We start from the raw sequence: 247,871 nt of genomic DNA on the forward strand, positions 1-247,871 counted from the left end.
ATTGATTACGAACTCAAGACCAATCCTGCTTTCCCTGTCCCCGTCCCCGTACCCGCCTCCCCGCCTCTCCAACAAACTCTCCCCCTCAACCCCAAACCCCGAATGTTTCTCCTGCGGAGATGAACCGGCGGTCCATCATCCTCATGCATCCCTGCCCTTTTCGCGTGCTCACCTACCTGCCTGGAGACTGGAGTCCTGGACGACGCTCACACGCACCTGTCTGCGCCGTCGCATCGCTCCGCTCCTACCGCCACCCATCCGTCGCGCATCTTGATCCTTACCGCAACAAGGCAATCATTGTGATTCTTGTCATTCGACTGGTCTTGAATGGCGGTGAGCCGCAGGCTGCGACGTTTGTCCGCTTGCCGTTCGAGGCAGTTTGCTGGTTCCATAGCTGGCATTGCCGGATCGTAGTATACTACGACGCCGGCCTATCGGCCAATTATCCTCAACCACCCACTAGACCAAGGCATCACCCCTCGAGCCTCCTGCCACCCCCTGGCTACTACCTCAATTCCAGGCCAATTCGAGGCTAGCCTGGAAAAGGCTGCTTCTAGAAGTCTGGAGCTTGCGACAGCGGATACAAATTCCTTTTTTGGGAAATCGTGTTTCACTACTTGACCAGCTTCTTCATCTGTGGAAGTGCCATCACAACACCGTTTCTCGACATTACCTGGTTGTTCCTCAATACGTTCAAGTAACATTCATGTTAGAGAACGCCTGGCCTGTGACACGTCGTCCGTGCTGTTTGCAACGCTGGGAATAGTATGCGACAGAAACGTTTCCACTCTTGCCTTGCATGTTTCCGACGATTCCAGGGTCCGTCGCAAGGATGGGCAGAGTGTGCAATACCTGCGGTATAATGACAGCAACACTAATCATAACGACGCTCGTCTTTGTCGCCAGCCAGCGGACTTTGGTTCGGTGGCGGGATCCCCTCCCAAGGCAATTCAAGCAACCAAAGCCATAAATACAACAAACGCCAAGGCCCCATAGCCCGTTTTTGGCTTGCTTGGCTCGATCAGCCGTCGCTCAATGTTGCCAGCGTGGCGACCACCACCTGCAGCTGCTTGGCATCAGGTATGTTGAGATGGCCACGATAATAGCTCAAGCATTCCTGGGCGCCGGGCCATGAATCACATAGCCGCCGAAACAAAGGCTAGGAATGGATAGTCTTGGCTTACGCACCGTCAACACGACTCTGGAGCTTGTTCATCTGGTTTCGGTTGACTGGCCTCCGACTACATCCACCCGGGCCACTCTATTTGAGCCGCCAGCCTACCAAGCCCTCGTCGGCTGGGCGGTCTTGTTTCCGGAGCTTGTCAATCGTCCCGGGATATCTTCGTGGTCCGCAGCCTAAGGAAAGCTGGCATTCCTTCGGCGGAAGCCTCGCATATGCCAAGGCCTCCATATTGACGACCATCGGCTCCCCGTGGGGGCCCGCACTCCGTCGGACATCGCGATGATCAATGGGCATATTTGCTAAGAAATATTCGGAATAATGCTAGCTTTCATGAATATCCGGAGATCTACGGAGATTGCTTTCCCCTCATCGACTGACTTCAACAGCTGGAAACCCCACCTTAGATTATTTTCTGCTCTGGCAAGCGCGAGTAAAACGAAGAAGAGGGAAATATGGATGAAATCTTGGCTTTGGAACTTATTGCCTTGGCATCTTACGATGTTGATAAGCAACCTTTGTGGCTGTGTAAGTTGGCAACGATCTCCATTTTAGAAGGCGCCTAGCCCAGCAGCTGTGCTTCTTGCATCACGTTGATTTTTGGCCAATTGAACTGCCTTCCAAAATGCTTCTCGGTCTTGAACACCAAAGACTTCCGCGTGTGCTTCACGTACCATGGTGAAAGGTTGTATTCATCAACCAGAACGAACGTCATAGCTATGATTAAAAGACTGCCTACGGCCGTCATCGCGTTATTAAAGTAGCTGAACCCGGATTTTTCTTGGCGTCCGCTTATTAACAGGATGTCTCTCCTATCTCCTCTGGCCGTTTATACATTGGATTTCACACATTGACAATCTGACGGGAGGGGGCGGTCCTCTGAATGGGCTGGTCCGCAAGAAGGTAGACAGCCTTGATCACTCACGACTGCGAAGTTCAGCGACGAAAACCAAACCACCATATCACCGTCTGCATGGTTGTTTTGCGGGCACGACATTTCAGTTTCCTGTCCCGAAAAGAGTTGTTGTTTCTTTACGATGCTGCCTGTTGCTGAGAGATTCTCAATCCAAACGCCATCGGCAAGCTTTGTGGAGGCGCTGTACCTTGCGACAGACAACTAACTATTCTCTGCTTCATCAGACAATGATTAGATGTAGACCTCAAATGGCTTTGAATATAATCCTCAAACGCTGGCAAACTTGCAAAAACTATTCGTCTCGAGATGTTTTCTTTGCGTAGTCTATAATGTCTCAGATGGGGGCATAAGTCACCTTATGAGATCTCAACACCTCTATCCGTACTAATGCTGTTCCATGACAGTCATGGGCAGGGTCCAACGATGGTGGTGACATCATCAAGGCCCTAGTCCCTTCGCCCCTAAGTTGTCTGTTCGATCTTGCCGACGATGCGAATACCGTAGTTTTGTCGTGGGCCATCTAGATGTCCGGTCAGTCTCGTTACCTCCCTTGACCGAAGCTCACGGCGCTGTCCGCCGAGGATGTGGGTCCTTCGGGACTGACACGGCGCCGGGGCCCTTCCGGGTGAGAGAGTCGAACCTTCCCCCTAAAGTTTCTACGACCCGTGGTTCTCTGTAGCATTTTCTCCAAAGTGACATTGTAAGACAGCTATGTTCATCTGCCGTTGCCATCTGCCTTCTCCAGCAGCACCAAGCGACGTCGCGTCGCAAAGATCGTCCCCACCATCGTTTCGGTCTCACCCAACCTTCTCCCCGCGCAACCATCGCCGCCGGTGGGCGATACCAGTGGGTCAGTACTTCTTTGAGATCTCAGTGGCATCCATCTAGTCGATTTACCTCTAGCCTTCGTTTTCCCACAGATCTAGCGCCGTTCACGATGAAGGACGACCAAGACCGCCGTCGAGAACGGCCGGATCGACGAATCCCTATGGAATTTAACATATTCGATTCCGGGATTGCAGAGATCGTGGACAAGCCGTTGTTTTGTCTGAGCAACGACGATGAGCCTTCCGAGAACCATGTGGGCATCAATCTTCACGCGGGCCCCTTCGATTTGCACCCAAAAATCGCCAATCTTACCCATCGCACCGTGGTGCGCCCGGGCTGGGAAACGGTCAAGACGATGGAGGTCGTTCTGTTCGAAACACAAGGGAGGAAGGGGACTGAAAAGGTCGTTTTGGAACAACAGAGGCCAACCGGCGGCATTTGGGACCTGTTCGGCCGGCTGCTGTGGTGGCGAGCCTCTGCCATCCGCTGGGTGTTCACCATGCAATTTCCTCTCCAGGACAGACTGTTGGACGTCGACTTTGAGTGGCGACACAGTCGGGGCATCAAGATACGGAGGCTGAGGGGCGCGGACGGGTGGATGCTATGGAGGAAGCGAACACCAGACGAGGTGAGAAAGATGGTCAACGACGGCGACGAGCTGCTGGCCCTGGTGTCGCGGGGCGCAAGATCGGACCTGGGCACCAGGTTCGAGTTCGCCAACTCGGCCGCGCGCGGGGACTGGGGCGACCGGTTTTCCGTCGTGGCGCTCATGTCCGGCATCGGCGTGATCTTGGCCGAGAAGAAGTCGCTGGGGGACTGCGTCGACGCTCTTGAGATGACGGCGCGGCGTCGGTCGATGTTGATGAGAGCCGCACTGGCGGAGAAGCAGGCGCGGGACGCCAGGGACTGGCTGGACACGATGGAGCTGATGGAGGAGCGGAAGACAGACGAGCTGAGTCGGCCCAGGTCCAGCCAGTTCGATCGCGTCCGGACGTGGAGGGAGCAGCAGGCGTCCAACAAGTCCGGGTCCTCCGGGACGCCGCGACTTGATCAGGGCATATCGGGGGTACGAGGAGAGATCCGGCTGCCATCCAACACGCGAAGGCCGGCCACGACGCCTCGGCCGCTGTCGACGACGACACGGAACACGGCGTTGACGTCAGGACGACGGACAGCCTCGAACCGCAGCCGCCGATACGAGCAGGAGAGCGATCGTTTTGTGAGGAGTCAGGGCGGCCCCCAGATTGACTGATGGACGGTCCTACAAGAGCTTGGTGTCGATGGGCTGATAGCATAGCCTAAAACGTATCATCACAATGTATTCTTTTCACACCGGTACGTCTCGGCCAGAGAACTAATCCGTTTTCAACTTCCTTGATTCGCCAGGACGCTCAAAACACTGATGACGAGCTCTTGTGCAATTTTCAGAAACGGGACCTGGCTTTCGAAATTCCTTCCAAAGTGCGTAATCGTTTTCTCTGTCACTGTAAAGACCATCATGCATAGCAGTGGCACCTATCTAGGCCATTTCGAACTCGACTTGTGCCAAAAGAATCTTCATGGCTATCTAGAACGTCCCCCTCCCCTCACCCACCGTCATTTGCACCGAGCACATCCCCGCTGGTTTCTCCCCCTTCTTCTGTCTCAAGCACACTGGTAGTAGTACGGAGGGGAGACGGCTTGGCACGTCGAGCCCGCCTTTCCAACTGTTCGTCAGCACCGATAGATCAAACACGGGGTAAACTCGCTTCGGACGTCACTTACGGCGCAGGTGGTGCAGCCCTTGTAGTCCACGCCGCCGCACTGGGCGAACTTGGCCACGGCGCAGCCGGGGAGGCCGCCGGTGACGGTGGCCTGCGGGACGCTCGAGGCCGTGCCGGTCGGCCCGGAGCCGGCGGTGCAGGTGGACTCGCAGCCGACGCAGCCGGCGCCGGCGCTCTTGGTTGAGCCGCCGGCGTAGACGGTCGGGCCGGGGACGACGTACGTCGCCAGGGACCTGATGCGCGTGAGCCATGGGCGCTTCTTCTTCTCTCTTTCTCTTCTTCTTCGCCTCTGAGCTAGGGCACTCACCTATGGATATCGACGAGCAGACCGGGGTCGGACGCCTTATATGCGCCCGGGAACGACACCGTGCTCGGGGACGCGCTGCCACCGCCCGTCACCGAGATTTGGAAGCACGTCATGTACAACTGGGCGCCGCCGCTCGAGCCTGCGGCGTGCAGCGCGACGGACTCGGCGCGGAGGAGGTAGTCACCCGCGGGGATGTCGGCGGGGATCTTGATGTTGACTTTCCCGCAGCACGCGTTCATGTCCTTGGAGCCCCAGTTGTCGCCGTCGCCGTTGATACTGCCGGCCTTGCGAGACCAGCCGTCCTGGTAGATCTTGAACCAGCCCGTGGAGCCGTCGGCCGTGGTAGCGTCGGCGACCTTGGTGAGGTAGGCGAAGACGGGGCCATAGTGGGCGCCGCCGATGGCTTCCTGTGCGCAGGAGCGATCGTTTGGTTGCTGTGAGGGGGAGAAAGATGGTTATACGCGTCAGTTTATGCATGGTGTGCGGCTACTCTCGAGAGGTTCCGGGCTTTGGATGACGGCCCAGGGGGGGGGGGGGGGCGACATACCTGGTGCATCTCAACAACGACCGTGGACCCGGCCTTGACGACGCACTTGCGGGCCACGGGGCCGCTGTTGGCGTTGCATCGGACGTCGTTGGAGGTGACGTCCTGGACGGGCGAGTTGGAAAGCGGCAGACGGGCGCATTGCCCGCCGAACTTTGCCACGCAGTCAGCACGACCAGCTCAGGAGAGGGTGGGAAACGGCACGACATACGTCGACTCCGTCGATCCAGATTTGTTGGAAAGTCGCGTGCGAGAAGACCTGGCTGGTGGCGATCGCCAGCAGGGACAGAACGGCGGACTTCATAGCGATCGAAGCTTGCTTAGAAGACTTGATGAGTAGTTGTCGTTCTCTGTTTTTAAAGCGTGTAAGGCCGCTACGTCAAGAAGAGCTACGAGGCGGTCGGGCATGGTTCATCGAATATATAGACGACATCATCTCAGATCTTGGCTCCGGAAGTGCCATGATCCCCCTACATAGTCTCGTCCATCAACTGATTCGAAGCAACAACCGGCTCAAGGCCATTAACCGCAGCCCGGCACATCGACAACACAACCAGTCTGACGCCCGGCTTCCCTGCTTTCTCGATATCAAAGAAATATAGCCATGTTCCTTGGCAAACTGGTCCCGCGGCCTTCCTTCGTTCAGGCCCTCGAGGGCACTCGAGGCGGGCTCGACGAGTGAGCGTGCTCGCCGTAAATTGAAGACGGTGGCCCCGTGGACGTTTGGACGACGAAGTGACCCTCCCCTACGAAAGGTGATGCGACATGGGCATCGCCCCCTCTTCCCATGGAGGGGGTGAGGGCGCTACCCAGACTTTTTAAATGAACGGTCGGTAAGCGGCAGCGCCGTTGGGTCCGGTAATTGGTGGATTTGCGGCGCGGTCATAGGATCGCGGAGGGTTGGGCCCGCGTGTGTGAATGCGGGAATCGTGGACGAGGGTCCTCGTTCTGATGTTGTGATGGAATTCGTTCAACACACAAGCCATCTGTCTGCTCGATTATGAGCGTGGAATCATCACGAATGCCGGCTTGGCAAAGCATCACGCACGTACTGTAATGATAGCCACGTCAGCAGCAATAGCTCCACGCTGAGGCCGTCCTCGTATTATGTCTTCCAAGTAAGCGAAGCAGTATGTAGTTGATGGTTTGCAAGGGGGGGTTGGCTGCCTCTTCTTTACCTCCATATCGCTGTTTAACGTCTCATTCAAAGTCCACGCCGGTTAGGCTTCGAGCGATGCGTCGCCCAGAGGAATATGAATCACTGGCCGAGGACTCAGCTCCGGCATGATCTAGTATGGTGATCTGTTACTCAGATACCGGCCCAGCACTACGGACTACTGAAAGCCAGAACGACGTCATGAGCCGCTCCTAAATGAGCTGTGGGATAGTTACAGTAGACGCCTTCGGCAAATTAATGGCGGCAGCTTGACCATTCTTCCTGGTCTTTGTCACAACTATGTTACATCGCATATTACCCGAAACACCTTCCTAGATTTTCAGAAACACGATGTCCAGGTCTTTGTTAGACACGTCAATGTCCACAGACAGAGACCCCCCATCCTCCACCACGTCTTGACGAACCAGCTCCCCCTGCGTATATACTCCCCAAGAACCGGCAGAGAGGTTTCGGGCAACCGGATGCACCTTCACTGATTCATTGTCCCACGCTCTCAGGGTCAGGACCAACAGCTTTTCCTCATCGTCCCAGCAAGCCCGCAAGCAATCCACACCCTGAGAGAGGGAGACTTCATCAATCCACGGCCGGCTGACAAGTGTCTCGTGAGTCCAAGGCTTCTCCCACATAATCTTCTGGCCGTCTTTGACGTTTAGTCGCGCGTAGCCGATCGCAGCGTTCCCGGTGAAGGGGTCCATGTGAACCCAGTCACCCTTCCCGTTCACTGTGGTATTGTTCCTCGGATAAAAGAGACCACCCTTCTCCCACGTTGGCAGAAGCCGTGAATCAGCATACTCCAGAAGATCCTTCAGCTCTTTCTCCTTTCCGAGTTCAGAGAGCCACTGCACAACGTAACCGAGATACGGCGCCGTAAGCGGGAAGGGATTGGGAGGCAGTTTTGCCGCCTCGACTCGAGCTTTCTTGAGCATTGCTGTCTCATCACACTCACCAGGCTTCTCGGTTTGCGCAAGCTTTCGGTACTCCAGAGCAACAGCGGGGTCTTGCAAACGAAACTCGCCATTGATTGACATGATGAAGCCCAAAGCTTGCTTGTCATACGAAGAGTAGACAAAGTCCGTGTTCCAGGAGTTCATGAAAGCATTCGCCCTAGTTGTTGGGTAAGCGTTTGATCAAAACCCGATAGTACGCACCGACAACTGACCATGCAACTGAAGTTACTCCCTTCGGAGGCTCAACCCGACCCTGCTTCAAGTACAGCCACTCTGCGTAGAGTCCATCGAGGCGTAGCAGCCCGTGGTCTGCGATTGCCTTCTTGTACTTCTCGAGGACATGGCCCACGGTATCAACGCCGTCGCGGACGTCGTTGTACCGCATCGCAATGATCTGTGACAGGTCAGCGGGACCGCAAAAGCTTGCGTCTCGGGCAAATGGCAAGTTACGTGCCGGAAACTGGTTGCAAACGACAAACACACTGTTCGGCTCGCAGCAGACACCGACCCAGTTGTTGCGTTCCATCTGCTCCACAATCACCGTTTGCAGACTCCGGTTGTCGTAGCGGTACGTCTCGGGGCCGAACCCCCAGAATATAGGAGCCCAGGTGAACGTGATGGACCCCGGCTTCTCGAACTCGTCGTCGTCAAAGAGCATTGCGTACAGGCTGGTCATCAGGAGCAAGTGGCCGCTGTACATGATGTTCTCCGTAGCGACCGGGTCGGCCCATGGTTTCCTCAACTCTGTGATGTCCGGGTCGACGAACTTGCCCGACTGGCTGGTGAGATACCAGTAGCCCCAGACTTCGGGCCGAAGCATCTTGTGGATGATGCGCCGTAATAGGGGTTTGAAGATGCTTCTGGCGGCCGGGAGGCGATGGTAGTGAGCCACGGCTGCCCCATAGGACATCTGGGCAAGCTGGTATCGGTAGGCGTCAAGGAACTCTTGGTGAGCGTCTTGCTGGGATCCCATTCCGTACCATTCTCCATCGATCTGGTCTACGAGGTTGTGAAAGTGTCGCAAGTGTCCTGCCTGTTTGCAACTGAGTTTCTCGTACTTCGAGAGATCGATACGAAGTCGTTGATCCTGAGAAACCGCCATATTGTTGTTGGTCCGTTGAGGGTATGAAATGAGCAACCCTTTTGCTGGTGATGTTACAAAATCGAAGCACCTTTCTGCGAAGGCGTTCCTCGCGTTGTCTCTTATGTTGTGGAAGAACTGTGTTCCAAGCATTGACCTTGCCCACCTTCCTCCATAGACAAGACGCAGGTGGGTGGACGGACAATACCCACCCTCTATAGGATCTTGAAAGTAAAATATTACGGACGGGCTGTGCAGTGCATCGGGTGTCCTTTTTGGGAAGGGGTCAGCGCCCCTGCATTGCGTACAGTTAGGGGGAGGCTTGGGTGGAACGGCAATGTTTGTTTGAGGGCCGGGAAAGGCGGTAGGTTGTTGTTCATAGCCAAGCTGCGCACAAGGCCTTGAGCTGGAACTAAATCTTTACAGGCTTATACTTTCACCCATCTTTCCGAGCCTGTCGCGGGATCCAACCCCAATTTTCCCTCTCTACACGACGACGTTGTCAATTAGCGCAGGTTGAGTCTACAAGTACAGACCTGTTGCACAGACAGCCAGCTGGGTCGTATGGAATCAGGCTTGTATAGTTAGAACCTTGCGCAGGCCACCCAGCATGGATAGCATCCAATGAGGGCACCATCGGATAACGACTCCTACCATGTGTCCAGGCCAAAGCCCGGAAGAAATAGCAAGTTGTGGAGAAGACTGACCTCGGCTTTTGGACTCCATAGTTCCAACACGTCACAGCTCCATCGCCGCAACACGGAGGTGGGTAATGCCCGATGAGGGGATCGTACGTAGATTTTGAGTTTATCCCAGAGAGTGCTTCTCTGTTGGACACGTTCACTAAACAACAATTCAGGTTCTCGACAGCAGGTACATCTTCTGTGAGGACCTCCGTCCACGCGACCAAGACAGAAACTTCAGATACCCTGCGCGTGGGGTCCCGGCACATAGGCGTCAAGTCGAGCTCGCGATAGAAAAGTCGCCAGTCTCTAACCCTTGGTGTTCTCTCACGTCCACTCGTCATAAATTAAAAGGTGCATCTCTGTCGTGGTACATCGCGATTCGCGTTTGGAACAGTCCGTTGGGCTCGGCTCTCGGCCTTTTGACAAGTGCGGCCGAGGATCTCGGAATTTCAGCTGGAACGTTGTATGACCCGCATAGGACTCGTAGCCAGTTTTTGATCTGCAGCAGGCTTGAATATTCATCCCTTAGGGACTGTAACGAAGCAAGGAGCTTTCTGCGGATTTTTGCCCTGGAAAAAGTACAGCACATGCTGTAAGCGGAACGGATACTGCTTCGCTAAGTATGCTGTTCGCGAGAGTGACGTTGTTTAAGGTGGTTGGACTTTGTCCGCTCGATACCTGCTAATACGTCAAAATAGCATTGTCAGGCTGACTGTGTTGATTTTAAATCGCAAACTGTGTTAGAAGAAAGGTTCTATTTTGACAGGCGTATGCTGAGAAAATAGACAGTAACCTACATTGAATCTTAGCAGTTAAAAGAGACATGTTTTTAAGGTAATGTGTTACGTATTTAGCTACTACTAACAGTATAGATATTATAGAAAGAGTTAGAGATTGTCCTCTAGAATAATAAAACAACTAACTTAGTTTATAAGCAAGTAGCTATTATAAGAAAAAGTGATCCCTTAACTCTCTGATACTAGGGATGGAAGTATGGGGTTGGATGGAGCTGGCGTTTAGGGCCCACTCATACAGGGTTGATGATGCAAAATAGTGATGTAGACGAACATCTAAGAACAAGCCTTGTTGGCTAAGTGGTATAGCGTCTCACTAGTATTCTAGTGTCATGAGAAGATCGGCGGTTCGATTCCGCCACGAGGCAACCAAGCAAGTCTGGTCATCCAGATGAGTTCCTTATTTTTTTCAAAATTCCTCACCAGGATCAATCATTATGCTTATGTGTGTTATTTGTCTTTTTGTGCTGTTGTCAGCAGCGATCTGTCATTGCCTGCGTATCAGATCTTCCGTTGCTTGTCTCCATCGCCCGTTGTCTCCCAACACCGCATAATGCCGCCATTCCAAACAATTGCAACCGAGCTGTTTAAGCCAGAGGCAACGAACGACGACAACTAGATGCAGAGACCACTCACCTAAGAGCCGAAGCTACCCCGCATCAAGACAAGTAACCCCGCATGGGACATCTCGACGATATCAGGCATGTCGGCAATGTATGTGCCCGATCCCAAGAGGAATTCCCGAACCGTCTTCAGTCATCTACATCGGTGCCAACCGCGCACATGACATGTTCAAAGCATGGGAACCGTAACGGGATGATGCCACTGCCTCTCCTACCCCGCACAAGAGCCACAGGTAACAGGGGGAGAGCAGACACTGTCCGTTGGTGGAGAAACGTCGTATGGCGAGTGGCTACTCTCCTCTTCCCCAGGAACCCGAAGCGAGGAGGAAGACTGACCGACTTGCCGGCGACTGGGGAGGTAACACAAGTGCGGTCAAGGCACAAACAGGTACCAGACAAAAGGATCGGATTTACGATTGACCACGGTTTGGGAGGGGGAGGTATGTCTTCGGGTGAACAGGACGCTCATCCCGTCGGCTAGACGACCACGACCCCCCATGGGGCCTGGATGTGCTTCTTGGCGTGAACTTGTTCTGTCGATCATTGCATCAAGCTTGTTGGTCCGGCGAGCCATCTGAGTTCCGGGCCGTGCCAATTGAGGGAGGTCGAGATGCAAGAGTTGAGGATGGACTAATAACACACTGGAAACTCATCCAAAATTCCATGTCGTCACTCCTATAATACCTCACATCGTCATCACGGTGGCTTCCCATCATTCTTTCGAAACATCCAGATAAGCATCAAAAACGGCGCATACGATGATTTAAAGTTGAAACAGCTTACACCAGGTACGATCGCACCCCCAGTGGCGGTCTGCCCATGTCCCCCTCACCATGTCATACCATTGGCCCTACCCCAGCTTTCGGGCGGCCACCCTCCGCGATCGAAACCGGAATGGCGCGCCGTCCCTCCCCCTTGGCATCTCCAACTCCGCCACCCCGGCCCGCGGCCATGGCACGCGGTCCAACGGCCTCCGTGATGGTTTGGGAAGTGGGACGGGAACAGGACGTCGATGGTGGTCACAAGTCTCGCGTTGGACCTCGGGTCGAGCAGGATCAATAAATATGGCACACGCAACCACGACGTTTTCCTTCAAATTGGGATGTCTCGCGTGGTCCTGCAGCTTGTTCCCCGTTCGACAATTCACCCACGATGCTACCCAAACTCGCCCGTCTCGTTTCCATTGGTCTCCTGGCCAGCGGAGCCGCCTCCGCGGCGTGCATCCGCAAGGGCTTCGTCACCGTCAAGGGCACCAAGTTCCAGCTGGACGGCGAGGACTTCAACTTTGCGGGCAGCAATGCTTACTACTTCCCCTTTGACAACGTGAGTAGAGGTTCCAATAACCCTATCAACCCGGGAAAGTATCATGACTAGAGAAAAAGAGATAGAGTTTGTATGTATGAGAAGTGAGACTGACAACGACGTAATGTAACAGAACCAAGCCGACGTCGAGGCCGGTCTGACCGCCGCAAAGGACGCCGGACTGAAGGTCTTCCGCACCTGGGGCTTCAACGACAAGAACGCCACGTACAACCCCGACGGCCTGCCCAAGTACGGCGGCGAGGGCGCCGGCGACACTGAGATCGTCTTCCAGCGATGGTACGACAACGGCACGTCCGTCATCAACATCGAGGCCTTTGACAAGGTCGTCGCCGCCGCCACCAAGGTCGGCATCAAGCTGATCGTCGCGCTGACCAACAACTGGGCTGACTACGGCGGCATGGACGTCTACACGGTCAACCTGGGTGGGAAATACCATGACGATGTGAGCAAAACCACAACACACACAAACACACGCGCACACGCGCACACGCACATATACAGACACAGATGCGGACACTCTCTTGTGTTGTTGTCGTGAGTAACAAAAATGGTAATACTAACCCTGGGGCGGCAGTTCTATCACGTCCCCGTCATCAAGGACGCCTTCAAGCGCTACGTCAAGGAGTTCGTCACCCGCTACAAGGACTCCCCCGCCATCATGGCCTGGGAGCTTGGCAACGAGCCGCGCTGCGGCGCCGACGGCGTCCGCAACCTCCCGCGCAGCGGCGACTGCACGCCGGAGCGCCTGGGCGCCTGGATCGCCGAGATGAGCGCCTTCGTCAAGGGCCTCGACCCGAAGCACCTCGTCACCTGGGGCGGCGAGGGCGGCTTCAACGTGCCCTCGGACGACTGGGCATACAATGGCGCCGACGGCAGCGACTTCGACCACGAGCTCGCCCTGCCGCACATCGACTTCGGCACCTTCCACTCGTACCCGGACTGGTGGAGCAAGACGGTCGAGTGGACGGAGCAGTGGATCCGCGACCACGCCGCCTCCGGCCGGAGGGTCGGCAAGCCCGTCGTCCACGAGGAGTACGGCTGGCTGACGCCCGACAAGCGCCTCGAGTACCTCGGCCGCGTCGACGACACCCCGCGCACCGAGGTCCTCGGCAAGTGGCAGGCCATCTCGCTCGAGGAGGAGATGCCCGACATGTACTGGCAGTACGGCTACTCGGGCTACTCGTACGGCCGCAACCACAACGACGGCTTCACCATCTACCTGGACGACGCCGAGGCCCAGCCGCTCATCTACGAGCACGCCGCCAAGGTCAACGCTCTGTAAAAGAGGCGTGTCCCGGGCAGATAATGTTGCGCAGTAATTCAGAGAGATATACATTCGCTCTCTACAAAGCAGATGCTAGAAAAGCACAGTCACAAACCGTGTCTCCAGTCCCTTCAGTCTTCTATGCCTTTGCGTGTATATATGTATGTACAAGAAATTCTATGCGTGTATGGCGTATCTGTGTATGTACGCTTGCATGGGTGTGCGCGTGTCTGTCTATCTGCTCGGCTCAACGCTCCTCGTCCGCCCACTGAGACGCCGCGCTCTGCCCGCCCTTCCGAGACCTCCGCTGCTTTCGCTCCTCCGCCTTCATCCGTAGCCCGAACCGGATGGCCTCGATGATCTCCGCCGGATTCCACATCTCGACCAGCGCCCACAGCACGGCGGGCCCGTCCGAGTACGTCCGGGGCTCATATGCCTCGAGGTCGTCGGCGAGCGGCGGGCGGGCGCCGCCGCCTCCAATGACGTACGGACGGTGCGAGTAGGCGTAATGGAAGAAGATGGCTAGCGGGAGCATCTCGAGGCAGACGAGCATGGACGGGATGCCGATACGGAGGTCCGCATCCGTCAGCGTCGGGGTCGGGCTCAGAGCGCCGACGTCGCGAATGATCCAGAAGATGATCTGAGGGGAAACGTGTGAGTGGTGATTTTCGTTTTGTTGCTGCTGGACTCCGAAGAGGAGGAGTGGGTTCTGACTTACATTTTCGATAAAAGTCAGAGACACGACCAACTTGAACGAGAGAAACTTGGCGACGGGCTGGTGGTGCGCCAACTGGGACCTCAGCTGCATGAAGAAGCGGATGACCGTCATGATGGCCAACGTGAGCGATACGTTGTTTATGATGGACAGCTTCGGGTCGTCAGCACAAGTCATGAGATCAGAACAACCGGCCAGTGGATATCATATACTCACCCAAAGTTTGGCATAGTGTGCTTTGCTTGCAAACTCGCAGTAGACCCCCGCCGCTTGCGTGATGGCGGTCAAGATGGCCACCAGCAGAGCAACGACGGGATACTGGAAGACGGCGAACCACATTTTCTACCCCGCCGTGTTAGAAACCGAACGGACGGACGGACATGTATGTCTACAAGTCGGAAAAGAGGCGTACCCTGAACCACTCCAGACCATTCTGCTCCCCGTCCGCCGCCTTCTTGTTCTTCACCGTGAGCGCGGCGAAGAAGACGTCCCTGTGCTGCGCGCTTGGCGAGACGAACTCGCACAGCAGCAGGAAAAAGGTGCCCAGGCAGATGGACTGGACAGACTCGAGCCACGGGTGGAGGTACACCTCGGCCGACGGGAAACAGATGGAAAGGAAGGAGATGATGGACCAGAACGGGATGATGAGCGAGATGCGCAGAATCCTGACGATTGTTAGAGCTCGTTTCACGCAACGGGGGGGATGGATAGGGGTGCGTACTTGATCTGCTCGTTCCTCTTGCTAAGGTGCGTCACGTGGAGAAACATCAGGGTGAAGATGATGAGACAGGATGCGGCGGTAAAGCTGCCCGATAATATCATGTTGAACTTGTAGAAGGACGTGTTGCCGAACAAGGGCTTTGCCGCATCTGGGGAGCGGTGTTAGTTATCGGTGCATACAAAAACCTATGAGTTGTGATTACTGACTCTCGACGAGGGAGATATCTGGGCAGCCATCTTTGCTCGACTTGCTTTCCGCTCTGGCCCTGAGAAATGTTTCCATGTCTGATTGTGTTACGTAGACTTGGGTAGTTGAAATTAGACTGAGATAGACTGAAGAGCCGGGAGACACCATGCATGTCCAGAGAGTCGGGGCCAGCGTATTTATCCCTCTTCTTCGTCTTCCATCGACGGTTCTGCTTCTTTCACGCTGGGCCAGTAGGCAGCCAGTCAAGAATGAATCCTCCACCGCATTCGCTTGCATTCGCATTTTCTCGATAACCCCTGTCCATTCCATCCCAAGTCACGACCGAGTTCAAAACGACCCACGACCGGCGCGTTGACGAGCTGCATGGTTGATATCAATACATGCAAGCCCGCGGAACCACGGCTTGAAAAAGATCTTTCGTTATGTGCCATGAGGGCGCCCGCCGCCCGTCTGGTGGCTGAGCAGGTGCTGAGCAGCCTAGCCTATCTATCTACTCGGAAATCGGCACAAGACACCCATTCAAGGGGCCGTCGAATCGATTTCCCAATTCGGTATGGCGGGCTTACGCCAGCATGAAAAATGCCGTGGCAGACGTGCTGATAACATGAGCCCGTCGGGCGGGCCGCAGCCTCTTTGCGGCTAGAGGCTCGAGGGATCAGCACTAACGTCCAAACAAGCTTCGTGGCCTTGGAGCTGTGGAGATGGATTCGATGATTTGCTTGCGGGCGCGAGGCTCGTTGGACTGGACCCTTGCGGCAATACTTGCCAGAGATTCTGCTCGAGCTGCGTGGGCTTAGGTCAACTCTGCTGTTTTTGGCCGTATGATGGCCAATCAGGAGGCGGAAGGGAGGTCCAGTCGTTGACTCGTGTTGGTGGCCGTCTTGAACAAGATAGAGCAAGAATAACCAAAGGGGCTATGCCGGTGTTGCTTGTCTCAGTTGTTTATCGCCCGTTTCACCATGTCTTCCATGGTCTCTCGATCCGTTCCGACAGACAGGTCAGCCCTAAAGCAGCAACGTGAAGTGCTACGGTGACAGCACCACGCACCAGGCCTATCACCAAGGGATCCATATAGGCCATCAAGAACTGAGGTGGTGAAAGCAGAGAGCGATTGATAACAACCATTGTTAGGTCTTGTCCAGCTCTCTGCCACATTTAGGGACAGCCTGCCTGCCTTCACTTCCGTCACACAGTTAACCATCTCAACCATCTCCGTCGCCCAAGTCATCCACCGGCATGCCTTTTAGAGCCTCGGACGGGAAAAGAGCACCGCCCGCTCGCGGCCTCAAGGCTGTCAATATTCCATTCTCCTTGCCAATTCGCAGCAATGCCGCCTTCGCGGCGATCCGCAGGTGCCGCGGCGCTGTCGGAATGACGTACACATGGCTCAGCGGCCATACCAGCCGGACGGCCTCAAGGTAGGTCGCCGGCGAACGCGGGTCAGAAGCGGACGACTTGCCGCCCAGCGATGGCGGGATGCCGTCGACGATATCCCGGCCTGAGACCGCAATGATCTCCGCGCTGAGTCGTCTTCGCGACTGCAACGCTCCACGATCGAAAGCACAATCTGGTGCGTGCTCGACGAGGTTAGCGAGGAGGATGATCATATGGTGCAATTTGATGCGCGCGCTGCGCCACGAGTCCCAGAAGTAGGTGTGGACAGGACCGGGGTCGACTAGGTATTCGGGGGATGTTCTCATCCATTCCAACATGACAAGCTCTGCAAGATCGCATTCGAATAGGAGTTGGTCATACTCGGCGGACGCCCGCTTCAAGTCGACGTTCCGCACGATGGGGATCAACCTGGACAGCAGAGAGCATGCCGAGGAAATGTACCGACCAGTATGCAGGAACAAAGCCTCGGCGGGCTGGAGGGTCTGCTCTATGACGTTGAGCCAGTGGTCGAACTCGGGTGGGCACGGCGTGTTCGTGATGGTGTGCTGAATTTGCTGGTTCCTGTTAGCGTAATGGACGTTGGCATGCCTGCCGGGCCTGCTCACGATCATGTTGTGCATGGTCCAGAAGATCTGTCGGCCGGCCTTTGTGTACAGCTGGCGGTCGCCCCTTGCGCGCATTAAGCTCAAGATGCCGCTGCCATGGATGTGCCAGGGAGTCTCGGGAGCGTAGCCTCGGTCATGGCTCGTAACGAAGGACCGCCGCTCCAGGCCGCCCATCATCAGCTGTCACAACAATATCAGCGCGGGTCCCCCCGATGGAATGCTGAGCATGGATGTGTCACAGTCGTTTCGCGAGACTTGCCTCGTAGTTCCCTAGCAGCCACACGGCGATGATTGTGGAGTCAGAGGTGCACGTGCTGGGGCTCGTTATGGCGTCCTGGACTGACGCCAGAGCGTTGCCGAGAAACATGGACAGCTCACGGTAATCCGTCTGTGGCCTGAAGCGGTTGATGACATAGGCTCTCGTGAAGACATGGGCGGCGAGACGGAGGCAGTGGTCCTGCCCAACGCCTCTGAACAGTCCCGGAAGGAAATCCAAACTCGAGTAGAGGCCGATAACAAGCGGTACGGACTCGGCTGTCCAGTGTTGACGAACCGTTCTCAAGAGAGGCAGGGGGGATGTACCAACAGACCGGAAAGCTGAGTTATCGGACTCCCAAGACGATGCGGACGACGGCGAAGAGACCGAGGTGAAAGTAATCACCTCCAGAGTGTCCGTTGCGGACAGCGGGAGGTTCTGCTGCTGCCTCTTCCGCCGGCGCCGTTCATAGGCGGCAGCATCGGTGTGTTGGAACAGCAGGTCCTGGTCGTCGCGATAGCCAGGGCACGAGACCCCGTACTTGATGCATCGCTGACACTGTGGCCGAGCCAGATCGCACTTGTCCAAACGCTGTTAGCTGAACGAAGATGAATCACGATTTTGGTTGCCGGAGAGGGAGGGGCTGGGCGCGTGTTTCCTAACCTTGACCCTCCTCTGGCGACAGAGATGGCAGTTGGGGCTTGGCTTGCCGGTATTTGGCATGACGTGGGGGGCCTGTCGAAACGACCGAGTCCGAAATGGGCCACAATGTGTCTAACAAAGCTCCGGGCAGTGTCCACAAGTCCGGTCTTCGCGGACCGAGTCCGGGTCTATGCACCGGTGTTGGAGGAGGACGCCAAGTAATGATTGTTCGGCACGAGAGGATGCGGAGACTCTAGGGGAGGGGCTTCGTCATATCGAATGAGCTTCCCGGAAGGGTTAGGGGCCGTGAGATTGGATTGCCGAATTGCTTACTCTCTCTCGGCTCGGTCCCACTCGCTCATTGCGGCCTCTCGCGCTGAGGGGTGAGTGCGAGTGTGACGAGATCATCACTTGTCGGGTAACACAGTAGGTGAGGCAATACTGGACTTGGTGAAAGCCGTGATTCTGAAGGACAAGTTGCATCATATCCCGAGGGTCGTTCAGGTCGTGGTTTCGAGTTCCCCCAACTGAGATGCATCGGGTCGAAAGGTTCGGTTTGATTGGCTTCGCGGCCCATGGAAGATCACTGACCATCAAGTGGAGCTACCAGGCCCGCGGGACTTCAGTGACGGGCCCCAAGCCGGACCCCGAGAGATGGAAACGGGGTTGCTCCGTTGGACGGGCCACTTGTCCACTCGTCGGTTGTCTCTTGAAATTCGGCTTCATTCTCCAACGAGCGAGCCGTCGGTGCGAGGCGGAGACGGAGAATCGCGAGAGCAAACGATCGGCTCGTCCATATGCGTGGCGATCCTCAGACGGCAGGAAAGGCTAACTAACGCATGGACGAAGCTGGGATATGCCATGCCGCCCTCGGTGCGAGGGTATCGGTATCGGTAATTGGTGGCAACCAACGAAGGATGGAAAATGGTTCGACTGGCATCTCGAAATCCCGAGGGCTCCGCCCCGCTCCAGTCTCTTCTCTCTCCGTCGTAACTCCGTTGATCGGATGGCGCAGGTACCTCCGATGCGCCCGAAGAAGAGGAGTGCGAGCAGCGAGCACGGCTGCAATGCGGGAAAAGGAAGAGGAAAAGAAGGCATTGGAACAAGACCGCTGTAGCTCAACGGGGAATGCCTGTGGAGTGGCAATTGGCCAATCATTGGGGCGTGTTGCTGTGATTAGTGGGTAAAAATGAAATTAGATCGAGGCAAGTGCGCCCCGACCGACACCTGCCAGCTTCTACTTGTATGCTGTAGTAGGGACTGTGAGCAAGAAGGTACTTATTTGGCCGTGCGTATTCGTACTCCTTCACCGCGCCATAGCACCACCTACATTGACGGTACGTATCTCCTTCTCGACGCTAGTGTCCTGTTAACCCCGCCGAAGCAGGGCGCCTATGGCTGTGACTGGCCGGACGATTCACAGGGACCCATCAAAATGATCAGATGAAGCTTAGCGCTCGCGATCACTCACCTTCCCCCCTGGCGTTGGTCCCTGTTTTTATTTTATTTTCCCTCGTTTTTTTTTCTACCTCCATCAGTATCATCCCACTTCCCCAACCCCTGTCGTCTCTCTCATGCCCCCCCCACCGGCCTGCTGGCCGTCCAAGGTAACAGTAGAGCAAATTCACACACACACACACACGCACATGGAGCAAACACCACGGCTTTTGACTAATTTGGATGGAGCCACTGACGCCAAGGAAAAATGTCCTCGTCCGTCCTTGCCCCTGACGACCCGACATTGCCATTGACACAGACATCGACCTTGGCCTTGACACTGATACTGTCAACTTTAACCCCGACCGTCGCGAGCGCAACTTTGTTGCAACATCCCACCCATTGGAACCTCACGAGATAAGCTTTACCAGCTCCCGAACTGCATTTCGCAACGCAACCGCTGCCGGCTTTCCTTCTTCCGACTTGCGCCGACTGCGACCGCCTCTACTGCTGGACACAAGAGAGAGAACCAGCAAAGGAGACGGACACAGAGAGAGAGAGAGAGAGAGCTTGTGTGTGTGTTCGTGTGTGACCAGAGAGAGAGAGACACACACACAACCCCCCGCCCGCTTGCCCATCATGGACGTCGCCCTCGAGATCCTCGATCCCCTCGTCCTGGACAAGGCTTACGCCTACTTCGTCCCCGCGCCCACGACGGCTTTCAACGCGACCGGTGCCGCCGCCGCCGACTTCGACTCGTCCACGACCGCCCTGTCGCCCCTCTCCTACGGCTCTGCCTGGCCGCGCGACAGCATCCTGCGCCAGTGCATCTCGCTCCTCGTCATCACCCAGATCGGCGCCTCGCTACTCTACTGGGTCTTCAGCGCCCTCTCCTACTACCTCATCTTCGATCGCCGCCTCGAGTACCACCCGCGCTTTCTCAAGAACCAGATCCGCCAGGAGATCATCTCTTCCATGAAGGCCGTGCCCGTCATCGACGTCCTGACCCTGCCTTTCTTCCTCGCCGAGGTCCGCGGCAAGAGCCTGCTCTATGCCCGCGTCGAAGATTACGGCCTCTGGTGGATGGGCGTCTCGGCCCTGCTGTTCATGGTCTGGAACGACATTACCATCTACTGGATTCACCGCCTCGAGCACCACCCCTCCGTCTACAAGTACATTCACAAGCCACACCACAAGTGGATTGGTAAGTCGCCCGCCCGCTAGCCGGACGTGTTTCACCCGTCTCTCCCTCACTCGAACGAGTTAGAAGTGAACTGACACGCCTTGGTTTTTTTTCAGTGCCGACGCCCTGGGCCGCCCTCGCCTTCCATCCTCTCGACGGCTTCGTGCAGTCCCTGCCATACCAGTGAGTCCCAGCTCCCCTCCCCCTCAAAACAATGCCAAGTGACCCTCAATAGTAGTCCTCCGTACTGACACGTCATCAGCGTCTTCGTCTTTATCTGTCCCGTGCAGAAGTACCTTTATCTGTGTCTCTTCGTGCTTGTCCAGATCTGGACCATCCTCATTCACGACGGCGACATGATCTCCGGCCACTGGCTTGAAAAGTACATCAACAGCCCGGCCCACCACACCCTGCACCACATGTACTTCACCGTCAACTACGGCCAGTACTTCACCTGGGCCGACACCTACTTCGACTCCCACCGCGCGCCCCAGCCTGAGCTCGACCCCCTCCACGATGCCCTCAAGGTGATGCGCGAAAAGGGCCTAGTGGATGAGAAGGGCAACCCCATCCCACAGGATAAGAAGAAGGACCAGTGAGAGCATGGGGTCGACAGGATTTCTGGATTCTTCGAGCGCGAGAGAGATTTTGGTTATTTTTTTGCGTTGGCGACCTACGACCGACGAACGAACCATTGGCAAGAAGATTAAGCATGGCGGCACGGCGAAATACTGATGTTGAGATGAAGTTTTCATTTCATCCGAGGAGGATACCACAATGAGTCCCTCCACGCTGTTCATCCACCATAGTTCCCTGGTGGACTTTTTTTTTCTTTTTGTCCTCTCTCTCTCTCTCACTTATGAGGAAATGAGACAATAGAATACAACTATAATCATAATCAAGCGAAAAGAAATAACATCAATTAGTTTTCATGAAAGCCCCCTCGATTTCATCTCACTCGTCTGGATGTTCTTCACTCACCTGAGTCACTCACTCGCCCTGGTGTCCTCACCGACCGGGCACTTGCGCTCGATTTCGCCTCACCTTACGCACGCGCTGGCGCCGCAGCAGAGTGGCGAAGCGTTTCCGTTTTGCCTTTTCTTCTCCGATACATTGGATGTCACCCTCACAAGGTTTTGGCATGTTCGGATCGTCGGAATTTACCGCGGCGACCTCGAGACGATGAGACAGCAGGAGGAGATGAGAGGGGTCCCGTTTGCCAACCAACAGTTGCCCCAAAGTTGTTGGCTCGCTCGCTCGCTCCCCAACCGGTTGGTGAAGACGGTCGGTCGGCCCGTCATCGGCGCGGGGTCGATTCGATTCGATTGATCCCGCCTTGCCTCTCCAGGAAAGTCTATGCGATCTCGTATGCTTTATGCTGGTGAAATATTACCCCGCAGGTCTTCACCACCGGAATGAGATGGTGCAGCCGGCCATGAAACAGAGTGACGGCCCCGGTGTGGCTCATGGATATAAAGTCTGGACGATGTCACGCAGTCGAGTTGGACCCTATCATCAACACCGCGATGCTGTCAAGCACGGACGAGACATCAAGGGAGAGGAGGTCGATATCCTCCCGGGTTTTTTCCATGGTTTTGCATATTTAGACGACGACCTGTCAAGTTCAAAGGAACGTGAGCATGTGAATCAAGACGGTTTTGGAAGACTCTCCCTCTACCACAAATGGGCGAGAGCGGCTCAGATTCTACACTTGGCAACCCATCGTTTCATCGACGAAAGGGAGCCGTAACCATCATCCTTTACCGCGCGCACAATCGGATGCTTGGGATCATTCTCCTCTCCAACACACGCCGGGCGACATATTTCCTTCTTTGCTGACCGTCAAGCCGGGAGGCGCCTCCATCAATGCCGATATGCTCCTCGTCGTGGATGGAGGTGGGAAACGAGATGAAAGCCTGTCGCCGAACCTGACATAGTGTTATCGTTGTCGTTGTTTAGCCATGCTGTCGGCTCTGCTACGGGTTCTCTGCTTCGGACCCCGTCGTCCTCTCAAGCGGCACTCATACTTCCCGCACAGCGTGTTGTCGGAAGCTCACTCCACCTTCTCGCTCTCAGGGGACCGCATGGTTGTTCCGCTGGTTGTTCTATTGCTTGAAGCTCCAGAAAGAGATAAGGCAATGATGAACAAGTCTCGCTCAGGACTGAGGGTTGCCGAACTTGATGTATCTTCCCTCGACTCCATTACGTTAACCTTGATCCATGGATCCATGTCGACCCCTTACCGACACAAATTCACCGTCTGCCGCTCACCAGATATGCTGAGTAGGAGGTGTGGCAAACGGAAAGATAGCCAGGCTGTCTACGCTCTTGGTAGTGTTACACAACAGGCTGGCTGAACAAACAAACAGGTGATGGGCACCAAAATAAGTCGAGGATTTGAAGCAGGGTTTCCAGCAAAGGGTCCCAGGACAGCCATCATTTCAGTGGCTGCACGCGGGCCACATGAGTTGCCCAGCAATAAGAAATGGGATGCATTGACCGGTGTTGATGGCTCGCGGTGGCTCAAGGCTGTTGACGAAATGTAGGCAGGCTGGTGCACAGCCCTGCCCCTGCGTCATCAGCTCCAGATCCCCCATTGTTTGCATTCTGCCTGCTACTTCTCGCCGCATCTGCAGCTGAGCAGCCTGGTTCCATCTCGGTTCGATTTAGCTGGCGATTGTGAGTGTTTTCTACTTGAATCCGTCTCGAATACCCATTTCGTGACGTGCAGGATGAGAAAGCAGCTCTTCCTCTAATGGCAAGGTTCTATTCGTCGACTCTTGAGGTTCTTGTTTTGGATGTCGTCGTGGCAGCATCGAGCAGGACCAGACGGCAAATCCGATGATTCACTGCATCATGGCCAATTGAGCCAGGTGAACAGCAACAGCTGAAAGCACGATCAAGACTGGGAAGTGCCAGCCAGGGATTCGGACTCCCGTCAGCCTGCCAAGGGGCTAATCATAGTCCCTCGCCTGTTGTGATACCACTCTCAGCCTCTCATGTCCACTACATGCGAGACATGGTCTTTTCGAGGGAGCAGGCGTCTGATCTAGAGGCTTGGACGTACAGGCAGCCAGCGCATACTTGAAAGCATGAGTTCTTTGGTACCCTGGGACATTCCCCGATGCCGTTTTCCCAAAGCCGTATTGGGTGGTTGGTTGGAGCGTCATCCCGTTGGCCATCCTCCTACTTACTTATCGTCCCGTCGTCACGGCCCGGTCCGCTGCGCTCTCTTTTTCTTTCGTTGTTCGTCACCAAACGCCATGTTTCTGCACTCTTTTCCCCAGGCGGCTTTGCTGTGCCTCGCGCTTCACCTGCCCAAAGTCGCGAACGCCGAAGCCAAACGCGACTGGGGTTTGGCTGCCGCTCCGCCGCCGGCGCTTTTCCTTCGCCGCGCGTTTGCAACCGGTAAGATTTCTCCTCGCCGAGTCCTTGAAGTGCTGTTCCATCTGACGTCCGCCCTCGCCCAGTTGCGGTCCTTGGCGACTATGCCTACATCGACGGCGGCGAGGTATCCCAGCTCGACGCGGATGGCAAGCCTATCAAATCGTACCCGTCCAACGGAAGTGAGTCGCATCCGCCCCCTGGCCCACTGTCGAGTTACCGAATTCTCAAAAAAAAAAACGTTTCCCACAGTAAACTCCACGTTGTCGATCGACCTGTCGGAATCATGGTCCGCGTCCGAAGTGAAGATCAGGGAACTCCCGAAACAACCGCAGGTGAGGAACAGACAGGGCCTCTGGAAGAGCGAAGCCACCAGCACGCTATGGATCTGGGGTGGCAGCTCTGTCAACGGCGCACCGAGAGAGAACACTGAGTCGTGGAAGTTCGAAGCAGACGGGCAGGGAGGCGGGAAGTGGTCCAGAGAGGATCCGATGAACCCGACATTCTTTTCCGAACTGCGGAGGAGTGCTGAGGGCGCCTTTGCGAGCACCGAAGACGCCGGGTTCTGGTTCGGAGGACGAGCAATTGGCCGGATGAACCGAGACAAAGACCCGTATGTCCAGCCTGTGCCTGGCATCTTGTCGTACAACATGACGACAAAGACCTGGGCGAACGAGACGACCAACGCCTTCTCCGAGAACGGCACCGTAAGCGGAGGCAACGCCCTGTACATCCCGACCTTTGGGCCCAACGGGTTGGTCACGCTCCTGGGCGGCTCGACCTGGGGCTTGGATGTTAACCCGGGGCCGCTCACAGGCTGGTTGGACTTCAACAATCTCACCTTCTTCGATCCGGTCACCAGGGATTGGTACTGGCAGAAGACAACGGGAAACGCCCCAACGGCACGGCAAGACTTTTGCAGCGTGGGCGCGAACGGCACGAACGGGACGTATGAGATGTAAGTCCCGAATCTAACACACCGCCTTATCCGGGGGGGGGGGGGTTGGTTTGTTCATTTTCTTTCTTCTTGTGAACAGCACCCAAAAAAGGATACTGACTCTGAAAACATGGAATAGCTTCGTATTTGGTGGGACCAACACCGTCAATACCTACGACGACGTCTTCGTCCTTAGCTTGCCGGGGTTCGTGTGGACCCAGGTCATCTACGACGCGACGAATCCCCGGAGGTTTCACACCTGTGCCGTCGTTGGACGCAGGCAGATGCTGTCGGTGGGAGGATCGGATGGCCAGACGGGATGGTCGGGGGTCGACCCCTGGCCTCAGGGGCTGGGCTTGTTCGACATGACAGATTGGGTCTGGAAGACCGACTACGATGCAAATGCGAAGGATTACGAGACTTCCAGCGTGATAAAAGACTGGTACAAGAAAAAGTAAGAGCGACTCGCCGCCAGGGACACATGGCCAGCGATTTCTAACCGTTGAACTCTACAGTGACGCCAGTTCTATTGAGTGGTCTTCTGACAGAGTGAAGGCTCTATTCAACCAGACCAACTCCAAGGCATCTGTAGACCGGAACGAAAGCGCGAAAAACGATGAAAAGAGTCCGAACTCTACGGTCCCGGCAACCGCAATTGTTGGGGCCGTTGTTGGAGCCGTTGTCGGCGTCATCATCGGCCTCGCCTTGCTCTGCTTCGTCCGGCGCCGCGCTCGGAAGAAGGGGACCGCGTTTGCCAAAGACGACGTGGGAGCCACGTCCCAGACGCATTACGAGGCTCTTCCTCCCGCCGAACTACACGCGCCCACAGAGCAAACTGAACTCGACAGCAGACCGATTCCGGGGCAAGAGCTCTGTGTCCCTGTGCTAAAACCTGAAATGGCGGGCAGCGATGGCCATCACTACACGGTGACGGAGCTGGATGCCCAGCAGGGTTTACTAGGGAGGGATGATGAAGATCAGTACAAATATAGGCAACATTTACGATAATACGCGCAATTGAAGAGACGATGCCTGTGAGAATGCGGTTACGATTCATGTCATTATAAGCCGTGGAAGGACGTGTGCTCTTGGAACACCTGATTTTGGTCATTGAATAGGAATCTTCGACGGCTTCGTGATCAACTGATGGCATATCTGCAGCAATCGGCCTGGCTTCTTACAAATGACATTCACTTACATCAATCAATTCTGTATTGCTGTGCCTCAAGCTAACTTGCTAGGCTGCGAACACTTTCATGGCCGTGACGTTAGATCGGAAGCTGGGTAGACAGCCGATGTACTACAAGGAGTGCTTGTTTCTTGTAGTAAAGTATTGGTGATGTCCCTTATGCTGCTTTATGTTCCTGCGTCATCTGAGGACCGCCTGTCTACGTACTCGTACTCATGGGTATAATCTTGATGACAACGCAGCTACACTGTGAACTGGCTGCGGCCTGCCTTTTGCCTCCACGTCATGTTGTTTGGTATTGAGCTAAGAACTTGCAATGCTACACGCCTAGTAGTGCACACCTAGAATACATTTATGTGCGCTCTCTCTTCCAATCAGGTCGAATCCAAGAGAGTACGAGATCACTACAAGAAAGGCACTTTTGACACCAACCACATCACTAGGTGGGCGCCACGAAGCATGGATCAAGGCTTCACACTGCATGCAAGAGAACATAATTGATGGCTTACTATCTTGCCCACATGACAGGTCACGCATATTCCTAGCAACGATCTTCGACACGGATTATCACCATCATTTCGTGAGACATCTTTACCATGTTGTAGTCCAGTGCCCTCTATAAAGCAGCATCTTGCCTTTATGATTCATTCAGGGTATCATTTATCGTTCCGACCATCTCATCCAGCTGAACCGATAGACAAGTAGACCAATCTGCGTGTGTGTGACGTGATCAAGGCAGTGGGTGCAAGACATGGAAGCGCAGGCTTAGTCTCGGTGCCTCGAGCAGGCTGCGTAGACTAAAAGCGCCACATCGTGGGTTTCCGTCTCTGGCATCGCGGGTACACATTCCGAACCACGATTGGGTTCGCCACCGAGCGTAACGGGCTCAAATAGTCGCGGTTGTGGCGGTTTGGGGGCCGCCCCTACATGCCGCGAGATGGCTCGACTATTGATGAGACCGCCAAAGGCGACGCATCTGTTAACAAACCAGCTTTGCCAACTTGAATGCATTGCGAGACTCTCCCTCGTTCCGATCCCAAGACCAGCTGTTGTGGAGGACGATTTTGACTTGCAAGGGATTCCCACCCTTGCTTTCAGCTCCAGCTGCAGTACCCTGGCTTGAGTTCTGCCGACCAAGTGAGCATACGGGGGTTCTGATAGGACAGCAACACAAATAGCACCGTCATTGGACAAGAATGAGACTATTTTGAACCCGGTGCGTCTTGGACGTGGCTGCAGGTCCTGCCAGGGGTTTATCGGAGACCCAGACTCTGTTGGCGCATCCTCCCCCTGTTCTTTCGTCAAACTCGATGCAACCTCGGAGGCTGCTTAATACCATCTTCCATCAAGCCACAAGCAGTCTTCCACCATTCATCGTTGATGACCGAGACAGTCCAGCAGCCCTTGACTGTGGTTAAACGAGAGGGAAATGCAAAGCTAATGCGGGCTGTGTCTTGGCAAATGAGAGATCGATATAGCCTTGATTGTGCAGTGTAGGCATCGTGGAGTACAATGGCTCCCCCCGCTCTGCCACATTACATACACCCTGGATTTATCTTGTCCTTCAAGAATCCTGTTTAGTCGTTGTAGGCTTCTGTATCGTTGCAGACTTACTTCAACTTGCTTCCCAGCGATACTGCCTTTGATGCACCCACCAATGTGTCCGAGAACGGACTCTCACTGCTCCCAATATGCTATCAAAACCTGATTCAGACGTCTCCTCCTTCGAGGAGATATCGTTCATGTTCGATTCTGACCGAAAAATATCCCTCGATCTCCGCTTTCCCTCCAATAAGCCGGGCCCTTCGAGTCCTGGTTTCGCATTCGAACCGGCTGCCGACGCCCTGCCCACGAAAAAAAGAAGCATACGTGATAACTGCCGACCGGTCGCGCTTTCGCTGACAGCGTGGGCCGTCAGTGTCGTATTCACCGTCGTGTACTCCCTCTTCATCTACCACGTCCTCTTCCAAGGCAACCCGGTGATCGGGTCCTGGACCTTTGACGCGTCGTTGACCAACCTGCTCCTTTCGATCTGCTCCCAGCTGTACGGCATGCTGCTGGCTTACGTTGTCATGAGCCTCTCCGACGCGCTGCGGTGGTCGCTCGCCTCGAGGACCGGCGGAAAAGGCGGCGCCTCAGCCTCGAGTTTCTTCCAACTGAGCCCCGCGACGGACTGGTTTTCCATTCTCAAGTTCATACTCAAGGGACGGTTCCGCAGCAACTGGGGTCTCATCAGGTGATGTATCCTGACTTTTGCGCATAAGTCAACTCACTACTGACTATGTAATCAGGCTTGCGCTTCCCTTCATGGGACTTGGCTTCGGCTCCATCCTGAAATGTAGGAGACAACCTCTCTGAAGCCTTCTCTGGGTGAAGCTGGGTAATGACTCACGGCGCGCTCTAGTCCAGAACAGCTTTGAAGACTACTTCATCAAACAGGGTGTATCTATCGATGTGTACGCTGGCAACATCCCTCCAGACGTGTCGGTCCTCGGCCTCATCTCGACAACCTACCTAGATGGCTTCTTCGATACCTGGGCGCAGCAGCTCCTCAACTATCCACGATACGCCACCGGGTGGAAGATGGACGGCTGCACCGGGGCCTGCTCAGTCTCCTTTCTTCCAGGAGGGATGGAAATAGCACGGAAGGTCGGTCCCTTGTTGAACAGCACCATTCTGCAGGGAGGACTGTTCAACCAGACGGAAACCATTATGATTGAAAGCGCGCCCGGGCTAGTGGCAAGGTTCGACCCGGTCCCGGATGGTTTCGAATTTGACTTGGAAAAAGATTGCAGTGTTTACCAGACGCCGCTGGGTGACGCGCTGCAGATGTGCAAGAGACAAATGGGAGATTCCGTCGCGGCAGGTCAGTAGGTCCAACTCTGACCAACGAGATCTAGACTGACCCCTGACTGGAGAAAAATACAGGCTGGCGAGCCTGTCCCAGCGCCACTCAGCTTACTCGAGGATGCGCGACACGGCTGGCATGGACGAAGGCCCCCATCGTCTCCAAGACCTTGTTTACCGCGTACCGACAAACCGCCACGACCATGTACAGCCAGAAAGACCTCTCGATACAGCACGTCGAGCCCGTCTCGGAGCCCGTCCGGTTCCCGATGCTCGAGCCGGACATGGAGCTGATCTGGGACCGGGTGTTCCGGCCCAGGCCGTCGCCGTCGCAAATCGATCTCGAGTCCATCAACGTGACGATATCGAGGATGGCGTGGAAGTACAGGACGTACACTGAGTTCTTCCCCGACAACCAGATGCACGTGGAGCTTCTGCAGAACTTTCTCGCGGTACCCCTGCAGTTCGCCGTCACGGCGATGCAGTACGCGAACTACACCCTCGCGCTGCCCGAGGAGAAGCGCACCTTCCCGCCCGAGCTCCTAACGAGAGCGACGGGGGGCAGGTCAATCAAGAGGTTCGTGAGCCAGCCCTGGACCGTGGTAGTCTTCATCGTCTCGGGCGCCCTGGTCGTGTCGCTGTCCGGGGTCGGGTTCTGGTGGATGTTGTCTCAGGTCCACCCGCTCCCGAAACCATCGGGCATCGTGGAGCTCGACTTTGTCGGTAGAGTTAGCGATTTGCAGGAGCGTCGCAGAACGGAGCGTGGCGATCAGGAGCAGTTCGCCGACCTGGTCCACGATATCGGTTCCCGGAAGCAGTACTCCGCTTGGCAGATCATCCAGACGCTCCAGGGGAGGCGACTAGGTTTGGCACCCGTGGAGGTGGACGAAGAGCTAGGAGGAGCGAAGAAAGTAGTGCCGGTCCTGTATCTAATATCAGACGAAGGGGCTTTGACTGCTACCAACTCTTCGCCATCGTTCAAGGGGGGAGGTTTTGGTGCCGGGACCATCGTATGAACAGAGGGCCTTTGTTTGAGATTTCTGTCAGATAACTTTCTTTATCAACCTTACCATTTCTTGGCAGTATGAGCTCGGAGAACTCCCGTAGTTTTGATGTTGCTGCCCGACTAGGTCGAATCTGAGACCAACGCCTGGCATCATGGTTCTAGTGACCGACCCTCTTATAATCAACAAAAGCTGCATCTCCGAAAACTCCCATCTGCAATCCAGAGGCGCACGTATGACTCCTGAATCCACTGGCTCCTGGGACGGACCTATCCGCTGGTTGAGGTTATCAGATGGCCGTTGTCCACGATGGAAGCTTTCCATGACGAAAGGGGATCCCAACCTCCCAAGGCTCTTGTAGTAAAGATTAAACCTTGAATTTTGATGGTTCTACTTAATACGTGTATGATTCTGCAAGAACTATAACTTCACAAAAGGGGTGACGCTGTTGGACGTCTCCGTACAGAGTTCGAGTAGCAAGGTCACAATGGGACCCCGCGGAGAATCTAGTCTCCATGTCAAACAGGGCAGCGTATCACTGCGAGTCATGCCGAGAGGTAAAACTGGCTGACTCGAAGGGATCAGACAACAAAGACGGTAAACTGTATTTGCTACAGGGATTTACATGTCTATAAGCTATCAAGCTTAAAAGGCCTTTGAGGTTATATGACTATAGGTACCCTCTCAGGAAAGAGTTAAATCGTAGATGTAATGTGACTTGCCTTTGTAGGCCCAAGAAATTCCAATAGTCCCAGACTCGACAACATACTAGTCCGGGCTAGTTTCTTCAGCACTCTCCTCTCATTACGTCCTCAGCATGCAACGCTTGACTTCTGTCGCGATGCGGCTAGTGGCCATACAGGCTTGCATCGTCAGCTTGACGCATTGTCTGAAGACGCTGGAGGTACCCTTCATCCGCATGCCCTCTCCAGAAGGCAACTTTGTGGCCTCAGTACAACTATCAGTCGGATCGCCACCCCAGCAAGTCACCGCCATCCTCGACACCGGGAGCAGTGATCTCTGGGTCCCCCAACTCAACAGCCGCTTGTGCAAGGACCGGTTAGCCAGATGCACTGTCAACAACAACGACAACAACGCCGCCGTCACGGGTGCTTTTGACACGGCCAAGTCGACGACATTTAACGCCAAAAACCAGCCCCCGTTCGAAGCCACCTATGTCAACGGTGTTGAGATCCAGGGAACGTTCATGTCCGAGTCGGTCACGCTGGGGGGTACCGCCGTGCTCAACAACACCATGGGACTCGGGCAGACCGGCAAGCTACCCTCCCCTCTGATATCGATTCTCGGCGTCGGGGCTTCGAGTTCTGAGGCTTCTGTACTTGCCAAAAATGCTGAGCCGTACCCCAATTTCCCGGAGAATCTCAAAGCACAGGGTCTCACTCAGTCTCTTGTGTACGGTATATATTTTAATGACTTCAGTAAGTTCTTCTTCCAACACTTGTTGCACGGCTTCAACTAACAAGACACAGGGGCGCCCACGGGGAGTGTCGTGTTTGGCGGTGTCGACACGGCCAAGTTCACCGGGGAGATGCAAATGGTCCCCCTGATCGGCAGGGAATTCGCAAACACGGACGACTTCATCGTCCCCTGGACCTCCTTGTCCTTCTCGGCCGACGACACGGCCCGGCCGACGGTCATTGGCAGCAAGAACCTGCCGCCGGCGCTCATCGACACGGGGAACCCCTCGCTCTCGTTCCCGCCGCAGATCCTCGACCAAATCGGCCCGGCCATCAAAGTCCAGACGCTGCGGGACGGCACCAAGGCGCTGCGGTGCGACAGCGGCGCCAGCGGCGCCAAGTTCGGCTTCGAGTTCCGGACGGCCAGGGTCGAGCTCCCGCTGTCGATGATCTTCATCCCGCTCGCGACAGACGGCGTGCCCACCACCGACAAGGACGGCAACGCGCTCTGCACGCTGCCGTTGGAGCCCCTCGAAGGCCAGGTCGCGTCTTTCGGCGCGCCTCTGCTGTCTGCCGTGTACACCGTCTTCAATCTCGAGCACAAGCGGCTAGGGATGGCGCAGGCGAAGGTCAACGAGTCGGCGACGAGCATCCAAGAGGTTGGCCCGGATGGCAAGATACCACCTGCTGCGGTAGCGCCAAAGCCCAGGCGCCGCAGCGTGCGGTTCCGGGACGTATAGATTTAATATCGCATTATGTGCAAGAAATCTCCGTACATGGCGAGCGATGTTTTCTTGACTCTTGTAGTTGTATTGGCACGTGTATTATTAGCATCATAATTACGAAGAAGACACCTTCGCAGTTCTCCACCTCGCCATGTCACTCCGAGTCATTACATCAACCGTACGATGGAACGATGGAAGTCGTCTGCCGGCAATTTTGGCATTTTATAAGGCGTAACTAGTCAATGAGAAGACCTGATATACTTAGAAGTATTGACAGTGAAGTAAATATGGGTGTAAAGTTTCCAACTAAGAAGCCCCCAGCTGTGCTACAAGACTTTATGTTCTTTGAAAAGAAGTATATACATTAGGAAGATAACTCTGGAAATTGATCGCGCGGTACTCGGGATAGCACGTATCAGTTTTTCGGCGGCCAAGGGGGCTTCGATTCACGTGAGTTTCACAGTCACGACGCCCTTGCTGGGGACAGAGACGGTGACAGCCGAGCCCGAGATGGTGGACTGGGTGGCGGCGAACGTGCGGCTGTTGTCAGTGACATACGCCGACGCGGTCTTGGGGGTGTACCCCTTGAAGGAGACCGACGCGGACTTGGCCGCGCCGCCGTTGTTGGTGAAGACGAGAACGACGGAGCCGTCGGTGTTGCGGACGGCGGCGGTGATCACGTCGGCGATGGTCCCGGACGTCGCCAGACGCTGGGCCCCGGGGCGGATGTGCCGCGACCACATGGCGAAGGCCCAGAAGTTGGAGGAGGGCGTGGCGGTCTTGCCGTCGAGCGTGTCGACGAGGTGGCTGTCGGAGCTGAGCTGGCTCAATTCGAAACCCTCCCAGTAGAGGTAGGCGGACAGGCGGGCGTTGACGATGCCGACGGCGATCTTGTTGGCCCACGTCATGCCCTCGGTCGGGCCGCCGTTCTTGTACCACGTCGTGTCGAAGGGCTTGGTGATGCCGGACTCGGTGACCCAGGTCGGGAGCTTGGTGTTCAGCACGCTGTTGGCGTCGCCCGAGTAGGTGTGGGAGGTGATGAGGCCCAGGTACTGCTCCATGCCGGCGGGGACGAGGGCGTTGGTGTACTTGACGGTGGAACCCCAGCCGACGGCGTCGCAGCAGGTGATCTTGGTCTTGAGGCCGGCGGCCTGGAGCGTCTTGTGCAGCGTCGGGATGAAGGAGATGGCCTCCTGGCCGTTGAAGCTGATCTGCATCTGGGAGTAGCTGACGCTGTGGTGAGGGCACGGTGGTTAGCTAGCTTTAATTACCGTAGATGCTTGGCCCACAGCCCGGAAAGAAGACGTTGACTTACGTGTAGTCAGGTTCGTTCAAAAAACCGACGTGGGTTACGTTGAGTCCGGATTGCTGGTAATACTTGATGTATTGCGCGAGGAAGTCGGCGTACGGCTGTCTCCAGTCGCCAGAGGAGCAACTGTGGCCAGTCGTGCCACAAAGATATCTGGTTGTTTTTGATGTTTGTTTAGCCCTTATTTCTTCTTCGAAGAGAACTAGACAAGCTTCTCTGCTTGTGGGCGTGGCACACAGTCTTACCCGGGGGTTGCCTCGTTCCCACTCGTCTTCATGAAGCCAGGGGCACTCCAGGCGTCGGCGTAGATCTGCTTGACACCATAGCTCACGGCCTGCTTGGTGAACCAAACCTGGCCACGATCGTCGTTGTCCCAGACGTACGTGGGCTTGCCCGAAGGGGAGCCGGGGCTTGTGGGAAGGATGCTGTCACCTTTGCCGCCGGAGCCGATGCGGTTCCGGATGATGCTGAAGCCGGCGCCCTTGGTAGTGCTGAAGAGCAGGTCGAGGGCCTCCTGTTGGAGGGCTTTGGGTGCGTTCTGGAACTCTTTGGCCCGTCCAAAGGCCTGCGAGAAGCCGAAGCCGTCGATGGTCTGCAGCTTCGTGCTGGTGTCGACCGTGACCTGGCCGCAGGCCAAGGCAGCCAAGCTAGAGATGGCAACGAATGCGTTTAAGACGCCCATCTCGGATTGGCTCGCGTGTACGGAGAATAAGGGAAACAATACTGGAGAAGGATGATGCGTGCCAAGAAGTTCCAAGAAACGGCAATCGGACGGGAAACTCTGGGGTAGACTTATACCCGGCTGGAGTGGGCATATCTTGGACTAGGCATACGAGATCTATCCTATTTTCCAACCTCATCCGAGTACGGCGTGCTCGGATGATTCGCTCACGGCACCTTACCCATTGGTGGATCTTGAAGTTCTACAGGGCCCATTGGGATAGAACTAGCAAAACGGTTCCAGGTTTTCCGATAGATTAATTAAGGACGCCCCTTTCCGAGCTGACTGTGTGATGACAATATCTCAATTGACTATGGACGGTTGCCATGTGGGGTGTAGACCAGTACTTACATTCTTGGGATTTGGGTCACTAAACGTATGGTATCATCCTGTGATGGTTATGTTATCGTCCTGAGTATGATTGGGTTCGTCTCTTTTCATCGGATGTGTTTGCCGTCGCCAGATGATGTTGGGACGACAAGACCCAATGTTGGCAAATGCTCACAGAGCATCCTGGCAGAGCATCCTGGCCCTGCATCTTTGGCAAATTGGGTCGGGCTTCCTTTGTGCCGTCAACCGCCGCGCTGGAATAGTCAACACTTCTCTCCTCCATCATATGTTACCTGTCGGCTTGGTTGATTCGAGGGGCTCCAAGATGGAAGGCAGAGTACGGCAATGGAACCCTATGACTTCTGAGAGCAGAGTGCAAAAAGACAATTGGTGCGCATGCCCTTCGTCGTACGCCACCTCGGTGCAATCTGTTGGACAGTGTGGCCGTCAACACTCCGAGATGGTCGAGCCGCACGAACCGCCATGAAGCATCTGCGGTCAAAATTGGATACCAGTGCGACGATAGTGTCCTCGTGGGCTATTTAGGCAAAACGGCCGCTAGTAAAAATCATCAAGGGGTTTCATCTATGTTAATCCACGAATGTGGTATTGACTCGGCTCATACTAGTTTGCGAGTGTCTCGTATTGTGTTCGGGCTCTGAAGAAGTAATCAATAATTGCAACACTGAACAACCCACTTCGACAATTGCTCTGATGGACATATTAACTCGGCTCTTCTGCTTCCAGGGCTACATTTTTTCTTGGAATCTTTTTTCGAGACCACACGGCCTTTGCATTCACTACAAGTTTATTAGCACGTGCCTTCGAGACAAGACAGCATCATGATGTTCATCAAGACGAACGCAGGCCTGCTCTCGGCCGGGCTTCTTCTTCTCTCGTCCGTAACCGACGTCGTGGCCCAGTGCAGTCTCCCGTCCACGTACCGCTGGACTTCGACCGGCTCCCTGGCGAACCCCAAGTCCCCATGGGTGTCTCTAAAGGACTTCACCACGGCCCCCTACAACGGCAAGCACCTCGTGTACGCGACGACCCATGACCAGGGGACCTCTTGGGGCTCGATGAACTTCGGCCTCGTGTCGGACTGGTCCCAGCTGGGCTCCGTGTCCCAGACCGGGATGAGCTGGAACGCCGTCGCCCCCACGCTCTTCTTCTTCCGGCCCAAGAACATCTGGGTCCTCGCCTACCAATGGGGCCCGACCGCCTTCTCCTATCGCACGTCGACCGATCCGACCAACGTGAACGGCTGGTCGGCCGCGCAGCCGCTCTTCTCCGGCACCATCTCCGGCTCGGGCACGGGGCCCATCGACCAGACCGTCATCGGCGACAGCACCAACATGTACCTCTTCTTCGCCGGGGACAACGGCAAGATCTACCGCGCCAGCATGCCCATCGGCAACTTCCCCGGCAACTTTGGCACGTCGTCGCAGGTCGTCCTCAGCGACACGACCAACAACCTCTTCGAGGCCGTCCAGGTCTACACCGTCAAGGGCCAGCAGCGGTACCTCATGATCGTCGAGGCCATCGGCGCCCGGGGCCGCTACTTCCGGTCCTTCACGGCGACCAGCCTCGGCGGCGCGTGGACGCCCCAGGCGGCGACCGAGAGCAACCCCTTCGCCGGCAAGGCCAACAGCGGCGCGTCCTGGACCGACGACATCAGCCACGGCGACCTCGTCCGCACCGACCCGGACCAGACCATGACCATCGACCCGTGCAACCTGAAGCTGCTCTACCAGGGACGCGCCCCCGGGTCCAGCGGCGACTACGGCAAGCTGCCCTACCGGCCGGGCGTGCTCACTCTGCAGCGATAGTTACAAACGCGAGCCGGGACCTATGTCTCATGTCTCGACAGAACGGCTTGTTTTTTTGATGAGCTGGGGGAACACACGAAGAGGAAGAGGTGGGGTGGACGGGAGACTGTCGAGATTCGGACGTTTGAACCGTGAATGTTTCTTTCTTGTACATATTGACAGATTGGATATACGAATCAACACTGGAGGACACATTAGCTGACCTCCTACAACAACAACTACACAACAACAACAAGATATGTTTCTGGCGCGTGACTCGATGTGATGCCGGGAGGTGCCCGATATGCAGTGCAACAGCGGTGTTTTCTCGGAGCGTGCCGTAGACACCACGACGGATTCGACCATGGTTTTGTAAACGACCGGAAGGTGACGTTGTGACGGGGAGAGAAGAAACATCGACGGGGTGCGGGCATCTCCGTCACTGCAGACGTTGTGGCGTCAGAGTTTGGCGCTCGGGATCCGACCCGACGACTCTCTAGTCAGGGCCGAAGACGTGCTTGAATAGAGCGAGTGATCGATAGCACGGCCTGTAGGTGATCTTATCCCCTAAAAGGGACCGGGACTACCTAGTCATTTGCGTCATATGTTGGTTCACCTACATCCCATCTCATCATGAGGACATTCCAACCTGTCAAGTTCTTGTCATGCTTTTAAAGCGTGACGGACCTAAAAAATACTGGCAGTCTCACTTACACGGCCTCCTACGGGGTACCGTTTGTCTGGTGCACGACGCAAGCGAGTGCATGTCTGGATATAGAGGCAAAAGACAAGACACACATACACACTGCCGGGCGCAATCGCGACTTGAGTCCCAGAGACCAGAGGGCGAAGAGCGAGATAACAGGCGCCGTGCCGCCCAAAGCCCAACCGCGAGAGACCGAGAGACCGACGGATCGGCTTGTCCGCTCACCTGGATCTCGGCCCGTTGTCGTGCAGATTCGCCCTACGGCGCTCATGGCGCCACAGAAACGCCACTCTTCCATGGGATGAACTGATGCCCCTACACCGTCTCAACTCTCTTCCGCCTGCAAAAGAGTGAGAGTGAGCGCGTCCCCGGGGAGGAGGTGCTGGTTTCGTGGCTGACGTTTGGCGGCGGTCTCTTCGGCATCTCCCCACCTGAGTCCGAAGGTATACGAAAATAGGGGTCCCGGACTGGTTCCGCAGAGGGGGGGGATGTGCGTAGATGTGCGGGGGAGGGCGCCGCTAACACAACGACCGGGCCTCCGTGCCTAGGCCCGGGCGTATGGCGGCAGTCCGGTTGTCCAGGGGGAACTCGCTCGCATGAGATTGTTCTGTTTCCCCCGTCGAATTATAAACCCTTCAAGAAACCCTTCTTGTTCGGTTATTTCATATTCTGCTTCTGTACCTGGTTATCCCAGTTCAAACCTCCTTTTTTTGTTTCCCCACCACACATCTGATACCTCTCCTCCCACCATCACTCAAAATGGCGAGCCCTGCTGGCAACATCTCCTTCGAGGGTTAGTAATATATGTCCACATGGAAAGGCCGGCGATCGCAATGCTGACTATACCTGGCAGACTTCCTCGGACTCTCCACTGCCGTCTTCGAGTGGGCCGACAGCTACGACTCCAAGGACTGGGACCGCCTCCGCAAGTGCATCGCCCCTGAGCTCCGCGTATGTTTCCCCCCCGGTCTGGCTTGAAAACCCCTTCATCGAAGAAGGAAAGCTTTTTTTTTTTTTTTCGGCATCAGAGCCCTCGAGGACTAACTCTCTCTCCCAACCCAGATCGACTACCGCTCGTTCCTCGACAAGATCTGGGAGGCCATGCCCGCCGAGGAGTTCATCTCCATGATCTCGGACAACTCGGTCCTCGGCAACCCGCTCCTCAAGACGCAGCACTTCATCGGCGGCACCCGCTACGAGAAGGTCTCGGACACGGAGGTCATCGGCCACCACCAGCTGCGCGTGCCGCACCAGAAGTACACCGACGCCTCGCGCACCGAGGTCGCCGTCAAGGGCCACGCCCACAGCTACAACAAGCACTGGTACCGCAAGGTCGACGGCGTCTGGAAGTTCGCCGGCCTCGCCCCCGAGATCCGCTGGTCCGAGTACGACTTCGAGGCCGTCTTCGCCGACGGCCGCGACTCGTTCGGCGCCGAGGAGACCAACGGCAAGTCGGACGTCAAGGTCGTCGAGAAGGAGCTCAAGGTTGCCGCCGCTGTTTAAAGTACAATATGATGAGGCTTACAGTATAGTATGCACACATTAAATGTAATGAGGAGGAAATCTCTGATCACGGGAATGACGAAACGGGGAATATTACCTGGTTGGGAGAGAAACACCTTGTATGTAACCTGTGAGATGGATGTGTACTATAAGTGGAATGACTACAGCCATATGCATGACCCCTTGCGATGGAAATTCGTTAGCCTACCTACCAACCTCGTCTCGTCGCTTCGAAACTCGATCTAGTTCTCTCCGTCAGCCTCATTAGCCTCATTAGACGGGTCGTCGTCACAGCGTCCCCCTGCGAGGCGTCGAATCTCAGCAACGGCGTCTTCGATGGTGCGCCGCACCAGACTGTCAGGCCCGGTACCGGGGAGGCGAGCAGCGGCCGGTGTCGACAACCTACCGTCATCAGCTTCAGTAACTTCAGCAGCAGCGTAGGCCTCGTGGGTACGAGGGACTCCCAGCGCGGCCTGGACATCTCTTTCAAGTTGCTCAGCGCCGCGGCGGCCGCGGGCCAGCTTGGTACAAAGGGTTATCTCGAGCTCCGCGACGGAGCCCCGCTGAAGCAGGCGGTATACAGAGCAGTTGCCACGTACGCAACGGTCGCAGGTCAAGCCGCGGCGCTCCGCGTTGTTGTGGCAGAAGCATGGGTGGATGGCTTGTTGGGAACAGCGCCGGGAGGTTTCTGGCTGGGGGACATCCTCGTTTGGGTCCTCGAGCCAGACGGGGTGGTGATTCGTGCGCTGAACAGCGTCACGGAAGCGGGCGGAGGCCGGGGCCCGGGGAGGAGAGAGCATCTCGGCGGCGGCTGGGAGGTAGGCACGGAGGGGTTCCCGGAAAGGGTTGTTTTGTGGGTTGGGAGCGACCGTGGCGACCAGGTGGTCCGGAGTGGGCGGGATCTGGTCACAGAGATCAGTAGGGTCAGAGGTTAGGGTGCTGTCCGGGCTGTTGGGGTTGACTAGACTGGCGTTCTGAACGAAGTTAGTGTGGCTGTTGCTGTTGCTGTTGCTGTTGCTGTTGCTGCTGCTGCTGCGAGAAGGGATAGACATCTTGGGCGACTTTTGTGATATTGAGGCTTGAAATAGTAAAGTAAGTAGTAGAAAGGGCGGAATACCTGGTACGAAGTTGATTGTGAATGGCTGATGTGTCTGTGCTGGGATTGTGTTGTGAAGATGAGAGGAGTGGAATTTAGTCGGAGATCTGCCTAGGTTATTATAGACGGTGTTTGTTACTTTCAGAGATGTTCATCCACTCTCTTGAAGAAAAGCCTGAACACAGCGTAGTGGTGAGTTTCTCTGGCGGAGCAGTCACCAGACATAGATACTGCGAAGAAACAGTGATTCGGTGCAAGTCGAGATATCCGCTTCCAGTTCCAAGTTCTACTTACATCCAGCAACCACAATAGGAAGCGAGCTTGGACTGGACGACTTGTTCTCAGGGTCAGTCACTGTCTTTGAGACGACACATAGACATTGTCTCGTACAATGAGTCGTTGACGGTGACATCCTTGCCAAAAGAATTTGAACACATCTGTCAAGACCATTGGCCCTTCACACTAAGACATTGTTTGGGTTTACTGAGAGAACAAAGATTGGGAAAGAAGAGGGATCAACACTCGCCAACACCCGACTACAAACACTCGTGAACCTCGTTTCAAGCTCCATATCTCCAACAACCAACCCATGGTGTAATCTTGTATAATGGCTGCTGCTGTCCCCTTTTTGTTTGGTTTCCACCCGCCAAACTTCAATGCATTTACTGAAGTCAAATCGTTGACAAACAAGCCCCCTTGGCTCAAAAATCCCCAATCAGTCCATGGTGTTGTATTATTGAGGAATCTGTACTATTGCAGGGGCTCATGGGTACGTACCTTCATCACTTGTCTGACGTCACGTGCCTGAAGAACACATGGACCGAAAGCCCAAAGAAGCTTTGGCCAGTCACTGATGCACAGCGACACTCGAGGTACGTATCTTAGTACCTGACCCCCCACTGAATCCCACTATCGACGGGAACTTGGAGAGCTCCGGCGGGCTTCCATAGTGATCCTAAACTTCCGCTTCCACGACTCGACACGAGCATACCGTTCCCCCTCGACGACGACCTCGCGAACCTGATTAGCCAGCGGCTCTCCGACCGAGACTTTCTTTGTTCGATACGAGACGACACCGACGACAGACAAGGAACACAAAGAACCAAAACAATTAGATTGGCCATTGCCTGAAGCATCACAATGGACTACGTCGACAAGCGCCTGCAGGAGGAAGCTGTGAAGCTACACGACGCACAAAGGCATGATTTTCCCTCCACACCTATCAAAATCACTCTGCTAACATTTCCTCCTCCCTCCAGCGGCGGCTTCTTCACGCCCCTCAACATCATCTTCCTCCTCGTCCTCGGCTACACGACCTACGTCCTCCTGCGCCCGACCCCACCCCCGAAGCTCCCGAAGGAGCCACCCGCCATCGTCTTCCGCGTCTTCACCCCGCGCACCTTGCTCCCTTTCGACGGCGAGGACGGCAAACCCGTCTACCTGGCTGTGCGCGGCCGCGTCTTCGACGTCACCCCGGGCCGCAACTTCTACGGTCCCGGCGGGCCCTACTCAAACTTCGCCGGCCGCGACGCCTCGCGCGGCCTGGCCCACGGCAGCTTCGATGAGGATATGTTGACGGAGGACCTTGACGGTCCGCTTGACCCACTCGAGGGGCTCGGCCCGGACGAAATTGAAGCCCTGGTGGGCTGGGAGGAGAGTTTCCTGTCCAAGTATCTCGTGGTCGGCAAGCTTGTTGCCGTCGGTGAGGAGGAGAAGAAGTGAGAGAGGCGTGCTCGGCTGGAGTTTCCGGGAAGCGTCCCGAGTTGGCTGGCATGGAAAGCGCATCTGAGATCAAACTACGGCATCACGGCTTAGCTAGCACAGAGTCGGGTGTTCAGGGCACCCGCCATACATTGATCCAATCCGCGGCTTCGCATCCGACAAGATGGTTGTGACGCCCGAAGCAGGCAAATATGGATCTGTGGCTTGACCTCTCATTTATGCAGCAGCAGCAGCAGCAGCAACCACCAGTACACCCTTGGATGGCACTTCCCACGCTTTTGCGGCATTCCACAACTGACGTTGTGTAGTGAGAGCTTGCATTACCAAGTAGCGAGAGACAAGGGTATGACAAGGCAACAATAATGAAAGGCCGCTTTCAGGCTAGCCAGATGATAGCGTCCGTCCAGTCCTAGGAGGTGAGATTGGGGAGCGCGATGAGCTGCTGATGGCGGTGGCTGGGTCCTCCTTTCCACTGCCATCCATACCACATACATTGTAGGCAACAAGAATTCGGCACGCCAGATCCGCGTGGCTTGGCGGTTGTATCGAGCCGCTGTTGCAGTCTCTCGCTAGCCGTCTCATTGGTGATCCTTCGCTGGTGCCGCGGGAAACAGTCTGTCGCTCTGAACGGTGTGCACTCGGATCGCTGACCTCTCATATTTCGCTCGCATGGTTCCTCCATGGTTCTGGAGGGTTCATGCCATGCTTTATTTCGCATCGTCTTTTCCACGTTCCTTGAAAGGCCGCCTTTCTCTCGTTCTTCTTCAGACAACGGCCGGGGTACACAACCCACTGGCCAGCAATGTGGCTGGATGCCCGTTTGGCCGTCAGTGAGATGATGACCATCCCCGACGAGTTGGGGGCTGGCGGGAGTCCCTAATTATAGCACCCGATCGGTCGGGTTCAGACATGGGCCGCAGATCCCACGGCGCCTTTGGCTGCCCTTGTCCCGATTGTGCCTCGACCTACGCTTGTGCCACCACTTGAGTGAGTGAGTGAGTGAGCGAGCGAGTGAGCATCGTTCTGCCATGGTTGTGTATCCCCTGCGGATCACGACACAGCCCCTGACGAGATTAATCTCGTGCTTCGTTGCCTCGGCCAGTCACCTTTCCCCAAAATGCGCCTTGTCTCAGCGGGTGTCTTGGGTGTTATTGCATCGCTCGGGGAAAAGCGCAAGGGGAAATAAGTACATGCCATGCTCTCACATCTATACCTGGCCAGCTGCATCTAGGCATGCGCATGAGAGGCTCAGCCTTCAGCCCTAGGAAAGTAAAGAAGCTGTTCAGGAGGGAAATGGACAGGGGATGAAGGGAAACAAGCTCATCGTCCACATGGCACCATGGCACATCGTCACCTTACCCCATCCCCCCCTTGGTCATCCTTTCTTCTCACTCACACCCTCTCCTAAGTCTCCTCCTCCAGCCTCAGCCTCGATCCGTCCATTCGACACCACTAGTGACACCAGCCATTTCTTCCCATTAGCTCGGCCCAGCTCAGCTCAGCTCAGCTCAGCTAGCCCGGTACTCAAAGTCGCATTTATTCAAAAGGGCGCTCCGTCGCGCCTTGCCCGTTCGCTTCTTGTTGTCTTGACTATTGAACCTCCAACTCACTGACAGCGTGATGCCCCTTAACGACGATCGATACCTTTTTTTCTCAAGCCCCGAATTCTTGGATACATAGCGATATAGAGACGGTTCCCTTGACGAAAACGACGACAATCACAGCGAGACATCGCAGCAATTCACCCTAAAAGCTCTACTACGCAGACGAACAATTGCAGGACGCTCGCCAACAACCTGCTCACAGAACCACGGAAAAGAGTGTGCTCTTCAAGGAGGCGGTCCCTTTGCCAACACTCTGCCTCTGTAACCACGATATCAGACCGACATCGATACTAAGCTCATCGGCACGAAGTCATTCACCCCGCATCAGAGCAATATCACAACCATGGCGCCGTCACGGAGGAAAGCCTTGGCCCTCCTGAGCATCCTGCTCTCTGCGACCCCGACCCTCGCCAAGTTTGAGAACAACTTCGACCTCTACCCGGCAGCGGCGCAGCCCTGCCTGTACGCCGCCTCCGACGCCAGCCAGTGCGACGGCGACAGCAACGCCACGATGAACCAGTGCCTCTGCAGCGACTCCAAGGGCAAGTTCGTCACCAACACGGCCACGTGCCTCGGGAGGGAGGCCAAGGACACCCTGCGCACCGTCTACCAGTCCATGAGCACCGCCTGCTCCGACTCCAAGACGCCCATCCCCATCACCGAGGACCAGTTCCTCGCCCTCGGCGCCAGTGGCGCCACCGCCTCCTCCCTCGCCGTCACGCCCTCGGGGACCTCGACGTCGTCGTCGTCCGCCGCGCCGACCGGTTTCCTCACGACCACCACCACGGGCGGCGCCACCGTCACCGTCACGACTTCGCCGACGGCGACCCCGACCGCAGAGCCTGAGGATTCTGGCCTCAGCACCACGGCCAAGATCGGTGTGGGCGTCGGCGCCGGCGTCGGCGCCATCGCCCTCGTCGGCCTCGTCGTCTACATCTGGCGCATCAAGCGGAGCCGCGACGCCCACGACGAGTCCCACCGCCCCATGCTCGGCGGTGGCCGGAACCCGCATCACGGCCCCTTTACCGAGTACACTCCACCCACGAGCGTTTCCGTCGTCGGCGACGGCGCGGTGTTCGGCGCCGCGTACGCCGGTGGCGCCACGGAGTACAAAAACGAGAACAAGCAGCAGGGGTGGAGGCCCGCGTCCGAGGTCTCGCAGAGCCCGGGCACCGGCACGCAGACGTGGGCGACGGGCTCGCCGCTGCCGGCGTACACGCAGTCCCAGCAGCAGCAGCAACACGGCTGGGGACACCATCCTCAGGCTTCTTACGTGCCGCCTCCGCAACAGCAGCAGCAGCAGCAGAAACAGGCCGTTCGGAATGACGGGGTGTTTGAGCTCGCGTCGATGCCCGTGTCCGTCGCGGAGATGCCGGCGACGGAGGTGCAGCTGACCCAGGCGAGATACCAGTATCCCCCTCAGAGATAAGCGAGGAAACAAGTGGGCGTATAATAGGGGATTTGGTAATGTTGTTATTGGGTGGGAGTTATGGGAGATGTTGGCTGTTACGATACCTCGGGTGGCGTTTACATGGACGGAGGGTTGGCGTTCCGGACGAGAGCCGAGAACGTATAGAACACTGGGACACTAGGAAAAGTAATACCCTATATCAAGTTTCTGATCAATTGACCTTGAATGCTGTTTCTATGTTGCTTGGAATATCGTCGAACATGTACACCCTTTCGCATTTGCTGACGCCATCCTAATTTCAACGTTGAGTCGTCGTCCAGCCCAACACCGTGCCATCACCGGTTCTCCTGTATGTCAAGAGGTTGTTTACATGGCCTGAAAGAGGTCCATCTATCGAGCTATAATGCCGTTCGTCCATCCCACGCTTCCACAAGAGCCAAATGTTTACTACTTCGAGTCGGAGCCGCCGCCACCGCCGCCGCCTCCACTGCCATCGACATCGTTCTGCTTCTTGGACTCTGAAGCGCCGCTGCCCGAGTTGCTACCAGACCCGGCCCAAGACCCGGAAATTTCGCTGTTGCTGTCATTCCTCATGGCGGCCTCCTTCGCTCGCTGGACAAAGTTTTTCTACAATTTTTCGGTTTCATCGTCAGCCCTGTTTTTTTCTTCTTTTTTTTTTCTGGTGAGGGTTTTTTTCTTCTCGGATTCCTATTCCGGAATGTAAAAAAGTGATGGGAGGGGTTGTTGTTGGTTGTGGTTTGGGTAAACGTACATCGCTGTTGGTTTTGGCGATGCGGGCCGCCGCCTCTCTATTCATCTTCTCTTTCTTGCCCATTTTGTAAACCTTTCGTTAGTATTCGGTTTTTGGTCTTTTTAATTGGTGTTAATTTTGGGTAGCTAGTCTGTTCTCTAGACTTAGTAGCTGTTTCGATAGTGTCGTGCTTCGCTGTTCTTCGAGGGAGAAGGGGGGGTTCGTATCTGCTGCGAAGCTCGTCGAGGTTTTATGCTCTGCTGGGAGTTTGAGAGCTTGGAGTGAATGAACCACGTTTCGTCCGTATGCCACAAGACGATTCAAGTGACTTCGATGCTACGAAATGATTCACTGGTCATAGTTGTACCTCACGTCAACGATTTGTATGAAGAGCATGCCATGTTACAGAATGAGCGGAAGCCCTGTTTTGGAGTTTTACCATGGGATATGAGGCTGACTCCTCAATTAGAGACGATATGCATTTTCAGTAGTGTCCCAACTTGGCTTTCGTTCCGCGATTTCTTATAGCTTGAGTGCTGCTGATAGAACCTTGAGAAGGGGGGGTAGCGTGTAATGAGACGGTTCCCATCACCATCTAGCTCAGATGTGTCACAACTACACCGTCCCAGATCCCAGATCCACAGTGCCTCAGATTTTGACAGCTGTTCTCCTCTTGACTATTAGGCCTCCGCCGCAGATTCAGGGCCATCCTTCTTCTCAATGCCCGGGGCGCGCCAGTCGCAGCCGCACCAGCAGCCATAGGTCGCCTGCTCGCAGTCCTCGTTGCGCCTGTCCGACTGCAGCTTGCCGTTGCGGTCGCACTTGTAGTTGTAGGGGGCGTACTTGCACCAGTAGAGGTTGATGGGGCATGAGATTTCGCACTCGCGACGGTGGAGGGGGATGGTGCCCTTGGCGGCCCGGGTCTGGGTGTAGTCGTCGTTGCGGCGCTCCTTCTCGGCGATGGCCTCGCGGACCTTGTAGACGGCGTCTTGAGGGTTGACGACAACGCTGCCGGTGGTAAGGGAGGCGATGCCGGCGAGTATGAGGACTGGGTGGTTTTGTCAGGTCACAACCGATGTTAGAGGACGCAAGGGACGGGTAGAGTTGTCCTTACGGAGGTTCTTCATCTTTCAAGTTGTGAAGTTTCTTTTCCAGGTGTGGTTTTCAGTTGGTTTGAAGTGAGTTAAGCAATGGAGGTTCTTCTTTCCTTGAGCCGCAAGCGAGGTTTTCCTAGTTGAAGATTGAGAAAGAAATGCAAGATAGAGGGAGAAAGACAGCAATTTATCATCAAGAAGTCCTCTTTCTCAACCACTTGACCTGGAAAACCCGCCACAAAAGAGAAAGACCAGGTTTCTTCTCTCGCCTACCGCCATCAGGTGACCTCGCTTCTATCAAGATTGAACTGAACGTAGGTAGGCCAGGGAGTTGAGCTTCAATGGAAGGAACAGATTCAGGGCGCTAGCCGTAATAGGAGGTTGTTGCCTTTGTTCAAAGAGAGTGATATCATACGGACATCTTCTTTTAGTCCGTCTGCAGCAATCAACAAGAGTTGTGACACTTTGGCTAGGCGTTTGTATCACCTGGTGGCCCCTCACACGAGTTAACAGCATGGCAAGCAGGCTGTTGAACGGGCTCATGACCTCTAATGACTTTGGCACTTGGGTCCTTGGTGCTAGGACAAGTATACATGTAATCCTGGTACGAGGACTTTTTACTATGTTTACATGTTTTGAATATACAGCCCCTGGAGCCTTGGAAACACTACTTGCGTTTGGTTTGCGAGTTGCCAAGTTTGAATCTGCCATGTCTAGCTGGGCACACCGTGTTACCAGCCGCAACAAACAGCAAACACTCCCATTTCACAAACGTTACACCATGATATTTAACTTGTGTTTTGTGGACTCTTGCCAGGATCTATTCTTTTTAGAAGCTTTCAAGCAAGAATACTTTGTAGTTGCATGGCAACAATATGAAGATCTGATGGTCACGAGTAAGACCGTCAGACAAAGGCAAGACCCGACTCCAACATCTGATCATGATGTGCAACTTGTGCCAAAAGGTCCAACGCCCCAGAACCGATGGATACTAATACAACCCTCCAGAAGAAACATGATCAAACAAACAAACATCAGCCCCGTCTAATGCTCCGTTTCCCAAACCCCGAAATCCAAAAACCCCCAAAACGAAGAAAGAAGAGGAAAGAAAAACGCCCTTTCATTTCCCGCTTTTCGCCCTCTCGGTCTGGGCGAGCCACGCCGTCTGCTCGTCCAGGCGGCTGTAGTGCGCGTCGACGACCTCCTGGTTCAGGTAGCTCAGGCGGTGTCCGCACCGCGTCCACCTGACGTCGTGGGCCGTGGCCGAGTCGTCGCAGCAGCCGCCCCAGCAGTCCCCGATGCGGTCGATGACGGACTGGAACCGGGCGCCCTCGCTGCGGCGGCTGCGGTCGATGACGTTGAGCATGGTGGGGATGGCGACCTCGTGGAACAGGTCGGCGCAGCCGTAGACGTACGACAGGAAGATGAAGTCGGCGAAGAAGCGGCGCGGCACGTAGAAGATGTCGGACCAGCCCACGCAGAACTCGTCCTCGTCGACCGTGTACCCGCGGCCCATGCGGAGGATCTCGCCGTTGGCGGTGACGGCCCGCTCGTTCCACTTGTGGCTCCACCGCCACCAGTCCGGGTAGGCCTGCGTGTCCGTCATGCACATGTAGCGCGGGCCGTCGCCGGCGAACTGGCGGGTGTTCTGCGAGGTCGGGTACCAGATGGACTGGCGGTTCTCGTCGACCCAGGCCAAGGGGTCGATCCACGAGTCGAAGTGGAAGTAGAGCAGGCCCTCGACGTCCGGGTGCTCGTCGAGGAGGAGGCGCATCGTGTGGGCCACCTGCATGTAGACCGTCTCGTGGTGCGGGTACTGCGAGTGCGTGAGGTTGTGGTAGTCTTCCGGCTGGTCCTCCATCATGTCGGGCATGGAGATGTGCACGGTGTGGAAGAAGGGCTTGTACTTCTGCAGCAGCGGCACGCGCTCCATGCGCTTGGCGTTCCACCGGATCATGGCGAGCGTGTTGCTGAAGGGCGACGCCGTGAGGTTGCCGGGCCCCGTCCTGATCTGGTAGGGCTCCTGCTTCTCCGTGAAGGGCGGGACGATGCTGGCCGGAGGCGTGAGACAGTGGCCGTCCGTATCGTCGCGCATGACGAGCCGGTACTCGGGGGTGTGCGGGGGGTCGGCGAGCGTGGCGAAGGGGACGATGCCGGCGCCGAGGAAGCCGGCGAGGGTGAGGAGACTGAGCTTAAGCTTCTATCGTCATGTAATGTTAGTGAATGCGTCTTGGAGGATCCTTGAAACCCCCGTCCGTCCGTCCGTCTTGGCCGGACTCTCTCTCTCTCTCTCTCTCTCTCTCTCTCTTTCTTACCTTCTTGGACTCGGGCGGGGAAGGAAATTCGTGTGTCCTGTAGTCCGTGGGGGATGCGCCGTGGTCCTTGATGGGTGCGTACTTCATGTACGCCAGGGAGGCGATGTATATGAGCGCCGATCCGGGGATGAGGAAGTGGCTGTACTGCGCCGAGAAGCATCGAGCTGACACGAGCAGAAGAATCATGCCCGTGGCATCGTTCGTGAACCATCTTACCCAGGTATCGGCTTCTACTCAGCTCCTCGTTAGCCAATGACACGCGGGCGGCACCAGCAGCAGCAGCAGGAGCAGCAGGTGCAGCATCGCGGAGCGGAGAACAGCTTACTCTTGTATGCGACGGTGCTCACAAAAGCCGTAATGGCCATCATGACCACCACCAGGACTCCCTTGCCGCCGTACCCGTCAAAGAAGGCGGGCTCGTATATGTTATAGTATCGAACAAGCGCGTGCACGAGGAGGTTCAGCACCGCGCCGAGCGCGCCCAACACCACGTTGACGCCGTTGACGCCGAGGTCGGTGCCCTTCAGGAGCCTCTCGCTGTATATGTCGGACAGGGCGCCGAAGCTCGCCTGGCCGACGAGGCCCGTGTAGAGGGACAGGCGGTAGGTCGAGGCCCGCGTGCGATGCTGCGGCATGAACTGGGAGATGACGAGGCCGGAAGTCTTGGAAAGATGGTCAGCTTAGTTGCCGAATAACCGTGGATCTGCGCGCGCGGCAGCGGGAGAGAGAGAGAGAGAGAGAGAGAGAGAGAGAAAGAGAGAGAGAGCTAACCTGTATCAAAAAGGCCATCCAGCGGGTCTTGGGGCCCTTGAGACCAAAGGCGGGCGTGGTGACGAGGGCGGCGGCGACGGCGATTCCGCTCTTGGTGAGATGGACGGTGCCCGGGTCGGTTACCAGATAGTTGAGGAACATCTGAAAAAGGTAAAGAGGAAAATGCCAAGTCAGTCGATCGTCCGTCCAGTCTTGCGCGAACAATCCATCCGATCGCTCTAGGAACAAGGGGAGGGGCTTGCCTACCAAGTTATTGCTGAGCATCTGCAGCAAAGCGATCCTCAATAGACCGAACCTGACGTCGACGTCTCCCCAGACATACCGCCAGAAGGCCCTCACGCTGCCGACCTGCACCGTCGAGGCCCGAATGTACTTCTCGACGGCGGTGAACTCGCTCGACGACCGGCCGTCATCCTCGGCGCCAAGATCCAGCTCCAGGTCGTCCGATCGATCGTCCAGCGACGCATACTCGGCGCTCGCGGCCCGTCGGCGGATGGCGCGCCTCAGCAGCAGCGTCGCGACTACGAACCGGAGTAGCTCGGACAGCGCCAGGCCCGACGACGGCGAGAAGTCGAACTGGCCTCGCTGCCGAGCGTTCCACACGCTGACGGCGGCGCCGGCTTGGAGAAGCACCAGTCCGAGCGCGGCGAGACATGGGACGAGACCGGCGGCGGGCCCGGCAGCGGCGGCAGCGGCGTGCGCTTGGCGGAAGAGGGACCGGATTAGGGCCATGGTTGGGCGGGGGAGATGGAGGCGGAGGAGGAGGAGGAGAAGGAGAAAAAAGAGATGGAGGCGACGCGGGCTTCTCTCGTCTTGTGCGCTCGCTTTCGTGGTCTGTCCGTCATGAGCAAAGAAAGGTTCATGATCCCGCAGAGACACGACACACAAAAGGAGAACAAAAAGGTTAAGTTCTGGACGGCCGGGGAAAGAAGGAGAACAGATGCTTGGCTCCTATGAGCTTTGCGGGATACGACTCGTGGGAGTCCTTGCGTGGGGTCGGGATGATCAGCATCAGCGCGCGCCGTTGAAGAGAGGGCTTCTGCTCCCAGACTGGGGGGGGGGGGGGGGGGGGGGGGAGACGTCTTCAGTATCAGCCCAGCCAACCACTACGATGTTCCACGGCAACGACAAGGTATGGATAGCCAGTCCGGTGGGGGTGGGAACTGACAGGGGGGTAATGATGGTTCAAGCTCTGTTGCTGCAGGCTTTGCAGACCTGGCGGCGGCGGGCGTGGCGCAGGTACGAGCGAGATGGGGATGAGGACCAGAATAGCTTCACCGGTTTGATGGGGCGTGCGTGCGGGTGAAGATGGCGTAACCTGTATGTACAGGTATTGGCTTTTGAACCCTTTTTGACTCTTCAACTAGTTCGGATGAAGAAGACCATAAATCGTGGACAGACAGAGGCTACCATCCATGGTTTTGGGGCTGGGAAACTCTTGGACAATTCACTCTTATGCCAAAAGTCTGTTTGCAAGGTAGTTCAAAAGTGAAGAAGTGAAGAAGTACATCGTACAGGTAGTGAAAGTCAAAAGTACTAAAGTCTCGCGAGCCCCCCCAATACCGTCATCATCTAGGCAATCTGTACATCGTAAGACCCAGGAAGGCCACCCAATCAGTAGACCAGACTATATCTGTAGCTTTGTAACGACGCAATGTGCATCGTATCGTACATGTATGATTGTTGGGGGGAACCCTTCCGAATTGGAGCCCCCCTCGGCGACACTGCTTGTTTGCAGCTGTGCCCCTTCGCCCGGTCAGTGAGTAAGGAGGTGATGGCACTCACCGATGAGCACATTTAAGCGCAGCATGGTGATTCGGTGGCGGCGGGGGGGAAGACGGAAGACGATGGCGCCCAGAAGAAAACATCCCGATGTTCGTCGTCCCCATCACCACTCGAGTCAAGGACTACTGTGATCGGTGGTCTCGCTATTCCACCTTGATGCTCACTGCGAGACCAAGCAAGGGAGAGGGAGAGACAGAGAGAGAGAGAGAGAGAGAGAGAGATGCGATGTAGAGGGAAAGGGAGAGAGAGACTGAAGGATCACACACACACACCCGTTCGGCCTAGGAAATCTAACTTTTCCACCCCCGAGTCGCAACGGTTGTCACGGATGGGCGCCGGTACAAGGGCACTGCCTGCACGGGAGAGAGAGTAGACGGCGTCAGATTGATTAGCGACATGGACCAGGGGGGGCCGCATACCAATCCCTCACTTATTGGATCGTCTTATCACTCGGCGCCAGGCCAGGACTCCAGTTCCCAATTTAGGTCTCGTACAGTAAGAGGGGGCGGGCTTCTCTTCTCTCGGCCCCTCCCCCCAAAACCTAGTCTGTACAGAGTTATCCCTGGTGTACGATGTACACTACCCGTACCCGTTCTTCCTTGTCAGCACCATGTCAAGCACGGTTCAACAGTGTCGTAGTCGTGACGGCACGCATCTGTAAGGAGCATCCGCACTCTGTCCTCTACGATGTAGTGGCGTTGCAGGGCTGGAGAAGGGGAGGGACTCAGCCGACGGCCCACGGGCACCGTTGGTCCGTCCGCCGCATCGACTTGGGGACTGTCATGATGCCGACTGCTGGGTGCCTGCTGAGTGACTGACTGACTGACTGCTGGAACATGGAAGGGTAGGGCGAAGCAGATTCCATCTCGAGTTGCGGGAGGATTCCCATGACTTCTGTCAACGGTAAACCGTTTCTAGCCTTTCTGAAAGAAAAATAAAACCGTTCATATGTGGCCAGAATCGGACAACCCCAATGAGAGAGAGAGCCTGGCACGCATGTCACCCCTGTCTGCAGGAGGATGTTGCTGCTGCTACTGCGAATCGGACAACGCTCAATCTCGCCTAAGAGACTACAGCAGCATTCTCACAACACCTTTCGGGTTGGTTTGCCCACAAGCAGTGGCTGCCAAGCTCCGCCCAGCTTCTGCCAGAGTTCGGACTGGCAGGCCTTGCAGCCGAGACTACGTGATCTTGACTGGGTCGCACACCACTAGCACACTACGATGTACAGTAGTCTGCACCAGGGACTTGATGGGGATGCCTTTCCCGGTGGCTTGATCCCAACGTCCATCCATCCATCCATCCAGCATTGGTGCGTGCGCCGTCTTTGCCCTTTTCTGATGCCGGAACCGGGCCCATAGGAGAAGAGGGCGCCATGCCCGCCCCCCGGAGCTTTCGGACTCGTTGCCCCCGGTCTCCGTCCCAGCCCCTCGCGGGAACCGGTGGCCGGTGGTCCAACATGCCGGCCGGGGTTGTTTCGTGCGACCAGACCACCGTTTCAACTCGCTCGTGAAGTTGCACACCTCCGGGCTTTCCTCATTGACAACCATGTTTACAGGAAACAAGAGGCTGCCCTTTCAAACGGCCCATACCGCATCGTCGTCGTCGTCAGGCATGTGTCTGGAGATGAATGCTAGCACATACATGTTGGACAGTCCCAAGATCACCGGTCTGGGCCAGTCTATTCGGGCGTAGCACAGACACACACACACACACACTAGGGGAGAAGATGTGCTGACGACGGCCTTCCAACCTCGGGGCCGCAGAAGGGAACGACATAGGCCGAACCTTGAGAAGCCTCGACATCGGCAATCAGCCCATGATGCCATGCGGGGTGTGTATGTGTGTGGTTTGAATAATAGCCGGCTTCTCTCCTCGCTTAACTGAGTTACCGACCTTCCAGGCAGACCACAGTCTCAGTGCGCTTAGCTCGTCTTGGCCATCCAGTCTTGTGGCCAGGGTTCCGAATTCTTATGCGGATCTTGGAATGTCCGCATGGCCTCGTAAGGTCTTACCTGTACATGGCGAGGCGCGTTTGGCCCGACATAAATCGTAGGGCTGCGTCGTCCTATTTGGACTTCCACGTCAGCAATCAGAAGGAGGGGATTTTTGAAACCGACCACACGAGGGGATTTGAATGCCAAGAAGAAGCCGTGATTGCCACTCGCCACGGCATCTGATGATGCTTTCGAGAGAAACGCTGGTGTGCTGTGTGAGTGTGACGCACGTCGGTGTCCGAGCACACGCGCAGGTTTCAACGAGGCAAGCAAGCAAGCAGACAAAGCAGGCGATGGCGTGCGTCTCGAATTACCGCCAGAAGCATTTCAGTTTCAGTGGTTGCGTTGCCTAGGCTCAGTCTCCCACTCCCGAAGGCTGTCAGAGTCGGGGTTCGGGTGTTCACCTCGAGGATGGGATCACCCAAGGGTTCGGTTCAAAGGGTGTTCAACCGCCAACGAAAGCGAAACATAGATCGTATTTTCTCAGATCAGGATGACTTTGGCAGAGAAACAAACTCGAGAATAAAGACCTCTCCGAACCCTTTGGGGGGGAAACCGGAGAGGAAGCGCCAACAGCAACCGACGCCCACCTCAAACAACTTCTTTGCCGCGATGTTTCACGCCGCAAGAGCTTTCATGTGATCTATCCTTCAAGAACTGGGACCGTCCATCCGGCATATCCTGGAGTCTTCACGCAGGACCCCCAGTCTATTCATAATTCGGTTTCGCTTATTTGCCAATATCCGTACCTCAATTCACCATATCCGCCTTACACATCGAAGAGAATAGACTTTGGTCACTACCTCCTTGGCGATCCTCTAACAACACCACCACACATTACCAATACCACCTTCTCCTCCTCCTCCTCCTCCTCCTCCTACTCCTCCTCCTCCTACTCCTCCTCCCCCTCGAGTCTTCCCAGCTTGCATTGCGGTCTAGAACGATGTTTGGGTCGGCCTAGTTCAGTACCCCCTCCGAATTCCATCTGATCTATCTTTCCCAACTTGTCATCGCCGACAGCGGTCTCCCCGTTCAACTCCCCCGCCCAACATGAGAAAGGCGAGCACACTTCTCCATTCCCGCCGCGGACGGGTTCAGCAAGAGGTCGTCACGCCACCGTGCGCCGCAAGCCAGGTTGCTTCAGGAAGGCGGCTCATCAAGACCACCAGTCGAGAAGGCCAGCTTGACCACCTCACAGCCATGCGGCGTATGAGGAAAAGGCCCGACGGGGGGGGAGGGGAGGCGAGCCATAAACGACTATTAGACCACATCGACCCCAGAAGTGGGCAACGTCTTGTCTGCTCGTCGATGCCTCTAAGGCGAGCCCGGCCACGACTTAAAGACCTACGCCCGCAAGGCTAGCAGCCACTCGACTCATACAGGAGTCGGGACACTCGCGTCCCGTCCGATGATCTCGCAATGGCTCGGTTGGAGAGCCATGGGCCGCTGATAGCCGGCATCACCTGGTTCCTCTGTTTCTTCTGCGGCGCCTTCTTAGCCCTGCGTGTGTACGCCAAGCTGAGCCGGGGCCAAAAGCTGTGGTGGGATGACTACATCATGATGTTCTCTTGGGTATGTCTTGTTGTGACTCAAAGCTGAGGAGTTGACCGGTCTCGGTGTGGTTGAGGGGGGTGAACTGACAGTGTTACTTAGACATGCCTTTTTGTCGAGTCTATCATCACTCAGATGGGCGTCAACCTGGGGTTCGGACGACACTACTATGACATCAACCCACAGACAAACCTGTTGACCATCGCAATGTACACCTCGGTCGGGGCGTCCGTATCCTGCTTCGCCTCGACCGGTAGCAAGGTCGGCTTCGGCGTGACGCTGCTCCGGCTCACGACCGGCTGGTACCGGGCCTTCGTCTGGTTCGCCGTCGTGACCCTGACCGTCGTCATGCTTCCCAGCGCGACCCTGACGTGGCTCAAGTGCACGCCGGTCCAGAAGAACTTCAACCGGCAGATGGAGGGGTCCTGCTGGGACGAGTCCGTGACGCTCAACTACGGCATCTTCAACGCCGCCTGGTGCGCCGCCATGGACTTCGCCCTCGCGCTGGTCCCGTGGAAGCTGATCTGGGGCATGCGCCTGAGGAAGCACGAGAAGCTCGGCGTCTGCTTCGCCATGAGTCTCGGATGGCTGTAAGTTGTGCAAACATTTGTTCCCATCAGCCTTTGCCCGATGATGCTAACCCCTCTCGCCCCGTCTCCAAGGGCAGGCGTATGCGCAATCATCAAGGGCGTCTATCTCGTTCAGCTGGAACAGGGCGACTTTTTTTGTGAGTGCACAAAAAGCCCCCAAGAACTTACTCAGACTTCGTAAACTCATGCCCGGAAAAGTCAACGGGAAAGACGTCACCATATGGACTGCTGTCGAAACGGCCACCGCCATAGTGGGCTCGTCCATCCCGGTGCTACGCGTCTTCATCAAGGAAAAGGCGTCCACGCTCGGGTACGACAACAAGAACAACAACAATAACAGTGCCCAGAACTCGGACGACATGGAGCTCAATACGTACCGCAGCGCCGTCAGGTCTACCGCCGTCAGCAGCCCTCTCGGCGCAAAAGATGTGAAAGACGCGAAAGGGGGTAGTGCCACGGACGACAAGAAACCCGAAAGCCGGTTCTCTTTACAAGAGATGGAGTTGAAACGGGATGATGTACTTCGAGCAAGGCCTGTCGATCTAGAAAGTCAAGATTTCGACCGGATCGAGACCATTGCCAAGAGCCACGATCAGTTAATGTGAGGCCCCAAATCATCCGCCTCGCCCGTGAGCGGAAGCTGACTTTGTACCAGGAACGAGCGTGATTTCTGCGGTCGCGCCGTATGACGATAAACTAGAGGAGCTGTTTTGGATTCATGGTCACGTCAAGCGGAGGCGTTCGGAAGTTGACCCTTGAGCAGGGCCCATAGTTGTATATCTAATACATGGTTATAGAGGGACAAGATAGATGGTTCCTTGAGTTCGTAGCATCAAGAAAAAAAAAAACTACATCTAATTGAAACCAGCTAGGGTTAGTCTCTTTTTCTTCAAGTGCTGTAGTTGGCTAGTAGCTATGTCTTCGATGTGAAGAACAATCTCCGGAGACTGCAACTCTCTGGAGTCGCTCATCTGCCGCATGCCCTTGCCAAAGGTAAACTTATAGCTTGGAGTCTATGCTGGCTGACGGAGTAATTGTAACCAAAGTATCTGCTACGTCTGATCCAGGGAGGCCAGGGGATGAAATTTACACAACGGGGCGTGCTTCGGCAGCGACCACGTCAGCGACAGCAGTAGCCACATCAGAGCCCCCGAACGACTCCGTCTCAATGTCTCCCTCAAATACCGTTACCTTCAAAAGCCAGACTGTATCTCTTGGTATTTCGTTATGAGATTTGATCGAAGACTTGACGCTTGTGTCTCCAGTTAATCGTGGGATCTGATAGCACCAGGCCACCTTTTTGATCTCCAGAATATAGCCTGGTCATTCCTGATTGTGTTGTTAAAAGGAAAGCGTTGAGCCAATGCTAGGGATTCACATGTACATGCGGTATTGGAGCACTGAGTAACTGGGCAACCAAGACCGGCATGTTTGTCAGCAAACTAAAGAGATATCTGCTACACTTCTATTCAAGACTATCCAAGAAACGCCGAATCATTCTGCATCGTATGTAAATCCGGATGTGTGATATTGAAGTTTTAAAGTGACATGGTTTCAACAGTCAGTCCACTAACCACTTCGAAGACCCATCTAGCCTGTTCTATGTAAATTCGACGGCTTGTATGTGTTGGTCGAGGTAATAGAATAGTTCACGTGCCAAAATAAGCAGGATAACACCCAGTCCCATTTTATAGGTGAAAGTAGTCTGGAGTTTGTGTTTTCCTTCGATGTCATGTAGATAGAATCACTGGATATTATATGTAAGAGAAACACAATGTCCCTAGGCCTAGTCATCAACTTGTCTTATGCTGTCACAACTTGCGTCCCAGAGACTAATACAAACCATTGTTTGAGAGTTCATTTGTGGGAGAGAACAACTTTACGTCAATGTTTGTGCTGAAAGGGAATTGTAAGTGTTGCAGCAGGAGCCTGTGCCGCTTCTTTGTCTCCATAGGTCAGAGTTGATCAACGCTTTGCCGTCTTATTGTTGTTCTTATTCATGAAGAGTCATACTTAAAAACCAGCAAAGCGTGACAGACAAGAACTTATACAGTCTGTCTCGCTTGGAAGGGTTTGCCCCTCAGTGTGTTCAACACAATAACAAGCGACAATGGCTTGACTTGCTTAACAACCCAGTTGGCACCAAGAGACTTGATCTCGCTTAGAGGCGCCAGTCAAAGATGACTAGCAGTGTTCTTGACAAAGTCAACTCGAAGATTTAATGGCCTGATACAGTCTAAGTTCAAACCTCTTTTTCGACATCACTCCCAACCAATCACCCATCAACATAAAACCACTTTGAACTATCGTCCCTGACTACATTGACTACACCTCTCGCGTCTCTTACCAACTACTAACCCCGTTATCTAACAACCACCACCAAACCTATTTGCCAGCCCCCCCCCCCCAACGCCCTCAACATGTGCAACTACATCCTCAGCGTCGTCAAGTGCCGCCAGTGCGGCCGCACCACCAGCCAGAACAAGGCCGACTACGTGTACTGCCCGTCCTACCGCAACGGCATCTCGTGCCAGGTCATCGAGCGCGGCCGCAACACGCGCCTCGTCTGCTGCTCCAACTGCCAGAACTCCTACCAGCCGGCTCCGGGCGTCGGAGGCCCTCTGCGCGAGGAAGACGACGGGTCCCTTTCCGACTCGGAGAACGAGACCCGGCTCTGAAGAGCGTCCCTGTGTCCTGTCGAGAACTCCACGCGCTTGTGAGTACATGTGTCTTTGGCCGGTGGGACAGCAAGTCGAAAGTTTGCTATTAAAGTGCTGGTTACGGGACGGGTTTTCGGGCAGACCAACAGAAGTGCAATCACTGGTACGAAGACGCTCGTTTGCAAGACTTTGGAAGATAGCCGAATGCCTAGTCTAAGCCTAATATCTGTATATCTAGTACCCGAACGAGCCCGCTTCCTGTCTCAAGAGATTACACGTCGTTGTCTTGAGGGACGATTCACCAACACTTTTTCTAAGCCATCCACCTCGTTTGGAGAAGCTGCATCTTGACTTGATCCCAGTGTCAGGATCTTTATTTACAGTGACTCTTAATTATTATTTCACACAAACCCCCCCCCCCCCCCCCCACCCAAAAAGCTTCACGCTTAGATGGGCAGCGTCGCATTCACCTGCAGGCAAGTACCCAGCCTGTCGCCCTCGAGCCTCGACGTTGCGTTCACGAAATACTGCTGCAGCGGCGACGTGCCGCACTTCAACCCGAGGACGAAGGCGCCGGCGAAGGAGTCGGCGAGCCTGGGCGACATGTGGACGGGGTCCATGGGGAACCCCTCGACGGCGGCGGCGGGGCCCTGCACCTCAAGGGCCTGGGCGCTGTAGTTGCCGTGAGGCACGTAGTAGATGCCGGCCGCGGGGCCGCCGAGGGACTCGACGACGTGCCACGAGTACCACGAGTAGATGGTCGGGGCCCAGGAGAAGGTCCCCGTGCTGTACGGGTTGATCGGGGTCGAGGTCGAGATGACAACCCTGGCGCCGAGGGATAGGAAGATGGAGGACGCGTTACGCAGGTAGGTAGTGTACGTCTGGACGATCTCGGGTTCGCCGCTTCAGAGAGAGAGAGAGAGGTCGGGTTAGAAGACGTTCAGGTCCGTCAGATACGTTTGAGGACGAGGGGGAAGGGCTCACTTAAATGTCACCGGGCAGGTGTTGTTTCCGATGCCGGGGCAGTCGACTCGGTTCTTGACGGTGTCGTTGATGGGGTTTCCAGCTGTGATAGTTGTTTTTGGGTCAGTCAGGGATCTCATTTCATCTCACATGTGGGCGAAACCACGGGCAAAAAGAGGAACGGCAACTCACGACCGTCGTTGTGGCCAAACTCAATGACCACCCAGTCGCCCGGCTTGACCTGGTCGATGATGCGCTGGAAGCGGCCCTCGCGCGTGAAAGTGCGCGCGCTCCGGCCGGCGTAGGCCGAGTTGTTGACGCGGATCCTGGAGGCGTCGAGCGAGTAGTGCAGGTACTCGCCCCAGCCCTGGGTGCCGTTGTGGCCGCCGTCCGGCGCCATGGTGCTGTCGCCGGCGAGCCAGAGGGTGTGTCTGCCGTCGGCTTCGGACCGCTGGGCGGGCGCGGAGAGCACCGCACTGGCTCCGAAGAGCAGGGAACACAATGACAACCTCATTTCTGCGAGAGTTCGGCAGCTTCGTCGGGGAGCGGGGAAGGGAGGGATTCGCGGGCGGTCCTAGAGACAGAGGAGAACAGCTGGGGGGGGGGGACCAAGGGAACTCTCCTTTCCTTAAGAGCCTAGTACGGCGTTCCATCCACTCTTTATCATTTCCCAGGCCGGCGGTGTCGTTGACAGCGGATCTCGGCAACTGGGGTTATCTGGGGTTGCCATCAACCGTTCTCCCCGCATCTCTCCCTGCCGTGAGTCCGTGACGACCTCGAACCTGACATTTCCCCGCATGATCCATGGGTTATGAGAGAGACGGGGGCCCCTCGACGGCGGGACCGCTAAGCTGGATGAATGCTGGTTGCCCGCTGTTCAATTTGCGCGTGAGTGCTCTGTAAGGGAAAAGCATGGAGTCGTGAAGGGCCAAGGGCTCCTCATTCGTGGACGGCGGTGTGGATGCTGGTGTCTCGGGCGAAAAGGAACCGAAATCCAAACTCTGTCAGTCTCTCGGCCGACGGCTCCACTGTCCACCGACGAGGGTTTCGACCCGGGTTGAAAGGGGGTGGTGGGATCCAGGGATCCAGGGAACCCCGCGGGGGGGAGAAGCCGATGACGGCTCCCTCCGTCTGGGCCGGGGGTTGGGAGACCAGGATGCTGCGATGAGGTCCGTTGGGAGTTACAGGTACATCTTGGACACCATTGAACCTCTAATTACCCAGGATGTTGCTGCGTTGAACCAGTCCTCTCTCGTCTTCGCATGTGTCTTTCCATGACTTCACATGAGTGGCGTCGGGCCAACCCGATAATCTCGCTGAGGTGTGGGCGGGTAGGCAGGTCTTGCAGGTCGAGATTCTTACGAAGATTAGCTTGATGCATAATAGAGGCAAAGACATCGCAAATGCGTGTAATGCAGCCATGTCCCACGCGTTTCGTTGCCACGGCCGTGCAGAGAACCCGTCGTAAGCTACTTGCCTCCCGAAAACGCCGAGCCGTTTGCAGAGTAATGATGGACGAGGCATTGGCATTTGACACGATCCGGCTATCATGTCGTCAGCTCAATTTCATGGTTCCACGACCCATCAACCAGATTCCTGCCGGCTCGGCTCGTGTTGTCGTGTGCTCCCTCACCCCCCACCCCCCCCCCCCCCCCCCCCCTCTCAACTGACCGAAGCGGCAGAGCTGAGACGTGCTGCAGTCTGTCAGCCCCAGTTTGTCAAATCATTCGGTTGACCAAGGCGGACTCGGGACTCGGAAAGGGCGCATTCGGGTTATGAGGAAGAGTGACGAGTCGACGACGTCCGTGCCAGCTGCCTGCATGACGGACCAGACGCTTATTCGTACCACAAAACCAGCCCGCGATGTAAAGATTTTGGAGATGGAAAGATTGACATGTGGCGTGCCACATGCATGGCTTCCTCGGACCTAGACCCGGGCATCCGGGCCCTCGGACTCGTTCCTGGGGAGGGAGAGGGGGGAGGGGGATGGTGGTGGGGGTGACACTGACTTGGGGGGGCCGTGCCGGGCTCGAAACTATGATGCTTTGCTTCCATGTTGGTCGGGGGTCTCGAGTGTCGCATTACCTGCCGAGAAAGAACAGCTAGCTGTTCGGGTTCCCGTTCGGCGGGGGAGATGGGGGATGGTCTCGCCTCTGCTTCCTGGATGAGTGCTAGGGAACCTGGAGTATGAAGCCAAGTCGTTCGTTCTAGATGCCACCTAGTCGGAAGATTATACTCGTACAGAAGCAATTTCTAGGATAATCGACAATCAAAGTTGCCTCTGGAGTTGTCGATATCATCCATCAATGGGGTGGTCCTAAGTTGTAAACAGCATATAGTGGCATTAAGTAGTTTGCTCAGCCACAGCACGAAGCCAAGGCAAGCAAGGAGCCAAAGTTTTAGGGACCGAGATGCGATGAAGTGCCCAATCAAGTTGAGGAAGAGACAGAGCTTGGGAGGAGAAGCATGAAGAGAGCAGAGAGACATACCTCGGGAACAAAGGGAAAAGTGCACATGCTGAGAGGCTCATCGGATGCAGACGGGTGTGCAACTGCGCATCTCGCATCACTGCACAGCTACAGATGCTGCAGATTGGTTAGATTGTTACAAGGGTTAGAAGCGCTGTTGCAGACAGACAGATGAAGGCCATCAAAGGGGTTTGCCTAGACAGAGCGCTGACAAGGACAAGCCGGGAACACTGACACGGGTGGGCGCGGAGACAGCCGTCCGTGGTTTCTCTGGGGGATTGGTTTTTTTTTTCTTCCCCTTTTCTTTTCTTCTCCAGGGGACTTGTTAAAGCCTGACCCTTCTCTCTATTTTTGGTTTGTCACTGTGTCACTCACTGTCGCTGTCAAGTGGGAGTACTATTAAGTGGCCAAGTTTTCCCTGTCAGAACCTCCTAAAAGCCAACATTTTTTTTTAGATCTTTTTACTTTTGACTTGATTTGAAGACGCTCACTTGACTCATTGATTTTCTTTATTTTGATTTCTATAGAAGGAACACAACTCATACATCAACAAGAGCCTCTGCCGTGACGTCACTCATCATCAATTAGCCCCCAGTTTTGCCGGACACCGCCGGCTAGTTTGAAGAGGTTCACAGCACAGCAGTCTTTTTCCCATACAGATTCCTTTCCTCAGCCTCACCTAAACTTCACATCTTCTCATACCTTGCTTGACGCCTTTCACAACAACATCCACCAACATTGTAACCAGCGTCACCTCACCAAGGAATGGGAACGTCAACTACTGAATCACACTCGACTTGACCAACGGGCAACTGATCCTCTTGGCTTCACTGCCAAGACTGCGAACACTCATCCCCCTTTTGGTGATTGATGGCCAGAGGCGACACACACGCTTAAACAGCCATCATGGCCAGCCCACAGACGCCAGCACTCGATGCTGAACAGACCAAGGCGCTCTTCAACATCCTCACCCACTTCGAGACATATCACGAAATAGAAGATTTCAAGAAGCCAGAGACCGTCTCCAACTATGGCTACCCCTTCGCCCAAACCCAGGCTCAGACCCAGACCCAGACCTCCTCCCGTGCCGCTGCCAGCAACGGAGTCACCTACGCCCCCGAGTCCTCGGCGCCCCTGCTGCAATCCCTCTTCACCAGGTTCGTCCTGAAGCTGCCGGGCGTCTCCACGCTGGCGCCCGAGTTCTGGAACGTCCAGGTCCAGGGCATCCTGAGAAACTTCGCCGAGGCCGACCTGTCCGAGAGCTACGACAAAGGCGCCCTGGGTATTAGAAAGACCCTGGCCACCGCCTCCTCCACCGTCATCGAGACCGTCGCCCGCGGCATGATCGGCGGCGCCCCCTACAGCGACCCGGCGACGCGCCCGGCGACGTACAGCCTTGAGAGCGCCAGGGACTTGGCCCAGGCCTGGGACGACGCCATGCACGACCTCGTCTACGGCGACCTCTGCGACGACCTGCTCGACCATCTGGCCCAGACGGACGACTTTGAGTCGCATTCGCCCATGACGCGCGCCGCCAACGAGTACATCATCCTCCAGTAAGTCGATACATCTGCCCAGCGATGGGCGCCTCATGTAGCAAGGAGAAACCGAGGCTAACACCGCACGCCGCCGCCGCTCAGCTTGGCGAGTCTTGCCCACCAAGTCCTGGTCATCTCCCCCGAAGGGCAATACCTCGTCAAGCTCATGGAGCAGGTCCACAAGATGGTGCCCTACAACATGGTCCGTCAGACCCTCAAGGTCGGCAACGCCGCGACCATGATTGCCGGCATGATGAAGATCTTCCTCGCCAAGCTCAGCGTCGGCTCCGTGTCGAACTGGTTCGGAATCACAAAGGATGCCGCCGACGGAATGAACCTTATGCAGAGGTAGGCAGTCTACCTCTCTTGCTTTATCTCTCTTTTTCGTTCTCTCTCTGCCTACTTGTGTGGCCCACAGATGGCCCAGCAGCTGACGATCACACCAGAATCATTTCCGTCATTCTCGGCTGGGACTGCGCCGAGTTCAAAAAGACCGTCGACAGGATATCCAAAGCCAAGAACCGGCCGAGCAAGGGAGCCCTCGACGCCATCCGCGCGCACACCGAGTCATCCCACGACGACCGCGAAGCAATCAGGGCCAAGAGCCAGAGCCAGGACAGGTCCATCATCGCCGTCATGCTCGAGACGGCCAACCCGGTCCTGCTGTCGGACATGAGCGAGGACGAACACGCAATGTGCCTGGAGTTTTACGCGGCCCTCCTCGGCATGCGGGACCGGGAAGAGATCATCAGCATCCTCTGCAAGCAGAGCCCCGACCTGCTCACACAGGCTGTGCGCGAGGCCGTCGCCGGGTTCGACCCCATCATCCGCGCCGTCCACAACAAGGTCGACCTGTCGGACCACCTCCGGGACGCTCAGACGTTCATCGACCAGCTCATCGCCACGAGCAAGCCGAAGAAGGGCGGCGGCAGGTCCAAGGACGACGCCGAGTCCATGCCGACCGTCGAGGACTTTGTGCAGCTGTGCAAGAACAACAAGCAGCTGCTCTACAAGTGGCTGCACGCCGTCGGCAAGAACTGCCCGGAGGTCATGGACCAGTTCCGGGCGTGGGCCAAGGACGCGCTCGTGGCGTTCAACAAGACCGCCAAGGGGGGCGAGAGCATCGAGGACCGGCTGGGCGGCCTCTTTGGCCAGGTCCCCGAAAAGACCAGGGTGTCGCTCGTGCCCATCATCGACGCCCACGCCGCCTACCTGCGGGAGCTGGACGAGCTCTCGCTCGCTCGCATGCAGACCATCCTCGAGGGCGGCTCGGCGAGCATGGCCGGCCCGGGAGTCTACCTCGTCCGGTGGCAGTCCCTGATGGACGAGACCCTCATCACGCCCGCGAGACCGGCAGGGCCCGTCCGTCAGGGGAAGGATGTCAAGTCGGCGGCACCGCTGCAGGGCAAGCGGGCGTCCGGTTCGAGCGACACGAGCCAGGTCGTGGCCGCGGTCCGCAAGATGAGCATCTCGTCCCTGCCGGAGGCACCAGACGTCAAGCCCGTCATCAGAGCGCTGGCGCCCATGTTCAAGCGGCAACTCGCCATCTCGTCGAGAGCCAACGGCCCGCGAGTCAACGGGTCTACCCACGAGGAGGGTGCCCCATTTTGATTCAAAACGGGCTCAGAGAGGGGGGGAGGGGGAATGCGTGGTTCATCTCTGTGAGAATCTTGCGCGGTTTTTTACTTTCGTCTTTCCTTTGTGTGTTTTATTTCTCCTTCTTTTTGGAGTCATGGATCAACAGGGGAGGTGTAGGGGGAGGGGGAGGGGGGGGGTGGTGTATATCGGCATGACTGCACACGAATGCATGAGGAAACGGTTCTTTGCTCAACGGGACTGGCCCGGCGTCTGCGGGATTTGGTTTGCGGAATTTGACACATGGACGGCAGGCTGGATACTTGCTCCAGCTCCAATCGAACAATTTACAGCATACCAAAAAAATGCCAAGATCAACCGACTCAAGTGAAATCATCACACGACTATGTGAGTTTTGAGGTGAGAGGGGGGAATTTGGCGCTCTTTGGGGTACGAACAAGGGTTGGTACCTATCCGGTCCAGAGCTCTTAGGGGAGCTAATCCCGGTCGAAAACAGGGGTCCTTGGGGGGGTATGACAGCAGACAAAATTGCCATGTTTGTCATCATTTCCTTCTTCGCTGCTCCACTGAAGCAATGCCGCCGGAGCTTGTTTCTGCCTCCTGCCCGTTAGGCTCGGGGGATGGGACACGTGGTGGGGTGGCGGTTAGGTACGTACTGACTGGTCAGTTAGCGGCCGGATCATCCTGCCATTCCGTCATTTGCTCGCTTGTTTTTCCCATTTTCCTGGACCCACCGCGCCTCCTCTTTTCGATAAAACGCAGCTTTAGCCGCGCCACCCGTCCCTGCCCCCCGACTGGAGTTTCCCTTTCCTTAGCCTTGCTCGTCTCAACTTTCCATCACCGTCAGTCAGATCGGTGAACAAGCGCACTTCTTGTACTTACTTGCACTTGATATTCTATTCTCATCCCGCCTGGTCTTCCATCCCCAGCTCGACATAACATACTATCATACCTCCCCCATGATTCACCTCTAATCCTAACGCAATGTCCACCACAACAACCACAAACCGCGCGTCGAGCACGGCGCCGGTGCCAGTGCCGGACTCGTCTCCCCTCCCCGGAGCGCCCGACCCGGAATCCCGCTCCTTCTACTCCGAGATCAACGATCCCTACAACCTGGGCACGCACATCAAGTCAGACGCCGACATCGGTCTGCTGACCTCGAGGCCCCAGTCCAACTCGGCCCGCAAGCGCATTCACCACAGCTTCACCCGCGGCGGTGCCAAGGAGGCCAGGCTGCAGGACTTCTACCGCTCGCAGAATGACAAGATCCGCTCCCTGCTCAAGAGCGTCGACGACCACGAGCGCGAGGCCAAGGAGACACAAGGCGACAACAACCTCAAGTACCAGATCGCCGTCAAGGGCAGCCTGGCCGCCAACGTCATTCTTGCCGCTCTGCAGCTCTACGCCGCCTCCGCTTCGGGCTCCCTGTCGCTCTTCACCACCATGGCCGACTCCGTCTTCGACCCTGTGTCCGGCATCATGCTCATGCTCTCCCACCGCGCCGTCAAGAAGGTCGACACCCGCCGCTACCCCTCGGGTAGGGCCCGCATCTCTACCGCCGGCAACATCGTCTTCTCCTTTGTCATGTTTTCTGTCTCGTTGGTGTTGATCGTCATGTCTGCCAGGGACCTCGCGGCCGGGTCCGACAGTGAGACGAATGAATTCCATTTCGCGTCCGTGATTGCTGTTGCCATCGCTTTCGGCACCAAATTCTGTCTTTGGCTGTACTGTGAGTTCCGCTCTTCGTGAATGTGATGCACCGCTGGTGGAGACCTGTGTACTGACACCAGCGCAGGCTGGTCGATCAAGCACATCTACTCGCAGGTTGAGATCCTGTGGCGCGACCACCGAAACGATCTCTTCATCAACGGCTTTGGTATCTTCACCTTCTCGGCTGGAAGCAAGATCAGGTGGTGGATCGACCCGATGGGCGCCATCATCCTGTCATTCCTTATCGCTGGTCTCTGGCTGAGGACTGCTTATGAGGAGTTCCAGCTGCTGATCGGCGTCTCCGCCGAGCCTGAGTTCTTGCAGCTCATCACTTACATTGGTGAGCCTTTTTTTTAATTTTTTAATCTGGTCCGAAAGTGCCTGGCCGGAACTGATTGTGGGTATAGCCATGACCCATTCTCCCGACGTCAAGCAAATCGACACCGTTCGGGCCTATCACAGCGGTCCTCGGTACATCGTCGAGATTGACATTGTCATGGACCGCCACGAACGACTGGAGATTGCCCACGATGTAGCCGAGGCGCTGCAGATCAAGATTGAGAAGCTGCCTGGCGTCGAGAGGGCATTTGTTCACGTCGATTACGAGACAAGCCACAAGCCTGTAAGTCTACTTTTGGTTTGCAATCCATAACCGATAACACGGTCTTTCTTTCATACTATGTATTTCAGGTTGACTGACACTGTGACCAAAATCCAGGAGCATGATTTGAAGAAAAATTTGTAGCTCAGGTAGCAAGTTCACGAACAAGTCACGAACACCCAACAACTCTCCATGTTTCTTTGGTGATGATGACACAACGAAGGATTGGAAGTAAATACCAGATATTTTAGGGTTCTTAAGTTCTATTTCATAATGCAACACTTACACAGCGTTAAACTTTCTGGTTTACTTACGTTGTCTTCAAATGACTAAAGGCCAAACAAATTCAAAGGCGAGTTCAATAAGACCTTAAGCCTCCAGGGCTATCTGATATGGGGAGAAACAACTTTCTCCTCTCCTCTTCTTAAAACAAGGGTAGACTTCATGCGTCCCTTAAGCAGGCCTAAGATGAGAGCAGACGATACACTCGTCGGTCGACTTGACGTCACCAAGTTTGAAGGTGTACAGCTAAGGAAATCGTCTCAACAAACCCGTATAAATTCCGAATATCAAACCCAAAGACACCACGGAACCAAGAGGGCTTCCCAGACAACTCGACGTGCAGCAGATCATGCGCAAACATCTGTTGAGCGGCGATTAAAGTCAAATCTAGCCATTCATTTTCGTCACGCGGGGCTGGAGGAAACTCAGAGAAGGATGCTTCACGTCTTTGCAAGTGACCTCTTCATTTGGTGGGTATTTCCTCCTTCTATATCTACTCGTACCAATGCTTTCCTCCCAGCAACCGGCGAGGAGAGGGAATTCATTGACACCTTCTATTTTCCTGCCTATACGGCAGACAAACACAGTCTTGCAGTGCTTTACACGTCTTCGCTCTCGGCCTGTTTGCCCTGCCCCCGGAACCGGCCCAGCAACCTGGCACACTGCTTCCAGACCGAGGAAATGCCAAACGTCCACCCCCTGATGCGGACGGTATAAATGAAAAAGTACACCAGGGCCCAGTTGGCGATGGCAAAGGCCACCAGGATGCCGAACGAGGGCCACTTGTCGGTGGCGTACACGTTGAGCGTGCGCATGTACTCGCCGCCGTCGTTGTACGGGCAGTAGCCGCAGTTGGACGTCGCGTTTGGGTCCTCGAGGTACCCCGTCGCGGCCACCTCGTCGACGAAGCGGCCGGCGTACTGGCCGCAGGTCGAACCGGGCGGCGGGTCGAAGCGCGCGAACTCGGCGGCGGCGCACTGCACTGCGGCGGGCGGGAGGACCGCCGAGAGGACGCCGCGCGCGAACCAGGTCGTCGGGTTGATGAAGTACATCCACTGGGACCAGAACACTGGCATCGAGTCGTACGGCACGAGGATGCCGTTGAAGATGGCGACCATGACGAAGAAGAAGGGGAGGATCTGTTTGGGGCCGGTGATGTTGTGTCAGTTGGAGGGGAGGCTTTACGCGGTTTTGTCAAAGCACGCCAAAGTGTGTTTACTTACGTTGGATATGGTCGAGTATGACGGGCCGAAAGCTGAGATCCACTGGCCCCAGCTCGACTGGAAAAAGGACCAGACGAGCACCATCAGGTAGGTGTAGCCCGAGACGGAGGCGGTCGTCGGGTAGCCCACGGGGAAGTACCACAGGAGCCAGTAGATGGTGGCCGATACGACGGCCATGGGGATCTCGCAGACGACGTTGGCGGTGCAGAAAGCGACCCATCCGTACGTGCGGCTCGGCAGCTCGCGGTCTTCCCAGAGCTCCCGGTTCTGAAAGAACTTGAGCACGACCGAGTTGACCACGGTGGGCGGGATGAAGCTGTTGACAGACGCGTGTCAGCCGAGTAAAAAGAGGAGTCTCGCGAACGGAACAGAAGTCTGATGGCTCCGGCCGGCCACACTTACAAGATGAGGATAATGGCGCTGAACATGCGGTTCTGCATGCTTGCAATGTCGTTGCCGAGCATCCAGAACGTCTACCGGGCCCGAGTAGTCAGCTTTCGGTTGCTCCCCTTTGCAGGGCTCAAGAGGCGGCGATACTCACGAATCCGTTAAAGATGCCCATGATAGTGTGGACAAAGACCCTGCTGTACAGGTACTGCGGCTCCCTCCAGTGCTGGACGAACATGCGCTTGGTGAGCAGCAGACACTGGTACGCCGTGGACGCCGCGAACTCGGTCTGCGCCGCGTCGGTGGCGGCGGGCGGCCGCCTCTCGGCCGTGATGCGGTCGATCTCGGCGACGATGGCCCCTTGCTCGTCGGACCTGCGCCACTCGTCGTTCCAGTCGACGCGCTCCCCGTCCCTCACGGACGGCGTCGAGGCCGTCTCGAGGATGAACTCGGCCACGTTGCGGCTCGGCGGGCAGGGGAACCCCCTCCGGGCGAAGTAGTCGACGACGACGGAGCCGTTGGGGCCGACGGGCCCGAAGTAGAAGGTCCTGCCGCCGCGGTTGAGGGCGAGGATCATGTCGAACTGCTCGATGAGGTCGGACGAGGGCTGGTGGATGGTGCAGATGATGGCCTGGCCGGCGTCGCACAGCTTGCGGAGGAACCGGACGATGGAGAAGGCGGACTGGCTGTCGAGGCCGCTCGTCGGCTCGTCCAGGAAGAGGAGAAGACTCGGCTTGGCGGCTGGGACGGTGTTGCGATGTTGTTAGTCGTCGGCGAACGCATGATGGCATCAGGGGTAGTAGAGAGCATCAAGGGGCAGTAGAAAGAGAGAGAGAGAGGGGTTGGGTTAGGTTAGAGACTTACCGAGTTCCACTCCGATGGTCACTCGTTTCCTCTGCTCAACGGTCAGAGAGGAGATGATGGCATGCTGCAGGTCGCCCAGCTCGAGCAGGTGGACGATGCGGTCGACGTAGGCGATCTTGTCGGCGCGCGGGACCGCCCTCTCCTGCCGCAGCAGCGCCGAGAACTCGAGGGCCTCCCGGATGGTCGCAGTGCCCTCGTGGATGTCCCGCTGCTCGCAGAAGCCGGTGCCGCGCTGGAACTCCGGACCCAGGGCGGCGCCGTTGACCAGCATCTCGCCGGACACGACGCCGACCTTTTGCCGCTGGGCGATGGTGTTGAGCAGCGTCGTCTTGCCGGCGCCGGAGCTGCCCATGAGCGCGATCATCTTGCCCGGCTTGGCGAAGCCGCAGACGCCGTCGAGCAGCCGCCGCTCGCCGTCGCCGTATGGGACCGTGTAGTGGATGTCCTTGAACGTGAAGACGCTCTGGCCGTCGCCGATGGGCTCGAAGGCCTCCTCGGCCGCGCGGGCGCCGTCCTTCTCGCGCTGTTCCTCGTCCGCCTTGGCCGCCCTGCCCTTGGCGAATATCAGGGACTGGGCCCCCGTGCCCTTGAACTTGACCGTCTCCACGGCCAGGACGGTGACGCCCAGGTAGAAGACGGTGAAGGCGATGATGATGCCAAAGTTGCGCCACAGGTTCGCCCTCGAGCTAAGGGGGGAGTGGGTTAGCATTGCCGGGTCAGATAAGGGGGAGGGAGAAGACAGCTCGAAGGACTTACTACTGGAAAGAGGCCTCGAGATAATCCGGCCCGCTGACCGTCGTGCTGCCGAGCATTGATCCAGGGAGGGAGCAGCCTTGGTAGTTGGGATCTGAGCCGGGCCCCCGCGGCACCAGCTGAGATTCACTGCACTGCATCTGCCGCCCAAAGAACTCGTTCGCCTGGAGCGCCTCGAAGCCGTAGGCTACCGGGTTGATAAAGTAGATCCAGCCGAACCATATGGAGTCGTTGAGAAGGGCGGGCTTCGGGATCACGTATCCCGTCAAGATGAACATAATGTTCAGAACTGAATCCCAAAAAGAAAAGAAAAACGAAACATCAGCAACCCGTTTTTCTTTTGCGCGGAGAGAAGATGCATGCGTTGCAGTTCAGACGCGGGATGGACATAAAACTTACCGACACCTACGAAGCGTACGGCGTCATCGACTGTCGAGGACAGCGACGCGAACATGCGGTACATGGTGGTGAGGCAGAAGGTCACCGTGTAAACAATGAGCGTGTAGATCCAGAACTTGGCGGCGTCGACGTCGAACTGCGCCAGGAAGTAGACGGGGACGCAGAAGAGCACCGTCATGACGAGGATCAGGGGGAAGTCCAGCAGCACCCTCGCGATGACGACGGCGGAGGGCCGGTAGAAGGCGAAGACGCGCTGGCGCTCGATGGTCGTGCGCCCGGCGATGGCGGGCAGCAGCTCGGCGAACTGGAGCCAGCCGATGAAGGCGATGGAGAAGAAGACGATGCCGCCGCGCGCGAAGGCGGAGGACGTGCCCTGGCCGGCCCCGTAGAAGAGCGACGAGACGATGAGGCTGTTGGCGACGATGATGACGAGCTTGGTGTAGAAGGAGCTCCGGTCGCCCCAGAGGAGCCAGGCCTGGCGCTTGGTGCAGGCGGCGACCTGCTTCGCGAACGAGACGGTGTAGACGGAGTCGCCAATGACCGTCTTGCTCTTGGCTACGGAAGGGGGATATATCAGCATCAGGATACGGTACAAAAGTACGGTTAGTTGGCTGGCCGGAAGGGAGGAAGAAGGGTAAAGGGGGGTGATGGGAGGAAAAACTTCTACTTACAATCCTTCACCGTCGCCTCGAACATGCGGTGCTTGTCGTTATTCGCCGACCTGCTTCCCCTTTCGTAGTCTTCGACGTCCTCGGCCACGCGCCGGTAGTGCTCGCTCTCGCGGAAAGCCCGCTCGAGCTCTTCGGGCGTCTTGGGTGCCGTCTCCTCTCGGCCGGGCTGGAAGTGCCGGGCGTTCTTGTCGGCGATGGACGTCAGGAAGTCGGCCGTTGTTCTATTCACGGGGGAAAAGAATTCTTGTTAGACCGGTCTGTTATCATAATAAAAAGACCTCCACCACCAAAAAAAGAAGAAGAAAAAAAAGGAGAGGGAAAAACAAAAACCACAATGGCGGATTTCACTCACTGTCTCGGAGGGCACAGGTAGCCCAGGTCCTCAAAGTACTTCTTGGCCTCGCCGGCCGGTCCTTGGAACAGCATCCGGCCGTCGTCTATCACGAGCACCTTGTCCATCAGCTCGTATATCGACTCTCCCGCCTGGTACAGCGTGACGAGGGTGGTGCGCCCGCTGACGTCGGTGTAGACACGGAGCGACTTGGCGAAGCTCAGGGCGGTGCTGGCATCGAGGCCCCGCGTCGAGTTGTCCCAGCAGACCACCGATGCTCGTGTGGCCAGCGTCTCTGCCAGGCTCACACGTTTCCGTTCGCCTCCGGAGACACCTTGGGCAAACAGGTCAGCTCTGCCATTTTTTCATGGACCAACACATTACACGACTCTCTGCCGGGGGGGGGCAAAAGGGGGGGAGGTGAAGCCGGCTCACCTCGGGTATGTTCGTCTCCAACCAGTGTGTTCTTGGTGTGTTCGATGCCAAACATCTGTAGGAGCGAATCGAGAATGGGCGGGATCGTCCATTGCTCTCTCTTGCGGGTCTTGGTCTTGAGCGCGAACCACAGCGTCTGCCAGACCGTGAGAGAGGGGAAGTGGCGGTCGTCCTCCTCGCAGTAAACGACCTCGCCGCGGAACCGCTGCAGCTGGTCCTCTGCCGGGATGACGCCGTAGTACACCTCGCCGTCGACCTGGGCGTACTCCTCCCGGTGGTTGGCGATAGCCTTGAGGAAGGTCGAGCACCCGGAGCCCGGCCGGCCCAGCACCAGCATGATCTCGCCATGCCGTACCGTCCCCGTCATGTTCCTGATGAGGTCGACCGTGGGCTCCTTGCGGAGCCTGAGTTTCGGGAAGATGCCCGCGATGAAATGGTACAGGTCCGGCCCGAACGTGTTCGCCAGGTCCCGGGGGAACGTGACGACCTGCTTTGTCGACGACTCGACGCCCTTGACCGTCAAGTTCTTGAACGACACCCCGAGCCGTTTTGTCGGGCCTCCGCTCGGCGTGCGCATGTCCATGATGCCCCTCCTGAGAAAGTCGGGGAGGTCGAACGAGTTCTCGCCGGACAGGCTGGGCGCGATGGTGGAATCGCTCTCGCCGCCGGCATCGCCGTGGCCATCGCCGTGGCCATCGCCCTGGGTTTGTTTCGTCTTTTGGTGGTATGCGGCGGAGTGACGGTGCTGAATCGTGCTGAGTTCCTTCTCCAGGTCGTGGAACTCCTCAAGCGCGGCGTTGACTGAGATGTCGCCAGCCGCATTCTCGCCCCAGCGCCCGTCCGATTCCGGCCTCGTTCCTTCGGCCATGGCGCTGTTGTTGTTTTTTTTCCTCCCGCCCCAAAAAAGTCTCAAAAGGGAATTGACAAGGATATCGTTGGGATGGCAGCTCCGTCGGGTCGGGTTTGGTGTCCCGTTTGGAAGTTAAAAAAGAGAAAAACACACCGGAGCAAGGCGGCACAGTGCGTTCAAAAGGAAGAAAGATAAAATGAGTGCCGCGTAGGTAACTCAACACTCCCGGCAGGACGCAGCGTCGTCGAGGAAATCGGGAATGGGCCTTGGCTTCTCACAAAGTCTAAAGGGACATGGTAAAGATGCAAAAAGACTCATGTTCGAGGGCACTGCATCTTTATGTCAAGTCACACTCATCCAGGACCCAAGACTAAGTTGAGTTGGCTCCACTCGGGCTTACACGCCGTTAACGTTGCTCACATTACCTACTCTGCTATGGTAGTGTACCCGGCCCCCCCTCCCCCGGTAGGCATTACACGCCGTGGAGCAAGCAGGCTTGGTAATCCGAGAAGAGCCACCCACACGCAAGAACCCAAAGACTCTTTTTTGAAGGGTGTTTGCACAAAAAATGGGGGGAAGCTCTGTTCGATTTCGACCGTGTGGGGTTGGATTAGTAAATGACGAAAGGTCATCCTCCCCTCCGTGGCAGACATGTCTGACCAACGCAAAAAGACCCGGACATGATCCCGTCGGAGGGAAAGCCCTTATCTTGAGAGCATAGTCTCACGCCGGCTGCCGATGATGACATGATGCCCAACATCATTGGGGAGCTAACTGGGACTCGCATGTGCATCCGCATCTCAGACAAGGTGGCATTATTAATCTCGACAGGGCCAAGCTTCTCGTGTTTAGCCTGGCTGGCTGGCTGGCTGGCTAGCTAGCTAGTTGTGTAAGTACTCCATAGCAGCGAGCGGAATCCAAATTCCTTTGGGGGGGGGATGGATGGGTGGGACCGGGGTTCTGGGCGAAATTCTCAACCGCTTCTTCCCCTTAGCCCTTAGCGTGCATGGCGATCCCGCTTCCAGCTTTGCGTTTGCGTCAAAAAGTCTGAAGCACGACACGGAGTTAAGGCCAATGGCGTTCTCACTGACTCACGGGTTGCACACCTGCCTGCAGGTCGATGTCGGTGTTTGCTCTAGCTTATGCCATTCCCGTAAGTCCACGCTACAAAAACTTCCTTGTCTCCGTGGCCGGTGATCGACACACCGTGATGTACTTGGATTCCACGCTTGACCTATGGCTAGAGAACATATGGAACACCACACCGCCGACTGGGCAATCGATCAAGGGCTCCCTCCTCCATCAATCACCGGCTAGAAAGCCTGGACTGTCGCGGCGGGAAACAAGAGACTGAAATTCCAGAATACTCTGCGGTCCAAATTAACAGTCCAACCCGATCCCGCCAAGAGCTGCACCTGGCTGACATGGCCCACAAACCAGATCGGCACTTGCTAAAACGGGAAGTGATACTGTAACTTGGGGAGGGGGGGCGGAGGGCTAACACGGGAACGCATCCGACGGATGTGCACAGCTCGTGCTGTGTGTGACAAGGCCAGCCGTGCCGGTCTAGAAGATGCACACGCGCGCAAGTGCCGCGCAGCTGGTGTGCAACAAAGATTGACCTATGCCTGTACAGTATATCGACATAATGACTGGCCCATCGCACCACCTCGGAGTTAATATTCTGTTTCAATAAACTGAGGCATTCCGGCCATTGCTCGACAATGGACCGCCGGACCGGACAAGGTTTGCCAGGCGCGCCCAAGTCCGAATGCTCTCTATGAGGGGTGTCGGCAACTCAATACGATGTACACCACCACCCCGCGCAGCAGTTCTCTCTGGTTTTGTATGTTTATCTACACAGTGCAGCCACGAGGTGTGCGAAGGTTTGCGCCGCAGCTTTTGCCCTCTGTCTCAGACATGCCGGAAGGGGGGCGGAGTTATCCGTTCCTAAACTCCGATTGCCCGGCCCCACTTTCCCCGGCGACAAGGCCGGAGAACTCCTGGGTCCCCCTGATCGTGATCGGACATACGTCGGGACTAGGAAAAGGGTCTCACTCGACTTGACCCCTTTATCGCCAGCCATGCAGAGCATCCATCGTTTTGTTTTTAGTGTCCTCCTGGCAATTGGGCTGACAGTGTCTCCTCTCAGGATGGATCATGCCAAGATTGGCCCGACTTCATGACGTGCCATGGTGAATCCTGTGGCAATATTCAAATGGTATGACATGCTGCCCCTCGACGGCGACGGTTTCTGGAACCGGGCCGAATACATCTCTCATCATTTTGTAAGTCCCTGTGAGAGATAGGTACCTCCTCGTCCGGGTGCTGAAAGTCACTGTCAAGGAATTCGTATGAACAAATTACAAAGAGAATAGTGCATTTGCTAGAATCATCAGCTTACAGACCTCCCTCGTCACCCGTGCCCCTAGATCCCCTCATCTCAAGAATATCTTCCACGTCCTCCGGCACAACATACTCCCTCTCGACTGGCAGCAGCCCCAGACTGATCAGTTCGCCGTCGCTCACGTCCGGCTGCTCATCCAAAACTCTCTTCAGCTCCCTGGCGCGGGCCGTGACATCTTCGATGCCGACGATTCCTCTCGCAACCCAGTTCCGACAGATTTCTGCAGGTATGCCGATCTGTATGCTGCGATGCTGGAGCTTGTCCAGGCGCACGTCTCGTTCGGGATCCCATTGAACCCTCACACGGCCGCGATCCATGTCCCCGGCTCCGTGGTGAGCCAGCGCCCCCTTCCGAAGCAGGGCAATGAAGTCCTCGTGCGTCATCTTGAGCGCCAGGATGCGCGCCTGTCCGGGGTCCTTGTACGAATATCCGGCGCGGTAGAGCATCCACGCCCAGCTCGGTTTGATCCACGTCATCCGGGTGAGCTTGAAGCTCGGCGACGCGTCGAGCCTCTGAACCTCCGCGGCTGCTGTCGCGATGGTCGTGTTGTATGCCTGATAGACCGTGATTGTTTGCTCGTCGAAATGTGCTCTTATCTGACGGAAAGGGCCGGACGGTACGTGGTTTCTGTTGGCGTCTGGGCCCGGTGCGCTGACAAACATGGCGAAGGATCCAAAAAAAGATCTTGCGAGAGATGCAATGAAGCTGATGGCGCTTAATCCGGGGATGATGGGGAGGGGGGTGAATTGCACAAAGGTCAAGAACTGAAAGTCCTCACCGACGCCGATTTATCCAAAGATATAACCTCAGCCATTACGCCACAAAGTCGTCGCGGTAACTAGTGTGAGTCACGCCGGGTCGGACACGTAACTGAAGTCGCAGCTGCACCGACTGAGAGAGACCAAAAGACAACTCCCATTTGGCCTTTCATCTGTAGGAGTCAATGCTCTGCTCAGCACGCTCGCCAAAGGTCTCCTCTGAAGGCATCGAACCCAGTTTGCGAGTGTGCTGGTACTTTCTGCTACCCGGCCGGCCGTCCGCGTCAACCTCCTCGACAAAGATCCGCGTGACCGTTTCCATCTGTATTCCCTTGAACCCGGACACGTCCCGGTCTTGCAGCGACGTCTGGCTCTCGCTGCGGTCGTGGCTGGCCTCGGCGACGTGTCTTGTGCGGCACGAGGGCTTCCGGAAGATCCCCTGCCGTCCGAGGTTCGGGGATGACTCTTTCGGCAGCCCCCCCTGAATCCATACCCTGTGGCCGTACTGGTGGCCCATCGGGGTGAAGCTGAAGGTGTCGAGCCCTAGGTTCTCCTCGTCGACGGGCGCGTCGAACAAGATGCCGCTTCGGGTGGTGGAGAAAATGAGCACGTCAAGCCACCCGTTGGAGGTGATCATGGCGCCGGCGAAGATGAGATACTCCGGCGACAGCTTGACGCCGCCGCTGCTCAGGAGACGGCCCAGGGCGAGGGGCGCGGTGCACAGAAGAAAGACGAGGGGGTACAGCAGGAAGAGGATGCGCTTGTGCACCTCGGTCTTGGAGTCCTTGTGCGTCATGACCACGGGCAAGCTCGTGGGGCTGAGGACGCCGTCGTAGGATGCTTCATCCGCTGCCGCCGCCGCGGCCTTCTTTGCGTCGCGAAACGCCTTGTCCACCCGGTGAACGTGGACGAAGACCAAAACGTAGGATACAGTCCCCGTGATAATGAGGAGCAGCATCCATACGTAATGCAGGTAGAGCCGCATGGCGTCGTACTCGGGGTTGATCCAACACTGGCACACAGGAAGTCAGCATACCTCGCGTCCAGGCTTGGTGTGTTTGTTGGCAGTCGACCCGGGAAGATATCAACACGTACCCAAGTCACGTCACGAACATAGAACCCTCCGACACCTGCGCCGTTGTTGGTGATGAACACGCCGAGGACGGACATGAGAATTACGAAGAACCACAGAAAGAAGATGAGGCCGTAAAACACCTTGCATGAGATCTTGACGCCCCTGACAAGAGTGAGGTAGGTGTGGACGGCGATGGCCGCGATGAAGGCGGTCGAGGCCAGGTCGCCCGTCGAGATCAGCCATCCCTGCGCCCAACACGCCGGCGAGCTGTCGGTGATCCTATCCTCCACCAGCCAAACGACGTCGAGGAAAAAGGCGCAGGCCTGTAGGGTATCCGCCAGGAGAACGTTGAGCAGGAGGACGAGGAACTGGTTCGGGACGCGCCGGCACTTCTGTCCAGGTTGTCCGTTTCCGTTTTCGTTGTACTGGACGCCGAGTTCGCGGGGGAGGCCGACGATGTCGCGAGTCCGCGCGGACGGCTGGGATCCTTTCGGGCTCGTCCTCGAGTACCAGACGGTCAGCCTCCCGATGAGGTAGACGAGAAGTGTGAAGGACGTGACAAGAGAGAGGAAAGAAAGGGTGACGACGGCTTTGAGACCGTGCCGTATGACGGTGGGGAGCGGTGAAAGAGTGTGGTTGCGGCTGTACATGGCTGCAGAAGTGGCCAAACCACAATATTAATTACGAGATTATTCGATGTGATGTCGTCGTACCTGCCGACTCCTCTGGCCGGGAACCTGATGTTCCACTCTCCACGAAAGGTAGTCAAAAGAGAGACTAGGAAGATTTTGGTTCACGGCCGGCCACGTTTTGGCGCCGGCTTGTTGCTTTTACTTGTATAGGCTTGAATGAGTGGCAAAACTCTTCTCCTGATGATGTCCGGCATAGCCTGTCCGACGTCCGTGGGGGGAGGGGGTGAAGATCACGTTAGCCTTGAAGCCTAACGGGCGCAGTGACGAGGCCCCGCGGGATGGCGTCCGGGAGGCCAGGAAGCCCATGCCATTTTCGACCTGCCAGTCTGTTGCGATCAAAGTGTGGCAGGTCTCCTCCGATGCTACGATGGTAGTTTCGCCAAGCCTCTATACATCGTAGACGAGCGACCACAAGAACTCAAAAACCGGCCGACGAGGGAGGGTCGTGAAGCAGCCAATACGGAGGACCCTGCCAAGGAGCGAAGAACCTCGCCCTTCTCGTCTGTGTACGATACCAGTATCGGTCGGCCTGCCTTTGGGGTCCAAAACTGCCAGGGACCCGGATCGTTCGGCGTTCGGCCGTCCAGCCCAATTCGTCGATTTTGCCCTCCGCGCCATCCACTACTTAGCTTCGGCAATGTGCCTGCATACCAGCTGCATCTCGCTGCGTCGTCTTGATGTGACACGGGGGCGAGAATGGCCTAACCAAAAGTTTCTCGGGGGAAACAGGGCCAAAAAGAGAAGCTGTGAAGACCCGGCATATACCTGTGGTCCTCACCAAGGGGCTCAGCAGTCCCATCTGCCAGGTTCAGCTGCAAGGGGCCCGGGGGGAGTCCATGAGTGTTCGCCATGGAGTAGAGGAGATCCATGCCGTATAGAGATTGACTTCCATGCGCCGCTCCGTTCGCCACTGCAGAGGGGAAAGCGAGGAAGAGAAGCGGCACGTGAGAAGATAGAGTTTAATGAGTGGACTTGACCGTTGTCAGAACTCTATTCCGAGTCTAAGTGGGGACGGAGACAACAAATTTCAGGATTCTCAGTAGCATTCAGCCGAGATTTGAAACGAGGAAACATAATAGAGTACAATTCCGTTTTGTTAATATGTGCAAGGTGCGGTGTAAGGGCGAACGGACTTCCGGACGCCGGGATTTTCCATGATTGCAAATCTGAGGTCGTCGAAAAAGATGACCGAATTTTGTGATTGATGGGGCTTCTTCTAGAATCAGGAAAAAAGGGGGGGAGGTTGATGACAGCAGGGATCTTCACGTCATCTCGATATTGAGTGCTTCTATCCCCCCGAGCCTCGGCGCCCCAACTTCACCTTGTGCCACGAGGTTCAGTAGAAAGCCCAGAAGACGACTTGTTGCTTGTAGTATCCACGCGGTTATTGCGAGTCATTGGGATTCCATCACCAACGTTCATAGTATGATCGAGATCTCGCTCGCGTCTTGACCCCCGAGGAGGAACGCATGGTCAACAGGGTTGATCGCTCCTCGTGGCCTGTGTGGCTCTTGCGTAAATTAATTAAGCCAAGGCAGGTATTTCTGCGTCAGGCAGAGCAGGAAACAAATCCATTACTTGATCATGGAGAAAATCTCTTTCTTCCCGGGCACATTTTCGCAGGACATTCCCTGTCGCGATATGTGGAGAGAGAGAAAGAGAGAAGGAGAGAAAGAGAGAGAGAGAGAGAGAGAGAGAGAGAAAGCAGCATGACGCAGTTTTCAAAGCTGTCCACCGAATCACCTCCAACTCGAGGTGTCCGATTCAGCGTGAGCCATTACGGAACTAATGTGCACGACAGCATGGCTACTGACCGGGCCCTCGGAAACTACGGTCTTCAACGCACCAGGAGTAGCGATTCGGTTTCGGAAGGTGGACTGACCATCGGGCAAGGAGTCGGACAATTTTACGAAATACGTGGTATGTCGAAGTGGTTGCTAAGCTTCATTGGCAGTGGTTGGCAGGGGGAGGGGGGATGCAAGCAATCGGCAGAGCGGCAGAGGACTTCAACCGGTGGCGAGATTGAGCGCAATGGCGCAAGTTGTACAGGTGTACGAAGGATCTCACTCTAATAGAGTTCGCGCCGCGCCGTCGATGTCCATATGCAATTCTGGATCCAATCTTGTACGCGCCATGTGGGACAGACCAGCCACCGTTAGTGGAGCACGGGGCTCTTCCTCCGTACGGATGTCGAAATGGCTTCGTAGTATAGGCTAGTCGCTACAGATTGTAACGGAGCAAATCACAGAACAATAAAGAGTGCTTCTACACGAGACTCAAATGAAAGTGGCAATATGCTGAAAGACTTGTAGAGTTTCCGGACGCACTGTTTTCGTGAGTTCAGGTTGTTCCAACAGCATTCGCGTTCGTTTCGAGGCCGCCATAGCTACCAGGTGCTTCTTGAGTACGTAACCGTGTCAAGTTATGAGAACAAAAGACTTCAACATGCATATTCCAAATTTGATCGTGTTTCAGTTATCAACACAAATGTACGATATTGTCGAAGAAACCCCCCCCCCCCACCGTGACTTGGTACAACTAGGTCATCCAGGGGGGCATCTGCCATGGCTGGCAAGTGATCTTCACTGCCGTTCGAGACCGTCATCTAGAGGTTTCAGGCTCCACATAGCACCGCGCCAAGCTATCAGCGGATGGCGGACTACTCCGGAGTTCACTGAGATTTGGCACGGCATTATGGCCGTTGATGCTTTGTCCGCACATATTTGAAGCCCGATTCCAGCCCAACGGCGGCATAGCTCGAGGCATCTTGACGCCCCCTTGCAAGTCTGCCTGCCCCTTTGTCCATCTTTATGGAGGTTCGGAGTCTCGGGGAACTATCAGAGGACAGATCGTTATGCAGTGCTGAATCTGCGCGTGTGCCTGGCGAGTCTGTTTTTCGAGATGCCCGGCAAAGTGGCTCTCGCGTCCAAGACACATCGAATCCAACTCCGTACCCAACTCCGTATTCTCCGTATTCAATTCCGTAACTAACTCCGGGTATCGTGGTGGCGGTGAGAGTTGTCTGTCTGATAGACATGAGGCGAGACAACTTGAGTATTGCCGTTGTAAGCTCCGCTCTTGTCTCGTATCCTAGACCAAAAAGAGTGCTTAGACAGACGGTGTGATGGCCAGGCGGAAATCGACGTGTCTTGAAGGTCCCATAGTCCCTAGTGAGACACCTCAAGGCTGGAAGATATTAAATTGGTCCCCACCTATCTACATAAGAGGCCTTTCTCGCCTGCAGCATAGAAGGAGGGTTAGAGATGGCTTCAATCACCAACTCATGCCTAATCTTCTTGCTGACGTCTTCGCTACGTGCCACATACCTCTGATACAAAAGCCAGAGGTCCTCCATCAAAGTCTTCCAGACCTTCAGGAAGGTTGCTTGGTAACACCTTCCTGGGGATGGATATTTATTGTCTTGTCAGTGACACACGTCAAACTTGTACAGCCACACCAGCCAACGTGGCCCCAAAAGTTGGTGGGCACTGGAGTAGAAGGCAGTACGTACTCCTTTCTGGGCTGTCGGGTTTGCAAGTCGCACCTCATGATGTAGTCAGGCTTTCTTGACCGTATCTAGAAAAAAGATTAGTTTGCCCTTCGCATCTTCCCCTCCCGTAGGTCTGTGCGATTTGTTACCAACCAAAAGGTCTGAAATATGTAAAAGAAGCATTTGCTTGCCCAGTAATACGAGGTCATTGTCGCATCAGCAATACCCGCGACTGGCTTTGATCGGAGGAGTTTAAATTTGATGGCAATAGTCGGAGCCCGAGATAATGAACAGTTTCGAGGGAAAGCCAAAGCGACGAGTGCCCATCGTTGACGCCGAGCCACGTTCAGCCACGTTCAGCCTTGGGCCCTGTTCTCGAGAGGGTTAAATGATCTGGGGCTAACCTTTTCTAAACGCAATGTCTTGCTCTTCTAGGGAGACGAAAGCAAGTGCTGGTTGTCTAAGTGGATTCGCCTATTCGACTGGATGTAATGCATTTGCTACTTTCTTTGTTTCAAGTTATAGAGCCTTTTTTAGATTATTTTCAAAGTGGTTCTTCCTTTTTATTTTATTTTATTTGTAGAGTCGATCCAGGAAACAGCAACATCACGAAGTGGATAAGCTGATTTGTGAAAGTCATTTGTCATGCGCGATACCCAAGAGAACCATGGATGGACTTGCCCCGTAGTAGCTCAACGGGCGGAGCCGTTGTGCTTTCCAATCAATGGATGTACTGAGACATGTGCTGACACTGGCTGGTGCCATCCGAAGACCCCTAATGCTTGTTCGCCGGGCCGTTGTGGGCAATCTGGGGTTGGAGAAAGTGACGACAAGGCCATGGGACATTTCCCCCCATATTGGACACAAGTCCTCTCTCTCGGACTTGCACATCAGCGGTATAGAAGCTCGAAAAACGATGCTTGTATCGATCCGCAGGGTAGGACGAGAAAGCCGGGCGTGTCGGGCGCACTGATCACTTGGGTCGGAAATCCGAGGGGCCGGCTGATGCGATGCGGAGTGATTTAGCGGGTCGATGATGACGATTATGGCGCGCTAGGCGCGTGGCTCTCACTGCGCCAACGGTTAAGGGCTGCCGTCACTGTAGGAAAATAAAGTACACCATAACGCATGTTACTGTTTGATCGAATTTGAATGCTTCGTTGCTCCAAAAACAAAAAAAAAGAGACTGTAAACAACAGACTCTGGCTATGGGATGATGCATGCATGAAGCAGTTGATGGTACAGATTACGGATACAGTCAACAGGATGAGGGCAACTTGCGGCAGGTTTAAACGGGCGGTTACAGCGGCGGGCCATCCCGGAGTGGATGCATTGATTGGTCGGTAAAGAGTGGGTCATCTTATCAGATGATCTAATCTGATGACCGGATCGGTGTGTGGTGAGTTGGCCGTCGCCCAAGGCACCTTCCCTTACCTTACCTGCCTACTTTAGGTACCTACTTTAGGTAGGAGAGGTAGGCACCCAGGCGGGTAGCGAACAGTGACACCCGCTGACAGGGCATGAACGAATCCCCTGATCCATCCGTCATCCATCATCCATCATCCAGAGAGGTGCCTAAGAATAGGCAGGTGGGCAGGGAGATTCCAGGCTGCCTTTTCGTGATGCGGTTCGCCTCGATGCCCACTGTCAGACTTCTTTCCTCCTACATCCTTTCTTTTCACAGTCACCGCAACCAAGGCCATACTGCGAGCTTCTTGGCCATGATCCCGTACGAACACGCCGCCCCCCCCCTCCTCTCTCTCCCCCCCAGCACAGCAATTCCCATCTCACTCTCACGCTGTTGTCCAAACCCCCCACTGCCGACTGACAAATCCCCCCTGTACAGACGCAATACGCATGCATAGCCGAGCGAAAAATTTCTCCCCTTTTTTTCACGAATGATCACGGAATCCCACGCTCGCAAGTCAGTCAGCGCTGGGCGGAGCCTGTTTGGGCAGGAATCGAGTGATTTGAATGGGCGCGTCGTTCGTCAACCAAGACATCGCGAGACAAGCTTCGACGAACCCTCCCGGGCCTCAGCAGGCCGATACGAAAACATAGGTGGTACCAAGCAAGGTCAGACAAGTGACAGAGAGCATAATGTCGGATCCACGGACAAAGCAGCACAGCGGCGGCGGCGCCCCGGCCCCGAGCAGCGAGAGTGAGACATCGCCGCTCCTCGTACCCGAGCCCACCACCTCCTACGGCCGAGCCCTGAGCCAGAGCGATTCCGACGTCCACGGCGTCGTCAAACAGCAATCCGAACCTATCGCAGCAGGCCGCATCACCACCGCCGAGCGCGTCTGGCTCTTTGTCGGCATCTTCCTCGTCGGCTACGCCTACGGCCTCGACAGCCAGGTCCGCGGCACCTACCAGCCTTACGCCACCTCGAGCCTGAACCTGCACTCGTCCCATTCCACCATCAACGTCCTGCGCAGCGTCGTCGCCGTCGCCTCACAGCCAACTGCCGCCAAGATCGCAGACATTTACGGCCGCTTCGAGACTGTTGTCGCTGCCATCCTACTCTACGTCCTAGGCACTGCTCTCGAGGCTACCGCCACCTCGGTCGAGCTGTTCTGCGCCGGCGCCATCCTGTACCAGATCGGCTGGACATGCATCGTCCTCCTCCTCGAGGTCCTCGTCGCCGACTTCTCCTCCATGCGCTCCCGCGTCTTCTTCAGTTATATCCCCGCCATCCCTTTCGTCTTCAACACCTGGATCAGCGGCACCGTCACCTCTGCCGTTCTGCGCGTCACCTCTTGGAGATGGGGCATCGGCATGTGGGCCATCATCCTGCCCGTCTGTTCCATTCCGCTGCTCACGAGCCTGTACTCTTTCGGTCAGCAGTCCCGGAAGTCCGAATCCCACCCCGAGCCCAAGAGGGCCGCCGTCGACTTGTTCCATCAACTTGACGTCGTCGGCCTCGCCATCCTCGTCGCCGCCTTTTCCTTCACCTTGGCGCCCCTCACTCTGGCTGGCGGGACGGCGAGTCACTGGAAATCCCCCGCCATCATCTTCCCCCTTGTTTTTGGCCTGCTCTGCATTCCGGCCTTCGTCTTTTGGGAACGTCGGCACGCCCAGGTCCCCCTCATACCCTTCCGCCTCCTCAAGGACCGCGGAGTCTGGTCGGCCCTGGCGGTACGGAGTCTGCTCAACTTCGCCTGGTCGACCCAGGGAAACTACCTGTATACCGTGCTCGTCGTAGCGTTTGATTTCTCCATCGAGACAGCGACCCGCATCTTGTCATTCTTCTCCTTTTTTGGCGTTTTCAGCGGCGTCATGGTCGGCATTGTCGTCTACCGGACCCGCAGGCTGAAGGGCATCATCATCACAGGCGCTTGCATTTTCACGGCCTCTTTCGGCCTTCTCGTTTTATATCCCGGGGGCGCCACATCGGCTTCGCAGTCCGGTCTCGTAGCCGCCCAAATCATCATGGGCTTGGCCGGCGGCTTGTTCGCCTACCCGACGCAGGCCTCCATTCAGGCGTCCGCAGACCACGAGCACGTTGCCGTTATCACCAGCCTCTACCTGTCCGTCTTCAACGTTGGAAGCGCCTTGGGGAACTGCCTGTCGGGTGCACTCTGGACGCAGCTGCTCTACCCTTCCCTGAAGCAGAATCTTGCTTTCCAGCCAAATGGGACGCTGGCGCAGGCCGTCTACAACTCCCCGTTCGCCACCATTGAACATTATCCCGTGGGGGGACAGATCAGAGACGCCATCATCGATAGCTACAAGGATGTCCAGAGGCTGCTCTGCATCGCCGGACTGTGTATCTGCGTGCCGATGGTCGGCTTTGCTTTTGCGTTGAGAAACCCGAGGCTATCGGAGGAACGGGTGCAGCCGGAGGCGTCCAGCGAGTCTGACGCATGAATCACGAACTTGTCGGTACTTGGTTTGCTTCCAGCGCAGGTTCTCTTATGATTTGGTCAATCGACCGAGGCGGATCTTTCCCACTATTTTTGTTTTCAGAGCAACATAGGACGGACGATAATATTTGCATCAAGACTCATCATAGAAGAGCGAATTAATAGACAAATCTCGAGCAACACGATGCTTACGAGCGATTTCAAGTAATGAGAAAAAAGGAAATTTGATACCGAGTATCTTAGCATTTCAAGACTCAGTCCCGGCTTCGTCGCTCGTTCTGTGCCTGATAAGAGGGCCACCGATCCAGACGACCTGCGTGACGGATGTTACAAACGTCACCAGGCCCAAAGTCCAACCAACAGTGCCCCAACCAGCAGCATCACGGATCATGCCGCCGATGATAGGCCCCAGCAGGGCGCCTCCCGAGAAGGCCATGTTGTACAGCCCGTACGCCTGCGCGTAGGAGCTCTGTGCCGAAGTGGGCATGACGTCCTCGACGACCCAAGTGATTTCAGCCATCAGGGGGCCGAGCACCAAGGCCATGGAGACGCCCACCCCGACGAGCAGGACGCACAGGATGGCCTTTTGCGATAGGCCATCGCTGCCCACGAAGCGGAGGCAGATCAGGAAGGGCGTCGCGACGAGAAACCCGACGCTCGACAGCGGTCTGGCACCCCAGCGGTCGCAAGCGGCGCCGACCAGGGGTCCGAGTAGCGAAGGGGTGACTAGCGGCAGGAAAATCAGGCCAGCACCGACAGAGTCCCAGTCGAACGTCTCGGAGACGAACAGGGGCAGGGTGCTGTCGAAGGATGTAGTGACGATGCCGTGGACGAGGGTGCCCCAGAGCGCGGCGAGGAGGCGCGGGCTCCGGAGCAATGTCAAGAAGGCAGGTTTTCTGCGGCTCGTCGCCTTACCTCCTCGCAGCGTCGGCTCGGCCGTCCGACTCTGGCCGTCATCGGCATGGCGCCGCTCGTCGTCCAGGGCGATGCCGCCATCGGCAGGCGTCGGAGCCTCTTCGAGCCAGGCCCGGGCCGTCTTGACGTCGATGGCCATCAGCCTCATGGCCGTATCGACCGCGATCAGGCCGAAGCACATGGCGAAGACGGCGTAGTAGCCGCCGGCGCTGTACACGAGACCCCCCAGCATCGGCGACGAGAGGATGCCCGCGCTCATGGCCATGCCCACCCACCCCATGGCTTTGCCCATGTTCTCGCTGCTGGTGGCGTCGACGATGAGGGCGAGGCCGACCGTCCAGACCAGGGCGGCGGACGCGCCCTGCAGTAGCCGGCCGACGACAAGGAGGGGGATGCTGGTCCCCGCGCACAGGAGTGCGGTCGCTCCGCCCAGGAGCAAGAGACCGGCGACCATGGGCATGCGGCGGGAGGAGATGCGGTCGGCGAGGTAGCCCCATATTGCTGCGAGAAAGCGGTTGGTGAGCACGCTATGAGACGCAGTGTTTATCCCGTGGAAGATGGAGAGCTCACTGCATCTGAAGCTGTGAACTCAAGGTGGAAGGGGGTTTATCAACACTTACGGGAGGAGACGAGGAGTGCGGCTCCATAAACTGCGAGGAGAATCGAGACCCAGAACTGCACTATGCGATGCGGTAAGTTGATCGATCTCAGTCGCGGCCAGCACAGCGCCAGACGTAGGGGGTTGGGGGGTTCATCATCGTAGCAACAGGTACTTGAGACTCACCTTGGCCTCCAGCGATGTCAACGCGGGATTCAAGGGCAAAAGGAACGACTGGGACGATGACGCCGTAGAGGAAAACATCCTGAACAAGTGGTCATTACCCGTTAGCTTCGGGCCGGCCAACGTCGAAGTCATGGCAAACCTACTGTGAAGACGGCAAACGCGACCGTGATGATGATAAAGGCTACGGAGCTGCGGTACGCGAACAAAACGGGAGCTCGTTTCGGAGCGGGAGCAGCGGCGGCGGGGGCCATAGCCATCTCGGAGAGACGCGCAAGTATCAATAACGAAGGTGGTCTTGTTCATGCACGAGAACAAATGATGAGTGTAGTTGTGTAGGGTATGGTTTTATAAGGGTCAAGACTTATAATCATTTTTGGGAGGGGGACCAAGAGAGAGAAAAGTAAATAAAGTACGGATAGGCGGTTGGAAAAGATTTGACCTTTTTTTTTTGTCCCGGGGACAGACCGCCCAATGAGATACGACCTCTGCACAAGACCGGTGTAGTAGCCCATGTAGGGAGTATCTGAAAGGGGAAATGTAAGCCGTTGGTCGTCTTGGCTGGTGTTCATCTTGGTTGGTACTGCAGCAGTTCATACCGCCTCCCTCTCTCTTTTGCTCTCTCTCTTGCTCTCTCTCTCACTCTCTCACACCTTTACCCACCCCCCCCTTCTCCCCCTTATCTACTCACGCAGGTTTCCAGGCCTGCAAAGTGTACGAGTGCGGCAACCTCTCTGGCTTCTCAGTCAAGATCCATTCCCCGTTCTCGTGCCTCTTCATGTGTGCTGACAAGTGCTTCCAGGGGAGGCTGTCGTGCTCCTTCAGGCCCGTGATCCGCATCCCGGCGTCCAGCAGAGCCTGGACGATCTCGCCCAGGCCGTGGTTAAACTCGCCCGTGATGACGTTCTCGAACCCGCCGTCAGCGTCCGTCTCCACGTAGCTGTCATAATGGTCGCGGAGGACGGGCTCGGCGCTCTCAAAGTACGGGTGCTTGAGGCTCAGGCCCCCGGCGTCGCCCTCGTCCAGGGTCCAGAGCACTGGGTGAGCTTCGCGGAGGAACAGCCGGCCGCCGGGCCTCAGGAGCCCGGACACCACCTCGGCCCATCTGGAGATGGACGGGAGCCAGCAGAGGGCCCCAATGCCAGTGAACACCATGTCGTAGCTTCCCGGGCCCAAGGCGCCGAGCGCCGAGTACACGTCCGCCTGCACGAAACGCAGCTCCCGCCCCCCGCTCTCCAGCGCCTTCTGCGCCAGCAGGCGCGCCTGGCGGATGCTCTCGTCGGAGACGTCGAGCCCTGTCACGGAACGGGCGCCGAGCCGGGCGAGGGATAGGGTGTCGGTTCCGATGTGGCACTGGAGGTGGACGCAGTCGAGTCCGGAGACGTCGCCGAGCAAGGGCCGGTCGAACTCGACGATGCTGCTGAGGTACGTGGGCTCCGACACGAAGCGGTCGAGGGCGTATTCGGGCGATGTGGCATGCTGTGGAACGGAGCACGGGGGTAAATCAGCTCACGATCGGAAGAGGTGAGTGAAGGGGGGGGGGGGAGGAAGTGTTAGGGGAGGATTACCGCTGGCGCCCGTTCGTTCCAGAAACTCTGGTTTAACGTGCTGTACTTTGACCCGAGGGCCTCCGCACCGTTGTCTCTGCGGTTGGAACTGGCAGCCGGAGCCATTCTGAAGTGAGTTTTTCGTGGATGGGACAGGAAAGCGGACAATGTCTTGGAAGACCTGTCCAACGTGATATTCAAGGAGCGGACACGGAGTATGACAGGTATTACTTATGCCAGGCCTGGTGTCGGTAAGCAAACCGGACACGCCGCATGCTGCTGGTTTTTGTTTTTCTGTTCTTTTGCAGCCATCAACTTCCCTCACTTGGACAAAAGACCCCTTGACGCCCCATTTCGTTTTGGTCTGTTGGAAGCGAGGAATCCGTGCAAGCTTGGCGGCTTGGTGTCCCAGGGATGGGAGCGGGTTGCCCGTCATGGCACCCTTCGAGTCACCGATGCCTATTCTTTTCTGCCGTTCCCTTCACGTCCCTCGCGCTGTGCGACCCCGAGAGGAACCGCCTTGGCTGACCTGTCTTACAGCAGCAGAACTTGCAAGATTGGCGTGAGGGGTATTCGTCACTTGGGGGGGGGGGCTGGCCAAGTCTTACACTATGCTGGTTTATTGATGCCTCCTCATCATGTGTTGCTGCTCGCCAAGGACGCGTGAAGCCCACCTTCTCTTTTCGAAATGTTTGTTCCTCCTTGGCAAATGGAATTTTCTCCCGACGACGGCTGACATGTCTCTTTCTGCCGTGCTTGGGGCTGCAGTGAGATTACAGTAAGATGCTGGCTGGGCATTGCAACACCATAATGGCTACCAGTCTTCTCCCGACGACGGCCGACACGCCTCATTTTGCAGTCCATGGACTGCAGTGAGATACAGTAAGATGCTGGCTGGGCATTGCAACACTATGATGGCTACCATCTTCCGGCCTTGTCTTGACATCAAGCCGGCGGCCGCCGGACGGACCGGGGGCGGAGGGAGACCCGTAGCGTGCCCGAAGCTGACGCTACCTCGTAACGTAACAGGGGAAGAGTCCCAGGAACGGAACCGCATTGTTCCCTCCCTACATTCCAAGCATCGAACAAACGTTGTCAACCATACTATATGTTCCATCATGGAACCCAGGCGTTTCGAATATAACTAACAGTCTCTTGTCGAGTTCTTGGTGTAACAACGCTAACTTATGCCACGATGATGACCCAAGCCTCGGTTCGTTTTTTGTTCAACTCCAGTCCTTTGTTCAACTTCAGTTCTTTGTGGGCGGCTGCTCTCGGCGTCGCGTTGTTTCTTCTTTTTGCCAACACACCGTTCCATTCCCTGCCTCCAGACATATTTGGGAAGCTGATGATGAACGCTCGGTCGCGTTCTAAACCCGCCGACGGTGTCTTGGAGGGAGCGGAGGAACACAACCCATCGTCCACCACAAACCCCGTTCCCGTCAGGTTTCTCATCGTCGGGCTCGGCCCCTTTGCAAAGAGAAGCTATGTCCCGCGTCTGCTGAGCCTCACGGCTGCCAGGCGAGCGGCCCTGGTCGCGGCGGTCGACGTGGAAGATAACCGCCGTGATCTCGAACAGTACCGAAGAGCGACTTGTCCCGACGCCGAGCTTGTGTTCGTTCCGCACTTCACAAACGAGATGCCGGGGGATGTCAGTTCGATGCTGACCCGGCTCGTCGAGCGGCTGCAGGTGTCGTGTGTCATCATCAGCACCGAACCGCTGGCCCACTGCGCCTATGGGCTCTGGGCGCTGGGGTTGGGGCTGAACATCGTCATGGACAAGCCGGTTTCCACCCGTCACTCGGCGGTATCGAGCCTCGACCAGGCAACCGGGATCGCTCAGGACTTTGACAAGCTTGTGCAGTCGTACCACAGCCTCCAGCTTCGGAAGAGCACGTGCTTCTTGATCAACAGCCATCGCCGATACCACGCCGGGTTCCAAAGGGCGACCCAACTAGTGCGACGCGTATCCGAGGACACCGGATGCCCCGTCACGAGTATTTACACTCTCCACTGCGACGGGCAGTGGCGATTCCCCTCGGAGATCGTCCAGCAAGACTACCACACCTACAACAGGGGCTATGGCAAGGTGTCCCACAGCGGCTACCATTCCATCGACTGCGTCTATCTCTTCATGAGGGCGGGCATGGGCGACAAGAAACGCCCCGACAGGGTCGAGGTCGTCAGCAGCTTCGTACAGCCCGCCGGGTTCTTCTTCCAGTTGAACGAAGACGACTACAAGAACCTGTTCGGGGAGCAGGCATACGACGCGGCGTCGGCATTCACGACCAAGGAGCTCCTCTGCAGGACCAAGGACTTTGGCGAGATTGACGCCTCGATCCAGCTGACCTTCTACAACGACAACGAGCCGGTTTCGCTCGTCCACCTCGACCTGCAGCACACCGGGTTCGGTCGCAGGACCTGGCTGGAGCCGGGGAAGGACCTGTACAAGGGAAACGGGAGGGTCCGGCACGAGATGCACGAGATCAAGTCGGGTCCCTTCCAGTCCGTCGTCATCGAGTCCCGCCAGTCCAGCGACAGGCACGACGTCGTCCGCCAGAACCACGCGGAGCTCGGCGGCAACGGGCACTTTGACCTCAAGCTCTTCCAGAACTCGGGCATGCTTGGCCACCGGGACCCCTTGCGCGTGTCGAGGCTGGACGAGCTCGTCAGGGACAAGACGGGCGACTCTGTCCACGGCAACGACTACTCACGCTCTGTGAAATACGCAGCCCTCGACGAAGCCTTGGAGTTCATGGAGGGAAAGAAGTCGGTCCGGGATCTGATATCGAACCTGCCGGATCATCACGTCCCCGCCTACCTCATGAGTGCAATGTACGCATCCCACATTCGGCGAAAACACGGCCTCAACCCCGTTGTCTCATTAGACCTGAGTTTTGACAAAGGCAAGTAGAAGAACTTCTGTGTAAGAGTCATCAACCCAAGCTAACATGTGTGAATATCTACAGCAGGTCGTGGCTTGGCTTCATTTACGCATTCCTCTCGGTGTTAGTAGTCGCATCAAAATGCCATTTACAACAGGCTGGGCCCATAGAACGTAGACACTTAGGAGACAAACTCGACTGTCACAGACAGCCCCAAGCCTACCAGGCTAAATACCAGGCTATATAACCTAAGTGAATGAATAGGATACAACATCTATTAGGGGTTAGATCAGGAAAGCCGCTCTAACCAAAACTTGGATCCAGAGCGTACCTCTTTTTAGCTCGTAAATCACTCCAAGCCTCTTTCCACTATTCAATATTGATGAGAAATACGTAGGTGAAATAAGGATCAGAAGCGTCTATTCCTCTAGAATGGAGATACAGGACGAAGACAGGGTATTTATACCCGTCTTGAGGGCATCTACGTCTCGGACCGAGTTTCAGGACTGACTTGCAGGACTGACTCGCAAACACCTCCCCCCTCCCCTCGCCAACCATAACAAACATAAATGAAAAAAATCCATTACATGTCGAGGCCTTCCCTAGACGTAAAGGGAGATGTCCGAAGTATTAGACTCAATCTTCACATTCAATGTAGAAAACTAGTGTTTCATGACCCCAACCTGAACACCAAATGGTTTGTTTGCTTTTCTAAACCAACGTCGCTTTTACTCAAGACAAATTCAGAGCTACTCATCTAGCGCGACAAGCAAACCACAGAGTTTTAGCCCCTTATTAAAACAGCCTCATACAAAAAACAGCGCTCTGCAAGATGGCCGTACAAGGCATCCGGCATTGGCGAGCCAGCATGGTGTACTCATTCACTTTGGGCCTGTTTAATCGCTGTATGACACAAGGCTTGTGTTACTTCATCTATTGTACGGATACTCATTGTGCGAAACTTCTAGTTGTGCATTATCTTCGGCATAAGAAACGCTATCAATTAATTTACAATCCCCTGATACCTTGGAATAGCAGACCTCCAGAGCTATCTGCACGACTAACACCTAGTCGTCAAACGACCAGAGGTGGTTCTACCAGTTCGTGAACTGTCTCAATTCCCAATATTTTGGCCTGTGACCTCAGCCTTAACCTCCGTCCTTGTATTGCAAGAGGGCTGCAGAATAGCTATAGCCTCTTTAGACACATGTATTCGCACGTGCCAGTAGTTAAAGACTATGAAACTCACAATAGCTTGTGACACGTAGGGTCTTGAAGATCGTTCTTCACCCTGACCAGGTAGGTTGACTTCGGTCCCGCTCCTCCCGCTACCCCACGAGCTCCGACTTCTCCCGCTACCCCACGAGCCCCGACTCCGCTTACCGTGGCATCCGGCGATGCCGCGTTAACTGTAAGGGTAGTATAATCATAAACGGCTTGTAAAATCTATATAAGAAGAGTAGGTATAAGACTGTTTTTAGCATTGAGGGGTCCTGTTCAGACCGGTCTCAATAGTACATGCAGCCTTGTCGCACAACACCAAAACCATCTTTTGAAACCAAGCTTTCTTCTCTCGTTGACATTTGACAACAGAATCAAAATGGCAGACATTGAGATTTTGCAAGTTGAGTTGGAGAAGACACGCCGGCTGGGGAAATTCGTCAAAGGTTTGTTATCCTGCTTTGAAGTTTGAAGCATGCATCAACAAAAGCTGACCTACTTATGCCTACAGCGTGGGATCCTTCCATACTTGGTGTCCGTGAAGCCAACCCACGCACGGTCGTCGAAGGAGATTTGATCTCCGATTTGGACATTGCCGTTCCAGTGAGAGACGGCACGATTCTGCGCGCAAATGTTCATCGGCCCCTTGGTCAGGAGGGTCAGAAGCTTCCCGTGTTGTTCAACTACACTGTTTACGGCAAGGATGGCGCAACAGACATTAGCATCTTCCCAGCTTCAACTGGGCTGGAGAAAGATCGAATCACTGAGCATTACATCTTTGAAGCAGCTGATCCGGGGTGGTGGTGTCCTCGTGGTTACGCTGTTGCTTATGTTGATGCTAGGGGGTCGTGTCAATCTGATGGAGACAAAAGTTATTACTCCAGGGATGTTGGTCTTGACGGTAAGAACGATCCTGTACATTGAGAGGTTCATGCTTCTTCTCTAGTATTGGTAACTAACCTGACTTGAACTTGCAACAGGCTATGACATTGTGGAATGGCTAGCCAAGCAGCAGTGGTCCAATGGAAAGGTTGGCATGTACGGTGCTAGCGGCTATGCTATGCTCCAGTATCTCGTGGCTGCCGAACAGCCCCCATCTCTTGCCGTAAGATCCACCTACTACTTTATTTCTAGCCTTGAATTGCTCACCCAAAGTGTCTGTCGTAGGCAATTATACCCATCGATGGAATGACCGACATTTACCGTGAAATGGCTAGGAAGGGCGGTATTCCTGAGACCCACTTCAGCGAGGTGTATGTATAGAAAATCTTTCCATTCTTTTATTGGGGGTAAAGGAATTAGTTTCTTCCATCCTTCGGTTTTCTTTTCACTTCTTTACACGGCTGGAAGCTTACTGAAAACCTCAGGTACCCAACACTTTACAATTGGGGCAAGAACCTCGTTGAAGATCCGACTGACGGGCCCAAGACACACCCGTACTTTGATGAATACTGGCAAAGCAAGATTGCAGCGCTTGACAAAATCCAATGCCCAGCATACGTCATCTGCTCCTGGAATGACCATGGAATCCATACTCGCGGGACGTTGAACGCTTGGGAGAAAATAACGTCGGGGGAAAAGTACCTTGAGCTTCATGGGCACCAGAAGTAAGTGTTCTACATTCCCCATTGGCTTTGAATCACACCACGCTAACACGCACCTTTTGTACCTAGATGGGAGTGGGCTGCCTTGGATGAATCTCTGAGCAGACACAAGGCCTTCCTGGACCACTACCTCCTGGGGTTATCGACAGAAATACAGTTCTGGCCCAGAGTTCGATATGTCGTGAGGGAGCGCCATTATGTTGGCGAATGGCGGTATTCTGACGCCTTTCCTATCCCGGAAACACAGTATACCAAGCTGTTTCCAACGCCCACGGGAGGGTTGAGTAAGATTTCCCAACCCGCGGAGCACCAGGTTTCATATGACGCAAAGGAGGGCGAGGTGGTCTTTGAACTCCCTCTGCGCAACTCCCTCGAATTTGTCGGACATGCGAAACTCAGACTGTGGGTGGAAGCTGCAGAGGGGGGCGACAATTTGGACCTTTTTATCACGCTACGCAAAAAGGACAAAGAGGGAAATGACGTATACTTTCCCTGGCTCACCATTATCGACGACGGACCGATTGGGTTCGGTTGGCTCCGAGCTTCACGCCGAGAACTCGACGAGGCTCAGTCCACACCCTGGCGCCCGGTACACCTACACCGCCGGGACCTGGAGCCCTTGAAGCCCGGAGATGTGGTTTGCGTTGATATCGAGATACAACCTACCAGCTGCCGTTTCAGGGCCGGTGATAGACTGGACCTCGTGATTTCTGGTCACGACTACGGCAACTTTCCAGGTCTTCCAGTTGTCCGTCACAACGACACGATAAACAAAGGACGTCATATCATTCATTTCGGCGGCAAATACGATTCGCACCTCCTGCTCCCTGTCCTCCCTGGCTTCAAAAACTCCTTCAGTCGGAAGAAATCGTGGATCAAAATGACCATCGCATGCAGACGAATTCCAGGTTGGTCCGAAGAGAAGTTTTTGGAAGAATACACTGGCGTTCATGCGGAAGCGACTAGACATGTTTCAAACATGGTACCGCACCTGCGCAATTACACTCAAGTCGTTGGACTGCCCCATGTCGATGTCAAAGGCATACCTACTGGCGGCTTGGCTGCCTGGGATGCCGTCACAACACTTGGCTGGACAACCTTGCATGCCCTCTGGGGGTCATTCCGAAACCCGGCGTACAAAGCCTCGGCCGGCAGCCACGTCTTTGCCGACAGCTCAGCACAGACCGGAATACTCAGCCAGTCATTTGCAGAGATCATGTTCGATCCCATCGCGTTCGAGAAGCTGGGTAAGAAACCAGCTGTGCTTCAAGTGTTATTGGCGAGATCCCGCGCCGGTGCACATTCCGATCCCAGCGAAGCGGACCTCGAAGCTCGCGCTGATCACGTTGGGAGAATTGGAGCCGGCACTGGTCTGCTGAGATACGTTCTTAACCGAGCCGTTGTTCCTTCAACTGTCGAATCTATTTTCGAGGGGACTCCCTTCAGCACAACTGACTGGACGACCATGTCGGCATTCGAGCAGTACTGGTTCCCTGATCGCGAGTCAGTCATTGCCTTCCTTTGCGAGAACGAGAGATCCAGCAAGATCTTTGGTACACTGCCCAAGTCTTTTGACTTGACCAAGTCTTTTGCTGTCATTGGCGACGAGAACATTGTGGTGGAAAAAGAACTTTTTTAAAGTAGGAATTTGCTTCAAGTACATGCATGTACAGAGAAACCCTCACCAACCTAATGTATGTCATCCTTCAGATTATAGACCAAGCAAAGTATAGTAACGGAAAACACTTCACGGAGGTAGTATTAGCCATGAATTCACTTGGACGACCATTTTGTATTGTCTTGGATCTATCATTGCCCCTCATTTGGCCGTTGAGTGGGGGTGTGCGGTAGGGATGTTGCGACGAGAAGCATGGTTAGTATGAGACAGGTTCTCTTCCTGTCCTTTGTGTTTTGTTGTCCAATGCGCCCGCAGGACCACGCTGATAGCCAAGCCAATGGACCAACCTGATTGAGAAGAAAGAACACGCACACCCTCTTCCAGTAGATGACTGCACACATCCTGGCTCGTAAGCGCACCAACTCCACTCAGGTATGGCCGATGGAGCGAAGCCCCTGAGATCCATGGCTCTACTTTGTCAATAGGGACTGGCTTGTCGAGTCTTATAGTTCTCCTACTTCGTAGATTCTCTGAGGAACAATCATTGAAATTACTGCTTTCGTTGGAGAGTAGGGGGGTTGCAGTATGACCAGACTCCAAACCGAGGTTTGAGCAAACATCGCCTGTTCTGACCGCTGTAGATGCCCATATTCCGAGAGTTGCAACCAAGAAACTGTTTGCTTCATGATGACCTTGGGTGGGATGATCCCGTATCGAGCCGAAGAGTTGAGCGCCGTGGTAGATGATCAGACGAGCCTTTCTCGGATTCTGCGCGAGCCATGAAGCCAGCCTCAGGCATGCTGCCTTATGTTCACGACCACTGGCCCGCCAGCCCGAGAATACCATGAGATCCCGTAAAGACAAGTGGGTTAGGAGGCTCAGAAGATGGTTGTGCTGCAAGGCGACCCAGCCAAGTGGGGTTTCCGGGGGATTTTGGCATTTATCGTTTCGTAAAAGATTCAGGTAAGAGACGGTGTCCCTTCCGCTCCCAGCGTCGCGATACACTGCGAGAGTGAGGAGGATTTTGTTGAGTTCGCTAGTTGCTTCCGGAAGCTTTTGTGTTCTATAAAAGCTATTGACCTCTTCTCGGAGGGATCTCGGCTTGCCAAGGTCTTATCTACGTTAGAAAATCCAAAGGGTATCCAAAAGTAGGTAGAATGCGCAACGACGCACTTGAAAGTTCTGAGAGCTCTCCATTCCACTCCTCAGATGATCGTGCCATCCAAAGTGAATCAACGGATGGCATGGGCAGTCGGAGAAGATCAGTCGGTATTGTAGGAGGTAAGTCGAAAAAAGCGCAAATTTGGCTGTCAAAGAGCTGGAGAATAAATTTGTCAAGAAAATTTCTGTCAAGATGTTCACGATGATCGTCCAATGTATGTCGGTCTAGCATTTGAGACATGGAATGCCATTGCTTGAGGCCACAAGAGTTGACACTTGGGGGAAAAAAGAAAGCCCGCGTTACGCACCCAGGATAAATGAACGAGGCGCCGTTTGCATTCTGTGTAGATCCATTTTGACCAATCATTTCGTCTCGTGGGAGGTGAATGGTCGACTGGTGGACACTCTGTAAAGTAGTTGGCTTTTCTGCAAAATGTCGCCAATAGAGACATGCTCTTCTGTGCGTGTTCAGAAAACGACATATTGCCTGAGAACATTAAGCCAATTTGACTAAGCAAAATAGCTTGAGCAATACTTAGCTCGGACTTGAGATCTGGCTCGGTTTCCAGCTCAAACTAAAATGCTAGTCAGTTAAGATCTTGCTGCCTGCCTGTTGTTGCTTCGAGCAGTACTGCTGACTGAGAGTGCCCACTTACGTAGAGATTGATTGAACGGCGCAGCAGCTCTTGAAGTATAAAACTTGTTCTTGTCGTGCCAAGCACAGAAAACCCACATCCTGTTGCCGCAACGGCAATGACTAAGACCCAATGTGAGTGTTTGGGGTCAAAGCTAGCTTGATGAAGCAGCGGGAAAACAGGATGATAATGTTCGAAATAGGATTGTACAAAGGCGTTGATGGCCTCAAAAGAGGGAAATGGTTCGTCTGTAAAGGGTAGACAGAAGGAGTTGTCGGCGTTCAACATGGCAAATTTCGTACTGATGAAGCTGTAGACATCTGGGTTCAAAGTTGGGACATGCTCATAGTCCTCGAGACGCCAAGCATCGGGATTGTTGCTAGGGTCTTTTCTTAGAAAAGAGGATCGTGGAATATAGGAGAGTCCCTCAAGATCATCTGTGACAAAACGGGTTTTCCGTCTGCTTTTAGCTACCTCACTGGCCGCATTGTTCCCACAGTCTCTTCCAAGTGCTGCGGGTTTTCTCAGCGCATCTTGGAAAGTAGCTGATAGTTCAGAATGGTTTGTGAAATTGGGCCTCGGGGCCTCATCTGACAGTAGTGGCGTTGCAACCTCCGTGGATGTCACTCCCTGATCCACGTCAGTCGCAGCGTCCTGGGGATTGGTGGCAATGTCTGGCGCTGCTGATCGTGCTTTCGTTTGTAACAAAGAGTCCGGAATCCGCTCCTGGAAACTATCGCTTTCTCTTCTGGACCACTGTACAGTGTCGAAAGTGTCATCAATCTGTGTTGCACCTTTCCAAACGTCATCACTGACCGCGCCATTCAACCAGTTGTGGTTTTCGGAGGTTAGAAAACACCATTGGGTTGGATCATAAAGCAGTGAGTCTGACGTTTCGAAAGCTTGAGGTCCGAGATGACTTGTAGACCCTAGTAAACTAGGATAGCTGTCAGGATTGTGAGGCTGGTCATCGCATCCTGGCGGCTCAGTACTTGTGAAGTGGCCTTGGTGTTCCAAGAGCTGGAACGATTATAGTACGTCAGCCCAAAATCTATCTTCATTACATATCGACAAAGTATATGGAGAGTCTGTGGCACGGGAGATCTTGGACGTCCTGAGAACTCTGCAAGAGACATCTTACTCACGTCACTGAAGCTTGACGAATGGACATGTGTACCAGTAGATTCTGGCGTAACGTGGGCATCTGTTGCTTGATCGACATTCCAAGCCACACCTTCACCAGAATTCTTGGCTCTTCGTTGGCTTGTGGAAACATACACGCAGTTCCGCTGCCGTGTCTTGCATCTAGCGCAGGGTGTCCTTCCATCACACTTCTGCTTTGAACGTGCGTAATCGCGGCATGCCCTCGATACGCAAGACCTGCGTGTCCTCTTTGAAGAATTAGAGTCGTTTGGTTCTGATGAAGCTTTTTCGTGGCTCTGCATATGACGTTGCAGTGAGTCCCTAGTAAGCGGTGAGCACGAGTTATGGCGCCATGCTCAGGAACATTAAGCATGTTGGGGAGCGTTATTGACTAGCCAAAGCTATTCCTTATTCTGTGTGCATGGTAAAGACCCCTTCCAGTTTCTGCGGAACCCACCTTCGGGAAAAGTCAGCGCCACACATCGCACATGAAAAAGGTCGTACGCCGATATGACGAAGGAGGTGACGGCTGAGGTGTTCGGAGCGACGAAACTCGGCGTTACAAACGTCACATTTGACAATCATGCCTGCAACCTTGCCCTTTCAAAACGTATGTGGGCAATACCTCAACTCTGCGGCGTCAGTCTCTTCCCTCCACAAAAAAAAAAAAAAAAGACACTAAAAGGGAAGAAGGCAATATGCAACGTTGTTGGATCGGAGTGTGTGGGGTAATCGAACGAAGAACAGATCGGAGCGAGCTAGGGTTATTTCGGGCAATGCGGGGTGCGGCGCTCAGCTTTATACTCACTCGCAAGAGACTCACTCGCAAGGGAGCTATCTGTACGTACCAAAGCGCTGCGGAACAGGATTTCACGGGGCCGATGTTCAGTGATGAACCGCATCGGAAGAGGAGGATATGAAGGCGGGCCGTTGATAATTCCCGATGCCGCCTACTCCAGGTTACAGCCCGAGTGGTGGGCCCTATTGAACATGTTGCTGAAGTTGGTATGAAACACTCCCCCGCCCAACTTGACAGTCCGTCATGGGGAGGTCTATTACTCGGTATTGAACTCGGCATTGAACTCGGCATTGAACTCGGCCAAGGTTTCGGAGCTTTTTTATTTCACACAGTGATTACAGGTTTTTGCTGTTTGCTGAGTCCTTCTGGCTCTATATAAGATTGGTTTCCAACAACTGTCTTTGCACTTTCTGGAATTATTGCCACACACACCACCGAACGTCAATATCATGAATGCAGATTTTACAAAACTGGGCAGGCTGACGTCTGAAACCCAACGCAAGAGCTGGGACATCATCGTCGTTGGCTCGGGACACAATGGCTTGACAGCAGCCGCATACCTCGCCGCCGCCGGTAAAAAAGTTCTTGTCTTGGAGCGCGCTTCCTACCCAGGCGGCGGCGTTGCCAGCCTACACATGGCCGAGTCTGGATTCATCAGCGAGCGTCACAGTGCCATTCATCAAATGATTCTCGCCAACCCGATGATAACGAACGACGAGTTAGGCCTACAATCCCGCTATGGTCTAAAATACATACAACTGGATCCATGCTACGCCATCGTCATGCGCGACAGGGTCCTTCCCATTTACCGGGAGCGTCATCGCACAATTGAGGCCATCAAGCAGTTCTCAACACAAGACGCCGAGTCCTACAACAAATTCGTTGGATTGAGCCGCCAGATCACGGAGCTTCTGATGCCGTCCATGTTTGAACCGCCTCGCGACATTTCTGCCGAGATCGCGAGCAGTCCGCTTGCCGAGGAGATCGCAATTGGCTCTGCCAGCTCTTCGTTGGAACTGATCCAGAGATTTTTCAAGAACGAGATTTTGCAAGTTGCACTTTTGCGATTTGTTACTGAGATCCAACTGGCTCATCCTCAGACCAAGGGCACTGGGTTGATGGTCTATCTCGCTTTTGGTCTCTTGGACATATATGGCTTGTGCGTGCCCGAGGGAGCCGGTTCTGCGTTTACCAACTCCGTCATTCGTTGTATCAAAGACCATGGAGGCGAGATCAAGCTTGAAACTGAGGTAGTCAAAGTAGTCACGGAGGGAGGGCGTGCGGTAGGAGTCCGTACTCGTTTCGGGGAGCTGAGAGCGAAGGAGGCCGTCATAGGACAGATCCATCCGCATAACCTTGCTCATCTGGTCGATGGATTGGACCAATCCATTTCAAACTCGGCTATCGATACACGCGTCTCCGAATTCAGTCTTTTCGCCATACATGCAGCCCTTGATCGCCCGCTGAAATTCAAGGCTGGGCCCATCGCCGATCAAGCAGTCATGAACACCTGCTGCCCCGGGAACCTCAAGGACCTACTTCAAAGTTACGATGAGATGGCTAAGGGTTTCCTCCCTGCCAACATTATGATCGGAGCTTCGTGTGTCAGCTCAGCCGATCCCACACGTTGTCCTCCGGGGAAATCATTGCTGCACTGTGTCGTCATGTGCAAAGCGGAACCAGCAGACGGAGGCTGGAATGCTTGGGACAAGCTTAAAGATGACTGGGCGCAGAGAGTATTCGCCTAATTTTCCAAGTACCTCGACAATTTTACCCCAGACATCATCCGCTCGTATCATGTTGTCACGCCACCTGACCACCAATCCGACAGTCCAAGCTTCCAACGCGGCGACATCTGCGGCCTATCCATGGCAGCTGACCAGATGGGAATCAACCGACCAACACCTGCCTTGGCTCAGTATCGGGTGCCCGGAGTCGAGGGTCTGTATCTTGCTGGGCCCTTTATGCATCCTGGCGGCGGGGTCTGGGGCGGCGGTCGGCCCGTAGCAAAGAGGGTTCTTGAGGATCTAGGTGTTGACTTTGACAAGAGGTTTGCACGCGAAGCTCAGCATCTATGAGGTTTCCACGCTGCACAAACTTAGTTTCACACAGTCGACTCTCAATTTATCAACTCGGGATGGACTGCCTATCGTGGACTTGGCCTGATACAAGTGTCTTCTTCATATGCTGGTAGTAGAACATCGGAAAAGGATTGCATTTGATTATTTGATTATTAAGAACATAAGACCAGTGCGGAAACAAGAGGTTTGAAAACGCTCATGACAATGACGCCGCGTATCTAGTCGAGCCCCCGCCCAGTGTCATTTTCGTAACTTGTATTCTTAATACCAAGAGGTTTCTATTGTTACATGACACTTTCGCTGGACCAGATACGTCTAGGCAAGCGTCGACCTCTTGCCTAGATAAAAAAAACGTTGACAGCAGCGCCTGCAAGCGTGCAAGCACTGGCAGAACTTTTGCTTGTGGCTCAATTGGTTACATTTAGATGCAGTCACTGTCAGCCCGGCTGCTACAGCTTTAGATGATAAATTTTGATTATAATGAAAGCGTTGGAAGAAGCGTAATCGTAGGCAACAGGAGTATGGGAAGGCAGAGACCGGTCAGCCACTCAGCTGCAACGAGGGGCATATCCTAGTTCACCTTGCTGCTGGCTACATAGTTAGACTTTCAACCTCCATATCTCAACAATACAACCAACAAGCAATATCACCACTTAATATTACCATTGCTACCACTCGTACAAGTATCACCACCTGTGAGACCAACAGTAAGTAAAAGGTTTATGAAGAGAGTTAAGTGCATAAGCTAATACACAAAAGCTAAAGTAAAGCTAGTAGTTATACTAACTTGAATAGCATATTAATAGTCTTTAAAAGAATAACTTAAAAACAATACAACATTTGTATAAAGCTATTAGTGTAGTTACTATGTATATAGGTGCGGCTTCTCGTGATTTCAAAATGGCAAACTTGCCGATGGCACAAGATCGCCTCTTCAACAAGGGGCAGCTGCCTCACGCCGGAAACCCATCCTGACCGCTTTTACGTGCTGTCACACGTGCCGCGGGAGTATATAGTCTCTCACAGGGGTCGTGTTCAAGCTGTTTCTAGTAGCATATCAAGCCACAACGCTGTCACCATATTGAGCTCATTCATGCCTAGCGCCGTGAGCCCCCAGAATACAGTGGTAAGAATAAGTCAATAAAAAAGCTAAACATTTGTGGGATATCTCAAGACTCTTAAATAAGAAGAAAAGCAGTGCCGCCGACAACGCCACCCGTGACAAGGATGGTCAAGATGGCCGCCCCGGCCCTGTCCCCCGTCGTGATCTCCGCAAAGGTCTTCTTCGCCGTGCCCGAGCCGTCGTCGCTCTTGCCTCCGTCGGGGTTGCCCTTGGAGTCGCCTCCGCTGTTGACCGTGACGGGTCCGTCGGCCGACCGGACGAGATTGTACATGATGGCCTGCAGGGACGTCATCTGCGGGCCCACGCCCACCAGGCCGTCGAACGTCTCGCTCAGCCAAGAGAAGCCGCACGCCGTGCCCGGGTGGCCCTTGAAGCCCGAGGCGGGCGACCCGGAGCACCCCTTGGCCGCTTTCTTCCCGCTCGACAGCAGCAGCTTGCTGATGGAGTCGGACGTGTGCGGCGCGACCTGCGACGTGGCGGCCATCCAGCGGGCGAGGTAGCCCTTGAAGCTCTGCGCGTCCTGGCTGCACTGCGCCGTCGGCTCGCAGTAGGCCTCGTAGATGGTCTCGTTCTGGACAAAGTGCTGGCTGATGTCCTCGAGCATGCCGTCGACGCGCGTCTTCCACGTGTCGCTCTCCGTGACGTTGTACATGACGGCGGCCCCGTAGAGGAAGATGCCGGCGTTGTAGGACCATTTCGTGCTGTCGGTGGAACTGGGGCACTTCCCCTCGAAGTGCACCCCGTCCAGGACCTCGTGCTCGGCGGTGAGCAGGCCGACGTCCGTCTGCCAGTCCCAGACCTTCTCGGCCCAGTCCGAGTAGGTGGTGTTGCCGGTGTACCGGGCCAGGCGCGCGGCCACGTTGAAGAAGCACCCGTTGGAGATGGAGTTCTTGTAGTCGAACCCGGCGTTCCAGGTGAAGATCTGCCATCGCACGCCCCCGCCGCAGTGCTCCGTGTCCCAGCGGCTGACGTACTCGTTGAAGACGGCCTGGACAAGGGCGAGCCACTGCGGCTTGTCCTCGGGCGGGTTGGGATACTTGTGTTCGGCCGCCGACATGGCAGCCATCGCCCAGAAGCCCTGGTCGTCGTTTCCTTCGGTCAAGGTCTGGTTCTGGGGCATGTAGTCATCATCGTCGCCCGCCTGGTGAAGCAAGGCCTGCGTGGTGATTGCGTTGTACGAGTCGTCCCCCGTGAGCCACCAATAATCAACCAGCGTGCCGAACATGGCACCGGCCTCCCACCCTGAATATGCATCAGTGTGAAGCTCTGGAAAGACTCTTGTCGGCAAATCCGTTCATAACCTACAGTAATAGGGATCTGGTAGGTTGCCCGGCGTGTCACCAGTGTTGTTTCCGGTGTAATACTTGACTAACCCGTAGGCGGCTGTGCCTGCAGCGGACTTGATGGATTCTGACGGAGGGTCAGTCAGACGAAAGACCGTTTGGCAGCCAGCAGCGCAGCCCTGCTGAACTTACCGTCGTCGTCCCATGTTACCTCAATGGCGCCGGCAGCCGCTGTCAAGCTCAGACCCACGGTCACAATCGGGAGTGTTGGCCTCATCTTGATATGTTTGGCGGGCTGAAGAAAGGCTTAAGTCGATGTGGACTTCTTGGAACTCTCGGCATCGACGACAACAACGCAAAAAAGAGCCACCAAGAACGTCTCTCAAAGATGGGCAGAACAACCCCCGAGTTAAAAGAGGTAGTAGTGGTGTTCCCTGGGGCGGCCGGGCGGCTGTGCACACGCAGGTCCATTTTCAATTTTCCGTCTCTCCACAGCTGACGTCTGCAACCCACTGCGCGGTCTCAGATCCATCCAACCTGGCAAATGGGCTGGTTGCATGTTGGCTGCTGTGTACCTGAAAAGGTCCGTCTTCCGTCCTGGAGTGTGAGATCTTATGTTCAGAGTCGTCTCGGTCCAAGTTTTACATCTCGACGTGGCTAACATAGGCTATCGCGCGAAGTGCATCTGTGTTTGCCTTGTGAGTTCCCTCTTTCATCCTTGTAATCGGCTGGTCTAACATACTAGTTATAGAGAACCAACTGGGTCACTGTCGGTAATGGATGTATCGTCTTATTCCGCCGAATTACCGATCAAACAAAACAAACGAAGAGTCACGACCTGTTGTCGTAGGAGGATATTGAATAGCGCGTCGTGGCCGACAATGGGAGCGCTGACCTACAAGGCAAGGCTCGTCCGGGCAGCGGTGGAACGATCTTCGTCGCGATGACGATCCGCCCCTATATCCATCGCCGCGGCGAGGGCCAATAGGAGCCGCGATCAAGCTTTCTGAATGCTTGAATTAGATCTCCCTGGACCCTTGGCTGGAAAACTTGTGGAAAACTTGTGGGATACTTGTGGAGATGCTGTGGACTGACGCGTCGCAGCACGCGATGGAGAGTCGGCAATCTTCCGGGGCGGTGTTCCTAGCCCCGCCACGCCCCTTTTCGCGGCCAACGTCTTGGTTATACCTTGCCTGTGCTTTCTCGTTTGTATTTGTTTAACACGTTTTCACTTGCGATGGACGGCGCATGGACTCACTCAGCTCACTTCAGGCCGCCCAGACTCGGAGGGCGTCGGATGATCCGGCCGTGCTGGAACCAAGCGGCAGCGCGCGCCGTGAACTACGAGCGGGAGCCAAGATCAGTATCCGGCTGGGCGGGCACGGACAGCAATTACTTCACCAGAAGGTTTGGGGCTGCGTTTAGGACTTCTGATGGCATTCTGGTTGCCGTTGACGGTAAGAGCATTTGACGCTGGCAATGACGACTATGGGTTGGTTAGTCGCCTTCGGTTTGATTCTCGGCCAGTTGTTTTGTGTTTCAACTGGACAAAACTCTTCACAGACATGCTGAAACTGGGTTCGTCAAAAACACCTAGGCATTGTCTACAAGGGTCGACCCTAATTTAGTGCAGAGCTTTGGCGGTGGGGTGTGATTGTCTCATTGCCCAACGTGCGCTGGAATCAAGTCATCGACACAGCCATGGTCCAAGTCAAGAGCCTCTGAGCCTGACGAAATGAAACCTTTTTTTCGCGGACAACATTGCTGACTCTTTCAACATTGTCCAAGGTGCCGAGGCAAGATCGTACTATGGAGTTCCCAAGATGGCAAGTCGTGTCTTTTAATCGTATGTTACAAACAACACTCGATCGGCCATATACAGGTTATCTACTCGACTCACTCCCCACAAGGTTTAGGCCTTCTCAATCTCACTGACCCCCATATCGACATCTTCCTTCGCTTTCAGGTTGGCTCCATCAGGAATGAGACCCAATTCACGCCTAATGGTAGCCATTCTAGCCATGTCCGCCGCACCTTGATTTCCGCCGAACAGCTTATCCATCTCCTCGATCCGGACCCCCTTGGTTTCTGGAACGAAGAAAAACACCCAGACGATGAGTATGACACAAAAGGCTGAGAAAGTCAGTGTACGGAAGCCAAGCAGAGGCAGCATGACTTACCGAGGAAGAAATAGAATGTGCCGAAGGTGATGGCCTCGAGCATCCTCGGCGTGATCAGAGCAACGATGAACTGTTCAGGTAACGTTAGTTGTTCATCAAGCAAGAAGGGTGCACAGAAACTTACATTGCTCAGCCAATTCGTCCCAATGGCCAGTCCGACAGCCTGTGATCTGACGCCGGGCGGGAAAATCTCGGACGGGATAATCCAGTTGACGCATCCGATGCTGAAGGCAAAGTTTGCAATGTATGCCCAGACAAAGAATGCAGCAGCCCAGCCCGCCGACTTGTTGCTCGCCCAGGAGTCTCTGTAGACGGCATAGAGCGTTCCGACGATGAGCTGGGAGACGCCCATGCCGACTCCGCCGATGAGCAGCACCTTCTTGCGTCCCCAGCGGTCCATGTACATGATGGCGGGTATGGTGGAGAAGAAGTTGATGACCCCGACCACGCCGGTCGCCAGCAGGTCGACAGAGTTGCCCGAGAGACCAATGTTCTGGAATATCTTCGGCGCATAGTATATTATGGCGTTGATGCCCGTGAATTGCTGGATGACCTGGAGCAGACAGGCGATAAGCAGGCGGCGGTTGAGGTGGCGGACGACGAACAGCGACTTGTATCGCTGGACGGTGAGCTGCAGCTTTGAGATGACTCCGGGATACATCTCGGCGGTCGTCTCCTTGTCGAACCGGGCGGCGACTTTGATCTCCAGCAGCTCGAGCTTCAGCCGGGGATCGGTCTGGGGAACGCGTCGGATGCGGATGAGTGTGAGCAAGGCCTCTTCCTCGCGGTCTTGGATTATTTTTCTGTTAGCGACTCCGAAAGATGCCTGAACAACCACCAAAGAGCGGACTGACCTTTCATCAGCAGCCACCGAGGCGTGTACGGGAGGAAGAATGTCCCGCCGGCCAGGATCATCGAGGGCACACACTGGAGAGCGAGAGGGAGCCTCCACGCCGCGGGTGACTGACCGTCACCGGTTCCGCCAATGTGCTGTGTGCCATAGTCTAACCAGAACGCAACCATTATCCCAACCGTGATACCGAGCTGCTGGAGGGCGACGAGACTACCACGAAGATTCGGAGGCGCCAGTTCGCTGAGGTACAGGGGGACGACCATGGACAGTTGACCAATCGACACTCCGGCGATGAACCGGCCGATGAAGATCATCGGGACGTTCACCGACGCCGCCTGTATGATGGAGCCGAAGAGGAAGATGGCGTTGGCAAGGAGGATCGTCCAGCGGCGGGAGATACCGTCAGCAATCGGACCGTTGACCAGGGCACCGACCATGGCGCCGAGTGTCAGCACAGCCACCATCCATCCTTGAAGTGTTGCGTCTTCGGCGAGTGTCGGGAATTGCTTGGCCTATGGACAGATCATATCGTCAGATGCGTATCACAGGAGGCAGGGTGTTGACTGACGAAGTTGTTCATCACCAGAACACCGCTGATCACACCCTGATCGTAGCTGAGAAGCAGGAGCAATGAGCTTTCTTATAATACGTTGGAAGCGGCCGTGGACACTCTTACCCAAACAACACGCCGCCAATACTTGCAAAACACGCAAGGAAGAAGATGTAAGGCTCACGAATGAGCCCTTTGTAGCCTGACGATGATGCCCAGTCAGCTCACATGGAGAGTTGAACCCTCAGTGTGTCAAGTGCCACCACTCACCGGCTTCTCCGTAAGAAACCTCCATGATTGCTGAGAATAGAAGCTAACACTGGCTGTAAGGTAACCTTGACTGCATCAAGATCATAAAAGGAGGATGTGATAGGCGTCAATATGGCTGAAGGGTGCTGATAGGAACTGAAGCTTTCAAGGTACAGGAAGTGAAGAAGAAACACGGCGATACATAAGGAACCGCAGACCATGGTGGGGTTTCCCTCGGGACGACTCATACAAATCATTCCGGGGTTCCAACATCGACCGGGGGAAACTGGGGAAAGTGGAGGTCCCGCGTGGCCGCGAACTTGGAATTTAAGGTGTCGGCGCGTAGTGCTCCGAAGACGCGGGGACAATGCCGGGGTGTTCATGAGATTACTTCGTCCCGAGAGTAGGTTCGTCGGCCGTGTCCCGTCCGATCTTACAAACGCCAGGCATACTCCATGACTCGTGAGACCGGGGAGCCATGAGATTTCGATAACATGATGATTCGACGACGAGGGGAGAGTTGTCTGGCCCTTGGTCAAAAGGAGAGAGGGGTTTGGCGGCCTAGGCTCGGTGCACTGTTGGCCGGCGGACGTCATGGTTCAAGACGCTAGTTCAAAATAGTTCAAGGGGTTGTAGAACAGACTCGTAAGAAGTTCGTCGGACCTTCAGTTCCTCTACTGGTTGTTGATGTAGAATTCTATCCTTTTTCTTTTGTCTGTTCACGAGCTTACTCTTCGGATTGTTAACTTGATACAGAGACCAACTCATGTTTCGTTACTGTCCTGCCATCTTATGTCATTGTGCCTTCGTCACACCAACTGAAGATTTGAGGTCGAGTATCTGTAAGTCCTGAAACTGCCGACATGTCTGATTTCGATCACATACTGAATTAACGCTGAGGTCTTTGTGGGGCTTCATGAACGAGCTTATAGCCTATCATTGTCATCTAGTGACCCAGTCCATGGATGCCTTAGACCGAGCAAGTTGGTCCGCGTGATTTCCCGCCATCCTGGAAAAGAGGGCCGGGAAGAACACAAGCTTGATTATAGTAGAGGGATCCAAAGAATATGCATCCGAAACCATTAGCCATTAGCTGTCTCTGGCTTCCACGACTCTTACGGATAAAGTGCTTTTTCCTCCCCAAAACTTTATGGGCCTTGGCAGTGGCCTCCATTGTTGGTTGGATAGGCTTCATTGACTTTGCGTTAGTTTGCCATTTTAGGAACAATCTCCTCTTGCTTGAAGTCTTCTCTACTGGTCCGCATCAAACAGGTTTCAGGTCTTGCAAGGTTTCTCTAGTCCGGGAGTTGGCCAATATTGTCTAGTATTCTCCAGCTGTATCCGTTTCAGGATAGATGTAAGGGATGTTGTTAGTAAAGGCCTTATGGATTATACTAGCACTGCTCGGGGTGACAAATGTTGAGATCAGGCCAATGAACTCATGATAATCAAAAGCTGCGCTCGGATTCTGCTGGGTGTATTTCGCTATCGCGTGCTTCAACGATTTCTTGCGCGCATTTCTTTTCTTGTCAAAGGTGTAAATGTAGTCACCGGAGATGCGCCTGTATTTGCGTTTGCCGGACGAACGATTGGTGCTATCTGCTCAAGTTGACTTGCGGAGCCCTTTTGGAGCATTCATATACTATAAACGTGTTGATTACCTCCAATTTGGCTGTCGAGACTCAGGCTAAACCAACTTGGGACCTTAACCGCTCGGTAAACAGTCTCCCAGAAAGTGAAGTCAACACCAAACAAGAGAACGGCAAGTGATTTAGTTAAATTGCAAAGGCAAGTCTCACTCTTTTCAGCTTACAGATGTGATCCTGCTTACTGGATATCATATTAGGGGGCTCTCCATATATGCCAAAGCATACTTGGGCGAAACACCTTTGAGGATGTAGCCACGGTGGGCATCTCCAACACTAACCCTGGGGGCCGAGTCACAAACGCCACCAATGACCACGTGAATAGCCATGCAATTCTCTCCTTTGACCCAGGGGGTGAGACCGATACAAGAGCAAAACAACACTACCACTGCACCAGTGATTCGCAGAAGGTGCTATCCAGAGTGGATCTATGCAGGATCAGCTGTATAGATCCAATTCATGTAAGGCTCCCTTGTCAGCGGCGATTTTCTCGACAATGGTTGATGTTGAATGAATCCTTGCTGCCGTTCATGCAGTGTCTCAGCCCCGTTACCACGGACTCGGGAGCACGTGGGTAAGCAACGTCGCAGCTAGGTTGCCGATGGACGAGATTGGGCTTGCCGACATAGGGAGCCTGCTGGTCGGGGCATCATGATGCCACTTCAAAAATACACGAAGCCGTGGATGGGTTGTCTTGACGACAACTGCGGCATTGCGATGCAAGGGTCCTGGTCAGGAAGGATTACGGTGAGCAGGCCAAAAGACGTCAGTCAAAATTTTATCTTGTCGGCTTCAGGGAGATGTCATAGCATTATCATTTTACGCATCAGTGCTCGTTGAAGGCGAGAGATTCGAACCCATGCTAACGACGTCAATTTGCGGTTCGGTTCAAGGGGGGGCTTTATGGCACGATCACAGTTTGCCCAACGACGAAGAACGTTCCACGGGATTAGGATTTCGCCCACAATGTCTCATCTCGGTTGGACGAAAGGCTCAAAACATCGAGGCGGCTGTCAAGGCCAATGAAACAGCATTAGGACAAGCTACTACTTTACAAGCTGCTCATCACCATCGATGGCTCCGTCAAGGCGAGGAGGCTCGAAGGTGGCAGGGATCCATCCTGGGGCGCTACTCGGAAGGAAGGCAAAAGAGAGAACCCACACACCCCCCAGAATCCCCGGCCAAGAACCTGCCGAGGTTGCGTTGTTTTCGCCTTGTCTTTCTTCCTCCGAGCGGTTACCGCCGCAAGCCGTCCACACCGCTGAATCCGTTGGAAAGATTGGCCAGAGTTCCAGCGACTGGAGTCTGATGTGGAGTTGCGTTACCCGAGCCGAATCCTGGTTCTGACATTGCAAGGGGGCGGCGGGGTCGATGGGCTCCAAGTCGAACCAGCAGTGAGTCTGTTCTGTTCCTGGCTTTGGCCACGCTCTACTGTTCTCCTGGTCATGTCGTCAAAAGGCCCTTCCTATCAAACTGGGGCTCTGGCAATCCTTGCTAGCTTTTTCAATCGTTGTTCTCGTGACCACCGTGATACTGTCTGTCTGTCTATCTGTCTGGCTGTCTGTCTTTTTGCCGAGGCTCGGGGGGAGCATGGAGAAAACAATAGCCATGAATCTGTCTCTCCGACGAAGGATATCTTTTCTCCAAAAGCCTTTGCCTTTTCTTCATCTTTAAATAAGAAGGACAATAAAAAAAAACGTTTTTTAGCTTCCCGTAGATGGCCCGAGAAGCATTCTGATTGAACCGCTTCTCTACCCTCCGGCGACCTCCACCATGTGATCGACATAGTTTATATGCGGCACCCACATCAACCAAACGGCGGAGAAGTTGGAGAGATATGGAGAGAGAAAACATCCATCCATTCTCCTCCTCGGACCTATCTCGGCGCCTTCTCCAGGAGGGGATTCTGGGGAGCAGCATGGCCAGAGTCTCGCGAAAGGCGGGAAACAGGCGGTTCCTGTTAGCGTTGGCCGTATCTGACCTAACTTGCTTATGGAGACGTCACATGCAACCGGTTTTCGATGGGCCATGACGAACATGGCAGAGCCCTCACTGGTTACCAGGCCCCATACCGTGTGGATGCACGCTGAGTGAGGAGGCCTGTCTCCGGGCTCAAGGAGATGAGCAGATACGAATTTGGGTTGATCTCCATTGTCATCCATTCCCCCGCCTCCGCATAACCCGGGGGAGACCAGACCGGACTGGCCCCAAGTTTCTCTCTCTCTCTCTCTCGAGCGTCGAAGTGTCAGCGGGAAAGTTGGCCCCATCCCCCCTCCCCCCCGGGCAATGAGGAGTATTGCACCTTTGATAGGACTTGGAACACCCCCGGACGCGAAAAGGAACCGGTCGTTTACTCCATCTAACTGTTCCACGCTTTACACGCGCACCAATTGAGTTGCAAAGCTGGCGGCACGTCGGGTCGTGCGAGCATTCGGTGACGATCAATGTTGTCCGCGGGCAGATGCGTCGATGTTATACACGCGTAGTATAAGACCAACTGGCCCCCAGAGCCTCAAATCCTTGGCCGCGCTGTTCCCCCTTGGCATTCTCTTAATCCATCTTGGCATTCTGCACCGTTCACTTGCCCACCCCTCCCCCCCCTTGATTTCTTGGCTTTTCCTTTTTTGGCTGATCAAGGTCTCTTGACCCCAACCCAAACCCCATCAAACGCAACGGCGACAGTAGCTGAGACGGTATTTTTGTTCCCCCGACAATGTCAACAGGAGTCGTCGAGGGGCATGATGCCGGACGGGTGGACGAGAAGCAAGCGGGCGCACACCACGTCGACGCTCCCAACTCCAAGGTGCTGGGCGACACGGACTTCATGAACGATGCCTTTGACGGAGAGAATGAGGAGCACGAGCTGGGCATGTGGGAGGCCGTCAAGACGCACCCAAAGGCTTGCTTCTGGGCCTTTATCATGTGTTTCACGATTGTAAGTCCCGCTACTCTCACCAAGACAAGACCAAGACCGCCTGCAGTGCATCGAGTCTCCAGACGTATTGGTAAGAAGATCGGGAAAGAAGAGGAGTTGCTGACGGCCGAGTAGGTCATGGAGTCATTCGACATGTTCCTGAACGGCAACTTTGTGGCTCAAAGGGCTTTTCAAATGCAGTACGGCGTCCAGGTGGGAGAAGAATATGTCATTGAGACCAAGTGGCAGAGCGCACTCTTCCAGGCCGGTCAGTGTGGTGCTTTCGTCGGAGTCTTCCTGGCCGGTCCTGTTGTCAACCGCTTCGGTTACCGAGTGACGACTCTGTTGGCCCTCATCCTCATGAACGCCACCATCTTTGTGTCCTTTTTCGTAAGTTTGCCCAGCCCTGACCGTTCTCATCCCCCCCCGGCTCCCTTATTGCAGATCTCATATTCTAACGAAAAACTGCTGCACCCAGGCCAACTCCCTCGAGCTTCTCACCGTCGGACAAGCGTTGGAGGGCATCCCCTGGGGTTTCTTCATTGCCATCGGCCCGGCCTACGCCAGTGAGATCGTCCCTCTCGCCCTCCGTGGCGCCTGCACGGCTACTCTGCAGATGAGTTGGTCCATTGGTTCCATCATCGTCGCTGGCGCCACCCTCGGCTACAACAAGCGGATGGACGAGTGGGCGTGGCGCGGACCTCTGGCCTTGCAATGGGTCTTTCCCGTAAGACTGTCTCTCACACCTTATCTCCTTCATCGTACATATGCCGTCTGAGATGCTAACCGGACATCTGATCCCAGACCCCCCTCATGGTGATCATCTTCTTCGCCCCCGAGTCTCCCTTTTGGCTCATCCGTCGCGGACGCAAGGAAGAGGCCCTTCGCTCCGTCAAGCGCCTCGGCGCTAGCAACGCCACCATCCAGCAGAACCAGCAAAAGTATGCCATGATTGAGCGAACGGTCGAGATCGAGTCTCAGTTGGGTGGCAACCCGACCCTGCTGGACCTGTTCAGGGGCGTCGACCTGAGGCGAACCACCATCACCTGCTTGATGTACGCGTCGCAGAACTTTGCCGGTAACCTGATTGCCAACCAGGCGACCTTCTTCTTCGAGCGTAAGTGGCGAGCCCCCCCCCCCCCCCCCCATCCCACATATTGTATAGTTGTCTCGGGGCAGCATTAGATGACTGACTGTTCCCATGTGTAGAAGCCGGAATGGGCCACGACCGCGCTTTCGACCTCAACCTGATCAACTCATGCCTCCAGCTCTTCGCAAACGCCCTCTCATGGCCTCTCACCGCCTGGTTCGGCCGCCGAACCATCTACCTCTGGGGCACAATCACCAACGTCACCCTCCTCATGATCCTCGGCATCTGCGCCTCAATCAAGCAGACCGTCGCGACCAACTACGCCCAGGCGGTCCTCGGCATTCTCATCTCCTTCGTCTTCGCCGGCACCCTCGGACCCATCTCGTACACCATCATCGCCGAGACGTCCGCCGTCCGCCTCCGCGCCCTGAGCACCGCCGTCGGCCGCGCCGCCTACTACGTCGCCGAGATCCCCATGATCTACCTGGCCTCGCAGATGCTGAACCCGACGGGATGGAACCTCGCCGGCAAGTGCGGTTACGTCTGGGGAGGCACTGCCTGCGTCTGCTGGATCATGGCCTTCTTCTTCCTGCCCGAGCTCAAACACCGCTCGTACCGCGAGACGGACATCCTGTTCAACCGCAGGGTTCCTGCCAGGAAGTTCAAGTCGACTGTTATCAAGGTGACGGACAACGAATAAACCATGTCCCGACCATCCGGAAGGAATTGCGAGGCATGCGCTGCCCCTCAATCCTCTGCTGTCTAAGGAAGCAGAGAGCCCATCGTTTTAGCTCGATGGAGGCGGGGGTTCTTTAGCAGATTATTCTAGCTCCTGAAGACTCGACCGTTCGTTCTATTTTGTTTTCCACTATGGTATCCCATGTGTTTTGAAAGTGAGATGAACGCGATGCTGTGAATCTGTGCGGTTTGAAGACTTGCAAAGGCGGTTTCTAGCCAACTTTGAGTACCTGTTTTGAAACGTGTAAGACAACAATTGAACTTATCATCAAAGAAGACCTGAAACTGGCAACAGCAGTATGCCGTTCGTGTCGTCAAATCCGTACCTCTCACGAAAAAAAAAACTAGTCTTTTTTTTTAGTTTCTTTTTCCAGAAGAGAGGTTTGGAACTTTCACAAAATCCTTCATCCTTGACTTGTCCCCCCCACATCCATCCATCTCTCTCTCTCTCTCTCTCACACACACACACTCCACAACTTTCAACCCCGCGCCGAGCATGTGGCTGCGCCTAAAGTGGCACCCCCTGGATCGGGCGACAGTGCTCCGATAACGATTGCTTGAGGGGTAATTAATCGTCAGCGGACTGTGGATGGCACAAACAAACTGCGGCGAGACTTGGATGGCAGCAGTTTTTGGTGAGCACCTGGACTGGCAGACAGCCTTTCGATTCTGGTTCTACATTGTGTGACGGGGTGCTACCTTATTCATCCGCCCCATGTGGGATCCGAGAGACTCATCGTCTGTTCCAAGGCCCCGTTCCAAAGCCCTCTCCCTCCCCTCCCTGTACGGGCCGGTCAGTGACGTCGTGTGCCGCAAGATGCCGCCGGACTCCCTCCGTAGATGCTCCAACCCAGCCACGGTTCGAGCTTGCGTCAATTGCCAGAGGCGGAAGAGCCGCTGCATGAGAGGCAGCGCGCCCAACGACCCATGTTCCTACTGCGCCAAATCAGGCAAGACGTGCAGCTTCGAGAGCCCACCCGATCGGACGCCTCTGACCCGGAAGAACCTCGACGCGGCCGAGCTCCGGTGCGCCCAGCTGCGAGACCTCCTGCGCTCGCTGGACCCGGAACTCGACATCGAGTCGGCGCTCAAGGAGGCGGACAGGCAGCGGGCGGAGAAAGAGGACATCGGCAGCGCCTCGCACACGCCGGACGAGTCGGACGAGGTGACCCCTCATAGCTACGAGTGGCACGAGGGCTCCCTGTCCCCCGAGTGCAAGTCCTCGGCGCACGAGAACGACGGCATGGCCATGCTGTCGACCCACGACTCCGGATACTTGGGTGAGTAAAGCCCGCCTCTCCCTCTTTACAGATCGATCGGAGTGTGCGAGCCATCCGCGGAGGACTGTTGACCGACGAGCGCGTGCCTTTGGTGCCTCTCAGGGAGTAGTTCCGGTTCCCAGCTGCTCGGCGAGATCGACTCCGTGATCCACGTCTCCGATGCAGCCAAGCAACAGCAGCAGCAACAACAACAACAACAACAACAACAACAACAACAACAACAACAACAACAACAACAACAACAACAACAGCATCAGCACCCAACGTCGCATCGCAAACGCCTGCGCAGATCTTCAAGCTCGGCCGGGCAGGGGCTCGCGCCGATAGAGTGTCTCCATCTCCAGTCCACGTACGTCGCCAGCCGGCTGATAGACGCGTATTTTCTCCTCTACAACACGTCGTACCCCGTCCTGCACGAGAAGACGTTCCGCGAAAGGGTCGACGCGGGGCGCCGGCAGCGTCCCGGCCACTCGCCGTGGCGGGTCGTCTACCAGATGGTGCTGGCCATCGGCCATTGGCTTTCCAGCTCCGAGTCGGAGCACCTGCAGTCGGGCTACTACAGCGCCGCGAGGTCGAGCTTGTCTCTCCAGATGCTCGAGTCCGGCACCATCGAGACCGTCCAGGCCTTCCTGCTCATGAGCAACTACCTGCAGAAGAGGGACCGGACCAACACGGGCTACAACTTTGGCGGCCTGGCGTACAGGATGGCGCTGGGCCTCGGCCTGCACCGCGAGCCGCCGGGGTCCGAGGATACCCTGGGACATGAGCGGCGTCGGCAGCTCTTCTGGACCATCTATTGCTTTGAAAGCGGCTTCAACATCACGACCGGAAGGCCGCCGGCAATGTCCCAAGATTTCATCGACACCCGAGTGCCCCGGAACATCGATGACAAGGTAACCACAGCCAAAAGCAAGAGAGACGTGCTGTCTTAGATACTATCTGAGTTCACTGACGGTAAATACAGGAGTTGCCGTTGAAGGCGCCCGTGCCCCCGTCGGTCGATTACCCAACGACGTACTCGACCATCATTGCCCACGCAGAACTGGCCAAGATCGCGGACGCCGTATATCACGAGTTCCTCCTGGCCAAGACCGCGGGCACCAAGATCGAGTACCGCGTCGCCGAGACCCTGGAACGAGACCTCGACCGCTGGCAGCAAGCTCTCCCCGCTTACTTCGTCGCCCCCGCCGCCGACTGTCCCTCGTGGTTCCGCGCGCCGAGGGCCGTGGTGCTCTGGAAAGAGCAGAACCTCCGCATCCTCCTCTGGCGCGGGAGCCAGCTGCAGCACAGCTACCTCCCGACCAAGGTCGACGCCGAGGAGAAGTGCCTCGACGTCGCGATGCAGACTGTCCACGACATCGCCGCCTTCTGCCTGGCCTTGGAGGGCGCCCTGCACCAGGGCATCATCTGGTACGCCACGTACTTCCTGTTCCAGGCGACCCTGGTCCTCGAGGCGAACTACCTCACGCGGGCCGCCCAGTCGGAGCGGGACAGGGCCGCCTGGCAGCACTCCGTCTCTAAATCCCGGGCGTGCCTGAAGGCGCTGGCACCGAGGAGCAGGCCGGCCAAGCGGTGTCTGGAGATGCTCGACCGCATCCATAGCCAGTTCCAGTACCTGCCGCAGCTCGATCCCGATCTGGACCGACAAACCTACTTTCAGAGTGGCAGCACGGCGCACCGGCCCGCAGAGTCTGCTGCGTGTACGACGTTGCCGGCCAATGACTTCATAGCGCCGACGCAAAACTTTGTCAATCTACCGAGCGAGAACGACTTTGCCTTCTACGGCGAAAGTCAACCGGTCTTCAGTGACGACGGCGCTGACCCGAGCCTGCGAATGCTATTGAACGAGGCCTCTTTAGATTTCATGGAGAACATGCCGCTCGACCTATTACTGGGCGACTGGGCTACGTAGTCTGTCTGTTGGGTATTGAGGACGACTACACAGGCTCGTTTCAATAAAACACACAGATGAGTGTTTAAGCTTTGGTACGACTCGCGCGACGCGAGGAAAAGAGTAGTCTAGTCATTCAATGTAGCGTTTGTTTCCTGTGGCCCGCTTCTCCAGCGAAAAGTACATGGAGAAAGGAATTGGTCGAGTAATTTTATGTCACGTCAATCAAGCGAGAAGTTTGCGACATGCTTCAGCCAATGTAGCATAGCATTTTAAGGCATATATGTAACGCTGATCTACGTGCTCCAAAACCCCTTCAAGAGGAGATGGGAGAAGATGAAGAAATAAACAGAAAAAGGGGCCTCCCATATCTCTAAGAGGAAAACCTTTGAAGGAAAAGGAAGAGTTAGATCGACATTATATAAAACCCTCTCTATCAGCCCATGACAAAGTCCACGCAGCTCTCGTACGTCTGCTTCGCGCTCGTGCCGACCCAGAACCACTGCAGCACACACTGGCCGCCCTGAGCGCAAGTGCCGGCCGGCAGGTTCGGCATGGTGACGGAGAAGTCGGTGTTGTTCGCCGGCAGCTGCGGCAGCTTCTCGTCCGCGTAGGTGTCGAAGACGATGAGCGGCTCGCCGATGACCTTGTTCGTGGCCGTGTCGACGACGGACACGTTCATAGGTCCCTCGTGCGGGATCGGAATCGCTGCCTTCATCTGGACAACCTCGCCCGGCTTGAACGTCTGCACGTTGGCCGTGTTGTCCTCGAACTTTGCGCCTCGGCAGAGGTCCACCTGGCCTGGAGCGGATTGCTGTTAGGAAGGAATGATAACGCGTAGGACCGCAGACAGGATGCCCGTCCAAAAAAAAACTAAAAAAAAAAAAAAAAAAAAAACTTACAAGTAGCAGGCGGGTTGGTGAGGTCCTCCAGCGGAATGGTAGGGTCCGTCGTCACGGCCTGGACATTTGCCTCTCCGCAGGCTGCGGCCATGGCCGCACCGGCCGCGCGGGCGGGAGGTGAGACGATGTTGCCGTGGGCAGAGACCATGGTGGCGAGGAGCGCCGTTGCAGAAGTGACGGAAGCGCGCATCTTGACTTGAAGAAGGGGTGGGATTACGGGAGAGATGTGGACCGGTCTGTGGAGTGGAAGCGGGAGGGGGAGATGAAGAAATAGTCTAGATTATCTGTTGTGTGTGTGATAGAGAGAGAGAGAGAGAGAGAAGGGAAAAGAGACTGTGACGAAGTTGGGCAATTGGTTAAGAAACGAGTGACCAGCACGATGTGACTGAAATTGTGAGACAGAACGAATGAAGACCGGATGAAAAGCAAAAGGGACCAAGCGGGCGGTTCTGGGGACTACTAATAGTCAGATTTAGCCCTCAGCCCAACGGCCACATCATCCCCAGTCAACCGACATGACAGAGAACGGTGTCAGTGAGGTGACGCTGATGGAGGAGGGGCCGGCGATCATAGCTTCAGCCCCTCTCTTCCACCGGGCGTAACCGTTGATCGGGAGCTCGGGAACTAACGACGCTCCCCAGGGCCTCCCCGCCCCCCCTCTCCTTCACAAACAGAGTTTCCTTCAAGCTACCCGGGGATGATCCCTCGGCGAAACGCAACCACCCTTGAGGCTCTGTCAGGTACGATGCAGGAAAAGCGTGAGGGGGAGGGGAGATCCACGAGGATGAAACGTCGCAAGTGCTTATGCCGCTCGGCTTCCGGCGCGGACAGATGTGGTCATGGTTGCAGTTGCTGAAACCTGTGACAAACCCTGTATAGGGGAAGATGGAGAGGCACAGACAGAGAAAGATAGAGAGAAGGGGGGATGTGTGTGTTTGTGTGTGTGTGTGTGTTCGTGGAACCGAGCAGCGAAAGGAACGCGGATGCTCGAACAGAACGAAAGAACAGCCGAGAGAAACGGCATTTGGTATTAGGTTCGGATTGATGAGCAGATTCGGACCTTGGACGAGGAATCGGAACCGATCAGTAATGCGCCTCAGCGGCGGCGTCGGTTGCCCTGCCAAGCCGTCAGTTTGGATGTTGAACTGGAGGAGTATTGAGATGGCCAAAGAAATTGGCTGATAGAGAGATCCAGCGTTCCGGGACGTCAACGGCCCTCTCTCTCTCTCTCTCTCTCTCTCTCTCTCTCTCTCTCTCTCTCTCTCTCTCTCTCTCTCTCTCACACACACACACACACGCACACACACAACCTGCCCGGCCTTGTGGTCCTGATCTCGTCCGGTTCGACAACCGGGGACTATTCCTCTTGATGCACCCTCTCCTGCATTGCCAAGTCGACAGTCACTTCCCATGTAGGTGATCACTGATTCACGAGTCATAAAGCCATCCATCTTAAGCCCATCCGCGTTCCGGAATGTCGCATTGAGAAAAGACTATCACTCATCTGCCAAAATTACAGTCTGCGGCTGCCGGCTTGCGCCAACGGCCCCGTCGGCGTTGGCGGACGGTATTTCCGAAAGTTGCAGATCAAAAAGGCTGGCAAGTCCAGCCTTCCATGAGCGTCCTTTGAGATTTCAAACAGGTACCGAGATGAACCGGATGCTGCATTCATGCTTTTTCGTTCTCGCATGCCTCTTTGCGTTTAGCGGTACTATTTGACTCTACCTCACACTTTCTACAAGATCAGATCAAGCCGAGGCGGAACCTTGAATGGTCGGGGTTTGTCTGTAATCTTTCTTCTTTTTTTCTTTTTTTTTCTTCTTCTTCTGCTTGTTTGGGTTTCTTCAGCTAGCACGGCTCGCAAACTGCTATTGCGCTTCATAGCGATGAATCAAAACGGTACGGCGCTAACGAAGAGAAGCTTGGGGAAGCGGGCGTCGTCTTCCACCTTATTGGATCTTCTCTGGCCGTGACTGCTCTGGCTGCCCCCTCTTCTCAAGAACGCAGCACTTGGCATTGTGGACCGACCGGTGTGGGGGGATGTCCCGTGTGTGAAGGGTGAGGCAAGTAAGTAGCTTGTTTTCTCGGCGTGGACGGCACACTCTCTCAAGTTCCGGTCTGAAATACATCTCGTTTTTTGCGACGTGCGATCCTTGAGAGAGCAAACCATAAAACCATGTGAAAGATTCCCCTTCACCTGGGTGAGCTACTTGGATAATACTTGGGAGGATTCGGGGTCCTGCGTCTGCAGCCTCGATTTGGCGGGACTTGCGACATCCTGGGATCATTGGACTTCTTAGTTTCCTATTCCGGATACCAGTCCAAGGTTTCAAGGAGGTTGGTGATATCCAACTCCAGAGAAAAGCATATGGCAAGTTGGTGAAAAAACCTGTTCTCGGAAAAACAAACTACAGAGCTCTTGGTCAATATGAGTTTTCTTGGGCAAGTCCGTGTCCTTCACGAATGGCCCCGGGCTTTATCCTCTACGTCGCTGGTCGATGGTCATAGACAATGTCTGGATGCGGGATCTATCTCTGTGCCGAGATCAATTGAAGTCGTCATCAGAACTATCTCGTCCATCGCTCTCTCATACAAAGGGGTTCAAGCCTTGACGGTATGCGGTGTTACTGCGCAATAAGAGATTCAATAATTGCCGTCTGGGTTTGGAATTACCAGTCTATGTCGTCAATTACTCACGCGCACGTGTCTTGAGTTCGCTACTTCTTCTTTGTAGTGGGAAGGAGGAGTGGTCTTCCTAAAGATGTAATTAGGAAACCAGATGGGAACACAAGATCTTGAAACCTTTAAAGTGGTCTCGTAGGCAATACCCTTCTCTTGTTATCATACATCACCGCCACATCCTTTCAATTACTTCAAACTCTGTATCATTAATCAGACGTTCTTGGAAACGCTGTGTTTTCGGTAACCCTGGACGTGTACGTAATTTAAAAAACAAAAGTTATAAGATAGATCTTTGTCTAACTCTTGATATAGCAAGATTCCACTTTCTCTTTCCCAGAGCGCATCCAACGACCACGTTGTATTCTGACTGCAGTGTCTGCAAATTCACCTTCCATCTTAATGCTGAACTGGATGAAACATGCTTATCAATCAGTTAGTTTTCTCATCTCAGTTTCCTTGTCCTGGGGTACAGTCCTTATCTATCCGCCTGGGCTTGAATCTCTGCATCAAAATTACAGTTACCATCTCTAAATTCGCCTTGAATGTTTAGCCATCAAACTTACACTAATTACACCTTACACCGCAGCTTGACTTCGTACTAGCACTACACAAAAAGGTTATCTGATGTATACTTTCCCTCAGAGCTTCGCCACCACAAGCACGGTGTTCATGATAACTCGGCCGGTGGCTCAGTCAGTCTTTGCATCATCCCGTTAGATGAGTCTGCTTTTTTCGGCAGCACTCGCATGTACACTCCCTGGGCTGAGCCACCTTTTTTCAATGAAATTACTGCTACATACTTCAGCAATGAGGCGCTGTGATATCTGCACTTTCCAATCTACTATGTCGCTAGATTCGCCATATTTACAGAGAATTTGGCCATGCGCAACATCAGTCGCTGGTAAAACCAATCTCATTGCTTTCCAAGATGTTCCGAGGACGTTTCAGCTTCGTACCCGCTCTCTTGCTCTCGACGTATCATAGTCAACTTTAGCAACCTTTCAAAGCCTTGATCCATCGTGTTAGTTAACAGGTTTCAGAGAAAATACTTTGGGATTTATCATGCACTCACATCCCTCCTGTTATCTCCGTTCTTTTTCTTGCCCTCCTTGAACTCAGTCTCGAGCTTGGTGATATCGTCAATAGCCTTGGTGTTCTTCAGATTCAGATCCTGCACCTGTTTCAGCTCTTTTTTCTGAGCATCGGCAACCTGTCTCGCTGTCAGTATGTTTTGGTTGCTCCGCGCAAAGACAAGGGAAATTCTATGTACCGTTTTCAGGCCTTTAATGACAGTATTGTCCTTTTTTTTGGTTGCCATGCTCTCGTTGTTCTCGCGGACAGACATGCCCTCCTTGACCGTCCTCACAAGCGCGTTCTTGGCATCTGTGAACTCTTTCTGCTTTTTGGAGGCGTCCTTAGAGGTGACAATCTTCCTCACGGCTTCAAGCTCTCTCAGCTCCTTGTCCTGGATATCCATGTTTCTTTTGATGCCATCAGCCAGATTCTTGGCTGCGGTACAGTCAGCAGCCCTTGAGACGGGCCTCTTAGTATTATTGTTGGCTGTCTTTGTGGTAGTTTTCTTGTTTCCGGTCTTGGTCTTGGTCTTATCGGCGGCTACTTGAGTGGCAACGGCCTCTACCGGGGCTGGGGTGGGTAGAGCGATGACGAAGGTGATCAGCAGGAAGAGAGAAAGAATGAGCTGGTTGTAGCGCATTTTGAAGAATGTATATTGGCACAAGTGATAGACTGATAGGTGAATAGACGGCACGAGAGAGAGAGACCAGTGATAGGACACAGTGGTAATGAACTAGTGATTTGGAACGATGTCTTGCTGATGAAGGGTCCAAACTTGAGAGGGTGTCCTCGGCAGAGTTATATACTTGTGGCAGAGCCGAGTCAAATCGAGCGACAAGACCTCTGGATGCCCTCATCGCGTCGTCATCTCAAACATGGTCCAACACATTACAGGTACACTTCGTCCGAGGCCGCCGAAGACCCTGCCCCAGAGCACGATCGAGAAGCGGTTACTGGCTGCTGCAGTGTTTTCAGGGATCATCGCACTCCGGGATGGCGAGGCTCCTCGACGTGATGTCCGCAACGGCCACCCCGCGCGCATATCTTCAAGTCCGTCTGATGTCGGGATCTGAACAAGATCAGCTTTCATGTGGAGCTGGGGAGAAGAAGTTTTACCCGCCTGTGTTTTTGGCCGATCTTCACAGCCAGTGGATGGGCAGCATCGGAGCACACAATGTTTCAACACCGCAAGCCCTGGGACAGTGAATCCACGAATCTCTCTCGCTCAATGCGTACCAACCAGAAGGGTTCCTATCTCGCGAGCTCTGAGGAGTCGACCGTGGTACCAGACCCCAAAGTCCGGCACCGATGGCCAGGTTGATGATCGACGTTGCCGAATTTCTCCACCGCGATCCGCCAGTCATGTTGCTTGGCAAGAACCGATGCTCGTTGGTAGGATCACACGGTCCGGTTCTCAACGGCCAGAACCTAACTTTTCCCCTCTTAACTTTCGTTCCTCCTCCAGCCCGGTGATCAAGTCGGCTTTTCTCCTGGTCGGCCTCCGGTTGCCTCTCAGCTACCCTCCATAACCCAGTGACTCCTGAATCCATGTATGTTGATTATATTCTTCCCTCGGTCTGACTCGGTGGGGTGGCGCGCCGCGTAAGTAGTGGGCGTCCCGCCCGCCTCGCGAGCATGTTTCAACCCTGCCTGTCGAGATTCGACCAATCGCTTCATCAGCCGTAATTGACGTTAGCCTATCGCGCTTGATGGCTTGGAGAATCGTTCAAAGACCCCAAGCCTTCGGGGACTCGTCACCTTCGAACGGGTGCGTGATGACTGGACTTGCTTTGAAACGGTTCCGACTGTACAGGCCGCAGTGGTGTTGAACAAGACCATAATCATCACTCACTAGCTGCAGGAAATAGTGATGATCTGTAAATCTCCAAAGTAAGCCGAAAACCACACACTTCGTCCGGCCTTCTTTAAGTGGCATCTGATTTCCACAACGGCACCTCTCTTCACCCACACGTGGTGATCGTGATCGGCAGAGTTGGCATCGCAGGAAAGGTGCGCACCACAGAAGATTCATCGAAGTTGGAATCAAACTCCAGCGCCTGAAATAAGCTTTGCCCGGTTTCGGGTTCGTTTAGGCAACAATCACGGAGAGCTAGGACGAACCCTGCATCTCGGAGCGGGAGAGAGAGATAGAGAGCGCGCGCAGGCCGCATGTGCCCCATTACGACCTCCGCAGAACGTGGGATGAGGCCAGCAGACCCGGGCCACCTGCAGCTATCTCCGCCAGATTGGACGGCCACCTCGGCCTCCGTTCTCGTCGCTATCCCGGCGGCAAGTGGGGTCTGTAGAGAGAAAGAGGCGCTTTAAGCTCCAGGCGACAAGATTCCAAAGCTACGCCTTGCTGTAACGCGGACTAAAACATTTCAAACTCGCTGCTAGTACGAAAACCGCTAGCCTTCTCACTAATTCCTGTTTGAACCACGTTCGAGAACTAAAGTTCCGGGACGCTCATTCCATAGCGTATTCTGGTCAAGAGGCTTCAAGGGGTAACTGTAACCCTACGAAACTCTCCAGTATGTATATCCAGACTTCCCTCTGATGATTGGGTGCCCAAGTGATTGGCACTTGGATCTCCTTCGTCCCATCGTTTCTGCGAAGATATGAGTCGCCAAGCTGTCGCCTATTTCAAATCCGTCCAGCCCTTCGCCGATTCAAGTCGAAGAAAACTCATCCGGTTCACGAGTCACGAATCTTATGCCGTCTTCCATCGTTGGTGAGCTGCGTTTCCCCATTGACCGACAATGAGTGGCGCCCAGAGAATATGTCGGCATCGGCCACAGCTCGAAGAGCTCGGCGTCTCAAAGTTTTCTCATCCGCCTCGACCGCGCAACGAGACTGAGGGATGTACCCGGCACTAGACAATTGTTTCCAGATGTAACACAGTCTGCTTAATGTTTCTAACCTACTTCAAAATAAGACAATGAGACCTGGGTCCCTGGTAGCCGGGAGCCCGAGCAGCCCACTATGCCACTCGTCTCACCCAGATAACTACTTCCGGGCCTGCTTATCGGTCCATATTGGTAGCCAGCGTCTTGTGCGGAGAAGGGAGTTGGTGCCTCTCAGCTGTGGTCCGAACCAACGTTTTAGTTTATTTCAAGTAAGGTACTCTTTTCGGAGTGATACGTGCTGGGTGCAACCCTTGAGGCTATCCCGGCACTTCGCAGATGTCGGCTACTCAGCTATGTGTTAGCCATAAAGGTGGTTTACTTTTTCCTCACATGAACTCACGCTATCTATGCTCAATCAAACTTCGTTTGTGCCAAAGTTTCAGAGACTCTGAGCTTTGAGCGAGACTAGACTGATGCCACGCTCACTGGAAAGTTTGGGGAAGGGTTGACTCAACTACACGTGCAGACCTTCACGCTTGCTGTGTTTCAAGTTTACGATGAATAAAACAGACTGTGCTGATCCATTTTGTCTGCTTCAAAGATGGAATCCATGAATCTTGTCAAAGAACAATAAGTATTGGATTTGTGATACATTTCTTTGGTCGTTGAATCTCGCCTCTATCTGCTGTGATCAGAGGCAGACGTACGAAGAAGTACAATCCTGGCATTAACGGACTTTGAGCAAGGGCCCCTTGAATTCGGAGCTCTTGATATAATCTGAGTTTCAAAGGAGTGACAAACACTGAAATACCTTCTAATCGCGATTTTCTTGCGCCTATTGTCCTAGCAGGTACAGCGAGCTAACAACTTTGGATAATTGTGTGAGCGGGGGGAGAGCATATTTCGAGATACAATGAGAGACATATTATAGCCCAGAATAGGGTGTGTTTAATATGTTAGAATTTTATATCTTTATGGGCACCCTGTAGTTTCCAATATATCGAGAGGTAGGAACTTAGACGTATCGTCCACAACCGACAGGTTTCTTCGTGCCACTTGGGATATGAGCTGCAAACTAGATCATCTTAACTTGGATAACACAGAGCTCGCGTGCGTTTATACAGATGAGTAACTAGTTAAATCCAAGCCCTCTGGTCTGTTCCGCGTAACACACGTGGCATCTGTTGGGTCTTTGACTTTGCTACTTGCACACAGCTACGTGTACGACGCATGATGTCTCTTCTATGAATTAAATAAAAAAAGGCTGAAATCCATCCCTACATAGAACTAGCCGCAACTAACTGCCTCTAATGTATGCTGGTCATAGTTTGTTCGACCCTGTGATGCACTGATAGTGTAGAAACAAAGGCAAAATGTAGCTCGGGGCTAGAGTGTCGGATCAATCATCCTGTCGCGTTTCACGATACCTCTCAGCCTAGCCCCGATACACTGAAGCAAGAATAGTATTCTGAAAAGAAAGAACGCTCGGGCATGTATGACAGCCATCAACCACCTCGGAGAACTTGCCCATAGAAGAAGCCCCGTAAGGAACCAGGAGAAAAGCCAATTAAACCAGCTTCCCGCAAGTTGGCCGGCTGGGGCTGCTACTGCCGAGGCCGGCAAGAGCAGGATCAAGGCCCGAAGCATTGGCATGGACGCCTTGCTCCATTCGCAAGCCTTCCTTACTGCTCTGTGACCCCATATGCGAGACCCAAATTGCCGATATGTCGAGTTGTCCCAAACGCTGAAGATGCCGAGTTGCACAGAAGTTGCCTTAAGGAAAGCCAGAAAGATGAACACGAAGATGAAAACAAAGACATGAGATATATCTCTGTGAATTCCGTCTTCATCCCCAGCTTCTCGGCACTGGCTTCTCTTGACCCACAAGTGAGGCGATTTCAGATCCAATGCCATTGGCAGGAACGTCAGTAGAGCAGCCGCGAGGAAAGGCAGAAGGCGCAGAAGCCTTTCTGCATTAAGTTCCTTGTGGTAACGAAGTGATCTCCATATCTTGAAGTTCCTGAAGGTTGAGTGGTCGATGATCAGGTCAACAACGTCAATCTGGGGCGCGAAGTCGCCATCCACCGAAACTCGTGCCGCAAAATTGCCTCCAGTCGATTCAAGGATTAAGTCTTCTGAAAAAAACGCAGATTTTTCGTAGTATGAAAGTAATGCGGACTGACGTGTGTTGCGTTGGATGTCGGTTTCATGGTCGACGAGGGCGAGTTTGTGCCTCGGCTGACGGACGTACAGCCCCGTCTCATACATGGGCTTGACCAGCATGTATATGTTCTCGAGTGGCACACACGTAGAGCCATCTGCTCTGATGCTGAATACCGTCTCTCCCAACCCCGTGCTCGTTAAGCGTCCAGAAGTGGGAGACCAACTCTCCCAATTCTCGGACGGGCTAACGGTGTCGACACAGTATCCGAGAGGCAGAGAATGCAGAATGAGTACGGATGCTCCGAGATCGAATTGGGGAAATACCTCAACCGTTGAGCGGTTATTTTTTCCGGTGTCCATGTACAGAGTATAGTTGAAGGAGCGCGAGATGGCCCATCGCCGGCGGACTAGTTTCATTGATCGTTGTGCGCGGGCACAGCGATTTCCATCAAGCAGTACCGGAATGGTAATGATTTTCTCATAATCGGTCTTTCGGCGACACCATAAGATGGCGTGAGCGCGCCTCTCGGGGGGGCTTCCTTCATACTCAAAGATGATGGGGACATCGATCCTTAAGCCCGCATTGGTTATGACGAAATTGGATGGCTTCCGGACCAGATTGCATATGACGATGTCGCCGCAACTGATGAAATCATCGGGGGAAGAAGCCAAAAAGGATGAGCCCTTCGAAGGAGCGAGAAGAAGCTCCTCTTGAGGGCGAAAAGACCCAGAGTGCCACGCAAAGATTGACCGATCGTCGCTGATTCGGATGAGCTCTTCTTGCAAGCGGAGAAATGCATTTTTACCACCTTCGCCGTACAGAAGGGGCAAGTGGACGCCAAAGAGGCCAAGGAGGCTATAGGATCTGTCCTCTTCCCTGGCTGTCTCCCTCTTGGCGGCCCAGGACATGCGGGCTGCAATCGAGGACAGATGTAGTTCTCGGCGGCCTCGCAAGGTCAGCTCGTCAATGCCGGTGATCCGGCTAATGACTCCGCTTAGATGTGACTTGCTACCAAGAGGTTTCCATTCTTGAGAGTAGAAACGCAGGTGTTCGGGCGCGATCAGCTCCTGGAGTGTCCAGCCACGAGTAAACCACTTGCTCTTTGCAAAAGGGGAATCCTCTTCCAGGGTCGAGTCGCTCGGGACATCAGAGAGAAAGGCGTAGCACACGACGGCCTCCTTGTACCAGCGGAACATGGAGTTGATAGACTCGGAGAGCTCGGCGCTGCTGGTCTTGTCGATACAACAGCTATCAACCCACACGTATTCGATCCCGTCTTTTTCGGCCTGCTTGCATGATTTGACGAGTTTGTCGTAGCCGAGCTTCGTCTTGGCAACAGGCAGCTCTATGTCCCGGAGAATGACCTCTTCATCGTCAGCCAGCCATCTGTGAGAGAGAATAGCGTAAGGCGGGATTGCATTTGCAGCAAACTCTTTCACTTCGAGAGACTTGACGCTCAAAAGGCGCATGCTGGGATTGTCGATGAAAGTACACGGTTGTAGGACGACCGTGCTAAATGACGGAGAAGAAAAGGCGAAATTTCGCTAAACATGAGGTTCTGCCAAGCATGTAAGACGGTGGCGAATATCTCAATCATCAGGCAGCAGTTAAGCATTCCACCAGGTTGAGCTAGCAGGGCCAAATATTGGTTGCACTGCCGAGCCGACGTGATTGGTCTGTATTTCCTGCCAGTCAACTGTCAGCCACTTCCGGAGGCTTCGCCTGATAAAAATCAATCTATTCCCACCGCCATATTCAGACGTTCAGTCTCCTTTCGAATGCAGCGTAGTCGAATAACGCCAAGCCTCATACACAGCCCTGAAGCCTAGGAGCGCAGCAGCCAAGGCCATTGCCGAGTCTCCGAGCCTCATCGCACGCGACGTCGATGCCAGTTGCGGAAGAACTTGCGTATTGAAGGATTCCACTTCCGTTCGCCCTCCAAAGCGATTCAGACTTAGTTGGCTTTGTCAGCTGGCATATAGATGTGCTGCAACCCCGTGACGGCTCGGGCTTGACCCATAGTGTGAGGTGGTGCCCTCACCAGAAGAGCCTTGTATTCCAACCAGTCGATACTTGTTACTGTCGAGACGTCTTCCCGAGTTTCCCAGAGACAAGTGAGCTAGGAGATTGCGCGACTTCCGCTTGACATCACACCTCCCCCGCAACCATTTCGTCATTGGGCCACAACCGTCGACAGGGGAGCCCGAATCGAGGTAAAGATAAGAGTGCATCGAGATTGGCAGTGCAAGTTGAAGTTCATCCACCACTTGGACCTGGATGCGGGGTAGCAGGAAATAAGGAGATGCTGCGCGTGACAGTTGTTGCACATCTTGCTGACAAGCCGTCCGTCCACTTGCTATGCCGCGAGTGCATGCTCTACTGTGGACACTGTCGCGGCGCCACGCGGCGCCACGCGGCGCCGGATTCCCGGCATAAACCTGTGGTGTGCTTAGACACGTTTGCAGACAACAGGCTACTGAGGCGAGGGCAGAGAACGCAGGCTATCCGGAGAGGGACGGCATCTTGGTCGATGACAGCCGTCGTAGTCATCAGTGGACCTACCGTCTCATTGATAAGCTTTCTCGTGACAAGGTGAAACGCATGGTCAAGGTGGGACAGAGTCAATCAGGCAGTCTGGGATTCGATGCCTAGACGCGCCGGCGGCGTGGCCAAGAAACGGTTCACGGTTGTTGTGGGACTACAGGTACACTAGCGGGAGGGCTAATCTGGCAGGTCGGGATACCATCTGGCCAAGCACCCAGGCCGCGTGCAAGCTGGGAGTAGCAACTAACTGGACCCGGATTTTGCGGGGAAACAGATGAGCTGGGCGGGATGAAAATGGATGGTGATCCTGGCAGCGAGTCAGGGAAGGGGCTGCGGATGTGGATGGTCTGGGGAAAAGGTCGATGGTCACAGAGGAGATGGTCAGACTAGGTGTTGTGTAGGGCGGCTCCAGGAGGTTGGCGGCAACGCTCTGGTTAGACTTGTGGTGGAATGTTGGAGTCTCGAGAGGGGTGGGATTCTGCAGCGGAGGTGAAAAAGAAGACGTACGGACAACTCAATACACCATGTGCTGCGATATGCCAGGCGGTACGGCACTAGAGTTTGTCATTCAGTGTCCAAGGTGGGAGCTGGGAAGCCTGAAAACTTTGTGGCGAGTCGTGAAGATGCGTCGGAAGAAACAAGTCCCCTTCTTGCGCAGGATGGTCAATCGACCCGAGTGACTTGGACGGATTGGAGCGCCAGTCTGTCCAACGGTAGTCGTGACAGTCCCTGGCAGGCGAGATAGGACCCAGGCAATCAGGGTGCCAGGAGAAGTCTCAAAGGGACTTTTTCCTGGCCACGTCTTTGCTTCCAGCTGAGTGACCAGGCGTGCCAGGCCACCTCGCCAATCTCTGGCTACTGAGATCCGGCGTACCGCCTGAAGTCCATCCTGGTCCAAGCGGCAAAAGGTCATTGGTGCGGTGTGCATCACGCTTGCAGACGGGTGGTTTATCTTTCCGGGGCAGCACCTACTTGGGGCCCGTCTGCATGCCAAGTCGTCGTCGCCAATGTGGGATGCGCTCCGACATGTCGAGCTTGGACGACGATGGCCTTGGTAGCCAATAGTAGAAGTACAGCGCACAATGCGTGGCCAATGGGGGCGAGAAGGGTACAAAAGTGATGCTGGCCGTGGTTGAGCGAGTCGAAATGCTAGCTTGTCACAGGGGGAATGGACGAATTTCATGAGCCGACTCGCCAACCATGGACCGGAAAGCTTTGAGGAAAGCGACCACTGTCGTGGGCCCTGAGTGCGAAAACGAGTGATACGACCAGTTGATGGTAGGCAGTTGGACATTGTGGTCCGAAGGTGTGTTGGGCCTGTCTCATTGACACCAATCCAGGACTTGGCTTTCGTCCAGCCTGAGGTCAAGGTTCTTTTTCGAAGCTCGAGATGTTTTAGGTGGCAGAATAATGAGCAGATGGTGGTGCCTACAGATGAGCCCATGTTTGTCGGGTGGTGGTCCCAGGTGGCGAGGTCGGGCATGCGACGGTATGCGAGATGGGACGTCTGTTTGTTTCTCCTGTTTGCTGTGTGGTCCAGACGGGAGGCCGTATTGAGTTTAGTAACGTTGAGTTGCAACCGTATGCGTGGTGTGGACGAATGTCTCTTATTCTGCAGATGCCTATCTATGCGCGAGGGTGAGTAGTGAAAGAGGAGAAGAGAGGGAGGGTAGACTGAAGGATAGGAGGTAGGATAGGAGGTAGGAGAGGAGAGGAGAGGAGAGGAGAAGAGAGGGAAAAGAGGAACGTACTGGCCAATTGCTGCAAGAGCACCGGAGCAGGGGAAGAAGGACCAGCAACCAAGAGCACAAGATACTGACCTGACTGACAGCCACGAGGAACGTGGATAGAGGCCTTTCTTTTCCTGGCTCTACATATCGTGCGTTGGTTCGGTTCGGTTTTTAGTTTCGTTTGGGTTGGCTTGGTTTGGTGTTTGGTTCGCTGGCGTGGCTCGGATTTCGAACAAAGTGCTGTTGCTAGCATCCAGAAGCCAGGCGTAGCAGATGCTCTTTCCCTCTCTTCCCCCCTTCCCCCTTCCTAATTGTCGCTCTTTCCCACCTTCACTTACCCCGCAAATCTTTCTATTGGGTGACGTCGACAAGCGGGGGTCTGGCTGGTCGACTGTCGAGTGGCTGCATGCACTAAGGCCACACTAAGAGCCACGCTAGGGTCTCTACGTACCGATGTGCACCGCTGCCAAGGTGTCTTTGCTGGAAGCAACGCTAGGGCCATCGCGCCTGTGATTCGCCGGCGAGTCTGTGAGCCGGCTGAGGGTGTGGACGCTGCCGTAGCCTCCGTGCGAACATTCGATGCTTTCCAAGGAAGGAGGGGAGCCTTGTCTCTTTTGCGTTGCTGTGTTCTTTCCACTTTCCCTCCATAAGTAGATTCCCTATTACCATCGAGGCAGGACTTAGGAAGGGTGTCCAGGTGCAGTTGCAAGATGCAGGTGTAGGTTTAGGTAGGTGCAGGTGTGCAGGTGCAGGTGCAGGTGCAAGTGCGGGTGCGGGCAAGAGGGGGTCCGCTAGATGTGGAGGTACCGGCCGGCACTGGGAATAGTAAGAACGACGGCGAGGGTGAGCAGGAGAAAGCAGGAAACAGGAAGCAGCATAAGAGAGCAGGCCGACAGACAGACAGACAGACAGGAGGAAAGAGCTGTTGTCAGGTCTCCGTCAAACAAGCCCTTCCATCCCCATCCAGTCCAGAATCATCACTTACCTGTAGCAAGCCCCATTACAGCTCTGCCACTGAATCCGCATCTGGCCCTCCCTTATCAAGCATCATCATCATCACCGCCATCTCTTTATCGACATCAAACTCTTTCAATCGACTGACCGATTGCTCCTCTTCTCCAAATACACAAGAATACCCACGTGAAGCAACTCAACAGAACCCCACGGACACTACGGCGAGAGAGAGTTCTCTGCCGCTCCATCAATCACCGGCCGGTCAATCAGGTCAATCACCCTTTGGCCCATCATTCCAAGGCCCATCTCATCATCCGCTTGTGTCTCCGTTTTGACGTCGGCTGTTTCGCTTCTCCTGCAGACGCAGTCAAATCACCTTTAGAAGGTATCCGTATCCGCCACGCTCTCAAGCGCATACCGACCGACAGATCGACCGACTGACTCTTGACTGACTGGCCGACCAGCATTTGCCTCTTCCCCACACGCACCCGCCATCCCACCATCACTTACCTGTCCTGGGCTGAACAACCCAGAGCGACCAGCCAGCGCCCGACACCAAACCAAGCACCACCACCACCACCCCCCAAGCGTCCGAGCACACCATCCCAGCCAAACCACCACAGAACACCGCCCATCCCACCCCCCTTGCTTTTGCCAGTTTACCTGTACGCGCAAACCCTCTGGCCCTGCCCCCCAAACTCGACGTCACTCAGTTTAGAGCTTCAACCTGCCTACGGACTGTGCAAGACCGCCCGCTCATCGAGACGATTCGTCCGTCGATCCCTCCAGCACAAACAAGCACAAAGAAGGTCAAAGTCTCTCGTCCTGACTTCCATCAGCTAGCAAACCCCTTGATCGACACTTTTCCACGGCGCACTACAGAGGTACGCTCGTCCCATCCCTGGCTTTCCTTGTGATCAACCCTTCGTAACCCGCCCTTAGTGTCACCCTAAACCCCAGTCAGTCCATCCATCGGCCACCTCGATATATAACCGCCGTGTTCCACACATGCGCACTTGTCGAACGATTCCCCGTTCGATACCTCTTTCGATTCTGTCCAGCCCTCACCCCACGCAAGACACGCCCCGTAACACCAACTCGGACTGCCTTTTTTTTATTCTCTTTGACAGCATCAACAACCTGACAACGATAGCGCCCTCGTCAAGCAACTACATAAACTGCGGTCCCCAGATTGCTCCTCATTAGTCTGCTCAACATGTCCGCCGACAACTCAAACTCGAACCAGAACGAAATGAATCGTCAGAGACGCGGTTCCGTTACCCAGCAGGCCATTGCCGGTCTTTTCAGAAGCAACTCTACTTCGAACGGCGTTGCTTTCCCTGGCACCAGCGACGCGCAGAGACGGAGGCTCTCAGTCTCTACCGGTCTCGGCCTTGCTGGCACCTCTCCTACCGGTGCCGGCGCCTTCAACTCGCTGAGGCGGGGAAGCCTGTCAACCAATTCCAACGACTCCATCGATGAGAATGCCGTCGACGAGGATGAGATGCCCGCCAACGCCCGCACCGCGCCCGCTACCCCCCTTCACCCGCAGAATGAGCTTCGGAGCTCAGGCCATGCGCACCATGCGCACTGGCGGTGGAAGCCCTGGATCAAACGGTAACCATCTACCTCCTGCCTCTACTACCCCCGTGCCCAGCACACCTGCCTCCGATAGACGCAGCAGCAGTAACTTGTTCCATTCCCCCCAAAGTAGTAGCTCAGCTACGAATGCCATAACGCCCAAATCGTCATCAATTGCGGCTGCTCTGTCATCCGCCACGCGCCGCTCCAGCAGTACTGCACAGGCAAGCAATGCACATAAACAAAGATCCTCTTCTAACGTGTTCTCGCGCCCAGACCAAGGTTTCAACTGGTCCGAGCAGCTTAGATCTCGCGCGGAAAGCTCTGTTCAAGGCCCGCGACCGTCCTTCTCGTTCGGCTCTGGCCTTTCTTCGTCTCCCCCCCGCGGCATGAGCAATGCCGGCACCCACGACCGCCAAAAGTCCGTCTCGGACATGCCTGCCCCGCCCGCCCAGGCCGCCACCATGAAGCCCAAGGCCCCCGAGCGGCCGAAGCCTGATGCATTCCAGGAACGCATTCTGAAGGGCGACTTCTACATGGATTGAAAGGACCGTGTAAGACAAGGCTGCTATGGTTGGCGTCAAACGATTTTGCCATCATAAACAGCTCTCCCGTTTCGATGGCTTTGCACCGCACGAGCGTGAATTTATCGCGGAAAACGAGAAAAACACCATACAGCGTTTCACCAGTATCGAGCGTTCTTCATTTTTGTCTGTTTATTTTTACCTGGGGGGACATTCTGTCGACTAAACCCCACGTGGCGTTCGGCTGGCTGTGATGAAGCCCGGTTGCGGCTTCATTTCCGGGTGGGGAAGCACACACGACATGCACATGAGACCTTTGTCTCACATTTATCACGGAAGCGGATTGGAAGTGCAATTTCACCAGGAGTTTACACACGGCATGGGGAATTTGGGGGAGGAAGATGGCAAATTGCACGATTTCGGGTCCCCAAACCAAGTTGGTCCGGAAAATATGTATGACTTGTTGCTTGCGGCCCGTGACGGCAATTTCATATGGGGTCAGCACACTTTGCCATGAAGATGTCTGGCGTACGGGAGGGGAGAGGACCACATTATTGTTACGTGGCTGGCAGACGTTGGTGCAGGGGATGGACTGCTTATGGGAAGTGCGTGAAGCATACCAGTTCCTATGAGAGGCATTTCACAGGGCACATGGCTTAAGGGCACGGCTGCGTGAGGAGAGGGTCCAGGTTATGAACGCTTTGCCCAGGGGGGTTGAGAGGTGGATGAAGGGCTAGTGACGAGCGCCAAGCTTAGGCACCATGAGAATTACGCTCGGACTCGAATAAGAAGCTTCGTGGTCCCGGCCAACATTGTCCTGCCGCCGTTATCTATCTGTAAACATGAATGTGACAGGCCTGGAACGGTGAAGAGATGGAAGGTGAGGGAAACAAAGATGTGATGTGAGGAGGTAGGTAGGGCGCGTCCTACTAGTCTCGGCACCTGTGACCTCCCCGGATTGTAATGGGGGGCCCCCATTCCGGAAGGTCGGTATCTCAATCCTATTCGCCGGGACAGGGGCGGGCGTCTATAACGAGGGGAGCAGGGAGGGGCATATCCCCGGAGCCTGGAGGCAAAGGGCCGCATGCACTCAATCTCCTCAAGTCTCCTGGATCAGATATTCCAAGTCACCACATTCTCGCACAACCATGGGCCATCATTATTAGGTCGGTAGTGGTGTGTACCGGCGTATCCGAGAAAAAGGGCCTGTTGTTGACTTGGGGTATTTGTAACACGGACAATTTGATTAGAATTACTCTCCTCTCCCCACTCCTCCCCCCCCGTTTTTGTTTCCCCTCCTTCCAGCAGAAACACCAAACACGTCCATCCATGATCCAAACCATGAATCCATCACTCCATCCATCCCCCCCCCCCTCTCTCTCGCGAGGGGGATCGGGTAAAGGTAAATACACTTTTTCGTGTGTGTTTGCGGTCTAGACCACGCTGTTCTCCTCCGTCTCCTCCTGTGAGAGGACGGGGAGGAGGAAGGGGGTATTGAGACGAGAGGGCATGCGTGTCTATGTTAGATACAATGGCGGCGATTCATCCGTGTTCTGCACCCCTCGTGACCGAGGCTCCCCCCTCCTTGTCTCCCCCAACTCCCAAACGGACCCTTGGGAGATGTCAGAAAAGTAACTTTTTCCAATTCACCCCTCTTCCTCCCCTTGGAATTTCTGCTTTGGGAGTTGCTCATCTTCATTGGCTCTTCTGTTCTCTCACATCTTCGGGCAGATTGGTGCCAGTAAGGCAGGTAGGTGGGTTGGCAGGTGAGTAGATTATCTTTTGATTCGGTATGCCCCTGGCAAACAAAAGGGTTTTTGGGCGAGGAGCCGAGATGTGAGTTTTTGAAATGGGCGATATGGGCAGGGGACTTCGGGACGTCCGCGCGCCAAAATGTCTCTCGGGTATTAATGTAAATCCTGTGGGGGCTGGGGGTAAGTCCCCGAGCGGCTTGGGGATGAGATGTTGGGTCAGGTAGGGAAGTATGGACTTCAGCCTAGTCCGCGGAAGCCGGCCGTCAGCACCCAGCACTCCCGAGCGCCTCGGTTCCAAGTCCCGGCCCTGGCTCAAATCCTCTTTCCCTCGGGATGTTCGGAGGGCCCAGAAGCCAATAAGAACCCTCCCAGAGAACGTCGCCGGTTCTCTCTTGTTGCGTGGCGGACAACTAGCCGGCGGCTCTTCTCACTCACATGGGGAACATGGGCGGCCCAGACGCCCCCGGCATCCCCTCAAACAGGTTCTCGAACCCGCCGATGCCGCTGAGCCAGGGATCCTGGGCCATGACGTACCGCATTCCGTTGCTAAGGCTGTCCGGGCTCGCGCCGAACCCAGTTGTGATCTCCTCGAGTGACAGCCCCTCGGTGAAGCCTACGTCGAAGCCCATGTCCTGGAGGTCGCCCGCCCATGCCGAGTTCGTCCACGACGCCGCCGCGCTGCCCGGATTCGTGTTGGATGAGACACTGGGGTGGTCGACAGTGCCGCTAGACGCCGTGTCCGGCCCAGCCCTTGACCCGTCAAGCGGCGTGGGCGTCACGGCGCAAGGGTCGTAGAGGAAGGACTGCCGCGCCGACGAAGGGGGCGGGTTCCAGAGCATATTGTTCGTCACGCGGCCTGAGTGGTCGTTTGTCGCGATCTCCGAAAGGAGGTGCAACGGCGTGTTAGCGGCGGGGTATTCCCGCATTCTAGGGGGTGGTGGTCCCGGCTGAAATGCCCGCTGCTGGTCCTCCATGGGTGTCCGCTCTATGGGCCGTGACGTATGTGTAGATGCCGGGGCCTGTTCAACTTGTGATGTCGACGTCGGCATCGCTGCCCCAGGCGTAGCAGCACTTCCGAAAGCCGACTGGCCACCGCTCCCCGGCGGCCCACCTGTCGCGAGCCCTTTGCTCTGCTTCAGAAACCAACTCCTCAACATCACCAGCACCACCATGAACTTGGCGGCTGGCCGACTCCGATCGTCCGATGCCGCAGCGCGGAACTTCTCGAGCAGCGCGTCGAGGTACGACTCCACCTTCATATTATCCTTGTCAATCACTCTGCCAAGTTCGGACCCGGGCGCCGTAGCGGAGAAGTACATCTTGATGAGCACAACCACGGCATAGGCGACGCGGACGAAGTTGAAGACAGGTAGGCAGCGGATGCTGGGCACCTCCATCGCCAAGAAGGCGTCGAAGATGCCGTCGATGGCGGACAGGCACGCCGAGAGGGCGTTGATATGGGACGTCGTGAGGGTGAGACTGCCCAGCATACCGTCTTTGAGGGTCGCCGTGTCGAACGGCGGGCGGATGTCGTCAGTTTTCGTGTGCAAGGCTATCTCGTGCATGTAGAGAGAGAGAACGTGAAAGGACATGCGGAGGGTCGCTGTCCATGTCAGTCAAGTCAGTCACTCAATGGAGTTTCTCGTGTATGCAAGACCGCAACAGCCATCAACGGCGGGGGTGACTTACACTGCATCTCCTCCTTGGGCACAGAGGCGGTATACTTCTCCAAATCGCGCTCCAGCATCCTCAGTGAGTACTGCGTCCTCGAATCCGTGATGTTGGGTATGACGGCCGGGTCGTCCATGGAGAACTGGATGCCAACCTCCTCGGCGAGCCGGTGCGTCCACACGAGGTGACAAAAGTACTTGTCCGTCGGCGCCGCGTCGGCCGACGTCTGCAGCACCTCCATCGATTCGGCCATGAAGGACGTCCACCGTACCAGGTTCGGCCGATGCAGCGCCATCGACGTGTTGGCGGCGAGGAAGTAGGCCGCGAGCCAGGCGCGGCGGCATTCGATAGAGGACGGGTCCGGCGGCGGCGCGCGCCTGAACGGGTGGTTGCGCCACTGGTACGGAATCTGCATCTTCCTGCCGACCGTCCGCCGCCCCAACCCGATGTCGAGCGCCATGACGGCGCCGATATGCACGAGCTGGTAGAACTTGAGCTCCTCGAAATGCTCGGGCGGCCAGTACCAGATGACGGCCACCTGCAGCGCCTGCACGATCTCCAGGCTCTTCTCGCCCGTGATGATGATTTTCTCGGCAAAGATCTGCATCAGCTCTTTGACCAGCCGGCGCTGCACGTTGGGCGACTCGGACGACGCCGCCGACATGATGGCCAAGAACAGAAGCGGCTTGGACCTCCGCGTCTCCTCGGCCGTCGTGCCGGCGGCGAACACCACCGCCGGCATGTGCGGCATCATGTGCGTGTTGTACCGCTCGAAGAGCTCGGCGGCCTTTTCGGCGCTGAGGATCCCGCGCTCCACGACGTCGGCGTAATCGCTGCCCATGTGTATCGGAGGCGCTGGCCTGCCCCCGTTACCGCTCTCCGTCATGTCGGCCGGTGTATCCCCGCGGTCCGCAAACTTCCTCTTCTGCCCAGCCGCGGGCGGGATCATAGTGTCGTACCGGCCCCGATCACCGCCATTGAGTTCCTGCGAGTCGAGCCCGAGCCCGTCGGCGGCCGAACCGGGCGTCTCGGCAATGGCAACCGTATTCCAATTCCGCGACATTCCGTTGTCGCCCCAACCCCGTTGTTTGTGCAGATTATCGTCTTTTGTGACAGACACGCTCATAGCCACACTGGCAGCGGCACCGCCAGCGCCAGCTGTCGACGGTGTCGCCGAGTTCCCGCGGGCCTGCAAGCTCGCCGTCAACGCATCAATCTTTTTCTCCAGCTCGGCAACCCTGCTATCCGTCTTTTTCTGCCTTTTCCTCGTCGGCATCGTCACGACGCAGTTCCTCCCCGCCTTTTTGCACCGCTTACACGGCCCATCGGGGTCGTTGGCGTCGGGCTCGCATCGCACTTTCAAGCCGCGGCACGCCTCGCAGGCTCGCGGCCTCTTGGGATCGTCCAGGTTCCCGCCATGGAACGCATCGTGATGGGGTGTCTCGCCGCTGGATCCGCCGCCGTGAGCCGAGATGGGCGTTCCGGGCGAATGTTGCTGGTGGTGACCATGGTGTCCCTGTCCTTGCCACCCGCCGCCGCCACCGCCGCTGCCGTCGTTGTCATTGTCGTCGTTATCGTCGTTGTCATCATGCGTCGTAAAGGTTGGAGGAGCGCCGTCTAGGCCAGAACTCGCGGCGCTCGAGGGTTCAGCGCTTTGTAGTGCTGGGTCGAGGACTACGGCGCCGTGATCCATCATATGAGCTTGGCGAAAGGTGCGGTGCTGTGGACTAATATCGGATGATCGGTCACGGCGACAGAAAATACCGACATGCGCTCGGGCGCAATGACGCCGACATCAGAAGCGCCGACATTGCCGATACTAACAAATATTAGTCAGCCGTTACTCGCGCATCTCTTCCCTCACTTGTATACGGGGGGGTAGTTTCATACTCTCATATCTTCATACAAAGATTGTGGCGTCCCCTTCCCACCATGCTAAGCCTCGCTTCACCCTCCCCTAGACAAGTCTTAATCTCACATATCATCCGGTTGACAGAAAGGGTAGTGTTCTTTTCTTCTTTCTGGTAAGTGTTTAATTTTGACAAACTAGCTATCCAAAAGTGGCAATTGTACCACCGCCCACGCTAAATGCGAACCTGGAAACAGCGAGACCCAAATCTTTACTCGCAATTCAATGCCTTCAACGCCATGCTGGAAACCCGCGAACCAGACCACGCATGAATCGTCCTGAGCTACTTGTGACGCAGGCGCGCCTTGGATACACACAGATTCGTCTGTGTCAGTATCATACAAAGTTTGTCCCTGACGGTGTGTCCCGCCGAGCCAGCACGTAGCCGGCCAAAGGTAGCATCGTCGTCCCTAGCGACGGCAACCTCGTTCGTTGCTGCTCATCTTGGATCTTCTCTCGGAAGTATCAAAGGTCAAGTAAAACGAGAAGAGAATAATGAGAAAAATGCTACGATTGCGAGGGTGGCGATCGGTATTAAACGGTATGTGGAGCGCTAGGCGCCGGTCCGGAATGGTGTGATATGTTCGGGTATATTGGCGCCATCATGTCGTCCCATGCCCGTCGGGCTTGGTTTGTAGAAAAACAGAACTTGAAATTAAGGGTGAATAACATGGTATCAACGCTGCGTATAAACGAGTGGGTGAGTTTGTTGCGGAAGGGCTGTGTAGAAGTGAGACGCTAAGTCGGTGTCGTGAGGAGGGAGGACTCGAGACCTGACTCAAAATTGCGTCTCCTCCCGCAGTCGGCTCTTGGAGCTTTGGGAATTCAGTCCAACCACATTGCCCATAAAGATGGCACTCTCACGTCTCTTTTGTTGGTCGTATCCGGAAGAACCGCCGCTGTCATAGCCACGAGCCGTCCCGAGGTATCCGTTGCTATGGTATCCCTGAGGCACATACTGTGGCTCGTATGCCGTGGAACGGCTGACCGGATAGTTTGGCGGGGGAGTGGGCGACGACCGAGCGCTTTGCAGGTCTTGCAGGAGAGGGGGTGGTGTGCCGCTTGACCTCTGCTGCCCCGTCATGGCTTCCAACAATCTCTGACGATGCGGAGACTGGCTAGACCCGGTTGAAGTGGAAGGGCGCGTGTGCTGGGACGGCTCGTACGAGGGTCGTGTGGGCAGCCCGTTGTTCATGGACGGGAGGGAGCCAGACCTCTCGCGGCCCGTGTCTGCTTCCGCGAAAGAAGAGGGCAGCTCGTACTCCTCTGGCTCCAGACCGAAGATGCCGAAATAGTTCTGTAGAAGCATGGCAAAGACGGGCGCCGGTATGTTGAGTGTCGGCGAGAACACGATGCCCACGTTTCTGACTGTCATCTTGTTCATGTCGGCGTTGTTGATGATCTTGATGAGGAAGGCGATCAGATATTTCAGTAGCGTGGCGTTGGCTTGCGGCAGTCTCTGCACCAACTCGGATATGGCGGCAATCTTTTCTGTCTGGCTCGACATCTCCGTCACCGCGAGGAACTGCAGGTGAAGGTCCCGGGTAAGTATGGTTGTCGGAAGTTCACGAAGATACAGCTTCAGCAACGAGGCGACGGCGTGGATGTCGTAGTACGTCTCGTCGGTGACCAGGTTCACGTCGCCCTCAGTGTTGAATCGCTCGCGGAGCTGCTTGATGACCACGTTGGATCCGCTCAGACGGAAGATGCCCTCCTCTAGGATGGCGTTCTTGGCATCCAGGTACTGAATGCAACGGTAGACGACGGCCGGCAATGGCACGTTCACGTCGACAGGGTGGTTATACCGGACCGCTTCGGCTAACGGCGCGCCAAACGCCTGGCGGATGGGTCCTTGGTAGCCGCCCTGGGGAGGCGTCGACGAGCCTCCTTCGCTCCCGCCAAACAGCGAGTCCTGGCCATCGGACGAGGATCTGGTCTTGGGACCGAAGCCGAAGAAGCTGCGTTTCTTCATCTTCTTCTCCTCGTTGACTGGAACACCAAGTCCGGACCTGTTGCCCCATTGGCTTGAGTCGGCGATAACCTGCATGTCTCGCGGGGCAGAGATCGTCATGGAAGGTTGGGAGGACATGGTCATGGCCTCGGCGGCATGGAGGTTCTCAGGTACATGTCCGGCAGTCCTGGGCCGCGCGGGTCCTCCGTGGTGAGGGAGGTCACCTTGAGACATGGCGTCATACCGAACACCTATAAGGCTGTCAGACTCCGAGGGCTGATGGTGCGAGGCCGTCTTCTTGTATCGCTGCTGCTTTTTCTTATCGACACGCTCCATTGTGCCCGAACTGTGACGGTCTTGCGCATGATGCTTCGCGCAGTGGCTCTCGTCCTCCTCAGGGTCTTTGTAGTCGATCCATCTGAGCAAGGCATCAACCCACTGGTCTCTTTCTCTGTCGTTCTCTGCGCAGAGCACGTGCTTCACATGGCTGCTCGAGTCCTTCTTCTTCGGCTCTAGGATCAGAAACGCGTGTCGGTATTGGTTGTCCATGTCGTCCGAGTTGGCCGACTGTTGCGGCGACTGGTTCTCGTTACTTTGGGACTGCTTGCCGATTTGCGCGCTGGGCAGTTTGATTGTGCCGAGGTGAGCGCCTCCTGGGGTTTCGTAATACTTCAGGTGAGGGCCATCAAGCACGAAGAAGCGCGCCTTCCAGCCGCCAAAGTTCTTCCCTCTCTTGGTGAGATAACCGGTTCTGAACGGACGGCCACCAGGTCCCAACTTGGCCTTGGCTTCGACCATGCTCTCCATCGAGCCGGCATCGTCCGCATTGGGGGGTAGCGTATGGGTCGACAAGTACTTGCACAGCTCGAGCGCGCTCGCGGTATCCAGCGGCGTCTCCAAAAGCTCCTCCAAGTAGTGGTCCAGGGCGATCCGCCGGGCGTCGAGCTTAGCGGGCGCGTGTCCGCTAAAGAGCGACCGCTCCGGGGTCTTTGCAGTAAACGCCGAGCATTGTTTGAGTCTGTGGTCCAGCTTGGCGAGCGACGCCGAGTCCTTTTCTACCCGCCATAGCTCACCAGGCTCGGAACGCGAGAAGACGGCGAGGGTGAAGACCGGGTCCTCTTCCAGCTGCGTGAGAGACATCAAGCTCGCTCGCGAGGGCTTCATGCGGGAGGAAGCAACCTGGACCCTGATTGTAGGAAGGACGTTGGGCGGAAGCAGCAGATCAGGGTGCTCTTCGGTAACGAATCCTTTGAAGATGCGACCACGCTCGGTAGGACTTCCACGGCTCTTGTCGCTGGCCGAGTCCCACCCCTTCTTGACGATATTCAGCGGCTGAGGGCTCTTGAGCTCCATGGGTTCTGCCGGCATTTGGAGGGAGTGGCCTGGCGGGAGAGGAATTGGCTGACGTGGCGGCCGAGGGGACAAAGGTGCCGCAGGGAACGATGGAACACTGATCAAAGGGCTGTCTGATGACGGGGCTCCCAGCGGACGAGGGCTTGATGGTAAACCAGGGCTGAGGAGCGGAGCTTCGAGGTTGCCGACGCTGAGAACGGCAGCCAACGAGGCTGGGACGTTCTCACGGTGCATTCGCTTTGGGGGGCTCGGTGGCAGTTGCGTAGGGGCATCCATGATCGCATGTGGCGTGCTTGTTTGGCTCTTCTTTGATAAGCTCCTCCTCTCGGCCTCCTGCATGGCCAAGATCTCCCTATCGTGGTCATCCTCCTCGCGCGTCCGGCGTCGACCGCGACGCTCGGTGAGGATTTCATTCACCTCCAAAAGGTCGTCAAAGTCGGATTCGCTGTCTTCCTCCTCGCGACTGGGATGAGTCTGACCCTGGAGCAACTGCAGGGGCGCCGGTGGGGGTTTGCGCGGAGGTGGCGCGGGAAACTGCGACAGACCTTCGTCGGCAGCGGGCGCGGACTCGGATGCACCCGGTGGCTTTGGCGGAGGCATGCTTGGGGGTTGGCTCGGAAGGCTACGGGATGGTGGGAGGCCCATGTTGATGGGGAGGTCCATCATCTCATCAGCCTCGAGCTCCCTCCGAGCGAGCTCGGCAGCATGCTCCTCTGCGTCGTGGTTGAATCGGTCGTAGGCGTGTTCGTGTGCCTTGGGCATCTCGTGTGATGGGTCCAACAAGGCACCCACAGCCGAGGGGGGCCCATTCGGTTGATCTGCCGGGGGCGTGATCGGGTAGGGCGCCATGGCCATTTCCACGGGGGAGTGCTTCTGGCTGTCAGAGTCCAGAGTAGGAGAGTCCGGTGGCATGACCTGTCTCTCCTTGGGGGCACTAACATCGACTGTGGGGATTCCTCTGCTTACGGGCATTTTGAGGACTTTGCTGGCGGGTTTGGTGCTGTCGGCGCCCGTCGTTTCTGGTATTGAAATGACCTCCTTCAGCTTCTTCCTGTATTTCTCCTTGTCCTTCAAAGCTCGCTCCAAATCCTTGTTGAGGCCTAGAATCATGGCTCTCTGCTTATCGACAAGACGCCACAGCTGTGCGTTTTGCTGCGACTGGGAATGCTTCTCTTTCAAGAGATACTGGATCACGGCCTCGGGACTTCCGGCCGTCTTGATCAGGGCGGCAATGTCTGTGGGGTCAGACTGGCTCCCTACGGTACCCCTCTGGGACTGCGACTTTGTCGAGATGGCTGATATGGCAGAGTCCATGGACGAGTTGCGCGGGGCGCCTTTGGTCGGTCTGGCCCGCGCGGCAGCGGCCGAGCCCCCCGAGGAAGACATTGGATATCGGAGCGGGCCTGCGAGAGGCCTCGAGGTCAGAACGGGCTCGGAAGCGCTTCGGTTATCATTCGTGGGCAACGGTGATATTCTCGGTCTGGTGAGGTCCCTTCTGTCAGCTGTGCTACGAAACGTATCGCGGCGCGCGGGAAGCAAAATGGGGCAGTCGATTTGGCAAGGGGAAGGAGGACGGCAGGGGGAATGCAAACGTACCGACGTGCGCTGCGTCCGGATGTTGACGACGTGGACGAATCGCTCTGGTAGTATGTCTGCGGCTCTCCCGAGAGGTCTACCGGCGAGCGGAGATTGTCGGTGGGCGTCGTGACGACGTCTGGGACAGTACGCGCGCGATGGGCGTAGAAGTTGCCGATTGGCGGGAAGAAGGATGACGAGCGAGGCGAAAAGGGACTCGTCGGGGAAGTAACGGCGGCGGTCTCGTGGAGTGGACTGGGTATCGGGCGTCGAGGGGATCTATAGGACGGAGGAGGGCATCAGTCAATGTCGCTGCTGGTGCCAGGCCAAGCCAGAGTCGCGGGTGAGCCGAGTCCCACAACGGAGCAGGATGGACGGCAGCTAAAGAAGTCGGCGAAAAGCGAAAAGTCAAATAAGAAACAAATAAAAAATAAAGATAAAAAACGAGTCGTGGAGCGCCAAGACAACAGCAGACGATATTGGGAGCCAGTTGAGAACGACTCGCAAGTCTGGCTTTTTGGTCTCCCTTTTCCCCTTTTTCTTTTTCTTTCTCCCCTTCTTCTTCTTCTCTCTTTCTCTCTCCTTTTCTCTATTTTCCTGGCGGCGGGCGGAGAACGGTCAAGATGGTGGGATCAAGTAAGAAAAGACGGACAGCGACATGACAGAGCGAGAAGCAGACAGGCCAGACAAAATGGGAGCGAAACAGCAGCAGTAGCAGCAGCAGCGAAGCACAGCAGAGCAAAGAGTGGAACCGTTGCTTTCTTTGGTAAGCATGGCCAGCGGAGGCAGTTGGACGTACCTTGGAGATGGAGTAAGAAGAGGGCTGGTGGTGCTGCTGGGGCTGGAACTGTGACTGGCAGCGGAAGCGGCAGCGGTGCTTGTATTGGCAGCAGCAGCAGCAGCGGTGCTGATGCTTGCGCTTGCAGGATCGGATACTGGGATCAAGAGGCCTGTCGTGGGGCCATCCTTGGAAGAAGGGGGAGCATGAAAGGAGGCGACGGAGACCTGGAGCCGGTGAAGAGGGTGTTTTTGGTAAGGGAGGCGAGGATGATGAGCACCGGGAGAACCAGGAGAATCCGAGGAACCAGGTGCAGCGGCGAGAACGGGAGCATCGGCGGATGTGGTCACGGCAGGTTGGCCAGACGTGGAAGAAATCGAACCAGAGGCATCGGAATCTGAAGTTGAGCCCTGGGCACTATGAGCCTGGAGCGCAAGCTGCGACATGGTGGGCAATGCGACGGGAAGACAACTGGCCGGCGGTCCAAATTGGGGAGGGGGGGTGGTGTATTCGCAAGGTGTGGTAGGGTAGGGTAGGGAGGGCCGGGGAGGGGAAGGGGAGGGGGTGGTGGGTGGATGTGCAGGGTCAGAGCTTAACGCAGGACAACCTCGCAGCGGTTTCGAGATGCCTGGATGACCCTGACTGTCGTTGCATATAGTTGACCGGCGTCTTTCTCGCTGTACGTGTGCTGTGAAGAGATGGGTTCGGGTGTGTGTCTGCGTGTGTCTGCGTGTATGTATAGTATCTCCGTGCTGTGGAAGCAGTGTGACAGTGTTCGTAAACCCTATTTTCCTCGGCAACGAGCGAGCGAGAACGAGCGAGTCGAGAGAGCGGAGGGGCGAGGTTTAACCAGGTAGCTAAGTTATCCAGCGTCGCGGGCGGAAGGTAACGCGCATGCGAGTCGCCGCCAGTCGGACAGTTTCTGCTATGCTGTAAACTCTCTCTATTAGATGGCTGCGATTCGGGATGCGATCCGGCGTGCGACCGATGGATGGAGTCAGGTTTGCTAGGCGACTACCAGGGCAGTGCAGGGCAGGACAGCACGGCAAGGCGAGAGGAGGAAGAGTGGAAGAGGAAGGTTGCAATCCTGCCGGGACAGAGAGCAGATCAGATCAGATCAGATGAATGGCGTCTTCCAAGCGTCCCAAGGGAGGGAGGGGCCGTCCTTGAGTGTGCTTTGTGGGAGGAATGCTCCAAGACGGGCGTGGATGAGACAAGTGCCCGTTGACTTGGGCCGGTGTGTTGTGTTTGTGTGTGTATGACCTTTATGCGCGTGCGCGTCGACCAGACAGACAACACAGGCGCAGGCACAGGTACAGGCACAAGACGTAGGCTGGGAGGAAGAGAGAGAAACTCGGGGAAGGCGTAAACAATTCTTAAGGCTGTTGTGGGCAAATCCTGTATAGATGCCTACCTACGTAAGGTAGTCAGGGTAAGTAGGTAGGTAGGTAGGTACCGGGCAGGTTATGCAGGTCGGTTTTCTACCAGACGGGCTAGGCTAGGTATGCTCAGGGTTAGGTGTTCGGCGCCGACTCCTGAGTCTTGAGCTCCGAATCCTGCCTCCTGAGAGGCTGTTTGGGTTTGGTTGATGAAGGGGACCGACCCTTTATTTCCCGTCTTCCATTTCTAGTAACAAGCAAAGGGAGGCTGATTCTGATTCGTGTCCATGGTAGCAGCCGCAGATGTGGCGACATTCGGGGTCTCGGGACTGGGAGGAGAAGGCTTGGAGGGAAATGTTCAAGAATTCGTTTGGCTCAGTTGGGTTCGGTTCAGTACTATACATTTCGGTCCACTTCATTTCAGCTCAGTGCGGTCCAGTTCAACATTCATGACCCATCGACAGGCAAGGTTCCTCCCTATGTAGAACTGTCACTATCTACGTGCGGTACTATGTAGAGCAGAAGAGGAGCGGGTGGGCATACAAGTACATCTAAAGGTTAAACAGAACAAGGTGTCGGGGAAATAAAGTGGATGACCGGCTGTACATGATAGTTGTGTGCGAGTCTGTGTACGAAAGTTGTGGATGCACACGGACCAAGGAGGGGGAAGGGTAAAGTAGCTTTGCTCGTTGGGTCTGCCGGTGAGGTACCTCCTCTAGTGGGGACAGAGTGAGAGGATGGGGTCACGGCGTCGGTACATTAAGCAGCCTCAGCAGGGATGCAAGTGGATTCGCACCTGAGTAGGTACATATTTGTGTGTCTGCATCTGCCGCTGGAAGATGTCGCTAGAAACAGACGCTTGCAGGCGGAAATGGGATTTTGACGGTCCCCGCTTGCTTGCTTGTTTGCTTGCTTGCTGCTGTTGCTACTGCGGCTGCTGCTCCTACTGCAATGCCGCGCTACAATCGATTGCACTCAGGGGTCGGTCGTATGGATGATGGATGTGGCTAGATATAAGGAAGCAAGGAAGAAAGAAGGAAGGAGGCTAGGAAGGAAGGAGGAAATGAGTGGCATTGAGGAATCACTTTTCCCAGTCTCACACACGCGCACACACACACACACACACGCGTGCGTCTCTCTCACACCTTCAACCTTTCCACAGAGCAGACCTGACTCATGCAATATTTTCGCTGCATTGGACTTTCTCTGTGTAAGTAACCTTATTACCAGCCATCGCCATCCTCCCCTACGGCCACAACCCCTCGGCTAGACTATAGAATGGACCGGTGGTGGGATGGGTACACTGATAAGCGACGCCAATAGTCACACGATAAATACTTGATACTTTGCGGCCCAAGATCCCAGGCCAATTACCCGCCGCGCTGATGATGAACAAAGTATTTGTCTTCGAACCCCGTCAACCTTTGTCTTTAGCTGCCGTGCTAAAGTGGACTTGATTACTTTGGCTGGATGCTTTTTCTGCGAGGAAACAGCTTAATCTCCTGGGGCCCAGACAACCAGGAGCCGACCAAAAGAACAATCTCGACCGTCAGGTTTGGCACGGGCCTGAGATCGTGGTGGCAGCACACCAGCCCGCTGTTGTGTTAGTTTTGTTCTGTCGGCGATGTTGAGTATCCCCCTAGACATATCTCCCAGGGAGAAAGATACCAAGGTAGGTAGGTAGGTACCTAGGTAGGTAGGTAGGTAGAAACGCAGGAACCTGGGTACCTTCGCCAGGTAATTCTGCCCAAAGTGGTGTTGTCTGCCACCTTCCTTCTGGACTTCCTTCCCTCCTTCCAACCATACGAGCTTATTGGGGAAGGATCCACCCGCGACACCTTCTTGCCAATTCCAGGTTCTTGCCATTGGCACGCATATGCCTAAAGTCTCGCAGCATGGTGGGAAACATTTCAGGCTTCCCAATCTCATCCGTCCTCTTTTTCCCTGGTCGTGCCACGCACCTCGCCTTTGCAACAAGCACACGCCACAGACTCCCAAATCCCCCACGTGTGCCAACTCGCGCTCGCAGCCAGCGCCCACAACGTACTTTGGACCCATGTTTCGGGCGACTTGAACGGAATGCCTCCCTCTCTTTTGCTATCTCCCTGCAATCCTCGAAGCCTCGGCGCGTTCCAACTTGCCCTTAGCCATGCCCGACCTTGATTTCTCGGCCCCGGGATGTCTCTCGCCCTCCACGAGACGACTCGACCCGAACCCAGTCTATCAAACGGTCGGGCAGCCGGCACACGCAAAGCAATACACATACTCGTGTCGTGGACCGTGAACCGCCGACGTATCGCAGTGAAGCGCTGGTCACACGAAAGCTGTATGGCTGCCATCCCGACTTCCATCCCCAAACATCAGCTTTCTTGAAACAACCCGTTCAAAGTGTCTACCGGCTCTGTGCGACTCGTCGACGATTCATATCTGACCTCCGGAGAACAAAAATCTGCCAAGTGCCAACCATCAGCTTTCCTTTCCGATCCCATCTACAACGGCATACAGCATACCTAAGTCGTTTCCGCTGTCGCGGGACAGCGTGTTATAGCATCGTGACCCGCTCCGTGCACGCGGCACACCCCATAATTCTCAACACCACGACACAAGCCCTTAATTCCATCTCTCTCAGGACCCTGCGGCCTTTTTCGCTGCTTTGGTCGTTCCCTCCTGCCTTCTTGGCTTCCTTCGCCGTCTTGTCCACTGGGCGGCCATTTCTGGTGACCAATCGAGCCCCGGGTCCTTTCATCCCCCTCCCCACATCACAGCACCAGCACCCTGACTATCCCAGCCCTGAGAACCAAGACTCTAAAGAGTGGCCCGAGCTGCCCCCGACCTCGCTTCTAGGTTCTCAAGATCCATCCTGCCCGTCATCGTTGATGAGAGGAACGGCAATGGACTTTCAAATGGTATCCATTCCCAATAGAGATTCCAGGGCCTCGCTCGCCCATGACAGCTTCTCGCCAGAGACCCACACCCTTCAGTGGTCAGCGGTCAACCGTCACACTCACACAGGAGTGCCATTGTTCACCTTTCGCCTGTCACACATAGCTTCACACCCTTCCTATTTGCTTCGCTTCCTTTCCCCCTGTACGACGCTCTCTACTCAGCGGGGGTGACAGTTCATTTGTTCCCGCTGCCCCCCACGGCTTCAGTTACGTGCCACGCAGGAGGCACCATCTCTCCTGCAGGTACCGACACATTTTTTACTAGCAGGGTGCCACGCTGGCACCGAAACGGACTTATCAGGTTCTGGCAAGAATCCATCGCGGGGCGGTTTTTTTTTCCTTATCCCATCAAAAGTCGAAGTCACCAGGAATTGCCTGCTAGCACGAGGAATGCGATGAGACTGATATTTCAAGTCCCAGTCCGTTATTCAAGCGGCACGAACAACAACTGCTGCCCATCTTTGTCCGCGACGCTGTGTCCGTCCCAGTAAAATTGCTGGTTGCGCCACGCTGTTGCACGAACCTCCCGGGCGCATCTGGCATCTGTCTTCCCCAAAGTGATAACCGCCTTGGCAGACCTTGGTAGCAAGGCTAGCGCAGGCAGGCAGGCAGGCAGGCCATTGGCACTCACTCGCAAGCCAAGATTTACATACTGGACTGAGTGCTGGACTGAGTGCCTGTCTTTAGGCTCGCAAAAAGTCATACTCGACAGTGCTGCGCGGCGCTTCCCCCCTCTGCCAGCACTGGTATTTCTGGTTACTGGTACGCAAGTGAAGCAAATCGCCTTTGAGCTGACAGCATCTCGCCTGCTCTCGTTGGTACTGAGGCGGCTCCACACGACGACGATGGAGCGGAAGGGGATATCGAGGATGCGATGAATCGGTGCCATGGTTTCCAGTGATCCAGCTCGTCCGGTCTATTTTATGTAGTGTCTGTTGCTGACCTCGCAAACATAATCGAACGATGAGCAACCCCTTTGTGCCCATATGCAACCGTGGCAACGCAACCCACCCTCTACGTCTACACCGTGCGTAATATGCTATCTCTTGTTAGCTCCGACCCGAGCGCCTGGGGAAACAACGACGAAACTCTTCCGCCTGGGTCCGTTTACTGCAGCCCTCTGGGAGGTGGCGCCTCGATGATGGCTATCTTTCAGTCGAACGTTCTCCTGTAAGCTTGTGCATGAACCGTCCCTCCCAAGATCCGGGAACTGTTCTCGGCCAAGTCATGAGGTCATGCAGCAACGCCTCCAGGCCGCTCTGGGCTGAGGCTCGAGCCTCGCGCCTCGCACCCTCCACGAGCGCCAGTTTGCTACTCTTTGGTGATGAGGAACTGGTCGCGCTTCAGAATCTAGCAACATGGAGGTGATACCCTTGATGTTCGAGTCTCTCTCAGCCAAAGGCGGATTGTGGCCACCAAGTCACATCCTTGCGCCACGGTCCAATCAAAGCGCTTTGACACGCCCTCTCTCGCCTGTTACCATTGAGGGGTCGGGCAGGAGGGCAATGCAATGGGCGGTGAGTCCATATCGTTTTCCAACAGGGCTCCAACAGGTATCTGCGTTGCATCCTGGGCTAATTTATGCCTACCTGCTGACGAGGGCAATAGGCTAGCTGTGAGTCGCAATCCGACGAGGTGTGGCATTCGTGCAGAGCAGGAGGCAAGCATTGCAACCCGGCAGGCCCGCTTGCAACCGGCTCTCCGAAGCAAGTCGAGGTGACTACGGCGGTGCCGCGGTTTATCTCTTCGGCCCCTGAGCTTCGCGGGCGCATCGCAACAGTTCCTTTCCCAATCCGAGTCGGTCCCGGTCCAGCTCCGGGACCTGGCATGGGCTTACGTTCTCTGTCGGCCAACGAGATGACACATACAGCGATAACTGATCCGATAGACATTCCGGGAGTGGGCCGCAGCCCAGGGGAAGAGCAAGGAATTGATCAAGGCGAGAGGCCAATTTGACCGTGCAGCATCGGTTCCCAGCGTTGCAACTATTGCCGTCTTGCGCTGTGGACGCGCCCCTCAGACCTGCACCCACCAGGGAGGAGGACCACCACCAAATGGAGTCTGCCTGCCAGGGAAGACCCGTCCTCAGCGTCACTTTCTCCCGTAGAGCCTCGGCGCTGATCGTCCCTGAGCGTATCATGGTTTATGGCGGACCTGGCAATTTCCGTCCACTTCCTTGCATGCGTGTTATTACTGTAGAGCGCCGGAGACGTTTCCTCCCTCAAGTGCCGCTACATCACCTGCGGACAAGACGACGAGATGATGAAGCCGGCATTGCGAACAGACCTCGACTCCTCAACATTGTAAACAATTTCTGCGCATAACGCCTTGAGAGCCAGGTGCGCTGAGGTCGACAAAGCTAGGCCAATGAGAAATTGAGGCAAGGAATCCGGACTTGGACTCTGAGCAAGATAGGAGGGAAGGGGAAGAAGCTCCACGTCTTTGTTTGGCAATGAATGGATGCTGGAAATCTCAACAACCCCCCAACCAAGAAGCCGTGGAGGTTTTGGTATCGGTACACCAACGCTTGTATCCGTACCCCACGGTACGAGGGACAGACCGCGGGCTCAGAGTCATCCACGCCTCTGATTCGGATCTGCAGCTTGACGGCGTCTGAGAGAGCTGGCCAAGCTTCGGGAAGCTTCAATCCCGTCCGACGGCGCCGACGTCTGCTGTACTCGAGACTGCAGCTCATGCAGCTCAAGCCAAGACTGCAGCTCGATTTCGTCATCAACCAGCCTGCTGCAGAACACGGCACTCGGCAAGCCCTTGTTTCGTTTATTTGAAGGGGAAAAGATAAACATGCAGCTGCAAGTGCTTTGAGCTTTTTAGATGTTCGACATGTCCGTCAGGAGCCACAGTGGCTTGCGGCTGAGTCGAGGGAGAGTAACAACAAGCGTGGCGCTAGGCTACTATAATGTCGAGGCACTCAAGGCACTGCACAGGCTTGTCGACAACCGGCCTCGGATGGACTGCTGGCTATAAGGCACAGTCATCCGTTGTCCTTCGTGTCATGCTGTGCCGCGTGCTCGACGATGACCTCAAACCGCATAAAGTCATTTGGCGTTCGGCTAGTTTTCTACTGGTAGTTAGTGTTCCCAAGAATGCTTGAATTCAGAATCCAGGTCTGAACATCCCACACGCATGTTCCAAGGGACAAGCCGGTAGCGTCTTGCAGTGTCAAGGTTGAGGCCGAGCAGCTTTGGGCACCCCGAGTCTTGAAAAGCGTCAAGAACTACGAGCATCGCGGTCCCCGAGTTGAGCTTTCCATAACGAAATTGCCTCCTCCAGAGAAGAACCCTGCTGGGGATATGTGCAAACTGCGGCCCGGGGGGGTGCTCGCTCACAAGGAGCAACAGAGTTTGACGCCATCAACCAACACACACACACACACACACACACACAAAAGTCCAAACTTGATAAGTGATACGAACATCGCTTGCGGACAGGAAGAGAGCATATGTCGACTGTCGTATTCGTGAGGTTTCAGCAACCTGTCGGGAATCTGTTCCCCTGCGTCGCCATCAGTCGAGAGTTCACTCTCTGGACAGGATAACCCCTGAATGGACCAAAGTCGATAGCCGGATGAGGTTCATGGGATCGTCCATTATCTCTTGGTGTCCTTTAGGGGGTACCAATTTTCAAGCTCAGTATCGATCCGTCGACCGACCGACCCAAACCGGTTGGTTCATCGAACGATGGCGGGCTGGCTTGATATCCCGACGACCCCCCCCCCCCCCCCCCCCCCCCATGCGGTCATTTCGACTTAGGACAAAATCCACTTCACTTGAAGCAAAGTCTGATTCCCGCTCAACCGCCTCAACCTTGTCCTGCATTTCGGATTCTTCACCAACCCTCTTCCCTCCCAACTCAACAAGGAGTCGGCATTCGTCCGTCGACACGATGAAACGCAAAATATCATCGCTCTCTCCATAACCGTCCGCCGTATTCAGCCTGAAGACCAGCCAGCGTCGCGGACGCGTTTCAGATGCGCCGTCAATATCACGGGAGGCCTCGTCGCAGATTCTCGCTACCATCACATCACGGCCCACCGGACGGCTTCACCTTGACTAATACCTCGCCGGCCCCCAAGGATGGTCACGGCGAGCCCCTCACGTGAGCATATCTGACTATCCGTTGTTCATGCGCCGTCCCTCCCACTCCCTCCGAGACGTTTTCGCGCTCGACAATGCACCTCATCGCTGCTAGACACGTCGCGGACTTGAGATGACGGGTCCGGCGATCGGACGGACAGTGCTTGCCGGCTATCAAGTTCCATGGGAGAGGTGGGCTGGGCTGGGGTTGGGCGGCCTCGAGGCAATTCCGGGTACGGCCAGTTGTTCTTTTCCGGCGTTGACGCTGTCACGGATTGCCATCGCCGCAGAGGGCCGCGCCGGGTAGAAGCTGGGTGGCTCGCAGTGCGTGCCGTGCGTGCCAGCGCTCGTATTGCGAAGCCGCCCGCCTCACGACTGCTTCGCCTAGGCGGCACCATCTATTGACGATCGTGGTCGGTCTCGTGAGGGACGATCCATGTGGTGTTCGGGAACGTCTCCTCAAGCCGCGAGAGCCCACGGCAGGCGGCGGGGGTTCGATACAACCTCGACAAGCACTGGATTATCCACGTGAGAACTCTGCTTCCTCGCATTGTTATGGAGCAGAGTCGATTTATACAAATGTGCCCAAACTTATAGTACTACATGCACAGCCTGCCGGACTACATCCGACTTAAGGATCAGCTTCTCATGCCACACAGCCAAGGGCTTAACGAAGGCTACTCAAGTGGCAATTTAAAGCCCAGTAAGCACGCATCGGTCGGTCGGTCAATGTCTCGCTTCCGGGCACCGTCCCCGGCACCGTCCCGGGAAGGCCGTGCGACGCGGGGTGGAGAGCCGCGCTGTCCCGCTCTTCGAAACCTCGGGATGGGGCCGGACAAGAGATGAAGCGCCTTTAGGCCCGAGTCGCCGACTCTTCCCGCCTGGAGGTATCCGCAGACGTCAGAGTTCTTAAGAAATTTGTCCTGCGAAGTACTTAGTTCTGGACGACTGTTCCGCACCACGACGCTGCTCGGCATGCCGTGCTTTTGGCGAGTGGTGCCAGCCACCCAGAAAGCATATCAACTCGGTAATGCCATGGCCAAGAGATGAGCTACACGCGTCCTGCAGCCCGTTGGACAGGTTTCGCGGCTTCCTCACGGCTGCCACCTGTGGTCTACGCTCGGACGTCCTTTCGTGTCTGCTGTCGAACCGAGCCAGGCCTGTACACAAGAGCCAAAAAGGATGGACGATCAGGGAATCGAACCCTGGACCTTCCGCAATCACGAGATCGCGTTTCGTGCGAAGCAGACATTATACCCCTAAACCAATCGCCCAACGGGTCTCTTTGGTGGCGTGACGACAGAAAAGATGATGGTGAATCCACGCGAGGAGCGTCGCGAGCGGCGGCAGGCGGCCGGTCTGGAACGTCCTAGAACACCGCGATGGAGTCGGGGTTCCAAACACAACACGCCGTGGGGTCACGCGGTTGGCGACGATTGGGGCCCACGCGAGGGGTGGGACCATCGAGTTCTGCGTGTTTTCGCCCACCTGCCTGGTGCGGTATGTTTCCAAGTACACGTGGGGGTTAACGAGCTAGAGGAACGTGTAGAGATGATGGTTGTGGTGTAATTCCCGGCCCATACTGGACGATGAGTCGATCATGGTCAGCGGCTGAGCCTTGAATCGCGCGAATCTCGATACTGGCCGGCTCCTCATCGAGGAAGCCAGGATAGGGGCCCGCCGAGCCTTCAATATAGCCTCAGATCATGGAACCCTGTCGCAGACGCCGAGACCGTCTCGACGAGGCTGTCCGTGGGCAGCAGGATGCAACGTCAGCTAGGGAGAAACCGGCGGGGTACGCGATGTCTCAAGGGACCAAGATGATGCACAAGATCTGCGAAACAGAAAGCCCCCACCCCGGCTGGAGTCTCGGCAAGAATAGACTGCCAACTCGACATCAGGCTTGGTCAGTTACCCGGCTGGCAAGGCTTATCTTCCAGTGCGCCATACAGTTCCATCCTGCCTCGCTGGGCTGTGTGTCATTAGCTCGGGGTTTTGTGATGAAATACTCGTGGGGCATCACGACAGAACGGTCGACAAAGCAAGCAAACGGACGTCGTCGTCATCATGACCATCTATGACAGATCACGACGACGGGAGTGACCGACAATTCACGTCTGGCGGATGGGCGAGCAGACAACACAGTTTCCGGGTGAAGAGGGAGAGGGAAGGCTTAAGCGGCCCGTTCTTTCTGATAAAAACAATTGTAATAAACCCTTTCATCAAAAGTCGTCTATTATGGCATGTGTTTTATATCCCATTATTGCGTTCGTACGAGCAACGCCTTGCTTTCTCGTCGAGAAACCCAGAACACCACCCTCCGCGATCCGCGCAACTACTTGCTTATATATGTATATAAAAAGAAGAGAATGAGAGACAAAAACATGAGGCAAGGTTCCTTCCCGGTGTGGCGCACATGCTTGTGTATGTGTGTGTGTGTGTGTGTGTGTGTCTCTCTCTCTCTCTCTCTCTCTCTCTCTGTCTCTCTTCGTGTCAAATGGCGCCTCGCAACGCCCGTCGAATACCCAAATCCCTCGGGGGGAGGGGGGGAGAAAGAAAAAAAGAAAAAAAAGGAAAGAAAAGCACCGGTATCATCCCCTCACTGTCAAGACAAACTTGACTCACCAAAACAAAGGACACCTCCTCATCTTTCCCTTCCCCTGAGGAGCAACGAATCGAAAATGCTTCACCGCCGGTAGTTGTACTCCCTCTCCCTCCTCCGGTCCGAGATGGTGACGCGCATCCTCTCCTCCTCGGCGGGCGGCGGGGGCGGGGGCGGCAGCATGCGCGGCGGGCTGTACCGCCTGCCCTCGACGTAGCGGAACGTCTCGTAGCGCGGCTCGACGGGGACGGGGACGGGGTAGGGGACCCTTACAGGCACCAGCTTCTCGCGCTCGACGTAGACCTCGCGCACGTCGCGCTCGCGGTCGCGGTCCCGGCTGCCGCGGCGCGACGAGCGGCTCCGGCTATGACTGTGGCGCGAGGACTTGCTGGACCGGACCGAGGGCTCTACGTCGACCGCGATGACTTCTATCGGCGCGGGCTCCGGGGCCGCGACGGGAGGGGGAGGCGGGGAGGGGGGAGGGCACGGCACGGCCGGGGGCGGGGGCGGCGGGGGTTCAACGACGACGGGAGGAGGGGGCGCGGGCTTGACGATGACGGGCGGCGGCGGAGGTGTGCATTCGCGCGGGGGCGGCGGGATGAAGGTCGTCTTCTTGGTGCGGACGGTGACGGAGCCGTTGGTCGGGGGCTCGAGGTAGAGACGCTTCTTGGCGCCGTGGTGGTGGTGATGGCGGTGGTGGTGGTGATACTCATAGTATTCCCTCGACGAGGCTGGGTGAATGGACGGGTTAGCTGGCACGAAGAGAGGGGGGAAGGCGGCGCCCAGGCACAGGGGCTCTTCTCGTACCCATCTTGGACGGCTGGATTCGTTCCGAAGGGGCGGAGGGGAAGAACTGAAGGTATTCTGTCTGGAGTTTGAGTGCGCCGGTGTGTGTGTGGCCTACACCTTGTTGTGTTGCAATACCAGGAGGAAGGGTTGTGTTGCTGTAGTAGTGAGACGTAGTAGTGGTGGTGGTAGTTGTCGTTGGTTGTTGAAGAAGGTTGGCGGATAAGGTTAAAAGGACTCGCGGATGAGATGGGATGAGATGGGATGAAATGCGATGCGATGCGATGCGATGCGCAAACCCACGCCGAGTGTGTGGTAGTTTGGCGGGCGGCGTGAGGATCTCTCTCACACACTGTCTTGTCTTTAGATTTCCCTGATAAAGAGATAGTGGAGGAAGAGGCGTGGCGTTGTTGGCGGACTCTGGATCAACGGCGGGGGGGGGGGGGAAGAAAACGGGGAAAACGGGGTACCAAGAGACGGATGCGCCGTCCTCCTTATATGTCACTCGCACCAACAGAGGATGACGGGGCCGAAAATGAAAAAAGACAGGGAAAACACCAAGGAATGACATGACAATGGTCTACGAATACAACTCCGCCATCGTTCCAGCGCCCAAGAAGGAGAGAGTGTGTGCCCAGCCCGGCCCAGCCAGCCCCAGTATGCCCAGCGAGGAGGGGACATCCAGGCAGGCCGGGCTGCCGTGCATGTGCATCCGAAAACGCGAGCTCTTGTCATCGGCCCCGGCAGAGAGAGAGGCCTGGGGCGCAGTCACAAGCGAGACCACCCTACTCTGTAGTTAGTGACTGTACAGAGTATCTGTAGACCGTATACGAATAGGTATCCATCCGCAGGCATTGGCAGAATAAGGACGGGAGGCCCGATCGAAGCTGCATGCAAGAGAGTGGAGGAGTGGAGGGGAGACGAGTGCACATGCAGAACACACACACACACACACACACACACACACATGTACTGCCCGCTTCATGACTGGCGTCCCGGATCATGACTGACGGGGGATGACCCAGGAAAACGGTAATATCAATAATAGGGCTGTTCTAGGTACTCTCGCAATTGGGTATCGACAATAAGCAATGAACAGTGAATGATGACAATGACAAGGACAACAGCACAGCAGCGACAATCAACAAATCAAGAGCGCCAAACACTTGCTCAACTCAACCAAGACATGCCATCCCATCCCTCCTCTATTCAGTTCCCGTTTCCCCCGCTATTAACCACTAACCACTTACCACCGACCACTGAAGAAGGACAAGGGTGCGCCATTGGGTAGTCGGCGCCCTATGACGACAGTGCGCACGTCACGCCAAAAGCAAGATTCGAGGCCTTTCCCTCTGCTATCCCTCCCTCCTACCCTACCTACTGACTGATTGGAGCGAGACTCGCGCGAACCGAACCGCCTGACGTGCCCATATCCGTTATTCGCCCAAACCCACCACCACCTTTGACAGACGAGCCAGGTCGTCGTTTTGGTGCTCGTGCTTCTCACACGGCTGGTGATGCCGGACTACCTCCGGAGCACTTGCAGCTCGCACCGCAGCTGCATCCATCCATCCTTCGGGCCCCGGAGAAGGGGAACCCCTCCCTCCTGATCGTGGGGTCGCAGGGCTGAGCTTGTCAGATTGGGTGAGCTGGCAGCGCCGTCGTCTTCGTCCCGACCAACTTCTCAAGCGGCATGTCTGTCGTGGCGCCACCGTCGTTGGGCGACAACGTGAGGCATAGCGTTTGTTTCTTGGCCATTTGCTGGAGAAGCCTGATCGGTGGCCGGCTGGCCTCAAACCTCACTTGCCCGTCTTCCCACGATGTCAAGCCGATGATCGACACCGATCTTCCCTCCGGTACACACACCCCACTCCAAGACTCTCGTGCTGAAAGCTTGTCCCCCGATCAAAAATCCGCTGGCGGCCCAACCTTTGAGACTGTCCTCTGCTTCTCCCACCTACCCATTCCAGGTCTACCTGTAGACCAGTCCCCATTTTCTGCCACTGGTGGACCCTTGGATCAAGGTCCCCTCCCATCCTTCGGATGCCTCCGCGCTGCCTGGTCGAGATCCAAGGCAGTTCCCGTCGTAGGACCAGGGTCGTGAAGGCGGCATCACACCCAACTGCCGGCGCCACGAAGCATGCGCCAGGGCTTGGCTTCAGGCCCGTTGGCTTCACCCTCCCAGCCGACTGTCGGGCCGCCTCGCGAAGCTCTGCCTGGCTGACTGTGGCCGGCTGTACACGGCCTGCGCGGCGGGGAGGACCTCAATCGCGTCGTGGCGGTGAGCCTTCTCCGACATGCCCCCGTGCCCCGGAAACTCTGAGCCCACTGTCTCGTCGCCTCGTATCTTCCGAAACGCCCAGTCCCAGAGGTGTCCCATCTCCCCCATCCACCACAGGCCGAGCACAATCGTCAGGATCGTCACCGGTATGGCCGTCGCCCAGTACAGCCACTGCCCGTCCTTCATATCTCGGATGTCGCTCGAGTTCATCCCAAAGATGCTCGAAACCGCGCTCAGGGGCAGGAAGATTATGGTCACAATCGTGAAGGCGTAAATGGCCTGCTCCTGCCGGTCCTTCGTCACCGCCGCGTTGTTGAGATTCTGCTCCCCACGTTAGCGCCCACGTGCCGGCATCTCCATCTCACTACCTGTCCACTCACCGTCTGTTCTAGAACGTCCGCCTGCTCGCCGTACTCTTGGAAGTCTCTGTTGCGCCGCTCCAACAGCTGAGTGCACTCCGCCGCCAGAAGGTCCCTGAACCCGGCGGCGTCCGTCGACGGAAGCTTGTAAAAGTCAGACACCTCGGCCATGGACTCCAACAGCACGTTCGTTTCCTCGTCATCGCCATATCGGCTTCTGCCCAGCAGCAGATGAGACCGCAGCGACACGGCGTCGCGGTTGTTGACCTGTTCGCCGAATGCCCCCCGATTCAGGCGGCGTTGCTTCGGTGCTGCCGATTGACCTTCTTGGCGAGATGCCAGAATCGAGTTGAACACGCTGCTTTGCGCCGCTATCGTGCGGTTGATCACGTTGACTTCTTGTCGCAGGAAGTTAATGCGCTGCTGGTACGTCATATCCGACTGCCCGTTGGCAATGTCGTTTTCCTGACCCGCCGTTAGTGCTTGGTACGGTATAAGACAACAAACCCACCCCGCTCAAAACTTACCAGAGCCCGGAGGTATTCCGAGTAGGTGTCGGTAATTCCAGCATATTTTCCAGAGGTGTTGGCCAAGAGGCGGTAGCTAATGAGCGAGACCAATTCCAGCGGGAGGACCGAAGACCGTTCCAGAAGGCTGAGGCTTGACAGCCGTTCCATCATTTGCTTCATGCCGCCCTTCACCAGCCTGTCGGCCACGTCCAGATGATCTTCCCACATGTGTGTCTCATGACTGGCATAGATCAGGCCCATGACCAAATGGAGCCAAGCGACGATGAGGTCCTGCGGCACGTCGATATCCAGCCGATCCGTCGGCTCGGCGTGCGATAGAATACTCTTACACGCGATTACCGGAAGGGCAAGCTGGCGGAGTGCCTTTTTGACGGTCTGAGCGTTGGCGTAGATCGCATCCCGCCTCGTTTTATCAAGGTTGCTCGGATGAGACTCCCCGTCGGCAGCCTCTGGCAGAGACAACTAAAAGTCTATCAGCAATGTTCGGCCTGACGTCCGAGAGTCAACAAGACATACCTTGACCAAACTCATCACGGCGCCCCAAAATTTCTCTGTTGTCGGGCCGTCAAACAGGGGAGGAAGGAAAAATCTGAACAGAGAGTCGGCTGCGTTGAAAATGTCGACGCGCTCCTCGTAGTCTTGCCTTTTCCATGCCTTCTTGGTGGACTGCATCTCTGCCCCCAGCTGCTCGAGGTACAGAAAGACTTCGACCCGCGTGGATGTCTCGGCATCGAGGTAGGCCCGCTGGTCCGGACCGTTAGTCTCGGCCGTCAGGAAGTCCTCCACTTCCGATAGTTGCTTCTGAAGAACAACAAAGTTGGGGCCGTCCACCGAACTCGGAGTATTTGGTGCGGCCCAGCTGAACACGTGGAACATCTCGTTGGGCACGCTGGGTCGTACGGGCGGGAAACTCGTCCGGTTGCCTGACGATGATGGTTTGGGCGGTTGTAGGCCGGCTCCAGACGCCTGGCTGGCGGTGTCGCTCAGGCCCTGCTTAATGGTCCTCAGAATTCCACTCGGTGGAAGTTGTGGTGGTGCGCTGGCCAACGCGTTAGCCACTTTCACTCTTTTACTCCTTTCAGTCTTTTCACTTGGCGATTGCCGCGAAACTTACCAGGTTTCCATGCTGATGACGACGCTCCTGCGTGAGGTTCCGGCGAATTGAAGCACCTTCCACCACCGTGCCTCGCTCAAGAGGCGGCCATTGAAGTGGAAGCGGACCGCCTTGGGCCAAAAGTCGGAGAAGTGGGCGATGAAGGCGAACCACGTCTGGCACTCCTGAAGAGGGAAAGACCACAGCACCGACTCTCCGTATCGAATCAGTATCCTGCCGTCGTTGTCGCTATTCGGCGTGGGCTCTCTTCCAGGTTCACTCGTCACCGCGATGTTGTCCCCCCGCAACGCCTCTTCGTACATGGAACCGCAGGTAATCAACAGCGAGTTGTCGAGGACGATGCACCACAGCTGTCGAATGTGGAAGCACGAGCCCTTCTCTCCGTTGCCGATCTGCCGCGTCGCCTGGAGCATATCCCGCTTCTGAGAGTTCCGCGAGAAGGCCAGCTGAAGCAGGGTTAGAGGCGGAAACGCGCCCGGGTTGCCCGTGGCCTGGATGCCCGAGTACTCTTCGAGGGAGAAGTAGGGGATGCAGAGCCATGTCGCCGTTCGCTTCCCAGCCTGCGCCCCTTTTTCTTGGTCACCCTGCTGGAGCGGAAGCTGAAGGTAGCTTGGGTCCATATGCTTCACCGTCGTCGCCCTGGACGTACGGACGGTCTTGGCATAGTTCTTCCTTACGTCTGAGAGCAGTTTGCGGATGTCGTTCTGCTCTCTCTCCGACAGCGCTTTTGAGATCTCGCTCTATTTTGTGGTCAGCTTAACACGGTGCTGGCTCGTGGGGCTGCGTCTACGTACCGTGAATTCGTCAAAATTCATCATATCCTGCTGTACGTGTCTGGGTGAATGTCAGCATTGGCCGTGGTAACCGAGCCTGGTGTCAAACTCACAGCCATCTGAACAACGACTGTCGTTTTCTCTTCGCATCGTAGACAACGTCCAATACCGCAGAGTGCGTGCCGCCGAGAACACCGTCTCCCGTGTACCGAGACCGATACACATGCAAAGCCCGGCTTGGCGGCAGCTCCTCTCCCCTCATCGTCGAGTCATCTGAGAAGGGCGTCTCCAAGTCGAAGCCGTCGTCAGTCCTGGACGAATCCGCGCCCAGGCGTGCCGGGTCAAAGGCATAGACCTTCCCCGTCGTCTCCTCCAAGTCAACCCATTCGTCGCCGTCGTAGCCCGGGAAGGAATACTCCTCCCGTGCGCCAAAGTCGGGAGGCATGGGGAAACCGTCGAGGTCGAAACTCTGCAGGTCAGTCCCCTCCTCGTCGTTGTTGACAAGCACCGTGACTGGTCCTTCGGGGGTGGGCTGCCGCGGCCGCATCTCCTGCTCCTCGGGGGTGACCGTAGCGACGCCAAAGTCGAGGTTCTGCAGCGTCTGCGGCGTCTGCGTAGCAACCTCGTAAACAACAGGAGCAGACAGCGGGGTCTTGGCCCGTCGTCGCCGCGCAGACAAGGGGTCCAGAGGCGAGGCGAATCGCACGACGGGCTGGGTGTGGACGGCCCTTTGACTCCTTTGGCGTCCCAGGGCCCTGGGCGGCGGCGTGGGCGGCACGGGGTCGTAGATGGGATCTGCTTTGCGGAACTCCTCGATCAGCTGGACGAGATGCGTCGTCTGGGCTTCTCTGGTGTACTGGCTCCTGAGGTTTTGGGCTGATGTTCGTGACGAGAAGAGAGAAGGACCCCGGCGGCGGGGAGGAGCCGCTTCTTCCCTCCAAGTTGTTGTTTCGTACTGTGACATGGTGGACGATACCAACACTGTCGCACTGTATTCTGCCGTTGGTAGCGTCACCACAGCACAGTGTCAAGTCGTGCTGGATGGCGAATGGTGTAAGTGCCAATGTGTTCTTCCTCTCTTCCTCTCTCTCTCTCTTGTTTCTCCTGGTTTCCCTGGTGCCCCTGGTCTCGTCTGAGTTGGGTTATTGGCCTTTCCCTTTTTTCGAATGGGGGAAAACGTACAGAGTAGCATCGATGGAGATCGGCGTTGCCGGCCTGACAGCAATCACACGAGTTAAATAGATAAATGAAAAAAAAAGGACATGCCCTGCAAGCAATCAAACAAGCCTCCCCCCCACGTTCCCCTGCCGATGCCAGCCACCCGTTGAAGGCAAGGCCGACACTAACACGAGCCCCCCGAGCAGCACCCGTCCGAGCGCTGTGGCTTTCGCGGGCCCGACAGTAACGTTCGGCGTTGGTGAGCCCGTGGGCTCCCCTTCCCCGCCATCTTCAGCGGTCGAACCGTCAAACACGGGGAGGCCCCAGCGGACGAACGGCGCTAAACTGTTGGAGACCAGCCACATGTCGGCGTTCTGGTGGCTGTTTTTCCCCTGCGTCCGGGGATCTTCCCGTGGGACTAAGATTGACAACATCTCGCTCATCTCACCTCCGCCTTCAAGCTGGCATCATGAAAGGTCCCACCCCCCTTATTTTATTATTTTCCCTTCATGTTCACAGCGTGCCACATGTTCCCTCGTTTTTCTGCTCATATCTCAGTCAATTCTCGACCCGGCATCCTCCCGAGACGAGGGAGGGTACCTGAAAGCTGCTTCTGAAGTACTCGTTACAAACTGGTCATCCCTCAAACTTCGTGCTCGTGTGTAGACTAGGGGGAATCGCGAAATGTTCCCTTCCCAAACCCCAGAACTGAGAGTCTATCGTTTATCTTATCCTTCCTCGATTTTCCATTTCAATACCAAGGAGGAAAAGCAAGTTATATCATCCGTCCATCCTTTCTCGTCCCAATACCAAAGAAATCAAACATCCAACAGGACATTCATCCAAAGTTTTGGTTCTTCGCCAGCACATCGCCAAGACTACAGGTGGTAGCCAGAGTCGTATCCAGCCATGGTCAAGCGGCGCGTCATCTCGTTGATCGAAGCCTGCGAATAGGGCATACCGGACGAGCTCGGATTGCCGTCCGGGACCGGGTACCGATCGTTGTCGATCTTCTCCTCGACCCACTGCAGGTTCTCGTCGAAACACGTGGGGAAGTCAGGCAGGAGTCCATCGTGGTAGAGGTCTTCCATCTCCGAGCGCCACGGGAATGCCAGTGTCTCCCAGAGCTTCTGGACGTGGGCGACGAACCAAAACTGGCGGCGAAGGAACGGAAGGACGATGAGGGTGACCTTGGCCAGAGCGATCTTCATCTTACGTATCTCGTCGGCGTACTCCTCCTCCACGTTCTCCGTGTACAGATGAATGTGCGCCATGCGCAGCGGTATCTCGAAGCTGGCCAGTTTCTTGCTGTCGGCGAACTTGAAGTAGAAGAAGCGGCCGTTGAGAGCCTCCTTCCAAAAGTCACACGCCTTCAACACGTTACCGACCTGATACTTTCTCAGAGTCTTGATGCCCAGACGCATAGCAGGCCGGTAATACATGACGTTGTTGAGGATGTAATGGGTACTCCATATGTTCGATTTGTCAGGTAAGTGGCCACCGAGCTCTGTTATGATTGGATCAGTGATTAATTCAAGTCCTTGAGCAAATCGGATGAGCAGTTTCGAACTTGCCTCCCATATAAATCCAGAAGAACATGACGCCCATCACGTGCACGCTGTAGCCGTCCATCTCGTAGTGTGTGACGCCGACCTGGTAGACCATAAGAGTCAAGGTACTGTCCTCAACCGACCACAGAAAACAAGAAAGCGTAGACTCACTTCATTGGCCGGGGGGAGATTCTGCGCCAGGTAGGTCGACTCAGAAGTTATGATATCGCGATGACCAGAGACCACCTTTCCATCACTGAGCGCTATGGCGCAGTCGTACGTTGGGGTCGCATAGAAAAGACTGCAGAGATAAGCATTAGTGACATTACCATTCACGAGCCGGGCCTCGGCTTTTCAGAAACCATACCGAACGCGACGGGTTCTTTCAAATCTGGGCAGTTGGCCGCTTTCAAGAGACGCTCTGAAGACTCTTCGGTGACCGCTGTCTCCGTGGGTCGAGTCAGCAGGACCAACTCCCTCGTCGCCAGAGACAAGCGTGATATTCGTCTCCTGTTCTTCGATTTCGTCGTGCTTCTCGCCGTCATCTTCGTCGACCGGGAGGGGTACAGAAGCAGCAATAGCTACTTCGCTTTTGATGCTGCCCTCACCCGGGGCCGAGAACGCGGACGCGGACGCGACGGATGCGACAGACGCGACAGCCTCCAGGGTAGGAGAGAGTCGAGCTTGTCTCGCAGCCTCCTCGGCGGCCTTCCTGGCAGCTCTTCGATCTCTTCTAGCGTTGGCCATCTCGTCGCTCGCGCCGTCGGGTGTAGTTGCTTCTTCGAAAATCGAGGTGGTTGAACGAGAAGAAACTGACGAAGTTGCGGATGAGAGGGGGGAACTCTCAATTTTCGAGGTGGAAAGAGCAAGGCCGCTCTCCTCCGTGGCCTTGTCAACCGACATGGGGCCGGAAGAACAAGAGTGGCTGCTCTCAGAGCGTGAGGCGCTGGGTTCAGGAGACTTTTGCTCTGCTCTGGAGCTGTTCTGGTTCGCTGTTAGACAAGGGGATTTGGCGGCCTTGGTGGGGAGAGTGCAGGGCGGATTATGCGCCTGCGATGAGCCGTCGTCAGAGATCTGATGGCGAAGAGGACTGGGCTTGTGGTTCTTTGCAGCGACTTGCGCCCATGAGAGGTGAGCCATGATGGGCGTTGGTAGTGAGAGGCGCAAGTTTAGATGAGATGGGTTCTTAACATGTGTTGGCAGGATGAAAGAAAGACAAAGGTGTGAAGAAAACAGACTGAAAGATATTTAAGTTAATAATCTTAATGGAGGGGTCTTGATTCGCAGTGGCCGATGTGAGTGAACAAGCAAAAGAGAAGGATCGAGGATGAAGGGAAAGCTGGTGTAGGAAACACATGTGCGTGATGAAGCGTAAAGGGAAGGAGGAAGCCAAAAGTGTCTGCCTGCGCAAAATAGAAGGGACTTACTAGTGATTTGGCTGATCGGGTGAATTGCCTCTGAATACTTACAGGTAAACAATGGGTAGTATTGCAATTTGTATGTCCTTCACCCCATCTCATCAAGCCAGTCTCTATTTAGGTGCAGGATGTAGGAAGTGGAGCCATGGTCTGTTAAGTTAAAAAGAGCCAAAAGGGATTTTTCTGTAGCTGATGACTTTAGATCGGATGAGATAGAGCTCCTTTAATCACCCAAAGGATAGCCAAAGAACGGAGCCTAGAGTGACATTCCATCAGGAACTCATGGCATCATTCGCCAAGGTGTTCAATCTGGAATAGGCCCAAGCCTCCCTTGAAGCATAGCAAAGACCTTTGCAGCATGACTTGTTTTCCCCTTCTTTTGAGAAGTAGGAGTGGGTGATGGCAATGGCATAGATTTTCTAGCCTCTGACCTCAAGTCTGGAGGGAAAACCCGGATTTTCTTTACCAACAGAAGCCTCCTACCCGGCCGGAAGCCTTCCTGTTATCCGAGGCAACAAGCCGGGACAATACACTGGAAGCGAGTTTTTGGCGATTGTCTTTTTTTTTGCATCAAAGGCTGGAACATCTTCCGTAGCCGGGTTGTCTGACACATCCAGATGGGCTAACCTGCGGTCTTTGTCAGTTTGGCTTGCAGATGTCTCGTTGCTAGACCTTTGGGGGCGCAGATATGGAGTTGGGCAGTTGAACAATATGTTGTACTTACCAAACTCTTCCCAGATCATTTCCCTGGCAACTGCACCCTTCACCCTCATAGCAATGATCAGGAACAAGGTCATGCTTCCTACTACTAGGGCTCACCAGAAAAAGAGAGAAAAAAAGGCTAGGCATAATGCGTCGTCGCCTCGCCTGTCGACGTTATCTGAGGACTTGTCTCTTTTACATAGTAGAGCCACGGAGTACCAATCTGGTTCTTAAAAATCGAACAAAAACACGCCAACCATGATGATACTCTAAAGCGAGGGAAGAGAAAGAAAGATGACGCTCAGGTGCAGGACTAGTAGCATTACTGTCCGATACCATGTCGTTGACGGCCTTACATAAGCGGCCGAACCTGGAACAGAAATCAGCGTTGGAGAGAGTAAAACTGAGCCACAAAGTTCCCGGATAGAGGGCGCGATACGTTGTCAACTGTCGTTCCGTCGACCATGACTCGTGTGATTTAATCCGTTTGGCGCTGGCGCGAATCGGTGCAACTCCCGGCCGATCGTCCTGGGAACACAGTCGGCGACCCTGTGGGTCCAACAACGGCCGGCTTGCGGGCGGGTCGAATTTACCAGTGACAACTTGCCTAATTCGAATGAAAGAGGAACGATCTCGACAGCCAAGAGTCCGCATGGCATCAAGACCCCTGTTATTATGTGCAAGACCTCGCTGTAGCAGCCAACCCTATGGCCCAGAAGCTTCGCACTGAGAGGAGAAGCGGAGTTCGGACAAGTTGCTGTGGCCGCCGTCTTATGGCGCGACGGCCTAAACGAATGGTTTGGCTCCACATCGCAGCCTGTACTCGGCCTCATGATCCGGCCCGAGAAACCACGACACATTTCCCTCTACCACTCTCCAAATCTTAAAAAGCATAAAGGCCTCCTAAGCCCAAGCATCGTTGTGTTCAACTTTGCGGGCACTTATTCAAACTGAAAATTGTGACCGAGAGCAACCCGGTCCCTGACCCCATCACTCTTCCCAAGCCCTACTTACACCACCAAACTTTGCCAAAAATGGGCTCTCCACGAGGAAACCGCGCTCTTTGGCTCTCGTCCTACTCGGAGCCCCTCAGAATTGTCGACCTCCCCGTCCCGGAAGCACCGACGGGCACTGCCGTCGTGAAAATCCTCGCGACGGGCATCGTCCCATACACACACCTCTGCCACACGGGCAAGCTCCCACAGATGAACATCCACCCGCCCTTCGTTCCGAACCCCAACGCCATCGGCCGTGTGCACGCCGTTGGGCCGGACGCTGTGCGCGTCAAACCTGGCGACCTCGTCTATGTCGACGCGACGACCCGCGGCCGCGATGATCCAATCAACGTCATGGTCATGATCGGCCATCTCGGCGGCGCCGGCGACGCGGGTCAGAAGCTCATGAAAGAGTGGCGCGACGGCTCGCTGCAGCAGTACCAGAAGGTGCCCCTCGAGAACGTCTACCTCTTGAACGAGCAGCGCCTCACGGGCGAGCTGGGCTACGGCCCGGCCGAGCTGTCTACCATTGCGCACTACTCGGTCGTTGGCGGCGCGTTGTTGGAGGCCGCCGACGTCAAAGTGGCTGAGACAGTCGTCGTCGGGCCTTCGGGCGGCTCTTTTGGTGGCCTCGCCGTCGAGGTCGCTCTCACCGTCGGCTGCAACGTTGTGGCGCTCGGCCGCAGCGAGGCCAAGCTCGCGGCGATGCGCGAGAAGCTCGGCGGCAACGCGCGACTCCGGACGGTATTGATGACGGGTGACGAGGACGCCGACGCAGCGGCGATCCTGGCAGCAACACCCTACGGCGCGGGAGCGGACGTGTACAACGACTGGACGCCCGGGGGGCTCAAGAACCCGCCGTACCTTGGGGCCGCGCTGCGCACGCTCAAGCGCGAGGGTCGGGTGGTTCTCAGCGGCGGCGCGAGCGAGACGCTACCGATGCCGTACGCGCAGTTCGGCCTGAAAAATCTCAAGCTGTTGGGCAAGTGGATGTGCGAGAGGCGGACGCTGTTGCAGGTGATCAGTATGATCGAAGGAGGCCAGCTGAGGATCGGGAAGGAGAGCGGCAGCGAGATCAAAGTGTTCACGCTCGACCAACACGAAGAGGCGACGGAGTTTGCGAGGGTTAATGGCGGGTGGAGGAACTACACGGTAATTGCTCCGAGTCCGTACGAGACGTCCCTTGCGATATGAGACATTGCTTCGGGTGGGCATGGCTCAACGAGGGCTGTGCATGTTGAAAGCATGGATGAAATAGAAAGGCAGTGCTAGATAATCCCGGCAATACGCCTGCCCTGTTGTTTGTCATTGTATCTATGACAGGCGTTGCATCCACGGAAGACGGCCGCGCGCGCGGGCATCTGCATGCTGTGTGTCATCGAATAGGGCGTGACCGGCTTTCGACGTGCGGCGTAGAAGTGGATGGCCAAGACGGGATAGTCACAGATAGTCAACTTGATTAGGTAGGTAGGTAGTTAGTGAGGCAGTAAATTAATCACAACATTTCAAGGTCGCGTTCTCATCCACCCTGACAGTGTCTAGCTACCTACCGACCTGCCTTAGGGAGGTACTGAGATGCTGACCCAAGGGCGTCTGTGCGCCGGCGCCCATCGGGAGCTACTAGCGTCAAGGTCGCGCAGTCCTGATCGCTCCCGGCCGCCCACCAACTCCACTAACCGCGTGTGTCCCTTGGCCCGCCCACCCTTGCTCCCGCTGCAACTGACAGGGGCGAGGGGCCAGGGCCTGTTTGCTCGCTGGCTGCGCTGCTTAGGTACACTGATCACCGCAAATAGGTGCATTGGTACTTATTTAAGAGGGTGGGCAGGTTCCTTGGTGCCTGAGGAAAGGACAGAGATACCGGGGAGAAGCGGGCCAATGCTTCCTTCCTCCAACAACCAACCAACCAACATTGAACCAATTGACGGCACTACTACCACTGCACCTCAGGTACCTAGGTACCCCAGACGGCCTTTCTCTTCAACCCGAGGTGCCACTGGCTCGGCTCCTTGACATCTCCCACTTTCACCTCGCATTCTGGACCTCACTTTCTCTCGCGTGGTGAACCTTCTGCCTTTGTCAGCCCAGACGGCGGAAACGTCAATATCCCGTCGCGCGACTAGGCATCCAAGGGCAGGCAGACAGGTGTTCCATCATCCACGTGCTACTGTCATTTTGCGTCATCTCGACTTCTTGCGCCGTCGCAACACCCTGCTGGTGCCTGTAGCTCTTATCGACCACCGCCCCATCTCTCGACGCGGCGTTGATGCAAAGGAAAGGCTTGGCATCGTGGCATCGTGGCATCGTGACAGAAGCATCGTGACAGAAGCATCGCCAAACCCGCCTCCGGCGCGCCGCGCTAGCATCACATGCCCGTGACAGAAGCATCGTCTACCGCCCTGGCTCATATCCGTCTCATCGCTTTTGCTCCTGTAAGCATCTCATCTCGTCTCACGCACTCTCACTCACCCGCTCCGTTGCTCAGGCTCATGCCCATGCTCATCTCACACAGCTATTCCGACCCTATGGATACCATCATGGCCGACAACTCACCCCCCGACCCCATGGCCGCAGCGGCCAGTGCGCTGATGAACTCCATCCAGTGTTACGTCCGCGCCGCCGTCGCCGCTGAGTCGGCCAACAGTCGACCTGAGTCCGAATCGGCTATCCAGGCCCGCCTCGACACTGTCGTCCAGGAGAACACCGAGCTCAAGGACAAGCTCAAGCAGATAGAGAGTAAGAACACCAATTGATGTCTTTACAATTGCATGTTTCATTTCTCCCACTCTTCCCCAAACGGCAACGCTCATCAGTGCTGACACCAACCAAGCAGACGAGAGAGACACTATCAAGGCCGCCTTCTCGTCCTACTTCGGCGTTGCCCTCCCCGAGTCCAAGCTTTCTCGCCACCTGCGCCTCAAGATCCCTAAGTTCCCCCAGTTCAAGAGCTTCCCCGTCGAGATCCGCATGAAGATCTGGAAGCTCGCCCTCCCTGCCGGCCGCGTTTTCGACCTCTCCATGGGCGACGGCCACCTGTCCCGCGTCCTGCGCGCCACCGCCCCGAACCCCAACGGCGGCCCCAATCCGGCCGTGGCCATGCGCCAGGCCTCGGGCCTGGCCGAGATGACCGTCACCGCCCACAAGACGCCCAAGCTCCGCCTCGTCTGCAAGGAGGCCAACCGAGCCTTTCTCGAGGCCGGCGGTTTTGAGTTTGGCCTCTTCGGCGGCACCTACAAGGGCCTCTGGTTCAACTACGCCGAGGACATCCTTTTCGTCCGTGAAGAGCCCCGAGCCTGGGTCAACCTCGACATGTCGCGCATCGTCCGTGTCGCCTTTCCTCACACTAGATTCATGAGCAAGCCCGACATCATCGCCAGGCTGGATCTGGTTCTCGACCATTTCACCTCTTGCAAGGAGGTCATCCTCATGCAGACCATGGAGTGGGATATCCGGTCCTGTCTGACGAGCCCGCGCCTGCCGCCCAAGCTGTTTCCCCTCGGCACCGAGGACCCTATCGGTGCTCACGACTATCCCAAGGAACTGTCCAACGAGATAGGAAACGTCGCCGCCTGGGGTGATGTCAAACGCGTGGTCGAGCAGATTGGCAGGGAGCATGTCATGGACGTGAAGCACCTGAGCCCCGGCCGCGTTCCCAAGTTCATCGGCATGGAGATGGTGAGGGCTCGCCCGAGCTACTTCGATTAAGTGGAGGGCCAACATATCCTTGCGTACTTTAACACGATATCGCACGTCTTTGACTTTTGTGCAATGAGCATGTATCATATCCAGGCAGACACAGGGAGTAGAGGCGTTTGGTTCGGGTTTTCCCTCGCGAGTTATCATAGTGCATCATACCACTAGTCAATTCTGCATACATTTGGTTGGCTCTCTAATTTTCATCCCCGAACTCCAGATCTTGCAACTTCCCTCTCTGCGATTGTCCCATGACTTGAGAGACCCTGGTAACCACTTTTGTCGTGATTGGTCGCAACTTCTCCTCACTGTTAACTTGTTTCATACCTACCGTCGCAGCTTTCTGTATCTTAGATGCCCACGAAACTCTTTCTCCAAGGGGTAGAAATTGGCGGCCAGACGGATGTAAGCGGCCAGGTTGACATGACCGAAGACCATGCGAGAGACGTACACTCGGACTAAGCACAATTGCCTGCGATACGCAAAGTACACTGCATCGTAGATGCGTGTCGTTGGACCAAAGGCCGCGGATGCTCGAAAGCATTATGAGAATTCAAAGATGAAACGACTTACCGTCATGCATCTCTCACTGAGGATGGCGCCCATTCCTGGATGAGTCTTGTGGGCTTTTCTTCCTCGTAGCCCTCGAGGTCTTTGTTGTTGTATCAGCTCGAATATGCATGGAGGAGGGAGCAAGTCTTCCCGGATCGCTTCTTTGATTCCCACTGAGAGCCGGCTGAATGTAAAGAAGGGAATTATGTTAGGGTTTTGTGAAATACTATTAAGCCAGTTGGTTGGATACACATTACAAGATCTAGTGGAAATAACCAGCCTCGCCTTGATGTGCCTTAGTCACCTCACTCTGATTTATTGATCACAACAGTCATTACCTTGTTGCTCCTTGCCTATGAAACTTTGACATTTTGCACTGCGAGTGATATCTTGAAGGTTCTGACATACATGGCTAGCCAGTTGTGTGTTTGCTTAGGGGTCTGGGAGAGATCAACCGACGAGAGCTTTGGTTTGGGCGACTTAAGGTTCGAATAATACAAAGAGGTTCTGCTCATGACTGCATGGCCAGATGTATGAGGGGGAAAGAGCCATTAGGTGCGGTCCTGTCTACCTGCTCTACAGTACGTTCCTGTGAGGATGGTTGCCTCGTTGCCGCCACCATGACCAGGCAGCCATCCGCACAGCCCTTGACGGGACCTACCTACCTACATGGTCCATCCACTCGAGGCTTCCTGTCACCAGTCCAGCGATGACGGCGTGGGTGACCTAGTTGGTTGAAGCCTTAAAATAATACCCCTTATTCAGATCTCACTGGGGCATGTTGGGGCGCGCTGTTCGAACTTCACTGAGGACAGGGCGGAGAAAAGGGTTACTTCTTTTTCTTTTTGCTCTCAGATGCTGTTTATGCTACCCAGGTACCTACATACCTAGGCACGCAAGGTACCTTACCTAACGGCGTTCGGGCCATGTGTGTTCTCACTGTTCTATCAAACCTCCATTCTCCTCGCCTCCTCTTATTTCATCGTTACGCTTTCAGTTCTTCAATATTGCCCCATCAGTCTTGGTTGGGATGTTTTCCGTCTCGACCAAATCTTCTGCACCTGCGGCTGGCCCGATAACGTATCTTGACCGAGACCTCTTCAAAGATGGACAACATCATCGAGCTGACCAAAACCTTTGTCGATAGCCATGCTGCTATATTCAATGCTCTAACCCAACAATCAAAGCTGGTGCAGCTTAAGCATCGGCGCGGGCCATTTGCCATGCGCACTGTTTGCAAGGAAGCTTGGCTCACGACGGAAGAGCATGGAACATTCGAGTTCGGGTTCACAGGCAGCTCCAACTTCGGGTTCCAGTTCAACCCCAGTAGGGACATCGTTCTTCTGACAGGCGGCCACGAACATGATGTTTTAAAAGGCTGTGTCGCCAGTCCCCAGATCTTCGCCGTAGGCCAGCTTTGCTTCCGCACGAAAGCTAGTTGCATAAACCTACTGCATCTTGCTTTTTTAAGCACGGACGACTGCCGCAAGATTAACTTGGTCCATTTCCCAGTGAGGGAGTACGACACCGATATGGATCGCGGCGTCAAGCTTTTCGCACTACAAGACTACGACGCCATCTGGAATCGAGAATCAGCCCCTGTTTTTGGAAAGCAGGGTTCAGCTATCACTACCTTGGGTGGAATAATAACGTCATTGCTGCGTATGTACCGCAGTAAGACGCTTCTTCAATAGTTGGGCATGGGACAAGACGATTTGCCGGAGATAGAGGCCATGGAAATCTTCAGTAGTAGGAAGGCGAAGGCACAGAGCGATTGAGAATCAGTGACATCAAACGGAATCACTTCAGAAATAACATGCAGAAGCCATTGTTTAATAGACAGACAGTTTCTTCAATCCCACAAGATTATGGGCTTAAACGACCAAGAACTTGTATCGGTCCTAATCACCTCCAAGTTAATGCGCCAATTAGTAGTTGTTTGTTGAACGTAGAGTAACCTTCCAAGTATCAATTGGGTGGGCTATCCCGCGGGTTTTGCAACTCCATTCCGGAAACTGAAGATAGCAGCAACCTTTCCCAGCAACATGATGATCGTTATCGTTCGAAGAAATATGGGGAGAAATCAGAAAATGAAATCGGTATGACACCCAAATGTCGCAACCTTCTTCAATGACCATATTCTTCGGCCACTTGGGAATTCCATCCTATTCCAGCTGAACACGCTGTCATTGAGCAGGATTGAATGTTTGTGTGCAGAATAGTTAGAGCGTGTTAAAACATGAAAACAAGACCATGTTTCACAAGGTCAGTTTGACCGAGGACCAGTTGTCTTGAGATTGTGGGCAGGTAGGTAGTTTGGCAGAATATGGAGGCAGCCGATGTAGATGTTTGGTGTTCTAAATCGATTTCCATTACGCTGTTCTTCCTGGTTCTCTTTTAGTGTTTTTCAAGGGCTGTTACTTGTGAGACGGAAAAGAGGTGGGTTGGGAAAAACCGGTCGGAAGCCTCGATGACGTCGAAGTAGGACGCATTCGGAAACTAATATGTCGTTATTTAGTAGCATGTAATACTGAACCACAGCTGCTTAGGCATGCCCCTTTTCTGGTTGTCCACGTGTATTTGACTTATATGGACTATGCATGAATGCTTGCGCAACATGACAGAAGTAGGGGCCGCAAGACAAAGAAGTTGAGTAAGCATGGTGCTATAGGTAGATGATTTGATGCCTAACCAGAGCCAGACTTCTTTGAGACTGTCTATCTGTGCTAGTACAGAGGAAACGTTGCCCAAGTACGATGTTTGCTTCCGAGGGTAGGGTAACAAAGCGGAACTCTTATGCTAGATTCAGAGTGCTGGCACCCCACGAAACTTTTTTGTCAGTTTCTTTCATATCTCCAAGGGAATTTCGTCAGCATTTGCTAGAGTACCTTCTTTGTAATGAATTCAACCTATCTCCTTGTTTATATCTCGCAGATTCCGCTGGTGAGCTGACGCCAACTCAACCCACATCTCCAAGTGCCACCGCGGCTGTCTTTTTAAACTTTTTTTTACCGAGCTCCCTGTCTCGTCCGCTCTTTTTAGCACGCTATCCTCAAACATTATATCGATCCCTTTTATTGCTCGTCTTGTTGGCATTGCGGCTTTCACGGCAAGCGTAGTAGCCGGAGAAGCTGCTGCTATTGCCTCGGCACCGCCGCGGAGAATCCAAGAGGCACCCCCGTCGGCCGTGAGAGTCTCTGAGATACCCTGGATCACTTTCTACACTCCGTCGCCCTCTACTCGACCCTCCCATCCGGAGTCTCTTCCCGTGGAGCCGTCGACGCGATCCGTCGAAACTCTTGTCCTCCGGCTCCGAAAACGAGACAAGGTTCCCCTGGAAGAGCAAAACAGGATCTGTCACGACGAGCCGATCACAACCCTCACAGCCCTGTCGACTCCCAAAATCAGGAGAAGAGCGTCGCGGCGTTTTGCGGGCTGTTGAGCGGCAGAGGCGGCTACATGGAGGTGGGGATGGAGTCCCAGCGTATGGAATTCCAGGATCTAAACAGCGTTCATCATCATCTGAAGGTGGAATGGGCGGCGGCCTGTGAGACGGACGTGGAGAAACAGTCGATTCGGCGGCCCCTAGGGGAGATCAGCGCTGCGCCTAACTGCGACAGCTTGATGAGGGACAATTATGGAAACTGTGAGTAACCCTTGGCTCAAGTCTGCCAAGTGATTTGAAAGAAATCTTGCCGCCTCTGACGACTGATCACTAGGTAATAATGGAGGCGTTGGTGGCAAGGTGCAGGTCGATTGCCTCATCTACACCTACAATGGTGGTATCATGCCAGGGAGAGAGTACAACTGGTGAGAAAAAGAGGATCAAAGAGCACGGCCATGTTGAAACTTTGGACTTCCTCCCAGCTGGAAGCCACTTGATGCTTGCCAGACAGAAATCTTTTCCATCTAGTCTCCAGAGTCCTATCCGTTTTCATACCCAAATGTGGCATTCATTAGGGTTCCTTTGTCCAACTCACATTTAGGAATAGAAAAGCTGTTTACCCCTTTCTGTTCAATGATTGAGAAATCTTTGAGAGGTTCTAAATCCAAACAGCCTGATTTCACCAACTCATTTCAATCCAGATCAACTCTAAAAAGTGTGCCTATTAAGCTTTTCACTCTAGAATGAAATAAAACTATGCATTATCAAGCCTGTGTTTGAGGCGACATTGTATATCCAAAATATAACAAGTTCATGAAAGTTATCTGTCTTTTTACGTTCCAATCTAAATACGCAAGATTGCTTGTTAAGTAAACTAGTAATAAAGAATAAAGCATTAAGACTGTAAAAGAAACTGCAATAAAGAGGACTAATCTAAAGATATAACTAACCTAGTGTTGGATTTTTTAGTATACGTTAGATAGAGCAGCTGTGAGGTAGATGTAGGTACCAAGCAATTAATTGTGAATAATCACGAAAGTTGTTTGCTTCCATGGACTGCTGCCAGTGACAAACAACGCTAGTCCCATTAGGGAATGGTGCGGGGTAGGTAAGCTCCTGCCGTCCGTGGTCCTGAGGGAGGTCGCCCTGCCTGCTTAGCGTATCTTGTCTTGTCTTGTCTTGTCGCGGGGCAGCTTTCTCCTGAATTCCATCAGCAACAACCTCACCCTCACACACCGACTTGACCCTGCGATCCTCAGAACCGCGAATATGTCTACGGTTCACATCAAGTCTCCGACGGAGTTTCAGACGCTCCTGTCGAGCTCCAGAATTGTCGTTGCTGACTGTGAGTACTAACCGAAGCCACAGCACCCCTGCCCTTTCTGATTCTTGATGACGCCAATGATGCCATCGCCAGCGCTTGATGGACGCGTCTCCCTTGCCCTTGCTACCCTTGCCTCCAGCTTGGCTTGTTGTTTGTCTCTGTTACAACCCACTGCTAGAGACAAACATGTTGCAGTTTATTTCACGCCTCAATGATTGATCTGGCCTGCTGACAAATGTGGTTTCAGTCTATGCCGACTGGTGTGGTCCCTGCAAGGCCATCGCGCCCCTCTACGAGCAACTTTCGTCGTCGCTCTCCCGCAAGAATGCCGTTACCTTTGTCAAGATCGATATCGAGGCCCACAAGGAGATTGCCGCCGCCTACAATGTCACCTCGCTCCCCACCTTCATGATCTTCCGCGAAGGCAAGACCATCGAGAAGGTCCAGGGCGCCGACCCCCGCAAGCTTCAGGAGGTGGTCAAGAAGCTGGCCAAGGAGGTTTCCGAGACCGGCTCCAGCTCTGGCGAGGCCTCCGGCAACTCGAGCGGCGGCAGCTGGAGAGGCGCGGGACTTCCTCGTGGCTACGGCGACATCACCGACCAGGTCGAGGCTAGAGGCTGCGAGCTTCTCAACGCCGACGAGGACTTTGGCCCTGTCCGCGTTCTGTTCGACACATCCAAGCCCAGTGCGCTGACCAAGAAGGAGGGTGTGAAGGATTGGGTGGAGAGCGGCGCCGACGACCAGCTTCTGCTGTTCATGCCCTTCCAGTCCATGTTGAAGCTCCATACCCTTCAGGTATGGCATGACACAGACCCTACATGTCAAGACATTGCTAACAGAGACGCCTCAGCTCACATCTCTTCCTCCTGCCGACGACGAGGAGGCTCCGATGCGCCCTGGCACCATCCACCTCTACACGAACAAGCCGCACAACCTCGACTTTAGCGAAGCCGACGACACCCCTCCCACGCAAGCCATCGAGCTCACTGAGAAGGACTGGAACGCCGACGGCACTGCCAACATTGGGCTGCGCTTCGTCAAGTTCCAGAACATCAACAGCCTGATCATCTACGTCACCAAGGGTGACGGCGACGGCGAGAAGGTGCGCCTCGACCGTGTGCGCCTCATTGGCGAGTCGGGTGAAAAGAGAGAGATGGGCAAGCTAGAGAAGATTGGCGACGAGGCCGGCGAGTAGAAGCCAATGGCCCACACCACGATCTGATCAGCGGCCAGTGGAGAATATCAAGAGAGAAAAACTCTGCACGCGAGGCCCTGTGCTACGAAAATCATGAATAGAGCAATAGCTATAGATGTTGCCGGCCGTCATTGGCCATCGGGAATTGAAAATCCAACAGGATACGAGAACAGTTAATTGCATTCGTGACGTTCAGAAATATCATGCACGGCCAGCTTCAACACTGGGCGCGCATACACACTGCGCGCACCTAGGATTTGCTTCGAAATGTAGACATGCCGTGTTTCTGCTGTAATACACCAAGAGCCGCCTCAGTGGGCATCACGGTTCCAAAGGCTACGCTTTGCCACACGTAGTCATACTCTACGCATTGCTTCCATCCACGAAAGGATTTTTCGAGTTTTGAGTATGTCCGGCCCGACGATCGCGATCCAACCCGCTGAGGGGCAGACAGGATCAGTGAAGGACGAGGCCGGCTGCAATTAAATTCGATCTGGGGCACGACTGACGCCATGAATTCACCGACTTAGGAATTCTAGCAACAGGGGAAACTGTAACGAGTCGTGCCAGCCGCACGAAGAAAAAAAGAAGAAAAAGGAAAGCCTCCGTTGGAATCGCGACCAGAAATTCTTTTTTATATCGTGATACGGGTCGTTACCGTGCACGGGTACCCATAGTGGATCCAAAGAGACGCTAGGGGAATCGGGGAAATATTCTGCCGGAAGATGGACATGCTGGTGCCTCTGAGTCTCTGACCGCGGAACCTGCCAAGGTTTTGTCGGTCGGTGGCTGTCATGTCAGGGTGCCGTCTTGGTCAGTGCGTCTCATACCCACTCTGGCGCCCGGCCCCATAATTTTGCACTCAGTGTGAGACGAAGAACATATCGGATTTGAGCCAACTAGATGACGGCCCCCGGTCGTCATCCAAAGTCCAACAAGGCGTCGGCGACCACCAAATGAAGACACCCTCTTCTACGCCTCCCTCGAGCCATCGCGTGGACCTAGCTTGCCTCCAATCCTCGCCAGTCCGTCCGCCGGTCATCGAGCGAAACATGCGCATTCTATGGATACATGGCCTAGGCTGTCCGTTTGCAATGAAACGGCATGGGGGATAAGCCCATGTTGACAAGGGCTGAAAGGCTGCCATGGGATCCAGGCAGAGCCCAAGTGTTGCCAAAAGTCAACCGAAAGGGTGTTGGACGACGTTCCCGCGCAAGGGGCTAGGATGCCGACAAGGCGAGCGGAAGATTGCAACTGAACGGTCACGCACCGCCGTCAAGTGCGCTATCAAAGACGTCTTCAGATTGATTGAGTTTGGACCCGTGACCGGAGGCAGCGGAGCCCGGAAATCCAGATTGAGGGAGGCAACAGGAGCGCCGCAATATGCTTCCCCCAAACTTCTTTGCCCGCATTCGTGTCGTTTGCCCGGCCCTCGAAGCCTCAAACAAACGAACTTCCAACCCCGTACAGGCCGAGCCACTCGGGGTCTCTCTCCCTGTGAGTCTCTTCTTCTCCTCCTCCTCCTCCTCCCTTCTCTTTCGGCCTCCCTCGCGACAAGCTCCCTTTCGCACCGCCCGCCCCTCTTTCGATGCCACCGCCATTTCCCCGACCTGAACCCCCCCCCCCCCGGCCAACGTCTTGGTACCTTAGCCCTCTGCCAGCTGGTCCGGCGCGGCTACTTACCTTGCAGTCTTGCAATAAGCGTCGCAATCCAGCGCCATGCTATGCCGTTGGGATGACGGGTCGAATGACGGCACATTGATAGTGGAGGTGGTTCCAATCGCAGGCCACCCCATCAGTCATTACCAGCTTATGGGATCACAAACTGCCACCGGCTTACCAGGCGCCCCTCTTCTTGACTTCCCAAACTGAGCATCGCGCCACGTCTGCCGCCGGGTCTCATGCGCGATATTAGTGGGTCCGTCTGTCGCTTGCGCTTCCAACTCTAGCATGCATGCCTCGCCAGACGCCGGGAGCCCCGTCCACATATCGCCACAGCACCTTTTGAGAGTCGTCCGGATGTCGACATGCATCGCCCGCTCTGACACCGGCACGTCATCAACTGCCGGCACGATGACCAGATGTGGTGGCAGCTACGGCGGCCAATAGTCCCATTGTTGTAGCGTACCGGCCGTGGTCAGCCACGGCAGCCCACGTTGCTTTTGCACACCAACGGCACCGCAGGGACGGTAGATGATCTTGCCTAGCCTTGGTCTAGCCAGAGACTTACTGACAGCCATCATATGAGCGGGCTAGCCCCAGTTTCACCAGTGTGATAGAGAAGCCTCTAAGCAGCTCACAAAAACCAGCTTACATCCCATCCCGTCCAACCCCCCTCGTTCCAGGCAGTAGGAGCTTGTTCGGATCTGTTTTCCTTGCGTTTCACCTTCTTCCTTGACCTTGCGAAAGAAGCTTCTGTCTTCAGCCGACAATTCGAAAAAAAAGTGTTGCTCGCTTCGTGCTGCCGAGCTGGCCCCTCCGATTGGCAGTTGTCCCATCCACAGACTACTTACACTCGTCAACCTGCTGAGCTGGTAGCCCTCGCCCACCCATCCCGGCGCGAACCTCGAAACGACAACCCGTACCCTTCATCTATGCGAGATCTCTCGGGCCGCTAGTCGAAACGTTAAACGAGTGGGTATCGCGGTCCTATATTTCAACGCCAGCCTTCTCCCCGTCGGGGAACGTTCATCTCTTCCCTTGTTGTCTGCCCGTTTTCGCGGCAGCTGTCCGAGTGGTCGGACCCGTCGATCATTAGAGTTCCCCCCCGACCGCCCCAGAGGATCATCTCTTTCCTCCCCCGCCTTAAAGAAGATCACCCGTCACGTTTCCGACCGCATCTTCTGTCCTTGAAGATATCTTCTGCGATGCAAGCGGGCCTCGGCGTCGCACAGAGATCAGTATGCCTCCGAACTTGTTCACGCATTCCCCGATGGGTGTTTCGAGACCTGCCACCACCACAGGCGCAGCCTTCCCCGTCATGAAGCTGCCAGTGGAGATACGGCTGATGATATGGGAGTACGCCCTGCCGGATGCTCGCGTGTACGAAGCCATGGACTCGCCGAATGCAAGCCAGAAGACGCCTGCGGCGGCCGGGCTCATGTTCGCCAATGTTCGAGACGAACCACCACCTGCCCTAGGCGCAGTGTGTCATGAGACGAGGGTATTCGTGCTACAGCGCTACAGGCCTCTCACTTTGTCAGCCACTACCAAATACGTCGATCTGTCGCGCGACATCCTGTTGCTTGAGCCGTACCTGCTGGTGAAGCGTCTGCTCCGGACACTGCAGTTCTTTAGTCAGATTTCCCTCGTGCGCGACAACCTCAGCCGACTTGCGTTCGGGACGTCGTACGGTTTATACACCGGCATCTGCCATCCCGTCTTGAGCTGGAAAGTCTCCAAATCCAACATGACGACGCTGCTCGCTCGCCTGGCCAAGTTCCCAAGGTTGAGAAAGCTCCTCTTCGTCGTGCACCAAGAGTTCCAGTTCGACTTTGACGTCCGACCGCCCTACGCCACACATCAGATGAGCCATCCGGAGGAGTCACGGCCACAGCTGGTGCACCAGGGATACCGCTTCAAGTTTGATATTGAGTCGCAGCTCAACTATACCCAGCCCCGCCACCCGCACTCCAACGAGTTCCTGTACTACCCGCTGGACATCGATGAGGACAATGACGAGTGCTTCGACAGGGACGATTTGGAGGGCGAGGGCGACCCCTATGAGTCGTGGCCCACAAACGACGACTGGAGACGCTTCAGGAGGAGGTTCCAAAGGTCTATTCACCTGGTGGGGAAAGCGTCGCCGGGGATTTCGCGGCCCAATGTCATGCCGACGTTGGAGGCGGCGAGTTTGCTCTGGAGGTATAGCAAGGCGCAGCGGTATTGAAGGCCTCACTCTTTGGCGGCTATGGATTTACGGTGTTTTTGTTGCTCTCCTTTCTAGCATTGCATTATACCCTTTCTTGATGTCAATTTTGGTATCTGCCTTGGCAATAAGACGGCGGTTTCTACATTTCCATGGATTTTCACCACTAGCCCATCGCCGTGCGGTACACAAAGAAACACGGTCGAGCCCCGGAGGCTGTAAGAGAGCAATGGCACAGTGATATGTACAGGAAACCAAGCTGATAGTCAAGCAAGTCGGTCTCTATATATATCAACGCCTATGCCAGATGCGTCACGGCGAGGGGCGGCCCTCTTGAAGCAGCAATCATCCATTCCCATCTTCAGCACCTCACCCCCCTCCGTTCAGCGCATTTCTTCAAGCGCTACCAATTTGAGGTTCGCCGCCATCATCAAGACCCAGACCGCGACGATCCCGGCGAGGAGCCAACGTGCCAGCTCGTTCATCGCCTTAGCTCTCATCTCCGCCGCCTCGCTCCTGGACACGACTCTCGCGTTCAGGCACACCCCGCGCGGCCTGCTTGTGAAGGCGCGCTTCCAATCGCAGCAGGTGACGCAGTGGCACCACATGCTCTCGTGGAAGACGACTATCTCTTCGCCCGGCGGTCGGCTGGGGAACGGAGCCGGATCACCAACCCGGGGAAGTTCGGATTCCGGGATTGCGGCGGCGAGGCGGTGGGAAAGGTTGGCCCAGTAAGCATCATCGTCTTCGTCTTCGTCGTCATCATCATCCTCTTCCGATTCCGTGGTAAGATCGGACATGGAATCAGATTGTGAGGCCATCGTCGCGCTGACATTGAGGGACCACCGTACGAGCGGCTGGTATTGGCGCGGGAAGGGTAGGGAAGGGGAGACGACGCGGGAGAGGCTGTATCCGAGGTTTCCGGTGACAAAAGGGTCGCGAGACTGATTGGTTCTCGCGGGGACACCTGTGCTCTGGAGGCTTCCGGTATTGTGAAGGGGTGAGCGGGAGAGCTCGACGGCTGTGAGATTCGATCGAACGGGTCTGAGGTGCTGGCTGCGGGGGCCCAGCTCCTCCTCCGAACGTGTCTCTTGTAATTCCAACAGCTCGCTGAGGTTATTGGCTGGATGGGTGTCGATATATGTGGATTGGTCGCTCGGCAGGGTGCTATGCCGAGTAGCACGAGGACGACATGGATTGCCGGGCGTAGAGTCCAGGTCCCAAGTGATGGATCTCCTTAGGGCAGGCCAAGGTTCCCATCCGTCTGCGAGCGATGCTCTTGTTTCGGCGGTCCGTTGGTATCTGGTCGATCGAAGCTCCGTCTCGCTTGTAAAAGAGCCGGGGGACGAAAGGGTCATGATGGCGGGCGTGGCTGAGAGGCTTACCGACTTAGAGTCGGTCTCGGTTTCAGCGATCGGACGAGGCAACTGCTGTTCCTCATCTCCGGAGTGGAAAATGCTTCTGTCATCATCGTTCTCGCTCGACTCCGACCAGTCGTCGTCAGCTTCATGGGCTGGGGGACTGGAAGAAGGGGTGCGGCTGGTCCTGGGGTAAGGGGAGCGGTTGCGCCAGTAGCGGGTCTGCTTTTCGGGGACGATGATCATCTCGACTTGCAGTAGTTTCCCAAGGCTTCTTAATGAATAATATCCTCTGATGTACCTTGAGTGACGAAACAGAGGGTTGAGTGCGCAGCTGCTCGTGACACCATCAACTGAATTGAGCTTAGGTCAAGTGTGGGTGGTGTTCGTGAGCATGATCCCTTTCCGTTTGAAGTTGGATACTGTCAGGGTATAATCGCTTGAAAAGTCGAATCGGAGACAGAGGCATGCGTAATCCATCTTCTGCGAGTTTGTTGATGGAACGAACATGGTAAGCTCTGGCGGTCCCATAGTTCGTTTCAACCCCCCCCCCAGCCCTCGCTTTGATTCCACGGGAGAAGGCAATTTCATGGGTCAAGGAAATAATTTTTCTGCTCTCATTGCACTGTGTTCCATTTCATACCTTGGCTTAAGCTTCAGTCTCTATCAAGGTATGGCAGATTATAGCAACGGCCACTGTCCAAGGTCCTGCCCGTAACCCTTTGAGCCGCTGTATTCGAAGCTTTATGGAGTCTTGTCCTGTTTGTTCTTGAGTGACGTTTCAGCAAGGACGCGAGTATTTCACAATCTTCCTCTCATTCCTCCCATAGCCAAGGGAGGATCGCGACATGAGAGCCCAGACGCCAAAATGGGCAAAGCCACTCAGGGTTCGTAATACAGGTTCTGGTTTTCTGAAATATGCCACGCCAGGGGAGTTGGCTGAACTTTCTTTCGCTGTTACCAAAAGTTCCAAGTTGTCCTAAAACTTTTCAGCATGCCCTTGATTGCCAGTTTTTGGCACAGGCTACAGTCCATCAATCCAGATGAGTCCTGGAAAATCACAGAGGTCTCGTTCCAAGCAATTGACTGACTCGAGGCGTTCGAAGCGGAATTTGAATCAGTTACGAGATCATCACTTAGACAGACTCGTTGGTCTAAAGATGCTACTGCAGACAGAGTACGTCAAAGTGATGAATTCGTTCAGTGGGTGGCAAATGTAATCTCTAAGGTCTAATCGAAGAATGGTTGGTTTTTATCCCACCTGGTTACCTGAACCAGTATTCCCTGTATCTGACTACACACGCTCTATTTGTATGGTTTTGCTGTTCTCATCCTTGTTAGATGTAACCTATTTTGGGAAGACAAGTAAGTTCGCAAGATGGTCAAGAAAGGACCCGGGTGTAAAGTTGCTGAGCAAGGTTCTTTCCCGGTTTTCAGTTTTCAGATTTCCCGAGCGATATTGGGGCAAGCCGTGTTCTAGAAATTGAGAGGCGGCACGAAGCTACTATTGAAAAGGCTGATAGTAGGTTACGGATCTGCAATCTACTTCGATGCTACTTCGATGTCTTGATGATACCATCCGCAATCTTCTCCGCCAACGCGTAGATCAAAGCCTGCGGGTGTCCCGGAGGCAGCAGGGCCAAGGAACTGGCGTCCACCACCCGCAGCCCCTCAACGCCAATGACTCTCGCCAGACTGTCCGTCACGGCTGTCGGGTCGTCCCGGCGTCCCATCCGCGCAGTGCATGACGCATGCATGACGGCCATGACGCTCGTCCGGATGTTGGCCAGGATCTGCTCGTCCGTCTCGACGTGCGAGCCCGGCCAGTACTCCACGTCGCGCGCACGGATGGACCGAATCGCTTCTGTGTCGAAAATCTCACGGGTGCGTCTGTACATAGCCACGGCTACCTCGACGTCGCCCGGGTGCGTCAACCAGTTTGGATTCACGAGCGGGGCGCTCAAGGGGGAGCCGCTCGCGAGCGTCACGTTGCCCCGGGACAAGGGGGCCGCCAGCGCAGCGATTATGGACGCGTACATCCTGCCATCCTGCGGCTGGTCGAGCCACGGGATGTTGAAGGGGCCGATGTGGCCCGCTGCCGGGAGGTACTCGATGTGCGGCCAGTCGTCTGGGAACGAGAGGAGCCGGTCCCAGGTAGACTGGCTCAGGTTGGCGCTGCTGGGCATCCGCTCCCACGCCAGGAACTCGGCCAAGTTGCTGGTCAGCGGGCCGGTTCGCGTGAGTCCGTAGTCGGTTACCGCCTCGGCGAGGATGACGGGGCTCCCCAGGACCTTGTTCAGGGTGTCAAACTTGACTTCGTAGGTCGGGCCGAATAGAGCATGGTCACTCATGTTTTGCCCGACGCCTGGGCGGTCGGCGATGACTTTGATACCGTGCTTGGTCAGATGCTCCGCTGGGCCGATGCCGGATAACATGAGCAGCTGTGGCGAGTGCAGAGCACCGGCCGAGAGAATGACTTCCTTGGCTGCGTTGATGGTATGCTTCAGCAGTCCCGCCCCAGCAACCTCGACGCCCATGGCCTTTTTTTGGCCGTCGAACAAGACCTTGGTGGCTCGTGTGCCCAAGTAAACGGTGAGTTTGTCGTCCATCTTCGCGTCCCTTGCAGCGTATATAAAGTCGGCTGAGGTTGACCGGACCTGTGCTCGAGGGTGGATGGTCGTCTGCGCATAGTGGTATCCGCTCAGCACGCCCTTGTTGTACTGGTCCGTTCGGTTCATCCCAAGGGCCTCCAGACCTTTGGCGACCCATGTAGACCATACGGGCGTCCAGTTGGGGTAAGTCACCTGGATTGGGGAATTCGAAGAAGGCGGGTCGAAGTCGCTCTCGTCGTACGTCGTCGTCGCGTTAGCGAGACGGGACACAGTATTGGGTGAGGTGAAGGTGAAGCTCTTCTTGAAATACGGGAGAAACTGGTCAAACGTGTAACTGTCATCTCCAACGGCTTCGGCCCACGCATCCAAAGCTCCCCGGTTCGGCCGGTGGTGGATCATGAAGTTCAGAGCCGAGGAGCCACCGAGACACTTGCCCTGCGCGTAATGCATCTCGCGGCCTCCAGCTCCTGCTTGTGAGACTGTCTTCAGCCCATAGTCGACGGTTGGGACAGTATCGAGTGGGTTGGAGCCGACACCAATGACATCGCCTAGGGGCGCGGGGCCTACGATAGGTTTGCCGACTTCGTATGATAGCCCGGCCTCGACAACGGCGACGGTGAAGCCGGCTTCGGCCAGCCGGTAAGCAATCGTGTTACCGGCCGTGCCGCCGCCTACTACGACATAGTCATAAGCTTGCCTGGTGCCGAGTATGCCCGTAAGGCCTCCGAGAGTCGTCTGGACAACCCCGTCCAGTGTGGACCAGACGCTGTTGGTGATAGGATCAAGGATGGAATCTAGGAGCGGCAGTGCCAAGGTTGTAGGCAGAAGAAGGGATCTTGAAAGACGCATCGTGAGAATGGTTTGAAGAAGTAACTGGGCGTAGACTCAATCAACCGGCCGTTTTATATTGCAATGGCCCTTCCATGATTGGGGGCCGGCAACGGCAACCTTCACAGCGAAGAGGCACCTTCATTTGCTCGGTTGACATCCGGAGTTCCCAGATACTCATCTCAGCTCAGCTTTGATGTTCGTATTGCTTCTTGTCGCCCAGTTTGTCTTTAGCCCGTCTACTCTTCTCAGCTGAAGCTGTGGGGTGCCCTTGTTGAGAGCTCTTTGCGAGTCAGCAACCCCAGAGCCTGGCCCTCGACCCGCTGTCTTCATAAAGGTGATCCGCGGGTCCATGAATGAGTTTCCATAACGAGCTTGAATCCGGGGGTCCAGGGCGACGTTATTACCGAAACAAAACTAGTCGCTTTTGTAACCCTGCTGCCCAGACACCGGAAAGCCGAATTAGGCTGAGGAAAATGCCCATCACTATGATGAATGGTAGCCCAAGATGAGTTGATGGAGCACACACACACATCGATCTAAGCGTTTAAAACAAGTGCCTTTGCCTCCAGTAGGATTGTTCTGCTTCGTCCTGGATAGCCATCAAGCCGGTCCTTCTTCTTCTCCTTTTTGAGTTAACGTTGGTTATACTGCTTGCTACCTGCACTCAACTCGCCGTCATCATGAAGCTCACTGTCGTATCTCTACTCACAATGCTCACAGGGCTGTCAGTGGCTCAGTGGGAAAACAACTCGACGATTCCGATCGAACTTGCGCCCGCGCCATGGACGCTCAAGGGAACCGTCTACTCCCTGACCTTTGTCCCGCTCTCAAACGAGTTGCCGGTCAAGGCATTCCCGCCTTTGGAGCGACAGTATCCGTCAGCCGTGGAGGGCAATTACGCGGGCCTCGTCGGCATGATCCAGATCATCCGATACACAGAGAGCCCTGTTGGCCCGTACGACGAACTGCTGATCGTGCCCGGGTACTTCAATTACAACCGAACTGACGGCTCGGGGGGGTTCGTTCAGGAGAAGAAGAACGTCCGCGTCAGCAGGATATACGTCAGTCAAAAGTACACCTGCTGGAATGGAAGAACGAGTACGTCCGCCCACCTCTGCTGCTCGCCAAAGGGACGCGGAATAGAGCGATGATGGCTGATGCAATGGACAGACTGGAACATTCCCAAGCACCTGGCCCGGTTCGACTGGACCGAGTCTGACTTGGGCAAGACGACCGTCAAGATCTACCCCTACGATACCACGGGCGACCCGAGCGAATCCGTGCCGGCGGAGAAACCCTGGTTCCAGACCACATTCAAGCCGGACTTGCTAGGCGGACTGCCGTTCAGCACCGATTTGTACAAGATCCTGGGTCTCAACGCGACTCTAGTCCAACCGCCTCTGCCGCACGCAAACAGCTCCCACGGCGAGCTGGCAGGGACGGACCAGTGGATGGCCACCGTGCCGGGCCAGTTCACCGACAACGCGTCGCTGGGGCTCTTCGACCTGGACCAGGGAGACGGCGATGTCGAGGACGGTCGGGACACGAACGCAGTGGGTGATGAGTATTTCCCCAATTTCTGGCCTGGTCTCTTGCGGTTTACCCCGGGACTGGTGCTGGCAAATGCTACTATTACGTTTAGTGAACCTGAGATATGGACTAGCTAGAAGACGTATTCGGGGACGCAACTTTGCCCATGTGTTGGTCCACGTCGTCCACAGGAGGAACTTTGTACCTAGGACAAACACACGGTAGCTATCCATTTGCTGTTGTTCCAAGCTTATCTCCAGGTTTGACAATCGTCGACTATTGACAAGCTATACATGCCTAGACGAGCACGGTAGCGGGGGTATCGGCTGAATGATACCGTAGACCATTCTGCACATTCAGAGGCTCGGTGCACCAACAAAAGACTGTGGTTTGGCACCCCTATCCCATGCAGCACGGCTCCTCGGCGGTTCCGGCTCTTCCCTCGCCCCCTCGAGCAGTTTCAAGATGCGTCCGGCGCCGCCAGTCACGGATTCCAATACGAAGCCCAGGTGGAACCCGCTCAGTGCGCATGCCAGGCGTGCAAAGTCGCCTTCCACACCCTCGCCCCAGCCAGGGGTCACTATCACGTATGCCAGCATGAGGCAGAATCCCGTGGCACTGCCGAGGATTCGTGCATGGCCTGACCGAGGCCAGACGTCGTACGTCATGATGATGGTGCCTATGCCCGACGCGAGGAAGGCGACGGCGGCGGGAACGACGAGCTGGATTTTGCCGGGCGGGGTGATTGACGAAGACTTGACAGTAAGGCTGCCTATGATCAGCAACGCCCCAAGATTGATAAAGTACCACGTCGCGAAGTAATTCTGCAGCGGCATGGGGTTATGGGAGATCGACGGTGGTCGAGCGGCAGCTTGCTGTGTTGCAGTAGGAGTTGCCGCCTCTGCTCGAGGCCCCTGGCTGCCGCTCCCTGCTGAGAGATCCGTTTTCGAGTACGAGGCTCCGTTTTCCGAATTGACTTGACCCATGGTCAATGTGGCCGCTGGTTGGGTAGCTGCCTGTGCGGTGGACGAAAATTTGGCAATCGTTATAACTCAAGACTGCGACCCAAAATATCAGGGTTGGAAAGGCCGAAAGAACATACAGAAATGGGGCTGAAGCATCGTGCAGGCCGCCTCTTATGTTGCCGACCGGCAACTTCGTGCCGAGAAGGGGCTCGGCAGCTTCCAATCTTCCGTAAGCTACTGGGTACCGGACAGCCCAGCCCACAGTTGTGTCTGGTGAAGTGATCAGCCAAAAAGATTAAAAAAGGACTCCGAGACCTCGACAATAGACTGGACGTGTCAGCAGCACGGTATGGTTGCTCTCCAGCAACAAGATCAGCAAGGACAAGAGCGGCGCAGCACAGCACGCCGTCTATTGGTATCAGTTTGGCGTCGCCTTGACAGAAACTCGACAACGACGCCTGGGAAAGTTTCATTAATACAACGTCTATTCTACTAGTCTATCAGGATTGCGACTTGACCATAAAAATCTGTAATGTGTTAGCAAACGGTCTGGGGCCACAATCACTCTACGACGGGAAACATACCGCGTTCAAGGCCTTGTCGTCCATAGTCGCCATCCTCTTCTGAGCAATCCACCGCGATCTCACCGCGTGATGGCCTCTAAGCACTGGCGTCGAGATACCGCTGGCGGTTGGCGTTGATGCGCTAGGAGTCGATGTGGAATCCCGTGATAACTCCTTCTTGGCACGCTTCTCCTCCTTGCGGCGCTTCTTCTCCTCTTTCCTCGCAGTCTTCTCAGCTTCGGTTTCGCCCTTGCGCTTCTTCTTCTTGGATGCCTTGTCGTCGGACGAGTCCTCGTCGTCGGTCTCGGCCTCCTTCCTTTGCTTCTTTTCCTTCTTCTTGTTTTTCTTGGACTTCTTTTCCGTCTCGTCCTGGGTATCATCGGAAGTATCCTCCTTTGCAGACTTTGATTTCCGCTTCTTGTCCTTCATCTCGCTCGTCAAGGCTTCCTCGCTGTCGGTCTCGGCCTTCGACTTCTTGGCTGCCTTCTTTTCCTCCTTTCTCCGCTTCTTTTTCGCCTTCTCGTCCTCGGATGAAGACTCGTCTTCGCTCGACTCCTCGGCTTTGCGCTTCTTGGATGACTTTTTGCTCGATACTTCTACGGCTGCAGCTGCAGGAACGTCCTCCATCTTGATATCGTCCTTATCTTCCTCCTTTGGCTCGGCGATGGGATCGTCCTTGACTTGATCGCCCACCAGCCATCCGCCACTGACGAATCGCATGGGACCGAATCTTGTGTCGCAGTAGAGTGTGCCCTTCAGAGTTGCACGGGCCTGGCGTTCTTTATCAATCGACTCGCTCGATTTGCCGTTCAGTCGTCCCAGGAGGTCAGAGAAGACGTCCATGCCCGTGACCCTGTCGTCCCTTGCTTGTTTAAAGCCAAGGCCAAGCATGTCGTCCTTGAGGGCGACGCGGATGAACGAGGCATTGGCGGCGGTATGATGCACGGCATGGGCAGCGTCCTTCGCGCCGAGGTACTGGCCAGGCTCCCAACCCTGGGATCGCAGGATCTTCTGGCCAAAAGAGTCGGTGTCCCGAGTCCATTTCGTGTTGTTGGGATCCTTGCCGATCTTGCGGCGACTACAGAACTGTCAGTGTCTCACGAAGCATGACTTGGTTGGCCTGGGGGATGTGAGTCTTACGTCTTCGCCTGTGCCAGACCCATCGTTGCGGTTTGGTGAGTGCAAACCCGTTGTCCGTTGAGCAGGAAGATTGGAGTTTTCGAGATGCGATAAGGGATGCAGCTTTAGTGCCATTATCGCCCGCAGAAAAAATTTGGTGGGGGTGCTGTCGGGAAATGTGCCGCATCCCTGCAATCTTCTATCTTCATCCGAGGAAATCCCGCTGACCGATGTTCGTCGTGCAGACTAGCATCACCAGCTTTGTTTTGCCCCGATCTGCGCCGGAACGAAGGAAAATGATTTTTTCATTGATTGGCTTTTGACAAGTTTTACTTACGCCAAGCCCGGAATTGTGAAGCCTGTTTATTATCTCATCATCTCTGCCATGGGCGTGAAAAGGGGAAAGGCTAAAGGTCGACCGAACCGTGAATGCAGTCAGGGAGGCTCTTGCCGAACAAGTCATGGCATCGCGAACACCAGGCGACTAGCCTTTTCCGCACCAAGCATGCCATTAAGTGTCAGTAACACTTTGAGAATCAGGTCAGGATAAGGGACATTTAAGTTGCAAAGAGAGTCATAACCTCAAATAGGCTCAGACCGACTTGGCACATGCACTTGAGCTACAATCCTGTGAGTCCGACATTAAAAGCATGACCGAGGCCTGCAACGCATAGGTAGCCGGAAGTAGTGGTGTCATAATAGAGTCGTGATTTTTTTTCTGTTCCCCAACGCCGTATTCTATGCTCGGTTCGTACTATACACACAAGGCTATCGTCGCATGGTTCTCTTCTAAGATTATTCTGTTCACCATTTACACCGTGAAGCCGAACCCCTTCATGCAGGCCCGGTACTGGTCGATCGTGGACAGGCAGTCCTTGGACGGGTCGGCGGCGTTGGAAAAGAGCATGCACTCGTCGCGCTTGGCCTTCTCCTCCTTGCATACACAGCAGGGCTATGTACGAGAACGGTTCGTCAGTGTCGCGTTCGTTCTATAGGGGGTTTTCAGGGCGTAAGGTTTGGAATGGGGGTCTCGCGCACCTTGGGCTTGGAGGCTTGCTGGTCGACAGCGGCGGGCGCAGCTGCCGGGGTGGCGGTGGAGGCTGCAGACAGGAAATATCAGCTGTTGAACGACGAGGAGTGTGTTCTCAAGGTTTCTTACGGATAGCGGCAGCTTGGGAGGTCATTTTGGACGTGAAAGGTATGTCGAGAAGTGAGGTACGTGGTTTGCGATCGAGAGGAAAGGCGGAAATACGGCTGTTATTCCTCGTTCACATGGGGCCACTTTTTTTTCTTCTCGCTGACCTCACTGAAGCTGTCGCATTTGTCAGTCGCTCCAATCTCGGGCGCAATCGGCACTTGACCAATCACGCCTTCAATGAATCACGTGCGCCAGCGCCTGTCACACGCATCTTGTAAACCTGGATGGCGGACAACTTTTTTTTCTTTTTTTTTAAACTTATCGGGACTAAATTGGCCAAACAAAGCGTCGGCTCTTGCAGGACGCCTGGGTCTTGAGCACCACGATGCTGTATTGCTGTGCTGCTGCTGCTGCTGCTGTCCGGAGCCTGCTCCCTGGCCCCGTTTCCCTTCCAGGGGCAGTGGATCGGAAGATGGCGAACCACTCCGTGTGGGCCCCGTCCCGATTCGCGCTCGATCGGGGCTCAGTCCTGCGTGAATCCCGGAAAGTGGGTACATTGGAGAAGGCCGCGTCGGGATGGTCACCTTTCACACCACCGATGATACGAGACAAGCACACAAGTTACCTTCCCGACACTACCCTCTCCTAGTATGCCGCCTGCTGCACCGCGAGGGCCAGATTGATGACGTAGGGTTCGTAATTGGCGTCCAAATCCCTTCCAAATCACGAGGCACAGCGGGGTATATTCTCCACCATATCTACGGCTGTCAGCGAGGAGAGGTCCCAGAGAAGTGTACGGAACGTGTTCTGAGTCGGGAGTGAAGCGATAACACACCGGTTCTGGCCAGGGACACGATAGAACTCATAAAAGGTGTCCCGGCCATGCGGACGAAAGACGAGGTACCCCAGCTGACACGTCAATGACAGGTACGAACCGGACCCCGGCCCCCTTGCCTACCCCTTTGCATCTCCAGACTTGAAATGGTTCCTCAGACGTACTTCCAGGCTTGCGGACAAGATCCGTCGAGAGACTGCACGCTTATCATGGAGCAAGTGTAAAGGTACGCGAGGATCTTGGCCAAGTTTATTTCGGGCTGCCTCACGGCTTCTGGAACATGTTTCTGCAGGCGGATTTTTGCAAGAAGCATCAGCGAGATACCAAATCGGGTCTTCAGTAGTTAATGGTATGAAGTTTAGAGCAAGCCAGCGTAGAGTTGACAAGGCTAAACTCTTCCTAACAGAAGCGCTCTCTGTCCAGAAGGCTTCCGTAGACGGATTTTATCAGCGACACGGAATTATATAGTCAAGGTACGAGCTCAATTGACTCTGAGAAGATATTGAGGCATTGCGTGATGATGGCACACCTGGCGCTCGACCTGCCAATGAAACCTGGACGCGTTATTGAGAAAAAGAAAGTTCAAGTGCCAATAGGGGCACAATCCCTGGAAATGTAGTGGCTCATACCCCTGTAAGGTTCGATCCCTAGTGGGTCTCTGCAACCTCTCAACGCGCTCTTACCCGCGACGCGACAGAGACTGGGGGGCGGATTACAGTACCTGTATGCGTGCTGTAGGTCAGCTCCCATTTGCCTTCATCACCGATAAATCCTCCTCCTCCTCCCGACACCGTAGTCTCTGGTTCCATCGCCAATCCAGCACCAGATCCCGCGAGTCACTGCTGTGTTCGCCATGGCGCCCAAGTCGAAACCGCCCGAGAAGAAACAGCAGTCCTTGACCAATTTTTTCCAGCCAAAAACTGTCAATGGCCTCGCCGCCGCCTTTCAAAAGTCCCAGTCCGAGTCACGAACGAGCCCGTCCGGCTCGCCTGAGTCGTCCCGCAAGCGACCCCTTGAGGAGGATGCGGGCAAAATCAACAATGGACCCGAGAAGATCACTAAGAGAGCGAAAGGAGACAAGGGCAGGAGGTTCGCTTCCGTAGAAGAAGGGACGGACTCTCTCTTCGTGCCAGGCGCCGAGCAGTCCGCTGCCGAGCAGTCCGCTGCCGAGCAGTCCGCTGCCGAGCCCAAGCCCCGGGCTTCTACGGCTGCCGGTAGGGCAGGCCGTTTTGCATACAGCCAAAGCTCGGACTTGAATGCGGATGGAGAAGAGGACCAGGAGGACCCATCTATGAGGAGACGTAAGGAGGAGCTGCACAACAAGTTCGTCAAGAAGCTTGGCCACCCAGACAGCATGCTATGGCGGCGGCGGAGGGAAGACGACGGTGAAGCCGCCGAGGGGGAGGAAGGCGACGAAGAGGACGAAGATGATGCCCCCCAAGCTCCCAAGGCGAAGAAGGGTGGCGCGAGAGCGAACAAGAAGCTCACGCCCATGGAGATTCAGTTTCTCGACATCAAGCGCAAGCACCTTGACACGATCCTCATCGTCGAAGTCGGCTACAAGTTCCGATTCTTCGGCGAGGACGCGCGAATTGCCGCCAAGGAGCTCAGCATCGTCTGCATCCCGGGCAAGTACCGCTATGATGAGCATCCCTCGGAGGCGCACCTGGAACGCTTTGCATCGGCGAGCATCCCCGTGCATCGGTTGCCCGTCCATGCGAAGCGTCTCGTCGCCGCCGGTCACAAGGTCGGCGTCGTTCGCCAAATCGAGACTGCTGCTCTGAAGAAGGCCGGCGACAATCGCAACGCCCCCTTTGTCCGGAAGTTGACCAATGTCTACACCAAGGGCACCTACATCGACGAGAACGGCGAGCTGGAACCCGGCGGCGATGGGGGTGCTCCGTCTGGTGGCTATCTGCTGTGTCTCACGGAAACCCCTTCCAAGGGCCAAGGCACAGATGAGAAGGTTGACGTCGGTATAATAGCCGTGCAACCGACGACGGGAGACATCATCTACGACACATTCGAGGATGGCTTCATGCGCAGTGAGATTGAAACTCGGTTGCTTCACATCTCCCCTTGCGAGTTCGTTATTGTCGGCGACCTCACCAAGGGTTCCGACAAGCTCGTCCAGCATCTCTCGGGGAGCAGCACAAACGTCTTTGGCGATCGCAGTCGTGTCGAGCGAGTCCCTCGCTCCAAGTCGATGGCCGCCGAGGCCTACTCACACGTCACGCAATTTTACGCTGACAAGTTGCAACAAACCCCCGACGCCGCCGCGTCTTCTCTCCTGGAGCGTATCCTCCACCTCCCGGAACCCGTCACCATCTGCCTTTCTGCCATGATCAACCATCTCCAGGAGTACGGCCTCGAGCACGTCTTCGACCTCACCAAGAACTTCACCAGCTTCTCGGCGCGCCAGCACATGCTCCTCAACGGAACCACCCTTGAGTCTCTTGAGGTTTACCGCAACGCCACCGACCATTCAGACCGTGGCTCCCTATTCTGGGCATTAGACAAGACCACAACCCGCTTCGGCCAGCGGCTTCTCCGCAAATGGGTCGGCCGTCCCCTGCTTGACGTCTCCCGCCTCGAGGCACGCGTCGCTGCTGTCCAAGAACTCGTCAACGAGCAATCCTCAGCCAAGGTCGACCGTCTAGAGACCCTCCTAACCGGAATCAAGACCGACCTCGAACGCAGTCTTATCCGCATCTACTACGGGAAATGCACTCGCCCTGAGCTTCTCTCCGTCCTGCAGACCCTCCAGCGCATTGCCATGCAATACTCGACTGTCAAGTCAGCCGACGCAACGGGCTTTGTCTCGCCCCTGATTTCCTCCGCCATCCTGTCCTTGCCCCAGATCCTCGACCTCGTCGTCTCGCACCTGGAAAAAATCAACCCCGAAGCCGCCCGCAAAGACGACAAATACAACTTCTTCCGTGAGTCCGAGCAGACGGAGGATATCGAAGACCACAAAATGGGCATCGTTGCCGTCGAGCAATCCCTCGACGAGCACCGCTCCGAGGCCGCCTCGTCCCTCTCTCGCAAAAAGCCCGTCGATTACGTCACCGTCTCTGGCATCGAGTATCTCATCGAGGTTAACAACACGGACCTCAAAGCCGTGCCCGCATCCTGGATCAAGATCTCGGGCACCAAGAAGCTTTCCCGCTTCCACACGCCCGCCGTCGTCCGCCTCATCGCGGAGCGCGACCAGCACCGCGAAGCCCTCGCCGCCGCCTGCGACGCCGCCTTTGCATCCCTTCTCGTCGCCATCGCCGACGCATACCAATCTCTTCGCGACGCCGTCTCCTCCCTCGCGACGCTCGACTGCCTCCTCTCTCTCTCCCGCGTTGCCGCTCTCCCCGGCTACACCAAGCCGACCTTTCTCTCCTCCCCGACCCAGCCAACAATCTCCATCACCCAAGGCCGCCATCCCATCGCCGAACACACCCTCTCGGACCCCTACATCCCCTTCACGACAACACTTTCTTCCCCGTCCCCCCTGGCCCACCTCGTCACGGGTCCCAACATGGGCGGGAAATCCTCCTTCGTCCGCGCCGTGGCCCTCCTCGTCCTGCTCGCCCAGATCGGCTCCTTCGTCCCCGCCGACGAGTTCTCTCTGACCCTTGCTGACGCCATCCATGTCCGCATGGGCGCTCGCGACAACCTCGCCGCAGGCGAGTCGACCTTCATGGTCGAGGTCTCGGAGACGGCCCGCATCCTCCGCGCTGCCACCCCGCGGTCCCTCGTCATCCTCGACGAGCTCGGCAGGGGCACGTCGACCCACGACGGCGCCGCCATCGCCCACGCCGTCCTCGACCACGTCGTGCGCGAGAACAGGTGCCTCACCCTCTTCATCACTCACTACCAGAACCTCGCCCGCCTGGCCGACGGTATCGGCGACGGGCTCGTCAAGAACGTCCACATGCGCTTCACTGCTACACGTAAACTTGAGGCGGAAGGAGGCGACGGCGAAGAAGGCGTTGACGATGCGGGTGCCGACGAGGAGATCACCTTCCTGTACGAAGTCGGAGAAGGGGTTGCGCACAGGTCTTATGGGCTGAACGTTGCGCGTCTGGCCCGAATACCCCGCAAGGTTATCGAAGTGGCCGCGCAGAAGTCGCGCGAAATGGAACAAGACGTGAGAGTGCGAAAATTGCTGGGCACCGCCCGTCTCCTTGCGGATGTGGCGAAAGATAGTCCGGACCAGCTTGACCACTTGATCTCAAACATAGAGCAACTGTAGCAAACGCCAATATCATACAAGAAGATGCCATGATGAATGTCCTTTTTGTATTGCCTCGAAGTCATGCCTCCAGTGCCACACAAAGACATGACATGATCGCGTGTGACTCAAGACTGCACTATTTATAGTTGATCTTCCAGCCGAATCAAACTTGCTGGATAACGTCCTGTAGACCCGGTGAAGGCTTGCCTCAAGTCCACTGCTGCCGTATCTCAAGGGTTCACCACAAATCCCGATGTCTGGCCCGCAGTTCCCAACCCGGAGCAGCAAGTCTGGTATCCCCGCCGAATATATGTCTTCCCGTATCCTTCGCCTTTAAGGCGCTATTCCACGAGCGAACTCACTTTCCGAGGGGGAATAGCATACTTGGCGCTCGGGATAAATGCAGAGATCAGCTGATGCGTCTGGGCGCAAAGGAGGCCTGCGAAGTCACTCAAACAGCTGTAACTTGTCAGCTACACCAGAAGTTCTGCAGGACAGTAACTGGCTTACTAAACTTACTGAAAGAAAGAAAAAGTAAAAATATCGAAGACTGAAAGAGGCGATTGGGCAGTGACGAGGGCCTGGTAGAAAACGTCCCAGGAGGCGGGGACCGAAAGACCAGAATTTCTCGTTACGATACTCATTTTGCCCGTTCATGCCATGAACATACATGCGATGGTCTCACGACTTCTCAGAGATCATTTCCGAAAATGTCGGTTCCATTGCCCTGACTGTTCTCGCCGGTGGGGAAGGAGAATTGGTGGCCGTAGAACGCCGGCTGGGCTTGATTGCCATTGATGGGAATGAATCTCGAGTTCGAGGCTTGCCCGACTATCGGGTACGCCCAAGGGGCCTGCTGGTAGAACATCTCCTGATGCTGGAAGTCATTGAAGGGACTAGCCGTGATGTTGGAATCAGCCATGCTAGCCTGGGTGACCTGGCTATTGGAAGTCATCCTGGTTCCATTCACCTGACTGTTACCACATCCAACGGCGTAATCGTCTGCTGGCATTCTCTGAGTCTGTAAACCATGGTTATTTTCCTTTCCTCTAAACATCCGGTGCGGTAACTGCTTCGCAGTGGGGGTGGGAGAGGCCAGGCTCAGATTCGAGTTCACGTTAATCGACCGAAGGGGCATGCGGTTGCGGACGGCAAATCTGCAAAAAAGGGATGATTAATATACCATATCAGTGACTTTTCCCAGGTCAAGGTTGAAAGACCTAGCGTCATCCATCATCTCTGCAGAGAACTGTGGGACTGCACTGGAGTTAGCAAGTGGAACGGAGACATTGTGGAATTCAAGAAGGCATACGGGCAGCACGGCCACGGTTGGCGTTACGGTGGGCGTCGCGGAAGACGTCATGCCCATTGCGGATGCTGAAGGTGCCAGGGTTCAGGTTGTTCAAAGATGATCCTGGTCCAAAGGGAGAGTCGTCAACATCGCCATGGAGTTCAAATTCGATGGCAGCGTCAAGATCAGCATCAGCTTCAGCGCCAACACTGCCGGCGACTTCGCTTGTGACATCGAGCTTCTCCGACAGGTACTCAATGTTGATCTCGGGTTCCGGAGCCTGCTTAATAGGTCGCGTCTTGTGTCGCACGGCCTTGGTGTGACAAGCCTTCGGGGCGGCGTGGTCACTGGGCTCTGACTTGACAATAACTTCAGAGGTGTCATCGCCGTCCTCTTCATCAGCTACACGGATGCGTTTCTGGCGACGCTTTGACCTGGCGATCTGTTAAACAAAATTAGCATTTGTTGACTGGTGACTGGGCATATTGGAGTAGGATTCGGCGAGAGTTTACCGGAGTTCCCTCAACTGACGGTGCGTCATAGACATCGCGGGTTCTCTCGATTTCCATATCGAGGTTGGTCACTAACTCGGTAGTGGTAATGGCCTGGGAAGAAAGCTCCATTTGTTGAAGGACGGAAGCGTCTTTGCGCTGGTTCCTCTTCTTCTTTTGGTCGGGGGTGGCGGCATCAAAGATGCCCATACCCGGCCAGATGGTCCCCTTCAGTCTTGCTAACTCGAGCTCATCCTGGGCCCACTCAGGGACATTTTCGGTAGCGGTCGAAGCAGGGGTGTTTTGATCTCTGTAGAACGTGATGGCCTGCTGCTCAAGGAACCGACCAGTCGGAGGAGGCGTCCAGGAGGCATCGTTGCCGGGCTCACGCTTAGCAATAATGGGAAGAGTCTTCTTTCTCTTCAAGTTTGTATTTCATTCCAGAGTTAGCCAACACGAAAGACAGAGCTGGGTCGGTAGAGGGCTCACCTGAAAGATTGCCTTACTGGGTCGCTTGCCGCCGGTGGCGGGGCCCTTCGCTCTCTCATCCTTGACTTTCAAACGTTCTGCGAGCAGTGCCTCGAGACCATGCTCGGTATACCACTGGTCATAGGTGGAAATGGCTTCGGCGGCCGAGTGATCGGCGAGGGCCCGAATCCTTGCGTCGTTGAGTGTCTGAAGGTGGCCCTTTGAGTTAAGGTGCGTAAGGAGGTGGGAGATGTCGGAGAAGCGCGGATGTGTGGGACAGACGACACAGATGAGCGGGATGGAAGGGCTCGCCAGAGTCTTGGCCTCGGATTGCTTGGACTCAGCTGTCTTGATGGCAGTCGACTTGCCGCGGGTCTTGGTTATCTTCAGAGTCTTGGGTGCCTTGATAGGTGTGTCGATGTTGGCCTCTTGAGCTGCAACAGCTGCCATGTTCTGTTGCGAGTTAGAATCCCGAAGCAATGCTGACATGGGGAGCCAGTCGTTACTGACTGGCTGTCTCTCCATGATCGAAATACAATGGTTGGGGCGGAGGACAGGCTTGTCTGCTCAGGGTAACCAAAATACAAAACGAAAGGCAGGAAATCCTCGTCCCAGTGGTACCAGTACCGGCATCAAGGACAACAGAAGTCCGAAGCCTAGTAGACGGAGGAAGAGCAATAGCCAGCAAATGAAGCAAAGGAGTGGCGTTGAGGAGCTCAGTGCATGTGGGAGGGGGCAATGGAACAAGGCTCGGGTTGTGATGGGAGGAGGAATGTCGTTGTGGAAGTGTCAGACGAAAGAACGGATGCGCTGATGAAGGCGGTTCTTCTGCACCAGGAGCTGGCAGGATTGAGCGGAAAGAACAGAAAGGAGTACTCACGGCTGTGGCAGCAAGAGCTGCCTGACGTCTGGGTGCCATTCTCTGAAATGGCAGGAGATGGTGCTATCCATAGTAGCAGCAGGTTCTGTCCTTTCAAAGGGAAGGGGAAGGGACGATAATGGTTGGGTTCGAGATGCAGAGGGGGAGTCGCGGCGACGGTTCGTTCGCCTACGCGCTGTGGTTCGGCGCTGGCTACTCTTGTCTGGAAGTGGTCGCACATTAGTTAATGAACTCAGAACTGGGTAGAGGAGGAATTGGTGAGAACCGCTCTTTCTCAGCAGGTTGAACAGAGGAAGATAGGAGGAGACAAGAGGAAAGGAGAGGATTGTTCAATCATGTGACAAGACAGGACGAGGGCTACTGCCGTCTGACACTGGCACAATTGGCAGGTCCCATGCCCTAGACCTTCCGGAAGCTAAGAGACCCAGAGGCCTAGCAACATTGGCAGCCAGAATTCCCTTCCCATTTCGGCGAAAGACGTGGTGAAGAAACATCCAACCCGCTGGATGGATGTACGTGTACGGGGACCAACTAACCGAATACTAGTGGAACTGGAATCGGCCCAGGGAAATGGAGGTTTCGGTATGGAAGGTTCTGAAAAGTGAGAGATGTGTTGATTGGAAGGATCTGTGGTCGTATCTGTTCGTCAGGATGATTTCGTTCCGACCGAGAGGCCAGAGACTGACCGAATGCTCTGGGCGTGACCAAAAGACTTTCTCGTGTGAGTTCCTGAAATCGCTTCGCCGAAGCCCGTGCGTTTGTCTCCTGGGCAATTCAAGGAACTAGATCGTTTCTGTGACAAGAGTAAGTAAAAGTAAATTGGGAATGTCAATGTGTTGACGGAGGAAGGTAATAATATCTCCAGGCCAGTTTTGAAGCAGAGAAAAGGGGAATGAAATAACACAAGGGGAAAATGAAAGTTAAGCCCAGGGTGTAGGTCTTTCCCGGCTTCATAGATTAAGACAGACACAAGCTCCGGTTGCTCTCGACTTTCTAGGTAGGATGCATTCCATCGGGCGAGAAGTAAGGTGAATGCCCAAGCACTTCTCGCCACTTTCAAGGTAGAAAATGTTATAGATAGTTGTGTGAAAGAATATCAGTCTCGCAATTCTTGTGGTGTGTTTTAGATTTTGTGTTCTTGTGGGTAGCTTTTTGCCATGCCTGCGTAAGTCAGGGGCAATAAGTGCTTAGAGAGTAAAGGGATTTGCTGTCATCAGCCACACTACCTAGGTAGCTCTTTCTGCCATAAAGACAGCGCATTGTGAGAAATGCGCTGAGGCGGGAGGAAACAGACTGGAAATAAATGAAGACTAGGTCAAGATGTGGAATGAAAAAAACAAGGGAGGTTACAGTGAGATGAAGACGGAGCCAATGAAGACCTTGAGAAGAGCCAGCACATACCTAGTCTAAGGATGGTCCAGCTGAAAGTGTTTTCAGTGAAGATTTCCAGGTGAACGCAAATAATTGCAGCAGCTTGAGACCGACTTTGGTAGATGACCTTGGTTATGAGACGCGTTGGGTTACTAAGTCTAGAGTGGACAGTGAGGATTTGAACAAAGGATGCTTTGGCGGGTCTGGCGGCGTTGAATCTCGCAACAACAAAAAGCAAAAGGTGTGAAGAACAGGTTGGAATGTCCAAACAGATAGTATTGACAAGTACTGACCGTAGAGTAGTTGTTTGGTCTTGTTTCTAAAGCAGAAGCTTGAAGTGCCGGTAAGACCTACGAGACGGGCTGGTGGGAGTCGAGGTGGGTTGGAACAAAGAAAGAAGGGCAAAGATGTTGACGTGTTAGGAGAGGGAAAGGATCTGTTGTTGTGAAAGATTGGTGGAAAAGAAAAGGAACGCGTCGAGGTCGAGGTCGAGTTCGAGGTCGAGTTCGAGGTCGAGGTCGGTCGGTTGTTTGGTGAACGTGACGTCTAAGCATCCTACTTACCTAACCTGTATGTGGAGGCACACAGCAAGATCGCGAGGACGCTAACTACACCGAGTGCTAAGCACGTGATCTGGTGGCGGTCAAGTTCGAATCGGGAAGAGGGCGGGCGGTGTGACGGTTGGATATTGTGCGGCTCGGTTGGAAGGCGGTTGTACGATGTTGTTGTATGCTAGGGTTAAAACCATGCGTCTCACAAGGAGCTTTGGTACTCGGGGGCGTTCAATCAGGTCTGAACGTAACGCAGCCTTGGTTGAAGGGGCATATAATCGCCGTATAAGAATGCAGGCCTTCAAATATGAGGATGGGGAAACCCATGGCAGTAAGGAGTGGAATGCTGCTCGACGCGGTTTTCAGGGCTGGCTCGGGCATTTTCTCGCAACGGCCGACTAGTAGGCTTTCGCCTATGTCTCCCGGCCGGCATGTAATTCACGAATAGAGGCTACTGTGAGGGAAGCATATACATTCACTTACTGTGTCCAGGCGAAGATGGGCTGCTGTGTGTGTACATTTGGTGATAGCCAATGCGCGAAGGGCATTAGACTAGACGTCTTACAAGCACGCTCGCCCCACCACCCGAACAACTACCCACATCAAGATTTAGGTCGGGTCTCCCAAGATTTCCCCCCTTAGAGGCGCAGAGACCGATGGTTCCCAAGAGTTCGTGCATTGTTAGAAGTGATCGGCCCAGTCTCTAGTTCAACAATTATTTTGTCAAGTGTTCGAAGGCTGGCTCGCTCATGACAAATCGCAGAAGGTGACCGCGCAGCCCGGGAAAGAAGCCTACCCATTTACTCTTCTCTCGCCTTGTACCCGTGCTACCGTCATAAATCGGATTAGCAGATTATTGGATTACAAGAGGTATGCGTGTTTGTTAAGACGGCAGGGTCGCTGTCAGGCTGTACGTGTCGCGGGTATCCCAAATTCCTCGTCCGCCACGTGCCCCTCACGGCTTCCTCCCCAGCGCTCTGTCAATTGTTGGTTTAGGCATGCAGTATACCGGATCAACCGCCACCGTGCCCGGATAACCCAGCAGGCTCAGGCCCGTCATGCCGAAGCACGTGTGCCATACATCCACCGTGTTTCCAGGCCGATCCGATATACCCCCCAGTTCATGATCCTGACATTTGAGGATGAAAGTGATGAGCCTCTGCCGGTCGATCCAGTGCGTCCGCCCGATGATCTCCAGACTGCTCAGCACCCACCAACTGTAGCAGACGTCCTCATCCTTCTCAGGCCTCCCGTTCAGCCCACCGCCCGCGACCTGCCGCTCGCTGAGCCATCTCCCGAGCTTATCCGTTTCGACCAGGTCTAGCCGTCCTGCGATGGCAAGCGCCGCTACGCACGTGAAGATCTGGCCGGAGTGCGACTCGTCACCAGGGCTCACGCCGTAGCCGCCGTCGAAGTTGGTGCAGGCGACGATGTGCTGGACAGCTCTGTCGACATCGACGAGCGACATCATACCCAGGAGAGACAGGGCGTTCAACGCACCGTAGAGGAAGCGGGTGTCCTCCTCGCCCCACTCATCACCTGCAAATGTACCGCTTTCGCGGTTCTGGAGATCCGCGATGACTGTCCACAGCATGTTAGTGTTTTCTCCCGGCGTACGAGACTCAGTGGTGGCATTTGTTACTTACACTTGCCTACTTGCGCTTTCCCCTTGCCGCGCGCCTCCAGCTCATCCAAGGCGTCAATCATCACCAGAATCTGCACAGCACTAACTGTATACAGCATGTGAGCGTCGTGGCCAGGCGCGGCCCCGAATCCTCCGCTCTCATGCTGGCACGAGAGAACGAAGTCGATCGTTTCGTCACGGGGAAGCGCTTCAGGATGTCCGAGTAGATGGAGAGCGACCAAGCCCCAGTAAATGCCGCTCAGGCGCAGGTGCTCCGTCAGCCAGTAGTCGTACTCATCCTTGCGGGTGTCCAGACTCTGGACGTACTTCACGTGAGCCGCTGTTGCCAACCTGAGCCCGTCCGGCAGGTTTTTGAACTGAGCTGCCATGGCCTCGGCCACTTGTTGTCAGAGTTTAAAGGTTGGGCAGAGGATACTAAGTCGATCGAAACGGCAGAATCCCAAGATACACTACGTTGGGCAGTTACTCACTGAAGAGGTGAGGTTGGTCGCTTAGATAATGTCTCCAGCTCGGATCGGAAGGTTCCGCCGACTGCCGGACCAGGGTGCTCGCCCGCTACCATAAAGTTGATGTTTGACCCCTGGTGGCCTAGCTGCATCCCCGTTTTCCGAATGGACTATGCAATTGAATACAGGACGTGATAGCACCAGACTGCAAGCTCCCATCTCCTCCCGGGCGGCCTTGTGTCTAGCAGACAGCAAGTCCACGAGATCATCTTCTGCGCTTCCTTCTCTTTCTGAAACTAAGGCTTTCCCGCTCGGCCTCGAGCCAGCTGCTACATCGTCAATAAGTCACATGCGTCTAGAGGCCGCAGAAGCATGTGTACCATGCGACTGATTGACGGAACAAGTCTGACTTGGCCATGCAGCTACGGAGCGGAGCAACGCGTTGCACACCTTTCCCTCAATGCTCGAATGGAGCTAGCCTCCAAATCATCACGATGGGGGGTGGGTGATTTCGCGGTCTTACACCTTTTCCCAGGGCGTTATTTTGTCGCCGACGCCTCGATTCAATGTCCCCGGTCTTGATCCTTCGCCCCCCCTCCACCCCGACTTCCGAGGTCCAGTTGCTATTTTGAGGTGTCACTGTTGTTTTCGAGAAACATCTACGAGTGACTTACTTCAGTCCGCGGACATTGCGTCGGAGAACGAGATGGCAGGAAAGCATACCAGGTTTCAAGATCGACGACAAGGAAGTGCTGGTTTGGTTTCTTGAACCCTGATGCTCGACACTATGCAGGAAGACCGGCTATTCAGATCTTCGACGACCAGGGATAGAAAGGCTACATACATCATGCCGAGAGGGTAGAACAAAAAGGTGAGGCATCGGCCCTTTGGGGACAGCCGTTGCAGGCTTAATGCCAAGAAGAATATCGTACCTCGGAACAAACCATGGCAGATCGAGCACTCTTTTTGAGACGGCGCAGGCATGCCGGGCGGTTTCCCTAAGTACGAATATGCGTATTTGGACTTCAAGAACGGGGTCCCACTTCTCGATGTGTGACCTGGAATACATGCCACAATCAAGGGCGTGACTGCGGAAGCCACGGTGCCACGGTGCCATGTGCACATACCGGGGTTTGTTTTTTGGGCGTTCCTGTCCACATCGTTTGGGACGTGGATGACAGACAGTATCCGTGTCCCATGTCCGACGCCTCCAGCGCATCAAATCCACCATCGCGAGGGCTTGGCCAGCGCTTGTCAAGGAAACACAACCGAGTTTCAGAGTGATCAGTCGTGTGCCTGAACTAATCCTTTTTCGGACGGACTGGGGGGCGCACCCCGAGCTCGGCCCTGTCAGAATCTCCATCATTCGCATCGATATGGACAGTCTCAAGCATCAACTTGGGTGACACAATCACAAGTCACACAGGTCTTTTAGTGTCCGACGCCGTCGTTGTTGAGCGGCGAACGCATTGTGCATTTCGACCGTTCATTCTGATTTGAATGTATATGAATAAAAATCAGACGGCCACTCTATCGAGCGTATTGTGCCAACAGTGGGACGATTGATGGACGGGCCGATTTCAATGGTAATAGCACGCAAGCAGTCGTCTATTGCTCTAACGAGGTCGGTCATGATACCATCTTCAACTTACAAGCCACCACCACCAGGTTAGATGCTGGGAGAAGACAGATGACACAGCACGCACGTAGTTGGACAGAGTTTCCACATCCGCGCAGTGACCCGTCCGTCTCGATTTCATGGCGAACTCTGCCGAAGACCAACGCCCCCGTGACCTAAGTTTGCATGTTCAAGGTGTCTGCCAGCGAGATTTCCCACTCGATGCTTGAACCTACATGCTGTACAGTACATGGCAGAAACATGTCAGGTCAGGCCAATGCGAATGACAGATAATGCTGTTGGGATTCAACCCGTCCAGAAATCCAAAACTAGGAGGCGGGATATATGCCAAATGCCTTCTTGTGCCCGTGGTAGATGATAGTGTAACGCAATTTCTTCCTATCGGATTAGTGACCAGTTGGCAGGCTCTGACCGAGCAAAGGATAAGCATGTTGTTGGATGAACCAAGAAAGTCACCGACACCGGCTTCCAAATGCTCTGGAAGGGTTTAGATGTACGGAAAAACTGCACAGAGTGACTTGCCAGACATAATGCCAGATGTCTGTTTCTCTGTTGTCCGCATCTGCTACTGATCTTGTTCGTCATACCGGCTTTCTACCCACGCTGCCTCTTCTTTCAACCGCCCCTTCGTCCTCTCTCCTAACAAGATCACACATTCTTCTCAGTCTACTGCGACATTGATTGGGAAAGGAGATGCCCTTCATACAGCACAGCTTGATGCCTGAGAAGGGTCCATATATATGTGGATGGCCGTTCTGTGCAGGAACTGCTGTGCTGTAGTGTGATGTTGGTTCCGCACCCGCTGTACCGGTTTAGGGGTATCTGAACCCAGGAGGCCAGGTGGCTGTGAAATAGGGAACAGGGAGGCGTTGCGGCGTTCAAAGCTCACATTGTGGCCAGAGAGCTCCCCTAGAGAGCAATGCTTTGCAGTGTTCCTGGCGAGTCCAGTGCGTGGTTAACGACAGAAACAATTGCGTTTCGGATCTTTGGTCTCCGGGCAGCCCTGTGAGCAGAGTTGCATCAGAAGTATGTATTACTTGGTAAGTCGGCAACATTTGGAGGAGAGCAGATAGTCAACGGCCTAGCCATCTCATCATCCATCATAGACTCATCAAGGATGACCCAGCCGGGGGTGGGCTCCCCACAATCAAAGCTGTGTTGCCCAAATGGCCCAGAGCGTGTCGCAGGCTGAGTCTGAGTATGCCCCCTTGCGAACACAGACAGGTTGGAAGTGAGGGAGAGTGTTGACGTTTCTCTTCCCGTGTCACTGGGCACAGATCGAAAGAGTTGTCCAGTAACTGAGCGTGAGGCCGGGCGTCAATAATGGAGCGAATGGTTTGGCTGTCATTACTGAATCGACAAGGTTGGATTCCAGCTTGGTCGTGCTTCATATAGTTCCACAGGTCTTTCTCAATCGGGATCACTTCTCACGAACATGGCTTCTCAATAGCTCGAGCAACGCCAAATGTCAAACAGACGTGCGCCGCCCAGTCGACACTAGCAAGCAGCCGGTTCCTGATCTGTGCGCGAGCGACTGACTGAAGTCTGACGGACGGACAAGCGAGCCGTTGACGTTGACCTTCCCAGTCGAAGCCAGCCAGGTGGAGTTGAGCAACTAGTTGGGCCGCAAGCAGCCAGAGCTTCTGGGACGCCTCCGCCAGACCGCCGGTTGAGGCAATCGGAGGAGCAGGCCAGGGATGGATGACCAAGCAAGGAGGCGTGTTGGAAGAATGCAGCTGTCTCCAACCATAAAGGCGCATTGGAGTCCAACTGCCAGCAATGAGCTGAGGAAGACGGAAGGGTTGGGTAGTAGTAATTAAAGCAAGATCAAGCTAAGCGACAATGCCGGTTGCAATGAATAGCTGCGCTGTTAGAATTCTTTGCGTGGACGCAATTGTAGTGATGTTTCTCCCCAGTACCCTCCCTTAGGCACCTATTTTGATGGAGTTTGATGGACAGTTTGGGACGAGAACAGCGAACAGCCCATTGAGCACAGCCTGTGGCCACTACCTACCTACCTAGGTAGGCCCGGATATACCCCCACAGCTACACCTGACTGCCCATCCTACCTAACCTTCCCACCCAGTGCTTGCCTGAATTCCCACAAGCTGGAGCCGGCCCTCCCTGTCTTGCTGCCTTCTGCACCCTTGCTCCTTCCTCCTGGTGTCGATGCCGTCTGCATCCTACCTCCGCCATGTCACATTCAGGGTCAGATCCACACCGGGTAACCACAACGCCTGCCAGTGAAAGTTTCTCCCCCTCCCTCCTTCCAGCATTGCCTAATTTTCTGTCTTCCTCTCCACCCCTCACCCCCTCCCACAACACGACAACACACACAAGAGTTACTCTCTCTCTGTCTCTCCTTGCTTGGAGACGCAAGCGCTTCCCCTTGTACCTGTACCTTACATATTGCCTTTCTTGGCCTTTGGCTTTGGGTACAGACACAACGCTAGTTGCACCGGCTCCCTAGCCCCTCGACACTGGCACCGGCACCACCAGTACCTCTGTTTCTCTTGCATTCTGTCCATTGCCTCCTCCCCTTCGCTTTTCCTTTTTGCTAAAACAATTGAACCCGTCTTGTCTGCAACCACTGGCTGCTTGTGCCCAGAACGCAATCTGGATTGACTTGGAGCAAGTCAAGTCAAAGACGGCATCTTTGGCCATCAAGTCCAACTCACCCATTTGCACATAGTCGCTTCAGCCTACCTCGAGCCTCCTCATTCTCCTCCTCCACCGACTTCCAACGCTTCAGTACAGGTTGGGCTACCTTTTGTGCCTCTGTCAACCGTCGCAGATACTCCAATCTGCCTTCCCCTCAGTATCCCTGACAGATGCGTGATCTGTCTGTTCCAGTGCGCGCACCGAAACAGTTGGCTATCCTGCAGCAGACAACAAATCAGGACAGGGACTGTTTCTGGGACTCCTTGCTCATCTTATCGCAACATCTGATCCCATCCTAATCCTGCTCCGGGTCCCGTCACTGCCCCTGCGTCCCTCGCTGTGTTGCTTCCTCTGCTTCCAGCCAGGTACTGCACATCTAGCTAGCCAGCCGCCAGCGTGCATCATCTTTGCTGCACAGACACACAGACACGCAGAAATACGGATATACAGAGAGAGAGGGGGAGTACTACCTGTACCGTACCTCTGCCCCCCCTCTCCCCGAGGGCTTGCTTCCATCATCCTATTTGATTCATACGGCACAGATACCTAAGCTGGGTTAACCTGACCTTGTTGAGGAGCTCCCTCTGGCTCTACATCTGGCTCTCTACCCTCTCTCTGGATCTGTTCAGGTACTCATCCTTGACCGCCCCCCCTCCAAAACTCCTATTTTACTCAGCTACCCGAAAAGAGGCACATTAATTTCCTTGCCATGGGTCGCAGGCCTGCACCACAGCCGCTGACGCTGTCGGAATCCCAGCCTGCCGCCGACCAGCCTGAAGACGTCGTCCCGCGCTCTGCTGAAACTCTCGCCTATGCCGTTCCTCCAAGCGCCGGCTCCAACTCGCAATCTTCTCCCAGATCCCCGCGCTCTCCCTTTAGGTTCACTCCGAAAAGGCCCAGCGCCAGTGGCAAGCAGTCCCTTCAGTTGACCGACGAGCATCGAAACTTTGAAGACGACGGCTTTCAGCAGTATCAACCCATCTCCTCTGCCCTCCATCGCGCTTCCGAAGACACGCCCCCTCGCCAGCATCACCACCAGAACCCCATCAGCCCCCGGACGCACCGCCCCGACGACGCCCCCAACAAGACTACCACCTCGTCTTCCTCCTCCAAAGGCGGCGGCTTCTTTTTCAATTTCTCAAAGGCCTCCAGGTCGTCCCAATCTCTCGCATCCTCTCCTTCACCCTCGCCTTCACACCCTCAGCGTCAGAACCAGCAACAAGCTCCCATCCCAAATACTGACTCGAGGGGCCAAAGTATGCCGAGGGGCCCCGACAATGCTCCTATGGGCAGTGACCAACCCACCCAACCTTCAGGTACGAGAATAACTTTCCTTCTTGAGACCGCAGTGTCCACTGCCTGTGCAGCCGGGGCCCACTACTTGATCCATCCCCCGTTTCGCCTATCGTGAGACCATTTCTCCAGCCGTTGACCCGTATCCCATTTGACTAGCAGAACCATCCTACGCCGAGCACGCCGTCCAAAAGCCCGCACCCGTTCTGCCGTCCAAGTCCGACGTCTCAATAGCCTCCGTTGCCGACTACGACCCTTCTCCTGCCCAGCCATCCTCTACGAAGAAGAGCAAATCCAAGCCTTTCGGTCTTTTGAGCCGCAACAAGTCGCTTCGCGACAAGGACGGCTCAGGTTCTAGAGACAAGCAGCCAAGCCCCGTGCCTGTCGCAATCAACGACCCCGAACCGTCGCATTATTTGGCAGGCCGCAACCAATCGCTCGCTACACCCGCCACCGGATCCGACAGGTCTCACAAAGAGATGGTTAACTCGACTGGGCGGAACCACTCGGAAGACCGCGCGTCGTCTCGAGACATGGGCAACAAGGAAAACCAGAAGGAAAAGGATCATCACCACCCCCGGTCAAATTCCTCGTCGCAGAACGGTGGCTTTTTTGGTGGATTGAAGAGCGGAAGGGACATGCTCAGCAACCGGTTGTTTGGCAAGAGCGGTCGCAGTGGGAGCACGACGGAAAGGGAGCCAGTCATCGACGACGAGCACTACGTACTGAAGACGATCAACTTGCCTCTTGTCGAACAGACGCGTCGCACACGGATTTCGAAGCGCTTGGAGGATTCGAGAGACAAGACCGAGTTCTGGATGCCAGCATTCCCATGGCGCGCGATCGACTACTTGAATTACAAAGGCTGCGATGTCGAAGGGCTTTATCGTGTGCCGGGAAGCGGGCCGCAAATCAAGAAGTGGCAGAGAAGGTTTGACGAAGGTTGGTGCACTCGTGTCCACTCATCCGCAGCGTTTGGTTTACTAATGACCTGGCAAGAGTACGACGTCAATCTGTTTGAACAGCCAGACCTTTACGACATCAACATCATTGGCTCCATGCTTAAGGCGTGGCTACGAGAATTGCCTGACGAGCTATTCCCTAAAGCAGCCCAGGAGCGCGTCGCGAGGGAATGCGTCGGCTACGAAACCGTGCCTCCGCTCCTGATTGAAGAGTTGTCTAACCTGTCGCCGTTCAACTACTATCTTCTCTTTGCCATCACCTGCCATCTCAGCCTGCTTCTGGCGCACTCCGACAAGAACAAGATGGACTTCCGAAACCTATGCATTTGCTTTCAGCCATGCATGAAGATTGACGCATTCTGTTTCAGGTTCTTGGTTTGCGACTGGCGCGACTGCTGGAAAGGGTGCAAGAACGAGGCAAAGTTCATCGAGCAGGAGTACCAGCTGTTCGACCAACCGCCCCCGAAAGGTCTGTCGGAGCCGCGCAAGCCCTCTCGCGAGACTACAGAGGAGCCGGCGCAGGAAGAGCCAGCTCCCACTACGACAGTGGAGGAGAGGGCGGGGTCGTCTTCCGAAAGCAGCAAGCAGTCGAGTGCCAGCACCGAGCAGCAAGCCAAGGACCGACGGCCTAAAAAAAAGCCCCTCCAACTTTCCGAGTCAAACGGTAGCGTCGCATCCAATTCGACAATGTCCACGACACTCACCATTGACAGCAGCCGGGACGCACCCAGGGGCTCCAACGACTTGCGGCCCTTGTCACCCATCAAACCCCTTTCACCACTCGGTTTCTAGATGCTAGGTCCGAGAGCTCTCCAGTTTCTTTCATCCATCGAATACCCAGGCGGAACTCGTGTGTATATGATATGGAACGCTTCAGCATCATCAACAACATCATCACTGACGACGATATCACGCCATTGACGACTTTCGTTCTTTCCAAACCCCTTTCCCAGACTCGGGGCCGTGAAAAAACACGGACCGAACGGGCGACTACCACGGGCCCATCTCTCATGCAGACCCGGAAATTACACACTGGGTTTCGCTTCGTTTGCGACACAGCATCATGCTATTTGGTATACCCCCAGGGCATCGAATCGTATCACAAAAGCCGTCGATTTTGCTGTTTTCCAGGAAACTGCCTTGGTTGACTTTGCATCAACAAACAGATACCTGGCGACCAGAACTACTAGGGAGCGGTCAACGCTCGTTGTGGCTTCTAGGTTTGGGTACCTAATTTTTCTTTCTCCTTTTGTGAAGTGCCGCGAATATAGCGATGTTTGGTCTTTTGTAGCATGGCAGGACAGGACGAGCCAGGAGCATTCATTAAATGCTGGTAAAGGCAAGCGGCGTGGGTGCAGGGATGGGTCTCACTCAGGTCACGAACACATGACTGCAGGGGTTTCGTGGAATCTCTGTACATTACAGGAGAGCTTTTGTATGTAGAACGAAGGGGATGAGCGCGCGGCAACGGCCACGTCGGGCTCCCTCTCCCTTGCGAAAAACGGAGGAAGACAAAGTTCACAATACGGAGACTGTTGCCCGCCCAAACATCGGTTTGTTATCGCAGCCAGGAACTGTGGCCCGCGAGGCGATTTTTTCCTTTTGAGAACCCGACGCCCAAGCCGTAGAGACTGGAAATGACTAACCACCGTGAAACGCCGTATCCATGAGCCGAACCCGAAGCATTACAAACAAAACCTCATCCTCCTTCCCAAGCTTTTGTCTACCGCTTCCCCGACTCGCGCTGGTTCTTCCTCATTTTCCTCTCGTTGCGCTTGATCCTCTCCTTTCTTTCCCTGCGCTTGTCACCCTGAACCGTGGTACCCTCCTTGCGGTTCATCTCCTCCTTGGGGTCAACCTCAACCAGCCAGTCGTCCTCGCCCTTCTTGTTCATGCCCTTGTAACCCCACTTGGCGCGCCACTCCTTGGTGTCCTCGTCGTAGACGAGGTTGCGGCGCTGCTCACGGGTCTTGGGCTTGATGCCGCGCTTGGCGGCAAAGCGCTCCCACTTGGTGGGCTCCTTGGGCTTCGGCACTGGCTTCTCGCGCGGGAGCGCCGTCGAGGGGGCAGGCAGCGACAGCAAGACGCCGTCGGTGGTGCTCTGGAGCGGGCAGGTCGTGAGCAATTGGTTGATGAGTGCCTGTGCGCCATCACGGGCCGTAGCGGCGAGGGAATCCTCGATCGCCGACTTGTCGAGCTCGACGGGGTTGGGGTCGTTGGCCATGAGCAGGCCAAGATCGAAGGTGTACGGCGTCGGTTTGTTGACTGCGACGGGCAGCTTGGGGCGCGAAATAGGGAGCGCCATTGCTGAAACTCGTGTCGCGGGCTGTGATGTGTTGCGATATCGTCTTGGTTTGTCTGGTCGCTCAGATGGGTTGGGCGTGTTGTGGTGGTATTCTTTCTGGCTGTAGAGGTAAGTGAGACTCTGCAGTCCCAAGTGGGATATCCCAGAACTTTTTCTCTACTTGGAAATTTTGGCTGGCGAACTCTCACTGATAGCGATAAGAAAACGGATCAACTACCACCGCAACGCCGACAGTCAGCGCAGCCAATCAGCATTACAATTGGCCGGAGCGAGCCAGGGGGCGTGTGATTAACGCCCCGAGAATTTACCAGCATCGAACTTTTTGGGGGTTGAGCTGCCGGGACAGAACATCACACGACGACGACCCAGCTACCCAAGGGCGACTCGACGAGCTGCCTCGGACGGAACGCAACGCCCCTCTAATCCGAATGGCTTGATCGTAACACGGCCATCTTTGAAAAACGATCAAAAAGCACCCTATTCGAGCTCGCCCTTCTGCCCCCTTCCGTAATCGCACCCACAATGGCTTCCGCCGCCAACTGTGCGCGGTGCCTCACCAGGCCCACGACGATCGCAGCAGCAGCGCCTCGGATCCTCTCGCAGCGAATCGTGCCCATCATCACGTCGTACTCCTCGGCTACCGGAGTCGCGCCGTTCTCGACCTCGTCTGCCGACTCCGCCGCCGCCCGTCGGGTGACGTATATTGGAAAGCACATCCGTCGCGGCAAGATCAACCAGAACGCGCGCAAGAAGCGGGACACCGCCAGGGTCAAGAAGCCGGCTCCCGGAGAGAGAAAGGCCTTCCGCAAACGTATCACGCTGAGCAACAACAATGCTCTGGCCGTCGAGGGCCTCCAGGATGTCGGCAGAGAGACGCTGGCCGTGGCGGAGAACAAGGGCTCTGTTGTTGCCTTGCCGGATCAGTTGGTCGACCAGCTCCGGACGCTCGAAGCGTTCAAGACCACTCAGAACTGGGGTCTATTCCGCAGGCCGCACATGCTCGTTCGGGGGGAGACGGTGAAGCTCGTAAAGAGGCTAGACGGCGCCGTCAATGAGAGGCAGACGCTGAGGATGGTGTTGACGGGTGACAAGGTTGTGGGAAAGAGCATGTTGCTGCTGCAGGGCTTGTCCCACGCGTTGTTGAACAATTGGGTTGTCATTAACATTCCCGAAGGCAAGCTTTCCTGGGAACACCCAGTCTAATTGGCTCACTCAGAGACGCCCTCTCACTGACACTTTACAGCCCAAGATCTCACCAACTCCAACACGGACTACAGTCCGGTCCCCAACACCAAGCCCCTCCAGTTCTACCAGCCGACCTACTGCTTCAGTCTCCTCCAGCAGATCGTCAAGGCCAATGGCCCCATCCTGAAGCAGCACAAGATCTCCAAGGAGTACCCCGAGCTTCTACACGTCCCCAAGGACGGCACCTTGCTCGACATTGCTACGGCCGCAAAGGAGCCTGAGTTCGCCTGGCCCGCCTTCCAGGCCCTTTGGCACGAGCTTACCACGGCCCCCGACGGTCCGCCCGTCTTTCTCGGACTTGATGGCCTCTCCCACATCATGAAGATTTCGGCCTATCGCGACCCGTCCTTCAACCTCGTGCACTCGCATGACCTCACACTCGTCCGGCTGTTCGTCGACGCCCTTTCTGGCAAGACTCCGCTCGCCAACGGCGGTGCCGTCATCGCTGCCACGAGCCGCAGCAATGCGCCCCGCTCCCCGTCCATGGAGCTCGCCCTGGCCCAGTCTGCCGCCGCCGCTGCCGACCTGCACGTCCCCACTCCGGACCCCTACAACAAGGGCTACGACGACCGCGTCTACGAGGCCGTCCGCGGCGTTGAGACCTTCAACGTGAGCGGTATCAGTCGCGAGGAGGCACGCGCCGTGATGGAGTACTGGGCCGCCAGCGGCCTCATGCGCGCGCGCATCGATGAGACCACCGTCGCGGAGAAGTGGACAATCTCCGGTGGTGGTGTTCTCGGCGAACTGGAGCGGGCGAGCTTGCTGAACTCGCGTATGCTGCAGTACTAAGGAAGAAAGAAAGTAAGGTCAGTCCAGTTGTCAAGAACAGCGCGAGGACGTCATGTATACATGTACTAGTTTACCAAGATGCCACTGTAGAAGGGGTATAGTTTTGTATTATACAATCACATCTAAAAAAAACATAGGAATTCAAGCTGTTGCCACTGCCGGATCACGTCTTTCGCGAGACTATTGTCAGTGGAGGGGTACCGGCAACTCAAGTCGATGATGACTCGGGTTATTCATTATTCTGTTTCGTACGACTGAGCCAAACCCGTTGACTACCCTTGCGTCCCACGTCTCTCCTTCTTATCTTTAACCAAACGCCAAAATGCCCAAAGCTTCATTGTCTTTTTGTTTTGCAGAAGCAAATGCATTGTTAAAACAAGTTTTGTGCCAGTACACTGCGGAACCACCCCAACAAGACCGCCTCCAACCAATGCAACGGGCTGATTACTCGTCCCTCTCTGCGCCGTTGGAGGTGATGAACACCAACCTCGTGCCGTTTCCGGCAGTTTGCCAAACCTATTTGGTGGATGGTTAGCGTGCGGTTCTTTTGAGGTTTGGGGGGGGGGTAACGAAAGGGGGTGGCAAAAACTCACATCGAGCTCGTTGTACTCCTCCAGAGCAGAGAGCCACTGGTCCTCGGTGAACCCCTTGGCGATGACACGCTCCTTGACCTTACGCAGGCTGAGCTCGACACCAAGCTCCTCGTCGTCGTCGTCGGCGTCGTCGGCACGGCAGGCGCCGCTGTCGGCGAGGGTCTTGACGAGGTTGTATATCCTGCTGCTGGCGTTGAGGCGCCTGCGGCCGTTGGCACTTTGCTCTGCAGCGAGACTCTCCTTGGAGGCCTCGATAAGGCGCAGGGCTTCGTCGACGTCGTCGTGGGTGACCTCGTTGCTGAAGCGCAGGCGTGCGAGTGCTTGGGCAAGACGGACGACACCGAGAAGGGTACGCGGTGTAGTGTGGCTAAACTGCTCACCCTTCTTTTCGGCGCGCTTCTGCTGGCCACGCATGCGGACATATGTCTTGGAGATGTACTCGGAGACGGCGGCGGGGACGACAGGGCGATAGGTGCGGGCCTGAGCAACATAAGAGCGGACCTCGTGCGGGGAGAAGACAACGGACTCGGTGCCAATATCCGGGTGGCGTTGATGCATGTGGACGTAGGCAACGTGTTTGGCGAGCTGGGCATCGGACTCGCGGGACGGAGTGTCAAGAAGGAGGAAGAGGACGTCGAAACGGGAGAGTAGGGCGGCGGGAAGGTTGATGTTCTCGACGGGGGAAATACGGGGGTTATACCGACCGTAGATAGGGTTGGCGGCGGCGAGGATGGATGTACGAGCGTTGAGGGTTGTGGAGATACCCGCCTTGGAGATGGAGATGGTCTGTTGCTCCATAACCTCGTGGATGGCGGTACGGTCATTATCGTCCATTTTGTCGAACTCGTCGATGCAGCAGATACCATTGTCGGCAAGGACAAGGGCACCGCCCTCAAGGACCATTTCGTCGGTGACGGGATCGCGCATAACAGCAGCAGTAAGACCGACACCACTTGAACCGCGGCCGGAGGTGTAGACACCACGAGGGGCGACCTTAGAGATGTACTTTAGCAGTTGAGACTTGGCCACACCGGGATCACCCATGAGACAGATGTTGATGTCTCCACGAATCTTCATGCCGTCCTTCACCTCCTTTGTTACACCGCCGATAAGCAGAAGGAGTAGGGCTTTCTTGACGTCAAGGTGACCGAAAATCTCAGGGGCGATAGATTTGGCGAGGAGCTCGTACACCTGGCCGGACTGTCTGTACTGATCAATGCGGCGCACCAGAGCCGGGTCGACGATCATCTCAGAGTACGCCTTCTTGTGCTGAACAATGTAGTGGGCCTCGAGGTAGGTGTCGGTTAGGAGACCGGCCTTCATCGCCTTAAAGCCAGTGTAGGGTGTGGGAAGAAAGATGCCTGATATGTCGACGACATCACCAGGATTGACTTTGCGGACGGAAGTGCCGTAGCACAGAACGGTCAGAGTCCGTGGAATCTGGCCGATAGGGACCTGCTCAGCAAGTTCTTGGACCTTGACCTCCTGGAAGGGCAGGAACTTGGAGGCCCTTGAGGAGGGGTGAAGCTGGCCCTTGGCCTGGTTCTTCTTGCAGTCCTCGGAGGGGCACATGGTCAGGGGCCCATATGACTTGTCGTTGACCGGTTGGAAGATTTCGCAGCCACATCGGTCGCAAGTGTATGCGCTGACCTGGACGATAGGTTTGACATCGGAGACTCGCGTGGCAATCGCGCGGATGGTGATCAGGTGGCCCAGGTTCTCGCCCTTGACCTCTCGCACAGCAAGTGCCTTGGCAGGGTGGGTGGGTGTCTCAGACCGCGGCTTGAAGGCGAGGGTATACCTACGAGTGAGCTCGGCGGGAAACTTGTCATCAGCAACCGTCGGATCAGGGAGCTGGCCGTCGACAGGCTCGGTAGCGGCTCTCTGCAGAGCCTCATTCCTCCTAGTTCTGCGTTCCATGAGAACATCCAATACATCATCCTTGAAGCTGCCGAAATGTTAGGGAGGATTTGGAGAAAGGAGCCTTGCGTGAATCATACTTCGTGTCAACGCTGGGTTTGGGCATGAGCTTGTCAACTGCTCTTGACATGAGTTCAACATAATGCTTAGTGTTCATCTCGATAGACTGCACCAGCTGAAGCTCGTCGCCAAGTGATGCTTCAAACTTTAGAAGAACGTCAGACCTGGTTGGTAAAGAGGAAGGGTACGTGGTAGAGCAACTCACGCTTGCCAAATCGTCCAAATCAACTGTGACCTCGTCAATTTTGCGGTCTGCCAGCTGCTGCATCATGACCTTGTATTTGGGCCCCGGTGCAGTCCTTGACTGCCGACGGATCTCGCGTGTCTCGTCATCCTCCATCAGCTCGTCGTCGCTGAAGTCATCTTCATCTATCGTGATGTTTCCAAGCGCATGCGAAATTGTTTGCTCTGGCGACGCCTTGAAGTCTTGGAGAAAGGATTCCAGGGCCGCTGTGGTATGTTAGCACTCCGTCGCGATGATGGCGCATAGGGGGGCAGGGTTGGCAGGAGTGCAAACGTACTTTGCTGCGCTTCATAGGCTACAGGCGCCTTGAACTGACGAAGCGCCATCTTGGTAGACTCTGTAAGATCACGGCGGTAAGATTTTCCCAGTCCTTAGTGACAATCTCAAGGGTCGGATGGCAACGCAGTTTTGTATTGGGTGTGTTTTGTTTTGTGACGACAGCGGGGAGTCGTCTTGGGTATTCGTACGGTTGTGCAGCTATCGAATTGAAGATTGTTTGGCGCCGGGTGGGGGGTTGGGAAGAATCGAATGTGAGATCGATGCGACCAGGGGTTAGAAATTGGCCGGGCGACACGGCCGACGCGAAAGAGTCGCGTCGAGTGGACGCGCACTCGAGCCACAACGGTTAATTGATTTCTTTACAAGCCACAGCAAGCCAGCTGGCTTCTCAGCCACACTGGCTGTGGTGCTAGGTCAACGAGCCGTCCTCCAGACGAGGTACGTGCTTATCCTGCTTCCCCGTGTTCGGATCCAATGGGGGTGGATGCCACTTTCCATGCCGGGAGTGCCTCGGCGTCGGCACATGCCAGGGTCACTTTCGGCTGAACTCTCCTTCCTCTATTCGTACAGCTCCAACAGCTCGAGTTCCGGTCCCCCTCTGCAGCGACTTTTGCAACAGTCGTTATCCCGCTTGTTTCTCTCTACATAGACCGCATATCCTTTCACCTGTTCTTATGGACTGCTGACAGCTCAATTGCAGTCATGGCTTCCAGGCGCAATGCGCAGTCGACTCCGGCCGAAATCTCCCTGGCTCATCTCAAGAACTGCTTTGTCAACCTCCCCGCATCCTTGGTGTCACTGCTTGTCAACGTCAACACCGTAAGACATTGGTCCTCCTCCACTCTTTGTGCGCGCGATCCTGACGTCCCATTCTCTAGCCTATCCAAAATGTGGTCGTCGAACTAAGCTACCGCCCATCCGCGAGCGGCTCCGGCGCATCCCAACAACGGTCTATTTTCGTCGGATGGACAGGCATGCCGAGCAAGCGCAAGGCTGCACCAATAGTCGGACGCGATGGTATCAATGGCGGGAGGGGAGGCACTTCCTCGCGTGATCAAGAAGTCGCCCAAGTCGAGATTGATGCGACGCTAGCCAGCACGTTGGGTCTCACAGACGGACAGAGAGTTACAGCCTCAATACATGTCGACCCACCCGTCGCGCATACTATCAACATCGAGCCTCTTACGCCAGAAGACTGGGAAATGATCGAACTGCACGCGAACTTTCTTGAGATCAATCTCTTGAATCAAGTACGAGCGTTGCCGAATCCCGCCTTCACCTCGGGCTCCGGCTCGCTGGTCCCTCCTCACGCCTTGACCTTGCACCTTTCGCCGACATCGACAGCAAACGTCAATGTCATTTCCCTCGGCCCTACACCGGCCGCCGATGTTGCTTTTGTCAAGATTTCCCCCGACGCCGAGGTCATTGTTGCCCCGAAGGTCCGGGCCAAGACGTCGCATTCCTTAGGGGAAAATCGTAGTGTGGCAAGCACGTCCAAGTCCAAACGCAGCGGTGCTAGTACAGTGCGGCGGCGAAGTGCGCGGGAAGAGCGCAAGCCTGCTTTGTGCCTGCGTGGAGTCGCCCGCTCAGCTTGCGCAGATTGGTTTGACGAGGACCTGACGACCCAGGATTTTAGTGTTTGGGTGGACCGCGATATACTGTACACCAAGGATTTCAGGGGCGTCAACTATGTGTCAGTCAATATTTTGCGACCTACACGACAAGCGATCTCTACGCAGAAACCCCAGCAAGACGCCGAACAGTCTGCGAGCACGTCCAAGGTAACAACAAAGGTCGTGGCGAACCTACGCGCTTGGGACGATCCTCCTGATGGCAATACGATCGCCCTCTCACCAGCACTGTCTTCGACACTAGGATTCGCGGGATCTGTGGGTGGGATTGTAAAGATCGAACCAGCGCCCCAGCAATGGCCGTTAGATGCGGTGCAAAAGTTGATCATCCAGCCATTTGCCGCCTCGAAAAAGTCCTCAGAGGGTTTGAAGTTTGGCGGCGAATCCAAGGCTGGGAAGGAGGAGGCATCCAAGCAATTCAAGCACCTGTACGGCGACCGTAAAGGCTCTTCCTCTCTCCTCAGCGGGCCTCTGACAGATGGCTCTGTAATCGGACTTTTCGAAGGCTTGGAGGCTCCTCAGGGCTGGGAGGGAGGCATCATCAAATTCGAACCGCCAGCCATCAACAGCGACCCATTGAGGTCGTCAACCCGATGGGTACTGGGGCTGAGTGAAAAGATCCCCATCGACATCCGAGACCCGGTTCCGCGGCCATCGTGGATGAACGACGACGGCATCGCCGAACTTCAGCCATCCTACGAGGGTCAGCTTGTCGGCATTGACAAGCTGTTGCAGGACCTTCGAAGTCATCTTTCGCACCTTTCCTCTACTCTCCTCACCGGTGCTCTGGGGTCCGGTAAAACTGCTGTTGCACGGTCCTTAGCTCATGAGCTTGGCAAAGACCTTCTCTTCCACACTACTTACTTCTCATGCCGAAAACTTGTAAACGACGAGACAAGAATCGCAACTATAAAGGATACCCTGAATCAAGTATTCATGTCAGCAAGTTGGGGTGCCAGATTGGGGGGCAAGGCACTTGTGGTCTTGGACGATTTGGACAAGCTGTGCCCTGTAGAAACGGAACTGCAAGTTGGCAATGATAACGGAAGAAGTCGCCAAATCAGTGAAATTGTCGGGTCAACCATCCGCCAATATTGCAGCGTAGAGACAGGCGTTGTTGTGTTGGCAACTGCAGAAGGCAAAGATTCTCTAAACAATGTCATCATTGGCGGGCATGTAGTCCGCGAGATCGTGGACTTGAAGGCGCCAAACAAGGACACGAGACGCAAGGTTATGGAGAGCATTGTCAGGCAAGATTCCATCACCGCTGAAGACTTGCCGTGCGCACCTCAGAATGGCAGTCGTCCCACCACAGCCGACGGAAGCACTGCAGGCGAAGACAGCGCCTGGATGGACGCCGGAAGTCAAGGCAGCCGAGAGAACCGGAATGGTGCCATTGGTGGATTCATGCTGGACGCCGACTTGGACTTCCTAGATATTGCTGGTCTCACGGATGGCTACATGCCAGGCGATATCAGCCTTCTGGTCGCAAGGGCGAGAAATGAGGCCATCATCAGGTCAGTGAATGATTCTCCATCCGAAAGCGAAGGAGGCGCGGTGCATTTGAGTCGCGTAGACTTCGACAACGCCCTCAAAGGCTTCACGCCAGCTTCTCTGAGGAACGTTTCCCTGCAACACTCGACCACCACCTTTAGCTCCATCGGTGGCTTGCAAGAAACTCGCAAGGTTCTCTTGGAGACTCTGCAGTACCCAACCAAGTATGCACCTATTTTCGAGCAATGTCCGCTTCGACTGCGTTCCGGCTTGCTGTTATACGGCTACCCTGGTTGTGGCAAGACGTTGCTGGCAAGTGCTGTTGCTGGAGAATGCGGACTCAACTTCATCAGTGTCAAGGGACCTGAAATCCTCAATAAGTACATTGGCGCGTCGGAAAAGAGCGTCCGTGATCTCTTTGAGCGTGCGTCGGCTGCAAAGCCCTGCGTTCTATTCTTCGACGAGTTTGACTCAATCGCTCCCAAGCGTGGACACGACTCTACGGGCGTTACGGACAGAGTCGTGAATCAGCTTCTCACGCAAATGGACGGTGCCGAAGGCCTTTCGGGAGTATACGTGCTCGCGGCGACGTCCCGCCCAGACTTAATCGACCCTGCTCTGCTTCGTCCTGGACGCTTGGACAAGTCTCTGCTCTGCGACATGCCTATGCTGGAGGATCGCGTTGACATTCTGAAATCACTCTCTAGCAAGGTCAAGCTTAGCGAAGAGCTGACCGAGTCGGACGGCGCGTGGGCCGACATTGCTCGCAAGACAGAGGGATTTTCCGGCGCGGATCTCCAAGCTCTCGTGTCCAATTCACAGCTGGAGGCGATCCACGATGTCCTGGGCGATGCTGACCCCGCCCCGACGACGAACGGCAAGGTCAACGGGAAATCTTCCCCGTCGCAAGGCTCCGTTCCCAGCTTTGTGCAATTCCGTTATGGCCAAGACACCGCGCCATCCACCAAACCCCTCAGCCGACAAGCAGAGCTGGCCGAGAACGCAGCCATCCTCGCTAAACTGGAGAGCATTCGGCTTGCTCGAAAGAGGGTGAAGCATTCTCAGCGTACAGAAGGGGACGCCAGGCTGGCCAACGATAAGGAGGTCGTCGTCAAGCTAGAGCACTTGATGAAGGCCCTCGAAAGCACCAGGTCCAGTATTAGCACCCAGGAACGGGCGAGACTGCAGAGGATCTACCGCGAGTTTGTCGTGGGTCGAAGTGGTGAGATGAAGGATGGCCAAGGGAGCATGGAAATCGGCGGGCGAAGCAGCCTCATGTGAGGAGCCACCTACACTACACGTTGCTGCATCCTAAAACTTGCATCGTCTCGGCCACGGCTGTGTACAAATTGGAGACTCTATTTATTGCCAGATACGCCTCCAATCTTGATTGGTTTACCCTGATACTTTCATCTACCATGCCCTTGAAAACCTTCCACTTAATCTCTTTACGTTTTGCCCTCCAAGATCTTCTTGTGGAAGTCTTTCCAGTTCGCCTCGCACTGCCCCTTGACAACGTTCGCCAAAAACCTTGAGCACTTGATCTCGACAACCTCCTCCAGCTCCAACCCACCGCCGATGACGTCCTTGACGCGCCAACGCGTCTCCAGCATGACGCCAAGCGGGCAGCTCGTGCGGACGAAGCTGCCGTCCTTAGTGAAGGTGAACTCGTAGTCGCTGACGGCGTCGCGGTCCCAGATGCCCTTTGGCAGGAGGGTGGGCACGCTGTCAGTGACGGTGTAGCATTGCGTTCCGGCGACGGGCTCGATGTCCTGGGGCACTGTGGGCGGGATCTCGAGCGTGCGCTTCGAGTAGTCCTTCATGTTGGGGTCACACTTGATGTGGTGCTCGGCGTCATGGATGAGGGCGATGGCGTCCTCGCGCGACATGCCTGCCGGCAGAGGGGTGGCGTGGGTGAGGGTCACTGTCGTGTTCAGCATGTTTTTGGTGGGATGGGGATTGATCTTGGTCAGAAATCCAAGCGTATATCGAGTTGCAGTTGTCGCAGTCTATTACGTGTTTCTCTGTCTTGTGTCTTGTGTTCTGTTTCAAACTGGCGAGTGCTGTAAGACGCAAAGAGGTGAGCAACAGCCTTCTTGGGAGATTGGTGACGACAAAGAAAGCTGCGGCCTCTTGATCGAGTACTTATCCAAACAAAGAAACTCAAAAGTGAAGACACAAACAACTCGGCGCGTCCCTATGGCCTAGAGTGCCGCTTTCGGGGGGGGGTAAGCATGTGATACACTTGATGTGTCAAACCGGGAATACCGGTCGGTTTCTTCCCACGGACCCGAAGACGCGGCGGGAGGGCGACGGGCTTCCTTCGCAGCGCTCACCCCCCCCCCCCCCCCCCCCCCCCCCCCTTTTTTTTTTCTCCCTCTTTCCCCCTACTTTCTTTTCTATTTTCTCAAATTTTCCATCAGTAAGCCTAGGGAGCGAACTTCCCCGCATCCCAAAAGAGCCAAGACGAGAGGGCAAGCAAACAAAGAAGGAAAGCTGCACCGCCGCCGTCTGAATCATGTCTTGCCAGGGGTAGGGGGGGGAGGAGGGGGTACCCTTGGTGGCCTAGCGCCTCGGATTCAGGAACTTTAATCCGACTTCACTGGAATCATGCAAGTGTAAAAGGCATTGATTGAAATCACGATACAAAGGAGGATCCAGAGGCACATCAATGTCGGTTCAGCGGCGAAAGATGACGTGCCCCAACGCCGGACTGTGGACATTGCCAATGAGAGGGGTTGTGTGATCTCGCCGGGGCCTGAGCATTTAAGGTCCGGGTCTGTATGCGGATGCGGATGCGGATGCGGATGCGGATACGGAGAGACGGCGTGGGTCGGTCTGCTGCTTCCGCATGGAACCCCAGGGCCGATGTACCGGCATCGCCTAATGATGTTGCGGGAGGGGACTCCGGCTTGTGACAAGATCCACAGCCATTCTTCATTCTGACTTCGAAGACTCGGAACATTGACCTGTCCAGGAAATGAGAAGACTTTCGTCTGCAGTTCAACGGCCACTAAGCAGAAGAACTACAAGGCCAAGTTGCGTCGTCTTCTTGCACGGTGTTTCGGCGTCGTTGTAGCTTGCATCACCTGTCATTGGCACACTCCAACACAGCTGGCAATTGATTCCAATAACGGCTACTTGACTAGATAGAGAGTACCGTCATTGGGCTGGAGCTGAACTTGTTCTCAAGGGCATTGACGGGTGCTGGGAAGCCGAGCGCGTAGAGTCCCTAAAGAACAACAGCGGAACCAACCTTGTGGCCCAAGGCATTGAATCAACACCACTTCGAAAGCCCTGGTGTGTAGCCCCAGTGTCCCTCAACCCCTCTTCATGATTGGTCCTTGAAGCATGAGGACTGAGTTTCTGACGAACCATTCCAATGCCATAGCCGTTCCTTGTCCTAACCAACAATCTCTGAAGACAAAAGATCACGGATTTCATCGAACCGATACGTCATTCCCACTTCTAATGATGGGAAAAATCCTGGGAACTCAGACATCGAAAAAAAAAAAAGGGTAAAAGACGTGTGACGTGGCCCAGCCCCTAGACACGACGCAGCTTGTCCATGTTTACATTAATCATCTTTTCGGTGGTAAAAAGAGCAGCCGCGCCGCCCATGTCAATCTTGAAGCCCTCAAAGTTATCTTCCCTGCCCTTGTGGCCAGAGTTCTCGTCGACAACGCCAGAGATCATGTAAGAGTGATTGCCCATCAGGCGCTGGTCGTGTATCCACGCTTGATCGTGAGGGATCATCAGCTTCTGATGTATAACCTGGGTCTCCACAACTTCATGGAACTCCCGAGCCGCAATCCAGGCCTCGAGGTCGTAGAGCATGTAATGGTGAGCCTGTTGCATGATCATAGAGTACATAGCATAGTCGAAGCCATTGCGGGCGTCCCAGAAAAGCGGGTAGAGATCAGTTCGCAAGTACCGAAGAATGTGGGCGAACAGATCGCCATCGTTTTCAATGTGAAAGACGCCATCGCAATACCAGTTGCGAAAGTCAATGGAAAACAGCTGTCTGAACCAGGGGCTCTTCTCGAGAATCTCGAAGCTGGTAACGAAGCGACGACCGCCAACTTCAAGCTTAACCTGGGATCTGTATCGGGGAGTCAGGGCAAACCCAGTCGGCAAGTTGGACCGCTCCGGAACATTTCGACCAAAGAAGGTCTGGCTTGGAGGAACCGGCGAAGCATTCTGGTCTCCGGGGGTCCCCGTGAACGCAGCGCCGGTGTTCGGAGTGCTCGCGCCGAAGCTCATACTTGCGGTGGTGTCGTCGTTCATGTGGGGGTTGGCATTCCTGTCGAACTTGGCGTTCGAGTTAGTGGCGGGAGTTTCGGAGTATTGACTGCCATCAGTGGATGTGGTACTCTCGGCGTAGTTGAAGACATGGGGATGTACGCCCTGATCGTTCGAGAGCACCTCGGGGTATTGACGAGACCAAAGAGGGTTGGTGTAATAACCTGGCTCCTTTTCCGGCTGAAAGAGCGTTGGCTTTCCGTCTTTGATCCAGATCTTAGGTTCAGATCCCTTGTTCCAGATGACAGGCGACAGGAAGGATTCGTGCGCTCCCGTCATACCGGCAACATTTGGCTTGATAGTCCTGTCAGAACCATCCGAGTCTGCATTCTCGGAACCGTCGTTTTCGTACTTGCTGGAAGACGCAATAGCGAAGCGAACCTTCTTTTCAGCCAACGTCTTTTCTGAGGCCGGAGTTCTGAGCACTTCATGCAAGAGGGTAGAAGTGGGGTTAGACGTCGAATTCAGGGGTTGTTTCCCCTCAGAAGACGCTTCATCACCACAGGGCATCTCAAGGACGGAACCAGGCTCAGTGTATGAGGTCGAAGAAAGAATAGGGCCTTTCTCAGTTACTCTCGAATCGCTGCACTGAGTCTTGGGAACTTTGAATAAGGCCTCCGATGACTTGAAGGTGGTCGATGACAGAATATGAGTGTCATCAGCTGTAGCCTTGACTGACTGGGAGGCTTTAGCAGGGTTTCTAGGAAAACTACTTGAGTTGTAAGAGGTCGATGGGAGTATCTGAAATTCTTCGCATTGCTTTTCATCGGGTTTTGACGGCTGGTCAAAGATAACCGCCTGCGTCTCGCCGTTTGCGCCAACATACTTCTTGCCGAAGCGGCTGTTGGGATCGTCATTGGGTGGGGGGGCACAAGACGAACTCGGGGGAACAACGGCGTCTGCAGTGGTTTTGTCCACGATCTTGAAGGAGCTCGAGGCTCTCTTGTGGCGATGAATCGGTGGCTTCATGTCACGCCTTGGGGCCATGAGGCTCGGAACGGTCCCGTGTGAGGCGTCAATGGCAGAATAATCGTTGTCGGAAGTTTGGCCAACGGTCAATCGATTATCTGTGCCTTCGGAGGCAATTAAGTACTGGCTAGATTCGGCAAATTCGACGGCTTCAGTAGTCTTAAAAGTAGAAGCAGTCGTGCTGGCAGCAGTAGCGGCGTTGAGTTCCAGTGCCATCTTTTCACCACTGGCATGGTGAGCAGTGACGCTGACAGGGTTCGATCTTTGATCCATTTTTTCATCGCCATTACTCTTGTGGGAACCAGAGTGCTTCTGTAACTTTTGGCATTGCGCAGGCGATTGTATTGTGTCGCTTTTGATAAGTTCTTCTTCCTTCTTCGAGGCGGTCGGGTGCTGAGCTGTATCCCGAGCGGTATCGCCAGCTCCTTCGGATCCGCGACCGAAGAGCGCAGAGAAACGGCTTTTGCAACTCTTCTTGCCACCTGAGGAGCTAGGAGAGGCAATATGCTTATCGCGATATCTTTTGTACGACATTGAGTTTGTCAGCGCGGGTTTGGAAATTTTAGGAGAGGATATTCCAGTCTTGGCTGGCGGGGTTCGAGTCTGTTATTTGTTAGAATGATGTACAATTCAAGGAAACAATGGAAGGGAACCAGTTTTGTTTTCATACTACTTACTTCGACGGTTTCTCTGGTGTAAAACGGGTCCTCCACCGCTGATTGACGTGCTTCTGCTGCAGTGAAGCGCGGACAGTGGTCATATGAAGGAGAGGTCTGGGGTCGCCATGGCGATGCCAGATCGCTAGCAGTCACCACCATGTTGGATGCAACAGTCACTCTTAGTGAACAGATAGAAGAGGTTTTTCCTATAAATATCAGATAAATATCAGTCAGAAAGCAAGATTGTGAACAGATAAGCTTCGCACAAGTACTCACAAGGTCTTTGTGTTGGACAATGTGTTAATCTTTCACCAGTGAAGAATGGTTGGTCTGGTTCATGAACAGGAACTCTTACCTTTGAGAAACACAAGTCTTGTCTGTCTGAACGTTTTAGAGAAACTGAATTTTGTGTTGAGGAGATGATTTGGTTTTTGCTATAGTTGGTGTCTAAAGATTTTGTGTGTAAGCCTGGCAGGTTTTGTTTTCTGTGCAAAAGGATGAAGACTGACTACCTAGGTGAGTAGGTTACCCCCGATATAGACTAAAAAATTATAGGTAGGGTAAGTAAGGTAGGTAGTGAGGTATGAACGTTAGAGGAAGGAGCAGCCCTCCGTTGTTGGCAAGGAAGGTACAAAATATCCCAGGGGTCGTTCTTACCTCCTTTTTATTTTTATTTTTTACACTAATCGTTCAACTCAAGCTACCTACTATGACCACAGCTTACACTTCACTTAAAGTACCTACCTTACCTAGGTACCTACCTACCTACCTACCTGCCTAGTCGACATTAGTACTGAAGCGGGGGAAAAAAGAAGAAAAATGTGCAACGTCGTTTAGCAAAGTTCGACGTGTTAGCTGCCTGTAGAGCATCTTCCCCAAAACAGTATTCGTTTGGTGGATTCAATATCATAATGCAATTATCTTTAGTTAATCTTGATCCCGGAATGTAGGCATACGGCTTGTAACGAGTTCCCCAGTGTGGTCGCTCTACAGCCTTTGGCGTTGAACTATTTTGTTTGAAATTGACACCCCAAGCAAATGGATCCCCTGTTTCCTTGGCGAAGCAGCTCTCATGGGGTGGATGAATATTTCAATGTCTACAGTTGCCTGCTACCCACAATACATTCCCTGTAGATTTATCAATTCATTCAGCTCACATATGCCCCCTTTCTTCCATTACATTCTGATGTGTATCAAAAGACCCTTGCCGACGGACATGGAATCATACATAGAATATCCCTCATAAAGGTCATCTTATCAGGTGCCCAAAGGCCCTTGGACTAACACTTGGACCATACATGGGATACGCATAGATATTGTCATTTCTGAAGGTCTTCAGACTTGATTTCGTCATCTTAAGACACCTATCTAGGAACTTCGCTGGTCCCCTACAAACCTTTGATTCCGATCCATCTAACCACTAGAAGAAGCTCAGGAAGGTGGTTGTCGGAGACACGGTTCATATCCCACCGCACCGGGCTTGTCGGACTTTGTGTCGACGAGGGTCGAATTCAAGGCATCCCCGGACCGAAAGGCACTATCAAACGCCGTCGGACACCCGAAAGAGAAGAGCTACCGAGTATCAATGCCGATAAGCTCATGTCGGAGACGTGGAGATGGCCTACCATTTTCCCATGTCCGTCATGTCGTTTCCCCACTTTGGCAGACCTCAACAAGTGCGACCACCCATTACAGATGCGAGAGCTGTTCTTAATGCATGAGACTCCACAGATAGTCTACTGGTGGAGTCTGATAGTAATTGCGCGTTATTATTAAAGGTTGTTCGTGGCTCTCGTTCAAAATTAGATCTCGTGGTCTCGTGTTCATCGACGTCGCAGCCCAAGACATTGAATCATGGTCCATGTCTTTTTGTGAGTAATCTTCACTATTCCTCGTTTCCGAAATAACCAGACTCAATCAATATTCACAGTGTCGGCGGCACAGGCCACATCGGCGGTGCTGTGCTTGACCAGTTTCTCCGGAAGTATGCGCACACGAATGTAAAAGTCTTGGTGCGAGATGAGGCCAAGGCCGCGCGTCTGGGCACAGTCTACCCACAAGTTGAATGCGTCGTTGGCGACGCGGGAGACCTCGAGGTTCTCGAAAAGTGTAGCCAGGCAGCCGATATCGTCATCAACACGGCTCCGGATATCACGCACGACGAGGGAATCAGGGCGATCCTCTCTGGGTTGAAAGCGCGAGGCGAGACTATCAAAAATGATACGCCATGCTATATCCATACGTCGGGCGCATCTCTTATCTGGGACGAGCCCACAGGCTCCAAGGACGCCCGCTGGTGGGACGATATCGTCGACATACAAGACATTTGTGCGTTCAAGGGGGCCGCCCAAACGCACGCTGTGACTGACAAGATCGTGCGAGACGCCGCCCCATATGTCAACGTGGCCATCATATCGCCGGGGTTCGTTGGCGGCATGAGTCCCTCCATTGAGCACCCGACACCGATCACGATGCCCGCCATCCTGCTCACCGCCCGTGCTTTCAAGTCGGGCTGGCAAATCGCCGGGGGACAAGACGTCCACGCCTGGATCCACGTCTTGGACCTCGCAAGGATGTATATGATCCTCGTTGGAAAGGCCATTGACGGTGTGTGCGAGTCTGAACCATTTCCCATCTGGGGTCCAGATGCCTACTATTTTGGCACCAGCGAGGACATCTCGTTCGGAACGTTTATGAAACATCTTGTGCATGTTCTCAAGAAGCAAAGGGTCATTGAGAGCACCGAGATAAAGTCAGTCAACGTGGCCGAAGCGGCGAGGGCCAGCATCGCTGGGAGCGACTACGACCCCAACACCCCGCCGCCCCCGCTGGACACCTGGGCCCTGCACATTGCCATTATGTATGGAATCAACATGCGTATCGGCGCGTCGAGAATGAAGAGGCTAGGCTGGAATGCAGAGATGGGCACCCTCGTCGATAGTTTTCCGCAAGTAGTTGCCGAGCACTTGAAGCGGGAGAAGTTAAGCTACAGGAACTAGTTGTAGCGGATATCCTCAACTCGCAACACTAAGTTTTCAATCAACATTATAGGCGTCGCCAGAGGTCGTCTTAACGTATAGTGATCTTAAGGGATGGCGTTACAGAAGCGAACTTCTGATAGATGAAGAGGCGAAAAGAACGATGGGCATGAGTCATGACGGAGGGTCGCCAATGGGAGAAGGATCGCTGGTCTCAACACTCGTACATCGTCTCTTTTTATGCTTTTAGTACAGTTTGTAAGTGGCCATGCAGCTAGCTGCGCGCTTCATTTTCATGAAAACTAAAGGGTGGTTTTAAGAAACACCAAATGTGGCTTTCAAGGTTATGGAATCAATGTAATCAATCCTCTCTGCCGGTCGATCTGAACTGGTGGAATGACGAATAGGGAAGCGTCCGAGCTCCACTGAACCATAGAAGGCGTGGCGATAGATTGTGGGATGTGCATGTATCAGCATGCGTGCCTAGTCTCGGTGGTGTATGGGTAGGTACCTGGATAGAGGGGTCCGTCAAAAAATTATTTCCCACTCATCGCGATCGCAACTTTTCGCAATTGCCAGCCATACCACATACACCACACCATGGCGCCCTCCTCAACACCCAGTCAAGCCGAGCTCGACCGTCGGAGGGTAAGTGAAGGCAGTCGTAGAGAATGCGATTGAGTCCCGAGTACTGACGAGATCGCGTCCTAGATAGTCGGCGTCAACAAGGAAACCGTCACCGATGTAAGCTCGACCGATTACCCGGGCACCTACGCCGGCGAGGACCACTCGTGGGATCTCGACCGCTTCGCCTCCAACTTCCGCGTCCAGTTTCACCACAACGCCCAGCACGAGGCTTCCTTCTCCCTCGTTGGTGTCGACGCCTCCATCGCCAACGCCTTCCGCCGCATCCTCATCGCAGAGATCCCTACCATCGCCATCGAGAACGTCTACATAGAGAACAACACCTCCGTCATCCAGGACGAGGTCCTCGCCCACCGTCTCGGCCTCATCCCCTTCACCGGCAACCCCGAAGGCATCCACAAGTTCCTCAAGTGGTACCGCAAGCCCGAGCAAGGAGGAAAGGGCTCCTTCGACTACAACACCGTCCAGCTACGCCTGCGCATCGAGTGCACTCGCAATTCAGACGCCGCCCCCGGCGAGACCGACCCGGACAAGGCCTTCCATAACGCGAGCGTCTACGCAAAAGACATTGAGTTCGTGCCCACGGGCCGCCAGCTCGAGTTTTTTTCGGGCGAGGACGCCATCCGCCCTGTCAACCCGGACATACTCATCGCCAAGCTGCGGCCCGGTCAGTGCATCGAGCTCGACATGCACATGCACAAGGGCATCGGCGCCGACCACGCAAAGTTCTCCCCCGTTGCCACCGCCTCGTACCGACTCATGCCCACCATCACCGTCACGCGTCCGATTCTGGGTCAGGACGCCGAGAAGTTTGCCAAGTGCTTCCCCCAGGGTGTTATCGCCATCGAAAAGGTTATGAAAAAGGAGGCTGCTGTCGCTGGTAGCGGATACGAGGGCCAAGAGGGCGAGAAGAAGGCCGTTGTCAAGGACGCCATGAAGGATACAGTCAGCCGCGAGTGCTTGCGCCACCCCGAGTTCGAGGGCAAGGTCAAGCTAGGCCGGGTACGGGATCACTTCATCTTCTCCATCGAGAGCACCGGACAGTGGGACAGCGATGAATTGTTTTTGGAGTCGGTTAAGCAGTTCAAGACGAGGTGCATGCGTCTTGAGCAGCAGGTCATCAACATGGTTAGATGAAGGTTCACTGCATATGTACCATACCTATAGATATCCCGTCGTTTCTGGTTCGTAAGGGTTGGCTGGCAATGGCAAGAAAAAAGTTAATTATGTCATCGGTTTTTATTCTCGTTCATTTGCCTCTAGTCGCTTGCTTTCTTTTGTGTGAGCATGCCTCGTACGTTTCTCGTGTCCAGGATACGCATGCTTTCATTGTCATCCACCATTACTCGTAAGGCGCCGTGTCATGTTATGTGGTCTTGAACCGCAGGTAGAAGTTGAACTGGAGGAGAGGGAATGCAGGGTCTGTCACCAGAACATTCTGCCCGTCTTCTAACTCAAGCTCCAGTATAGTCTTCTCAAGATTGGGCCGTGTTTGTTCCTCCAAGCTCGGCGGGGACTGCATGTACAGAGTCTTATTGTCGGCTCTGATCGACGGCTTCTTGAGCTGAGCCTCGGGACGGACAGCAAATGAGTCAAGGAGATCCCGAAGCGTGCTCTTGGGGTCGACCTCCAGGGGCCGCGACTGTTGTCCACACACAGGACAGTCGTCCTTCTTCTCATGCTTGAAGGTGTAAGTGTAAATTCCGTCGTTACCAGAGTACATCATGTAGTTCTCCTCCATTCCAAGCGTTGGCGCGGCCGAGCTGGCAAGCTTGAAAGCTTCGTTGCAGCATGCTGCTGCAATGATGGCGTTCGTAGACGCGATTGCGGGGATGATGTTCTTGATGACCCCCTGCGTAAGAGCATACGTCACGCCGGCGATGTTGAACTCCTGGGCCCGGGCGAGGGCCTTCTGGTAGAGCCATGACACATGGGTAGAGTCGTCCTTGTCCAACTTGGAGAATGGCTTCTCCTTTTCCCAGGCAATCACATGAGCCCACTCGATACAATGTTCGGGTTGACGGGGGATAGAGGCGATGGTACAGAGGGGAACTGCAGCTCTTGGCGCATGCATGTCGAGTTGGCACTCGATACACGAGGTAATCGAGGGTACAATGACTCGAGCCTGTCCCTTAAATCCCTCTGTGCCTCCGTCGATCATGGGGATCAAGGAGTCAGGGTCTTCGCCCTCCTCGGCGATCTGAACGAGCGTTGCGTTGATCCATCTGCGGGCTTCAATGCTGTCCAGGCCGCAAATCACGAACTGGAACTGCTTGTAGAAGTCGTGGTCGAAGTCTTGAATGGCGCAGTTATGAGCCGTGATATTAACGCCCTTGACGCGTCGCATGACGAACTGAGCCGCAACCTCGGCCTTGAACTTGCCCACGTCGGACTTCCTGAAGAGGAATTGTCGATTGAGATTCGAAATATCGATGGTGTCTAGACAACCATTAGCCTTGGCTGGAGTTCCGGAAGCGGGCCAATGCCTGCCTACCCATATCGATGACATGTATGTCTTTGAACTTGGACATGGCCAAGTTCTTCAAGATCTCGCATCCTAGACCACCAGCACCGCTTGGTAGATGTCAGCTGCAATGTTTCGTACTCGGGGAGTCAATCACGAACATGACCCTGTCGAACTTTTGTCAGCAAGCAGGCACAAACAATCTGTTTGTTCCTCGACTCACAAGACCTTGATCTTATCGAACTGCTCGAAGGCTTCTTCTGTTCCAGCAACATCGGGGTCACTAAAAGGGCCGGGGTTTTTGCGGATGTTGTCGAGGTAGGTCCTGATTCAAGCCAGAATCAGCAAATGTATACTACAAGCCATTGGGGGCGTTAGAGAGAAACCCCCACCATCGCTTCGCCTCGTCAACAATTGTGGTAGAAACTGGGACAGTGGCTATCGGAACTGGAGATTCGGTAGCCATGTTCAGTGGGAATCAAGCCAACAACGCTTGCAAATGGTAGCGGGGGGAAGACGATCGTCGGGATTGTGTTCTTGTTGAAGCTCAGCTTCGGCAAGGTGGAGGGGACCGACAAGATCCCTAGAAGCCGCGTCTGTGCACGACCACCGATATCAAAGTCTTATCGGTATCCGAGGCGGGGCACGGCTGGGGGTGTCTGCAAGATGGTGGGGTGAGCGGAAACAAGGTCTGCCGTTTGTGATTGCCTGTAGGTACCTATTTCCAGAAGGAACAATTCAACTCCCAATAATCCTAATACCCAGAAATGAAATACCGAGGCAGAGGAAGCTTCAAGGGAACATCACCCACAGCGGTATCCAGTACGCCCAATCCGCATACGAGTAAAACAAGATTCTATATCGTTTTCTCACACAACATGTTAGTACCGCCATTCAATGCTCAACAATCGATTTAAAACGATGGACTTCTTCACCCCAGTCAGCAAGACCTACTTGAAGGCGAGGCCCGAGGAGCCTCTTTGGCAAGAATCGAAACCGAGCAAGAATCCCGAAGAAACTATCAAGCATAGCTCTGGCGCCACTACCGTTGAAGCTGTTTTGGAAATCCTGAAGAACCAACCGGATTATGACAGCCTTATAGCCGTTCTGAAGTCCCTTGACCAAGGCGCTATTGACATCACAGGCTTCGAAGTTGCAAGGCCGAGCCCTGAGGGCGCGCAGATCATCCAGTGCTTGGTTACGGAAATCGTTCCCAACTATTGGACATTGCTCAAGGAAGAGACTTCTGGAAAACGGAGCATTCAAGACGCCGACAGCCCGGGGAATGTCGAGCTGCTGTTGAAATGTCTGAGAAGCGTTACGGGTCTCAACGCCATCATCACGCGCATGAAGGCATTGATCCAGGAATCCAAAGCTAGCGCCAAGGAAATTAAGCGTCCGGACCTAGTGCTCAACTTGAATGTGCTCCTCGAGGTTTGCTCAGCGGTCTTGGGCAACGACAAGCACCTCGCTGCGCTGTGGACTGCAAGCAGCTCGGGACTAGACTCTGCAGCAAGACGACGACCATTGTCGCACGAGTTTGCGGCACTGGTTGCCGGCGGAAGGCTTGTCTCCATTGCAAGCGAGGCAGACGCCATCGCCAATCCTGACAGAACCGCGAAAGACAGCCTCTGGATCGCAGACGGACAGCAGTACAGCACGTGGTTGGGCAGGAGCGTCGTGTGTTGGGCTAAGAGTGACATCTCGTCTGATGATTCCAAGCTTTGTTCGGGAATATTCACACGATCTCTTCGTCTGGGCTACTCTGGTAGGCATCGGATCTCCAAAGCTTGAACAGAGTCGCTGACATTTTATTCAGACAGCCTGATGAAGCAAATCGTCGGAGATATGTTGCTCGGATCTGAGGACAGCCGCAAAGCCTTTTTCAAGATCTTCAGCCAGTTCTCCCAGCTCGAACAAAAGAGGGTGATCTTTGCCGTTTTGAAGCATCTATCAGAGGCGTTCCTCAACCAGCTAAACGACGCAGAGTTACTGCTGCCCAATACAGCGATATCGGCTGCTGCAGGCGTCATAGAGAAAGTGGTTTCTAATGACGAAAGTCGAAAAGCCCATCTGATCTCCTGGCTAACCAACTCAACCGGTGCTGGTCTTGGCGAGGGCGTTGGCATAAGGCGCGCGGTGCTGGCTGCACTCGCCCAAGACAGGGAATGCGTTGCCCTTGTCCTTGATAAAAGCCTTCACCAGTTTGGCGACCAACTCTATATCAAGCACTCTCCCATTTTGCAACAGCAAGGTGAGATTGTTTAGCACTCCTTTGCTAAGTACGTACTGACTGGAACCAAGTCCATGCCCAGGTCCTGCTCCTGAGCGCCAGCTACGTGAACAAGCTGTCACCCTTGAAGCTTAGGATGCTGATGCGGTCTTCGAGCTACTTGAACACGGTCTCGAACAGAATCGGCGCCTCACAAGAGAAAGCCAGATTCCTGGGCATGGTCATTGCCGAGGCGCTTTCCGGCCTCGTCGACGGGAGCGACAAGAAGTTAGATTTCAAGACGGAAGAGCTGGCGACCGATGAAGCCAAGTTCTACAAAGACCTCACCAAGACGTTGGACAACACGGGACCCATTGACCCCTTGATCACCCTTCCCAAAGGGGAACAGAAGACGCAACAGCCGGCGCCAAAAGCGTCTCGTCCCAAGCCTGCGCCAAAGCCGAAGCTAACAGCTGCTGCTTCTTCCAAGTTTATCATCCAGGAAGTCTCAGATTCAGAGAGCGAAGACGAAGGCCTCGTTCCCTACGCCAAGACCGCAGATGACGCTGAAGATTCGGACGAGGATGCGACGCTTGTCCGCCGCGACAAGCCGAAAGCTCCTGTCTACATCCGCGACCTCATCAGCTACCTACGGGACACCGACAACTACGATAAACAAAAACTCGCTCTCACTACAGCACCGCCCCTGATTCGTCGAAAGGCCAATTTCGGCACCGAGGTCTCGTCCCATGCCGACGAGCTTGCGACTCTCCTTGTTGGACTCGAGGATAAGTTCGAGGTTGAGAGCTTCCACGAGCTCCGCCTTGAGGGCATGGTTTCTGTCATCGTCGCCCAGCCGCAGAGGATGGGCCAGTGGTTTGCAAAGACCTTCTTCGACGGCGACTACTCTGTCTCCCAACGCGCGTCGGTCCTCATCGTTCTTGGCCTCAGCGCCCGCGAGCTCGCCGGTTTCGACACCTCGGAGCACGCCGCCGCGGCGTCGTTTCCTTCGAAGCGCCTCCCCGAGAGAATGGAGTCGCTATACATCGATCCCTCGCCCCCATCAAATCAGTACCCTTCCACGTCGAATCTCAAGGCCATCCCCGCCAACGCCCTCGACACCATCGCCAACTCCTTGATCTCCTCCTTTGTCGCCCCCATAGCCGCTGGTGCAGCAGACGCAGCAACGGGCCCTGATGTCCTCAAACTCTCGACATTCACATCTCGTCTTCCCTCCAAGTTCTCCAAGAAACCCCGCATACGCGCCATTCCCAACACGACGGCCTCCATGCTCGCCACATCCTACTTTTTCCCTCTGACCGCTCGTTTCCAACACGCACTGCGATCCCACTCCACCCGATCAGGAATTTTCATCCAGCCGTACCTTCTTTCCCTTTATCTAAAGACTTTGGCCGTCATCATCCACGCCGCGGGTCCCGCTACGCTGGCTCTCCCCCAGATGACGGCCGAGCTCTGGGATCTGCTCCTTGGCGTACGCGCCCACGTCAACGGCGACGTCCCCGGAACGCACGCGCTGCTTGTTGCATTGGCTGCTTTGCTTGAGGTCAATGAGGCCTCGGACATGCGGCGGTTGTGCGAGGCGCACCCACGCGAGGTTGTTGAGACGCAGGAATGGGTCAGCGGAGTGTTCAGCGGCACGCGCGGCGACGACGGCGGAGAGGAAAACGATGTCAAAATGCTCTCTGCCGCTGTACTGATAAAACTGCAGGAAGCGACGGAAAAGTACCGTGCGTTGCTGCTGGGTGACATGATTGGTTTCTCGTAGGGTACAATCGTACAGAGATAGCATCGTCCGAGGGAAATGATGACATTACCAAATAACAACATATGACCGTGGTCTCGTGCAAAGCTAGTAAGAAATGTCCTCATGGGGCCCATCTCTCATCCAATTCGGAACAATCATGCCCGTTCCTCTTCAACAATTGATAGGCCTGAACGCCGCCATCCCAAGAAAACCAAAGTTACTTGCCATGTTGTCAATACTGCTCATGTATATAAAACAATTCCAAACACGCTGACAGTCTTCAGTTTGTCTCTCCCATTATATCTTGTCTTCCACCCTTACGCACCGGCAGCGTTGAAAGGTACTGGTTCGCATGACTGAGGTGCTCGCCAAGACTCATCGCCATCCGCCTCAGCTCTTCTTTCACGGCATCCGCGCTGGCCGAACCTTGCATGACCTCTACTGATGGCGGCGCAGGTGGTGGCGGTAAGGGGAGGATACCACTATCCCGACTACCCGTTGAGCGCGGACCGCCGAGGGGCAGAGTCGGTAGGGCGGCCTGCTGTGGAGTCAGATACTCAGGGTCCGAGTAGTCGGCGCTGTTGACGCTGTTGAACGACCGATGCGTGTTCAACCTTAATCCACTCTGGCCATTTGACGGCCGAACGGTAGCGCCGGGCTCGGCCATATACAAGTCAGCAAGGCTTAGGTCTTCATCTCGAGGAATCTTCGAAGCGAAGTCAGAGTCGTCCGAAACGTAGATAGAAGGCTCTCGATTGGATGCCGGCACGTAGATGGATGGTTCGCGATTTGACGCTGGAACATAGATGGACGGCTCCCGGTTGGTTGTGGGAACGTACAAGGAAGCGTGGCGCTCCAAGTCGAAGGGGTTTGCCATCCCGATGTCTGAGCCGCTCACAGAAGCGGCATCTGAGTTGGCCGTAGAGGGACGAGTGAGCTCCGGCATCGGGTCGGCCAGGCCCATGTCGAGGTCGATTAGGCTCCCGGTTGACACGCGGTTGTTCTGATAGTTTGTTTCTGGGACCATAAGCTCGTCAAGGTCAATCAAGCTGCCAGTGGATTCCCGGTTATTCATTTGAGAATTCGGTCGGGGGGCCATCAAGTCATTGCCATAAGAAGGGGCGGGAACTGGTTCAGTCTGGTGGTGAAACATCTGTGGGCGGGATGCAGGATTCGGTGCCGAGCGATCCTCCTCCAGGGCAGGAAACACGAAGGGACGGTCTTCGCTAAAAGATCGGTCTTCGTGAAACGGACGATCCTCGTTGAAGGGAAACCTGGACATTTCTGGGTTCGCTGAAGCCGGCGGGGCCATGGAAGGAAACTTCCAGTCCTGTGTTTTCCTATTCGGGTTCATATCCGCCGGGTCGCTCAAAGGCGGTTTGTTAAAATCTGGCTCATCTCCCATGTGGTAGTCAACAGACACGCGTGGGCCGCCAGCTCTAATAGTGTCCATGTCCACAAAGTTGGCGAGATCGCCGCCGGACAGCGAGGCATCGAGATCAATGAGGGATTCTCTCACTGCCGTAGACTGGAGAGAATCGTCTCGCAGAGGAAGGTCCGAAGTCGGTGGGGGTATCGGCCTGCCGTAATATGCCCTGGAATTATCCTCGTAGTTGGATATCGTGTTCGGGTCAAATACTTTTTCTAATGGGACCTTCATGGCGGCGAGCTGCTGAGGCGGCGGTCTCCTCCGGGCTTTTGGCTTGGCTCGTGACATCTCATCCAGAAGCCCAGGGTCGAAATCCACGTTTGAGCCATACACATCGTAGACTGCCTGGGCATCTGTGTTCTGGAATACCTGTTGATCGAATGCCATTGTCGTGCTGAAATTCCACTCGTCATTCGCCATCGCAGTAGACGAGAAGTCAGAATCGTCCATGCCAGACATGCCCTGAGCTCCGCCAGGGGCGAACAGAGATTTACGGCTGCCGCCCTGTGATTCCCAAAGCTTGAAACCTTTGACCAACAGAGCTAGTGACGAGGCTGGGTACTCTTGGGCCGTGTTGGCGATATAAGGATGTTTCTGGACCTGTTCGATAGTCGGCCGTTTGGCGGGATCCTCCTCGAGACAGTAGGCAACCAGATTTTTCAGTCTATCGGAGTACTGGTCGCCCTCAAGCCGTGGCGTGTGCGCCTTGATGTAGTTGCCGAGCTGGTAAACATCGACGCCGGCCATGACATTCGGTGGAAGACCAGAAGCAATTTCAAACACCATGGAGCCAAACGCCCAAATGTCAACCTCGGTACCATACGACGTCGACTGGTCGAAAAGTTCTGGTGCCATCCAGTGAGGGGTTCCGATGAAGGTTGATCGCTTGTCGAACTTTGTCTCAATCACGCCAGCGACTCCGAAATCGCAAAGCTGCACCCCGCCAGCCTCAGTGACCAGGACATTGGCGCACTTGATGTCACGGTGAATAATCCCCTGCCGGTGAACCCAGGACACGGCTTCAGCAACCTCCCTGAGGATAGGAATGATCCACTTCTCTTGCAAGCCACCGGGAGCTGTAGGCTTCATGAGCGTTGCCACACTTCCGCCGGCGCAGTACTCGGTAATCATCCACATGGACTGGCCAACAGGTAACGCGTCGATGACATGGTTGATGTTTTTGGCGCCGCTGTCGCTGAGAAGTTTGAGGGCATTGACCTCGGCTAGGAACTCTTTGAACGTGTCGGCGAGCTTGGGGTTGACAGTGTCGCTTTCCTCAATGTCGATAATCTTGACTGCAACCAGCATGCTAGTATTGATATCGGTTGCTTTGTAAACACGCCCAAAACTTCCTTTGCCAATGAGTTCATTCAGAAGATAGGGCGGCTTATCCTGCCCAGCTTTTGTCACCTCGTCATCCACCGCGGTCTGCATCTTTTTCGCATCTTCAAGGGCCTTCTGCTTCGTCACCGAGAAGTCTGGACCTCGGACTTGAAGCGACATCTTGGGCGGAGGATGACCGATGAGAGCGGCCCGGAAAACTGTGCAAGTTCTGTTCGAAGGAGCGTACAGAGGAAAACAAAATCAGCGCAAAGGATCCGGATCGAGGCCAGTTGATCTTCGTGGCTCAATGTTGAGTTTACCGAGCAGGCCAGATGTTCTGATGAGATCGAGTATTCATCGAGGTTGGGTTGTACGAATACTGCAATCTGATACGCCCAAGTTCAGGTCAAACACAGGGGGTGAGGGAGGTTGTTAGCACGGTGAAGGTGGCAGGTGCCAGCCAGGGAGATCTCCAGCCAATCAGCAACAGCATCATGGAAAGAAGGCATATGTACATATGCAATTATTGATACCGCCCTAATGATCTCATTGACCCCATCCTTGAAGTTTCAATTATTATCAGTCCTCAGTGACATCTCATGGTCTCTTCTCCACCGGTGCAAATAGCTTTGACTTAAGGGTCTGTTTTCCCATGATCAGCTACTGTCTGATTGGCAAAAGTGCGGCTCGTTGGACATTTTCATAGCCAGCCAGAGAGCCAACTAGACTTTTTGCCTTCTGCCTCATTGGTTCTTGTCTTGTAGGCCCTAGGGCTTTCAAAGTGGCTCGCTTTCCCGTTCCAAATCCCCAACTTCTTCATCTTGGCTTTGGCCTCTGCTGCCCTGTACGCTTCTTCGGCCCCTCCCCACTCGACCCCCGACTTCGCTTCATAGGTCGTTGCCAAGCCAAGCTTCAACATTTCCAGGCCGACGTCTTTCTTGTAGAGAAACCGTCTGACGTGCACCGTCGCAACGACACGGTCGTACTGATCACGCCTGTGGAGGCGAACCCATACGCGTTTGTTGAGGATGTAGTTCCTGAGCCATTGCAAAGCTTCCCCGGCCCCTGGCTGGCCCGGCCGGCCGAAATGGGCACCTTCAGGGGCGTCAATCCCGGCCATACGTATTGGTATCTAATACCATCATCAGTGCCGGGTTTCAAATCCGAGTTTGGGATATTTACAGTCTTCCCCTTCAGTGAAGCTTTCGTGGTGGGAACCTTCCTTAGCCAGTCCCAGCCTGCTAGTCTCCCTCCCGGTGTATGGTAAAGGTGGAAGTTATCACCATCTCCCACACTAGTGACCCGGCCTAGCAAAGTCCGCTTCCTGAACAAGTTGGGCTGGATATAACCTGCGGTGGGAAACCTCCGCAAGCGAGACTGGTAGAAGATAAAGGCTGCCAGTGATGCGACCGACGTCAGGAACACTGGAGCCCACTCTTTCGCGGCCTGTAGGGGAGGATCAGGCTTTGGAAGGAGGTCGTTCCATGATGTAGACTTAGACCGAGAGCCATCTTCTGTTCTGGTGGGTGTAGGCGATCCTCCTGGGCTGGAAGAGCTGAACGGCCATGGCATCTTTGAAGACTCCTGGGGGAGTTCTGGGCCCGCCAACGTTCAACGGTGAGAGTAACGTGATGCTATCTGCAGCTTTGAATCAGCTTCTCGATCGGTCAATCAAAGCCATGGGGGGGAGCTGCATCTGTGGCGACGGTTTTCGTATGGACCAATAGCTCAGAACAGATGCGCTGTGCACCAGCAAGAATGAGGCTGACTATTCCGCTCACCTCGTTTGATACCACAACTTGAGCGCGGTGCAAAGGCTCTCACTCAACCCAGGCAGCATGCATCCATGTCATATGGCGTGGACCGTGCTTAGTACAGTGTGCACAGTACGCAGCCAAGGGCTGCGGCAAAACCTCGCTCCGCCAGAGCCAATCAGCGAAGCCCCATTTTGAATCGATGCATTCGAGCTTTCGGGACATGACGGCCACACTACACACTTTCGAAGGCGAATCCCCTCCATCCATCCTAGCCGGCCATTAGCCATTGGCATAACAAGGAGGCTCAATTGGAGGCAGCATATCTCCTTGACCTCTTTCGAAGCCGTCTCCACACTCTACGATCGCGATGTCAGGCCTCTACCGACTCGCTGGCCACAGCGCCAAGAGGTTATGTCTGCGCCCGGCCGCAGCTACCTCCTTCGCCGCCCGCCCGTTCTCGACAACATGCCTGCGTCGATACGCCGATGCTTCCTCCGAATACCAGGGCACGAGACTCACTCCTACCTCTGCCGATTTCTCTCGCGCTGAGGACCACTACAGCCTGACGCCACCGAAGGACCAGGACGTCTTCTCCAAGGCCGAGGAGTCCGTTGAGGACCGAAAGATCCGCCATTACACTGTCAACTTTGGTCCCCAGCATCCTGCTGCCCACGGCGTGTTGCGACTGATCCTAGAGCTCAATGGTGAAGAGATCATCCGAGCCGATCCCCACGTCGGTCTCCTTCACCGCGGTACCGAGAAGCTCTGCGAGTACAAGACCTACCTCCAGGCCCTGCCCTACTTCGACCGCCTCGACTACGTTTCCATGATGACCAACGAGCAATGCTTCGCACTGGCTGTTGAGAAACTTCTCAATGTCGAAATTCCCGAGCGCGCGAAGTGGATTCGAACCCTCTTCGGCGAGATTACCCGTATCTTGAACCACCTCATGTCCGTTCTGTCGCACGCTATGGACGTTGGTGCCCTGACGCCTTTCCTCTGGGGTTTCGAGGAGCGTGAAAAGCTTATGGTAAGTTGAACAATCGCAGAGAGGGGAGGTTCTTAATCTCAGCTAAACACTGTGCTCTAGGAATTCTACGAGCGTGTTTCCGGTGCTCGTCTCCACGCCGCTTATGTCCGTCCCGGTGGTGTCCACCAGGATATCCCCGTCGGTCTGCTCGATGACATCTACCAGTGGGCCACTCAGTTTGGCGACCGTATTGACGAGACCGAGGAGATGCTTACGGACAACCGCATCTGGATCCAGCGTCTCCAGGGCGTTGGTGTGGTGTCTGCCGCCGAGGCTCTGAACTTATCGTTCACTGGCGTCATGCTCCGTGGTTCTGGTGTCCCCTGGGATATCCGCAAGAGCCAGCCCTATGACGCCTACGACCAGGTCGAGTTTGACGTCCCCGTCGGTGTCCGCGGTGACTGCTACGACCGATACTTGTGCCGTATGGAGGAGTTCAGACAGTCTCTGCGCATCATCCACCAGTGCCTGAACAAGATGCCTGCTGGCCCTGTCCGCGTCGAGGACTACAAGATCTCGCCCCCTCCCCGTGCCGCCATGAAGGAGAACATGGAAGCTCTCATCCACCACTTCCTCCTCTACACCAAGGGCTACACTGTCCCCCCTGGTGAGACATACTCTGCCATCGAGGCCCCCAAGGGTGAGATGGGTGTCTTCGTTGTCAGTGACGGCAGCGAGAGGCCCTACCGTGTTCACATCAGAGCGCCTGGTTTTGCTCATTTGGCTGGCTTCGACCATGTGTCGAAGGGCCATATGCTTGCTGATGCTGTGGCGGTTATCGGTACGATGGATTTGGTTTTTGGTAAGTTCCGACACGTACCATAGAGCAGAAAACAACTAGCTAACATTATCCTAGGTGAGGTTGATCGTTAAGGGTGCGTAGTGCGTCAGAAGATGGAATTCAAAATGACTTTGAGGAATCTCTTTCTTTTTGTGTACTTGTAGAATGAAGAGACAGCGCCCACGTTTATACCGCATTGTACTCTTTTCTAGAAGACCCTTGCAGACCCTACGGAACGCAAAAATGGCTACCATACATGTTCAGTTGCCTGACTGGCCGAGGATGAAGTGATCTGCATTTCTGATATATTACAGTAGAACTACAGGTAAAAAATTGCACGGCTGATCACACCAACGACACTTTTGTGGCGTTTAGATAGCGTACATGAGACTAGTCAAACATATCATAGTGTACATCATTAGAAGAGCTTCGCGCCGGTGGTTGAAGCCTGGTCCATGAAAAACCTTTTCAAAGGGCCCAAAGCATTCACCGCGCTCAGGCCAAGGGACCGTAATGGCACCAGAGGGCCGCTATCGACGGAGTAGAGCTTGTGAAGCTTATCGCAGACGCCTAGTACGATATGGTTGGCGACGTATCTCTCTGCGTTGTATGCTTCGAGAGAAAGCGTTGACCCCAAGTCCTGTCCGGTGGAGACGGCCTTTTCGATGGTCTTGACCAGGCTCTGGATATCACCTTGGCCCTGGTTCAGACCTTGACCGGCAAGGGGGTGGATGGTGTGCGCCGCGTCGCCAACGAGCGCAATACGCTCAGCAGTGTATGTGTCTGCATGGCGCATCTTGAGGGGAAACGAGGCAACAGTGCCCTCTTGAACCCCAATAACCTGCTGAGGAATCGCCCGATGGTCGAATGAGGTGTGCTCTAACCTCCAAGCGAACTCCTCCGACTGTCCAGTTTGCTGCTTGTGCATGAATTCGAGGTCAACTGGGCTTAGCCGGAAGGCGGCATTAACCATGGCGACGAAGTCCTTTGGTGAAAGGCTCTTCAGGAGCGAGGCGTTGCTAGGGGTCGTGGACCACACCAGCGTAGAGTAGCTGCCGGGGAGCGGTAGCATGGCCACAGGGCCTGTGGGCAAGAAGCGTTGATACGCGATTTTGTTGTGCTCCCCACCCCACCCCTCACCATCCATCTGAAGCGTTGCTACAACACCGTGCCTGCCATAGTCCCAGCCTTGCGCCTTGATGCCGGCGAACGTGCGAACAGGACTGTTGGCGCCGTCCGCCCCGACCAAAAGTCTTGCATGCAGCTGCTTCCCTCCGGACAGGTGGATGACAGGCCATTGCGTGAGATCCAAACCTTCCGTCTCTTCTCCAAAGTTGATGTTCTCGACCTTTGCTCCGTCGAATACCGAGACACCACCGAGCTCTTCGAGGCGACTGAGGAGGCCCGAGGTCAGATTGAGGTTCTCGCACATATATGCGATCGTCTTCCCCGCCGAAGTGCCAGCTGGCCAGTCGAACTCAATCCTTGCGCCGCTGACACCATCCCACACCTGCATTTCGTTGTAGTCTTGAATGCGCTCGCGCTTGATGTGGCGCCATGCCCCGATCGTGTTCAAGTATTGGGCCGAGGTGGGAGTGAGAGAGCTGCACCGGTTCGAAAACTGGCCGGATGGGAGGTTCCAAGTCCGTAACTTGGACAAGTCTTGGGCTTCGACGAGAGCTACCCTGAGGCGGGATGTTACCGGGTTGGATCCTGTGAGAGTTCAGTGCGGCTCCAGCGGCCTAGGGGTGTCAATTAGGCCTTACGGAGTGCGGTGAGAAGGCTGAGACCAGCTGGTCCGCCTCCCACGCAGACGACATCATAGATATCTAGTTCCGCGGCCGGGGATGTTGCGCTCGCGCTCGCATAGGACCGGCGAGCCTGAATCTGGAACTTGCGAGTGCAGGTTCGGCAGACGAAACGGTTCCTGGCCAAAAGAGTCCGAGGAGCCACCATTGTGTACAAGCTGTCAGGTGGAGAGCTCTGGAGAGTTGGACAGGATCTTGATCATATGAAATGGTCACTCGAGATGCCCGACAAGCTCTAGCCAAGCTAGCTCGAAGAGAAAAAAGTCGCCACATCTCAGCCACAGATCTTTGGGACATCCCTGCTTCGTGATCCCTGCCCAGTGGATAGCCGATTAGTAATGTGGCTTGGGCTACAAGCTCTATCTTGCTCTGTGCGTAATAAGTCCATCCCCCCTTGTAATCTTGGAAAGAAACCCCTGTTCCAACGGACCAACAGCAGTTGTCGACCCACACAAGGTAGTGTTTTTTCCCGCATGACCTGTTGCCACAGCACCCAGAGTAGAGGGCAGCTGCGTCAGTGGGCTTCGATTTGATTTCATCATTTTATCAAGATCTGTCCACAGGTCGCATCCATCGCACAAACTTGCGTCTTACACCCCATCGCTCTGACCTGGTGCGTACCTGTCAAGGCCGCAGAAATCGTGGCCGATTGCTCTGTGTGATAGTATCTTTGCGCTTGCGCTAGCCGATTCCTTGCGTCCAACACCAAGGTTTCACGGCGCAGAGTACAAAGGTTGCCTTGAGCTCCCCTTGACATCACTGCCGCATAGTGTCTCAGCCGCACCTATATCATCGCAGGGCAGTCTTTCTCTGAGCGCAACGTCTTTTCTTTTTTTTTTTTTTTGCACCTTATTCTTGCACTTTTCCCAACGTTGCTGGACTCCAAAATACAATATGGACGACTATGAGTATCTCCAGCCGGGGTTTGACTCCAAGTCGCTGACGGTGCCCCGGCTGCGATCCATCCTGGTTGCCCACGATATCCAGTATCCCGCCACAGCAAAGAAGCCCCAACTCCTGCAACTTTTTGAAGACGAAGTCGTCCCCCAAGCAAAGAAGATACTGGCGAAGCAAGCCAGGGCCAAGAGATCGAGCAGGGGCATTGTCGACGCGGGAAGCGCCCAAGATATCGACTCTTTCGACGACTATGAGCTTGCCCCACCTACACCTAGAGCGACCAGGTCGAAATCGCCACGCAAGGCTACCCCCAGGATCAAGAGTGAGGATTACGGGCAAGAGGCGCCGCCGTCAGTGAGATCCACGAAGAGGACGGTGCGGATTCCAAAGACACAAATACCAGAGCCTGAGCTTGAACCCGAAGTCGAGCAATACACAGAGCCAAATCACGAGCCGGAGCCGCCCAAGTCTATTCGCAAGCGCGCTGCCACTCCCAGGATTCCCAAGGTCAAGCAAGAAGAATCGGAAGAGGATTTTTTTAATCGAAGGGAGTCTCAATACTTCTCGTCAGAGAACCCTTTTCAGAGTGGTAGCCCTGCAGCGCAGTTCATTGCCAGCCCAACAGGGCGAAGGAAGACCACCGGCATAGATACTGTCAGGAGCAGACAAGAAGACGGTGTTCGACGACCGACGGACGGTCATTACGCTGAAGATCGACCGAAATCATCGAAGAAGTCTCACGCGTTCGAAGTTCCTATCAACGAGTTGCTCCGCGAGGAGGTTCCGGACTTGCAGTCTTACGAGGTTGAGGCTGGGGAAGAATTTACTCCTGATGCGCAGTTCGAGATGGAACAGGAAATGGCCGCGAGCGGCGAAAGAGCGATTGCGCCGCGTCGCGCAGAGCCTTCTCGTCAGAGACGCAGTCTCTCCAAGCCCCTATGGGCTCTTGCTGTCGCACTTTTCGGAGCCTATGGCGCATGGTATCGACAAGAGAAGATTGCTGTCGGCTATTGTGGACTCGGTCGGCCTGCTACACAAATCATCCCTGCCGACGTTCCAGTTCCCGACTGGGCTGTACATCTCGTCGAACCCCAGTGCGAGCCTTGCCCACAGCATGCATACTGCTACGCTGACTATTCCGTCCGTTGCGAGCCTGACTTTCTTCTCAAGCCGCACCCGCTGTCTTTTGGCGGCCTAGTGCCCCTTCCTCCAACATGCGAGCCGGACGGAGAGAAGGTCAGAAGAGTGAAAGCGGTGGCCGACAAAGCTATCGAAGAGCTGCGTGAGAGGCGTGCACAGTTTGAGTGCGGTGACTCTGCCACTGAGGCTAGTTCGGCGCCAGATACCCCTTC

At 55.2% G+C, this 247,871-nt stretch overlaps 82 protein-coding genes across 82 annotated transcripts in view; 39 read left to right on the top strand and 43 right to left on the bottom strand.

Moving 5' to 3' along the window:
- Window positions 1–3,033: 3,033 nt before the first annotated feature.
- On the top strand, window positions 3,034–4,176 carry CDEST_02541 (uncharacterized protein; the record flags this gene model as incomplete). The annotated part of the gene is made up of 1 exon (XM_062918700.1): window positions 3,034–4,176. One exon carries the CDS (start codon window positions 3,034–3,036, stop codon window positions 4,174–4,176), a length of 1,143 nt encoding a protein of 380 aa, XP_062774751.1.
- A 461-nt stretch (window positions 4,177–4,637) lies between these two features.
- Window positions 4,638–6,296, bottom strand: CDEST_02542 (Putative Cellulose-binding domain, fungal, auxiliary Activity family 9; the record flags this gene model as incomplete). Its single annotated transcript, XM_062918701.1, has 4 exons — window positions 5,750–6,296; window positions 5,542–5,691; window positions 4,995–5,428; window positions 4,638–4,920 (listed from the first exon to the last, which is right to left on the bottom strand). Exons 1-4 carry the CDS (start codon window positions 5,840–5,842, stop codon window positions 4,638–4,640), a joined length of 960 nt encoding a protein of 319 aa, XP_062774752.1. The 5' UTR covers window positions 5,843–6,296.
- Window positions 6,297–6,803: 507 nt separating this feature from the next.
- Window positions 6,804–9,339, bottom strand: CDEST_02543 (Putative linalool dehydratase/isomerase). Its single transcript, XM_062918702.1, has 2 exons — window positions 7,875–9,339; window positions 6,804–7,819 (listed from the first exon to the last, which is right to left on the bottom strand). Exons 1-2 carry the CDS (start codon window positions 8,894–8,896, stop codon window positions 7,027–7,029), a joined length of 1,815 nt encoding a protein of 604 aa, XP_062774753.1. The 5' UTR covers window positions 8,897–9,339; the 3' UTR covers window positions 6,804–7,026.
- A 2,612-nt stretch (window positions 9,340–11,951) lies between these two features.
- On the top strand, window positions 11,952–13,538 carry CDEST_02544 (Putative glycoside hydrolase, family 5, glycoside hydrolase superfamily). The gene is made up of 3 exons (XM_062918703.1): window positions 11,952–12,169; window positions 12,282–12,611; window positions 12,744–13,538. The coding sequence occupies exons 1-3, from the start codon at window positions 11,999–12,001 to the stop codon at window positions 13,449–13,451; spliced, it is 1,209 nt and encodes a 402-aa protein (XP_062774754.1). The 5' UTR covers window positions 11,952–11,998; the 3' UTR covers window positions 13,452–13,538.
- Window positions 13,539–13,557: 19 nt separating this feature from the next.
- CDEST_02545 (Putative organic solute transporter subunit alpha/Transmembrane protein) lies at window positions 13,558–14,494 on the bottom strand. Its single transcript, XM_062918704.1, has 3 exons — window positions 14,365–14,494; window positions 14,152–14,301; window positions 13,558–14,073 (listed from the first exon to the last, which is right to left on the bottom strand). Exons 1-3 carry the CDS (start codon window positions 14,485–14,487, stop codon window positions 13,681–13,683), a joined length of 666 nt encoding a protein of 221 aa, XP_062774755.1. The 5' UTR covers window positions 14,488–14,494; the 3' UTR covers window positions 13,558–13,680.
- A 1-nt stretch (window position 14,495) lies between these two features.
- Window positions 14,496–15,823, bottom strand: CDEST_02546 (Putative organic solute transporter subunit alpha/Transmembrane protein). The gene is made up of 3 exons (XM_062918705.1): window positions 15,076–15,823; window positions 14,870–15,017; window positions 14,496–14,813 (listed from the first exon to the last, which is right to left on the bottom strand). Exons 1-3 carry the CDS (start codon window positions 15,383–15,385, stop codon window positions 14,537–14,539), a joined length of 735 nt encoding a protein of 244 aa, XP_062774756.1. The 5' UTR covers window positions 15,386–15,823; the 3' UTR covers window positions 14,496–14,536.
- Window positions 15,824–15,826: 3 nt separating this feature from the next.
- Window positions 15,827–18,494, bottom strand: CDEST_02547 (Putative zn(2)Cys(6) fungal-type DNA-binding domain-containing protein). Its single transcript, XM_062918706.1, has 4 exons — window positions 17,996–18,494; window positions 17,336–17,911; window positions 17,077–17,256; window positions 15,827–17,025 (listed from the first exon to the last, which is right to left on the bottom strand). Exons 1-4 carry the CDS (start codon window positions 18,053–18,055, stop codon window positions 16,279–16,281), a joined length of 1,563 nt encoding a protein of 520 aa, XP_062774757.1. The 5' UTR covers window positions 18,056–18,494; the 3' UTR covers window positions 15,827–16,278.
- Window positions 18,495–19,619: 1,125 nt separating this feature from the next.
- CDEST_02548 (Putative fatty acid hydroxylase) lies at window positions 19,620–21,527 on the top strand. The gene is made up of 3 exons (XM_062918707.1): window positions 19,620–20,615; window positions 20,711–20,777; window positions 20,857–21,527. The coding sequence occupies exons 1-3, from the start codon at window positions 20,051–20,053 to the stop codon at window positions 21,191–21,193; spliced, it is 969 nt and encodes a 322-aa protein (XP_062774758.1). The 5' UTR covers window positions 19,620–20,050; the 3' UTR covers window positions 21,194–21,527.
- A 2,330-nt stretch (window positions 21,528–23,857) lies between these two features.
- Window positions 23,858–25,923, top strand: CDEST_02549 (Putative galactose oxidase/kelch, beta-propeller, kelch-type beta propeller; the record flags this gene model as incomplete). Its single annotated transcript, XM_062918708.1, has 5 exons — window positions 23,858–24,002; window positions 24,065–24,160; window positions 24,231–24,936; window positions 25,055–25,369; window positions 25,431–25,923. 5 exons carry the CDS (start codon window positions 23,858–23,860, stop codon window positions 25,921–25,923), a joined length of 1,755 nt encoding a protein of 584 aa, XP_062774759.1.
- A 1,872-nt stretch (window positions 25,924–27,795) lies between these two features.
- Window positions 27,796–29,967, top strand: CDEST_02550 (uncharacterized protein; the record flags this gene model as incomplete). The annotated part of the gene is made up of 4 exons (XM_062918709.1): window positions 27,796–28,340; window positions 28,396–28,442; window positions 28,509–28,970; window positions 29,033–29,967. The coding sequence occupies 4 exons, from the start codon at window positions 27,796–27,798 to the stop codon at window positions 29,965–29,967; spliced, it is 1,989 nt and encodes a 662-aa protein (XP_062774760.1).
- Window positions 29,968–30,772: 805 nt separating this feature from the next.
- On the top strand, window positions 30,773–32,113 carry CDEST_02551 (Putative aspartic peptidase A1 family, aspartic peptidase, active; the record flags this gene model as incomplete). Its single annotated transcript, XM_062918710.1, has 2 exons — window positions 30,773–31,394; window positions 31,446–32,113. 2 exons carry the CDS (start codon window positions 30,773–30,775, stop codon window positions 32,111–32,113), a joined length of 1,290 nt encoding a protein of 429 aa, XP_062774761.1.
- A 431-nt stretch (window positions 32,114–32,544) lies between these two features.
- CDEST_02552 (Putative glycosyl hydrolase, all-beta, glycoside hydrolase superfamily, endo-beta-1,6-galactanase) lies at window positions 32,545–34,089 on the bottom strand (the record flags this gene model as incomplete). The annotated part of the gene is made up of 3 exons (XM_062918711.1): window positions 32,545–33,331; window positions 33,414–33,560; window positions 33,653–34,089. The coding sequence occupies 3 exons, from the start codon at window positions 34,087–34,089 to the stop codon at window positions 32,545–32,547; spliced, it is 1,371 nt and encodes a 456-aa protein (XP_062774762.1).
- Window positions 34,090–35,300: 1,211 nt separating this feature from the next.
- Window positions 35,301–36,287, top strand: CDEST_02553 (Putative glycoside hydrolase, family 62, arabinosidase; the record flags this gene model as incomplete). Its single annotated transcript, XM_062918712.1, has 1 exon — window positions 35,301–36,287. One exon carries the CDS (start codon window positions 35,301–35,303, stop codon window positions 36,285–36,287), a length of 987 nt encoding a protein of 328 aa, XP_062774763.1.
- A 1,330-nt stretch (window positions 36,288–37,617) lies between these two features.
- On the top strand, window positions 37,618–38,658 carry CDEST_02554 (Putative scytalone dehydratase, NTF2-like domain superfamily). The gene is made up of 3 exons (XM_062918713.1): window positions 37,618–37,765; window positions 37,826–37,923; window positions 38,035–38,658. Exons 1-3 carry the CDS (start codon window positions 37,732–37,734, stop codon window positions 38,473–38,475), a joined length of 573 nt encoding a protein of 190 aa, XP_062774764.1. The 5' UTR covers window positions 37,618–37,731; the 3' UTR covers window positions 38,476–38,658.
- A 59-nt stretch (window positions 38,659–38,717) lies between these two features.
- CDEST_02555 (uncharacterized protein) lies at window positions 38,718–39,527 on the bottom strand (the record flags this gene model as incomplete). Its single annotated transcript, XM_062918714.1, has 1 exon — window positions 38,718–39,527. The coding sequence occupies one exon, from the start codon at window positions 39,525–39,527 to the stop codon at window positions 38,718–38,720; it is 810 nt and encodes a 269-aa protein (XP_062774765.1).
- Window positions 39,528–40,524: 997 nt separating this feature from the next.
- On the top strand, window positions 40,525–41,847 carry CDEST_02556 (Putative cytochrome b5-like heme/steroid binding domain-containing protein). The gene is made up of 2 exons (XM_062918715.1): window positions 40,525–40,770; window positions 40,831–41,847. The coding sequence occupies exons 1-2, from the start codon at window positions 40,712–40,714 to the stop codon at window positions 41,291–41,293; spliced, it is 522 nt and encodes a 173-aa protein (XP_062774766.1). The 5' UTR covers window positions 40,525–40,711; the 3' UTR covers window positions 41,294–41,847.
- A 789-nt stretch (window positions 41,848–42,636) lies between these two features.
- Window positions 42,637–44,502, top strand: CDEST_02557 (uncharacterized protein). The gene has a single exon (XM_062918716.1). It carries the CDS (start codon window positions 43,241–43,243, stop codon window positions 44,324–44,326), a length of 1,086 nt encoding a protein of 361 aa, XP_062774767.1. The 5' UTR covers window positions 42,637–43,240; the 3' UTR covers window positions 44,327–44,502.
- A 1,237-nt stretch (window positions 44,503–45,739) lies between these two features.
- CDEST_02558 (uncharacterized protein) lies at window positions 45,740–46,186 on the bottom strand (the record flags this gene model as incomplete). The annotated part of the gene is made up of 2 exons (XM_062918717.1): window positions 45,740–46,107; window positions 46,174–46,186. The coding sequence occupies 2 exons, from the start codon at window positions 46,184–46,186 to the stop codon at window positions 45,740–45,742; spliced, it is 381 nt and encodes a 126-aa protein (XP_062774768.1).
- Window positions 46,187–46,930: 744 nt separating this feature from the next.
- CDEST_02559 (Putative nucleotide-sugar transporter) lies at window positions 46,931–51,257 on the bottom strand. The gene is made up of 6 exons (XM_062918718.1): window positions 50,344–51,257; window positions 49,486–50,278; window positions 49,240–49,380; window positions 48,794–49,130; window positions 48,469–48,698; window positions 46,931–48,353 (listed from the first exon to the last, which is right to left on the bottom strand). Exons 2-6 carry the CDS (start codon window positions 49,969–49,971, stop codon window positions 47,274–47,276), a joined length of 2,274 nt encoding a protein of 757 aa, XP_062774769.1. The 5' UTR covers window positions 49,972–50,278; window positions 50,344–51,257; the 3' UTR covers window positions 46,931–47,273.
- Window positions 51,258–54,440: 3,183 nt separating this feature from the next.
- CDEST_02560 (uncharacterized protein) lies at window positions 54,441–55,770 on the top strand (the record flags this gene model as incomplete). Its single annotated transcript, XM_062918719.1, has 4 exons — window positions 54,441–54,593; window positions 54,675–55,162; window positions 55,235–55,299; window positions 55,361–55,770. The coding sequence occupies 4 exons, from the start codon at window positions 54,441–54,443 to the stop codon at window positions 55,765–55,767; spliced, it is 1,113 nt and encodes a 370-aa protein (XP_062774770.1). The 3' UTR covers window positions 55,768–55,770.
- Window positions 55,771–57,582: 1,812 nt separating this feature from the next.
- Window positions 57,583–58,253, top strand: CDEST_02561 (uncharacterized protein; the record flags this gene model as incomplete). The annotated part of the gene is made up of 1 exon (XM_062918720.1): window positions 57,583–58,253. One exon carries the CDS (start codon window positions 57,583–57,585, stop codon window positions 57,838–57,840), a length of 258 nt encoding a protein of 85 aa, XP_062774771.1. The 3' UTR covers window positions 57,841–58,253.
- A 1-nt stretch (window position 58,254) lies between these two features.
- CDEST_02562 (Putative SGNH hydrolase-type esterase domain, SGNH hydrolase superfamily) lies at window positions 58,255–60,026 on the bottom strand. The gene is made up of 3 exons (XM_062918721.1): window positions 58,978–60,026; window positions 58,807–58,888; window positions 58,255–58,725 (listed from the first exon to the last, which is right to left on the bottom strand). Exons 1-3 carry the CDS (start codon window positions 59,297–59,299, stop codon window positions 58,269–58,271), a joined length of 861 nt encoding a protein of 286 aa, XP_062774772.1. The 5' UTR covers window positions 59,300–60,026; the 3' UTR covers window positions 58,255–58,268.
- A 1,870-nt stretch (window positions 60,027–61,896) lies between these two features.
- CDEST_02563 (uncharacterized protein) lies at window positions 61,897–64,495 on the top strand. Its single transcript, XM_062918722.1, has 3 exons — window positions 61,897–62,809; window positions 62,894–63,139; window positions 63,238–64,495. The coding sequence occupies exons 1-3, from the start codon at window positions 62,160–62,162 to the stop codon at window positions 64,400–64,402; spliced, it is 2,061 nt and encodes a 686-aa protein (XP_062774773.1). The 5' UTR covers window positions 61,897–62,159; the 3' UTR covers window positions 64,403–64,495.
- Window positions 64,496–65,192: 697 nt separating this feature from the next.
- CDEST_02564 (Putative cation efflux protein) lies at window positions 65,193–67,049 on the top strand. Its single transcript, XM_062918723.1, has 4 exons — window positions 65,193–66,119; window positions 66,186–66,440; window positions 66,508–66,722; window positions 66,819–67,049. The coding sequence occupies exons 1-4, from the start codon at window positions 65,372–65,374 to the stop codon at window positions 66,843–66,845; spliced, it is 1,245 nt and encodes a 414-aa protein (XP_062774774.1). The 5' UTR covers window positions 65,193–65,371; the 3' UTR covers window positions 66,846–67,049.
- Window positions 67,050–67,389: 340 nt separating this feature from the next.
- On the bottom strand, window positions 67,390–73,166 carry CDEST_02565 (Putative AAA+ ATPase domain, CDR ABC transporter, ABC-2 type transporter, transmembrane). Its single transcript, XM_062918724.1, has 10 exons — window positions 72,047–73,166; window positions 71,633–71,945; window positions 71,281–71,501; window positions 70,610–71,164; window positions 70,214–70,499; window positions 69,458–70,143; window positions 68,748–69,334; window positions 68,609–68,679; window positions 68,207–68,522; window positions 67,390–68,122 (listed from the first exon to the last, which is right to left on the bottom strand). Exons 1-10 carry the CDS (start codon window positions 72,912–72,914, stop codon window positions 67,583–67,585), a joined length of 4,443 nt encoding a protein of 1,480 aa, XP_062774775.1. The 5' UTR covers window positions 72,915–73,166; the 3' UTR covers window positions 67,390–67,582.
- Window positions 73,167–75,215: 2,049 nt separating this feature from the next.
- Window positions 75,216–76,108, bottom strand: CDEST_02566 (uncharacterized protein). Its single transcript, XM_062918725.1, has one exon. It carries the CDS (start codon window positions 75,963–75,965, stop codon window positions 75,297–75,299), a length of 669 nt encoding a protein of 222 aa, XP_062774776.1. The 5' UTR covers window positions 75,966–76,108; the 3' UTR covers window positions 75,216–75,296.
- A 1-nt stretch (window position 76,109) lies between these two features.
- On the bottom strand, window positions 76,110–77,997 carry CDEST_02567 (uncharacterized protein). The gene is made up of 2 exons (XM_062918726.1): window positions 77,157–77,997; window positions 76,110–77,073 (listed from the first exon to the last, which is right to left on the bottom strand). Exons 1-2 carry the CDS (start codon window positions 77,784–77,786, stop codon window positions 76,231–76,233), a joined length of 1,473 nt encoding a protein of 490 aa, XP_062774777.1. The 5' UTR covers window positions 77,787–77,997; the 3' UTR covers window positions 76,110–76,230.
- A 4,763-nt stretch (window positions 77,998–82,760) lies between these two features.
- CDEST_02568 (Putative major facilitator superfamily, MFS transporter superfamily) lies at window positions 82,761–85,416 on the top strand. Its single transcript, XM_062918727.1, has 2 exons — window positions 82,761–83,047; window positions 83,165–85,416. The coding sequence occupies exon 2, from the start codon at window positions 83,419–83,421 to the stop codon at window positions 85,186–85,188; it is 1,770 nt and encodes a 589-aa protein (XP_062774778.1). The 5' UTR covers window positions 82,761–83,047; window positions 83,165–83,418; the 3' UTR covers window positions 85,189–85,416.
- A 15-nt stretch (window positions 85,417–85,431) lies between these two features.
- On the bottom strand, window positions 85,432–87,244 carry CDEST_02569 (Putative major facilitator superfamily, MFS transporter superfamily; the record flags this gene model as incomplete). The annotated part of the gene is made up of 4 exons (XM_062918728.1): window positions 87,027–87,244; window positions 86,884–86,962; window positions 86,720–86,779; window positions 85,432–86,600 (listed from the first exon to the last, which is right to left on the bottom strand). The coding sequence occupies exons 1-4, from the start codon at window positions 87,138–87,140 to the stop codon at window positions 85,432–85,434; spliced, it is 1,422 nt and encodes a 473-aa protein (XP_062774779.1). The 5' UTR covers window positions 87,141–87,244.
- A 323-nt stretch (window positions 87,245–87,567) lies between these two features.
- CDEST_02570 (Putative methyltransferase type 11, S-adenosyl-L-methionine-dependent methyltransferase superfamily) lies at window positions 87,568–88,553 on the bottom strand (the record flags this gene model as incomplete). The annotated part of the gene is made up of 2 exons (XM_062918729.1): window positions 87,568–88,359; window positions 88,449–88,553. The coding sequence occupies 2 exons, from the start codon at window positions 88,551–88,553 to the stop codon at window positions 87,568–87,570; spliced, it is 897 nt and encodes a 298-aa protein (XP_062774780.1).
- A 1,069-nt stretch (window positions 88,554–89,622) lies between these two features.
- CDEST_02571 (Putative NAD(P)-binding domain superfamily) lies at window positions 89,623–91,341 on the top strand (the record flags this gene model as incomplete). The annotated part of the gene is made up of 1 exon (XM_062918730.1): window positions 89,623–91,341. The coding sequence occupies one exon, from the start codon at window positions 89,623–89,625 to the stop codon at window positions 91,339–91,341; it is 1,719 nt and encodes a 572-aa protein (XP_062774781.1).
- Window positions 91,342–92,912: 1,571 nt separating this feature from the next.
- CDEST_02572 (Putative xaa-Pro dipeptidyl-peptidase-like domain, cocE/Serine esterase, alpha/Beta hydrolase) lies at window positions 92,913–95,776 on the top strand (the record flags this gene model as incomplete). Its single annotated transcript, XM_062918731.1, has 6 exons — window positions 92,913–92,979; window positions 93,045–93,434; window positions 93,514–93,638; window positions 93,701–93,786; window positions 93,901–94,140; window positions 94,207–95,776. The coding sequence occupies 6 exons, from the start codon at window positions 92,913–92,915 to the stop codon at window positions 95,774–95,776; spliced, it is 2,478 nt and encodes an 825-aa protein (XP_062774782.1).
- A 180-nt stretch (window positions 95,777–95,956) lies between these two features.
- CDEST_02573 (uncharacterized protein) lies at window positions 95,957–99,348 on the bottom strand (the record flags this gene model as incomplete). The annotated part of the gene is made up of 6 exons (XM_062918732.1): window positions 99,152–99,348; window positions 98,697–99,015; window positions 97,573–98,571; window positions 97,225–97,491; window positions 96,929–97,169; window positions 95,957–96,867 (listed from the first exon to the last, which is right to left on the bottom strand). Exons 1-6 carry the CDS (start codon window positions 99,277–99,279, stop codon window positions 95,957–95,959), a joined length of 2,865 nt encoding a protein of 954 aa, XP_062774783.1. The 5' UTR covers window positions 99,280–99,348.
- Window positions 99,349–99,873: 525 nt separating this feature from the next.
- Window positions 99,874–101,263, top strand: CDEST_02574 (Putative FAD/NAD(P)-binding domain superfamily). Its single transcript, XM_062918733.1, has one exon. It carries the CDS (start codon window positions 99,943–99,945, stop codon window positions 101,239–101,241), a length of 1,299 nt encoding a protein of 432 aa, XP_062774784.1. The 5' UTR covers window positions 99,874–99,942; the 3' UTR covers window positions 101,242–101,263.
- Window positions 101,264–102,733: 1,470 nt separating this feature from the next.
- CDEST_02575 (Putative glycoside hydrolase, family 76, six-hairpin glycosidase superfamily) lies at window positions 102,734–104,319 on the bottom strand. Its single transcript, XM_062918734.1, has 3 exons — window positions 104,173–104,319; window positions 104,003–104,107; window positions 102,734–103,939 (listed from the first exon to the last, which is right to left on the bottom strand). Exons 1-3 carry the CDS (start codon window positions 104,255–104,257, stop codon window positions 102,753–102,755), a joined length of 1,377 nt encoding a protein of 458 aa, XP_062774785.1. The 5' UTR covers window positions 104,258–104,319; the 3' UTR covers window positions 102,734–102,752.
- Window positions 104,320–105,800: 1,481 nt separating this feature from the next.
- CDEST_02576 (Putative major facilitator, sugar transporter, major facilitator superfamily) lies at window positions 105,801–107,974 on the bottom strand. The gene is made up of 7 exons (XM_062918735.1): window positions 107,834–107,974; window positions 107,690–107,765; window positions 107,582–107,627; window positions 107,015–107,525; window positions 106,285–106,949; window positions 106,161–106,230; window positions 105,801–106,113 (listed from the first exon to the last, which is right to left on the bottom strand). The coding sequence occupies exons 1-7, from the start codon at window positions 107,856–107,858 to the stop codon at window positions 105,893–105,895; spliced, it is 1,614 nt and encodes a 537-aa protein (XP_062774786.1). The 5' UTR covers window positions 107,859–107,974; the 3' UTR covers window positions 105,801–105,892.
- A 2,509-nt stretch (window positions 107,975–110,483) lies between these two features.
- Window positions 110,484–111,071, bottom strand: CDEST_02577 (uncharacterized protein). The gene has a single exon (XM_062918736.1). It carries the CDS (start codon window positions 111,066–111,068, stop codon window positions 110,910–110,912), a length of 159 nt encoding a protein of 52 aa, XP_062774787.1. The 5' UTR covers window positions 111,069–111,071; the 3' UTR covers window positions 110,484–110,909.
- Window positions 111,072–112,058: 987 nt separating this feature from the next.
- On the top strand, window positions 112,059–114,335 carry CDEST_02578 (Putative major facilitator, sugar transporter, major facilitator superfamily). Its single transcript, XM_062918737.1, has 5 exons — window positions 112,059–112,393; window positions 112,508–112,762; window positions 112,851–113,099; window positions 113,177–113,489; window positions 113,582–114,335. Exons 1-5 carry the CDS (start codon window positions 112,172–112,174, stop codon window positions 114,160–114,162), a joined length of 1,620 nt encoding a protein of 539 aa, XP_062774788.1. The 5' UTR covers window positions 112,059–112,171; the 3' UTR covers window positions 114,163–114,335.
- A 682-nt stretch (window positions 114,336–115,017) lies between these two features.
- CDEST_02579 (uncharacterized protein) lies at window positions 115,018–117,392 on the top strand (the record flags this gene model as incomplete). The annotated part of the gene is made up of 3 exons (XM_062918738.1): window positions 115,018–115,480; window positions 115,583–116,373; window positions 116,445–117,392. 3 exons carry the CDS (start codon window positions 115,018–115,020, stop codon window positions 117,390–117,392), a joined length of 2,202 nt encoding a protein of 733 aa, XP_062774789.1.
- A 152-nt stretch (window positions 117,393–117,544) lies between these two features.
- On the bottom strand, window positions 117,545–118,813 carry CDEST_02580 (Putative cellulose/chitin-binding protein). The gene is made up of 2 exons (XM_062918739.1): window positions 118,274–118,813; window positions 117,545–118,172 (listed from the first exon to the last, which is right to left on the bottom strand). The coding sequence occupies exons 1-2, from the start codon at window positions 118,461–118,463 to the stop codon at window positions 117,808–117,810; spliced, it is 555 nt and encodes a 184-aa protein (XP_062774790.1). The 5' UTR covers window positions 118,464–118,813; the 3' UTR covers window positions 117,545–117,807.
- A 2,931-nt stretch (window positions 118,814–121,744) lies between these two features.
- Window positions 121,745–122,814, bottom strand: CDEST_02581 (uncharacterized protein). Its single transcript, XM_062918740.1, has 3 exons — window positions 122,226–122,814; window positions 122,028–122,165; window positions 121,745–121,963 (listed from the first exon to the last, which is right to left on the bottom strand). Exons 1-3 carry the CDS (start codon window positions 122,667–122,669, stop codon window positions 121,946–121,948), a joined length of 600 nt encoding a protein of 199 aa, XP_062774791.1. The 5' UTR covers window positions 122,670–122,814; the 3' UTR covers window positions 121,745–121,945.
- Window positions 122,815–126,105: 3,291 nt separating this feature from the next.
- Window positions 126,106–129,115, bottom strand: CDEST_02582 (Putative heterokaryon incompatibility). The gene is made up of 2 exons (XM_062918741.1): window positions 128,787–129,115; window positions 126,106–128,724 (listed from the first exon to the last, which is right to left on the bottom strand). The coding sequence occupies exon 2, from the start codon at window positions 128,506–128,508 to the stop codon at window positions 126,262–126,264; it is 2,247 nt and encodes a 748-aa protein (XP_062774792.1). The 5' UTR covers window positions 128,509–128,724; window positions 128,787–129,115; the 3' UTR covers window positions 126,106–126,261.
- Window positions 129,116–132,238: 3,123 nt separating this feature from the next.
- On the top strand, window positions 132,239–135,166 carry CDEST_02583 (uncharacterized protein). The gene is made up of 5 exons (XM_062918742.1): window positions 132,239–132,652; window positions 132,732–133,151; window positions 133,210–133,884; window positions 133,949–133,953; window positions 134,125–135,166. Exons 3-5 carry the CDS (start codon window positions 133,484–133,486, stop codon window positions 134,391–134,393), a joined length of 675 nt encoding a protein of 224 aa, XP_062774793.1. The 5' UTR covers window positions 132,239–132,652; window positions 132,732–133,151; window positions 133,210–133,483; the 3' UTR covers window positions 134,394–135,166.
- A 502-nt stretch (window positions 135,167–135,668) lies between these two features.
- CDEST_02584 (Putative zn(2)Cys(6) fungal-type DNA-binding domain-containing protein) lies at window positions 135,669–139,583 on the bottom strand. The gene is made up of 2 exons (XM_062918743.1): window positions 137,816–139,583; window positions 135,669–137,729 (listed from the first exon to the last, which is right to left on the bottom strand). Exons 1-2 carry the CDS (start codon window positions 139,491–139,493, stop codon window positions 136,558–136,560), a joined length of 2,850 nt encoding a protein of 949 aa, XP_062774794.1. The 5' UTR covers window positions 139,494–139,583; the 3' UTR covers window positions 135,669–136,557.
- Window positions 139,584–140,484: 901 nt separating this feature from the next.
- CDEST_02585 (Putative Rho GTPase activation protein) lies at window positions 140,485–145,809 on the bottom strand (the record flags this gene model as incomplete). The annotated part of the gene is made up of 3 exons (XM_062918744.1): window positions 140,485–144,490; window positions 144,607–144,864; window positions 145,385–145,809. The coding sequence occupies 3 exons, from the start codon at window positions 145,807–145,809 to the stop codon at window positions 140,485–140,487; spliced, it is 4,689 nt and encodes a 1,562-aa protein (XP_062774795.1).
- Window positions 145,810–155,316: 9,507 nt separating this feature from the next.
- Window positions 155,317–156,317, top strand: CDEST_02586 (uncharacterized protein). The gene has a single exon (XM_062918745.1). It carries the CDS (start codon window positions 155,906–155,908, stop codon window positions 156,152–156,154), a length of 249 nt encoding a protein of 82 aa, XP_062774796.1. The 5' UTR covers window positions 155,317–155,905; the 3' UTR covers window positions 156,155–156,317.
- Window positions 156,318–156,467: 150 nt separating this feature from the next.
- Window positions 156,468–157,194, bottom strand: CDEST_02587 (uncharacterized protein; the record flags this gene model as incomplete). Its single annotated transcript, XM_062918746.1, has 2 exons — window positions 156,468–157,114; window positions 157,191–157,194. 2 exons carry the CDS (start codon window positions 157,192–157,194, stop codon window positions 156,468–156,470), a joined length of 651 nt encoding a protein of 216 aa, XP_062774797.1.
- Window positions 157,195–159,342: 2,148 nt separating this feature from the next.
- On the bottom strand, window positions 159,343–163,190 carry CDEST_02588 (Putative Mg2+ transporter protein, CorA-like/Zinc transport protein ZntB; the record flags this gene model as incomplete). The annotated part of the gene is made up of 7 exons (XM_062918747.1): window positions 159,343–159,771; window positions 159,831–160,274; window positions 160,337–160,801; window positions 160,856–161,378; window positions 161,454–162,193; window positions 162,248–162,287; window positions 162,340–163,190. The coding sequence occupies 7 exons, from the start codon at window positions 163,188–163,190 to the stop codon at window positions 159,343–159,345; spliced, it is 3,492 nt and encodes a 1,163-aa protein (XP_062774798.1).
- Window positions 163,191–164,262: 1,072 nt separating this feature from the next.
- Window positions 164,263–166,074, bottom strand: CDEST_02589 (uncharacterized protein; the record flags this gene model as incomplete). The annotated part of the gene is made up of 3 exons (XM_062918748.1): window positions 164,263–164,891; window positions 165,102–165,235; window positions 165,302–166,074. 3 exons carry the CDS (start codon window positions 166,072–166,074, stop codon window positions 164,263–164,265), a joined length of 1,536 nt encoding a protein of 511 aa, XP_062774799.1.
- Window positions 166,075–166,831: 757 nt separating this feature from the next.
- On the bottom strand, window positions 166,832–167,441 carry CDEST_02590 (uncharacterized protein; the record flags this gene model as incomplete). Its single annotated transcript, XM_062918749.1, has 2 exons — window positions 167,077–167,441; window positions 166,832–166,979 (listed from the first exon to the last, which is right to left on the bottom strand). The coding sequence occupies exons 1-2, from the start codon at window positions 167,199–167,201 to the stop codon at window positions 166,832–166,834; spliced, it is 273 nt and encodes a 90-aa protein (XP_062774800.1). The 5' UTR covers window positions 167,202–167,441.
- Window positions 167,442–167,938: 497 nt separating this feature from the next.
- On the top strand, window positions 167,939–169,554 carry CDEST_02591 (Putative GroES-like superfamily, alcohol dehydrogenase-like, NAD(P)-binding domain superfamily). Its single transcript, XM_062918750.1, has one exon. It carries the CDS (start codon window positions 168,089–168,091, stop codon window positions 169,241–169,243), a length of 1,155 nt encoding a protein of 384 aa, XP_062774801.1. The 5' UTR covers window positions 167,939–168,088; the 3' UTR covers window positions 169,244–169,554.
- Window positions 169,555–169,960: 406 nt separating this feature from the next.
- CDEST_02592 (Putative 2EXR domain-containing protein) lies at window positions 169,961–171,939 on the top strand. The gene is made up of 3 exons (XM_062918751.1): window positions 169,961–170,478; window positions 170,559–170,782; window positions 170,880–171,939. Exons 2-3 carry the CDS (start codon window positions 170,572–170,574, stop codon window positions 171,749–171,751), a joined length of 1,083 nt encoding a protein of 360 aa, XP_062774802.1. The 5' UTR covers window positions 169,961–170,478; window positions 170,559–170,571; the 3' UTR covers window positions 171,752–171,939.
- A 1,458-nt stretch (window positions 171,940–173,397) lies between these two features.
- Window positions 173,398–173,985, top strand: CDEST_02593 (uncharacterized protein; the record flags this gene model as incomplete). The annotated part of the gene is made up of 1 exon (XM_062918752.1): window positions 173,398–173,985. One exon carries the CDS (start codon window positions 173,398–173,400, stop codon window positions 173,983–173,985), a length of 588 nt encoding a protein of 195 aa, XP_062774803.1.
- Window positions 173,986–174,974: 989 nt separating this feature from the next.
- On the top strand, window positions 174,975–176,105 carry CDEST_02594 (uncharacterized protein; the record flags this gene model as incomplete). The annotated part of the gene is made up of 4 exons (XM_062918753.1): window positions 174,975–175,063; window positions 175,334–175,592; window positions 175,643–175,937; window positions 176,011–176,105. The coding sequence occupies 4 exons, from the start codon at window positions 174,975–174,977 to the stop codon at window positions 176,103–176,105; spliced, it is 738 nt and encodes a 245-aa protein (XP_062774804.1).
- Window positions 176,106–176,849: 744 nt separating this feature from the next.
- On the top strand, window positions 176,850–178,805 carry CDEST_02595 (Putative Galactose-binding-like domain superfamily, PITH domain, Thioredoxin). The gene is made up of 3 exons (XM_062918754.1): window positions 176,850–177,021; window positions 177,248–177,795; window positions 177,851–178,805. Exons 1-3 carry the CDS (start codon window positions 176,946–176,948, stop codon window positions 178,193–178,195), a joined length of 969 nt encoding a protein of 322 aa, XP_062774805.1. The 5' UTR covers window positions 176,850–176,945; the 3' UTR covers window positions 178,196–178,805.
- Window positions 178,806–179,653: 848 nt separating this feature from the next.
- On the top strand, window positions 179,654–182,324 carry CDEST_02596 (Putative 2EXR domain-containing protein). Its single transcript, XM_062918755.1, has one exon. The coding sequence runs from the start codon at window positions 181,098–181,100 to the stop codon at window positions 182,082–182,084; it is 987 nt and encodes a 328-aa protein (XP_062774806.1). The 5' UTR covers window positions 179,654–181,097; the 3' UTR covers window positions 182,085–182,324.
- A 122-nt stretch (window positions 182,325–182,446) lies between these two features.
- CDEST_02597 (uncharacterized protein) lies at window positions 182,447–183,667 on the bottom strand (the record flags this gene model as incomplete). The annotated part of the gene is made up of 1 exon (XM_062918756.1): window positions 182,447–183,667. The coding sequence occupies one exon, from the start codon at window positions 183,665–183,667 to the stop codon at window positions 182,447–182,449; it is 1,221 nt and encodes a 406-aa protein (XP_062774807.1).
- A 1,025-nt stretch (window positions 183,668–184,692) lies between these two features.
- CDEST_02598 (Putative glucose-methanol-choline oxidoreductase, FAD/NAD(P)-binding domain superfamily) lies at window positions 184,693–186,882 on the bottom strand (the record flags this gene model as incomplete). The annotated part of the gene is made up of 1 exon (XM_062918757.1): window positions 184,693–186,882. The coding sequence occupies one exon, from the start codon at window positions 186,880–186,882 to the stop codon at window positions 184,975–184,977; it is 1,908 nt and encodes a 635-aa protein (XP_062774808.1). The 3' UTR covers window positions 184,693–184,974.
- A 469-nt stretch (window positions 186,883–187,351) lies between these two features.
- CDEST_02599 (Putative acetoacetate decarboxylase domain superfamily) lies at window positions 187,352–189,484 on the top strand. The gene is made up of 2 exons (XM_062918758.1): window positions 187,352–187,962; window positions 188,035–189,484. Exons 1-2 carry the CDS (start codon window positions 187,545–187,547, stop codon window positions 188,529–188,531), a joined length of 915 nt encoding a protein of 304 aa, XP_062774809.1. The 5' UTR covers window positions 187,352–187,544; the 3' UTR covers window positions 188,532–189,484.
- On the bottom strand, window positions 188,695–189,674 carry CDEST_02600 (uncharacterized protein). The gene has a single exon (XM_062918759.1). It carries the CDS (start codon window positions 189,378–189,380, stop codon window positions 188,751–188,753), a length of 630 nt encoding a protein of 209 aa, XP_062774810.1. The 5' UTR covers window positions 189,381–189,674; the 3' UTR covers window positions 188,695–188,750.
- A 105-nt stretch (window positions 189,675–189,779) lies between these two features.
- On the bottom strand, window positions 189,780–191,170 carry CDEST_02601 (Putative G-patch domain-containing protein). Its single transcript, XM_062918760.1, has 3 exons — window positions 191,063–191,170; window positions 189,944–191,000; window positions 189,780–189,886 (listed from the first exon to the last, which is right to left on the bottom strand). Exons 1-3 carry the CDS (start codon window positions 191,083–191,085, stop codon window positions 189,860–189,862), a joined length of 1,107 nt encoding a protein of 368 aa, XP_062774811.1. The 5' UTR covers window positions 191,086–191,170; the 3' UTR covers window positions 189,780–189,859.
- Window positions 191,171–191,332: 162 nt separating this feature from the next.
- CDEST_02602 (Putative cytochrome c oxidase copper chaperone, cysteine alpha-hairpin motif superfamily) lies at window positions 191,333–192,301 on the bottom strand. Its single transcript, XM_062918761.1, has 3 exons — window positions 192,201–192,301; window positions 192,080–192,141; window positions 191,333–191,993 (listed from the first exon to the last, which is right to left on the bottom strand). The coding sequence occupies exons 1-3, from the start codon at window positions 192,223–192,225 to the stop codon at window positions 191,853–191,855; spliced, it is 228 nt and encodes a 75-aa protein (XP_062774812.1). The 5' UTR covers window positions 192,226–192,301; the 3' UTR covers window positions 191,333–191,852.
- Window positions 192,302–192,995: 694 nt separating this feature from the next.
- CDEST_02603 (uncharacterized protein) lies at window positions 192,996–193,570 on the top strand. Its single transcript, XM_062918762.1, has 3 exons — window positions 192,996–193,106; window positions 193,185–193,363; window positions 193,421–193,570. Exons 1-2 carry the CDS (start codon window positions 193,100–193,102, stop codon window positions 193,355–193,357), a joined length of 180 nt encoding a protein of 59 aa, XP_062774813.1. The 5' UTR covers window positions 192,996–193,099; the 3' UTR covers window positions 193,358–193,363; window positions 193,421–193,570.
- A 216-nt stretch (window positions 193,571–193,786) lies between these two features.
- Window positions 193,787–197,435, top strand: CDEST_02604 (Putative DNA mismatch repair protein MutS, core). The gene has a single exon (XM_062918763.1). The coding sequence runs from the start codon at window positions 193,868–193,870 to the stop codon at window positions 197,258–197,260; it is 3,393 nt and encodes a 1,130-aa protein (XP_062774814.1). The 5' UTR covers window positions 193,787–193,867; the 3' UTR covers window positions 197,261–197,435.
- A 498-nt stretch (window positions 197,436–197,933) lies between these two features.
- Window positions 197,934–200,017, bottom strand: CDEST_02605 (uncharacterized protein; the record flags this gene model as incomplete). Its single annotated transcript, XM_062918764.1, has 5 exons — window positions 197,934–198,263; window positions 198,426–198,499; window positions 198,555–198,975; window positions 199,046–199,444; window positions 199,514–200,017. The coding sequence occupies 5 exons, from the start codon at window positions 200,015–200,017 to the stop codon at window positions 197,934–197,936; spliced, it is 1,728 nt and encodes a 575-aa protein (XP_062774815.1).
- Window positions 200,018–202,822: 2,805 nt separating this feature from the next.
- CDEST_02606 (Putative terpenoid cyclases/protein prenyltransferase alpha-alpha toroid) lies at window positions 202,823–204,392 on the bottom strand. The gene is made up of 2 exons (XM_062918765.1): window positions 203,941–204,392; window positions 202,823–203,875 (listed from the first exon to the last, which is right to left on the bottom strand). Exons 1-2 carry the CDS (start codon window positions 204,305–204,307, stop codon window positions 203,250–203,252), a joined length of 993 nt encoding a protein of 330 aa, XP_062774816.1. The 5' UTR covers window positions 204,308–204,392; the 3' UTR covers window positions 202,823–203,249.
- Window positions 204,393–209,020: 4,628 nt separating this feature from the next.
- Window positions 209,021–212,660, top strand: CDEST_02607 (Putative Rho GTPase activation protein). Its single transcript, XM_062918766.1, has 3 exons — window positions 209,021–210,001; window positions 210,138–210,920; window positions 210,978–212,660. The coding sequence occupies exons 1-3, from the start codon at window positions 209,395–209,397 to the stop codon at window positions 211,730–211,732; spliced, it is 2,145 nt and encodes a 714-aa protein (XP_062774817.1). The 5' UTR covers window positions 209,021–209,394; the 3' UTR covers window positions 211,733–212,660.
- A 1-nt stretch (window position 212,661) lies between these two features.
- CDEST_02608 (Putative ribosomal biogenesis regulatory protein) lies at window positions 212,662–213,383 on the bottom strand. Its single transcript, XM_062918767.1, has one exon. The coding sequence runs from the start codon at window positions 213,243–213,245 to the stop codon at window positions 212,664–212,666; it is 582 nt and encodes a 193-aa protein (XP_062774818.1). The 5' UTR covers window positions 213,246–213,383; the 3' UTR covers window positions 212,662–212,663.
- A 190-nt stretch (window positions 213,384–213,573) lies between these two features.
- CDEST_02609 (DNA replication licensing factor MCM7) lies at window positions 213,574–218,606 on the bottom strand. The gene is made up of 6 exons (XM_062918768.1): window positions 218,374–218,606; window positions 218,058–218,302; window positions 217,873–217,997; window positions 215,873–217,820; window positions 214,487–215,795; window positions 213,574–214,424 (listed from the first exon to the last, which is right to left on the bottom strand). The coding sequence occupies exons 1-5, from the start codon at window positions 218,420–218,422 to the stop codon at window positions 215,724–215,726; spliced, it is 2,439 nt and encodes an 812-aa protein (XP_062774819.1). The 5' UTR covers window positions 218,423–218,606; the 3' UTR covers window positions 213,574–214,424; window positions 214,487–215,723.
- CDEST_02610 (Putative small ribosomal subunit protein mS29) lies at window positions 213,768–215,279 on the top strand (the record flags this gene model as incomplete). The annotated part of the gene is made up of 2 exons (XM_062918769.1): window positions 213,768–214,419; window positions 214,489–215,279. 2 exons carry the CDS (start codon window positions 213,768–213,770, stop codon window positions 215,277–215,279), a joined length of 1,443 nt encoding a protein of 480 aa, XP_062774820.1.
- Window positions 218,607–218,843: 237 nt separating the features above from the next.
- On the top strand, window positions 218,844–222,961 carry CDEST_02611 (Putative AAA+ ATPase domain, ATPase, AAA-type, core, aspartate decarboxylase-like domain superfamily). The gene is made up of 2 exons (XM_062918770.1): window positions 218,844–219,194; window positions 219,254–222,961. The coding sequence occupies exons 1-2, from the start codon at window positions 219,078–219,080 to the stop codon at window positions 222,779–222,781; spliced, it is 3,645 nt and encodes a 1,214-aa protein (XP_062774821.1). The 5' UTR covers window positions 218,844–219,077; the 3' UTR covers window positions 222,782–222,961.
- Window positions 222,948–223,763, bottom strand: CDEST_02612 (uncharacterized protein). Its single transcript, XM_062918771.1, has one exon. It carries the CDS (start codon window positions 223,438–223,440, stop codon window positions 222,949–222,951), a length of 492 nt encoding a protein of 163 aa, XP_062774822.1. The 5' UTR covers window positions 223,441–223,763; the 3' UTR covers window position 222,948.
- Window positions 223,764–225,046: 1,283 nt separating this feature from the next.
- CDEST_02613 (Putative SKP1/BTB/POZ domain superfamily protein) lies at window positions 225,047–226,987 on the bottom strand (the record flags this gene model as incomplete). Its single annotated transcript, XM_062918772.1, has 1 exon — window positions 225,047–226,987. The coding sequence occupies one exon, from the start codon at window positions 226,985–226,987 to the stop codon at window positions 225,047–225,049; it is 1,941 nt and encodes a 646-aa protein (XP_062774823.1).
- A 2,258-nt stretch (window positions 226,988–229,245) lies between these two features.
- On the top strand, window positions 229,246–230,586 carry CDEST_02614 (Putative NAD(P)-binding domain, NAD(P)-binding domain superfamily). Its single transcript, XM_062918773.1, has 2 exons — window positions 229,246–229,301; window positions 229,361–230,586. Exons 1-2 carry the CDS (start codon window positions 229,285–229,287, stop codon window positions 230,427–230,429), a joined length of 1,086 nt encoding a protein of 361 aa, XP_062774824.1. The 5' UTR covers window positions 229,246–229,284; the 3' UTR covers window positions 230,430–230,586.
- A 310-nt stretch (window positions 230,587–230,896) lies between these two features.
- Window positions 230,897–232,283, top strand: CDEST_02615 (Putative DNA-directed RNA polymerase, 30-40kDa subunit, DNA-directed RNA polymerase, insert). Its single transcript, XM_062918774.1, has 2 exons — window positions 230,897–231,056; window positions 231,120–232,283. Exons 1-2 carry the CDS (start codon window positions 231,009–231,011, stop codon window positions 232,188–232,190), a joined length of 1,119 nt encoding a protein of 372 aa, XP_062774825.1. The 5' UTR covers window positions 230,897–231,008; the 3' UTR covers window positions 232,191–232,283.
- A 1-nt stretch (window position 232,284) lies between these two features.
- CDEST_02616 (Putative THIF-type NAD/FAD binding, E2 binding, ubiquitin-activating enzyme, ThiF/MoeB/HesA family) lies at window positions 232,285–234,084 on the bottom strand. The gene is made up of 4 exons (XM_062918775.1): window positions 233,910–234,084; window positions 233,741–233,842; window positions 233,548–233,627; window positions 232,285–233,492 (listed from the first exon to the last, which is right to left on the bottom strand). Exons 1-4 carry the CDS (start codon window positions 233,981–233,983, stop codon window positions 232,420–232,422), a joined length of 1,329 nt encoding a protein of 442 aa, XP_062774826.1. The 5' UTR covers window positions 233,984–234,084; the 3' UTR covers window positions 232,285–232,419.
- Window positions 234,085–234,263: 179 nt separating this feature from the next.
- CDEST_02617 (Putative telomere length regulation protein) lies at window positions 234,264–240,691 on the top strand. Its single transcript, XM_062918776.1, has 4 exons — window positions 234,264–234,339; window positions 234,403–235,285; window positions 235,337–235,771; window positions 235,822–240,691. The coding sequence occupies exons 2-4, from the start codon at window positions 234,415–234,417 to the stop codon at window positions 237,513–237,515; spliced, it is 3,000 nt and encodes a 999-aa protein (XP_062774827.1). The 5' UTR covers window positions 234,264–234,339; window positions 234,403–234,414; the 3' UTR covers window positions 237,516–240,691.
- CDEST_02618 (Putative serine/threonine-protein kinase, active) lies at window positions 237,699–240,691 on the bottom strand. Its single transcript, XM_062918777.1, has one exon. The coding sequence runs from the start codon at window positions 240,424–240,426 to the stop codon at window positions 237,775–237,777; it is 2,652 nt and encodes an 883-aa protein (XP_062774828.1). The 5' UTR covers window positions 240,427–240,691; the 3' UTR covers window positions 237,699–237,774.
- Window positions 240,692–240,765: 74 nt separating this feature from the next.
- On the bottom strand, window positions 240,766–242,080 carry CDEST_02619 (Putative staphylococcal nuclease (SNase-like), SNase-like, superfamily). Its single transcript, XM_062918778.1, has 3 exons — window positions 242,028–242,080; window positions 241,429–241,884; window positions 240,766–241,378 (listed from the first exon to the last, which is right to left on the bottom strand). The coding sequence occupies exons 2-3, from the start codon at window positions 241,816–241,818 to the stop codon at window positions 240,947–240,949; spliced, it is 822 nt and encodes a 273-aa protein (XP_062774829.1). The 5' UTR covers window positions 241,819–241,884; window positions 242,028–242,080; the 3' UTR covers window positions 240,766–240,946.
- Window positions 242,081–242,230: 150 nt separating this feature from the next.
- CDEST_02620 (Putative NADH-quinone oxidoreductase, subunit D, NADH:ubiquinone oxidoreductase, 49kDa subunit) lies at window positions 242,231–244,116 on the top strand. The gene is made up of 3 exons (XM_062918779.1): window positions 242,231–243,033; window positions 243,094–243,835; window positions 243,890–244,116. The coding sequence occupies exons 1-3, from the start codon at window positions 242,371–242,373 to the stop codon at window positions 243,904–243,906; spliced, it is 1,422 nt and encodes a 473-aa protein (XP_062774830.1). The 5' UTR covers window positions 242,231–242,370; the 3' UTR covers window positions 243,907–244,116.
- Window position 244,117: 1 nt separating this feature from the next.
- Window positions 244,118–245,834, bottom strand: CDEST_02621 (Putative FAD-binding domain, ubiquinone biosynthesis hydroxylase UbiH/COQ6). The gene is made up of 2 exons (XM_062918780.1): window positions 245,581–245,834; window positions 244,118–245,527 (listed from the first exon to the last, which is right to left on the bottom strand). Exons 1-2 carry the CDS (start codon window positions 245,768–245,770, stop codon window positions 244,233–244,235), a joined length of 1,485 nt encoding a protein of 494 aa, XP_062774831.1. The 5' UTR covers window positions 245,771–245,834; the 3' UTR covers window positions 244,118–244,232.
- Window positions 245,835–246,516: 682 nt separating this feature from the next.
- Window positions 246,517–247,871, top strand: part of CDEST_02622 (Putative LEM/LEM-like domain superfamily, HeH/LEM domain, MAN1, winged-helix) — a gene marked incomplete at both ends in the record, with an annotated part of 2,202 nt that continues 847 nt past the window's right edge. Inside the window, one exon of the mRNA XM_062918781.1 lies at window positions 246,517–247,871. This exon is cut by the window's right edge and continues 132 nt beyond it. Coding sequence (XP_062774832.1) covers window positions 246,517–247,871 — 1,355 coding nt within the window.

The sequence above is a fragment of the Colletotrichum destructivum genome, chromosome 2 (genome assembly GCF_034447905.1).
Source record: "Colletotrichum destructivum chromosome 2, complete sequence".
Classification (NCBI taxonomy): domain Eukaryota; kingdom Fungi; phylum Ascomycota; class Sordariomycetes; order Glomerellales; family Glomerellaceae; genus Colletotrichum; species Colletotrichum destructivum.

Excerpts from the sequence above, each read along its gene's own strand:
- CDEST_02543 (XM_062918702.1), bottom strand. The coding sequence starts at position 8,896 with ATGCTTGGAACACAGTTCTTCCACAACATAAGAGACAACGCGAGGAAC. Across the intron at positions 7,820-7,874 it reads GGAGTAACTTCAGTTGCATG|GGCGAATGCTTTCATGAACT; the intron begins GTCAGTTGTCGG and ends CCCAACAACTAG.
- CDEST_02544 (XM_062918703.1), top strand. The coding sequence starts at position 11,999 with ATGCTACCCAAACTCGCCCGTCTCGTTTCCATTGGTCTCCTGGCCAGC. Across the intron at positions 12,170-12,281 it reads ACTACTTCCCCTTTGACAAC|AACCAAGCCGACGTCGAGGC; the intron begins GTGAGTAGAGGT and ends GTAATGTAACAG. Across the intron at positions 12,612-12,743 it reads GTGGGAAATACCATGACGAT|TTCTATCACGTCCCCGTCAT; the intron begins GTGAGCAAAACC and ends CTGGGGCGGCAG.
- CDEST_02545 (XM_062918704.1), bottom strand. The coding sequence starts at position 14,487 with ATGTGGTTCGCCGTCTTCCAGTATCCCGTCGTTGCTCTGCTGGTGGCC. Across the intron at positions 14,302-14,364 it reads CACACTATGCCAAACTTTGG|CTGTCCATCATAAACAACGT; the intron begins GTGAGTATATGA and ends GACGACCCGAAG. Across the intron at positions 14,074-14,151 it reads CTCTGACTTTTATCGAAAAT|ATCATCTTCTGGATCATTCG; the intron begins GTAAGTCAGAAC and ends GTTTCCCCTCAG.
- CDEST_02546 (XM_062918705.1), bottom strand. The coding sequence starts at position 15,385 with ATGGAATGGACAGGGGTTATCGAGAAAATGCGAATGCAAGCGAATGCG. Across the intron at positions 15,018-15,075 it reads AGATATCTCCCTCGTCGAGA|ATGCGGCAAAGCCCTTGTTC; the intron begins GTCAGTAATCAC and ends ACCGCTCCCCAG. Across the intron at positions 14,814-14,869 it reads AAGAGGAACGAGCAGATCAA|GATTCTGCGCATCTCGCTCA; the intron begins GTACGCACCCCT and ends AACAATCGTCAG.
- CDEST_02547 (XM_062918706.1), bottom strand. The coding sequence starts at position 18,055 with ATGCCAAATACCGGCAAGCCAAGCCCCAACTGCCATCTCTGTCGCCAG. Across the intron at positions 17,257-17,335 it reads GGCTGCTAGGGAACTACGAG|CTGATGATGGGCGGCCTGGA; the intron begins GCAAGTCTCGCG and ends TTGTTGTGACAG. Across the intron at positions 17,026-17,076 it reads GGACCATGCACAACATGATC|CAAATTCAGCACACCATCAC; the intron begins GTGAGCAGGCCC and ends AACAGGAACCAG.
- CDEST_02548 (XM_062918707.1), top strand. The coding sequence starts at position 20,051 with ATGGACGTCGCCCTCGAGATCCTCGATCCCCTCGTCCTGGACAAGGCT. Across the intron at positions 20,616-20,710 it reads GCCACACCACAAGTGGATTG|TGCCGACGCCCTGGGCCGCC; the intron begins GTAAGTCGCCCG and ends GTTTTTTTTCAG. Across the intron at positions 20,778-20,856 it reads GTGCAGTCCCTGCCATACCA|CGTCTTCGTCTTTATCTGTC; the intron begins GTGAGTCCCAGC and ends ACACGTCATCAG.
- CDEST_02554 (XM_062918713.1), top strand. The coding sequence starts at position 37,732 with ATGGCGAGCCCTGCTGGCAACATCTCCTTCGAGG. Across the intron at positions 37,766-37,825 it reads TGGCAACATCTCCTTCGAGG|ACTTCCTCGGACTCTCCACT; the intron begins GTTAGTAATATA and ends TATACCTGGCAG. Across the intron at positions 37,924-38,034 it reads GCATCGCCCCTGAGCTCCGC|ATCGACTACCGCTCGTTCCT; the intron begins GTATGTTTCCCC and ends CTCCCAACCCAG.
- CDEST_02556 (XM_062918715.1), top strand. The coding sequence starts at position 40,712 with ATGGACTACGTCGACAAGCGCCTGCAGGAGGAAGCTGTGAAGCTACAC. Across the intron at positions 40,771-40,830 it reads AAGCTACACGACGCACAAAG|CGGCGGCTTCTTCACGCCCC; the intron begins GCATGATTTTCC and ends TCCTCCCTCCAG.
- CDEST_02557 (XM_062918716.1), top strand. The coding sequence starts at position 43,241 with ATGGCGCCGTCACGGAGGAAAGCCTTGGCCCTCCTGAGCATCCTGCTC.
- CDEST_02559 (XM_062918718.1), bottom strand. The coding sequence starts at position 49,971 with ATGGCCCTAATCCGGTCCCTCTTCCGCCAAGCGCACGCCGCTGCCGCC. Across the intron at positions 49,131-49,239 it reads GGATGGCCTTTTTGATACAG|ACTTCCGGCCTCGTCATCTC; the intron begins GTTAGCTCTCTC and ends CATCTTTCCAAG. Across the intron at positions 48,354-48,468 it reads CCCCGCCCGAGTCCAAGAAG|AAGCTTAAGCTCAGTCTCCT; the intron begins GTAAGAAAGAGA and ends ACATGACGATAG.
- CDEST_02562 (XM_062918721.1), bottom strand. The coding sequence starts at position 59,299 with ATGAGGTTGTCATTGTGTTCCCTGCTCTTCGGAGCCAGTGCGGTGCTC. Across the intron at positions 58,889-58,977 it reads GTTTGGCCACAACGACGGTC|CTGGAAACCCCATCAACGAC; the intron begins GTGAGTTGCCGT and ends CAACTATCACAG. Across the intron at positions 58,726-58,806 it reads ACCTGCCCGGTGACATTTAA|CGGCGAACCCGAGATCGTCC; the intron begins GTGAGCCCTTCC and ends CTCTCTCTGAAG.
- CDEST_02563 (XM_062918722.1), top strand. The coding sequence starts at position 62,160 with ATGGCCAGCCCACAGACGCCAGCACTCGATGCTGAACAGACCAAGGCG. Across the intron at positions 62,810-62,893 it reads AACGAGTACATCATCCTCCA|CTTGGCGAGTCTTGCCCACC; the intron begins GTAAGTCGATAC and ends GCCGCCGCTCAG. Across the intron at positions 63,140-63,237 it reads GGAATGAACCTTATGCAGAG|AATCATTTCCGTCATTCTCG; the intron begins GTAGGCAGTCTA and ends CGATCACACCAG.
- CDEST_02564 (XM_062918723.1), top strand. The coding sequence starts at position 65,372 with ATGTCCACCACAACAACCACAAACCGCGCGTCGAGCACGGCGCCGGTG. Across the intron at positions 66,120-66,185 it reads ATTCTGTCTTTGGCTGTACT|GCTGGTCGATCAAGCACATC; the intron begins GTGAGTTCCGCT and ends ACACCAGCGCAG. Across the intron at positions 66,723-66,818 it reads ACGAGACAAGCCACAAGCCT|GAGCATGATTTGAAGAAAAA; the intron begins GTAAGTCTACTT and ends ACCAAAATCCAG.
- CDEST_02565 (XM_062918724.1), bottom strand. The coding sequence starts at position 72,914 with ATGGCCGAAGGAACGAGGCCGGAATCGGACGGGCGCTGGGGCGAGAAT. Across the intron at positions 70,144-70,213 it reads CTCGAGGCCTCTTTCCAGTA|CTCGAGGGCGAACCTGTGGC; the intron begins GTAAGTCCTTCG and ends CTCCCCCCTTAG. Across the intron at positions 68,123-68,206 it reads CATACTCGACCATATCCAAC|ATCCTCCCCTTCTTCTTCGT; the intron begins GTAAGTAAACAC and ends GGCCCCAAACAG.
- CDEST_02566 (XM_062918725.1), bottom strand. The coding sequence starts at position 75,965 with ATGTTTGTCAGCGCACCGGGCCCAGACGCCAACAGAAACCACGTACCG.
- CDEST_02567 (XM_062918726.1), bottom strand. The coding sequence starts at position 77,786 with ATGTACAGCCGCAACCACACTCTTTCACCGCTCCCCACCGTCATACGG. Across the intron at positions 77,074-77,156 it reads ATGTTCGTGACGTGACTTGG|TGTTGGATCAACCCCGAGTA; the intron begins GTACGTGTTGAT and ends CCTGTGTGCCAG.
- CDEST_02568 (XM_062918727.1), top strand. The coding sequence starts at position 83,419 with ATGTCGGATCCACGGACAAAGCAGCACAGCGGCGGCGGCGCCCCGGCC.
- CDEST_02574 (XM_062918733.1), top strand. The coding sequence starts at position 99,943 with ATGAATGCAGATTTTACAAAACTGGGCAGGCTGACGTCTGAAACCCAA.
- CDEST_02575 (XM_062918734.1), bottom strand. The coding sequence starts at position 104,257 with ATGAGGCCAACACTCCCGATTGTGACCGTGGGTCTGAGCTTGACAGCG. Across the intron at positions 104,108-104,172 it reads GGTAACATGGGACGACGACG|AATCCATCAAGTCCGCTGCA; the intron begins GTAAGTTCAGCA and ends ACCCTCCGTCAG. Across the intron at positions 103,940-104,002 it reads CCTACCAGATCCCTATTACT|GGTGGGAGGCCGGTGCCATG; the intron begins GTAGGTTATGAA and ends ATGCATATTCAG.
- CDEST_02576 (XM_062918735.1), bottom strand. The coding sequence starts at position 107,858 with ATGGAGGTTTCTTACGGAGAAGCCG. Across the intron at positions 106,950-107,014 it reads TCGGTGGCTGCTGATGAAAG|ACCGCGAGGAAGAGGCCTTG; the intron begins GTCAGTCCGCTC and ends AAATAATCCAAG. Across the intron at positions 106,231-106,284 it reads GGACGAATTGGCTGAGCAAT|TTCATCGTTGCTCTGATCAC; the intron begins GTAAGTTTCTGT and ends TTACCTGAACAG.
- CDEST_02577 (XM_062918736.1), bottom strand. The coding sequence starts at position 111,068 with ATGGCTATTGTTTTCTCCATGCTCCCCCCGAGCCTCGGCAAAAAGACA.
- CDEST_02578 (XM_062918737.1), top strand. The coding sequence starts at position 112,172 with ATGTCAACAGGAGTCGTCGAGGGGCATGATGCCGGACGGGTGGACGAG. Across the intron at positions 112,763-112,850 it reads CCATCTTTGTGTCCTTTTTC|GCCAACTCCCTCGAGCTTCT; the intron begins GTAAGTTTGCCC and ends TGCTGCACCCAG. Across the intron at positions 113,100-113,176 it reads CCTTGCAATGGGTCTTTCCC|ACCCCCCTCATGGTGATCAT; the intron begins GTAAGACTGTCT and ends ATCTGATCCCAG.
- CDEST_02580 (XM_062918739.1), bottom strand. The coding sequence starts at position 118,463 with ATGCGCGCTTCCGTCACTTCTGCAACGGCGCTCCTCGCCACCATGGTC. Across the intron at positions 118,173-118,273 it reads CACCAACCCGCCTGCTACTT|GCCAGGTGGACCTCTGCCGA; the intron begins GTAAGTTTTTTT and ends AATCCGCTCCAG.
- CDEST_02581 (XM_062918740.1), bottom strand. The coding sequence starts at position 122,669 with ATGCGCTACAACCAGCTCATTCTTTCTCTCTTCCTGCTGATCACCTTC. Across the intron at positions 122,166-122,225 it reads TCATTAAAGGCCTGAAAACG|GTTGCCGATGCTCAGAAAAA; the intron begins GTACATAGAATT and ends ACAGCGAGACAG.
- CDEST_02582 (XM_062918741.1), bottom strand. The coding sequence starts at position 128,508 with ATGCGCCTTTTGAGCGTCAAGTCTCTCGAAGTGAAAGAGTTTGCTGCA.
- CDEST_02583 (XM_062918742.1), top strand. The coding sequence starts at position 133,484 with ATGTCCGCCGACAACTCAAACTCGAACCAGAACGAAATGAATCGTCAG.
- CDEST_02584 (XM_062918743.1), bottom strand. The coding sequence starts at position 139,493 with ATGATGGATCACGGCGCCGTAGTCCTCGACCCAGCACTACAAAGCGCT. Across the intron at positions 137,730-137,815 it reads GCCCAAGGAGGAGATGCAGT|CGACCCTCCGCATGTCCTTT; the intron begins GTAAGTCACCCC and ends TGACATGGACAG.
- CDEST_02586 (XM_062918745.1), top strand. The coding sequence starts at position 155,906 with ATGGGCGAGCAGACAACACAGTTTCCGGGTGAAGAGGGAGAGGGAAGG.
- CDEST_02591 (XM_062918750.1), top strand. The coding sequence starts at position 168,089 with ATGGGCTCTCCACGAGGAAACCGCGCTCTTTGGCTCTCGTCCTACTCG.
- CDEST_02592 (XM_062918751.1), top strand. The coding sequence starts at position 170,572 with ATGGATACCATCATGGCCGACAACTCACCCCCCGACCCCATGGCCGCA. Across the intron at positions 170,783-170,879 it reads CAAGCTCAAGCAGATAGAGA|ACGAGAGAGACACTATCAAG; the intron begins GTAAGAACACCA and ends CCAACCAAGCAG.
- CDEST_02595 (XM_062918754.1), top strand. The coding sequence starts at position 176,946 with ATGTCTACGGTTCACATCAAGTCTCCGACGGAGTTTCAGACGCTCCTG. Across the intron at positions 177,022-177,247 it reads CAGAATTGTCGTTGCTGACT|TCTATGCCGACTGGTGTGGT; the intron begins GTGAGTACTAAC and ends ATGTGGTTTCAG. Across the intron at positions 177,796-177,850 it reads TGAAGCTCCATACCCTTCAG|CTCACATCTCTTCCTCCTGC; the intron begins GTATGGCATGAC and ends GAGACGCCTCAG.
- CDEST_02596 (XM_062918755.1), top strand. The coding sequence starts at position 181,098 with ATGCCTCCGAACTTGTTCACGCATTCCCCGATGGGTGTTTCGAGACCT.
- CDEST_02599 (XM_062918758.1), top strand. The coding sequence starts at position 187,545 with ATGAAGCTCACTGTCGTATCTCTACTCACAATGCTCACAGGGCTGTCA. Across the intron at positions 187,963-188,034 it reads CTGCTGGAATGGAAGAACGA|ACTGGAACATTCCCAAGCAC; the intron begins GTACGTCCGCCC and ends TGCAATGGACAG.
- CDEST_02600 (XM_062918759.1), bottom strand. The coding sequence starts at position 189,380 with ATGGGTCAAGTCAATTCGGAAAACGGAGCCTCGTACTCGAAAACGGAT.
- CDEST_02601 (XM_062918760.1), bottom strand. The coding sequence starts at position 191,085 with ATGGGTCTGGCACAGGCGAAGAC. Across the intron at positions 191,001-191,062 it reads GGTCTGGCACAGGCGAAGAC|TCGCCGCAAGATCGGCAAGG; the intron begins GTAAGACTCACA and ends ACAGTTCTGTAG. Across the intron at positions 189,887-189,943 it reads ACGACAAGGCCTTGAACGCG|ATTTTTATGGTCAAGTCGCA; the intron begins GTATGTTTCCCG and ends AACACATTACAG.
- CDEST_02602 (XM_062918761.1), bottom strand. The coding sequence starts at position 192,225 with ATGACCTCCCAAGCTGCCGCTATCC. Across the intron at positions 192,142-192,200 it reads CTCCCAAGCTGCCGCTATCC|CCTCCACCGCCACCCCGGCA; the intron begins GTAAGAAACCTT and ends TCCTGTCTGCAG. Across the intron at positions 191,994-192,079 it reads AGCAAGCCTCCAAGCCCAAG|CCCTGCTGTGTATGCAAGGA; the intron begins GTGCGCGAGACC and ends TCTCGTACATAG.
- CDEST_02604 (XM_062918763.1), top strand. The coding sequence starts at position 193,868 with ATGGCGCCCAAGTCGAAACCGCCCGAGAAGAAACAGCAGTCCTTGACC.
- CDEST_02606 (XM_062918765.1), bottom strand. The coding sequence starts at position 204,307 with ATGGCAGCTCAGTTCAAAAACCTGCCGGACGGGCTCAGGTTGGCAACA. Across the intron at positions 203,876-203,940 it reads GAAAGCGCAAGTAGGCAAGT|TCATCGCGGATCTCCAGAAC; the intron begins GTAAGTAACAAA and ends TGCTGTGGACAG.
- CDEST_02607 (XM_062918766.1), top strand. The coding sequence starts at position 209,395 with ATGGGTCGCAGGCCTGCACCACAGCCGCTGACGCTGTCGGAATCCCAG. Across the intron at positions 210,002-210,137 it reads CCAACCCACCCAACCTTCAG|CAGAACCATCCTACGCCGAG; the intron begins GTACGAGAATAA and ends CCATTTGACTAG. Across the intron at positions 210,921-210,977 it reads GCAGAGAAGGTTTGACGAAG|AGTACGACGTCAATCTGTTT; the intron begins GTTGGTGCACTC and ends TGACCTGGCAAG.
- CDEST_02608 (XM_062918767.1), bottom strand. The coding sequence starts at position 213,245 with ATGGCGCTCCCTATTTCGCGCCCCAAGCTGCCCGTCGCAGTCAACAAA.
- CDEST_02609 (XM_062918768.1), bottom strand. The coding sequence starts at position 218,422 with ATGGCGCTTCGTCAGTTCAAGGCGCCTGTAGCCTATGAAGCGCAGCAA. Across the intron at positions 217,998-218,057 it reads ATTTGGACGATTTGGCAAGC|TTTGAAGCATCACTTGGCGA; the intron begins GTGAGTTGCTCT and ends GTTCTTCTAAAG. Across the intron at positions 215,796-215,872 it reads AGGAGTACAACGAGCTCGAT|GTTTGGCAAACTGCCGGAAA; the intron begins GTGAGTTTTTGC and ends TCCACCAAATAG.
- CDEST_02611 (XM_062918770.1), top strand. The coding sequence starts at position 219,078 with ATGGCTTCCAGGCGCAATGCGCAGTCGACTCCGGCCGAAATCTCCCTG. Across the intron at positions 219,195-219,253 it reads TGCTTGTCAACGTCAACACC|CCTATCCAAAATGTGGTCGT; the intron begins GTAAGACATTGG and ends CCCATTCTCTAG.
- CDEST_02612 (XM_062918771.1), bottom strand. The coding sequence starts at position 223,440 with ATGCTGAACACGACAGTGACCCTCACCCACGCCACCCCTCTGCCGGCA.
- CDEST_02615 (XM_062918774.1), top strand. The coding sequence starts at position 231,009 with ATGGCGCCCTCCTCAACACCCAGTCAAGCCGAGCTCGACCGTCGGAGG. Across the intron at positions 231,057-231,119 it reads CCGAGCTCGACCGTCGGAGG|ATAGTCGGCGTCAACAAGGA; the intron begins GTAAGTGAAGGC and ends ATCGCGTCCTAG.
- CDEST_02616 (XM_062918775.1), bottom strand. The coding sequence starts at position 233,983 with ATGGCTACCGAATCTCCAGTTCCGATAGCCACTGTCCCAGTTTCTACC. Across the intron at positions 233,628-233,740 it reads TTCGATAAGATCAAGGTCTT|CGGTGCTGGTGGTCTAGGAT; the intron begins GTGAGTCGAGGA and ends ACATCTACCAAG. Across the intron at positions 233,493-233,547 it reads CATACATGTCATCGATATGG|ACACCATCGATATTTCGAAT; the intron begins GTAGGCAGGCAT and ends ATGGTTGTCTAG.
- CDEST_02617 (XM_062918776.1), top strand. The coding sequence starts at position 234,415 with ATGCTCAACAATCGATTTAAAACGATGGACTTCTTCACCCCAGTCAGC. Across the intron at positions 235,286-235,336 it reads TCTTCGTCTGGGCTACTCTG|ACAGCCTGATGAAGCAAATC; the intron begins GTAGGCATCGGA and ends CATTTTATTCAG. Across the intron at positions 235,772-235,821 it reads TCCCATTTTGCAACAGCAAG|TCCATGCCCAGGTCCTGCTC; the intron begins GTGAGATTGTTT and ends ACTGGAACCAAG.
- CDEST_02618 (XM_062918777.1), bottom strand. The coding sequence starts at position 240,426 with ATGTCGCTTCAAGTCCGAGGTCCAGACTTCTCGGTGACGAAGCAGAAG.
- CDEST_02619 (XM_062918778.1), bottom strand. The coding sequence starts at position 241,818 with ATGCCATGGCCGTTCAGCTCTTCCAGCCCAGGAGGATCGCCTACACCC. Across the intron at positions 241,379-241,428 it reads CTTCACTGAAGGGGAAGACT|ATACCAATACGTATGGCCGG; the intron begins GTAAATATCCCA and ends TGATGGTATTAG.
- CDEST_02620 (XM_062918779.1), top strand. The coding sequence starts at position 242,371 with ATGTCAGGCCTCTACCGACTCGCTGGCCACAGCGCCAAGAGGTTATGT. Across the intron at positions 243,034-243,093 it reads AGGAGCGTGAAAAGCTTATG|GAATTCTACGAGCGTGTTTC; the intron begins GTAAGTTGAACA and ends ACTGTGCTCTAG.
- CDEST_02621 (XM_062918780.1), bottom strand. The coding sequence starts at position 245,770 with ATGGTGGCTCCTCGGACTCTTTTGGCCAGGAACCGTTTCGTCTGCCGA. Across the intron at positions 245,528-245,580 it reads CAGCCTTCTCACCGCACTCC|GATCCAACCCGGTAACATCC; the intron begins GTAAGGCCTAAT and ends GAACTCTCACAG.